Genomic DNA, 271,762 nt, shown 5'->3' with positions numbered 1-271,762 from the left:
GTCAAGATGGAGACAAACCCTTAATAGCATTTTGACCCCAAACATGGTTTAGATTGTTTATTTTTCTAACAAAATGGACAGTAAAACACTAATCACAGACCGTAACAAACTAACCTTGAACTTTTTTTATTTTTTTTCAAATTACTGAAGCAGTGTCTGTTCCATTCAAACCTATTTACTTTCATTATAGGATGAATACAGTGCCATGTCTGATATTTTGTTGGGCCACGCTGAGTACCATTAGTGTTCATTGGCTGTAGGGTTTTCTCCATTTCTCATGAGTGAACACAATGATGTTATCGTGTTATCATTCTACTGTCCAGTTAATCCTCAGTGTGAAGTGTGTCCAAGTTTGTGTCCATTTGCTGAGCTGCTGATAATAAAGAAGAAACAAGAGTGTCTTTGTGCTCCTGCTTTGTGTAGTTTCAGTTGATCACAACATCTTTCATTTTTCCACTATCCATGAATTAAAGCTTATAGCGTGCACTGAGTTGAATTGCTGACTGAATTATTAAAACTGTTAGCAAGCTTGCCTCTGCGGTTGCATATTTTTAACAAATAAAGTAGTGAAATGCATTTTATTTGGAACAAACTTTTAGTTTGTTCAGTATTCAGTTTGGTCTCAGTCTTGCTCTCCTCCATTTAATGGTCTCGATCTAGACTCGGTCTTTGGTGAGGTGGTCTCGACTACAACATGGCTGATAGTTGAGAGATCAATAAAAAAGCTATCATGACATGTTAATACGACATTTCTGTGTTGCAAACTCGCATCAGGCGTTTCAGTGGCAACATGCTTAGATTAGCTGCCTGACAAACTATCTTTTCACTCTGAAGGATGCTGACAAGAACATCATCAAGTGGCTGAAGGAGAACGGGCGACTTGTCAACGCAAGCTCTTTCAAGCATAATTACCCGTTCTGTTGGAGGTAAGAACCAGCAAACCACATACTCAACAGTGGTATAATGGAGGGTTATCTCTTGGTATTAGTGAGATACATTCAGTATTCTCACCTTCATGCCTTTCTAGAACCTTGTTGTGTTGTGATCTCTCTGTGTTCTGTCAGTTATTTTGGGCTTAAATTGTGGCTGTGTGAGAATGTGGGTGGGATGCTTCTTCCTGTCAGCTAACAATAGAGGAAGAGCTTTAGTAGTTGCTTTCATTAAAATTGAAACGGCGTTTTTGAATGTAAAAAAAAAAACTTGTTGGAAAAAAAAATGTAATTGTCTGGTATTTTCTTTCATACACCCACCTCAGGCACCACCCAAGCCAGGTCACCTTCAGGCATTTGTCTGTTTCAAGCTCTTTGGCTTTTTTGCCTTTCATTTATTTACGATTTGTTGTACAATTTTGGACCAAAAACTGAAAGTCCAAAATAAATCCCTTCTTCCCATTGAACAACAACGCAGCCAAGTTGTTCCTGAAAGTAAAAAGTAGGTCAGCGATTTCATGCTTTTGAAATTTAAAAGCTGAAATGTTGACTTGCCAACGGTCATTTCAATTATCTGTGGTCCTGCTGGAGCCGAGCTTACACGCGCATGGCCAGGGAAACATTTGCATAAAGTAAATCGCTTCAACGCTCGGACCAGCTTTGTTCTCACCCGAGCAAAATCAATTAACCTCAGAATAAGCAGACGTGCTGCCCAAACCACAAGGGGACAGACGGTCCTAAAAGCAGAGCGATTGTTTTAATTAGCCCTTTGCACCTCTCAGCAAGAATCTCACTGTACCACTGTTGAGGAGGGCAGAGTTACAGCACTCATTTAAACCTGGAATGTATTGTCCGCACTCTGGATTTATTTGGGAAATTGACTTTTTATCACAGATGGGCATTGCACTAGCCTTGTCATAAACTATACCAAACAATTCCCCTTCTGAATAGAAACACAAAACCATTAGAGTTTGAGAATGTGACAGGGACGTTTGCCGCCCACAATGTTACCTACATAAGCCATGAGTGACACTTCTTGGAGGCTTTTATTAGTTGGTTGTGCGATATGTCACCGTCTCCCTTTACAGTCTCCCTTAGTGAAAAGGGAAAAAATTACCCTCAAGATTATTGACTGTTTCTCTCAATTGTATTCCAGGTCAGACACACCGTTGATCTACAAAGCTGTTCCTAGCTGGTTTGTCAGAGTGGAGCACATGGTGGATAAACTACTGGACAACAATGGAAAATGCTACTGGTAATTGTTCTTTTGGATCTATTACGTTGAACTTAAATCTATCTAAATTTCAATTAATTTTCCCATCAACGCCCCTTATTGATGTCTCTGTGAATGCATGTCTCATGTGACGCTGCACATGGTTAAAAACATTTGATGCGAATCTATGTGAAAAATGTGAATCCGAATGTCAGTATGTGAAGTGAAGTATGGTCAGCAGGAAGGCATCGCTCTCCTGTGAGCCACAGCAGCAGCCTCTGGTAATAGGACTGTCAAGCTGAGATGAATGGCTCACTATAGGCAAGTAGCAATGAACAACAGCTTTTTTTGTCTTAAAGACAAAAGTGTTGAAGGAGTGGGCCGTTAATGTGTTTTGTGGGTTACATTATCATTGTGTGTGCGTCAGTTCATGTCATCAATCTCTGCTATCCGTATTGCCTTTCCAAATGGTAAATGGTGAACCTCAAATGAACCAGAATTGGCCTGTCTTCCACACCAAGCGTGTTCTCCAATGAGAGCGCGAGGTTGGCTCCTCCCACTTGGCATTTAGTATCCTGTAAAATCAGCTGGTAATATTACCACCATCGTTGGTCGAGTGATTTAGAACATGTCTTACTAAAGCTAGTCCGATCTGCATAGTACTGATGACAGGAAATGCAGTTGACATCATATATTTACTGTTAAACTGTCTGTAATAAGCTCTCTTCTGGGAAATATGAGTCAGTACTGTCGCAGGGTTGACAAACCCATGTTCAGATAGCAGGAAGACCCTTTCATTCCGTACCTGGTTTATGGGCAGAAGGCTGCCCCCGGCCTCTTGCAGACCCTTGCCTATATTAATGTGGCCCTCGTGAGGTCGGAGCAAAAGAACAACTACGATCTGAATTCTACATAAACCACATTCTTTCATTTCATTATTGAATTCCTCAATTTGATTCTTTTGTGAGTAATACTCAATTTAACAGCATTTTATGTCCCTAAAAATAATACTAGACATTGATATTGATGAAGATACCTTGTAATAGGGTGTCATTTTTAAGTCTTCTTTAGATGTTTTTTGCAGAGTAATGTTTAAATACAATATACCTAATCAGTTCACATATTTTAAGCTTATAATGTCATGGCATGAAGACACGTTTTATCCTGTTTAAATCACAACTTTTAAGTTTAACTGAAGATTATTTTTCTAATGTCCCTCTGTCTTGTGGTGTGACAAATGTTCATTACTGGAAAGATTGTGGTCCCATAGGAAATTGAGTTGCCCACCCCTGACCTGGGTGATTCCCGTTTCAGTGACTTGATTCGCCACCTGCGCCTTGAATTTGACACATGCCGGACTTACTTGATAGCCGGTCAAGATGTTTCTGGTCAGTACATGACCTTTTTTGTGGCAATGGAATATCTGAAAGTAGGGGGACCAGTCGTTCTCCATGCTGCTGCTGTTGTTAAATTCTAAACTAGCAGTGTTTTTTTTTTTTTGTTTTTGCTTGTGAAAATACAGTTGCAACAGAGAAGATGACGTCATTTAAAACCAATGTATCTGATGCAAGATGCTAATTATTTTCTGCTTCAAACTTGTTTTATTTACTTACTTTTTGAGTGGAATGCACTTTTGTCTCTTTGAGACTGTAATCCCAAGATCAAAGTCTGAATGGAGCTCTGCCAGCTGACTCCCTCCTGTAAAAGTTAATTTAAACCGGAAGCCTTCGAAACTCCCCTGAAGGCTTGGTCCTTAATGCGGTGTTCCCCAACTGCGTTCTCATCCTGTCTCATTATTCAAATGGGGTTCAATGGATGTGAACTAAATTACAGGGAGTGCAAATCAGATATATTGCTCTAGATGTTTGTCAAAGTGAATTAAAGCCAAATGAAGGGTTCTCGTGGCAGATTTGTAAAACTGTACGCTCATCCACGCCGCGGAAGAGACGACTCTGACGATGATGACTCTGACACCGCAGTGATTTTAAATGGTCCGGATAGCGAACCCTCTGCTTTTCCCTCGCTGTCTTCTAGTTTCAATTGACATTTCACTCAGCCCCACTCTCCCCCGACAGTTAATGTTGCCACTCAAGTGTTCCCATTGAGATTTGATCGTGTGCAATTAGCAAAAATGGCAGGATCAAATTGTGCTATTCACACCAGAATTGTCAGGCCAGAGATGAATGCATTATGAATTACCGTCAGGAAAATGGAGAGGCAGAATTTACAATGGCTCATCAGCGGTTCATTCTGCTTCACTGATGTAGGCAGTGAATTGTTGTTTCTAATTTGGATTTAGTGATGGAAGGTAATCACAGATATATAATCGTAAATGTTTTTTTGGGGTTTTTTTTTTGTTTGTTTTTTGTTTTCAGACGTTGGAAAAACAATTGATCAAATAACTACTGATTCAGCTCATATCAGACCACTGCTCTTATTTGTTCTTTACTTCTGCAGGGTTCCTGAGTTTGTGCGTGAGAAGCGCTTTGGGAACTGGCTGAGAGATGCACGTGACTGGGCAATTTCAAGGAACAGATATTGGGGCACTCCGATCCCTCTTTGGGTCAGCGATGACTTTGAGGAAGTGAGTTGTGCATTTTGCAAGTTGCTTTTTCATAACATTTTCAAAGACATCTTTCCAGACTCGCAGAAAACACTGACAACAAAGCGCCTCTTACCTTGAGAAACCTGTGAATTATTTCTGGGCCGAGTTCACAAAAATGCTTTTTAAATTCTGCTTTTCTCTGCTGAACTTTCTACGTTGCACTTTTCTTCCCACTTGTTACTAAGACTAGAACTTTAACGCTTTAATTAATTTGAGAAAATAAAATGTTAACTGATGTAAATCGCTCTGATTAATCATCAATAAATATGTTCAATCACATATTCCCTGCGCACCACTTTATATAATGTGATGTCACAAATAGGGCTGCTCCGATCGATCGGTCACCGATCATGATCGGCCGATTTCAGTGTGATCGGTGAATGCAGATCACTACCTGTCATTGCCGATCTCATGTCACAGTTGCTGATGAAGCCCCGCTGGTTGTGATGTGTCCGCTCTTCCCTACTCGCTGCTCACTCAGCAACAGCATGTCTGCTGTGGAGTTTCTTTCAGTCTGTCATGTAAAGTTTACATTCTGCAGCACATGCACGGGAAACTTCTGTACTGGGAAGCGCCTTGAAATTCAATACGCCATTTAAAGTGCCAGCACTTGAAGGAGCACAGAGAGTTTTCTGGGCTCATGAAAGTGAGGCCGCTGGTTCCTCAGCAGCAGCTGGTTCCTGACGCTTAGCTACACCCGCGGGTCCCAGCGTGACATTCAGGATGATAAGAAATAATTTCACAGAGCTAGATGACCAGACTTTCTCGGGTGTCCTTTACGCGGAAACGGAAACGACCAGATCCGTCGCCGTTTTGGAGTCCAGTGCAGTGTTCGCCACCTGAATCTGAAACTTTTAAAATAAATGCAGATTTCATAAATGCAGTGCTCTCTCTCTCAGAGTCCCGCTACAGTATGTAAATACTTCACGGACACAGCACAGTCTCTAGAGATTCACCTGCAACGTCTCGCATCATATTTAATGCTTTTCAGTTGTCCTTTTGACCGAATACTTATATATAAAAAAAAAGTGTCTGAATTAAAATGATTTAAAGTTCATCATGTACACAGAAGGTCCCATCATTTTGATTACAAGTTCATTGTTAATCCATGTGATCGTATCAAAATCCTGATCAGCGCAACCTTAGTCATAACCAAAACATCCATGACAATGGAGACTCCATTGAATGTCATTACATTACGCTGGTTGGTGGAAAATTGAAGCTTAAAAAACTTCATGACAAAAAATGTTCAGCGCAACAAAGACTCCCCTCAGCATTTCCACCCAGATATTAAAGCACGTGTAATGTATGCAGATTCAAATCATATTTGATCATTCTATTAGTCAATATTTAAATGTGATTCATTATTAAACCTCTAAATACATTATTTTTAGAGTCAATACCCACCTTTACTTCTAATCCTTTCTTTTAAAATTATTTGCAGCTGTTTCAATTAACTAAGCTGGATATGTGTTTAACAAACATTAGGTTAATTATTTGGTTTTGCTTGTATGGCACCACAGACAGTTCTAAAATGCCACTTGTATCTGGTTGAGCTCTTATTTAGGTTACACCACCACAGTGATGGGTTGACCTGCTGTGCTAACCAGCAGCTACAAGTATACACACCAGACATCTTCTTTGTCGTCAGTGCTTGTCAAGATGAGCGTTACTTTGTGTTGACTGAACTGAGTCAAGAGGAATTGGGTTGTTTCAGCGTTTGATGAATGACGCGCCGAAACGGGGACAGATAGCGACCTGCTTGCTGGAAATAGCTTTGTCACTGTTTCCAGATCTTACTCCCCCATGGCTCTCCTCCACGCCCCGCAGCACCAAGCCAAGCCTTCCACTCTGGCTTTCAGTTGTGTTTCATTGAGTTCCATTAGTATTTTTTGTTGGTGTTTGACTCTTCAATTTTGACGTTATCAAGGCCATTGTTTTCTGGTGCTGCTTTGGAAGTGGAATAGATCTTACTGGTTTACTATTCAAGAGAATAAATTGCTCTTCTCTTCTTTCGAAAATACAATCACCGAGGTCTAACTGTTTCAGTCGAGTCGCGTTTACACATTTCCTGTGTAAATGAATAGCTTTAAATAGAGACTTCTGTGAAATCCATTCTTTGATAATCACTGTGTCCCAAACTAGTTTGATTAAACTGATTGAATTACTATCCTCGCTGGGGAAGCACTGCAAAGGAATCAGGTGTCGGTCGTGGCACTCAAAAGATTGAAATCGCTCTGAAATATCTTGATGTATTCACCGTCAGGTGGTGTGTATTGGATCCATTGATGAGCTGGAGGAACTATCTGGAGTCAAGGTTACAGACCTGCATCGTGAGAAGTGAGTCAGCATTGCATCCAAAAAAATAAAGTATCATTCAGTGTCTACTCTTGTATTCTTTCTTCAGACACAGCCATGAGTCGAAAAAAAATCTTTTATTGTCCTATTTCCGTCACACAAATGAGATTTAAAGTTTTCTATCTCTATTCCAGCATTGACGGCCTGACCATTCCCTCCCGCTGTGGCAAAGGAGTCCTGCGAAGGATCACGGAGGTGTTCGACTGCTGGTTTGAGAGTGGCAACATGCCTTACGCCCAAGCCCACTACCCTTTTGAGAACAGGAAGGAGTTCGAGGACACCTTCCCTGCTGACTTCATCGCTGAAGGCATTGACCAGACCAGAGGATGGTGAGCAGAGAAATCAGAGTTGGATGAATAAGTAGAACTGGGTCTGAGTTATTCTTATGTAGGTTTAAACATAGAGACTAACATAGTCGATCAATTACAACTTTGTTTATTATATTTCTTGTTGCGATATGTAGTGATTAGACAGTTTTGCTCTGAGGTGGAAGGAATAGTTTCAAATGTTACTTGAGTTAAAGTAAAATATATAAGAGCTCACTCTGGTAAAGGCAAACGTTACCCATGAGCTTTTGTATTTGTGTTATAGTTGAAAATTACAAAATATCAAGTGTAGCTACAAGAAAAAGCCACAGTATTCAACCTATTATTAGATTATTTGGTATGAGCTGCTGTCACTGCTGCATGAACTGTACATGCCGTTTCTCCTCAAGGGTCATTATTGATCACTTAAAATGATGTAGCGAAATTGAAGATATTTGACATCATATGTAGTGGAGTAAAAGTACCACCAAAAATAATTTACTGCAGTAAAGCACTGATACTCAAGAACTGCTCTTATGTACTGTAACTAAGTATTAGTACTTCATTATATTCCCCGGCGGGTTTTGTATGATATTGTGCACCAGTCTATCGACGTTCTGTGTGAAGAGTGCTGACTTGAGAAAACGATGGGTTTTTAAGCTTAACAGAGGTCAGTCAATGCTGCTCGATTATGGATCATGGTGTTGAAAATATTCTTGTCAGGTCCTTTTTCATGGTTTATACCATCAGTATGGTGCTGTGTGAACATGAACGGTTTTGTTTGATATCAATGACTGCATTTCTACTGATGATTTTGTTCATCCTTGTGCAGGTTCTACACCCTCCTGGTGCTCTCCACAGCTCTGTTTGGAAAACCACCATTCAAGAATGTCATCGTCAACGGTTTGGTACTCGCTAGGTAACTCAATATTGGATTTTCAAGCTTTGCTTTCCTTCCGTTTACTCGACATAGTTTTTGATCAGCATGCAAATATTGTAGCCGCAACAGATACTCTTTGATTGGCATTCTTATCCTGAGCCCTGAGGTCTAAACACTGTACTTGTAGGCCTGTTGACCTGGAAGGGCTCCAGTCTGAATAACAAGTGCATGGGTTTTAACATGCAGTTCTTTGCATGCGTTCATGCATGCGTGTACATTAATGCCGCTGCCTGTGATTACTCCTAAAGCGATGGACAGAAGATGAGCAAGCGCAAGAAGAACTACCCGGATCCTGGCGTGATCGTGCAGAACTATGGAGCTGATGCCCTCAGGTCAGATCTGCTAATCGATGTTGGGGTTGTGTCTTTCTGAAGGCCAAGGCTGCTCATGCCCGGATTTCTGTCTGTGTGTGTGTGTGCGCGTGCAAACGTACCTAAAGCTTTTTCTAACAATTTGCCAGGCGTGATCTCAGAAGAGGAATACTGTCTTATTGTTGAGCAATATCTGTGAGGATGGGAGTGGGGTGTTTTTTATTATTATGCTAATCTCTGCAGTTAAAAAAGGAAAATTTGTTAGTATAATTGTATTAATAGCATGGATCCTTCTCTGCTACTTTAGCTTGGTTATTATATAGAGATATGAAGCTCTGTATATTGCAAACCCTTGCTTCACTTCTCTCCCAGTTCGACAAAAAATTGTTAGAAAAGGATGCCAATTTGTTTTCAAATATCTCATTGCAAAGTCGAAAGATTCTCATGAAAACCTATTTCCTATGTGTGAGAGTTGACTTATAAAGAATGAAGTCTTGATTTGAATGATTCTCCCTTGTTTAAATAACAGTCACACATGCGTTTAGGAGCAGACACACATGCTTCCGATCCATGCATTCTAACATTGGCCTGGAGCTCTATCAGTGCCAACATATGGCCTAATGAATTAAGCACCACGTAGTTGCACCATATGTTCTTTTTTTTCTTCCTCGTATGAAGACTTACTGTGGAGATGAAGCCTACTAAGCGCTGTAGGCTTCATCTTCACATCTTTATCGTCCACGCTCCAGCGAGACCTCTTTGTCACGAGAAAGTGAAAGTCAAATGCAAATAACTGTCTTCAGTGAAAAAGTTGAATGGAAAATCATTTTTAATATCTTCGTATGCTTTGAATAAAAATAAGGCATATAGGCATATATACATTTCTATGCTGCTGCTGTTTTATTATAGAAGTCCCAAATTAGTGGCATTTGCAAGGAAAAACATAGCAGATAACAACTAAAATGAAAGGCGTAATGGCTTATTTACAATCCAGAAACAGATTGGCTTGAAAATTTCAGCTTTAAAAAATAAATTAAAACCTATGAAAAATGATAAAAATGTATGTAGTCAAACATCTGTTGCTGAGTGTTTTTGTGCTACAAAATGCTGAAATTGATCGTAAGTGCTTGCTTTATGCTACACTACATTTATCTCACCACTCACTGTCTGTCTGTCTCCTGTAGGCTCTATCTCATCAACTCTCCGGTGGTGAGAGCTGAAAACCTGCGCTTCAAAGAGGAAGGTGTGCGAGATGTGTTGAAGGACGTCTTCCTGCCGTGGTATAATGCCTATCGCTTCCTGATACAGAATGTGCAAAGACTGCAGAAGGTATTTCACGTCTGTCACTGTTGCTATTATAGCGCGCGGTGGCTTTTGATACATGAATTAGTCATTATCCGATACTTTTTGATGAGCTTGCCACACTACTGAAGCGCCACGATTTAGTGGAGGCACCATAGCTTCTTCAGTTCATGCGAGAAATGCAACAATAGTTTGCGTTGAAAGGATACAGTGAATCCAGCTTTGTGAATATAGTGTTAATTATCAGATTCTGAATATAGAAACCAGGGGTTAAAGGATACAGTTTTGAGATTAACCTTTTCTCCCCTCAGATTCATATGGAAGTTTAACATCTAAAAATGTTAACAAAAGTGAACTCAAAATCATTTACCATCAATGTCTACATTGTTGTTTCCCGTCAGTCAAGTTTCTTCCTTGAATGTCACAATAGGAGGACGATATCCAGTTCCTGTACAATGAAAGTACATTAAAGCAGAGCGACAACATCATGGACAAATGGATCCAGTCATTCACTCAGTCCCTCATCCAGTTCTTCAGGGCTGAAATGGACGGTAAGGGTGTAGCAGCACCATCAAGGCATGTGGGTGCTCCTTATTGACAAATGCATATCCTTGCAGCGTACCGCTTGTACACTGTTGTTCCACGTTTGGTGAAGTTTGTGGACATGCTCACCAACTGGTACGTGCGGACCAACAGGCGCCGTCTTAAGGTGGGATTTCATAACAGTGGTCAATTGATTCTGCGTTGTGTACCCCACTTTGTTTCCTTGATGTTCTTTTACTGTAAAAGTTGGACCATGGTGTGCCTGTGTCAACCTTGAGTTTATCTTGTGTGAAATGCATCAGACACTTGTGCGTTAATGTAGTTATGTTTGTGTGGACTTGCAGGGAGAAAGTGGCACTGAGGACTGCCTGTGGGCGCTCGAAACCCTCTTTAGTGTTCTGTTCTCCATGTGCAGGCTGATGGTGAGTCATACCGACGCTTCCTGCAAGTGTATATGCGGACAAGCGAGAATGTATGAGAGGAAATTTTCTTCTTGTCAGATTAGTGCGTGCAAAACAAATGTGTTCCGGTGAAAATTGCAGCTGCTCGCTTTTGAATTATGCATGATTAGTAGGAGTTTTTGTCATAATGTTTGCATGTGAGGCAGGTCAATACGCGCCCCCCTATGGCATAAATTACCAATATATGAGATCGAAGAACTTCACTAAGTAACCACACGCATGCACAATTATGTTTGAACTTGTGTGTCAACCAATTGTTCTCGCTTCTTGTGGATTCTCAAGCCGTCCCTGACATTAGGAGACCTTCAGTATCAGAAAATGTAAATGAAACTCACTGCAGAGCTTCAGATTACATCTCCCTCTCATATCTGTTTTGCTTTTCCTCCTCAGGCTCCATTTACTCCCTTCATTACAGAGATGATGTACCAAAACCTCCGTCACCTCATCGACCCAGCTTCTGTGGAGGAGAAGGACACTGGAAGCATTCATTATCTCATGCTGCCCCAAGTCAGGTGAGAGATGTCACAGAGATGCACTCTGAAAGTGTGTGAATGTCAGCGGCGCATCGAACATAGAGGCGAAATTATAATGAGGCTAGTTTAGCAATGGAAGTTCATACGCGTTGTTAGAAGATGCAGCGCTTGGTGCTGTAAATGAAGACATGAAGTAGGCAGGCGGTTCAGGTGGAGGATGGTTTTCAGTAGCAGTCACTAACTGGAACTGTTCTCAAACTGCTATCCTAATGTTTCCTGTGAGCCGCCACATTGCATTGATGTGCTGAGGGGAAAGACATTTCTCATTCCTGTGATCCGATGTTTTACATGATTACAAATCGCTTTGAATTCATGCAAAAGCAGTGGCCCAAGGGCTCATCATGCCACTTCAGCGGCGCTCTTCTCCGCTCCTTTATTAACCGCCTGTCTTGTCTGTCCAATGAGAGCGCTTAATATGTTCTCAAAGGTCATCTACCAATCAGGTGGTCAGACTAGTTGAGCCTCAATCGGCTCTTTACGTGATTGGCTGTGCCAAGCGCTCCCTCATTCCTGATTCCATTTCTGCTTTGATGGAAAGGTGCCAGAGAGTAGGCTCCCTCTTCTTCCCCGGAAACCACTTAATACAGCGGTTATTTGTGATGATGTGTGCCTTTTTAACTCGAATTTCAATATAGATGTGCAACCCTCCGCATACCTCATTAGATGTTCCAGCCCTGAACTCTTGTGGTGTAGGCTCTGCTCCTTCACTGCTCAGGAGTGTGCTATTCATCTTCATTTTCCATTTTCCCCAGTTAAGGACCCATTCAAATTAAAAAAAAAATCCATTAACTAGGACGTGAGAACCTCTGCCTGATTCACTGTAATGACGCTTCTAGCATTTCTAAATTGCCCCTTGAAATCATACAGGGCTTCACTAAATAAGTCCCTGCAGGATTTTATGTAATCCTCTGCCCTTTTCATCTCTGCGTTTAAAAAGAAAAAAAAAATGTCTCCACTTCTTTATTGTTGCTTTATGATTCAACATTGTGACCAACACAGTTGTTAGCATGTCACCTCTGTTTTTCAAACAGATGCCAATCATGTTAAACGGATGTGGCAACTGATGTTTCTGTTTTGGTGTTTCAATTTTCAGGGAGGCTTTGATTGACAAGCGCATTGAAAGTGCTGTGTCACAGATGCAGTCAGTGATCGAGCTGGGTCGAGTCATTCGAGACAGAAAAACTCTCCCGGTGAAGGTAAGTCAGAAACGTGTTTCATTCTGTTTTCCTGCATCTGTCTATGAAATATATCTGAAACACCCAATGCATTTTATGCATCTTGGCTTTCTAATCTCACGTATTACTGGGTTAATATTTCAAGTCTATATTTGTGATTTCCCTGCAGGACTGCTTTCAGAAAGTAATTTTCGGAATGTTCTTTTCTTTCAGTACCCACTAAAGGAGGTGGTTGTCATTCACCAGGACCCAGAAGCTCTTAAAGACATCCAGTCTCTGCAGAAATATATTCTGGAGGTACTGTTTCAACAGAGTTTAATGTAGAAAAGCACTCTGTGTTCCACTTTGCAACTAATTTCCATGCCTGTTTTGTGTAATTATTATAATTTTTATTGTATTTCCATTGGTGGTATCAATATAATTTCATACATTGTTTACATTTGAAATATCATTGATATCAATGAGTTCAGTCAGAGTAGTTTGAGCTCTCCACCACAGAAGAAGACATGTAGATCCAGATGGCAATTTTGAACACCAAACAACTTTTCTTATTTCTTCCTATTGGCAACATTTAAACAAAAATACGGTATGTTTTTGAGTTGTTTAACATGACAAATAACTACTAACCATCATATGACCTCTGTGACAAAGGTAGTCACACAAAATGGCATTACAACTTGAAGTTCTACCTACAAGAGATCCTTGCTACACTTGAATACCAGCTGTCAGCTTCAGCAAACGTCATATCTATTTTGTTTCTAATGGAATTTCAGGAGCTAAATGTCCGACAACTGACACTATCAACGGACAAGGACAAGTATGGCATTCGCCTGAGAGCTGAACCGGACCACATGGTGCTGGGGAAGAAACTAAAAGCTGCCTTTAAATCCATCACAGCCTCCATCAAGGAGCTGACCAGCGAGCAGCTTGAGGCTTTCCAGAAATCAGGTAAGATGTCACTTGTACAGCATTTATTTCCACATCAGATTCAAGTTTCAAGTGTCTCTTTGACTGAGGAGCAGTCTGGATCTGTATTTTTGGTTATTTGAACCTACCTTGGTATGAGGTGTCGGTTCACTCACACCAGAGTCACCTCCATTCGTCATGTGGTGTTGCTTCATGTGCGTGCTACTCTACTTCCTGACAAGTAAAGGAATGTTTTATATAATACTTTAATGTCATGGTTCAGGTTCACCATGGCCAGAGATGGTGACGATCACAATGAGACACATTTGGAAAGGCTTTTTTAATTTTATTTAATTTTATTTAGTGTAGGAATGGTTGAAAATGCCAAGTTAAGTACTATTATTGTTATTATTTTTACTTGGTGCTCTCGTCAGCTCACTTGTGACCCCTCCAAAATAAAAATCTTTAAAACTTAGCTCCATTTATTCCTCAACTTCCTGCTAACTGTGTAAAAATAAGTTGACTCTGCCAAAAGGCACCGTTATGTCCAATTATACAGGCTGAGGTGAGACTCAGCCCAGCGTGGTCTCAGATTATGTCGTAGAAAATCCATTTTCCAACAAAACAAGTGGTGAATCAGTGAATCAAGAGCCTGCAGGTAGACAGCAGATGCTTTATCCCCACTATGGTACCTCTAACCCTCTCTAATAAGAGCTGGTATGGATCAGAGCAGCCCAAGGTTTCCTGTCTTTCCAATTACAGAAGGGGGTAGACCCAGAGTCTCCCGGGAGGGAAGCTGAGGTCAGCCAGACTGTGGGAACTCAACATCTATTCCAGTCGACTGTCAAGAGGAGTGATTGGGAAATAAAGTCGTGGAGCTGAACACTCCGATTCGATATTGTCGCCTACGTGCACCAAGTCCTCTCAAAATGGTTATGTAGTGTTTGAAGAATGAAGCATTCAGTTTGTCTGTTAAATCAAGTATCATTTATAACTACATTTATTTACAAACATTATTTATGACAACTCTGGTTTTTCATTTTTATTTTTCCTCCAGGGATATCATCAATCCTTTGCGCTTTTACAAGACTTATCAAGGGAAATGTGATTTTAATGCAGTTCCATTTTTTTAAATAATGGTTTGATAAATGAAAGAACTGTTTCGGGAAGCAGGAGTAGTGGGATTATTATTTTTTTTTTTTTAGAACGCATAATTTGACTTTCAATTCCCTAGCTTTATTTTTTTCCATTTCTCTGTAGTCATGTTTTGTGAATTAGTTGATGACAGACTAACCTTCCTCCCCTTCGGACATCGTCTGGACAATGTTGTAGTTTTTGACATGAGGAAATGCCACTAAAAGACCGCACTTCTTCATTGGTAGTTGTCTTTGTAGCCTTGATCTGTAGGATTCCTCTAAAACCGAGTTCCAATTAAAGCCAAAAGATTTTGACTTTCGCAGGTGATATAAGGAAAGGTTGACTTATTCACCTTTTGAATCTTTGATTCTAGGATTTTGACTTGTCTGGAAGGGCTGGCGGATAGCAAGAAGGAAAGAGGGGTGAGGAGTTATGAGGGACACTGTATATCAAAGCCAAAAAATGCAGGATTAGAGAGAGATCCAGTGTCTGTTTCACCCGGCCTTTGGGAACCTGCAGTAGGGAGTGAAAGAGAATCCTGGTCATGGTTTTCAGTCAGAGCACAGACATGGGTAATTGCTGCCAGAGGCAAGATTAAAAATATAAAGCTGAGTAGATTGCTTCGGCACTGTTGTTTTGAAAGTGCGATATTGGCTGAGAGTGCTGGGAGACCTCAATAAAGGTTTGATGAAATGCAGATTAAAGAATAAAGTGTCAATGAAGCACATTTTAATTACCACGTATGTGCAACAGAATCTTTAAACACTAGCTTAGACACTAATGTTTCACCATTGACAACAAGAGCCACTTTTATTCATTTATTTGTTTATCTTTAGGATCCATCATGGTTGACGGACATGAGCTTCACGAAGAAGATCTGAGGCTGATGTACACCTTCAACCAGAACGCCGGCTCTGCTGCTCAGTATGAAGCACACTCTGACGCACAGGTTGGTTTTGCAGCATATTTCAATGACATTGGTTGCTCACAAGCAAATTTTGGCTTGCTTTTTCCACTATCAAGAATGAAAACTAGTCCTGTGAGCCATTAGTTCAATTTTTCAACGTGCCATTCTCACTTACCTGAGACAGGTTTATACACTGAATCTCTCCGCAATATGACGCATAATAAAGCATGCAGCTTATGAGTGTAATATTTACTATCTCATCTTCAGTAACTTCCTGTGATATCAAAGTCTCTGCTCCACTGGGGTGATTTATCCTCCATAGAGTGCTTGCTCCTAGTGAAGTCTGGCTGCAGGGAATCAGGCTTAAGATAAGAAATACCCCTCTGGTACTCTCCTGAACTTTTGAATTAGATATCAAAGATGGGTGTGTGCCAAGATACTCTGCCGTCACTATCGCTGCATGTGTACATGTGGGAATATCGAGCTGCAAATGTGTATTAGTCATTCCTGCCATCACATTTTTGATTGAAGTTCCTTACTTTCTTGTCTCTTTGCTACATGTCATACTTGTTTTTGTCCAGGTCCTTGTCCTGCTGGATGTCTCACCAGATCAGTCTATGGTGGATGAAGGAGTCGCCAGAGAAGTCATCAACCGCATACAGAAACTACGCAAGAAGGTGGGGTACTCCATAAGGAATATGGAAGGTTGTGAGATCAGCTGTGACCCACTCGCACTGGGCTACTGAATTCTACAATCAAGTGTGTAATGGACGTCATGAGAAATAGTCGGAGGGTTTGTTCCGTTGCGTGTAAACACAGTCAGGCAGGACATCTGTGACACAGTTGTTTATTTAATTCTATAAATTCTCAGGTGATGACATTTGTTTCATAAAATCCTCATTGGACTTCTCTGTCAAATCGCTTCCACAAGCCCCATAAAAACGTCTTGCACTAGAGTAAAAATGGCAGATCAAGGGGACTCAAATAATTTGAAGGGATTTTTTCAAGAAGTAAGAGTGCGATTCGTCTAATGAGACATCTTCTTCACAGCATAGTGATGTGTGTGTTGGCACATCTGTCCACTTTTCTTTTAGCATTTTCAATAGTGTCAGTTACTCATGATCAATATGGGTTCTACTGTTTAGTAGTACAGTTGAAGTAGAAAAAAGACAAAAACAAAAAAAGCACAGCAAAAATCTTAAACCTCTGCCAAACAGCTTCGTCTTCTCCCATCCACAAAGTAGCCTTTAAAATAATCTTGGATCCAGACCGTGATCAACCTCACTCCCAAAATTGAGTCATTTGTGTCTTGTGCCATTTCACATATTTCCTGAAATTTCTATCTAAATCCATACATAACTTTCCAAGTTGTTTTGAACACTGAGGTAAAAATTCAGCTGAATTGTCTACTGAACTTTTTATGTTATAAAATGGTAAGAACTTTGAAGCATTCTACATATTTATAACAAACTTTCACTTTAATTGTTGCGTTTTACTGCCAGTTTAAGAGAGCAATGCGTGTTGCTAATGTGGGTAGGCCTGAGCAGCCTGGTGGTCTCTCTTACTGCCAGTGACAGCTGTGCATGGTTTGAATGACACAACTAAAATAACGTTGAACAAGACTCCCAAACTAGCCTTCTAATTAGAATAAAATCATTTTCTGACTCATTTTCTCACATAATAAATTCTAAATAAAGTGTTTAAGAGAGTGATCCATGTGTGCTAATCGTATGGTCTGCTGAGAGAAGTGAATATTTGTCATGTGATGCTCCGTCCCAGGATCCATTCGTCTGAACAAAACCTCATTTCCTTTGTGTTAAAGAGATTGTTTGTCTCATCACCCCATTTCATCTCTTGCTAATTTGTCCTGAGCAGTTTAAAAACAAATCTTTCCACTGCGCCGTCATTTAGAAGTTTCTCCATCATAAGGCTGGCTTAATGGAAGCTTAATTATAGTCTGTTGCCTCTCACACTTGGTCGGAACTTTGATGTCGTTTCGGGAGTAAAGACGGATTAGCCCCTGTTTTCATAAGAAACAAACAGATTTTCCGTCTCCCTGAAGCAGTGTGCGCTGGCTCAGACCCCGGCTGAATTCCTCGAGTTGTTTCAAACTGTTAGGAATTTTCCACCCTGGAGGACAGAATTGGTTTCCAATCACTCTTTGACATGTTTGAAGTGGATTGTAGGAGTCCACAGGCTTCAGGGTAGATGTGTGTGGGTATGAGTAATGTGCGTATCAATTACCTCACTCGAGTAGTACACACTACGCACTCTTACCTTTGTGGGTGGGTTTACTGCTTGACAGGGAGCAGTGATGAACGCTGCAGTATTGATTGAGTGAAGGGTAGGAGTGTGAGTGCAGTGGCTGGTGCTTCTCCGGATCAGGGTCATGGCACAGTAGAACACAACACAGCTGGCTTGCTCAGAAACTAACCATTTGTTGACTTGAATTCTTCCTGGTTCCAATGACAAGGTTTCTATTGACACTGTCTTCCAGGCCCATTTGGTTCCTTCCGATGAGATTACCGTGTACTACCGCTGTCAGCCAGAGGGGGAGTACTTGCACTCTGTCATCCAGGCTCACACTGACTTCATTCTGGCTACAACCAAGGCTCCGCTCTCCTGCTGCCCTGTGCCCAAGAGTGCTAGTGTCATCATTGAGGAGAAGACTCAGGTGAGATCTGAGATTTACTTAAGTCTAAAGTCGGTGTGAGACCACAACTCTATAAACGTTTCAGTTGCTCATTCACCGATCAGGCTTCATGTGGAGAGTCTAGATATCCTTAACCATTTCGTCTTCTGACCCTGACAGCTGAAGGGCTCAGACTTGGAGCTCACCATTGTGAAGGGTTCCTCTGCCCCTATGGCTCCTATAGATGGGCCAGCTTGTACCTATGTAAACCTGAGAGTGAAGGTCGACAGCAAAGAACAAGGTAACTTTATCACCATCAACCTTCATCCGGGCGACTTGTACGTTGTGGGGGGGTTGTTGTTATGTGAAATAACTAAATGATGGATGAATCAAATGAACGGCAGAACTCCAAATCTTACTTTATTTTTTTTAACAATGTCAATGGCATTATTTAAAAACAATAATGCTGCTGTTATTATTATACTTAGTGAGGTCCATGTATGTATTGTAGTTACCCGCCAAAAACACAACATGAGTTCAGTCTGCTGCAAATGCTTCCGTCTTTCTCTATTCATAAGTAACATTGTGTGGTCTGTTGCTCTGATGTCTTGACCCTGTCCAGATGGAATGGTTCTGCTTGAGAACCCAAAAGGTGATAATGGATTTGACGTGGACAAGCTCAAGAAAGTCTGCAGCACCATCTTCGGAACCAATAACGCCAAGCTCCATTTCTTCAGCGGCACCACAGGCGAGTGAAGCTCGTCCCTTTCATGCTAGTGATTTCAACTGTCAGTGCATTTGGGAGTGATGGAGGCTTTTTGTGTTGCTACAGAGTTGACAAACAAAATGGACATCCAGAGTTTAACTGGAAAAACTCTGACAGTAACGACAGGATGCAAACCTGAGTCGGCTCCCGCCTCCAACGGCCCACTTTGTCCCTACGTGAACCTGCTGCTCTGCAATGCAAAACCAGCTGGTGAGGAGTGTGCGCTTTCATTTAGAGGTGTTTGCGTCCATGAGCCTCAGTGGTTCTTTTCTTGCACTTCTTATACCGGGAAATCAAGTCATTTAAACCACACTTTAGCAACATCTCTGTCACACTGCACAGGGTTTCAGGGTTTTTTGAAACTGTGGCAGAGCAACCCAGGTCTCTGATGCCAAATGCACGACTTCTTTGAGGTTCTTTGAGGTTTCTTCGGGATTTTACCATTGAACGCTGAAAATTATGATGTGTGTATATATATATATATATATATATATATATATATATATATATATATATATATATATATATCTCCACCTCCAGTCCTGTATTTTGTTGTCGTTTCAATGCTTCCACTTTGTTTTAGTAAGTTTGATCGCATGACATTTCATCTTCAAAAAGATTGTTCTGAAGACACGGCGGCCCTCATTCAAGCTGAGGCTGTGCGCCACCATCGCTGACATGTAGCAGAAACCCTGCATCAGTTGAAGCATTTTGTTCAGTTAGTTCAGTTAGAGAACCACGGAATGAATTAACATTGCTAATTCTGATGTGCTTTAAACAGTGAAGCTGTCTCAGAGTTTACTCTCTGGCTACTTGAATAACCGGATGTTGAACGTCCATGGTGACGTCTGGCGAAGGTTGTTTATTTTGCTCAGCAAATGTTCAACACAAAAATGTTGAACCAGAGGTGAGGAAAGTTTGATATCTGACTAATGTTGTCCAGATGACGACCTTGTTTGAATGATGCACACTTACACACTGTTTGTATTTATCTTGCAGTACAACAGTATTTGGGAACATGGTTTTTGCGTGCAGGAGCAAAAGATTTCAGAGACAAAACTGATGCATTCAAATAAAGAGAACCAATCTTTTCAAAATAAAATGACACCGTCAGTGTGGCAACCTCGGAAACAGATCTGGACAGAGTGCGGCCCGGGGCCTTGTGTGGCCCTCTGCCACTATACATGTGGCTGTCATGAAGTCAGAATGGCTTTAATTGGTTATTGCTCTTTTTTTCCCCTTTTTATAAATATAACTTTTTTTTTTGTAAAATGGTCTCATATTTTTGTGTGTGACTCCTTTACACAGGCATTTACTACTGTGTTATTCACCTTTCTATAAATGTCTCTCTCCTGGTTTGGTGGCCCCTCAGGGTCCCTGTGATAATGTATCCACCCCCTCTAGCCCTTACCGCCCATCCCTTATGATTCTATACCGATCACTTGTGTAGCTCCCCGATTCGTCCTCCTGCTCGGGGTCTTACCTCCTGATAAATGGCATGAAATGTATGGCAGACAGTGGCCTTTCAGCAGAGTGCCTGCTGGTTGACATGCACCCACCCACACACCCACACCAACACACAAATAGAGTGGGGAAAATGTCACAAACACACACCTTGGCTCCGAATGTTGCTGCTTGACGAACATTTTTGGGTTATTGAGGCATATTATGTCTGGATTTCGTGTTCATAGTGCAACAACAGCCGTGTTGAGGTTTGGCGTCTCGCAATACCTCACCTCCATCACTGTATGGGTAACTAACCATGTCACACTCCTCTGTGGTCCAGAGTGCCAGTCTGGTGAAGTGGCCACTCTGCTGCTGAACAACCCGCTCGGCCAGAACGCTCTCGACCACTCCGGTGTCCTGTCGGAGGCTGCCAAGGTCTTTGGACTCCGGAGCAGACGGCTCAAGCTATTCCTGGACCAGGATCTCACCCAAGGTGAGGAGCGTGATGGACAATGGACATTAGATGTTTCACTTTGTTTCATTTTTATACTCTTGATAGCCGCTGATCGAGAATCGCCCGATCTCATTGCATATTCATCTCATTGTACATTTCCTTTTATAAGCCAAATCTTGATGTAATAATTATCTAAAATGTAAAAAAAAAAACGGACTCAAATATGCACTCAATACTTGCAGAGGGTCCAGATGCTTTCGCCGTCGTTCGTGCGGCTTTATGTGAAAATAAATAGAAAGGTAATGGAGGGCTTTCAGCAGAATTTTCAGTGTTTAAAGCAAGATGAGATTTCACAACATCGCTGAATCAAGAACCAATTTGGCAATGGTGTCGATCAAAAGCTGGATCCAGGCCAAACCATCCTGGAGCAGAGAGATGGGCAAAGCGTGACCCCAGGCGCCACTTCTGCCTCTATTCATCCTTGCGAGGTCAGAGTAAAACTACAACTTGTGTTTATTTTGGATTATTATTTCTATTTGTATTAAGTTCTATTCACCAATATACAGTATATACTGTAATCTCCGGTCTGTAAGCCACGACTTTTTTCTCGCAGTCTGAGCCCTGCAGCATGTATGGATTTTCACAGGCTGAAATCAGAGGCCATGAAATTGATGAAGTCAGAGGTTTTGTATTTACCCTGAAAGCCCTCAAAATGCACTGTTTTCACCCACGTATCCACAGCTCTGTCAATAGAGTTGATCTCCTGGCGGTCTTTAATCCAGAAGCAGCCGCTGAGACCGGCAGTGGTGTCGGAACTTTGGGCACGCGGGTGAGAACAGCGCATTTTGAGGGCTTTAATGTGAATAAAATATGTGAGACGCTGTCTCCAGCCAAAGTGTGTTTGGCTCAAAAGTCCGACGTGAACACAAGCGACTTGATCCCGTCTGGAAAGCTCTCCACAGGGGGTGAGCCTCTCGCCTCAGGCGACTCTGTGCTAGATGCCGGAAACTACGTGTACAGACATCATTCAACAACAACTTTGTAAACTGAACACTGAGGTGTGCAGCCGGGAGCTCAATGCTGGACCCTGTTTTCAAAACTAGTTTTGAAATGCATTTTTAAGCCTTATGTATAAACAAGACCTATTTTCCTCCTGCCCTCCTCCCCGACTCCCTCCTTGAGCCAGGCTGACTTTCGTGCTCAATTTTTATGTGGTTGTGCAAGACAGATCCGCATCTCTGCTGCCACCTTTTAACTACTTAAATGTAGCTATATATGACATCAATGTGATTTAAAACACTGAATATTGTCTGCCATCAATGTTCAGTGAATCACCACTCCAGTGTAAATGGGCGTCCATGCTGAATGTTGTGTTTGTCTTCCAGAGCTGCCTGCTGATGCTCCCGTGACGTCTCTCAACACCAAAACTCTCTTCATCGGAGTTTTCCCCACGACGGCCGAAGCGTAAATCCAGACACATTAGCCACTGATTCATGACGTGTTCTTCAAACGGCCTTCAACACGGCCTTTTTAACCGAGATACCCAACGTTACCTTCGCCCTTCTCCAGCTGTCGTGCGGGTCCAATCATCGAACCTCTGTTTATCCTGCAGTTTGTGCCGTAACCAGGTGACTGTGGAGAAGTATTTACTCAAGTGTTTGGATTCCCTCTCAGATATTTCAGAAGGGACTAGTTGTTTGAACACAACAGCTGAGCGGACCAGCTGGATGGATGTGTGAGGGAGAAGGTGTGATCAGCCAATCATGGCGACGCTAAACTGCCTGAAGGAGCATGAACCAAGAATCAACAACCATCATTGAGACAGCCGAGACTCCTGAGCGCAGTCGGACCTGACCAGCTGGCCCGCTCTTTTTATGCTAATGATAAAATGATGCATCTTATTCCTTTTGAGCTCAGCCAAGTCCGCAGTAATTATGTCGGGGGCTGGTCATCGGGAAGCCAATTTTCTCTTTTGTGCTCACACGCCTGTTTGAATTGAACAGAGGAACCAATTCTCTTAATCGCTTTGGAAGTCCCTCGACGCTTGTGAAGGAATTTGAAAGGTCAAATTGATTTTTGGGGCTGCTGTACCTCTGGGGCGGCAGGGTTCTGCCGTGGAAATGGTGTACTATTTTGAGTGACACGTGGAATAAATCTTTGGTGACTAAAATCTTTTGCTCCTTGGAATGTGCTCCAAACTTGATGTGTGCATGTCGTGAGCGTTCAGTGACAATTCGCTCTGAATCCAATCGGTCTGCCTAACTTACTACTGACCTACCTAACTCCATCAAATGGTGACCACTACTGTCTGCTAAAGTTTCCCGTTCAGTCTTCAGTCTGATCTTCCACAGATCATCCTCTTCCATCGCTCACTTCTTCTCCTTTTTGTGGATGATATGGTTCTCTTCTCACTTCGAATTCCCCATGAAACAAAAGGAGAAGCTGCTGTATTTTAGGTCATTGTTTAAAAGCCAGTTGAAAGTGAGCTTCTCGAGTCAGAGTCCGTTGTGCTGTCCACTCCAGTATGGAAAGTCGTGTAGCCTGGTAACCTAGACACAAAAGCCTGTGCGTGATTGACGTACACTAGCACACAAGCTGACCTCATCATTAGCCGACCACAGCCAACGCTATGAATCTTTCAAGGCGCATTTCATGCCATAATGGAAAACTATTTGTCTGCATCTTCTGGACCGGACCTGCTATGAATATTGATGTGCACGGAAACAACAGTGCTGCTACGATGAGGTTTTTTTTTTTTTTTTTTCGTGACTGTGGTTGGGTCAACACTTCTCTTTTTTTTTCTGCTTCACAGCAATACATTCTTGTAAATATATAATGTGCTCACCACTGAGCCTCCGATTTGGGCTGAATTATGCTGAAACTGAAGATGAACTTTTGCTCTGATCCACGTGGGGGAGGGGGTGTTTTTCACAAACCTGATTTGTTCCCGGATGAAGCAGCACGCTGGTTCTTCTCCATCTCTCCTGCTCCCATCTGCTCCTGCTGCTCCTCATTAGTTGTCATGCCCTGTCCAGGTAAGGGAGAAGGTCAGCGACCCCATCTGCTGATCACACATCATGGCATCTATCACTATTGACGGAGAGCAAATCTGCGCAGAAGCTTGAAGTTTTCCAGGTGCGTTTGATAGATAGATAGATTGATTGATAATTCATCAGCTTCAGCGAGAGGACGAACTCCTCAGACTGCAGCCATTCAATATCAGCAAAACGTCCATCCAGCGTGTTTGTGAGCTGCAATGCTTTTCTTTGACTGGAGTTGAATAGGTGTTGCTTGATGGTTCTGAGAATAGAAGCGGTTTGTTTGTAGAATTGCAGACAATTGAGTTTATATTGTGGTATAAACTTTTTAAATTGATAGGTTTTGGAGTCTGGACTTTATAAGGTTAGGTTTTGATAAGATAAGATGCTTGTGTTTAGCTGTTATGCCTGATATTTCAAATTCATACAGTACCATCTCAATATTTTATGTCTTCATGTGTGACAAAACTAATCTCACCAACACATCAGGTATTCATATAGGTCTTTAGCATGAAGAAAAAGCCTGGTTGATCATGAATCGTAATTTAAACAGACATTTGAAACTGTTAGACTACAGACACAACATTAAGATCTTATTAGAAAAAAAAATGTAAAACCGGTTTAGTCCATATTTAGCAAAACATAACATTTCAGGCGACTTCGTCAGCGTTTTTCCCCTTTGTTTGTCAGTGCCTTTCAAAGTTTATAAATGTGTTTTCAGAGTTCGTCAATGTGTTTCCAGTGTTAGCGAACTTCACGAGGACTCGTGCAGAAAGAGGGGGCCCTACAATACAGACATGATCCTGGTTGCTGGAATGTTCCACTTGTACAGGGGGTGGCACCTTTGGGAGTCGATTAAAAGCAGAAAGATGTTAAAACATATTTACAAACTCTGAAAACACATTTACAGACTCTGCAAACATATTTACAAACTGAAAACACATTTTCAAACTGTAATTTTTTAGTGAAGATTTTAAATTTGTTCCTAAAGTTTTCTAAATTTGTTTTAAAAGTGTGTAAATGTGTTTTGCGCTTTACATGGACTGTAACTCAAAAGGTTAATCTATTACATGTTATTATTTAATGCCTTTCTTCACTTTTAGAAACACAAGTGACGCCTTTTTCATGATACAATACACAATTCAAAAATCTTGGTTCAGACCAACGTCGTTTTGAAAGCGTAGACATAAGATATGGACAAGCACTTTTACCCGAGGAGCGCTTGGTTTATCCACAGCCTTGTCCTGGTTGAGCGCGGGCGATTGTTGTTAAGCAAGTTTCCACTTCCAAATAATCATTGGTTTTTCAGAACTTCTCCAACAGGCAACTGTCACTGCCGCTGTGACTCAGAACCTCACAGGAGCGTTTGCTATTGTGAGGTTCTGACACACTTCTGACACTGAAAACGATGCTGCGTCGGTGAAAACGGAAAGGTGCGTCTCATTTGTGTCTCAATGCTCTCGGACAGTAGCGCCACGATACGGTTTGTAAATTGTAGGCGAACAAATGTAATCTGATTACAGTAATGCGATACTATCAAACGCTTCACACCCAACCCGGTTGCTGATATGTTATTTATATATTTCAGGCAGCCCTTCAACATTACTGTACTTTCTTGCGCTGGCTCGCAAGTTGAGCTAGCAAGTGAAATGCTAGCGGTAGTTCAAACTGCATGTATTTATCACGAGTAATGTACAACGTGATTTATAGTTGAACTAACGGAAGGAAATGCTGACGTAATTGCGATCCCCTCTTAAAGTTAATATTTGTCGAGTCTTTCCAATGATATTGAATGTCAAAATGACAGCGCTAGAAGCGGTTTCCGCGTCATTATTATTATTGAGACTTTCACGGTGATCGGCAGCCATTTTCATTGGAAACCCATTTCCCCATGTTTGTGGTTGGAATGAAGGAGTGGAAGTTACGGCAGACCGAGCGATAACGCTGCCTGTCAGTTGTCGGTTAGTTTTTTTTATGTAAGTGTAAGATCACTATATATATATATATATATATATATATATATATATATATGTATATATATATACACCAAACTCAATACATTTTCCTGTGTTGTGTGTTGTACTGACATATTATTACTCAGTATGTACAGCAAAGTTATTTATTTCGACTGTAAAAAAACAGCCTGTCTCAGATTTGGAGTCAAGAACGTTCAGAGAGAATGTTCACTGACCATTAAGTGTTTTAATGATTTTATTTATCTTTTTAATATCGATGTATTCAGAGCTGGACGTGAGTTTCTGACAGTTTAAATGGAGAAAATATTTACAGTAAAAAGCAGTTGACACGTCAGTGATGACTGTTGGATCTACAGAGGCTGTCGATCAATATTTCAAGTCTCTTCACCCAGTTAATCCGATATAATGTCTGGTGAGGTAGAAATAAACCCGTGCACACACAGTTCAGCAGCCCCTCAACAAACACAAACAGACGCGACATGATCACTTGGGCGTTCAATGAAACGATGAATCCTAATGAGCCATTTAGTGGCGGTAATTACAGTTGCACATTCCTACGTCGCTCCATTTGCATTTCCTTGGACAGAATAATAATGTTCACCGTGACAAATTCTCACCGCAGCAACCGAAAACGTGGTGGCAGGTGTTAAGGATAATTTCCTGACAGATGGGTGAGGAGTCTCTTCTAGCCGATCCTTCTGCGCTCGCTCTTGCACCTCTCTGTCGGAGCACCCGGGATCGATTGAGATGAGCTGCGATTGTTGGATTTTGTAAATGGAAAAAACCCTTTCTGTTTGTCGTCCTTGATTCAGAATCGTGGTCATCTCGACTGTACAAATGTAGGTCTTCCTTCCTTTGTGATGTTCTTCTCCTGTCTTGATCTCACTCTTGAGTCACACCTGTCCTCCTCCATCATGAACTTTAATAGACTCACCCTGACTTTGACATGAATGTTCACATGGTTTTGCTAACAGAATGTGGCTTCAGCAACACCGTGAAGGTTGTCTCGATCTGCTAGCAGTCGGGGCCTTCACTTGGGTACGACAGCTACTGTACACCACCTTGGCACCAGGGGAAAAAATGTAAATGTTTGTTTGCATTTCAGGAATACAATAACTACAAATGAAAACAGTACAGTCAAGGTATTATCTTTCCCTCCATACCCTGAAATGTGGTGTCTCCCATCCTCCCTAACAACAGAGGTCAGACCTGGGTCATTGTTATTAGCCCTATTTGTTTTCCTGAGCGAATTAACATTGGTCTCAAGAAGGCAGATGATCGAGGGCGGGATTCAGGCTGTTGACGTTGTTGACTCGATAATGAGAAAAATTGATATGTTTTATTATGATCCTTTTGGAGTGTTGATCAGTTGGTAAAGACAGGTGTAAATGTCCTTGTGATATTCTGCACTTTGTGAACCAAGCGGATGAAAGCTAGCCACTAAGCTCCGGCAGCCCAGCTTGCCATACCTCAGCTTTATCTGAACTGATGCCTCCGTTGGCAGTGTGTGTTGACGGAACTCCAGAACGCGACTGCCACCTGCAATGTAAGAGCTGCATCGATATTTCCTCAACATTCAGGGTCGACTTCCTCTTACTGTTGGCAGTTTGTAGCCACAGAGTGATGCATTACTGCTGTCACCCGCATTACTTCCTGTACAGTACAGAATAGAACATTGTTTGTACAGGTACCTCCTCCAAGGAGGTCTTCCATGGTGTCGGGTTTTTGTTTGACTGCTCAAAATAACTTCAAAAGTTATGGACGGATCTGGATGAAATTTCCAGAAAATATGTGAAACATTACAAGGAACAGATTATTCAATTTTGGGAGGGATCCGGATGTCCTTCTCGTGTCCGCCGCGCATTTCTTTGCGCTTCTTTAACATTGGATCATGTTGGGCCGAGAGTGGCACTTTAGATCCATGAATTTCTTTGAAGGATACTTTGTTGCGCTTTTCTAGTTTTATCTGCCCCTTGAGTGTAATAATGACAGACCTTTGAATAAAACAGCGTATGTATGGCGGTTATGTGAGTTGGTCTCATGCTTGTGCACTGTGTTTCAAATGATTTCTATGAACCTGCGCTTTATAATCCAGTTGAGCCCAGTGAGACTGGGCCGATTCATGAGGCAAGACGTTCACCAGCTTCACTTGGAAAAGCTGAACTCCAGGGTAAACCGCACATTACAAGGCTCTTTGGAGGCTGAGGGAGCATTCAGGTCAAACCTTTCCTCAGCAAAGCTTTTTCCAGGAACAGCTTACCATACCGTCATAGGTGGCAACGTTGAGACGCCTGTGTTCCCCTTCTGTTCCCTACCTGAAGACTGAAGACTCATGAACTGCAATGGAACATATGTAGAGTTGCCTGAATTGGGCATACTTCGTCAAGTTAGTCATATATATAGTGTCATATTCCCTGGAAAAGGGGCCAAGCTGGTTTATGGGTCATAAATGGGACCGTATTAGACATTAAGTGAAGGCGCAGGTGGTCTTCTACGGCAGTGTTTTTCAACCTTTTTCGAACCACGGCACCCTTGGTTCATTGAAAATATCCTGAGGCGCACCACCAAAGGATATTTGCAGAAACAAATTGCAGAAAATGTATTTGTTTCAAATGTGTCCAGAAAGGGGCGAGCAACATGGCATGATATATTTATTTATTTATTTACTTACTTTAAATAACTGTTTCGATTTTATCACTTGTCTTATGCATAATTTTATTGTAGTTTTGAACAAATCCTTAGCATTCTTTGCCTGAGCTTGCTTCATAAAAACAATGATTCTTTCTCTCTTCACATTTTGGAGCACATTTTTTGTTGTGCATTTAGTTTTTCACCAACTTTTAAACCACAAAGCAAACTTTGACAGTCCTTGAGTATCAATAAAGCTTTGAAGTGAGGTGTCACATTAGCTCTGTTAGCTCTGCGGTGCAGACAGTCTTTGGCGTCGCGGGTCCGACAAGGATCCCTCCCTCCATGGTTCTCAAGTTAGAGAGAGTCAAGTTAGAGGCGGATCAGGTTTAAAAACAGCAGGAAGTTGCGCATGTGATCAGCTTCTTGCCTGTGAGTGTGAGGGAGGAGGAGCGCCGCGCTCCACCGCAGCACTGCTTTGACTGACGGACAGATCAGCGCATCAAGGCACTGTAGCTCTGAAAGAATGTCAGCGAATCCACGTGATCTCCTCACGTCATCTATCTCCGGACAGATGAGGTGAAACTGGATCATTTTCCCACGGCACACCTGACACTCTCTAGTGGCACCCCGGTTGAAAAGCGCTGCTCTATGCCATCCATCCTCTCGGGAGCTGCATCCGTGGGTCTAGTGACAAAAGTCAGACAGAAGAAGTGGTGTGGAACAGAAGGAAGTTCAGTCGATGCTCTGTATATCAGACTGGACATATGGAATCAGTTCTGCTGAGTGGCAAGTATAATGGATCCGGTTTATAGGTTTTATTTTTGGGCTGTGTGTCATGGTGCATTCAAGATGTGGTTATTTACAGTGCAGCCTGTGGGAGATGTCCAAGACCGGGCGACAGGGCATGGGGCCATGGGAAGAGCTCTGCACTGCCATTCCTGTTGAGGCTTTCAGTTCCTTTGTGCTTATGTTACCGACTTTTGTACACAAAACTGTTTAGTCTGGCAGATGTGGTTTTCTCTGGTACTTTGTAGCGGTGGAAAAAAGTTGAGGAGCAATAAAGTGCTCTGAGGACAGTTATCAGAATCAGAAAAACTTTATAAAACCAAAGGGACAACAACCTGTGTTATACAACTAGGCCTGCACGATTCGGGGAAAAATATGAATCACGATTTTTTTATCTTACAATTGATATCACGATTCTCCGCCACAATGTTTTTCCTCATGAAATTTATTGCACACATAAAACACAACTAAACAAAGTTGCAGCACCAAACAAACTGGCCTGTAAACAAAGGATTCAATGAAAAAACATAAAAATATTAGTTTAAAATAGTAGTTTAAGTTACGCACAGTAACATACACTACTGGCTGAAACATAGTTTTTTTTTGCAAACTGCCCTGCAAATATAAATGAAATGAAAATGAAAAAAAAAACTCAACTGACCATTCAATCAGGCTCTAAAATTAGCATTATCAAAATATAAATCTGCCAAGCTACTGAGTGACAAACATAAATACATATTCTTACAAAATAGTAAATTATATTTTTTCGGTAGCACATAAACTAAACCTCTCACGTGACCCTCGATGTGACCTTGTATATGGCACCTAGAGATTCCTGGCCAGAAACACAAGTCTGTCAACTGTGGTTTTCCTCTCCTCACTGATATACTTCATCTTTGAGGTTTGTGGCCATGTCAAGTTTCTTCTTGTTGGTGAATTTCCCCTCGCTGCATGCGTCACAGTAAAAGCTGGACTCTGAATGGTTGAGGTGCAGCTTCCATGGTGACAACAGATACAGTTTCCCTCTCTGCATACGTCACTGAAGGATCAGACGGATTCTGATGTTAAGATTTATCATCTTGAGACGTGGCCTGCATCCGCTGTGTCTCCACCCAAAACACATCACCAGAAATGCAATGAAGCTGCACCTGGGGCGCATGAACGCGCTGCATGGCCGACTTCAGGCTATTCACATCAAACATGCTTCTTCATTGACTGAACATGCAATTCACCTTTTCACACTTCACTCCGGCTCAGTGTGATCTGACAACAAGAAACTGCGGATGAAACTGTGGAGTACTGTCTGAGGTACTTTGTTCGGCTGGCATGCTGCGACAGATCCCATTTTGCGAACAAGTCCAGTTGTCTGTCTGTGCTCAAACACTGGACTTGGTCTTGATGCCCGAGCCTGAGTTACAGCCAAGGGTCATAAACTGATCCTCTTCAGTGCGTCTGCCTTCAGCCAGCCCTCTGCTGAGCGGACTTCCTCCACTTCCTCCCTTCCTCACACACGTGGGTGGTGGGGCGCCTTTATTCAGTGGTTTATAACAGGCTTTGTGAGAAGATCTTTGATGTTTTGGCCGGGATGGAATCCAAGAGTGATTTAAAGTTGGATGATCTTGTGATTTCACACATCAAAAGTTATCTCTGTTGTAAAACTGCTACTCTTACAAGGAGCTCAGATCTTGAAAAAGAGTTGGGAAAAATGTCTTTTTTTATGTCAATTGAGGAGGTTTAGCTGGTCTGTGACTCTCATGTCTCAGATGGATGGGAAAATGCTGAAGCACAGGCTGACAGAAACAATAAAAGATGATTCATACAACGGGAAAACTTGCTAAACACTCAAGCAGGTACTATTATGTCGTGATCTTATGGATTAAGCTATAAATGTTATTTATGCGATTCTCAATATATATATTGAGAATATATATATACTCTCTCTCTCTCTCTCTCTCTCTATATATATATATATATATATATATATATATATATATATTTAACTACTGTTATTTTTGCTTTAAAGTCATTTCTTCTGTGTTATCACTTTACTGTTCTTTTACACATAAGGGAGAGAGCAACACTGTGATGCTTCACTGCTGCCTGTTTTGCATGTTTTCATTATCTTCAGGAAATGTTCCAATCAAATTGCTGCAAAAATACTTTTTGGATGGAACCATTTCTACCCTGCTGAGGCAAAATTGGCATAACCAGTTTGCAAAGTCATAACTACACTCATGCTCTGCATGTTAGCACAGACTCATGCTGCTAAAGCTATGTTTAAGTGTGTTTGTTAGAATAAAGTGGGCTGAGTTTTGCTATTTAAGTTGGGGCTTCAGCTTCTTGGCTGGATCACCATGTACTTTTTCACCAATAGCAAAGAAGACGGCACACTGAATGGTGAGCTAGCACTCATGGGAACCTTGGCGTGTTCGTGGAAGCACGAGAATTGTGATGCACGAGACAGTGAGTGAGAGCCACAGAGCAAACATGAGTGATGTTTGTGTCAGCATAATAGCAGAAAATGTGCGAGCAACTATGAGGATGAATCAAGTCACAGCAAGCTACAAGTTTGCAATTGAATTCGAGCTTTGTTTCTTTGTGGGGGATGTGAAGAGCAGTTGTTGTCAGGCAGACCCCTTTACTATGAAGAGAATATATCCTTCAGAACAATAAGGTCAGTTATGTGTGAAACTATGAGCTGGAAAAATGGAAAGTGTGTCATCTTGTAAAATATGAAATATTAAAAAACGTATCTGGTATCTGCCACCCTTCTGTACCCTGTGAAGAAATTAATACCTTGTTCATGCTGTCGCTCCCATTTCAAACACGGTATTCCCGCTCATGGCAAAGTAGAGGACAGAATGACTCCTAAACAATAGAGGGCTTTTCTGTGTGCGATCTACTGCCTCACCTTTCTGGTTTGTTCAAATGGTTATTGATAGGGGCAACATTTCTGTTGAATCAGAAACATATTTGCCTGGGGAATTCAAATGCAAGGTCTGGCTCTGCTGTACGGAGATGAGCTCTCTCTCTCTCCGCAGGTGATATGAAAGTTCTTCCGTAACGTGCGTTCAAGTTTGGGTATTCATTCACAGAATATTTGTCTGCGAGTCTGTTTGCCTTTTGTCACACACACGTTTCGACTAGATCTGAATTAAAGGTACAGGTCGTACCACTGCATAAATGTGCAACTTGATCTAATAGAACAAAATATGTTAGTGCGACAAAATCGCTTGCAACCGTGCTGACATAAAGGGACATTAACTGGTCGCAAAGCCGATGCAGGTAAATACCTGTGTCTATTGCAGGGTTTGTTCATCGCAGGTCCAAACACCCAGATGATCATACACCAGCTAGTCCTTTTTTATTTCCACTGTATTATAAATATGACTTGAGTGGAAGATACCGAATGAATGAAATTCGGATTCACAGCAAACAGTAAAAGAAAAGTCTGAAGTTTAATTTATTCGTCAGCTGAACTCTCCAGTCAGCAAGGTCGGGCTATAAAGATCAGCTTTTCCTCATCACTGGAGCAGGAGATTCTGCTTGCCATGTGAGGTCAAGGATATTGTAAGACTTGGAGGATAAACTCTATGGAATATCTGCCCAAAGCCTGAGAAGAGTCTGGCGAAACGGAACGGCAAAGATAGGCAAGAGCTGCCCTGCAAAATGAGACGTTATTTGAGAAAATCTTGGCGGCAAGAAAAGGTGAGGATCAGCAGCTCCGGCAGGCGTCATTGACCATCCAGCTTAATCTCACACATCTTCAGTACGTTTTCATCCAGGAGGTCCCGCTTCCACCCAACTCTGACCTCCCCCTTCTCTCTCTCCAGTCCTCCAGCTCTCCCTCCCCTCTCAGGGACAGCGCTGAACTGTCAGGCTTCATGTTTCGTGCTTTCCTTTCCCGTTTGTAGAATGTGTGTAGTGTTTGCAAATATAATGCCCGTGCATCATGGAGGACCACGGCTCGCTCTACAAGCTGCTCTCTGTTCACGCTCAGTAGGCTATATTTAGTGGTGGAGGGGGCACCTCTGCTTCAACTATCATCAGCACCAAAAGGATACCAGTGGAAAGTCTGCAACGCTCCGTCCGAGCTGCAGCTTTGTTGTAAGTAAATCCTTTCAAACGGTCATCTCTCCAGAATTGTGGGGTTTGTTGAGTGCACTACACGATTTGGCAGAAGCAGTGAGATTACACTTGACTCTCGATGAGGATCCAGCGTTCCTTTTCTTTCTCCCACTATTGTCTCCTTGTTCATTTGCTGAGCTGCTGTGACTGTTGTGATTGTGTGGCCTTGATAAAGATGCGCTACATGACTCTTTAACTCCTTTCTACACCATAAGACAAGCTCCTATTGTAACATCTCATATCTTGCAATTGTTGCTATATTCGCCTGCTAGTGTACTTGCTTCGGTACTGCAAATCACAGTTTTAGAAGTTTATGCATTCATCTGGGCTGCGGTGCTAAATTTGCTTTAGGTGGGATGAAAAGTTCAACGTGAGGTTTTCTCAACGGAAAATGGAAATTCTGAGAGATGGCAGATGTTACAAAGAGGATGGGAACATCTGGAGCCCCTGTGACAACATGAATTCTCGGAAAGTCTCCCGAGGAAAGCTCCAGTCCCAGGCAGTCGAGGTTGTGAATGCATGTTCTAAACACATTGACTGTTTGAGGACGGTTGTGGAAGCGAGGAGTCACTTCCAGGCATGTTTTGACAAGTCAGCTGTACATGCAACAGTTCATTGAATCGACTGTGTGACAAAGTGTGTTTCAGTTGTGTGTCAACATTCAAGGTGGTGATCATACGGTAAACGTCAGAGGACAGAGAAATGTCAGTCATACTCTACGTCTTATCTTTCTTGTTTGGTTAGATGACTATGCAGTTTGGTGTTCTCAAACAAAAAAAAATAACCGTGTTGTAGAAGCTTCTTTCTGTTAATACACTGTTTGAATGGCATATCATTGTTGTGCTGCACCTCATGTTTATGTTCTTTTTCTCGCTATAGGGGATCATCTTCCTCCGACTCACCCTGTCCTCTGCTTCCTCTTCTCCTCATGTCCTATTCTCTTGTCTCCCTCTGTCTATGGGGACGCCTCCCCCCTCTGCTTTTCTGTCTCCCACCTACAGTAGTGGAATTTCCATCAACACCATGCTGGTGAACAGCACTGATAGCGGTCGTTGTTGACCCGACCCATCCAGCATGAGATGCATTTGTCAGATCCGCATCTTTTAGTTTGGCAAATGCTGTTATACATAATGTCTTTAGCTCAGACTGAGATTCATCGAGCAACTTTTCAGTGACTTTTTTAGGATCAATGTTTTGACTTGACCTGGCATGCCCCATTTCCTTCAGCCTCGCACGTCTTTATGACCCATAAATAACAAAACCGATCTCGGTTGATCATCATAAACTTTTTCCATTAAAGGGGTGTCATCAATATTGGTAGCAGGATTCATGACGGAGGGCGTGGCCTCTTCTCTTCTCACCCGCTTTGTTGACAATGTTTTAACCAGATTCTAATGAAGATGAAGTGAAGTGCAGTGCAGTATAACAAAATATTCTTTTTATGATTTGATGCCGGCCTCGACTGAAGGGCAGCTCTGCTGCCTCCTGCTGGACTGGCATCTCTTTGTTAGTGCACTCAAACCATAGCGGCTTCTCCTTCGGTAGACGCTCTCCTCTTCACGTTCACAGTTGCATAGCCTTATATGAAAGACCTCAAGGTTCTATAGTGACTTATTATTGGGGTGTAAAGAAGAATCTACAGTTGCATCACACATGAACGTGTCCATTGTTCATCCACCACTATAATTCACACAGTCACATGAACTCTTTCACCCCGCCCCAGCTGGATTCACGTAGACCCCATACACATCCCAAAGCATCGGCACCTTCCCTACCCAAACATTTGCATCTGTGGAGGACGATTTGAGCAGTAAACCTCTATAATCTGCCTCCAGCAGTCAACCATTAACTTGTACTGTTCAGAGTTTCAGCCACACATCTAAACGTCCTGGTCGTCGTGATTTTTCTTCCTTTCAATTAAACTGAACGCTAGTTTTGGGAAATAGTGGAGAACTGAATTAATCCATGAAAAGTCACTTCTCCACTAATGTTTGGGGTTTTTTTTCATCATTGGACTTGTGTCAAACTGAGGGCCTGTGGGCCAATTCTGGACAGCCTGGTCATTTTATATGGCCCGCTGGAGCTAAATGTAAAATTAAAATGCACCAAAACTAGCTCCCCAACAAAGTATCCTGCCCCCAAAAAATAGTGTTCAAACTTTGCCCTCAATAGGGATAGGCTTCCAAGTAGGGTTTATAAATGTTAAGAATTAATCTGGAGAATTCCTAAAACTCGATGCAGGTGAAGAAAGCTGGGGAGCTAGTTGGATTTTTGTGGTTCAGTACGAAAGTCAGACTGTCTCAGGTATTATGAGTCTGTGTGGTGAAGAAGACGTGTTTTGAAGTTCGAGGAACTTTATGCTTAAATTTGCATTTCAATAAAGAATATGGGGCATCTTCCTATCAAAGAATGGTGTTGCTTGGTTTGTGTTTGAACCTTTTGACCCTTATGTGATCAAGGTTGACACCCCTGAGCCATTTTGGCAGTGCGATGACGATGAAAAACACAAGAATTTACGTGCATTGTTTGCTGAATAATTTTTAAGAATGTTGCTAATGTTTGGTGAGAAAGATAGGGCTTGGTGAAAAGTGACAAAATATGCAAAAGATAAAGAGCAAGGCAAAGATACTGAGTCAAAACACTGCAAGAATAAAATGGTAATGTGGTGAAAGCTGCTAGTAGAGTCCTGAACATGCATATCAGTATTAAAATGGATGTGAGCTCAACACGAATAGGAATTCACCAGCACTGCATCTCAAGCACTCGCCCCACTGCTCTTTCCTTCAAGCCTGTCCACCATTTTCTGTATGTAATTCTATGTGTCAAACATCACGTTTTCATTTGAGTTAAACGTCTTGTCTGACAACATCCAACTTTATATTGACAGGAAATAATGGAAAAGGACAGCTTGCCGTTGTCTTACACAAGTTTGTAGGGGTGAACGGAAAAATCCTGTTCAGTGAGTGGAAATAACCCCTGAGAGGAAATAACTTGACCATGCTAATGCCGCGTCTAGAGACAAGTGCACCACCGCCATTAACGTAGCTGTGGAGAGATACTATCAATGAACCCACGCACTCAGTGCACCAGAGAGAAGTGCAGGACAGAGGACGGCGTAGCACGCCTCATGTATTTACATTACAAAAGGCTGCTGTGATGCAGGGAAGGATTTGGTTTTGAAGTGGAGTCGTCTCCTTGTCATGACTCGTGGAGGAGCATGGATCTTGAAGGTAGACTTGATACAGTCATGGTTTCATGATAACTACAGTAGAATATATCCGATGGTCCCAAATCTGGATTGGATCATGATACTGCATCCGCATGACCTCTCAGATATTCCAGGTGCACCTCATGGTATCTCCTATAATGCATCGTTCCTGTCATCCACATGTTCTGCTCCGACTCCCCCGTTTTTAAAGATTCTTATATTAATACATTCATGCAGTCCCACTGTGATCTATTAATAGAATAAAAGCTCCTCAAAATAGCATAACATGGGAGACCTTTACTAAAACCTTCATCCCAGAAGAATGGACTCCAACAGTTCGCAGCAAGTGTATTAAATGGTGATTAAATATTTGGTCACGTACAGAACGGAGAGGGAAGTTGTCGGCTGAAGAATGTTAGAAGTACACAGCAAATGAAGGAGGGTGGACCCACCGCTAAGGTTCATGGATGTGAGACGGAGAGGAGAGCTGTGACCAGGGAGGATGATGAAGATGGGTGAAGATGGAGCTGGCTGACTTTTTGTGTCAACCCCTGACAGGAAGTGCCACATAACAAACAAGACCGATGTCATTTTCTTAGGCAAAATAATATAATTTCAAAATAAATATTAGCTGAATCAAAGGGCTAAACATCATAAAATATAGACATTTTATTTGTATATGCCGAACGCTGAGGTCACAGAGTTCAGGAGTCCAATCGCCACGGGGATGAAACCCTGTCTGACCCTGGTCATTAGCTCCCAAACCTCCTGCCAGAGGCCAGCATTGAGATACAGCTTCCTAGCTCGCAGTTTCGCAAATGCTTCTGGTCATGTGACCATTCTTATCGGCAAGTAGGCGATGCAGTTATGTCATCAACTGACCTGTGGTGTAGTTGCAGTGGTGAGCTCTGAGGTGTGTGGAGAGACGGTCCGGTGTGATCACATGGAAACGCAGGCCTGCAAAAGTAATAAAATGAAGAATGAATGCTGTGTTACTCATGCGTTAACCAGATACATATTCATTGATAACTCTGATTTTGCAGCATGGCCTCCTCTTTCACTATGTTTGAAGTTGAGAAGTGCAAATAACACCAGTTCCAACCATTATACCGGCGTCGCCTTTGACAAATGCCTGAGGTCCAAAATATGGACGAGAACAAAGTTATGCTTTCTAGAATCATCACTACCTGCCCTCACATTATAAAGTTAGACATTTGAATCAGTAACTGTTTTGAGTAAGGACGTGCAGTGAGCATGTACTATCACATCTATGAGTTTTAGCGGCAACTGGAGAAAGAAAGAAGAGCAACATAAAAATTAAATTGATCCAAAATTTCTAAAAACACTCAGTGCAGACATCTACTCTATATTTTTTTCATGTATATATAAGTTGAGCGCATTTGAAATTCCCTTGATAGCAGTAATCTCAGTGGGACAGCAGGTGGCAGTAGCTGGTGCTGCAACTCTCCTCAAATAACTAGTGGATCCAAAATGTTATCCGGAACCAACCAAAACTGAATCATCAAGTTCCTCCTCCTTTCGTCATCTCAAAACCTCACTGAAATCTGTGACCTTCCTGGCAGAGGCTCGGGTCTCAAAAGGAAAGTCCGCTGGCTCTCCTCAATGAAGGTCGCATGCTTGGGAACATTCTTGAGAATGTCTTCAGCTGGTGCAGTGAAATAGCCAGTGAAATAAATGCTGTAATCCAGTGGTTAAACTCAAGCACAGAGGTGGGCAAAACAGTTCGCAGAAATCATGCGTCATCACTGAACAGGGCAAATGAACGCAGGTTGTAGCTCCTTCGTTCCTCTTTCTGTCGAGGAGATGCTGCAGTTCAAAATATATTTGCTTTTAATTTGATAGTCTTTGGTCTGAATCATCTTCATGACCTCCCTGAGGACATTTTCATCTTGAGTTGAATCCAGTTGGAAATCCGTACCAGGGTTATTTCTATTTAAAGTGGAAGGTTAATAATAGTTTAATTTTCATAATCTGACTGAGCACGCCCTCTGAGAACCCGTGTCTTTTACTCTGCTCACCAGAAGGTCAGGTGTTACTGAGGACTCCATGACTCTGCCAACGTTGCTGGAGATGCATTATTGTACTTTCATTTAGTCGTGCCTTGTATTGTTTTTCAAGACAGCATTTATTGATTTTATTAAAGTAAAAAAGTGAAAACACTAATGTGATCACATACATGCATCCATGGAGGCTTCATGAAAAGCGTTCACCTTTATTCAGAAAGGCTTTTTCAGTTCTGAAGTACGATGACTCAGACTTACCATTGTTTGTTTTCTGGTGCAGAGAAACCTGCAATGAAAGAACAGCACATACAGTCGTCACCTGGACCACGTGTTGCTGCTGAGAGCTACAGTAGCCTGTGGCAACAACTGAAGCAGAAACCTTTAAAGAATGGCCAGCGTGTTTTAATGAGAGAAATGGGGTTGGTGGGGGGGTTCAAACACCACTGGCTTTGACCCGGCCAGGGGGAATGTTGTTGTCCCCATTGGGTCACACTTGCTCCTGGTGTTGAGTCAGGACTTTCCCTCATCACACTTGTGTGTGAGTCCTATGTGAATTTCAAACTTGAAACCTTTTCCAAGGGGAGTAAAGGCTTTTGTTCTCCGTTTTAAGGCCACCACAATGATCATATTGAACAACTGCAAACCCTAAATTCATCGTCACTTCTGATCAACTGCCAAGAATTCCAAAATTGTATCCCTTATTCTCCAGTTTGAATCCAATAAACTCTTGTACTTTGAATGAGTAGAATGAAAATATTTTATTAATGCTGATTTATTACAGATGAAAATATCCAAACAATTCAGATAATGCATTTACATCGCTTCAATTGTCCAACTATAGTGTTGTTTAGCATTATATTGTTTTTGAAAATTTAAATTCATGTCCTGCATTGCTCTGAGAGATGATCCCCAAAAGCCCTGCTTTTCCTGGCTGTGACGTCCTGCTCTAATGACTGACACAGTGCAGCCTGGCCATCGCAGCCGCAGGGAAACATCTTGTTTCACCCTCTGGCAGTTGCTGACCAACTCACAAGAGGATCCAGGAATCACAGTGGGTATCAGCCACATTTGGTCTCAATTGACAGGACAGAAAAAGTACAGCCCTTGAGATTTGTTATATTTGGGCTTTGTTTTTTCGGAAAGCGCAAAACATTGAAGAAATCTATGGTTAAAAAATATATATCCTAATGACTTTTTTTTTTTAATCTTACATAATATACAAAGAATGCTATTTTGAATTGACAACGACTTGTCTCTTGTTCCATTCATTTTATTAACTAAATATTTAACCCCAGACTTTTGCTTTGTTTGCCCTTTTAGCTGTTCGATGACAAATTGTATAAATTTCCTTTGTGTCTCAGTGGAAATGTTGCTGGGAGATATTTCATTTCAACCTAATACCCAAAAACATGGTAAAAACCTTCCGTCCTGTCACTGGAAAAGTACATATTGACAGTCTTCGTTTAATTAGCTTGCATATTAAAATAAACACAAGCTCGCTTTTGTCAAGGAAATGACACTCTGAGAAGGCAATAAACGAACAAATAACCTCTCACTTCACTGACAATTCTCATATTTATAGTTTAACTTTTTAGTTTATATTAGCTTAGATGGCCTTTGGAAATTTAACGTGTCATAGCAGAAAAAAAAGTGAAGCCACAAGCTATCAGACAACTCAAGATAAATAAATATACCCATAATATATTGGCAAATATTATGATAAAATATAAATAAATGGATAATACATAGAAAGTGATACATTAAATAAATTGTATAAATAGAAACAAATGACGATCGAGTCAGACTTCACTGTTGTGCAACCTGACTGCACTGACGACACTGGGCAGAAAGGATCATAGATCTTGTTGTCTTTTCAATTTTGAACAAGCCAAAGAAAAGACAGCCTCCTTTTTTTTTGGATTCTCATCCTTTCATTTTCACTAGCCTTCTGAAGAACTCATAAATTGGCATGTACCACGATCTTTTAACACAAGTGCATCATTGCACCACTCCACCACAATATGGGGCTGAGGATGTTGTAGTTTAGGATGGATACCTGGCAAGTATGTTATACGTGGATTTTGAGCTCTACTGAGCCCCAGCTCTTCATGAACCCACAGATACAGTATTGTTCACTTGTGACATAAATGTCCTTCCTTCCTTTAAATCTGGCTGAGACTGAGTGGTGTCATTGTCCAGAGATTCATGTGTGACTTTCCTAGTATTTTTGAGGTGAACTACTGTGCTACAGCTATACTTTTGAACTCTATATAAATACTGTCTGCTGCGATTTCACACAGTGTTCCCACAAGGGCCATGAACAAAGGGTGACAAAGACCAGGCAGCTCTTGCCAGGTAGTTCATAATTTCATTTAGTTTAGTTTCATTTCTAACGTCAGCAGTCAGTCGAGGCTGATCACAGTGAGTTTGACCTCGACTTACTCACTTGAGTTGGAAGGATGGAAACTCTGGTCATAAACCATTCATTGCTCAGTCTGCCACAAGTTAAACTTGTTAGTTGTTAAAATAATGTGACTTTATTTGTTGAAAAGACTGTTTTTGTTGCAAATTATATTCCTTGTTTAATCAATGTTACCATGAAGCACTTGTAAAGTACTTCTGCCAATGTCGGCACTTTGAATGTTGGATTTGATTCAAGGAAAATTGTGTGAATAATGAGACACCTTTGGTTTCGCACGAACACAATCTCTATGTTTCTTTTTGAATCAACATCTCTGCTGGTGGGAGTCTTCACAGGTGGAACTGTTGTGTCCGCACATTCTAATGGATTATTTATAGCAGGCTCATGAATGGTACTCGCAGTCAACATTATCGATCAGTTCATCCGACTTTCCGTACAAATGAAGTCAAACACGTATCGCACGCCCACACACAAACACACACATGCATGGTGAGCCGGAGCAGGGATGCAGTCTGCTACAGCAGCTGGATTCAGGGTCATGATGAAAGAGGAAGCTAGGGCAGGAGGCCAACCAGCCACCTCTAGTTCAGAGGCATTATGAGAAATATATCTTGAAATATCATACAATGTTTACTAGAAATAAAGTGTGATTGGCCTGTGATGTGCTTTGGAACGTGGGTCGCTGGATGAAAGCACCTTTCACGCAGAGCGACTTTTTTAAAACATGCAGTGGTACTGCACATATGGGGACTGTACAAAATACTGATGAAAGGCATTCTGCTTTTGCAAGCTTGAAAGTTAAAGATCTTTCAACAAGTACAAAATTAGCCCATATTTTGTGTGTGTGTGAGCGAGAGCCAGTGAGAGAGAGAGAAAGAGAGCGAGAATGTGAGCGAAAAAGAACATTATTCTCAGTGCCAGGCAGATCAGTTGCATAGCAACTAGAACTTTTTGAGGGCATGAAATCTTTCACCAGTAGAAGGTGTCAAGCACAAGTAAAAGTGTAGCAGGAAATGCATCTGCTGCAGAACCCACCACCACCACCACCCCTCCAAGATCACAGAGAAGGGAAGAAACTGCAACTGAAACTTCAAATTTTATGAAGATATAATTTTAAAATGACAAACTTTGGTGAATATGGAAGCCAGTATTTAACAATGATGTTTGCAGATGACATTGTGATCTGTGGTGAGAGCAGGGAGCAAGTGGAAGATAAGCTAGAGAGATGGAGGTTTGCCTCAGGAAGGAGAGGAATGAAGGTTAGCCGCAGTAAGACGTGTGTGAAAGAGAGGGACCCAAGCGGACAGACAAAGTTACAGCATGCAGCGATAAAGAAGGTCTGGGATTTTAAGTACTGAGGCTCAACTGTCCAGGGTGAAGAAGAGGTGAAGAAGCGTGCGCAGGCAGGATGGAATAATTGGAGAAAAGTGTCAGGTGTGATGTGCTACAAAAGGGTGTCAAGCAAGGATGAAAGGGAAGGTGTCCAAAACGGTGGTCAGGCCAGCAATGTTGTATGGTTTGGGAACAGTGTCACTGAGGAAAAGACAGGAGGCAGAGCTGGAGGTAGCAGAGATGAAGATGCTGAGCTTCTCTCTGGGAGTGAGCAGGATGATGATAGGATCAGAGGGACAGCACATGTCAGGTGTTTAGGAGACAAAGTCAGAGAGGCTAGATGGAGATGGTTTGGACATGTACAGAGGAGACATAGCCAGTACATTAGTAGGAAGATGTTGAGGTTGGAACTGCCAGGCAGAAGGTGGAGAGGAAGGCCAAAGAGGAGATTTATGGAGGTGGTGAAGGAAGGAGGACATGAGGTTTGTAGGTTTGAGAGAAGAGGAAGCAGAGGACAGGGTGAGATGGAGCAAGATGATCCGCTGTGGCGACACCTGAAGGGAGAAGCAGTAAGCGAAAGAAGACTGTCAGAGAGAGTGAGCAGAGCTGGAGAGCATCTGTCAGTGACCGTTGCTGTTGCTCTTGTTTGCTGCATCTGAACTTATTAGAGCCTCATAACTGATCAGTGAAAGGTGTCAATTCAAGATTAAATTTCAACTCTCGGTTAAGTAAAGTTTGCAACTAAAGACCTAGCATTTATCATCATCTTCATCATCCTCCTCCGTCACCTATATCCTCTTCATGTTCCCATTGACCACAGCCATGCACCTCATGAGTTGTCTTCCTCTTCTTCTTCTACCTCCAGTATTGGTCCAACACTGTCTCCCAGCTCTACATGTCCAAACCATCTTGGCTGCCTAACTTAGTGTGTAAGACTACATTGATACAGTCATATATTGTAATACTTGAGTGTGTGATATTGTGTTGGAAATTCTAAGTCTACTGTTTTGGTGTTTAATAATAAAGATTGGTTACCCTGCTGTGATACAACAGTATTCAGCTGTTTACCTGAATACCAATAAACACCTTTTCTTGCACGTAATATTCTAAGTTTTTCCGCGATATGTGATTTATTTTCTCTTAAAATAGTGTCTCATGTTAACAAATTACAGTACTTGCCAAGCCTAACGTGTCTTCATGGAATACATCAGTATGTGACGTCTTAGAAGTGCGGCTGTGTTGACTCGCCCTCCTAAATGCTTCCACAACTCGAATGGGACATTTGTGGTGCCACATGTCTTCATGCTCTTTGGAGCTGCCCTCACTTCCACCTTGCCAATTCCTTGAAATACTTCCCAGATCTGTCTGTGATCTACCTTGAATATGTATTTCTCTCCTCCACATCCCTCTTTTCTCACATTTTCTGAGCTTCCATCTTTTCCCTGAGAGTCTCCAGGACCTAGTCATTCCACCACTAAGTCTCCATTGCGACTTCCTTCAGCAGTTCTTTTGTACTTACCCACCTCTCTGGTACTTCTTTCATTTTTTTATGTTTTTTTTGGGGTTTTTTTTTGTAATGGTCTGAAGACTCTTTTGGTAAACAGAGGTGTAAATAGCCGGTAGATGTTATCGGTTCTTGTCACAGGGCAGAAATTATCTTTCAACTCGACAAGCATTTGCTGTAAGTTGAGTGTGGAACATGGAATTATCAGGAGGTTTATCTTTCCGCCGATGAAGCATCGCATTTACTCACTTGTGCCATATTTGCCTGTTTGATCTTCCGAGCCTGCAGCTAAACTGACGAGCTTCTCAAACAATATTGACTGTTAGTCATTTAGAACTTAGTTCCTCTGCGTTTGCTTTGTCCCTCAAGACGTCAGAAAAAAGTGCCGACATCGTCACATCGTTCTTTTTCAATCCCCAGGTTCGCTTTAAAGTATTCATTTATCAAAAAAGGATTCACTTATATACTGAAGAGTGACAACCACGAGAGCTCTGAACTATTATGTGTTCTCAGTGATTCTGGAAAATGATTGACCTGACCATTTTTTTAAATTTAAAGTATACTATTTATTTATTTTTTTGGCAATGTCAATGTCAATGACATTGCCAAAAACATAACCTGCACAGAGGCAAAGGAAGCAAACAACAACAACAACAAAAAAACGTGGAATCTTCTTTTTTTTTTTTTTTTTTTGGAGCATGAATCCACTTTTAAGTACCAGTGCCTTGAATGTCTAAGAATAAACCATCCATCTAACCATCCCTCAATCCATTGTCTTTAATTTGGCATTTGAAATTAAATTTCTTAAGGTGCTATATTAAATACTGTGATAAATACTTTATTTTTGCCTATTATTTTTTTTAAATTTAAAATGATTCTTTAATGTTTTGGGTTTTTTTGTTTTGTTTTGTTTTTTTCATTTTTTTATGCATATACATTTTTGTTTTTATATATATATATATATATATATATATATATATATATATATTTACTGTACACATCTACAGAACATTTTCTTTTATTTTCAGAATTAATTAGAATTCAAAAATAGGTTAAACTAAAATAGATCTAAAACTCATATCTATAATAAATAGTGAATGTAACTTTTCTTTCTTTTTATTATTGTTTTGAGGTCATACGGACCACACTAATACAGGCACAGATGTGCACTTTGCTCCCCTCTGTTCTGCTGAATATTGAGTTAAGAGGCGAGGTATTGTGAGCAAGTTCTCCACCTGTCATTAGTCACATAATGTATGGACAGGCAGCTACCTGGAGGTAATGTATACTGTAGAGAGTCATCAGTTCGCCCATGTATTCAGCGTGTGAGAGGAAGCCAGTGTGACGTAAACAAGCAAGTTGGAATTCCTTGCTGGGAGACTGCAGCACCAGACACTGGTCCACAGTGCAGCCAGGAGAATGTTAAGTCTCTCCAAAATAAATTATCAGCGAGATAATAAAATTGATGCAAATAGAAAGGTGTTTGGGCTTCAAGCTGCGTCAGATTCTGGTGACCTTTTTGGTGCGCCGTTGATTCATACGCTAGATGTAAGGTCATCCTGGACCTGCTCCTGGCTTTTGTTTCATTGCGACTCGTGCTTCACTGTCGATTCAGTCCTGACATAATTCTCTGTCCCATTTTATTGACCCCCCATGTGACAACGTTTAGACTCCTTAGACTCAATCCAGGGACTTGACTGGTGTGGAGTGAAGAACCAACCATGTTGCACATGAGTGTGACTCGCTCCAGGTACAATACAGGTTTACATGGATCAGTGTCGGAGCTAATGTACTTCACATTTCAAATGACTGTACTTCTAGTGTTTTAGAGAATTTTTGTAGATGTTGGTGGCATTTTCGATCAGGGAAGATATATTCCCATAGATGAACAACTTAATTATGTGTATTAGCAGCCAGCAGTTAGTCACTATAAACATAGTATCTTGTTAATCCTGTCAATTTTTTCCCCAGCAATGGTGTCCAAAAGTTCACTCTAAAAATACCATAATTATTGAACAATAAATGAGCAAGTAATTACTTTATTATTGGTTAATATGAGTTCTCCACTCAAAAGATTTACCAAGATATTGATAGGTGCTGCTCTTCTCCGGACTGTCTCCATTCCTCTCATGACTTCAATCCTGGAAACAGTTCAGGAGTCAAGTCAAGATGATCAGCTAAACCTGAGGTGTCAAACTCAATCACACAAGATGTCAGTTTGTTTAGCGTGATCCAAGTCACAGGCCGCACAATGGCGATATGACGGGTCATAATGGGCCCAAGCTTTGATACCAATGTTTTTGACAGATCGGAAATTCACCATCCAGCCAGTGGTTATTTCCCAATTTCCTTCATGGTAGCGTGTTTCAGACGCTAGACGCGGAGCTAAGAGGCAGGCTTCCATTCAGGAAATCCATTCTACCATCATCGGTGGAAAGAACTGATATTGTGCATCCCTGAAAACAGAGATGATGATGACAATGTTCAGGCTAAAATTCTCTGGTATCTGGTATATGAACAATGTTGTGGTATGAAAATTTCACGAAACACCCTCAAAAAAAGGCATTTTCACCCTCATTTCTTTGAGTTATTTTCACTTTTTTATTAATTATCACCAAACAAATTTTTGCCATTATCACTCACACTGAACAGTCAATGTTTTTTTCCAATAGTTCTGTGTCGGACATAGCACGCAGCTTTTTCGGTATAATTACAACAACTCACTAGTCTCTGATCAGCTGTTTGAGTTTCCAGCAGTCTCTCCTAAAATAAATTCAAATGATGAATCCCTTTTACAGATGTGAATTAAATGTCTTATTCTGTTGAAATGATTCACTTTTTCTTGGAAGAAAAATGTAATTGACATTTTATGCTAATTTATTAACTGTGTTCAAACTGACATGCTATCATTAATAAATGATTATTTATATTAAAGGTGGGTCAAGAGTAATTTTACTACATAGTTTCTAGTAAAAAAAATAGTGACTGAGTAACTTTGAACTTCAATTTACAAACATTTTACAAGGGTCTGCCAAATTAGCATCATGTATCATAGATCGAGTTTCTATTTGTCACGTGACTGCGGCAGTTTACTGCTTAGTTTGATGTTCATTTGTTCTGTGGTTCAGAATAAATTTAAGGCTTTAATGTTCAAGTGTCATTTTTGTTCCATTTTTAATGTTCCGCCTTGAGTGAACCTCCGCCACCCTCTGAGCCCCTGCAGTCAAATTTGGCTCAGACTGCCACTGCTGGCCAGTCGAAGTCTATAGACTTTCATGAAGTAGTAATTGTTAATGGATTATAGGTGTTAAATTTGTGTTAAAATGGATCTCGGATTTATGTACAAATGTCCCTTTTGCCATTTATTTCAAGCCTGCTGGACATGTGCCTTGAGTTTTCATGACTTATGTGCAGAATAATAAAAATGAGAGTGGTAACATTTGCTTTCCTTCTTTCATTATTTGCAGAGCAAAACACAGCCACACTGTGTGTCACACTGTGCCCATCTCTTTGCCGTCCAATTGCTTTTGATCCAATTTGTTATCTTTATTTGGTGATTTTTTTTTTTTTAAATCTATGTTTCATTTCATGAGTAGCTTGTATCTTGGTCCCTGTATAAGCTGTACAGTATAAGCTCCTGCAGACTGGAAAAAAAGTCCCTTCGCTGACAGGGTTTGGCCCCCCAGCTTTGAGTCTGACTAGTGAACTAATCCAACACCATGACTGCAATAACTGAATGGATGCCAGCCACTCAGTTTGTATACACTCGCCGGTGTCATTTCTGCCGGTGTGGATGAGGTTGTTTTTCTCTTAGTGTCTCTTGGTCTGGCACTCTGCCTTGAGTATAGTGGGATTTGCTCCAGTGCCCTGTGTCCCTTACTTTGCTGGAATGAAGTGGAAGATTTTTTTTCTTTGGAACGGTACACAGCGTGAAATTGAGTCTCAAAGCTCTGCATGCACGACACGGTGATTGTTGGACACGTCTTTTGTAACTTCTGAAGGCACTGGGTACGTTTTTTTAAGGCTTCTTTCAGTGTAGCCGCATGATCTATATACATTTGCTGCTGCTACACATTTATGTAAGTGCTGTTATGTAAGATAAATATACAATAATGCGTGTGTGGGTATCAAAATATTGATGTATAATTGTGTATCTGCTCATCAGCATTCTAAACACAATAAAGTCTTTCCACCCACGAGCACTCGCTGTACTTCAAGACAACCCCAGTCGAGGCAGTAGCGACAGGAGATCTTCAGCACACACCATTTACTCCCACATACATCCACACACACATTCTGCAGGTTGCTATGGCTCTGAGTCTGATGCGGCAAATCATTTTTAGGTGTGAGGAATTTCATGTTGCAGCAAAGGTGGCGATGCCCTAGATTCAACGTGAGTATAGCCTCTTGGTTTGTTTGATGCTTAAAAAAAAACGGACTGAAAATCAGCACTTATTTTGTCGCTTATGCTTCTGCTGTTGCATATTGATGGCCTGTCAGTGAGTTCTAATGTGTGAGGTGGCATGGGAACATGTGTGGAAGTGATTTGTGGGTGTGTAAAACACGCAGCCGCTCAGGGATGAGAGATGTCGGAGGAATATTAATCATTATTATAATACTAAATCGATGCCTCAGACCTGTCTCCCTCTACGTATATAGAGGATCCATACATCAGTCTTTAAGCCGAAACCGTGACTGTCTCACGTCTGTTCGAATTCACAACTCATCAGACCATCTGTCAGCATGTTGCAGTCTCTCCCGGCTGTCACACACTGACTAGTTCTGCTGTCTTCTTTGCATGAACTAACAGGTAGCAGCCAATGGAGACCGAATATATCTGAAATACATTTGGTTCTGTTTGCTTTTTCTCCAAAGCGTGTTTTGCGCAGATAAATCTCTACTTGAAGGCTGTTGTTCTATTAAGCCCGGGCTGTGATCCGATTCACTACAACAGTACACCAAGTGAACGGGCTGAATTGAAATGTAGCGCAGCTGTTTTATCCAGACAATTTTATATTCAGTCAGTCAGCTGCACTGTTAGAGGCTGTCATGGGGAATTGATTGTGCCTCAGTCGGGGCTGTGATGGACCGTGTGACCTTAACCGTCAGCTCAAGACAGGTTGATGGAATTTTCTTTGTACCCTTCGCCCCTGGTGTCTGAAAGGGAAAGTAAAGATGAGCTAAGGAGCTCAATCCCTCATCAATATGGTCCTTGATATTGACCTGAATCAGACTTCCTGATGTAAATGGATGGAGATGCGTCTTCCTTTCACATGGAATTATCAGTCCTACATCTAAGTGTTGACATTGCGGTTGACTTTTCATAAGTGAAAACAGGTTGTTGATTTTAGCTACGATTTCGAACGCAGCGAGTTCAGAAGGGATTTTTTGGGTTTGTCAGTCGCAATTGTGGCGACTGTTTTTAGCTGATGGAGTGAAACTCCCACCAAAATGTAGCAGACCTTCCCAGGCTCTGATAATATGGATATTAAAGCTGGAAATCCTACCACCATGCAGTGCTTTTAATGGTTTTTTTTCTGATCCAAAGTGTGAGGCATAGCAGTTTTCCAGATTGAACACGTAGTTTGTCACCAGTGAGTGATCATTCAGACTGTGGTCAGTCAGCCTGCTTTCCATGACTCAGAACTCAGCACTCTCTCATTGGCGCTGCCTTATGATGCCATACCGTGAAGAGGATAGTTGGTTTGACCTCTAACCTTTCATGTACCCTGACCTTTGGACTGGCATTTCAGCTGCGAAAAAGCCGTACAAACTTGATAAGTGGGCGTTTATGAGACTACTTAATGGATTACCCAATAGTATTTAGCCGTACTCATCTCTCCTATTTGCCTACAAGGCTTTTTAGAATCCCGAGCTGATCTTGATGGGTGAGATGCTCACTGCTATTGCAAACAATACAAACATATCTCCAGGTAATGAGAGAAGGAAATCGATTCTGGTGAGCTTTCCACCGTTTTGGAGGAGCAATCCTTGCTTCAAGAGGAAATGGATTCAGTTCACAAATTCATCGGAAATAAAAGGGCAGCCGCCAAATTGACTGGATAGAGATTAGAAATACAAACAAGGGGATTTATCTTTTCAGAATTCAGGGAGATACAAATGACTGAAAGTGGCAACTTGGAGGAGCAGAGCACATCCAGCTTGCTGTGAGAGATCAAGTAAAAGTCAGCAGTGTCCTTCCCTTTCATTCTTCGCAGACTATTTTACCATATTTAAATCTACTCGGATTTTTTGGAAGGTTTGGTTTTGCTACTTTTGAAGAGAATATTTCTGCAGACTGGGTGCTCCATTTTCTCTTCTGCGAGTTGTGTTTGCATTTACATCAGTGTGTGAACAGATGTTTGTGCCAATTTTCACCTTTTAGAGGTGAACCTGAGGGTGCAGGTTCAGATTACCACTCTCAGCCTCATTACACAGAGGTTCAAGCATTTACCCACCGAAATAAGGATGACTCATTATGTTAAGCAGCCTTCCTGAGCAACTCGCCCTGCTCTGTTTCTGAAGCATGAGTCAACTTCAGCATGGATTATGCCCTAAAATGAGAGTCAATTCAAAAACATACGATGGCCCTCCTGTAAATGTTTTCCATGCCGTCTGTGTTTGCCAGTGGAAATATTAATCGAGCCTGTTAAGTGCAACAATGCGCTGCATGCTGCCGCGAGGTGGTTTATTTTGGCATGTTTAAGCTTTTTATGACGTATAGGATCAGAACTTTCCAAACCCATGTGGAGTTCAATATTTGCTTCATCAAATGCCTTACTTCTGAAGCACATGTTGTGGCATTTATCACATGCCGCACTCTGTTATTTGCGCTCGACATTCAGGCTTGTATTATCTTTAAAAAGAGCCCAGCCTTTTGTTTTGCTATAAGGAGTGATGTCTTTAACAATATGAGGCCCAGGGATCAGAATCTATCGAAAAAGAAGGGCACAGCTCTTTGCAACAATGTGCCTCCTGTAGATAGAACTGTAAAGTCCAATTTAACACACGTGCCCCACAGGATGAACAGCGGTGTGGTCAACAATGGCGCCGCCACTACAGTCCCTGATGACCGATGGATCTTTCATTAAGTTCACACTGGTGTATTGGGAAGTGATTTGTCTTTAGTTATTGAGATTGCTGCTTTCTCACGTCATTGCCTCAGTCCTTTGTACTGCCATGGTTTCCCAACCAACCTATTCTTCAGCTTGTACAGTTTTAACTGTGCAAAAACCTTAACCATATCCCTCTGTGAGCACTTGAAAGCCTGGCGACTCAGTCTTATCTGAGCCACGGAGACGCTGAAGTACTCACCAATTTAGTTGCTTAGTTGCCACGTTTTATTTTGGTTATATGTGAGTGTATATAAAAATACAAATACAAAAATGTGTACTAATAAAACTAGTGCTTAAATATTGAAGTGAAGCAACATTGGTAGCCAACTATCTCCCAGATGCGATAGTTGAGGTGATGTCAATGGGCATTCTGTTTACAGTGGTTCTGCCACAATGCTTTAACAAAACAGTTCATACTGTAACTTGCATAACATCACTCATCTGCCAGCAAATGATAGCTTCAGCTTCATAGACAAATGGCTTTTAAATGTAATGGTTTTACTAACAAGCAATGGGCGATACACGATTTATGGGAATTTAACGTCTTACGATGAAGCTCGAGCATGCGACATGCTCACCTTGGACTAGCATGTTACGCAGCGTTTCCAAACGTCCCTCTCATTCCACCTTGTGGTGCTGTGCCAAGTATCTGAATATCTGATAACCATCGGCCTTCAGTGGCCTCCACAGTTTTCTACTTCTCGTCACACGTTCCCGATGGCATCGCCAGCTGCACATGTCTGTTCTCAGCTCTGTCCCGGGTGAGTTCGCTACTTCCGTCGGCTGTTATCTGTTTTAATAGATGTTGTCTCACGTTAACTCCTCTTCATTGGAAACAGTTGAACGTAGATAAAACTTGTGGAGTTCTGCCACTCTTTTAGAGACGCTGAGGTTTGTTGGTCCCGCTGCAGAAAGCAGGGGGCGAGGAAAATGGGGGACTGGTGGGAAAGGTCTGGCTCACTTTGTGTTCCGGTTCCTAATCCTGAGCACCGGCACAGAAAAGGTCTGGACTTTTGATTTTCTGATGACCTCTGTGACGCCCTCTGTGGTCACTGATGATTCCATCTCTCAGCCCTCATCACGTCCGCCTCCCCTCAGGACACCTTCTCTTCTCCCACCTGTGTAGCTATTAGGTTAGGTCAGCAAGTTAGACTTTAAGAATCAAATGGTTTGGTGGCCTCAGGATCTGGTCTCAGGTCTCTGAGACGAGGGGCCAGGGTGAAGCTCCTCACAGTTCAAGACCTTGAGAGCTTCACCAGCGAGGGCACTCGATGGAACGATGGCACAGTCAGGAGGACGTTCAGGTGATGGTCCCTCAAAAGTTGGAGCATCTTGTCAAGAGTTTGTCAACACCTCTCTGTTGTCTCTCAAGGCCTGGAAGAGCTGGATGAATGTGGGCTTTAGGAGGTGGATGCTCCGTTTAAACCACTGAGTTGGAGGACAGCAGAGGGCACCGTAGATGATGAGGTTTGACAAGGCCAGGTTTGGGGCGACGAGCAGTCCGACTTTGTGTGCAACACCAAGCAGCCTGGCTGCGGAACGTCTGCTCCGACGTCACGTTCCCCATCTCTCATGTTCACTTTTGGACGCTTCAGGTCATCGCCATGGCAACGTCCAAGCTGCTTCTACCTGGGCCACGTCCTACATGTGCTCCACGAAGGAGGTAGACCACAGTCCATCCAGGTGTTCTGGCTCCTGGAAGGAGGTTTTGCATATCAGACAAACCGTCCCACTGCTTTTCTGTTTCTCACAAGATGAAGGAGAGGCTGAAGAGGCAGAGGGAACTGGATGATCAGGCCACTCTGTTCCTCAGACGGACCTACAAAGTCCCCAAGTACACCAAGCTCAGCGGCAAGATCAGCACCCGGGGTCACCCGCTGCACAGCTAGGTCTTCCATCTGCTGGCCATGATGGTGATCGAGGCAGTCTTCATCTTCGGCCAGTACTGTCTGTACAGACCTTTACCTGGACCCCCACTATGCCTGCACCCACTTCCCCTGCACTCATGTGGTGGACCCACCAAGAAGTCCATCTTCACCTGGTTCATGCTGGTGATGGCGGTTTTCTCGCTTGTGCTAAACGTGATCGAGATGTTGTACCTGTGCGTGAAGGCGGTGAAGGAGGGCATGGGGAGGAGGCAGGACTACACTGTGTACACCCCCCCACCCTCTGAGAGGAAAGTCTTTAAAAGCCAGGGGGACCCGGTGAGCCAGAACTGTGTGAACCTGGAGCTGCAGGGCCGGAAGTTAGGGGTGAACGGCGTCAAATCAAGGCTATACAGGGAGTCTGGAGGAATTTGATTCACCTTTGTTGCTTTAGACATGTTTTCAATAAAAAAAAAAAAACTCACAACAGTGACATTGCTGTACTAGATACTGAGACTCTTGGTCAGTAGTGTTTTTTGATGAGACTGCAAATACATTTTCAGCAATAAACTCGAGTCTCAGGAAAAAACTACTTCCCCCTAAAAGCATCACATACAGCGAGAAGTATTGAGTATCTTGCCTCTTGCTGCCTCGCATAGCAATTTAACCCTAAAATAAAACTGGGAGAACACAGTCTGTGACATGACGAACACGACAGGTTCCATGACAGAGATGAAATGTTGATTTGTCTTGTCACTTATTTCTACACATTCTCTGTTCACATTGGAGACACACTGTAGTTTATAGTCCAAGACAGAGTGTAGTGAGTCATTTATCATGGCTTTTTATCTTTATCAGCAGAATGGCAAAGTTTATCTGATGTTTTACTATTTTTATAATCCATAATGGTCCATCGCTATGAATGACATGTAATAAAACACCAGGAAAATATAGAATAATATGGAAAAAAAGATGTTCTTCGATGCATACTGCAGTTTATTTTACAGCGACAAGAAGCTGAATAACTGGGGTACAGTAATTCAAAACATGCAAAAGAGTAAGACATCTACCCGCAAAATTGCTTGCATGTTTGGTCATGGTAAAGTCTATAAGTTTATTTTCACACTGTCAACAGAAAAAATTGTGGAGTCTCAATTAATCCCACGAAAGCCAAGTTAACTTGCGGTCAATGTCAAATTAGTCCCAGGTTTTGTATCTAAATGAACCTTAATGTAAGATTATATCGATACACGAGTGGCTGCTTTACTCTTCCAAACATTTGTTTACGACAACAACCCAACATCACAGATACTGTCTTGAAAGTTCTTTCAATTCATCTCAGAGGCACTGAAAAGGTTCAAAAGCATTGTAAACATTATTGCCCACTCTTCTGTTGATGAAATCTTTCTTACATTTATCTCACAAAATGTGTCATAAATTTGCCATTAACTGAGAGTTAACTAGCTTTAGATTAATTTAGATTAAAGATTTTCATCTATTGACAGCCCATTTACATCTTCTTGAAAATACAGTTCTTTTGTGCAGTTTTGTCTACGCACCTTGCACAAAGACCTTTAGTAAGTCTGCTCCTCTCCTGACCTACAAAAGATGCACGTTTCTGCCTCCAGTGGCCCCGTCATGATCCACGTTTACAAAATGAACTTTGTGACATACGCAGAAAAGAAAACAACAAACAAAGAGTAGACGTCTGTTTGCAACAGCAAACATGTTGACAAAGTGTTTGTTTTTTTTTTGTCTCACGTGGTAAAATAATGCTCATTGACCTGTTTTTTCCTGCTTGGTCTAATGGGGGATTTAACAGATTGGCTCCTCGCTGACTTATATTGGGGATTCTATTTTAGATTTTATTGCTCACAATAACTACAAACAGGATGCAGCTCTGAGGTCCACACACACCCACCTTATCTCAGCTTTATGTGCTCCCAGAAGGTGTTTACAGCTTTTTTGGAAAATTCTAACACCATGACCCAAGGCTTTGGAACATTTCAATAAAATACCAAGAGGAATCCAACTCTACATTAAAATAATTACTTTATCTACTGTTTTTACAGCTTTCTGTCGTGCAAATGGTAACTATGTATATTGAATGCATATTTATTCAACCATTCACATTGGATACTTCAAGTTTTGATATTACATCGTTGCCACAAGTGGTACAGTATGTTCTCCACACTGTGAGAGTGAGGATGAAACGGCTGTTATCACAGACAGGTCAAGTATTTGGGTTCATGTTGAGGGAGCAGAAGAGGCGAGTGCAGGCAGGGCGGACCAAAGAAGGCGGTTGTTAGAGGAGATCTGTGACATCATGGCAGCAAAAGAGTTAGAAGGGTTAGAGATGAAGATAATAAGGTTGTCAAAAGTCTATCAGTGGGAGGTGTTTGGAGACAAGGTTCTGGAGGTCAGATGTTTTGCACACGTGGAGAGGAGGGAATGTGTTTGAGCAAGAATGTTGGAGATGAAGAAGATGAGGTCGAGAATCGTGAAAGAGAAAATGCTGTAGCCGCCCTTACGGTGAATGTGTAAAACAAAGAAGAATGAGGAAGTCTCCAGCCCTTAACAGCCGTCTAAACTCACAATCTTGTACTGATCCTGCCATCACCATTTTCCAAACCAAAGATCACACTGTCCCCTCTGATGGATGTCTCTGACTTGACTTATATGACAAGATTTGAATTAGCATGTTCAAACCTTTGAACTCAGCCAATGAAGCTGATGTTGCTGTCGCGTGGAAACAATCCAAAAAACCCTCTTTGTAACAGCACCAATACACTGAAGCAACTGGGACACACACTCACTCGGATGTGATAGATGTTTTGACAAGCATCCATTCCACATCCATCAATTTGGATGTGGATTAAGGGAGATGATGGTTCTTCATCCTGTTGCCAGTGTTTTTCATTTGATTTCTTTGTTTTGTACGTTGATATACGGCTTTACATGGAGGTTATTGCAGTTTGCTGAGGCGCACTGTGAAACATCTGTGCCAGTTGCTGCCCATGGCAAGAGGCTGACCCAAGCGTTTGTCCGTGTCACCTAAAGCCGCTTCTGTCGCTGGCAGAGGCGAGCGAGTTAAACCAAGCAATTGTATTATACGGGAAAATAAGTCTGTGTTTCCCAGGGATTGAACGCGGAACAGCATGGTGGTCAGCTGGTTCCAGCATCTGGTCATTTTTATTGTGTATCCCAGGATTTCAAGTCTGCCAAGTCCAGTACAAAGAAACTGTGCGACTTTTGTTTCTGAATCACAGAACTTGTAATGGCGAAGACAGAATTAAATATTAATAGGGATTACTTTTTGTCAGAAGAAAATTGGAGTTCTCTTGTCAGAAAGTGAAAGTTGTGTGATATGCTTCCACAACTTCAACCCCTGGGGCTCAATATGTTCACTGTGATGTTAAAATTCAATAATACTTAAAGAAACTGGTTTGATCCGCTGCTAGAATGTAACGTCAGCATGAGTGAGACGCCAGCAGTCTTGGGTGTGCAAACACCGCCACAGTTGTCTTTCTTTATGTCTTGATCTGCAGGGCTCCACGACAGTTTATGGGCGATTGTGTTTGCTAGATGTTGCACACTGAGTCAGCGTACACACAAACATCTCTTGAAATGTAGCTGCGCTTGTCAGTCATACATTTTCTACCACTTATTTATTGGTGGGAGTCGTGGGGGTCTAGACCTTGCCTCAGCTACTCTGGGCAGGAGGTTGGGGACACCCTGGACAGGTGGCCGACCTATCACAGGGAATAAAGAAATAAACAACCACTCACACACCTTCGGACAATTTGGAATGCTCAGTCAAGTTTTTGGACTGTGGGACGAAATCAGAGTGCCTGGAATTAGCACACCACTCCACTCAGAAAGGACAGAGGTCGCCCCAAGCTGGAAGCAGGTCTGCACAAGTTACAGATGATAGTTACTGACATGAAAATAAAGAGCCACATGATCTGCTGTTATGAGAGTAGTGCAAGACTTTTGGTTTGTGCCCAAGTACATAAATCGTACTGCATTAATTCTTTGGTATTTAACAGTGAAACCAAACCCTTGGGGGCCTTCAATTTGAGCCAGTTAAAGCTGTTGTGGTCTCCATAAGATGATTCAGCCAAGCCATGGCTTCATTGACTTCCACACATCTTAAATCCTGAACCACACAATTTTCAAACGTTCCTCTTCGCATTTTGGAAATGGCCATCAGGATACGTGTATGTGCTTATCTATGTTGAGTTTGTAAAGTAGCAGACTGAGCACTGCTTCTTTAGGAAGAACCTAAACTTTAAATCTAAGTTAGTTTCATAAGCATTATTTTATTCTAACGTCTAAAAAAAGGAATAAGGTAAGAGGACGCTCAAACTTTTGATGTGCAAAGGAAGGAAGTCGAACAGTCTGGCGCTAGAGTGAGGCGCTCGCCTCCTTGTGTTTGCGCGTTGTGGGACGAGGACAAATACATCAGGAGTCACTCCAACTCCGGTGAGAGCGCGCTGCGAGGTGATTCTTTCAAACACAACGCCTCGGGTCGAACCCGGGTCGCAACGATCAATCAACGTGAGAAATGTACAAACACTGGAGGATACGCCAAATATTTACCGCGTGCCTTTTTTCCTTTAGAAAAAAGTTTACATTTTCCAAGAAGAAGTCTGCTTACGCAAATTGATGACTCAAGCTTCCAAAAAATAGCTACTTTACTTATCTGTTTATACTTTATTCAGTATTCTCTTCAGTATTTATAATCAGCATCTCTGACTGTACTGTTAATAAATAAAATAATCAAAAATATGTTAAGTTATTTGAACACTTGTATCGTGTTAAATGCTGCTGCAAAACTTGAGATTTGAATTTCAATTGATAAATATGACGCAAAAGGTGTGTGTCCTCTGATGACTCCTCCATGAAATGGCCCCATTCTTTGTAGAATGTTGGCGCAATGGCAACAGAGGCTCAGCCATTTCTCGCTTCGACTGCAGATTGTGCGAAGAGCAATGATGTCTTTTGTCTTTTGATTTGCTACTGATGACAGGACAAGCAATTGACTGGACTGTTTAGAAAGTTAGGAGAGCTCACTGTGTAGCTCTCTCTCAACAGAGCCATGAAGCCTTCAAAGGAATTGAAATCTGATTTTTATTTATTTTGCTGACAGATATTACTTCATAAACTATGGCAGGTCAGGTTGGTTTTTGATATTCTGTAAGCCATCCATTCTTTAACCATTTTATCTAATATTACACAGGAGATATGTCGTCTAATTTTAACATCCTTTCAAAGTGGTTCCGCTGCTGGTCAGTGGCTAACATTTTGGAAGCCAAACTTTTTTTTTCCTGTTAATTTTCAAAAATAAAGCTATATGGTTTGACTCGTGAACAAAGTTATTTTTTTTCTTTTCTTTGTCATGATTGCTCATTCTGATTAAAAAAAATAATAAATAAAATAAAAATAAAAATAAAATTGTCCCAGATGTCCCATCCTATTCTTAAGAAAACATTTCTGCACTTTTTAAATACAGCGGTTCTTCGGTTTTCGAACATCTCGGAATTGGAACAAAAATTTCAAGATTTTTTTGCTTCGGATTTTGAATGAAAATCCAGAACTCGCCCATGAAAGAACCTGGAAAAACCATAACGCGCGCGGACCGATCAGCTGACCCACGACGCGCTTTGTTATTGTGTATAACGCAGCCTCTGTATGCAGACGTGTCCTGTTAGCTACATTTACTGACTGTTTTTTCTTCATATTGAGGTGTAAAACCTTTCCTGTCTCCGCACTGGACCGTGGTAGAGTGGGGAGGTGCTCGCTCTCCACACCTCTGAGGCTGGAGCGTGCACTCCAGGGTTTGATGTCCTGTTGTGGGCTGGAGCTGGGACAGGGATGAGGCGAGTCTGGGACAGAGCGTTACTTGGTTTATGACTTTGTCACAGCCAAACTGCACAGAAGCGCACATTCAGAGCTGGACACGCACCGGGCACCTCTTCACTTCTGGAGAGACGTCACTCACTCGGCAACCCCTCCCACATGCAGCGGCCACACACATAGACGAACAGCGCACCTGCAGCAGACACTCTACATTCACTCCTACAAAAGACTATTTTAAGGCTCGGAACGCATTATTTCTTTTTCCATTCATTGTAATGGGAAAAATCGATTCAGATTTCGAACAATTCGCTTCTCGAACGGCCGTCTGGAACGGATTGAGGTCTAGAACCAAGGCACCACTGTATCTTAATTATATTTGGTGAGGGAGAGAAAAATATAATAATATAATGTGTATAGTAATACCAATACTACTGTAAAATAATAACACTGTAACTATTAGCAGTAGTAGTCATAGTCTAATCTAATATAATCTGATACGATACGATACGATACGATACGATACGATACGATACGATACGATACGATACGATACGGTACGGTACGGTACGGTACGGTACGGTACGGTGTTTTTCCAGCAGATGTATTTGCACTTCGTGATATCGCTCTCATGCGAATTAAAGAGTCCACCTGCTTTCTCTTTGTCATGAATCCAACTTGATGGAATTGTTCTCCGTCCTGGTGTCACCTGAGGGAATCTGGAAAATGATCGTCACAGATCTGTTACATCATGTGGAAAGAGAAGGAGCTCGTTTGTGCTTCATGTTTAAAACATTATTGACTTATCAATTGTCATAATCACCTCATTAGTACCTGCGAGGCGAAGGGCCGTCCTCCTCCTCCGTGACAGCGGAGGGTGACGTGTTGCCGCTGTCTGTCGTCAGAGCAGCCCCAGCCTCCCACCCGTGCACAACTCCTCTTTGCTCTGCACCAGAAAGGAGCATCCTCTTCTCTCCGCCCTCCCTCTCATTCCTATCATCTCTGTCTCTCTCTCGCGCTCCCTCTGTGTCAGTTGGTGTGTCCTCAGAATGAGGTTAGCAGCACCGGCAGTCACTGCAGCAGGCGTGAGAGGCTTTCCTTCATCTTTGTAGTGCCTACTGCGTCACTCACCTCTGCCCTCAAGAGTTGGAAGCCACCCGTCTTCACCGTCCACCTGCTTTGATAGCGTCTCCTGATTCCCGTCTCTCGCTCTCTCCCCTCTCTGTAGAGATGTGGAGGACCAACATGTAGAGGCAGCGGAGGCAACAGCTGAGCTGAGCGATGGGAAGCCACTCATGGAGAGGATCTGGACCGCAGCCGTGGTGAGCCTGAGTTCTGAAGGACTTGAAGCCGTCACCGTCACCCATCTCAGGACCTGACTACAGGGGCGCCCCGAAACTCACCTGGATGCTCCCTATTTCTGTTTCGTCACTTTTGCCTCTGCATGCTGCTTGATTTCATCTCCTGCTGCTTCTCTCTGAAGACATGTACCAGCCTGCGTCCAAACATAGCGGCTACATTTCTGGATCCTTGTAGAGCCTCCAGAAGACATTTCTATTGATTCCTTTTTTTTTCCGGATTGACAGCAAGATGAGATCTTTTTTCCATTGATTAGCAATAAGAATCCAGTGCAAAAAAAAAAAAGACTCATGATGGGGGACTTGTCAAACAGCGATTTTTATTCCAAGAACCAAAGAAATGACTCCCACCACGCAGCAGTCTTCGGCTGCTCGGTCATGGAGCTGCGCTCATTTATGGAGCTGCGAGGCTCTGAGGCAGTGATCAAGATCCACGAGGACTACGGGGGAATAGAGGGACTGTGCAAGCGACTGAAAACCTCACCCACAGAAGGTGAGTTCTCCTGACAGCAGGTGTATCAAATCCATGTTATTTTTCCTCATTGTAGCAGTTACCTGAAGATGATTCATTTCTCTGCCAGTATAGAAAAGTAACCCTGTCACGCAACCACAGATCTGCTTAAACACACAGCACAACGGCAGAGGAGACCCATTTACATAGGCAATTTATTCTCACCCAGCAAGTTTGACATGTTCAGCACACATCAATATTTCTGTGGACATTTAAAGAGCTGTCACGGTTCCCTCCCCCCACTCACTTGTCCATTCTCCTGCTCAGCTGTGGCCCTCAGAAGGAGCCGGTCTCAGGGGCAGCACATGTGGATCACAGATATCTTTTCCTTTGCAGATGAATCGCTTTTTTTTCCCACCTCAGTTTGTGTAGTGGAGACGATTAGCAAATCTCTTTTTAATAGGTTGATAAAGAAGATTATGTTAAATGGAAAATAAAAGCACATGCATTTAAAATATCCACATAAACAGATGGCAAGTCAAATGAGACAAAATTGGCCTTTAGTAAAGGTAAACCTAATACGAACACGTGCTACTGAAGATAACCGTTCGGCTCCAAATGTTTGGTTCTTTATCTGCCCATCTCAGAAGATGAGCCTCACATATTTGAAAGTCTGTCTACGCTTTCACTTTGTATAAGTTGGTGCCTGCCTCATTGAGCTGAAATACTACAATTTTCAGTCTTTTTTTTCTCTTTCCGATCAATACTTGTACTTATATACACCTCCCATAACATGGGGGTGAATATGTAGATCTCACCATCAACAGAAATGAAAAACCAGGCTAGAGTGTTTCATAAAAATCATTAGAATTGTTCTTAGTTTTACTTTACTCGATCGATACTGAGATATACCTGTTAATGAAATAAAATTTGCTGCTCAAAACAAGAAACAACGGCATGATAGAAGGCTTCATGTTCTTATTATAAATACAAGAAATGGCCAAAAACGATGTTAGAAGTCTTCATAAATAATGTCATGTAATCGTCTCCGCTGGAACACGCTGTAGAAAAGTGGCATAAATTACCGTCCCAGGTGTTTCTATATTTATACTGCGTGGGTCCCTCTGCGCTCTGTGGTTACTGGACTGAGCCAAAGAAATATGATCATGGTAATTATCTTTGATGGCGTACTATAATGCTGGCTGTCATCAAGCGAGTGCCATGTGTATTTGTCCCAAGGGTCTATGTCAGATGGTAAGAGGCCCCTCGGCGCCGCTGACCTCTGAGTCCGTGTGCGCTGGCCTGTGGCCACCCTTTCACGTGACACCAGGGTTTCATTGTTACTGCGTCGTACATCACCAATGGCTGCGTTCGTGGAACAACAGTCTATAACGGCAGACATGAATGGTCAGCTAAGTTGCATCCTCTGCACCCGACTTGTGAAACCTGTTACATAAATTATGGAAACACAGATGAAAGTCGACAGTAATGCCCATTTAATCCTCTGCGCTGAATCCTCCTCTACAGCTCGAAGGTTGCTCCCTCAGACGCAGCAGGGGTGTACTTACCTATTTATTTCCTGGGTGATCGTGGGGTGAGGAGCGTATCGCTTCCCTGCAGCACGAGTCAACCAGGGGACAGATGGGATGTCCTGACAACATCTGAGCTTCCACCAGAGACGGAGACGTATGAGCTGGTTCTTGTCAGAATAAAGAGGAGTCTTGCTGACAGCCCGGTTTTATTCGCCCTGGGTAGCTTCCGACACCTAATGTAGAACGAGACTGTTAGGAGAGAGGTACATGCACTTTAATGGTGCGGAGGATGACTCGAAGGAATCTTTCTATCACCACAAAGTCTGTTGATACTGATTTATTTTGGCAATCTGGCTCAAACAAATCTTCTCCGTACCATGTTCACCGCGTACCTTTCTCACATACCAACGTCTTTCTTTCCATTTTTCCATCCTCTGCCCCCGATTCTATTTCTGCTTGCTGGTCGGTCGCTGTTATCCCAGCGGGCGAGTGTACAGCATAGCCTAAATAGACCTGCTCTAAATCTATAACCTTCATCATCGCACTCCTCCACTCCCACCTCTGATGTTTACGAGGCCAGAGCGTTGGAGAAAATGTGGTTTGAACCAGGAAGAAACTGTGGAAGGATTTGCTGTCCGTAGGCTCCCAGTAGATTGCGGACATTGTTTATAAAATAGACCCACGAGGTTTCCGCAGAGCTGCAGTGGTTGATGTTGGCCAGATGACACATGCTTGCGTTCCACAAGGGGATGCATGAGTAAGTGACTCTTAAAACAATACCCATGTCAACCATTACGCTGTCACTTGAAACCTGAAATGTCTCATACGCTGATCCATTTTTTGCTCTGTTAAGAAACATACATACATTGGTTATGCAAACATAAGACATCCACAGTTCATACATTTCTGCAAAAAAAATAGTGCCCAACCAATGATATTGCTGTCGCTTGAAAACCTTTTATCAGTCAGCAAAATAATAATAATAATAATAACAAAGTTAATCTAGTAAATATTCTCAGATTTCCTTCTGCTAAGAAGCTATTGTCCATGCATTGCCACCCAACGTTAGTGTCCTACCTCTATCAATATATGTAGATACATTTTTTAGCATTTGAAATATCAATAGTACTCAACTGGTTCAACAGTTTCCCGTACTCACCTGCACAGCCCAGTGGAACGCCAGCAAGGAAGTTGGTGGAGCTTCAGATCAAAACTGAATAGTTTCTCTTGGCGCTTGTATCATTGCTTCCTGAAAATAGCAATGAAATCTGTTCCACAGTTCTGTTTTGTGATAGATAAACGCTGGCAGAAACAAATCCTCCTAAGTAGTGACAGTAAAAAGTGTGAAGTATACACTCTATATATTTGATATATATTTGTCAAATTTGATCTGGTATCCACAATCTGACTAGTGGACAGAGCAACCAAGTACAGTTTCACTTCAACAGCATTCAACTTGTTGAGGAATACTTCAGCGATGCAATGCTGGTCATAGGATGCAGTAGTTACATGTATTTGCAGTATTTTAAATGGGGTGTAGTGGTTCATCTAGTAGATCCATGAAAATTAATATTCCTATGATCCAGCTAGCTCGATCTGTGCTCGGCTGGTTGGCATTCTGAATGGCATATGTCGTTTTGAAAAGTAATCGATTGAGTATATCCATATTGGGGAAACACGCAGTGTATTTCATCACTGCCTTTCTGTGACTGTGGCAGAATGTCATGACGCCCTCTCCACGCTCCTCAGCAGCGGAGCGAGGAAAGATCAAGACATCACTGTGGTCCAGTGTTTAGAAACCTTTTTGCTTTTGCAAGAACACAGATATAGTAAATAGGTTGTGGTTGCGGTTTGTTGGATGTGTAGTCAAATAGAATGGCAACACGACAAATATCCGACCGACTGTCGAGGCTCCTCCAGCACTGCGGTCAAGTGAACCGCCGTCCCAGCATGAGCGCTCTCTTGTTTGTTCATTAAAAAGAGAGTAGTAGCAGGTTCAACCACTGCTCAGCTCACCTGAAGAAATGTTGCACTTTATTTTGTTTTTTCAGTTTTAATTGAGATTCAACCTGGTTGCATTTCTTTTTTTTTTTTTTGAGTGCTGTAGTGGGTAACTTGCTGTTTTTTCCGTCTCAGGTGCCGGTTGCACTTTTCTTCAAATAAAATGCGAATGCATCAGCTGTTAATTGTTGTCGGTATCCTGAATTCATTTATATCTGACTGCCTTACAAGATGCAGCAGGAATGTAGGAAGCTTCCCCTGCGCTGGTCCAGTATCCAGCTCATTCCTTCTGGGATACACAAGTTAGAGTTCCTGCCTTAAAAGCTACTGAATCAAGTTTAGGTCACTGAATTGCATTAAATCAGATCATTTTCTTACATGTGTGGCGTAAATATAATCCTACAAAATAGAACAGGATGTTCTATCCTGTTGTGTTTCCATTCAGGAGTCGTTGTTGCATCAGACACAAGGTCTTTGCATATGCACACGTTCCTTCCTTCTTTTTTCTCACTGAAGTGGCTGTAATGTTGTTGTATCACTGCAGATGGTGCGGGCTGTGTCCCTAAATGTGGCTGGTAGATCAACATTTTAAAAGACAAAAGACATTTTATAAGACAAAAATGCAATCTTCACATATGTGGATGGATTAATAGAGAAACAGGAAGGCTTATTACACAATTTATTTTAGTTCTTCAAAAATATTTTCGTGTGGTTCCTGGATAATGTTTCAAGTGTTGAATGAATATTTTAATTACATTAAGCCAAGGAGTACTATTTATTTTAGAGAGCAGGTTTGTTCTCTGCTGATTCTGGCACTAAAGGTTCATAACTCTCACTTAAAGTTTATTTTTGCTGAAAAGAAAAGTGAAAGTTGGAATTAGTGAATACATTGAAGTGCTTAACATTTTTTATTCATTTTTTCTTTATTTTTTAAATTCACCTATTACGTAGATTACGTTTCATCTTTTGAAGACTTCACCGATGATTAATCTATTTGACTGTGCCGGCTATATTTAAGCACAGGAAACAAAGCTGGAACAATATTTAAGTAGAGGAAAAGGTACATTTCTGTACTGTGAAATCCTTCACAGCTCAGCAAACGCTGTCAGAACCCTTCAGGGGTTAACATGTTTGTCTTTGCTGCTCCTGTTCTTTTTACGTTTCAGTACTCTGACTTCTACAATTCCCAAATGAAAAGCTTAAGACGAAAACTTTGGGGAGTTAGAACTTGGGGTAAAGGCTTCAAAGTGACCATTACAGATTACGGTTCAGGCTCAGGACAAGAATGCGATTTGTGAGGACTGAAAGAAGAAAGGAACACCATGTTCAGTGATTGGAAAAAAGCCAAGGCAAGAAGAAAAAGTGTATTAAACTTGACTCACATTTTGCTTAAAAAGTAGCATAAAGCAAGGATAGATAGATAGATAGATAGATAGACAGATAGATAGACAGACAGACAGACAGACAGACAGACAGACAGACAGACAGACAGACAGACAGACAGACAGACAGACAGATAGATAGATAGATAGATAGATAGATAGATAGATAGATAGATAGATAGATAGATAGATAGATAGATAGATAGATAGATAGATAGATAGATAGATAGATAGATAGATAGATAGATAGATAGATAAAATAAACAGATTCCCTGCTCAGGTCAGTTTAGACTTTGCTTGCCCAGAAACTTGTCAAACAGCAAAGTCTAGTGTGTGAAGAACACCATGGGGATATTGTGACCTGAAGGCTGAAGACCAGGGGGAAGGATTGTGGTTGTTGGGTGTTGCGCTATGATTCGGCAAGACTTGGGACAGTAAAAAGTGAGTTTGGAGATTTTTTTTTTCTACCTACTGATATTTATAGACGTTCATCCTTCACTATCAGCCTCACATTATTGGGGATGTAGTAAATCAAAGTCTCCCTGGTGGCCAGCCCATTTCCCCAGTCACACCACAGCAAGTGTATTCCCTCCTGACCCAAGCTATCTATTCTCTGTCCCACAAAGAATCGCTCACGTGATGTGCCGTCTCTTTAATAAGGGCAATTACTCCTGTTCTGCACCTCTGCTCTGTCTTTCCTCTTTGTCCTCCTTCTCTGTTCTCTCAATAATGCTGGAGGAACGTGCTGGAGGTGAGACACTCAGTCGTGCCTCTTGGTGCTCCTCTGGTGATGATGCGATGTTCCTGGTACACACAGGAGTACTGTCTTACTTTGTGCCAATATACGGTATTATGTCTGTGTTAGTATTCCTGAATATCTTGTTCATAATAACTGTAAGTTGGGTCAGCTGTGATATGTCCATCCCACCTTGCATTACTGACTCACTACAGAGCCCTTGGTGTAACAGTAACAGTAACAAGACATGTTTCCCTTAACATTATCCTGATATTATTAGCCACAGTTCTTATATGGTAGAGAAGAAGATGTCGCTCATGTTTGATAATATACTGTGTCGCATTCCCATGAATATTTCCATGTATTACTCTTTTTCACTTTATTATACTATACTTTATATTTTTGGTCCATTCGTGTTCATCATTGCTCAGCTGCATTTTCTTCCACCATTGGATTCAATACATGATTTTTTTTTAAATGAACCTTGGCGTAGTGACCTTAAGAGATGCTTTAATTGATACTGTGTGTTTAACCTGCCAAGGAAAATGGCTACTTCAGCTCCATTCAGGACTTTCTGTGTTATTTGGCTTGATATCACTAAGTGATCAATGAGACGTGCATCTCGAAGCTGGAGTGGAGTTGTGATCTCTTCATCTTTTCCTGAAAAGGGACTTTCTTTTCTTCAAAGATGGACAACTAAAGTGAGGCAGTTGCTCTCACAACACAGCTCCCGAGAAGAACCCAAGCCAACGGTTGAGGAAACACGTTTGAGTCGGCCATGATCTGCCTCATCCTCTCTGCCATGTTTAATGGCCCACATAGAAAGTTGGGTGCGAGTCGACAGCCGTGGTGATACGTTCAGCTGTAGAAGTAAAGCACTGAAGTTGACGCCGTGTCAGCGTATTTCCTCAGTTGACCTCTCCTCTGTCTCCCTGTGGGGTGCAGTGGGGCGCAGCCATGACTGCTGCCAAGACAGACAGTTTCTCCTCCGGGGTCTTGCTTGTGAGATAAGAGCTGCTTTCACGCCTGGATTTAGGTACTCGGAAATGAGCCACTTGGCAGAAACCCCTCCTCCAAAAAAAGAAAGAAAATCACACTACTTTTAATAGAATTTTGCTATTTTAAAACGGGATTCATGAGTTTTATTTTGTCCAAAGGGAGTTGGAAAGCTGCTACAGAAAGACTTCAAGGATCCTACGCACTGAAGTGTTTTCAAGATAGATTTTTTTCTTTGGCTCTGCTTTTAATTTTCACCGTAGCTTCGGTTTCATGACAAATGTTTCGTCTGCTTCTAAGTCATGTTAAGTCGCACATTTGGGGTGTATCAGTTGTTGTTAAAGCGGCATTGAAATGATGCTTGGATTGAACTTCCCAAGTGTCTGTCTGTAATGGTCAGGTGGTAAAATCAAACGCAGGCAGTTCAACACCACACTCACTTCTGAGGTCCAACAGACGCTTCTATTGAACTTGCTCATCTCATAATAACATCACCTCATTGTTTGGCCTTTTATTTCTATCAGGCAGCTGATTGACTGAGCGTGTTGTGTGGCCCTGATGCGCGGGCAGACTGACACGGAGAGCCACATGACTGTGCTGTGTAGATTTCCCTTACCTGTCATGACTATTTCATGACTTTCACCGGTAGTTTGAATTTTAATGCTTGACCCTATTGTGTGCAGAGCTTACCTGAGCCCTGGGCGAAACCAGAGACAGACACCCAGATGGGAGATAGGAGTTTGAGATTCACTTTCACTGCTACAGCAGAGCACAGGTCAATCCATGAGATGTTTAGCAAGCATGTCAGCTTGCTTTTAGCCTGCGAGCTTTTTTTTTTTTTTTTTTTATCGTGACAAAAACAGAGCCTCAATGTGAAAAGCCCAGTGTGCTGACACACTGAGAACTTATATAAAAGTCCTGCATGTGATGTCTGCCATATTTATACCGGCATTGTAATGAGTGGAGGTTATATTTGTAAGTGAACAGGCTCCACAGATAGAACTGCGAGCTGAGTTGTCCCTCTTCACTCCACCATCTTTCGCATGAGTCAGAAGAGCACAGTGGCTAAACTCACCCACTTGTACAACTGCCCCCACAGACACACTCTCACACAGATGATTGTTTTATTCGAGTCAATGCAAAGGAGAGAAATGTTGAGGAGCTGTTGCAAAACCAATTTGGCCTTTTCTCCCTTCTTCCGTTTGATCAGTTTTCCACATTGATTTAACCTGATTTCAGACTTGTTTACTGAATCTGGCAGCGTAACGCGAAACAGCTGTGCTGGAAAGAAAGACAACACAATCAAATCTGCATGTTAATGCATCCACGAAACATTTTATTTAACCTGCAGCTCAGTAGTTTTGACATTGTGTGTTGAGTAAATATGTTTGTGTCTGTTTGTGTTCGTTTGCCAGTGTGTTCAGTTATGCCTAGAACACATATTTGCATCATCCAGTGACTGTAAAAAAGCGGTTGTTTACCTGCAGCCCGGTGTGTGTGTGTTTGTGATTTCACTTTGGAAAACGGCTACAGCAACAACTGCATGCAAACAGTTGAAGGCCTGACTCACCCACTCTCACTGGTTGCGCTGTACGTGAATACAAGGCAGTGTCTGTACAACTGGGCACTGTGCGGCTGGACCTAGTGAGGCTCAAAAAAAGAAAGATGTAGATCGATACTGAAAGTTTTGAAAGAATAATTTTGTCTCTATATTTCATTTTTTATTTTGTTTTTCCACTTCCAATATCAATAAAACCAGAAAATGACATGAAATGAACCTCAATATAATCAAAATAACATATTTGAAGTGGACAACGTTGTGCCGTATATAGCCTGTTTTCTTGGTTTATATATTCAGGCTCAGAATCCAAGTCAAATTCAAGTCCCTTTCTCTTCTGTATTTTTGGCTGGACAGCCCTTCACAACAGTTGCAGTAGATTGTGTGGAAAAGTACTTGCCTTTATACCCCTGCCTTATACAAACACTCATCATTTCCACTGTCATTGAGAAGTAAGTGTTCAAATATTGGCATTCTCTGATGCGTGTGCAGTCAGGAAAAACTAGTTTCTAGAGTGTCAAGCATTCATATAGGATCTTTAATCTTAGTTTTAGTTGCATCAGGGTCTGTTCCTGTGTCACATTGCACTTCAGACATCCTAACAATCCTAGCAGAGTTTAGACGTCTAAATGCTCAACTAAATATACAACACATTTCTTCAGTTAACATTAAAATTGACATTTAAAAACCAAAGCTGCTCTTGCCCTTTACCATTTTTAAGTCACAGTTTTTTTGGCCTGTACTTGAATCTGTCTTAGGCACAGTGGGATCTGAGGTCTTTCTCCTTTCGATGACTTACATCGGTCTTGGCAGTTTCCGGATGAGCTGTTGACATCTTCATTGGTCAAAAGGTGACCAATGAAGAGGGTCAGTGACAGTGACAGTGGAACTGAAGAGATAATTTACACGTAAATCATGCAAATGAAGAGCAGCAGAACACGTTCTGTCCTGAGTTTAACTCGCAGATGCTACGTCTTCTCTCACCATGTAAGTCAAACATGAGACAAACAACGCTGTAGAGGAGTCAAGAGCCTCAGGCTCTTCTTTTTTTTCCGTTCAGGTTGTTGATTTGGACCACAAGCTTGTGTCAATTGGTTTTGTACGTCAGCGATCGATCCACACTGTAGGGAAATGGCCCCTCGCTATTAAATGCCCCGCTATGATCGCAGAGCTGTATAACAGCATGATTGCAGCTTGAAATGTGTTTCTCCACGGGGAGATACAGAAACCCCACGACTCATGGTGAGGAGAAATGTTAGCACACTTCAACAACATTTCTTTGTCATTGAAGAAAATAAATTTTTCCATACAACTGGGAAATGTGTGGTGTAGCTTAGCTTAGCTGTGCAGTTTGCTTACCTTGTTGTCAGTGCCGGAATATTAGTATGTTTACATGGATTGTGTTTTGTCAAACACACACACACACACACACACATATGTATATACTGTGTATATATACATATATATATATATATATATATATATATATATATATATATATATATATATATATATATATATATATATATATATATATATATATATATATATATAATTTCTTCAACAACAACTGCTGCAACTTTTAATGTCATGCGAGAAAGCTGTGCTCAATTATCCCAGCAAATGGTGTCACCATTGTTGCGGTCATGCTGAAGGACTTTGTGACACATTTCTCCATCACTCCATCTTCTAAAAAGAGCGCAATAATTATCTACCTTTTAGCTGCTGATGGGCTGTTATTCATAGCCTTGCGCGGCTGCGAACCGCTATCGCTTTGTTTCCTTCCCTCAGAATCAGCTTCACGTCTCGTGATGAGTTGATGCTGAAATAACTCGATTTCTGAAATGTATTGAACGATTATTACATTAGATAGCACAATGGATTCATGTCCCCACAATGACTGTAAAGACATTTTGTTCAGCAACTAATTTGAAGTGAAACGTAATGTACTGTAGACAATATAAAATTGAATAGGTTGAAGCATGTTTCGTTTTCAACGCGTTTCCATTTAATTTTTTGAAAAAGACAACTACTTTTACTTCTAAATTTGAGGAGTGAAGTTCACATTCATATATTTTTTATTTTTTAATCTCTCTCTCTATCTCTCTCTATCTCTATATATATATATTTATTTATTTATTTTTATTTTTTTTTTGTAGCTAAGGGAGAAGGCAGTTCCATTTTAAGGGAGCTTACATTCCATTTTTGTTCATCTGTAAAGAGCTTTTTTTTTTTCAGTCAAGACCTGGTGGTCTGTAACATACCCACATGTATGTTTACACTTCCAGCAGCAGCACACCTACACAACATTGCACACACACTCAATTCAAAAATTCTCCAAGGTTCTGAGTGGCGTGTATTTCCAGTGGGATGCATAGTGTTTCCATGGAGATCTATTTTTAGCCGCTGGATAAAAAAAAAAAAAAAAAAAAAGGAGCCTACTGCTAAAATGTGCTATTATGTTCCTCCTTACTGAGAAAAATCAATTTGGATGCATCCACAAATGCATGATGCAGTGAGTTTAAATGAAAAGCATGAACGTGTGTGTCTGTGTGTGTAAATTTTACACTTAATTATGTGCGGGAGAAAAATATTTTCTACTAAATTACATCTTTTATTTTGTAAATTATTTTACCTCTTTATGATTAAACTGCTTTCAGTCATGTAAAATATCAATATTCTCAGAGCACGATTTCATGAAATGATATTGTGAATAAATATTGATCATGATTGTCAATGCTTCAAACTATGTGTATACTAAATTAATTATTATATTATTTTTTTAATAGATGTAACATTATATACTATTATATATTTATTATAATTTTTTTTTTTATTTATAAGTCGTACGATTCTTTTCAAGTGTCTCAAATACCCTGTGTTTCCAGTAATTGAATTTCAACACATTTGTTCTCCGACAAAGTCTAAGATCTGTCCTTTGACACCAAGCTTGTGATGAGTGAAACTCTCTGTCCTCCTCTCTGTTGTAATTAAGTGGAGAACAAAGACTTCTTTTTGCACTCCCAAAATTGCGATGAGTCATAAGGTTCGTGCGCCACCCTGGTCTTCCAAAGTGTGCCACTCTTTGGTGGGATTATAGTTTTAAACCATGATGTTCAGTGGTCTGAATAATCATGAATTAAAATGAGCACGAAGAACTGTCCCGTCCTTTATAGCTTCAGAGGGATGTGTGTGAGACACTTTATTTTTCTTTGTCCATTCCGTGACGAATTGCGCCGCCTGCTACTTGATTCTTATCAAAGTCATAGGTTGTAAGAAGATTGACTATATAGGCTTCAGCCTCATCGCATGGCGACTGGAGGATGTAGCAGATATGATTTGGCCAATCGGCAAAGCCATCTGGTACAAGGGATTCTGGCCGTTAATTCTTGTGTGTCATGTGCAGGCGTAATCCAAGTCTGGAAACCTCAATGAGACATGAATATACATGGGCTTGTTCAGGATGAGGCTGCATCAGTATATACATGGCCAGACCTGAGGCTCAGTGTTTGCTTCCCTGCCTCAGCATCCACTACTTATCCATGTGGACTGTTATCTTTTAGAGATCAGGAAAGATCAAACTCTATAAATAATTCATTCTTATTCTGTGGTATGGTTACATCATAACGTTAATAACTGGGTCATTTAGGTATGAAGGGTCCATGTCTTCATTTCATCTTTCATTGAAGTACTTCAGTCATATAGCAACTGAACTAGAGCAGCACCTCATGAGCATTGACATAAAATTCTGTACTCAAACTACAAATCCCATAATGCATTGATACAGTTGAATCATCAAACAACAAGTTTTGCATCATGCCTGGACCAAACGTGCTTGAAAATTTTTTAAAACGCCAATCTTCTTTATCTCCAACCCTATGTGACTCGAGTCTGTCAGGAGAGTTTGCAATTCTGTTATGGTTGGCTCCCAAGTGCTAGATAGTAAATGGCTTACAGAGGACTCGACACAGATGAGGTTAAGTTTTAACAATATTTAATATACACCAACAAAAATAAAAGGGCACAGACAGGAAACGAAGGACGTTGCTATCCAAAATGCAGAGCGAGGGAAACACTCAAGAACGGGGGAAAACCAGAAAACAGAAAAGACGCAAATTATTATAAGACACGAGTAAGAAAAACTCTCGCAGAACACACAATGCGGCTATAAAAGACAGAAAACAAACTAGAAGAAAAACAAGGAAGCGGCAGAAACGACACGCACAATAGACAGTTTTTGAGGAGGACTTTACCGGAGGACATGGAACAACCATCTGGCAGCGCAGAATGGAACCCAGGTGTAGAAATCGGCGAGGCTTGATCATCGGACGAGCTCCAGTTGCACTGCCATGAAGCTGGAGGGAACAAAGGAAAACACAGACAGGAAATAACAAAATAAAAGCACAAGAAAAACACGGAACATAACAAATTCACTCAGATCTACCAAATATTGTGATCATGAGCTATAGACTAGTACAACATCAAGGCTAACAGTCAGCCTCAAACATTGTCGAATAAACACACCACTGCCACATCGACGTTGTTGTACTTATCTGATTGTATGTATCCGATTTTTTTGGGATATTGTCCTGAGCATAGTACGGTGCTGCTGCTGTCTCTAGTGTTAGTGGTGATTCATGGATTCATGAAGAACCCACATTTTATCATGTGTTCCTTCCCAGAATTATCATTTACTGAAGGTTTGATTGAAATAGGTTTATAACTGTAGTTATGAAAACTGTGTTTCATCTAGTTCAAGGGACTCAAACTGATCCACAAACGGGTTTTTGTTTCAACCTTGCAACATAGGTTAACCAATCAGGCGTCAGCTGAAACCAGCAGCACCAGACTGACAGTCCCCTGACGATAGTGTTAAGGCACCTGATTGGTGAGAAGGTGTCCTCTTGATTGGTTGGAACCAAAACCTGCCCCCGCTGTGGCTCTTTGAGGACCGGTTTGACACTCCGCTAGTCGCAGGTTCTGGTTGCTGTGCCGGATTTGTCCAACCTTCCAGTGGAGATAGCAGCTCTGTTTTCACTCACTCGTGTCTGTGTACAATGCACAGACTTCAAAGGATGGTTTATTACCATTCACAATTCCATACCTGCAAAAAAAGGAGGAAAAAAAAGCAGGATCCATAAATAGCTCCACAATATTTAGCGATGAAATGCCGTTCATGCAGGGGTAGCAAGCCAGCCCCACACACGCAGCAAGCACGTGCCGGCTGTCACGACTCTGGTTGACATGCAAGCACATGCAGCGAGACACGCACATACAGGTGAGGTGAAGCCATGTGTTGTGGAGATCAATGGAAGGGAGCACACTGGCTCCTCTTACAGAGACAATTAAAAGAGACTAGATAATGAGGCTATTTATAGATCCATCTATTTGTGCATTCTTCGACTTCCCTTCCACGGCAACCCTCCTTTTTCATCTCTGTTGCAGCCGGTTTCTCCCTTTTTCACCTTCCTCTGGTGTCAACTTTTGTTCCCCTCACCGCAGACGTTAATAAGCAATCTCACGGTCGTACGCAGTGATGTTTCTGGGTGCAATCCAGGGCCACTCCGGGGAGACCCAGTGACGCAGCGTCGCCACGAGACAGAAAATGAGAGTGGATGCGGGACATGCTTATCTGTCACAAGCCAGTGCCGTCCAAATACATCTGAAGACACCATTAGCAGGTTTATGAAAAACTAGTTCTAAGGAAACAGAATAGACTCAAATCTTCAAAGGCTTTCATGTGTTGTAGGCTGGAACTCAGAGGTCTGTTTTTGCTGCTGTTATTATGTACAGTAATTGATTATTATTTAGAATCTTATTTGCAGATTGTAAAAGCAGTCGTTGACATCAAAGCTTCTCCCTACTTTGAAGCAAACCATCGGCTATAACGTTATATCACCGGGCTTCGCCGTGGGCCACTTTTTTCCATATGAAAGAGGGAAAAAAATATTTATGTGGACTTTTTTATGCTGTTTGAGGAGGTGGATGAGGTCAAAGCACAAGTCCTGCATCTCTTGAGCAGAATTACATAACACACGCAAAGTTTTGGCTGATCATGACTCATGCAAGTAATTATTCTCGGATCAAAGTTAGATTTGGAGAAGGAAGAGGAACAATGGTTGGAATAATTCACAAGCTATTAGAGCACGTTTGCATTTCTTTCACAATCTGCAGTTGTTGCCATAAATAGCTGGCATTAAAGTCTGTTGTGTGTTGATGTAACACAACGTTTTTCCTGGAACCCTTTTGAGGTCACGTTCACATGGGCAGAAGTGGGGGCTGGTGTGCAACATGACTTATAAACACAGATTTGTGTTCAAATATTGGTGTAATAAATAAGAGATGGAGCCATCGCTCAGTTCTCCGTCTCTCACCGCGATCCACAGATGGCGAGAGCGCCCCGGATACATTATGCTTCATCACATGTATTCAATGTCGGGCTTGACTTAAAGTGCAGCTACTTTAACAACATAGCTTTTGCTGCAACCTGCTGCTGCTACTTTCAACTACTTTTTCGGTCATTTTTCCGGCATTAAACCACTCGGGCTGCAATCTACAGTTATGGCCAGTAGCATATTTTTTTCTTATCGAATTCTAATGTGCGATTGCCATGACAACTAATGCCATGATATATGCGCTGTAAATCACATGTATTGAAATTAAGATGATACATTCTACCATTGTCATATGATGGTGCTTCTTCGATGGCAATGTCTAATGAGAGATTTTCTTGGGTTGTTTTCTGGTCGACCTCCTCTCAGGGCTGCACTTCGGTCACATAGCAACTGTTTGAACTTCTGCAGCACTTAATATTCTGAAGGTTTCATGAGCATTGATATGAAATACAACCTCGGCGACACATTTTAAATCTTTTGCTTGTGCTTCTTTGACCCTCCCAGGTCTTTCGGGAGCGCAGTCTGACCTGGACAAGAGAAGAGATGTATTTGGGAAGAATCTGATACCTCCAAAGAAGCCAAAGTCCTTCCTGCACCTAGTATGGGAGGCTCTGCAGGACGTCACCCTCATCATCCTCGAGGTCGCTGCACTGGTGTCGTTGGGTCTCTCCTTTTACCGACCTCCCGGAGACAGCACTGGCGCATGTGAGTCACTCACCCGCACAATACTAGTTTCACACTTTTAATGGCTTTATCAGATCATGATTTGACCTGAGGAAGTCAGGTGACTCACACGGTACAAAGCGGCGGTTAATGAAGCAGTTGGTGATTAAGTATTGGGTAAATATCCTTGAACATGGCTTTAACTGCTCAAGTGGCGAATCAGGAAATGAAGCCCCACTCAGTGCCAAGTCAGCACCATTAGCCCTCTGGTGTCACAGTAATAGAACTAAGTTGTGCCGCAGAATGAAAACTTCATTAAATGAGGACTTGGAAATGAACAAGAAAAGGCTGACTCATGACTTAACAAGCATTGTTCCGAAATACTGATCAATGATGGAGATCAGGCCGACTGTAAATCTGCTGTTTAATGGCTGTTTAATGTCATTCAATTATAGCAGAGCACGACCACTTCCTTGGCTACACGGCTCAACACTTGAAACGCTAAATATGAATGCATTCATCTTTGATTGACAAGGACGAGTCTCAGAGGACCACGTTCACGATCTCAGTTTTTGGAATATTTTGTTTGTTTGCTTTTATGGGTTCTGTTGTGGCGGATTAGATATTGATGTCTCCCATTGCACACTGGCTTCAGACTCAAAGGATTCAATTGATTCCCCATCCTTTGGTCGCTGCCTCCTCCTGAGGTGAATGCCAGCATCGCAGGTTTGCCCCATCGATGATGGCTTAGGTGAGGTCTTTCCTCATCATTGTCAGCTGCTGAATCCCTTTTTCAGCCTCTGTGCATCCATCTTACTGAGTTGCCCAGGATGTTGAGGCAGCGACAAACCCTCCCTCGGCCACCTGCTCATGACTCTTCTTCACTTTCCTGCCTTGGTGTTGCTAGTTCAGCGATGATGTAGGCAAGTTTGGGTGAGGCTGCCCCAAACACAAGTGTTGTCACAGGTTGGTGGATGCCATGTCAGTTTAGATGCAGAGCTTCTGGTCCAGGTCTGACATAATGACATGTCCACTGAAGAGCTTCTTCTTCTTTTCCTTTCATCTTCTCCCTTCAGCAGTGGCCACAGCAGATCATCTTCCTCCATCTCCCCCTGTCCTCTGCTTCCTCTTCTCTCAAACCTACAAACCTCATGTCCTCCTTCACCACCTCCATCAGTCTCCTCTTTGGCCTTCCTCTCCACCTTCTGCCTTGCAGTTCCAACCTCAACATCTTCCTACCAATGTACTGGCTCTCTCTCCTCTGTACATGTCCAAACCATCTCCATCTAGCCTCTCTGACTTTGTCTCCTAAACACCTGACCACGTGTGCTGTCCCTCTGATAATACTGCTTTCTGATCCTATCCATCCTGCTCACTCCCAGAGGGAACCTCAGCATCTTCATCTCTGCTACCTCCAGCTCTGCCTCCTGTCTTTTCCTCAGTGACACTGTTCCCAAACCATACAACATTGCTGGCCTGACCACCGTTTTGTCCCCCTTCCCCTTCATCCTTGCCGACACCCTTTTGTCACGCATCACACCTGACGTGTCCACTTAAGAGCCGGGATCTCAAACTGATCCACAAATGGGCCGCAGTGGGTCCAGGTGTATAAGGTGATTCAAAACAGCAATGATGTCAGCAAGCATAAAGAAACTTCCAAAAATTGGAATTTTGATGGAAAACCAGTGGCAGTTCTTTGGGGACATGAGGCAGACATTCGAGATATTAGCATGAGGTTTAGCCTCCAAGACTGTTCCACTGTCAGACAGACAGTTAATATAAACTTCCTTCTGCCTGTTACTTGGACTGTGCTTGAGACTTTGGCTCTTTGTGTGACTGAGTTTGTCCGCCTGGCTCAGTGTGACTATTAAAGAAGAAAATTCTAAACAATCATGATCAACTCAACGTGGCGATTTGAAACTAGATAACAAACAACTCTAATATTTGCCTTCTCTCTTCACTGTCATGGATGCATTTTCTGGGATTCTAAAAGTAAAGTGGACAAAGACTAAAGTGTAAAAAAGTCACCTCAATATGATAGTTTCAAAAGGGTTTATATCGGTAAATTCTAAACTTGCAGCGGACATGGAAGTGTTTACAAAATCACATCCGTTTATATCTGTTGTTATATTAACTCATCGATGAGGATAAGTAGTAGGTTGAATTTTTATGAACATTTTATGAAACTCCACCTGCTGTAAACAAGGTGGCTTTAAGGAGCTTTTCCAACAGAGCTGTGGTGATCGAACATTGATATATGTTGCGCCTTGATTTAAACCTTACAAAAAGGGATGTCAGAGTCATATCATTTGGGTTTTTCAGGGCTGCACCCCACCCCTCGTTCAGCTGCCGCTGCAGGGTGTGTTGTTTATTAATAGGTCTCTAAAAGATCAGCGGTACCAAAATAGACCATGTTGCGATGATGCTTTCTCATTAGCATGTGAAAACAGCCACGCTGCAGTTGAATGGCAAAACTCTTAATTGCATCTTTACTCAGCGATAGGCGACAAAGAATCTCTTCCCCCCCCCCATGCCAAACTGACAGCAGCACAACACAACTAACGTTGACGTCGATGGCTGGAGACCGTCTGTAATGCACCGCTTCATATTCATCCTTTGAAACGTGATCTGGGGGTTCTGAGGTTTGATATCAAACGTGCCCGAAAAGGATTGAAGGCTCTTGTATTTGAAGGGGCTGTGTTGGATAAGTGCTCCTCCTTTCATCACGGTGGATCAGAGGAAAAGTGCTAGCAACACAGGAATCACATTTTTCAGCTAAGATTGACTCGATAGTCCTCCAGGGGTCTATTTGACCCGTTGCCAAACCGCCCCGACGAACAATGCAGATCAGCACCAGGAGGACTCTGTCCCTCTCAGGTCTTTATCACTAGTCTAATACGACCCTCGCGTGTCTTACAGTTGAAATAAAAGCCCCCGATAGCGTGCTTTAGAAGTCAGAGCGCCAGACACGGGGCGTAATGATTCTCAGTGAGTGCTGCTCTGTGTCAGCCTCGGTTCCTCTAATATGTGCCTCATTCTGTCAGCCGACACGTCGGAGACAGTCTAGCAGGCAAATGAGGCCATGAAGAAGTGCTTGTTTTAACTGTGCACACACATCTTATTCACCAGGCCAGTTTCTATTATCAAACCAGTGCATATGCTTTCGAATATATGTTGTGTGTGCTGTTTGTCTCTGCAGCATGCGGTTCAGCTTCTGGCGGCGGCGGCGACGAGAGCGAGCACGAGGCGGGTTGGATTGAGGGTGCCGCCATCCTGTTGTCCGTGGTGTGCGTGGTGCTGGTGACGGCCTTCAACGACTGGTCGAAGGAGAAGCAGTTCCGTGGGCTCCAGAGCCGCATCGAGCAGGAGCAGAAGTTCCAGGTGGTGCGAGGGAGCCAGGTCATACAGCTGCCCGTGGCCGACATCGTGGTCGGGGATATAGCGCAAATTAAATACGGTAGGTCCCCGATGATGTCACATGTCTCTGACCATACTGCCTGTGTTCACGGCCTCCACTGGTAACCTGCACGCCCTCTGCTCCAGGTGATCTGCTGCCGGCGGATGGAGTGTTGATCCAGGGAAACGACCTGAAGATTGACGAGTCATCGCTGACCGGAGAGTCAGATCATGTAAAGAAAGCTGCAGATAGGGACCCCATGTTGTTGTCCGGTACGTTCCAAGTTCCTGCTGAGGGTTTCGTGCTTCATGATCAGTCGGGAAGTTGCTGGTTAGGCTCATAGCAGACGTCCAGCCTGCAGCAAACAAAGACACATCATACGCAATTCAGAAAATATCTCTTTCTTCCTGGTGTTTCCATATTGTTTTTTGAGTATGAAACTGATTTGACATGATACAATTGCATGAAACGCATTTACAAATAAGGTTTATATTGCCAGTCTTCCTCACACATGTTGTTTGCCATGTGGTTCTCATTCAGAACCTATACATATTATTGCTTCTTCTTCTTAAACGCAGCTCTTTCAGTTCTTGTTGCCTTCCATCCAACTCTAAGAATCTTGGCTACTGATAAGAAACATGGGTTAATCCGTTCATAATTCATCCTGTGTGTAATTAGCTTCATATCTAGCACGTACAATTAGCCTCATAATCCTCCACTGGCTCAAATTCCTGAAAGGTTAATAACAAGTTGCGCGCATGGACGACATGTCGCAAATTATCTTTCTGTTGCCCGTCATCCTGTTCGTCCCCAACGGTTACCAGCTTAATAGTTAAATCCCATAAAATCCCCCCAAAATGGAAATGTTCTTTTCTGTGTCTCAGGGACTCATGTGATGGAGGGGTCCGGACGCATGTTGGTGACTGCTGTCGGTGTCAACTCTCAGACTGGCATCATCTTCACTCTTCTTGGAGCCAGCGTTGAGGAAGAGGAGAAAAAGGAAAAGAAAGGTAGGGTGTCCATTTTCTAACATGAACACGTGAATGAGTGTTGGTTATGCAAGTTGCTCATCGTTGTTCTCTTCCACATAAACCTGGAAGTGAGAACAGAAGACGGGCGCCAGAATGCAGGTAGAGTAAATGAAGCTTGATCTGCTGAGTTCTTTCCAGTCATTTTTTTCTCCCTGTTTTCCAGATTAAATCAGATACAAATGCAGACTTTGGTTCAGAAACCATTGACAACAGAGTAGCCTAGTGTTATTAGTGATTGTGTTCGTGGATGACAGTGGGATGATGAAGGTCATTTTCACCCTATTAAAATCAGGATTTCCTTTTGAAAATGAAAATGCCATCAGAGCTTTTAAGTCAGATGTGTTGATTTTTCCTCTTTTTCAATGTGATATTTAGAAATTTGAATTTATCATATTGAGCTTTCAATGTTTTAGAAACTTTTACGCAAACATCACGACTCTTTTTCAAAGAGCTTATATATTTTGGCTACCCATTCCCACTGCCAAGGTGTCAAATAGCAACTATCTTCACACACACACACACACACACACATATATATATATATATATATATATATATATATATATATATATGTGCCGAAAGGAAGGTGTCAATATAGGACACTTTTGACATTTGACGCCCTCGGAGTGAGAATTGGTTGATTCTGGTTCTTAAAAATGACAAAATAAAAACATGTGTCATGTTACCTGTTTTCATTTACACTAAATTCATGTGTCATGTTTGTCAACATTTGTTTTATTAACACACAAACACGTTTATACCTCATTAGGTTCCGAACATTTCCATTGCTAGACTTGACCTGCTGAATATCCAGATGTCCTATAACCATGTTATTTCTGTCCATTGTCTTCATCTGTGTGCGTGTCTTTGTGTGTGTGTGTGTTGTGCGCGCGTGGGTGTTTCTGTCCATTCACGGTCGGCCGTCATTGTCACTGGCTAGACTACACGCATCCCCCAATCCACCCCATCGCCACTATAGCCACGGATGGGGCTGCGAGCATAAATGCCCCTGGCAGTGCCAGCCTTATTAATGGTAGGTCGACAAACCCTCTGATTTCTTTCTGTCGTGTCCTGTAGCCGCGGCTGTTGTCTGTTTTTTAACCCCCATCTGCGATGGTTACCCGCTCTCTTTCCCCTTCACTCTCTCACTTGTGTTGTACTTGCATGTTCCCTTGACTTCTCCTTTTTTGCCGCATCTTCTGAACATATTTTCTTCTCACTGCTTTAGGAGATAGTCTTATGCCACCGGTTCTTTTGTTACTGTTAGCGTTAGCATTTTAAATATATATATATGTGTGTGTGTACTCACTTGAATATTAAACTTGATTTTCCTGCTTTTTCAAGCTAAATTATGATGTTTATTTTCTCAGCTATAATGGCGCTTGCTGCTTTTCCTTCTACAATAACTTTATCAATGTATCTTAGCATTTTTTTCTCAGTGTTGCCAAGTGATAAAATGCGTTGAGTAGTGTTGACTCTCAAAGTGGCAACTAAAGAATGTGTGTGAGCCCATACTTGCTATGTAATTTAGCCTGTTTGTGGAGGTGAGAATGGAAAGCAACGTATCCACTATCCGAGGTTTCCCACCTTTGCCTGTAGACATTGTGTCTTTTTTTAAGCATGTACTTGAGTGAAGTGTTGTTTCTTCTCATGACTCATTGACTCCGCCCCTCAGATTATCTTGGGGCCCGATTGTCGATGATGCTTTATGTATTTTGAAAGTCTGCTTTAAAATAGTGCAGAACTTCACCTGGTCATTAATGCCTGCTGTGCATTTGTGTCATGTGCATACACTGAAAAGAAATATATATGAGAAACACTTCTTGGACTTCAAGTCCTGCCAAAATGAGTGCCATGAATATTCATAGCCAAAGTGACATACATAATCATGGACAAGATGTTCTCTGTCATATCACTCTCCAAACTCAATTCATCCACAAGGAACGTGTCAAGGATCAGAATCTGCCACGTCCCGCCCAAATAAAAGAGGGCGAGAGAAAATTGACAATATACACGGTAAACAGAAAATGGTTTGTTGTGTTTTATTTAACTGAAACCACATTCAATTTAAAAATGTTCAATGTGTCGCATACATTTCAAAATCTACTTTCAATTCTGACGTATTTTATGGGACAAGAAATACTCCTAAAATAGTCAAAAGGCGAACAAGTAAAAAAAACACTTTGCTCAGGTCTGCGTTAAACACACACCACTGACACAATCAAACCTGATTTATTAGCTCAGCGTCTTCAGAGACCACTTAGAATGAGAAACGCTGTTTGTGTGTTCACCAAACGGGAGGTAAAACAATGTTAACGTAGTTCAATGTTGCTGAGTCGTCACTTAGCCCGGCCTCCCTGGAGGAATCAGGGAGTTTGAACCGAACACAGATGAGACCTGAGCTTCTGCGTAATTGAGACCTGATGATGTGGCGTCCTGGGACAGAGCAATTTGTCATCTTCAGTCAGACTCCAGAGAGACAAGTGCGCATGGAGTGCAATTGATCTGTGTTTTATTAGTTAGTTTCTTCTTATGAAATATTTGCTTTTCATATTTTCTTCTACTGACGCTGCCACTGCTAATTTGGCGTAAAATAAGACTCTATCAAAGACCAGTTTCTTCATATCAACATAGCGACATATATTTATTTTTTTTACACTTAATTCAACTTAAAAAAAAAGAATCATTTCAAGGCTCTTATTAATTTTGTCTGTGTATTTTTCTTTCATTTTCATCTGTTTTTAATTGTTTATATATATATATATATATATATATATATATATATATATATATATATATATATATATATATATATATATATTTATATATCAGTCAGATCTGGTCAGGTAAAATATTTTCAGTTCAGTAATAGCAAAATGAAAAGGCAAAGCGTTTAGTTTGTTGGGAGAACAGAACGAAGCAGTCAGTCGACACATGGTGGTCAAAACACACTCAAAGGTTAAAGTGCTGACATAAGATATACAAAAATATCCAGAACAGACAATAGAGAAACAAGTGATTGTATCAGCGAGTCAGACGGTAGAGATGGACAAAGAAGCAGAAGCAGGACCACAAAGTAAAGCCAAAATCCTAGCAAGACATGACGATTATGCAGCATCAGTGATGGACAGTTCATAGAGAGATCACGGACAAACTTACTGTGGTTGATATGTATGGCTCAAGGTGTGTACTTAAACATGGCCATATTTGAGAAGGTTTTTTTCTTCTTCAGTCAACTGACACTGGAATAGTGAGATCGGGAACTTCTGGCTCAGGAACGTCTTCACACCTTCCAAACTAGAAAGTCAGAAATCAAAGAAAGTCAGTCCTAAAACTATCATTTCGTGTCGCCAGTAGACTGAAAGTATGAAATCTCTTTATTGTCTCAGTTGTCAGAACTAGTGTTCTGATTTTCTTCCTGTCGTATGCTGTGTGTGAGTCCTGTCTTCAGCCTTGCACTCTTCTGTTCCTATTTGGTCGACTTTTTTTTTTTTTTTTTTTTTTGCATGTGCTGTGTACGTTTACTAAAACATCACTGTTGTTTCTTGTCTGCAATGTTCATCTTATTTGATCTCACGCTGCTGTCTCTGAGCGGTTTGGATGATGTCACAAAAGCGTATTCACCACCTCTTGGTCTTCTTTCATTGTCACTCTTCAAACATCCTGTCGTGAATTTTGATTACCTTGTTATCATCTTGTGAAGCAAAATTAACTTATTTAATTCCACGTTGTTTCCCAGTTGAGTCCCAGAAAATTAGAAATGAATGGATTCCATTGAGCTGAAGCCATTATCTTGGCACGTCATATTTCTGTGTGCTCTTCCTCACTCTGTCCACCTGTGTCCGTGTGATTATCTGTCAACATGATGTCTGCTTGTGTTTTATTTGTCGCTGCTGTCTGGTGTGTCTCCATCGTAGGTAAAATGCAAGATGGCAATATGGAGTGCAATCCAATGAAAGGTAACGCAACCTCCGCTCTCACCTCCTCGCTCCCTCCTGGTGCACGGGCTAAGCTCTGGGTCAAACGCAGGTGGCTTGTTCATTAGGAACCAGTCATTACATTTTCCTACCCCCGTCATTTTCTCCATAACCTCTTGAGACCCCAGTCTTTTTTGTTCCTCTCTGCCATAAGAAGAAGAGGTGTAACAACAAGTATTTTTAAAGAGGGTTGTTTTTTCAGAGGATAAAAGATGCCCTTGTATTTTGACAGTTGACTTATTCCAAAATATTATTGTCCATAAATACACTGGAGTGCTGGAGTCAAGACTGCCTAACCTGTGACCGAGTCAAGCCAAAACCAATGAGGAGGCTGAGACCAGGACTCAAACTGAATACAGAAGCTTAAGTTTGTCAGCCAGAGAAACTGGAATGATTTTTTTCTTTATAAATCTCGAACTGAAATGCTGTCATGCATTTTTCCTCTCTCCCCCCCAATTTGTCTTGGACTTGACTCAGTCTCAGGTCCTCAAACTCTTGGTCATGGACTTGGTCTCTGTGTGCTCTGGTTTCAGTCTTGACTTAGTCTTGGCTCAGGAGGTCCTGGCGACAACACTACTGCCTGGTAGCTCCTGCCATCTTGTTTTCACTTAAACACGTATAATGTTGTGACATCATACAAGATGGTGCAGAAGAAGAAGAAGGTGCAGCTCAAAGATTAAAAAACCCTCATTTGAGGACGCAGGTTGTCAAGATGTTAAAGGACCAGTTTTAAAACGGAGGGCAGACCCTGTGTTTGACCCAGACTTTAACTGAAGTCCTACTAGATCAGTCCACCCTCCTCCATTTTTCATCCATCCATCTTGTTGTCCCGAACTGCTGCTGTGATCTTCCAACCTCGAGGAAACTAAACACCTCGCTGGTGCCCACTTCTGCTTCCTTCTGTCTTTATTTGACTTGAAATGCTTTATGGTTTCTTCCATGATCAGAATCACCAAACCAATTCATCTTAACTTGTGTCAATAAAATGGTATAGGTATTTAATGATTATTTAAATTATTGTATTCGCTAATGTCATGGAATATTTCAAAGCTTGTTGTAAATGCAATTTTTTTTTTATTTCTTTTGCTTTTATTGTCTCAAATTAATCCACCAGTGATGAGACAGATCAGACACAAGACCCAAACAAGGGAGTTGAATAAGCAGACAGCATAAGCATAAATATGAGTGAAGCTAACCAAAGAGAGGAACAGAACCTGAAGGAAAAAGACCATATAATACCAAAATAAAAGCAATCTGTGACAACATGGTTTAAATGTTGTTGAATTGTCTTTCATTACATAACAGTTCAGACAGTGTTTTAGCTGCTTTGATTCTGGGAGATTGTTATGGACAAGTCAAGATAGTCATTTCAGAAAGAAGGCAATTACATTCAATATTAACAATTTTCATTATCTAACACGTCCGATTACTGGCTGCTTTGAAGATGGCAGAATGTCAGTGGTATTACCTTGACTTTTCAGATACTGTTCTGCTGTGTGACTCTAGTTGACGTGTAAAGAAGTCATTTTATACAACGTCCTTGTACTTCCTTAAAAGGAAGTAAGGGAGGAGAAGAAAATTGAATGGCGTTATGGAGCCGGCTCATATTCAATTGTTGATAATAACAAGTGCAGAAAATCGATTGACCACGGAGAGATTCTGAGAAAAGTCCTCCACTTCCTAACGTAGTTTCTGTCTCCTGTCTTTGGTGCTTTCAGGGAAGAAGCAGGATGGGGCTGCTGCCATGGAGATGCAGCCTCTTAAGAGTGCGGAAGGTGGCGACGAAGAAAAAGAACGGAAGAAAGTGAGCATCCCCAAAAAGGAGAAGTCGGTGCTGCAGGGGAAACTGACCAAGCTGGCTGTCCAAATTGGCAAACTAGGTATAACAAGCTGCACACTGTCAGGTCCATCACACCACTGGCAGAATGTTTCACACAAGGGTTTCAGGCATGTGGAGCACTTCAGCTTGGCTTTACTCTGAATGTTCTCTCATAATATTTTCATCTTCATTTCACAAAAAAACAATATTTCCCATGGAGTCAATCTATTTATTTATTGTCAGACTGTATCTTTTCCTGAACAAAGTGGGTTAACTTCCTAATTGAATATCATGTGAGCGAGATAAAGCAAAACTACTCTCCATATTTTTCTCATCAAGGCACATCACAGCAGTCTTTACAGCTGTATTTGATGGAGCTTCTAAGAAGCATAACTGACAGTTAATAAGCCACTTACAAGTGACGGGGGGGGGGACTACTGTCAGGGGTGATGTGTGTTAGCCTGAGGGTCATGACACCTGCTGTGACGCGTGGTTTACAGACTGAGGAGTCAGAGTTACAAGTGATGAGGCTTGAGTGCGACTAGAAAGAACAAGCTCTGAAATGAGTCTATCAGAGGTAGACGTTTGTTGCGGGAGATGGACTTTTAATACTTTTGTTGTTTTTAAAAAAAGGAATATTTGTTTCAACCAGTTAGAATTAAATCACTTTCTTTGAACATGAACTGAGTATTATTTTTTGTTATTCCTTTCTTATTCAATTTCAATCACATGCACCAATTTTGTTGATAAGTGCAATAAATATATAATATTCTGTCAATAATATACTGTAATTATAAGCATCAATCAATCCATAATGTTTATTAAAGTGTCATTTGAAAGAGAGACCTCGCCACGACTGCAGCAGAGGATGCAGCCCAATACAATCTTTTATCTTGTACAATTTGCATGTATAATATGCTGTTAGGATCTGTGGAAACAGATGGTTTGAATCTAGCTGTTAGTATTCATGAACAAAACCTACCACCATTTATGTGACTCACAAACCAGTTATTGGCTTCAACTGTTTCCATTACATGGAGTGTGTGTATTTAAACTAAATGTGTGTGTTAATTTTATTGAATTGCAGTGTAACCAATAGACTTACACTAGAATTTTAAATGTAATTCAAATGTTCATTGACTTCTCATTTGATTTATTCAGAAATATGGCAGTACCACTTGACGCTTCAAGTGTCATAGTTTACTACAACATCAAACTACATGTTACATGAATTGAAAATTCTCGTATTTAACAAGGGTTCTCCCCGGCCCCTAAGCAGCGTAGCAGCCCGCAATGCTGAGATTTCATGTTGTCGACATGTTGCAGTGTTAGTGCTGGGGAGAACCCTGTTTACTCTAGTTGATGTATTTGGTTTGTGTTGCTTATCCTCTGCATCACCCTTCCCTCAGGTTTGCTCATGTCAGCCATCACTGTCATCATCCTGGTCCTCTACTTCGCCATCGACACGTTCGTCTTGCAAAAGCGCCCCTGGTTGCCCGAGTGCACCCCGATCTACATCCAGTATTTCGTCAAGTTCTTCATCATCGGTGTGACTGTCTTGGTGGTGGCCGTGCCGGAGGGGCTGCCGCTGGCCGTCACCATCTCCCTGGCCTACTCTGTCAAGGTGAGTGGAGAGGGATGACTACCCTGCGATCATGTGTTATCATGAAGTCGTCCTTAAGTTGATTAAACTGGCCAGTTTTTCTTTCGAATGGCCTTATTTTACTTGTGATTCTGGTGATTTTATTGTGCTTTTCGCATTCAAAGGTTCGTCGTCAGTCGCACATTGATCGTTGCAATTCCTTCTCACCAACAGAAAATGATGAAAGACAACAACCTCGTGCGTCATCTGGATGCGTGTGAAACTATGGGCAACGCGACGGCCATCTGCTCCGACAAGACGGGCACGCTCACCACCAACCGCATGACAGCCGTGCAGTTTTACATGTGCGACGTGCACTACAGAGAGATTCCAGATCCAGGCGTTCTGCCTCCGAAAGCGCTGGATTTGCTTGTCAACGCCATCTCCATCAACAGTGCCTACACTTCAAAGATTCTGGTGAGGCCCAACTTTCCTTTCAGATACTGAGAGTAATTTCCTCTGCATAAATCTCATGAGTTAAACAGGCCTGGTATGTGCTGCCGCCGTCCTTGGCAGCTGCTTTAGATTCATCAGGTGTTCGCTCATCTTGTCACCTTGAGAGCAGTTTCTTTCTTATCATTGTTCAGACCATAACAGACTTTAATTGAATCCAATCTGTCTAAGTGCTCCCCTGTTTAGAGTGAATGCACAGAAAATAGGCTTAGTTAAATTTCAATCTTAAGCCAATTAACCCAGCCAGCCAAAAAAATAGAATTGAAATGGAGGCTCCAGACTATAGATAGATAGATAGATAGATAGATAGATAGATAGATAGATAGATAGATAGATAGATAGATAGATAGAGGACAGGGCTACAGTTGCCTCCGAACATTAAATCCAGACAAAGGAATGGCTGCTCAGAGAAGGAGCTGAGCCGGCAGGACATCTGCGGAAGATTTCACCTCCCACCCTCGAGGCACAATCAGCCCTGGTGTAAAAGGAGTGTTTTTAAATGATTGCCGCCGTGCGCTCCTGCATTTCTTTCTCTGGACCAGTACATTCATTCCTCTGGGTTCGGCTTCTGTTACATTTTGTCCCTTCCCCGAACAAACTGGAGAAACACTATGGTGAGCGAAGACCTCCACCAAGACACCCATTAGGAGACTTTGTCAGCATTTGAAATATCATTGATATGCATGTGTTCATCATTCCGCGATCAACGTTTCCTGCAAATGTGACTGAATTCCGATCACCCATTTCTGATCACGTGACCTCAATTGCAAGAAACCAACTGCACACTTGAGGGAGAATATTCAGGAAAGTTAGGAAAACTAGACCTTGTTGATACACTAGTAACAATTGAAATATACGCCTTTATCAACTGAAACATCTTTTTAATATGCTCTCGAGAGACAGTAGTAGTAGATACACCATGGAATCGCAGCTTCCCCTTTTTATCCAGCCCAAACTGAGGGGTTCTAGAACGCTTTTTACAGAGCACAACACAAAGCACTTACCTGCTGAATGTCCACTTTCCTTGTGGCATGAGTTCATGACCATGCACTTTAAGAAATCAGTTGAATGAGTCAGGGTTAAGCACCAGTGAGTGGCAGAGCACTCTCTGAGAATATTGTGTTTATTTTACATCTGGCATGTCAATCTGAGGTTCAACACTGGACTCTCATATAGCCGGTCCTCGGCTCACTGCGTTATGAAGGAATGGAACCCAGTTCTTTTTCTGACGTGGCATTAAGTAGTAGAAGTTTGTGTGCAAGATTGATATTGATGACAAAAAGGCTGTATATTGAAAAGACAATTCATTGACCGAGACATTGAAATGTTGTATGTGGCATGGATCATAAGCTGAGGGTCAGATGTATTTTGCCCAAAATATTCCATCACAACCCCAGAAGCTAAAAATGATCGTCCACTCATTGAATAGCAAAAGCACAACAATTTATTTTCTTAAAATTCAACAGTTGATTTACATAATGCCTTTTCTTTCTTAAAGTGCACCGTTAAGTCCAACTCTGGTCTCAGTTCTTGTGAAAAATGAGCGAGGCCCCTGCTGCTGACTTAATTCTGAGGGACATCACAGACACTCACACACACTTTTTAAGTGGATATGCAACAGAGGAAGCGCTTCGCTACACATCTGATGTGTCCCTGTTCTGCATACAGGAACTAGTTTGTGTGCCAGATTGATATTTATGGCGCTTCATAAGGAGCTTTGATGCGAATGTCAGATACTTCAAAAGTTGAATACCTTGAAAAAAATTAAACCGTTCATTTTTATACCGTTGCTTTGCAGAACATTCCACCGTCAATGTCTTCTTTTTCAGTGTACAGGACACTAGTTATATGCTTCCTAAAGTGGTCAAATAAACTGACAGAAAATGATTCTGCTGTTATTTAGCTTTAATAATTCGCTCCTGGAAGAAATTTCTTGGGCATTGCATCCGTGTGTACTTCCATTATTAAAGTATTAAACACCAGCGACTGCAGCTTAGCGTGGATTAAATAGCACCTGCTCTGCTCTCTTAATCACCTTACCCATGAAAAGGTGGAGTCACTCACCCACATGTGGGAAGCCTTGCAATATATCCCTGACCAGCCTTGGTTTTCACCAGAAGTCCAGAACTGTTAGTAAATGCCGTGAGGTAATGGAAAAGCTCAATCACATACATGCATCACATATGTGCTTTAATATATCCAAGACAGATGAAAGATGGAGGGGGTTGAACGTAATTATGGCGCTGAAAGTGTTTCTAAGAAACATTATTCACACCCACACTCCTCTCCCAGCAGTCCTTCGCGTCACTCAAGTCCAGTTGTGTGCGAGCTGTTGTGCTCTTATGTAAGAGGCCAATCCTGTGGGATGCCAGGACAGCTTGGAGTCCTTGATGGCCACCACACATATCCCTTCCTTGTTACTCGGCTCGCCGATGCGTGTCAACACGCACCGGCATGTCTCCTCATCGAGGAAGAAAGGCTGGCGTTTTTACATAAATTGAACGTATTCAGTAGCCGCATCAGGTTCTCTCTTACGAGTGTTGAATAATTCAAACTTCTTCTCCCGCACCAATTACGAGCTCAAAAACAATGAAGATATAATTCGCTCCTCCAGGGAGGTTTTGTTTTTCCTGCTGCCTGTCTGCAGGAAAAGTTATGATCGGATTTATCTGATAGTTTCAGGAGATAATGGACGAGGAGTAGATGATTACATTTTGGTGGGGATCTGGATTACCTTCTGGATCATGTTGACGCCATCTTGCCCACCGCAGCAAGAGCCCAGGTTCTACCCCAAGCCAGTTCTGGAACTCTACCGCCACCTGCTGCACCATTGAGCTTATGTGAATTTACTTCAATTGAAGCAGTAATATTTTACCACAGTATAGTACAGTAAATATTTGCTCCTATGGATGGATGGAACCTGGGTAGAAGAGAGCTGCTTAGTGGAGATCTGCACTCTGAATGCTTTTATGGTTGGAAAGTAAGGTCCAGGTGCCGTTTTGAATTGTTGTTTTCTACTCACAAAATACTAGTTTTTCAATACTGACAGGTAAGTACTGGGTTTTATTCCTTCATCTTCAATATCCTAGTTATTTATAAGCAAAGTCCTAGATCCTAAAATGTGTCTCGACGTATCTCACGCATGCTGATGGTACGTGAATGAATCATTCATGTTTTCAAATGAGATTTGAACAATCTCTGCATTCTATTTCCCTTCCCTGTGAAGACAGAAGTAGAAATCCAAATCAGAAAGCAGGCAGGAAGTGGACGACAAACCACACTTGCGTGTCCTAATCATAAACTGGACAAGTGCCTTAGTGGCCTGCAGCATGCCTCCAGACCTCGGCCCAGTTGGCTGGTACACTCATGTTGAGAACTAGAGTATGCAGTACCTCATAGACAAGAGAGGGGGCCAAACCAGGAGCTAATACTGTGTTTAAAAGAAAAAAAAAAGGTTCATAATGGTGTTATTATGGGAGAGAGGTTTCCAAGACATGCTGAAACTGGAGAAAGCTGGTTGAGGAAATGGAAATGGAAAGAACAGGATGCTGGGATTAAGGAGAGCCCCAGGTGGACGAGGAAGCAAGATTGCCAGCTCTCCCTCTGGCATATGTCCTTGCCCACAGAAGCACCCAGAGACCAGAGAGAGGGCAGCTGGTGGTTTGCCACGTCCAGTCCAGAGCTTGCCAACTCCAGACTGTAGTCGTGCCAAAGACGGTCCTTGTGTCTTGATACCCATGTTAGTCTGAATGGCAGTGGAATGATGCAGGGGGCCTTTTTCAGTTCTCTCATGATCGGCTTATTTCCTGGGTGTGAGTAGTCATGGGTATTTCTGGTCTAAATGAACATAGAATCCTCAGAGATGTGCATTCATTTCTCCTATATTCGTCAATTTCTTCTACTTGAATTTCAACTTCCATTTTTATTTATTTTTACGGATGGTCCGATCGATCACCGATCGTGATCGGCCAATTTTCAGCGGGAGCCGGCACTCTGATGAAGCCCCGCTGGTTGCGACGTGTTCGCTCCTCTCTACTAGCTGCTCAATAAGCAGCGGCATGTCTACTGTGGAGCTTCTTTCAGTCTGTCATGTAAAGTTTGCATCCTGCAGCACACACACGGGAAAATGCTCTGCAGGGAAGCGCCTTCAAATTAAACACACCATTTAAAGCAACAGCACTTGACGGAGCACAGAGAGTTTTCTGGGCTCATGAAAGTGAGACGCTGGTTTCTCAGCAGCAGGCAGCAGTGGGTGCTGTTTTTTTTGTTCCAATGTAGATCAAACCTTTCCACCAAACAGGTGTCTGAAGATTTGGTTAAACTGCGCTTGCTTTTTTTTTTGGATGGAAATTTCTCCTCGGAAATTAATAAAGTATTTATCTATCTACCTATCTATCTATCTGCTTGATCGGTTGAAACAAAAACCGCCCCTGCCCAATTGCATTGTGTCGTAGCTGAACACATTTTCAAAACTCACACAGTCGTACCTGAAAATACCCCCCTCCTCCTATGGCAGCTGTTAAACCCAATCCAAATGAACTTGTTTTCTTTTAAAATAAAATAGTTGGTAGCAATATAATGTGAAGTATGGATCCCTGTTAGAGCTGGAGTTGCATGTTGCCCTGACCTTGTTTGCGAATCTCTAATAAGTGTTTTGGTCTTCGGTGGCCGGTGTAGCCATGTTCCTCTGCTAATGAAAGCCCCCTGAATATTTCAGGGACATTGCGGAGGAAGCACGTCTTGCATCCCCTCATTAACCCATGACAGACTGCGTGTCTCTGATGTAATCATCGGTCATTAGGGAGAGCATCAATCTGGTTATTTACCACAAAACCACTATAAAGTATTTATGCTGTGGTCTGTGTTCAAGAGACGCGTGGCTCAACGTTGGACCAGATATGTCCAATTACGCGGGAACAGGGGGCCGGAGCAGTGATTGGGTTTTAATGATTAATGAGATCTGTGGCTGAAATCTTCCGCTCTGAGCAGCTGCCGTGAGGAAGACATGCAAATAGATCCGAAGCTCGATGTGTTCCACGGCAAGTCAGCGTGCAACAGGTGCGTTCAGTTGCCGCTGGTTTCCAGTCGAGGCAGCATTGACCTCCGTCTTGCTCACCTCTCCAGTTTCTTTTTGTCCAAGGTTGTTTGCATTTATATGCAATATTCATTCATTCAGTGTTCAACTGGTAGCTGTCGCAGAAGATGCAGTTGCCCTCGGGAATCCCAAACTGCTTGTCACTGCAGCTGTTAAAGGCTGGTTTCAGAGAACTCACCCCTCCTCTCACACCATTGGTTCTCTGCTTTTTTGTTTTTGTTTCTGTTAGGGTAAGACTCTCCTGTCATTCGCCCATTTATGAAGCTATCAAGGGAGGTGAAGAGGAGAGTGAAGGCAGCGTGGAACAGTCAGGGGTGATCTGTGACTGAGGAGCTCTGTAGGATAGAAGTGAGACTCAGGAGTCAGAGTGAGATGAGTCAGAGATGGAGATGCCAAGGATGTTATTGGGATTGACTCCAAAGGACAAGATCAGACATGAGTCTAACAGAGGGAGGAGTTTGGTGAGCAAGTGAAGGAGGACAGATGATTGACTGGACCAAGGGTGTTGGAGATGAGGAGCCCAGAAAAAGAGGTGAAGAGGAGGGTTCATGGGTGTAATTTAGGAAGGAGATGAAGAGGACAGGTGTCAGCAAGGTGGACGATCAGGATAGGTTCAGATGGAGGAGGCTAACTTGCCAAGGAACTCCTGAAAGGAAACGAAAAAGGAGGAAGAAGAAGGTCAAAAAATAGTCCCTGCTACAGCTGTACAGACAGGTTTCAAATGAAATTCTGGATTACAAGATCTGTTTCCAGCACAGCCCCTGATCAACACCCGTCTCTGTGAGTCTGGATCCTCATGGGAATAGAATCGAATGTTTCCACATTGCTTCCTTGTTGTTTTGTGCTGAGTCATTCTAAATGAAAATGGTGTCATGTTTACATTTACTTACATTTACGCTGATCAGATCTGTATTTAAGGAAGAGTCTCTGTGCTGAAAAAGGTTTGGGGCGAGACACGGTCCTCGTCTTCCCTGCGTGTCAATTTAATACAGTGATTTAATGGAGCTGAGCTCAGGGAATACTAAGGAGTACAGATGGTGATGGATGGAGAAGAATAAGAGACGTGTGAAGTGAGATGAGTGAGAGCTCTGCCAGAGAATCAAACCGGAGAGTGAGAATCCCCAAGAGGCCGAGAGCACCCTCTCTTTTCCTGAGTCCCTTCTCAAAGTATGATTGCAGTGTTTCCATGGCAACGCTGAACCTTCCACACAGTGACCACATAGCGCTCACACACACACACACACACACTCTCTGAGCTATGCTGTACAACCATCACAGGAAACATGGTGAAAAAATGCTTGCGTAACAGGAGATCTCCACCACCCGAAACATACAGTTAATAATATGCTGACTGGTGACCAACGGATCTTCTAAATGTCCCGGAAGGACATGATCTCACAGGAGACGATCCCTGAATGTTCTTGCAAATGGATAGGATGTGACATGTCACATTTAATCAGTTTGTTATTTATTAAAACACCAACGCACACACAAAAAACACATCCTAATTTTACCTTTTTTATCATTATTTATTTTAAATCTGAAATATCTGCTATATTTTAGTATCTTACCTACATGTAAACCAACATACTTTTGGGTCCTTTTTTGATTTTATTTCATTTTGGGGGACTTTTTGATCATCCCCAAGCATTGTCCCCCCAGTCTTTGACATTTTCCAAAAAGTTTTTTTTGTTTTATATTAGTAGTAGTAGTAGCAGTGGAAGTAGTAGCAGTATCTGTCCTTTTTGACATTTACAAAAAATGTCAAATGTTAAAAAAAAAATCTTTTCTTTGTCACATTGAAGTGATTGTGATTAAATATCATGCTGTTCACATAGTTTTAAATCTTGAAGTTGTGTAATTGAAGATATTGTATTTAATGTAAGCAAATTGTCAGAAAAATTGCCTGATAAAGTATTTAAAAAATAATGACAAAATGATAAACTGTTTTCACCTTTTTGGGGATATTTTACGTTTTTACACTCATTTGGTTGAACATAAGGGGAGGAAGAAGTGTAGTTAGACGTGTACCATGAAATGTGCGTTTATGGAGGACCTCAAGGGAGATAGATAAATATATGTCCAAATAAAGTCATTGCCCAAACACACAAACCTCCAGATCACAGGAGATATTATAAGAAAGAATTATTACCAACATGCTGTTTTTGTGTTTGCAGTTGCTGAGTCAAATTTACTTTAAAAAGCTCTTCAAAAATCCAGAGTCTGGCTAGTTAATCCTGAATACTCTCACTTTCAGGTGGCCAGAGATGATCCTCTTTGCTAAACTTTAAATCATAATCTGTTGCTTTCAAGTTCAGAAATGCTGAAAGTTGATCGATAAACTTTATAATTTAACATAGAGATTTTTGATCTCCCACCGAGCTGCGCCTCAGTCTTCTGGGCTCCAACTCTGTCTCATTACAACCTGCAGCTATTCCAATCCTTTAAGGTGCCGCGGAAAGAGAAATGTCACTCATTGAGTAGGTCACGGATGACACATTCGCTCCTATACTCCTATCCTCTTGTTAAGTCCTTGAGAGATTAAAATAATGTCCACAGGGGGCTTCATTTTTGATCCAAAATTAACACACAGGTGAAATGATTTCACGGTTGCACCAAAGTTTTCTCTGGAAATGGCTTCAACTGACAACTTCTTCACATCTCTGCAGCCCCCAGACAAGGAAGGCGGTCTGCCGAAGCAGGTGGGCAACAAGACCGAGTGTGGTCTCCTGGGATTGGTCCTGGACCTGAAGCGGGATTACCAGCCAATACGGAAGCAGATGCCCGAGGAGAAGCTCTACAAAGTCTACACCTTCAACTCTTCCAGGAAGTCCATGAGCACAGTCATCAAATTACCAGACGGCACCTTCCGCATGTACACCAAGGGAGCCTCTGAGATCGTCCTCAAAAAGTCGGTCTTTGTTCTCGGCATTCAGCAGGAACACGGGACTCAAACACATGGGGTTCACTGTCGTCTCTCCAGGTGCAACTGTATCCTCAACGAGCTCGGCGAGCCCAGGAATTTCCGTCCCCGAGACAGGGATGAGATGGTGAAGAAGGTGATCGAGCCCATGGCATGTGATGGTCTCCGCACCATCTGTGTGGCCTACCGGGACTTCTCCAGCTACCCTGAGCCTGAATGGGACGAAGAAGGCCTCATCCTCACAGACCTCACCGCCCTGTGTGTCGTGGGCATCGAAGACCCCGTCAGGCCCGAGGTAGGAGAACGCTTGATCCTGGGAAGAGTGTGATGAATGACTCGGATGATGCAGAGGCTCAGCTGAGGCTGCTTGAAGCTGTGGTGGCAAATATTGCCATCCTTTCTGATTGGTAAATTCATTTGCAGAATTAATTTGGAATGAAATGAAGTTTGGAGGTCAGGTTTATTCACAGTATAGTCTCAAAGTGGTTCATTCGTGGGAGGAAATTCGGTTCATTTTATTATAGTAATCTATCCTCGCGAGAGGAGGGGGAATGATCCTGACCAGAAATGGAACTTTTCTTCTGCTGGAAAAAAAGGGCTTGACCACCTCTAGGGGTCTACCTGTGCACGTCCGCCTTATCATGAGCCACTTCTTCTCACCTTCACCCTTGACCTTTAAGACTTGCATTTGCACGGTTGATACCTTCAAAATTGTCACATGCCATTATTGTTTTATACGCTCATTATTCCGTCGTTCCAAGGAGCACGCTCTGAAGTGGAATAAAGTATTTTACTTGAAGGAAATTGTGGCTATAATTGGGAGAGGTACAGAGCAGTGGATAGAGATAGAGCAGGGAAATTGACCTGACATGACATCTGCTCTGCTGCATTATTCAACCTTTCAATTCCTTTTTCCATCTCCCTCCTCAGCCTTAACAAGCCTCCCTCAGCTGCACTCTGAGGGCTGGCACTTCAGGGACCCTTAAACAATCTCACAATATTTGGCCCTGGAGCCCAGTTAGTTTAAGAAGTTGCACACCCTGGTGTATCGCACAGCTGCAACATTGCTGTGGTCCCCAGCGAGTGTTTACATTCCCCCCAATTTATTATCTGCTCAGCAGAGTTCCACATATCTTCACCACAAAGAAAGAGTCGCTGGCTGTGATGAGGGCTGCGGTTGGCTCCATCTGTAGCTGTCCCTGGACTCTTGAAAGTTCAAGAGTCTTGTTCTACAGTGAGGGAAGGATGGAGTGTGTTGCCGTTGATCTGTGTCAGACTGAGCATGAGCGAGCGAGTGGATAGATGGACAACAGCAGTAAATGGAAATGTTTGTCTTCTCTCATTGCCCCTGTCCTCATCCATATGGACTCATGCTTCCATCTCTGCCATTGAACATAAAGAAATTTCTCTAAAATGTCATAATAATGCTGCAAAATTTATCAACATGATGCGCCCCAATTGGATTCTGTCCCATTGCCAAGTTCTCATGCACATCCCAGACATCTTATGTGGGGAGTGATGAATACAAATTTGCAGGAGGACCTTCATGGTGCTACCAGTTCATGCAACACATTTTATAAAATAGATTTCACCTGATTTATATTTTTTTCTTCTCCATGATGCATTGTTTGACTTTTACAAAAATAAAATAAATACGTAAATACATTTTCGTGAGTCTCACTGTCAACATCCATTGGAGGTGATGTAGTTTTTAGTTCATTTCAACTTGGTTTTAAATTCAATTCTGAGCCAAACATTCCATACCCTGTAAATGTATTTGAAGCTCATACCGGCCAGACAAAATGTCTTAGAGGGCCAGATTCAACCCTGAGGCCTTGTGTTTGACACATCACACCAAACACAAAATACCTGTTAGCCTAACATCACTTACACAAATGCAATAAAATCCAGCAGACTCAACATTGCACTTCCCCATGAGCCATGAGAGAGATGAAGGAAAACAAAAAGAGCAGCCAGATCTGTTTCAGAGACACTGACAGGAGGATTCTTTTTCAGTTTCACCTAGTGGCCTCCCACCCAGGTCCTGACCAGATTGTATTTTTAATAAGCCTCGTCTTCTTCTGCGCCTCCTCCTCTTTCGGATCAGGTCAACGAAAAACAATGGTAATGCAAAGCAGAAAACAAACAGCCACGAAAAGGCACTTTGGGAGTTGATGCCTCCAAGACAAGGAGATGGATTTGATAAATAATATTAGCAACAGTAAGAGTGAAAACACATCCGGACCTGAAGAATATATTTGCTTACACATCGAGTAATAAACTGTGTTTTAATTCACTTGCTTAACTCAACTATTCATGTAAAGCAACCCCTACTCCTGTCAGTTCCTCGCCTATGGCAGTGAACTTTGAACTCCATGAGAAAATGTGATCTGGTTCTACAGACCATCATTGCTTTGACTCAAAGAAAAGGATGGGCGCACAATCCGCTTTATTTTTAAAGTGATGTGTTCAGTTCAGATTAAAGGCTGGTGACACCCCCAAACAAATGTCCTCCCTGTCCAGCCGACAAGTTGTGGTTTTCCACCTCAACACTCATTTCAGGATCACACACACGAGCTGTCATTTGGCGTCTTTCCAGGAGGTGGTGGATTATTTTTGTGTTTCTCAGCGAGCGCGTGCCCTCATTTGTTCGTGGTGTGCGAACTGCCAAATGCCTTTGAGCAAGAAGTATGTTTATTCCTGCCTCCGTGTGCGTGTCCAAACCATGGCGTGTATTTCTGTCAAAATGTATGTGTCAGAGAGAGTTCATGTTCGTGGATGGGCGTTTCTGTTGTGTACACTTTTGCTTACGTGGGCATGGAGTGCAGTGCTCGCTCGCCCACACTGACCTTCGCCACATTTCTGAATGCTGGTTGATTTCCCTGCATCCATCTGTGCGCAATAGCTGCTGCTGCCTTCTCTGTGAGTGACTCGCTGTGTTCCATCTCAGGTTCCTGGAGCCATACAGAAGTGCCAGCGAGCCGGGATCACAGTACGCATGGTGACGGGCGACAACATCAACACAGCCCGAGCCATCGCCATCAAGTGTGGCATCATCCACCCTGGAGAGGACTTCCTCTGCATCGACGGCAAGGAGTTCAACAGGAGGATCCGCAATGAGAAAGGAGAGGTGGGCAGAGAACCTGGACACAGGAAGCTGCTTGTTCATAAACACAATAATCCATGTTTTTTTGGTGGTGCAGGTGGAACAGGAGCGCATGGACAAGGTGTGGCCGAAGCTCAGAGTCTTGGCAAGGTCCTCCCCGACCGACAAGCACACGCTTGTTAAAGGTATCGTAGCTCTGCTGGTTTTAATGACCTCACAAAGGGATGCGCTGGTTAAAACCCCTGTCTGTTGCCAGGCATTATTGACAGCACCATGGTGGAGCAGAGGCAGGTGGTGGCTGTGACGGGGGATGGAACCAACGACGGTCCTGCGCTGAAGAAAGCTGACGTTGGCTTCGCCATGGTACTTACACACAGAAGTGGGAGGAGGGTTGCGTGGTTTGGGGAGGAGAGTTGGAGACTGATGAAGCAGAGGAAGAGGCCATTACTGAGAGCGTGAGGACGGCAGGTGTGACTGGAGGATGATGATGGCTCCCTTGGAGGGGGTGAAGAAGAAGAGTAACAGTGTCACCTAGTGGAGACTGTTCATTATCTGTTACAGTTGACAGCCTCTGGGAAAGCCGTGTTCTCCCACTCAATAATGCTGAAGGGACAGAACTGTTAGAGTTAAGGCCTCTAATTTCAGTACAGTTGAGGCGGTAGATTATGTAGACGATGAAACCTGTTAAAGCTTCAATGAAGTTCCCTTTATTGCAGATTGTCACAGTCCAAGCACATCGCATCCAGTTGTTAGAGAAGGCATTTAGGTATATGCACTTGTGCATGTGTGTGTGTGGAACAGGAAAGCAATGGAATGTATGACGATATTAACAGAAATAAAGTTGACATACGAGTAATTCTGGCAATAATAATAGTTATCTCCTTACTCTAGTAGAATCATCCAGTAAATTAAACGTACTAGATCTCTCATATTACAGACAATGAAATATCACTCTGTAATTTGATTTGTATACCAATTCACATAAACATCTCAGTATAACAATATGAACAACAACAATCATGCACCGGCCAACAATGAACAAGAGATGCACGGAGCCCTGGAAGCGACATGCATGACTTTATTTATTTTTTTAATCCTGAGTTAACAGTTATCTCAAGATCATTTTTATCTCGAGATAACTGTTATCTCCTGATAATTTGTATCTCTAGATCATTTTTATCACGGGATAAAAGAAAAATAATCACATTCATGTCACTTCCAGGGCTCTGTAGAAATGTAACAAGCACCGAGAAAATCTACAAACTAGAACGGAACAGTCTGAATCACTAATTGACATCCCTCAGACATGTCCTGCATGAATTATCGCCCCTGCCCAGCAGATGACGCCATGCTTAATAGACTTTCTCACGAGAACAATAGTGCCGAACAAAAGGGTTTCATAACAGTGGCCGAAGATGTTGTATTAGTCAATTCCAGTGGATGACATTTAGGCTTTCAGGCGTGCAGTGCATGATGGGACACCTCAAGACCACACCCAATGTTACTGGGTTGACTTGTGGTCCTTTTTGAAGGACGTTCTAACGTTCCAACAAGGATTCTTTTAATGCAAGTAAATAACAGCATCATATAAAGCAAAATGACCAATGATAAGTGGCCAAAACCATAAGACCTCTCACTCCACTTCACACCTTCAGCCCAGCTCCTCCTAGGCTTTGCCTCTGGCAGCCCCTCGGTCAATTGCTTTAGAGGAAAAAAACAGCAGTTCCACATGATGTTACCGAAAACTTACAACAGCAATTTGGCGAAACTTCAGCTTCTAGAAGAGCTACATGACAATGATGAACGCCAATCTTCTCTCCTCAGGGTATCGCCGGCACAGATGTGGCCAAAGAAGCGTCGGACATCATCCTGACTGACGACAACTTCAGCAGCATTGTCAAGGCGGTCATGTGGGGCCGCAACGTCTACGACAGCATCTCCAAGTTTCTCCAGTTTCAGCTGACGGTCAACGTCGTTGCGGTCATCGTGGCATTCACTGGCGCCTGCATCACACAGGTCAGAGGGCATGAAGTGACTCATGAAAGACAGTTACATTTGAAAACATGGTCTGACAGTTGAACAGTGATATATTTTTTGTTATATTACTATTCGTTTTTAGCAGAGAAAGCTATAATTGATCAACTAAAAGCTTAAAAATGCAGCTCTTCAGTCAAACATTCCGCTTTATTAAAGAAGAAAAAAAGTGATACACCATGAATGGAAAAAGGATCTTTCATTTAGCGCTTCAATAATGGAAAGCGTCTCACTTGTGTCCTTGCCCCATTGTCTTCATCATTCATCATTTTAAGCAAGATTCATTGTTATTTTAGTTACACTTACTAATGTCAAAGCATCAACGGCTTTTCATGAAAAAGTGAAAGAGTTTTCACTTGAACAATTTTCTATAACCATTCATCAGCATTCAACATACTGGTCCCAATCAGACACTATAGACTCTAGCACACCCGCTGGACACATCTGGAACTTCATCTTTGGCTGGGAAAAAAAAAAGCTTGGAAGATTTGCCTTTGACTTTGAAAAAGATATGAGCCTGGTTGGCGCTTCCTCTCTCCTTTTTCAGCTTTGAAGATGTTGTGGGTTGTTACTTAATGCAGCTCTTATGATCCTGACTTCCTTCACCGTGAATCAAATGAGGAAGCAGAGCAGAAATGTTATTTCTCCGCTCTCTCCAGGACTCTCCGCTCAAGGCCGTCCAGATGTTGTGGGTGAACCTCATCATGGACACGTTTGCGTCTTTGGCCCTGGCAACCGAACCCCCCACCGAGGCTTTGCTCAAGAGAAGACCGTACGGCCGCAACAAGCCACTCATCTCCGGCACCATGACCAAGAACATTTTCGGCCACGCTGTCTACCAGCTCATTATCATCTTCATACTCTTGTTCGCTGGTGCGCTTCACAATTTCGCCTGTGGATCCTCAAAGAGTCCTTCATTAATACCTCTCTCTCCTGTAGGTGAGAAGCTCTTTGATATCGACAGCGGACGCAACGCTCCTCTCCACTCTCCTCCATCCGAACACTACACTATCATTTTCAATGCCTTCGTCATGATGCAGCTCTTCAACGAGATAAACGCACGAAAGATCCACGGCGAGAGGAACGTCTTTGAAGGCATCTTCAAAAACCCCATCTTCTACTCCATTGTGTTCGGTACTTTCGGCGTCCAGGTAATCACTGCAAATGACACTATTTTGTGGGCATCTTTTGCTTATCACTTTTGTTATTTCCGACAGATTCTGATTGTGCAGTTTGGAGGGAAACCTTTCAGCTGCCAACCTCTGGATTTGGAAAAATGGATGTGGTGTGTCTTTCTGGGACTGGGAGAGCTTATATGGGGACAGGTAATGCTGTTGAAGTGTGTTCACTGAAAAAAAAATGGTTGGAATCCGCCAATGACATGCAGTCAAACGTATTTCAAAGTAAACTGCTACAGCTAATTTCAATGGACTGGGCAGCACATCCGGTCATGTGACCAGCTCCGGACACAACAATCGAATCACTATAATGATAATTTTTCATCTGACTATAGTGATAAAATAAATGACGTGCAATGCAATAGTCAAATAACTCATCGTGGCATAATGACACTCGTAACCATACTTACCATATTTGAACATCCATTTTACCCAATGACGCTGCGTGTTTTCAAGTTTTCTCCTCATATAATTCACCTTCTTTCTGCGCTCGCATTTCATCAGAGTCAATCTTAATCTTTGTTCCTCCCGTTCCTCCTCAGATTATATCCTCCATACCCAACAAAAGGTTGCGCTTCTTGAAGCGGGCCGGTCAGTTAGGTAAGAAAGACGAGCTGCCCGAGGAGGACACCAACGAGGAGAATGAGGAGATTGACCACGCGGAGCGAGAGCTGAGGCGAGGACAGATCCTCTGGTTCAGGGGACTCAACCGCATTCAGACTCAGGTGAGGAGCGGAAGTCTGTTGTTGGCGGTCATGAGACGGAGGTCTGGAGTTGTCTGTCTGGATTGCTCTGCTGCTGTGGTTCATGTTTTGTTCCAGCCAGCCTGTTGATACGAGATGAAGCCCACAAGAGATAAACATCCTGCAAACATGTAACTATGTTTAGTGCGCATAATTGTCATGATCTCAGACCTCTTGATTCTGAACAGTACCACCCTGTCGAAGGTGGTACTGTTAGGTGGAGTAAGTATGAACTGTGGAGACGTGCTATCAGTGAAGGTGACGTGAAGGTGTTTGGTCGCTCTCAGCAGCCTTGTGTCCTCTCCTGTCTCACTCTCCTCCAACAGATCGAAGTAGTCAACACCTTCAAGAGTGGCACCTCCTTTCAGGGGGTGGGAGCTCTGCGCCGTCAATCGTCCGGCACCAGCCAGAACCAGGATGTAACCCATGTTTCTAGTCCTAGTCACGTGTCCTTGTCCAATGCGCTTTCTTCTCCTTCAAGCACTCCTGCTGCTGCTCCCTCTACTGGCCGTGAGTCAGAACTGTCTGTCTGCTTCTCCTCCGTCTGTGCTTCAGGGATGCAATCCTGGGCGTCTTGATCAATCAGGAAGTGCTATCCTCCGCTCACAGGACGGCATCTCTGAAGTGTTGTCTCGTTCTCTGTCGTCCTTGTTTGTCGTCTCCTCTGTCACGACTCATCTGGATTTAGTCCTCCTGTGCCGGGTCTGCTGTCCTCTCAAAGGTGTCTTTGTTTCCTCAGAGTGCTAGGATCGCAGGACTAAGGGTGATACCCACGGCGTGACATTGCAGGTTGTGAGTTCGTCTCCCTCTGCTCACCCTTTACTCCCTGAATCCCATCATCCCGCGCCCCCCCCCCTTTTTTTTTATTTTGACCGACACAAATGTCTTCTCACATCAGACCAGAGTTAATGCTGAAGTATGAGTGAAACATTCCGAATCTCTGGCGTCAGGATCTTCTATTGTATATAACAGTTGTAGAGTCTTCATTTGGATCAACCAAAGGTGTTATCAGTCGTGAATTAATGCTATACTAAAGACCCAAACTTGACAGACCAGTTTTACAGAGCGCAGCTTGAACTTAATCTAACTCAGATAAAGACTAAAGCTAAAGCAGGTGGGTGTCAGTGCAAGTACAATAACAAAATGAAGGCACTCGGACAGCGCCAAGACGTGGCTAGTCTTCGTCTTTCTCTGTTTCATGTCCAATGCCTCCTGATGATCACATGACCTCCTTGTTGGAGGTGAAACTATAGACAGATCCTGGAGCCTTGAGAAGGAGAAGTGTGGAGACAAAGTTTGGAAGGTCAGGTGGACCAAGATGTTGGAGATGAACAAGTGAGGAGACAAACAAGTGAGATTCATGGTGAAGGAGGATATGAAGGTGCGATGATGAAGGTGGAGAGAACAAGTCAGCGACTCGGAGGGAGAAGGATTTGGTCCGTTCTCCTGTCTGGGGCAGATCAAAGCAAGCAAGAAACATAAAAACAATCACATTGCCTTCCACAATCAGATGAGTTCTCTCACTTGAGGTGGTGTTGCAGCACTTACTCAAGATAAGTCTAGGCACATATGAAAACGTGAGGCAAATAAAATTGTGTAAAACCACTTGATGATTGAATGAGAGCAAGAGAGGAGGAAGGCTGGATGGAAGGCATCGATGCTAATGTCAGTTCAAGGAAATACAAATCCACGCTCTGCAGCCCTATATAGTGAGAATCGTTGTGATCATCATCTGTTCCCCGTCCCCTTGTCAACATATTTTACTATCCAACGGCGACCTTCACATGACCTCTGTGGTGGCAGCCATAAAAACGTTGCATATTTTCAAAACAGAAGAATCGGCATGGAGGGTTTCCTCGTACTTGAGTGTTTACTCGGCCATGCAGGAAGTTGAACCCTGAAATTCAACGACATCATCCTTCAGCCCTTGTGTGTCGTCAGTGTGCTGTTGTCTCCACCCTGTTGTCGTGTTGCATGTTGGTCGTGTTTACGTGTTGTGTGTTCACCCGCTGTGTTCGTGGAGCTCATGCCTTCTCGACACACACGTTGTTCGGCGTGTGTGTGTGTGTGTGTGTCACACTCTCCAGACGTTTCAGATCGGTTAACCTGCTTCCTCCTCACTGACCTGCCAGATCTCTTCAGTCCTGCATGTGATAATCTCCTCTGTTTTGTTTGAGCCTCCGTCGTATTAACAAGGCTTGTTCCCAGGTATACAGCACTGGACTAGAGCGTATACTTACAACGAGCATTTGTGTTTTTCCTCAAAGAGCTTGTTGTGTTTTTGGTTGACGATTAGTGCACGCCACAGTTGAGCACCGTTTCTCCTATTCACCCCGAGACGATCCTGTTGTCACCATCCCGAGGGTTCCCAAGAAACACCTCCACTTCCTGTCGCTCATTCCGGCCTTTCTTTCCCCTCAGATCCGAGTTGTGAACGCGTTCCGCAGCTCTCTGTACGAAGGCCTGGAAAAGCCCGACTCCAGATCATCCATCCACAACTTCATGACGCACCCCGAGTTCAGGATAGACGACTCGACTCCGAACATCCCCCTGATCGACGACTTGGACCCCGATTCGGCGCGCAGGAGGAGGAAGTACTCCAGCCAGCCCACGTCTCCGAACAAGAACAACAACGCCATCGACAGCGGCATCAACCTCACCATCGACACCACCAAGTCCGCCGCCTCGTCCAGCCCGGCCAGTCCTCTGCACAGCCTGGAGACCAGCCTCTAACCCCGAGACCGCGGCTCAATGTTTCCGTCGAAGACTTCGAAAGCACCAGTCGGCTGAAGAGCTTCTTCTTCTTAACCGAAGGCACAGCCGGCACCGCGGTCCTGTTGACTTCTCGGACGGTGCGAACTTGAGGAGAAAAGCAGGGGGGAGGTCTCACCACAAACTTTTCTCCCCCCTCTGGCTCCCTCTCCTGTCAATACAGATCATTATAGTTTCAATCTAATGAATTATTCTCGTCGCTCCTGCATGAATGTACATTAGCCAGGTTTTATTTCTAAGAGGTTTCTTGGTTGTGATGGGCAGGGGCTGCTTTGGTTTTCTAACACGTGTGGCATGAACTTTTGGAGGGAAAGACGGGGTGCAGAGTAATATATTCCACTTATATATTAATATATTTAGAGAGAGATTTATCTTTGTTGGCATGTTGCCTTGTTCCTGCTTTAATGGCTCCTTTATTTATGTCATAAAGAGAATGTAATTTGTTTACAGCCTCGTAGAGATACCTCCTGGTTTCTAGAAGATGGGAGGCAACGCTGAGCCTCCAGTGGGCGCAGCTGTTTCGGTGTTTTATTGAAAAGAGTAATAACGATGTGTGCTGGACTTTGCCTGCTATTATGTCACATATTGTAGATATTTCTAGAGTAACAAACCAAAACATAGTGGGTAGTCAGTGTCATGATCGTGGGGGTGGAGCGGAGCTTTTTTAAAGTCTTTAGTTCGGGGTACAGCGATGAGCAGGACTTGAACATGCGCGACCCTCAATCCAGTCGCCGATTTTGATGACCTTCACATTGATTTATTTTTTGGGGGGGGTTATGGGGTGTTCCTTTCACACAGACACGGAAAAAAGAAGAAGAAGAAAAAAAAACCGGAATGTTGCTTTGACTTTTCAATACAAAACTTTTGTGCACTATGAATGAAAACTTCTGTGGTGTAGTTCTCGATGTGCTTTTGCGTCTTTTAACCCAGCTTGTCTTCCTGCCGTCCCGAAATATCCAGTACTCTCGCTGCGTTCTGCTGTACGATTAGTTGTATTTACTGTGCTTTGACCAATCAGACACAAGAGAGGAGCGTCGGCGCACTCAGAAGGATTTCTACTCATCGGCAAGCATGATAGGCTCATTATGCAACTTTAAAAAAGAAAATACAATACTGATTTTTATACTAAACTACTCCACGATATTTACCATCTTTATTTATCCGCCTCTGTCATTTTGCCAGTTGATCTGTCCATCTGAAGAGGGCGCACAAGCTTTACCGGTAGAATTATATATATACATATATCTCTCTCTCTGTCCTGTTAAGTTTTTTTGGGGAAAACAGTCTGATATTCTGTTTAGAAGACAATGATTTCTTTTTATTTTCTTTTACGGATGTTTTACTTGATAATTTATTTGCTTATTTATCTGTAAAAATGACCTATAAAAATATAATTACAGCAACAGATTCATTTTAATAAAACGTGTTTAAACATCAGTGGGTGTTTGGAGTCTGAAGCGAATTGATGTGATCATTTGTTATTCGTGGGTTATTTTAGAGTTTGTTCAACAACTCTTACATCACACCTCTCCCCATCTCATCTCATCACCATGGTGCGAGAGTTTGTCTCTATTTTCTCCAGCTTCCAAGAGTTGTTTTTTTAAACATACTTTTTATTATTATTTAAGTCATTATTTCATTGTTTTAATTGAACATTGCGTTTTACCAGTGATTCGTTCACAATTAGGGCTGAGACTCGTGAGACATGAAATTTGTGTCACATTTCTCTCCAACCATCCAAGTATCTAAAAGAGGTCATGTCTCCTGATTCCACTTGGATTTGCTCGTTCTGGTATTATAATCTCACTACATAAAATTTAATTCTAATGTTAAAATGTAATTGATCACGTTAAATTAATCATAAAACCGCTACAAGAACAACAATATTAATAATAATGTGTCACAGTCATTATTATTTTGCAATTTGTTATTCAAAATATCACATCTTTGACAGTTGTTCCTTGTGAAAAACACCTCCTTGTGAGGATGTTAGGCCTTTGAGGGGACCATTTGACTGGACCCCACAAATCCAGGCCTCAATTTTCAGGACTACAAAATATAAATAAAAAATCATTATAACTGGGTTCAAGTTTGAACGTATATGTCTCTCAGCAAGAAGGTTCGGGGTTTGAATCTGGCTCTGGACCTTTCTGGGAGGAGTTTGCGAGGGTTTTCTTTCATTTTGGATTTTAGGGACAGATTAACTCACAGTTTAGAACCAAGTCTTTACATCGATGATGTCTGTCACCTTTGCGAGTGCAAAACGTCGACGTGTCTTTTGAACAGCGACACCCTCCATCCACATCCTTGTCTCATGGGGGGAAAAAAGCAACTGTGGAGACAGCGGGAGCTTCGGAAGTGCGACTACATGAAATGCAGCGAGCGCTACTTATGACCACCAGTAGGGGGCACTGTTACGGTTGCGAGCATCCAGCCTGCTGAAGGCGAGAGAGCGGAAGACAGGAAGTGATAGAGGAGGTTTAAAGTCCAAACACGGTCGCAGTGAATCGCACTAACATGGAGCGACAGAAGAAGAAGATACTGTGCGTTGGTCTGGTTTGTCTGGACATCATCAGTGTGGTGGACAAGTTCCCGGAAGAGGATACTGACAACCGGTGAGGACGCGCGCTCGTAAACACAGGCATCACGTGACACGTGGTTTCGTCTGTGCACAGGAGGTGGAGCAGATCTGGAGCTTCAAATGCCGCGTTTGAATCCTACTGTAACGCCATTATTTTTGACGGGGAAATGACAAAAACGTACAATATTATATTCTTTAAAATTCAGTCAGAACTCCACCTGCATCTCAGAGTCTAACTGAAGAACAGCTGATCGATCAACTAACTCCAAAGTGCAGTTCACTTATCACATTCATGCATCTTAATATGTATTATGGAAGAGCTGTAGCACTCACAGTTTCCACAGATTATGTGACAAAGCAACAAAGGCCGTTTATGTATTTATTTATTTGAGATCCATGTAATTTTTTCTTTTCTTCAGCTGTGTGTCACAGCGGTGGCAGCGAGGAGGGAACGCCTCCAACTCCTGCACTGTTCTGACTCTGCTCGGCTCGCCCTGCGCTTTCATGGGCTCGCTCTCCGCTGGACCTGCAGCCAAGTGAGTTCTGGACCTACCTGGAAGAGCTTTGTCCCTTTGTCTGCTTGACCTCCAATCTTAGCGTCACCAGCGAGGAAATGAGGAAAAACGTCTTGAAATGAGTAAACTCTGTTTGAAGGCAGCTTTTTCTAGCAGTCTTCCACTCCATTGGTTCCAACCGAACGTAAACATAGTAGATTTGTGATCCACTTGTATGTATATTTATTAGGGGTGGGATTCGATTAAAAATAAAATCGAATTAATTATAGTGTTTGTGATTAATTAATCTCAATTAATCGCAGTTTAATCGTGTAAGAATATTTGCCACAAAAAGCCACATTTTTCAATTTGAATGAATTTGGTATATTACTGAATCAAATGATGGACCCATACTTACATTTAAACAACAAAATATTGTTTATTTTGCATCAGTTTGACAATAGCACAATAAATCACGATGGTGGCTACATTCAAGTTTTTGTATCACCTTATTTAAACTTGAGCTCTTTTAATGTCTTGAGAATATTTGTATAAGAATTTCAATTTTAGAAGAATTTCAAGTCCACTCAGAGTAGTGGAAACCCTGGCCATTGTGTAGTGAAAAACCTCCTTGAACAAAAGCCAACAGAAGCTTTTGTTTGCTTTTGTTCAGGGATTCCTCCATGTTTGTTGTTGTTGTTCTCATCCTAGCTGCCACGTGTCTTGTGCATCAGTGTGATCAGTGGACCAGGAACTCCTGCACTGACAAAGGTTCCCTGTTGTCTGGAGAGCAAACTGTTAAATGACATTAAAATGATTAAGTGCGATTAAAATAAACGAAATAAAAAAGTTAATCGTGATTAATTAATTTAACTTCTTAAAGTCCCACCACTAATATTTATGCGTTACAGCTTCTTTGCACCTCCTGTATGTGTTCTAGGGTCTGCGCAGTGGTACTGCCATCAGCTGTCCAATTGAACTCATAGCATTCAATGATATGTCAAATGCTAAAAAAACTCTGAAATTGTTTAGATTAAATAATTAAAAATATTTGGGGTAAAACCGTGAAAACCTCCTTCAGTTTTTGAAATTGTGTTGCAGGAGGTGTGTTTTGGGGTATCAGTATTGTTGAGAAGTAAAATGTTTCTCTGTGATTAGTTTTATTTTTGAGGATTTTCAGAAGTTCAACGTCGACTTGTCTCTGGTGGCTGAGCATGCTCAGTGCATCACCCCAGTGTCCCTGGTCATCAGTAGCGTCAGCACCGGGAGTCGCACTATCATGCACACCAACAGGTGACGTGCGCATGTCTGTGTGAGTCACGCACTAACACGAGCTCTTCCAGGTCTCTCTCCGTGGCGTCAGCGTTGTGTCCGCTACGTTCTGCTCCCTCCAGAACACGTCGGCTAAACTGTGTGTTTGTGTGTGTGTGTCAGTTTCATTGTGGATGACTTTTCTCGACGTGCCATTGATGCCTCTGCCGTGGTCTGGCAGGCTGAAGGTGAAACACCGAGTGCATGTTGTGTTGTTTGTCAGTCCAGTGGAACTCGTACCATCTTTCTCTCTGACACGTAAGACACACGGTCCAAGACATTGCCAGTGCATGTTTCCTCTGATTGAAATGGGTCAAAAATAATGGTGTTGAATATGGGCTAAAATAAAATGTGCCTGCCAAACTCATCGTCATTTCCCCTGTGCATTGAGTCTTTGACAGTTGTTCCTTGTGAAAAACACCTCCTTGTGAGGACGTTAGGCCTTTGAGGGGACCATTTGACTGGACCCCACAAATCCAGGCCTCAATTTCAGGATGAAGACTACAAAATAACTGAGTCATTATAACTGGGTTCAAGTTTGGTTCAGAGTCCCAGTTAAGGTGAACCATGTGTTTTGGATTAGGTTTAGAGGGAGAGGCTGGGGAAAGGGTTACGGCATTGAGAGGTCCCCACAAAGATAGATATACAAGTGTGTGTGTGTGTGTGTGTGTCTACGATCAAAGCGATTGAAGTATGGGTATTAAAATTATATTGTGACTTTTAATTGCGATTCTGTTAATTATAATTTGATTTTTTAGATGTAATTTTTATTCAAATTCACCCTTGCCCTCTGTTCTTTCATCTTTCAATGCGTCGGATCAAGTGATGTCAGTGGACGATGGTGGAAGGGTGTGACCGCTATAAAAGTCAGGGTTTCCTGCTGCGCTACGTCAGAAACACAAGTTTAAAATGTCCTTTTCAAAACAAGCAAACACCAGTCAAATGTACACTATGGACTCACTGCGGGATTCACATACTCTTAACTTAAATTAAAAAAAAAGATGGTTTCTGGTTTCATATCAAGTGATTCAGTTTAGTTTTAGTTAAGTCAAATATTTGAGAAGTGAAAATTGGACATTTTTTCTAGTTAGAGTAAATGCTAATACCATTAGCGGTTTGTGCTAACTGAGACAGAGCTGCTCAGTTTTGAGGTTCACGAACGAATCACAGAAAACCCTGCCCCTGCAACTAAATCCAGAAATGTCGAGTCTGCATCTCTTGGATCTGACGTATGTGAGAGAGGCAGTCAAAATGTTTCACAACACAAAGCTAAAAATGGACGGTTGCTGACTGAATATCTCCTCACCCTCCATCAGTAACCTCCCTGATGTCACTGCGGACGACTTCTCCAAAGTGGACCTGCACCAGTTCGGATGGATCCACTGGGAGGTAAAAAAAAAATCGATTTAATCTAATATGGGACATGTGAGATGCTGCATCGAGATGTTACATCTTCCACCGACACTTCAGTATAAATGGAAATGCTATAGCTAATTCTATATTTTACATTTGAACGTATATGCCTCTCAGCAAGAAGGTTCAGGGTTTGAATCTGGCTCTGGGTGGAGTTTGCATGGGTTTTCTCTGGGTACTCTGGTTTCCACCCACAGCCCAAAGACATGCTTACTAGGTCAAATATACACCCCAACGTGGCCACTAGGTGTGTGTGTGTGTATGTTTGAGTCAGTAAAGTAGTGTTGTTTTCACCACTCTCTTAACACCGATCTCTGGAACCACTCAGTCAGGCGTGGGACACCCCTCCAGAGGCTCCACTAACATCTCCCTGTGACTCTTCAGGACGTCCAGGAGGAGCTTACTCTGATGTTCTCTGCCTCCTGTCCATCCTCCAGGGTAGGAACGCTGCCGATCAGGTGAAGATGATTGAACGTGTGAAAAAGTTCAACACATCTTCAGCTCCTGAAGACAGAATCACCATTTCTGTGGAGATTGAGAAAACCCGGGAGCCCCTGTACCAGCTGTTCCCTCACGGCGACGTGGTATGACCCGCATCCCACGATCAGTGCAGGCAACAGTGGGGTTCAGACTGGTTCGCCATCTTCACAGGTGTTCATCAGTAAAGATGTTGCTCGGCATTTTGGCTTCCAGACAGCTGAAGCTGCCTTGAAGGGTCTGTACGGCCGTGTCAGAGAGGGGTGAGTGGAGGTCCGGCGGAACATCCTGTCCGCCTGTCTGTCTGTCTGTCAGCCTCACTCTGCAGTCTGTCTGCAGAGCTACTCTGATCTGTGCCTGGGCAGAAAAGGGAGCCGATGCTTTGGGTCCAGACGGCATCCTGGTTCATTCAGATGCTTTTCCACCGGACAGTCTAGTGGACACGCTCGGAGCAGGAGACACTTTCAACGCGGCTGTCATCCACAAGCTGTCCAACGGTGCGTGTGATGCACTCGTTTCTCAAATGCCATTTAGGAAAGCGATTTAGATTAAAGGCCCATTTACAAGTATGCTCAACATTACATACGGATCCAGATCAGGACGGAGCCTTCTGTCCATGCTCTGCGATCAAGTTGTCCGTATTTCTGTACGTTTCCGTGAAGCTTAAGGTTACGGGCCAAATGAAGCAATACCACTGGAAACCATGGGGGGCAGTGTTGCTGTTACTCCCCGATATGTAACACTAATGAGACATGAAGAAGACGTAACAATGGTGGAAATTCTCCATCCTCCAGTTGCAATACAAGTAACATCAGACTTATGTCCACCCGTACTTACAACCACAGCCAGCAGATGCTTTTTTTTTTCTCAAATCGAAACTTCAGCAACAAGTCCCGGCACATTAACCATTCAGGCTACTAGAGACCAGAGCAACATCCTTCCGTCACTGAAGTCGCAAGCAAAAAGCAGGTTGTTCTTTTTAGTTTTGTGATTGGTGAACACGCTGCATCTTGTTGTCGAAGTTGAGACTTCACAATTTGGAATTGTCTTCTATTTCCTCCATCATTTGTAGTTTGGTCTGAATGAGCACCAAATTTGAATGTCTGTTGACATTGTGTTCCATTTCTAGGAGCGAGTTTAACGGAGGCGCTGAGCTTCGGCTGCAAAGTTGCAGGAAAGAAATGTGGTTTCCATGGTTACGATCGACTCGCCGTGGAGTTTCCACCAGAGTAAGTGGAACCTGATGGACCCAGGAACTGAAGTCACTCAATAATATAAATGGAGGAGCTGAAAACTGCTGAGTAATTCACAAAAATCCAGCCCTGTAAAGTCCCCGGTCGGTTCAGACTGAACCTTCTCCCCAACATGACAAAACCACATCTCAGTTCAAATCAAAGACACAATTCAATAAACACAAAGCAAAATAAACTGATTTAATTCTCAAGAAATTCCTGAAGATATTACAGATGGTTTTAATTCCATGCTCATTTAGTCTTGATCTGTAACAGGTTATTCCAACATGAACGAACTATAAATACAATAAATACACTTCACTAAAGGTGGTCACCTTATCGATGACGCAGCATTTCATCATGGAGAATCAAAAGGGAAGAAGGGAAAATAACAAGCGAAGTCAAAACTTTTTCTCTCTCTGTCATGACGTGGTTACGATGCAGCATGAGCTCATGTATGAGCTGCGCAAGCCACGTGGCATCTCAGACGCCGCAGTTATATCTCAGTCGAGTTTCCTGCTGCCACCATGCTCCTCAGGCCTTTGCTGAAGTGAAGGTTGGCTCCGATGACGATGTAACCCTGCAACATCCACCACATGAGCACGTCGGTTCAGTTCAACTGTAACCATGAAGTGTTTGTCCACCTGTCGGCTCGATCATATGCATTGTTTCAAGATTGTTTTTGTGTTGCGCACATTATTATTAAAAATATTAAACAACATGAAACTACAAGTTATAAGGCATGTTGAATCAAAGTGTTTGTCTTTAGTCTTCGTGTTGACTGTTACTGTCCATGAAGCGTTATCACTTAAATTGTGGCGTGAATACACGGGCGTGAATAAGATTACGGTCAGGTTACAAAAAGATACGCGGAAATGAGCAACTTGATGTGCTCTTATGAGAGCCTTTCTAGTTTACATTTGAAATCAGATCAGGAAAAAACGAGTCCACCAGCCTCTCTGCGAGTTTGTTGTAGTGAAACTTACATTATGGTACTCAACCACCTCTTCTATGAAATTCAGTCCATCAGCCAGTGGGATCGCCACACCCCTCTTTGTCCAGTCTGCACACACACACACACAGATAGAGAGAGAGAGGGGTTGTAAAGCTTAACTCTCAGCCAGATGCTCTTTCATGAGCTTTACTGTTTTCTTACTGTTGATTAAAGGAACCACTGACATCTGGAGCATGGTCTTCAGCGGAGCCTGCAGGGGAATCAGCTGAGAGATGGACAGGTCAGAGAGGCACCAACCACAGACACTAACAGACTAGAACCAAATTGGATCTTACTGCCAGAGACTCCAACGCCGACTGGTTAGAGAATATTTTGAACCTGAAATCCAAATAGGTCACGTGAGACACATGATGTTGCACTCCCTTCTCCCACTGGGGATCAGAAATATTACCTCCGAAGGTCAGCATGAACACATAGACGTTTCTCTTTCATTGAAACTTTTGCGTTGAACCTTGTTTCCTGCGAGACAGAGTAAGCAGTTCAGCTCTCTCACACAACTTGTGTGTGTGTGTGTGTGTGACACTCACCATGGTCATGCTGGTGAGCTGCACGGGCGGTTGACCCGGGGGCAGCACCAGGACTCTAACGGTGGAAGTCATCAAAACAGTCGCCCCAGAGGTCAGGATGGTGGTTTTGGGTGGTGAGTTGACAGCAATATGAAGAGAAATGGGGGCGTCGGTCAGAGAAGGGTTCTAGGAAACAAAGAAAACCAAAGCATTCATTCATTCATCTTCCATGGGAGAGGTTTGGAACCCCACGTGGTCTGAATGTCTGTCCTGTCAGAGGGTTCCTGCTGTATATCTGTTCGACTACTGTCATGTTAGTTGACTCACCATCATCATCATGAGTCCAAAGTAGGTGGTTCTCAGCAACATCTCTAGATCTTTCGACATCTGCAACGTAAGCAAGAGATATTATGACTCAGGAAAGAGGACTGGAGTTCGGAAGTGAGACCTTGTCATTCGTGATATCCATCTGGAAGATTCCAGCCTTGTAGTATGAAAACATTCCGCTGTCAAAAAAGAACTCGGAGAGAGCCAGGTAGACCATCCGGTCGTAATCGCTGATGACCGGGTCCACTGCGTGATTGACCAGCCCAGCGTCTTCATTGGCCAGGTCGAAAAACATGCCCTGGAAGGAAGGAAAACTTTTGAGTGTCAAGAACTGACTGATATATTTTTTTATTTTATTATTATTATTATTATATTATTATTATATTTATTTATTTAGGTTCCAACTTTGAAATTCATGTCCAGACTCCGGGAGGTTACGACCGGATCGCTCAGCAGTGAATAGTCGATCCCGATCCAGTCGTCCACCTCGGTTCTCACAGGAATTGTGTCCAACATGGAATTGACATTGACAAGAGCCGCGTGGTTGAGAGCTGGGCAGATCTGAAACATGGAGCGGATGAGACGAACAGCAAACCAGTGTGACAGCTCTGGGGACCTCACCCTCTTGTTGAGGAGGAAGCGCATTCCTGAAGTCATAAACTTGGACACAAAATCATAAACCTTCCTGAAAGATAAAGATATGATTTAGATCCATTTGCTGATGCTTTCAGACAGAGATCAGCTGCGTGGTGTTTACCCAAGTGTTCCGCTGAACTTGGCCGACATTTTGGCGATAGCTGCATCACAGGTGATGTTGTTGATCTTCATCCTTCCTTGGGGGTCTCGGACCAGATTGACCATCGTGTTGATGTTGACCCCGTCAGCTGATGCATTGATGTTCCCGGTGTCAAAACTAAAACCAAAAGATGAGTCAGGGATCGCACCACTTCCTGTCCGCAAAAGCTTTGAGAAAAACTGAATACTGACAAGAACCAGTAAAGGATCCGTCGGTAAAAACTGAGACTGATGGATGAATTCTGGACATCGAACCACAGGCCGATGCCTGGGACGAAGAGAAGCTCTACATGAGTCAAGTTCAGCTCCTGGATCTTCACACTCAAAAGACAAGACAACAGTTGGCAACTCAACACTTCATTCGGTCTTTAGTTAGTGTTTGTTTTTTCCAAAACATGTTATTGTTATTGGACTATTTCTTGACATACTGTCACTCAAACTGTTTTGCTTCTCAAGTGAGAATAAAAGTGGTCAGGAAAAGGGTCTGTACTTGGTAGAAATTACAGCAGCAGGGGACAAAACACGTCTACGTTCTATATTGATGTAGCTGTGTCTGTGCTACTGAAGCCGAAGATTGAGTCTTACAAAACATTATTATTTTCTATAAATGTAATCTAATTCCAAAAGTTATGCAGTGCGACCTTCAAACTGGAATGCACCTAAAAGCTTCTTTTTAAACTTGAGAATTTTGGCTCTAAACTCATTTTCAACACAGCAGTGGTCAGGTTTAGGGAGCTGACAAGTGAATGAATTCTAAGAAGTTGTCGTCCAAAAGGTCACGTTGTGACTGAAAATCTCAATCATTTTACTAGTGTTGGGAAGTGATTTGACTCAGGTTCACGCTTGCTGACTGTAGTTAAACAGCGATCATAAGTTATGGTGGCCTGTAAGGGCAAACAATGAATCTATCATAATCTATGACTCTATCATCCATCATTTCCTACTGGGAAGTGACTGTTAAACTCAAACTTTCCACAATTTCAATGACTTCTGGATCTAACTTATTTGAAGTTTTTTAGCTTCCACTTCACAATAAAAGAAATATTAGCTGCAGCTGACGCAAATAGTTTTGTCATTTTGTGCTACTGAACACTATGTCTGCAGTGCGTTGACTGTAAACTGTAGATGGGGCGTCAGTACTCAGATATGGTGTATTGGAAACGTCCATCTTTTCCCTTCATCTCAGGAATTGTGATGTCACTGAGCTCCTCCTCCACAAACTTGCGAGTCTCAGCTTTTACTACAAGAAACAGATGAACGTGTCAGTGCCGATGTCAACGCAGTCCAGAGGTTGGTTTACAGTCGACTCACACATATCAAGGGCTTTGTCTGTGATGCGTATCTTGCACCCTGCAGGTTCCACAACAGCCGACACCAGGACCAGCACGGTGGAGAAGCAAACCAGTGACAGCAAGGTGTTCAAAGACATGTTCACCGCAGGGATCTGAAAACACACGACACAAAATCTGATCGAGCCACGTGGCTACAAAAATGCACGCGCTCTCAGCCGCACATCAAACATACAGGCCCATGCACGCAAGTAAACGTTGGCCCTCGAGTCGACCAACACTCACAAAACCAAACAGAAGAACCCACTCTTTGTCAGTCCCTCCCACACAGACACATCATCCATCACATGACCTTGTTTTATTGTTCCTACGTCTTGTTTGTTTGTTTTTCTCTTGCTAAACTATTTGTCGTGTTTGTTTAGTCAACGCGGGGGACTTTTTCTTTCATTCTGATTGGTCTTTGCGTGACCTCAGTCTTCATGGTAAACAGGAAGCTGCTGCAGCAATGTAAGGTCAAAAGTCAGTGCTTTCTGAGAAAAGCCCTCGTGGCCACGGACTTTTGCAGTCCGTTTCCAGATAGCACCTCTTCCCCGTCCTCCTCGCTCTCCTTTCAGCAGGGAACATTAGTCATCAATGGTCAATAAATGAAGACCTCATGTTTCCAGAGTCGGCGTTTAGAGCCACAAGTGTTCCAGACTTGAGGTTTGCTCCTGCAGTAGCTGTCTATAATCAAGTTAATGACAGACTCTACCCTTTTCCTCAGAAGCCTTCAGATCCACCCGAGACACCCTCAGGCCTCGACCCCTCAGCCTCCTCCCCACTAGCCTCAAAAACTCATTAAACAAGGGATCAGAGGTCACCGGCCACATCTGCCTACTCTTAATCTGACTGAGAAAACAAGTCGACAAAAAAGTGGTTTGATCTACGGTGGTCCGGGATGGTTGTCAAGTGGGTGAGGGGCATCGTGGGGGCATCAGCCTTAACTGGGAGCGAGCAAGTGACTTGTGCCTGCGCTGGTTTAGTTCTGTCGCCGCTCACATTGAAAGTCGCATCATTTCCATGGTATCTGCAGGTACATTCTACACCCCTGAAACCCTATCAGTGCCAGATGCGGAGCCGCTCTCGCACTTGGGTGAGCAATACTACACGGACCAGCCACAGCACCAGTAAACAGACCTGCAGCAGCACCCGGGCCTTTGATGAATGAGATATGAAATTACTCACAAATTCGTGGATGCGCTGGATTCGCCGGTTCTGTGGATGTTCTCCTTGATTGACTCTAGTTTAATCTGGGAGTTTGTCAAAATGGGTAACAGATTACTCCTCTCTCTCCCTCCTCTCTCTCCCTCCCCTCTGCCTCATGCCTCCTCCTACTCTGCTCCCTCCTCCTGCTCCCTTGGTCACACGTGGGTTATACGAAGCAGAGGTCAGGCATGAGGTTGGCAAAGCAACAACAGGAACTCAAAGGATTCATTCTTTTTTTCAGGCAGTTATTTCTGTTGGGGGGCTGAAGCATCTCTCGACTGGGTGCGACTGGGGGGGTTGGACATGGTTCAAGATCCTCATTTCCAGTCATTATCTATCAAAAATAAAAAGATAAGGCTTCTAGGACTTAAAGCTTTTGTCAAATGAGATAGTTGATAGCAATGATAAAGGTGAGGTGAAGGTTGCATGACACTGAATCATGATGAAGATCTCTTGTGATATTAGTTAATCACGATGAAGATGAGTTGTGATGAAGGGCAGATGTAATGATGAAGGTGATACAAGATGAAGAAGGAAGCTGAGACAAGATGAAGGTGAGTTTAAGTCACTTTTGCTGGGAAGATTGTGGGATGGGGACACTAGTTCCAAGAAACTGGATAATTGACAATGTTTGTCCAAGCTTTGCACATTTAACTGTCACTGTCTAATAGTTTTTTCTTTCTTTTTTAATTCCTATATTTTAAAGTATTAAAAAGTAAAATATTATTTTAAAAAATTTACAAAGAGTCGTCTTGTATTTTGAAATATATTTTATGTGTGTGTAGTGTTGCCGCTGAGCCTGTGGGGGGTAGCAGAGCGAGAGCAGAGGTTGGTCTCACAGAAGAAGTAGTGTCGCTTCCTACCGTCTGTTTCCGTCAGCACGTGTTTACCAGTGGGGAAAAACTCTCGGCGGATTTCCTACTTTGTAATTTGCGTCTGCAAATTTCCTCGTCATGTTCGAACATCTCGGTTTGATCGGAACCATCGGAGATGATGAGCAGAGTCCAGACGAGCCGGATTCGCAATCGGATTCAGAGGTATGTTTGGGCTCGTGTTTTATTTCCACGCACGCACACGAAACCTCGCCTATTGTCACCATGACCTCAGGACCAACCCATCATCCTGAACCGCAAAAAGAAGTTGGGGACTCGCGGAGCTGGCGACTTCAACCTGGACTTCCAGTTTGGTGAGCAAGTTCCCGAGGAGAACCAGGACTGGGTCATGGCCGATGTCCTGAAGCAGCTGAAGAAAAAGGTGAGGCAGAACCTTCCGTGTGCGGAGGATCTGACTCTTATTCTTATTTGTACCGTCTTGCTTCCAGAGAAGCCTGACAACCCTCGACCAGAAGATCGAGAAGGTCCGGAAGAAAAGAAAAGCCGAAGTAAGCACAGTATTTCATCTTAAAACCACACGTAATGTTTCGGTGAAGCTACACACTTATTTCCTTGGAAGACATAATGAAGGAGTTGTGTTGGTCTTAATTCAATGTGAAACAAAACCTTAGAAGCCTACTGTTATACTGTCTTGGCCTGAGGTTCTGATCCGTGTTGTGTTATCAGGAGAAAGCCACAGGAGATGCTGGGATAAAGGAGGACGAGACAGCAAGTGGAAGCCAAGATGACGACGACGATGACGATGATGATGATGACGATGACGATGATAATGAGGAGGAAGATGATGAGTTTGACTCTGGCGATGAAAAGATCCTGACAAAGTCCGGTGAGTTCACTGTGCTTCTCACGCCGTAGGTTCCGATGGTTTTAACATCTGTCACTTTCTGACAGACACACTGAGAGAAAAGGGCCGGCGAGGGAGGGGAAAGAAGGCTGCAGAGGAGGTGAGCTGCTGGGAGAGTAGGAGCAACGCAGGGCACGCAATTCACTGCTCTTCTTTATCTTCAGGTCGCAGAGACATTTTCTGGAGATGCGTCTCAGTTTGATGACAAACTGACGTTTGACGACATGAACCTGTCTCGCCCCATCCTGAAGGTACCTGCCTCACGCACAGGATACTGTCCTCAAGTGTCCCTGCCCCACTAACAAGTCATCTGCCTCTGCAGGCCATCACTGCTCTGGGCTTCAAGCAGCCCACTCCGATCCAGAAGGCTTGTGTTCCGGTGGGTCTGCTGGGTCGAGACCTGTGTGCCTGCGCAGCCACAGGAACAGGTTCGTCCCCACGGGCTCTCACGGCCCACATGAGCCATGTTGGTCACCAAACTCATGTCTCCTCCAGGAAAGACCGCCGCCTTCATGCTGCCTGTGTTGGAGCGTTTGGTGTACAAACCGAAGACGTCGCAGGTGACCCGGGTGTTGGTTCTTGTTCCTACCAGAGAGCTGGGGATCCAAGTTCACTCTGTAGCCCGTCAGCTGGCGCAGTTCACCTCCATAACAACCTGTCTGGCTGTCGGTACGACGCTGGCATCCTCATGCCGCCGTCTAACATGAACATCAGCTCACCTCTGTGGTCTTTTGGCAGGCGGTTTGGACCTCAAGTCTCAGGAGGTGGCCTTGAGAGCAGGACCTGATGTTCTCATTGCAACTCCAGGTCGCCTTATTGATCACCTTCACAACACACCGAGCTTTGAACTGACCAACATTGAGATCCTGATCCTGGATGAGGCTGACAGGTACGTGGTTGAGCCCTGCTGACCTTTGGCTTCCTCCTGCTTGACATTCGATGTCACCTTCTCATCTGCAGGATGTTGGATGAATATTTTGAAGAGCAGATGAAGGAGATTATTAGACTATGTTCATACAACCGACAGACCATGTTGTTTTCAGCTACAATGACAGAGGAGGTATGCACCCACACACACTTGTATCTCTGTCCTTCTGAGGACCTCTCAATGCCATAACCCTTCCCCAGTCAACCCTTCCTCAAATTGAAGCTTAAGCTTGGTAGGGCCAGCAAAATGGTCCTAACTAGGTGTGTTGTCCCCAATTTGCTCCACACAATAATAGATAAACCAATCTGACACACATACGCATGCTTGTATTTCTGTCCTTGTGGAGACATTGTGAGGTTTCTTATTGCCATAACAAATGGCTCACCTAAACCAGGACTCTGAACCAAACTGAAACCCAATTCTACCCAGTTGTTTTGAAGTCTTCATCCTCAAATTGAGGCTTAACCTTGTGGTGTCCTGGCAAATGTCCCCACAATGTCATAGGGCCCTCTCAAGGATAGTGTTTTCTCAAGAAGTGGCCCACACAAGTTTTATTTTCAAAGGCAACAGTCTGCAGCGACTGCATGAAAATAAAGGTGCACACTGACCAGGTTCTCTGACCTGGTCTTTGGAATCACTGAACTAGCTAGGAAGGTGCTTGAGAGTGCAGCTGAGCTGCTCCCTTCTGGTCATATTTATTTTACTTTTTATACATTAATATTGCTCTGTATTCATTTATTTTCACGCTAGTTCACGCCTGAAAGATCTATATAATATATAATATGACTGCAATGTGCTCATTCGGGCAGCAGGTGGCAGTAGACCCTGTCTTGCAGGAGACAAAAACAAGGTCAACTCAGAGGATCTGGGTCTAGTGTAGGTGTCCAGTCCCTCATGGTGGATCTCTGATCCGGTCTGTGTCTCCAGGTGAAGGATCTGGCTGCCGTCTCTCTGAAGGAGCCAATCAGAATCTTTGTCAACAGTAACACCGACGTGGCACCGTACCTGCGGCAGGAATTTGTGAGAATCCGAGCCAACAGAGAAGGAGACCGGGAGGCGGTGGTGGCAGGTGAGAGCTTCCTCCGCTCTGCTCTCCGGTGAAGGTTCTGACACCTGCTCTCAGCTTTGCTCACCAGGACCTTCCAGGATCACGTGATGGTGTTCACCCAGACCAGGAAACAAGCTCACAGGCTGCACATCCTGCTGGGACTGATGGGCCTGAAGGTGGGAGAACTGCATGGAGAACTGAGTCAGAACCAGAGACTGGAGAACCTCAGGTGAAGCCTTTGTAGTGGTTGACAGCTTTATGACCTCATGTCCTCATGTCATTGGTGACTGTTCTTCAGACGATTCAAAGATGATGAGATCGACATCCTGGTGGCCACGGATGTAGCAGCTCGTGGGCTGGACATCGATGGCGTGAAGACTGTGAGTGGGTGTTGATGCGTGATGCATTCGTGATGAATAGGGATGGGCGATAACGTATCGTACACAATATAGCGCCAAACACAATCTCCGCAAAGACAATTGTGTATCTCACGATAAATTCGTGATACACTCGCTGCATTGGACCTGCACACGTGAACAAGACAAGACCGCAACGGCGCTAGTCGACTCTGAGTCCCTGGGTCGTCCACATGTCTCTGACATCAGCACATGCAGTTAGGGGCCATCAACAAATTCTAAAGCGAAGAAAGTATTAGTGAAATCTTCAGTGAGGCAATAAAAAACAACCATTTTAGGAGAGAGAATTGTGAAGATGTTTTTCATCACACAAGACAAAGGACTGACCGTTTGTATCATGATTTTGAGAATAGAATTTACAATTACAACATTTATCCCAATAACCTTTTTTGTCCATACCTCCCGTCCCTAGTGATGAATCTGACACTGAGATGTTCCATTATTATCGAGTTATTCCTAGTGGATGTTGACTAGAGTAGAATGGTCATGTGATGGGCTGGATTATATTTTATTGTTCCAGGACTGACTCGTAATTACTGACACATTTTATTTTGCACAAGCCACATGTTTAATGGTCTTTCTGTTGGGGGAGCCAGAGCCCGAGCCAGATGTTTCTGGAACACTCGAGCCTTCTGTCTCACCTGATGCGGTGCTGAATTGAGGAAAACCATTTTCTCTCGCAGGTGATCAACTTCACGATGCCGTCAACAGTGAAACACTACGTCCATCGCGTCGGTCGCACGGCCAGGGCGGGTCGGTCTGGACGCTCCGTGTCTCTGGTGGGTGAGTCGGAGAGGAAGATGTTGAAGGAGGTGGTGAAGTCTGCGAAGAGCAGCGTCAAAGCTCGAGTGCTGCCAGCTGGTACGTATGTGCTTTTGTGTGTGTCTGCACGTCAGGGTGGAGCAGCTGGCTCCTCGCCGGCAGCTGGACGCTGACATGCCGACCTTTGACTCAGCCGACCTTTGTTGTTCCAGAAGTGGTATTGAAGTTTCGAGACTTGATTTCAAAACTGGAGACAGATGTTGAAGCTGTGGTAAAGCTGGAGCGAGAAGAACGAGAGCTGGCTGCTTCTGAGGCCAAGGTACCAAGGTCTCACACTCGCATACCTGTCTCTAATCCCACTGGTTTCCCTCTGTGAACCCGCCCCCTTATGTGCATGTGTAGTTGAGCGTCGCACAAAAGCGCCTGAATGGTACAACCTCATCTGAGTCCCAGAGAGTTTGGTTTCAAACGCAACAGGAACGAAAACAGAGTCGGGGTGAGTTCTGTGCCCACATCTGCCACCACACTCGCACCCACCGAGTTATTCTCCATCTACACAAAGAAACTTCTCTTCCTGGTTTCAAAAAATGAAGTAAAACTCAAAAGAAAGCGTTGAATGGTGTGGATGAACTGGTGCGGACATCCCTGCGTGAACCTCTTACTGTGAATGTGAATGTGTTTTACAGTGTCGAAGGCACTGCAGGAGTTCGACCTAGCTCTCAGGGGAAAGAAGAAGAGAGAGAAGTTTCTTAAAGACGGCAGGAAAAAGAAAGATCTGACTGTAAGTGTATCGGTGGAGCCATCAACAGGAAGCTGTGGGGTCACCAACCAAACTGGTCCTGCGTCAACAGGCAGAGGACCGCGCCCAGTTCGAGATTCTGAAGGCTCAGATGTTTGCAGAGCGAGCCGCTAAGAGAGAGCGACGGGCAAAGAGAGCACGAGTCATGCCAGAGGAGGAGCCAGTTCAGAAGAAAGGTGGGACGTGGTACAAGCCTTCGTAGTCTTCTCAGGCTTCTCTGAAACACAAACATGTCTCCCCGCAGCGAACAAGAAGACAGGAAGCGCAGGACGTGCTAAGTCGTCGTTTGACAAAGAGCTGACCAACACGAGTAAGAAGAACCTGAAGAACTACAGAGCAGGGTGAGACAACCGTCTAACTAGCTGTGGGTGAGTTGTCTCTCTCAAATGACCGTCCCTGTCTCCCCATCAGGCCGTCCTTCATGGACAGGAAGCGTCTGGGACTGGACAGGAAGCGCGGCGGCAGCAGGTATGTTGGCTTGCCAAGGAAGACACAGTTGCTGGTGGACTAACATATCGCCCCCTGGTGTCTTTCAGGTTCAAAAGGAAGTGAAGCAGAATGTCATTGGTCAATAAAGTTGTGTTTGAAATGAGTTTGTGCCGTTTTGTTGCCATATTCAGGAGGAGCACAACATTTCAGGTGTTTATTCAGTTAAAATTACATTCATGCAAATGTTTGTTTTCCTTTCCTGCTTTCTTCCGCTGGTGCAGTATTTTTGTGGTTCTGCTGGTTTTGTTTTTTTCTTTGGACTTCACTTGGTCCAGGCGTGGTCTGACTGTGGTGAGGGGACACACATGTCAGAGTCCGTGTCAGACTCACCCTCCGCAATGTGGGGCTGGACGGTGGAGCAGCGGGCGGCACTTCCCCGTCTTTGCGGGTCTCCCACCGAGGTGGGGGTGGAGTGGAAGCCATTGTTGAAGAAGTCCAGTGTCTCTCTGGACTGTGAGACGGACAGTCCACTGAAGGAGTGCTGGAGCTCCTCATGGTCCACTGAGGGTAATGAGGCTTCACTCTCGTCCTTCACCAGCTCGTACCCAGCTTCCTTCTGCTTCTCCGCTCCTCCACGGTCCACGGCAGTGTGTCGATGAGACCGGTTCCCACCCTGGCGCTCACCCGGCGGGGGTGGCGGAAGGCGAACTAGCGAGCCGTCTCCCACTGGACTTGGAGTGTTGCTATGGTGAGAGCAAGGCAGAGCTTGCTGGGGTGGCTGGGAGCTGATTGGCTGCCATGAGGTGGAGGGAGGACAGCTGGGGACGCTGTAGTTCCTGTGTCCGGTGGAACTGCTGGAGCGGACCATCTTCATCTCCAGACCACTCTTCTCCGTGTGGTCCCCAGGCTGCACTCTGTCAACAACATAGTTTCACTGCAGTTAGATGCTGAGTTGAGTGTTTGATGTTTCATTTAATACCACAGTGAAGCAGTTACAGTGAGACTGCTCAGTCCTACCACACCAGCTAAAACCTCTTCTCTTACTTGTAAAGCAGTTAAAACCTTATAACTGCTTTACAAGTAAGAGAAAAACTCAATAACTTACTGATGGATTTTGTGGCTTGAGTGACTCTTTTCAAGCTGATCCACGGGACTGTGGTAAGGTGGTGCCGGGTCAGGTTCTTTGGTTCCAAAATAAGCGTCAGTCTCGGCCTGAGGAATCCCCATCCTCTGGATGTAGATGTTCACCAGGAAGTCCAGCTTCCTCTCCATGGACAGAACCTGCAGTCATGCCGGATGTGGCGAGGAGCAACACTCAGAAGTAGTGATGGACCGTTGAAGCTTCACCATGTTCAGACCCCACTAAACCATGAATCAGCAGATCACTACTCAGAAGGTCATCAAGTAGCTGTGAAGGCTACCTGTTTCTCCACCTTCCCCAGGCGTCCCATCATGCTCGGGTCCTCTGGAAGCTCCTCGTTCGCTGCTTTGGGACGATCCTTATCTGTGATCGTGATTCCTCTTCCTACAATCTGGTCCACCCTGCAGGGACAACATGGTGGGTCCTTTCGTTCCAGCAAAACCAACCATCAGGAGAGTATGGGGGTCGGACCTGGACTGAAGGTTTTTGATGCGGGCGAGCATGTCCAGATGACCTGCGGAGTACTGCTCTATCACATCCATGACGTCGTACGGACGGAGGCTCTCCTTGAACTTCCTCTTCGATACCATGAACCTCATGATGCTGAGACACATGTCAGGAAAGAACAATGATGAGAAGAAAGGTAGCGACCTTCAAATGGCTCAAAGGCTAGTTTGATCTCAGAGCTGGAATGACGGAGAGGAACCCCCCTGGCGGAACCCCACATGAATAAAATCAGGGACATGACACCACAGAACCAGCAGGAGGCGCCGTGAAGCGGACGGACAGGAAACAAGAGGAAACTGTGACACTAAATCTAACTGCTCTTACCCAACAGGTGATGGTGACCTTTGACCCTGGTGTGAGCAAAAATAAATAAAACAAACACAAATGATGAATAATAAGCTGAAAATGGCTTCATCACAACAACGGTTAAATAAATGGTAAACAAAGCAAATGAACAAACGCTTTTATTGTGAAGGTTGCGTTCCTACCACACAGCTCTGATGGTGACCTTCAACCCCGGCGTCAGATCCTGAGGCACAAACTCGCAGTGGCAGCTTTTGTCGTCGGCCAAGTCTTCACCCGGCAGGCTGGCGTCTGCGGCGGGAAACACAACAGAAAGCATCTCGCTGTGAACGTGACGGAGGAGCCACAGAAACACAAGGGGCGCTTGTATTCTGCAGGAGGAAGTACAGCCATGTGACAAGCACAGCAGCGGTGGCGGCAGCAGGAGCTGCTGCTGCGGCAGCGACAGTGACAGAAGCAGCGACGCGAGTGCATGTGTTCACGCTGACCTGGGGAACCTTTCTGTCTGAAATCTTCATCCTGCATCTCTATCAGCACTAGAAGAAGAGAGGAGAGCGTCATCTTCATCATTCGTCATCATCAAAGGCATCATCATCATCATGTTGGTTGCAGCGGGCCCACTTGGTATCAGTCTATGGAGTAGGAGGTTGTGGGTTGAAATCCCGGTGAGGTCACCAGTGGGTCCATACATTTGGTCTACTAAATGACATGTGTTGAAGAAGATTGTCTTGATCTTCAGTGTATTGCGTCACTATCGGTCTACCGGATCTTCAAGACCTGGAGATCCCTCAGAACACCTGACCAGATGTTGACCCCCTCAACAGCCCCCTGTAGAGGTCCCCGAGCACTGTACATTCAATCTACTTGACAGCGGAAAGATACCTTCGGAGTTCTGTCTGGAGGCAGCCCCCCGGATCCTGAAGGCCTGTCTGGTCCTACTGCGATCTCCAAAGCTCCAGCTCTTCGGAACCTTGCTGGGACTCTCCTCCTGACTGGGCTCGATGCTCGGCGAGCGTCGCACTGCCTGGACCCCACCGGGACCTTGAGGCAATCCAGGACTGACCCCAGGTCCAACAGAAACGCCACTGCTGACTACAGAAGGTGGGACACCAAGGTGGTCATGTTCATCTGCTGGACCAATGAGTAGACAGCCACACTCACCATGTTGAGGGGAGCCTTTTCCTTTAGTGCAGGAGCCCCGCGGGGATGAAAAGACTCGTTCCTTCAGACTGACCTTTTGGCTGAGGAGCAGAGAAACAACCATCTAGAGCAAGGGTGGCCGACTACATTTACTGAGGGGTCACATGACATGCTGTGACTGTGGTGAGGGGCCAAAAGAAAGACGGGACAGGTAAACATGAAAAATATTTTCTTAAGCATCCAGCACAAAACAGAACAAAAATCTATCATTTCAAATTTATATACATTTTATTTAATACTTATTGAAAATGTGTTTCAGGATTACTGACCTTGGAGACGGTTCTGGCTGCACGTCCTTCCTGCAGGCGGACAAAGAGACGACAAATCAAGAGTTCTGAAGTCACCAAATGTTCATAAACCCTTCGACAACACCTCTGGATTTGATATTTCAAATGACTATAAGTCCTTCCTGTTTAGAAAACACCATCAGAATGCAGGAACACAGAGACACACAGACAGAGACACTCACCTGAACGAGAGTCCGGACTTGTTCTTGAGGTTCCTCAGAAGGTCCAGCTGGTTGAGAGGAGGTATTAACCTGCATAGAAGAGACGATTGAAACAAGGACTAGGAGGTGTTGATGCTGTGAGGGCTCACACACCTGTACATCGGGGCAGACACTGTCCTCTCGTAATAGTCCCAGGTGGAGGTGAGATCGCTGCGACTCAGGTTGGTGGCGTAGACGCGCCAGGCTGCCTGTAAGGTCAGATTGTTAGTGGACAGAGATATGTCCAGATGCAGGAGCTGCACACCTGGATAAGTCCAGCAGCGGGGTTCCGTCTCTTCTCAAAGTGTTTCTGTCGGTGCTGCTCCTGGACCTTCAAGGCAAAACCAGATCCCAGGATCCCCTGAAGACATAGAGAAGAAACAGATGAAGCAGGCGATGAGATTCATCTGATGGTTGAGGACAAAACTCACAGCCGGGAGGGCGAAGAAGGAAACTCCTATGAGAGTGAAGGTCGCAGCCAGGAGTCGACCGTTCCATGTAATCGGGAACTTATCTCCGTATCCGATCGTGGTGAGGGTGATCTGTCACACACACAGGTACAGTTGAAGGGCACAACATGAACTGTGGCTTCAAGTCTGAGTGTGTGACATACCAGTCCCCACCACAAGGCGTCAGCATAGGTCTCAAACTGGTCATTGTCCTCCTTCTCTGCCAGGTAGACCAAGAAACTGGCCAGAATCAAACACAGGAAACCAATGTACCAGGCAGTGATCAGCTCCTGGAAGCAGCGAGACAACAGGCCAAAGCAGTTACACAACTGTCAGCGTGACTTATTTTGGAGTGAGAATGAGGAAACAAACGTGAGGCACATAAAGAGGAGCAGGCGCATGAGAGATGCTGACCTTGCTGTGGGCGTACACCACAGACCCCAGCAGCTTCCAGGTCCCTCCCCGTCGGTCCATCCTGATCATACGGAGAATCTGCAGGAACCGAAGCGAACGGATGGCGGAGGTGGCGAAGACGTTTCCCTGAGTCCCGGCAGCCAGCACGGAGATGGAGGCGATGAGAACCATGATGTCTGAGGACAACGAGGAGACACAGGTGAGTGGGCGTGGCCACACGGGCTGCAGGGTGGAGAGTCCCGCACTAACCGATGACACAGAAGGGTTTCCTGGCAAACTTGAGTCGTCCTCGCCAACCTCTGTACCTACAGCAGCAGCCCGCAGCCCAGATCCGAACCATGTACTCTACCCCGAACACCACAATGGTGACCACTTCCTGTCAAGGAAAATAAGTGTATAAATCCAGAAAAGAAACAGTCTTGCAAAACTTTTTTCTCTGTTCAGCTTCCTACTGGACCAGAACCTGGACTCAAGGCAACTACAGACGACAACACATCACCCCAGCACACCACCTCCTCTGTCGATTGTTTAACACCATCTTAAGAGAAACAAGAGTTTTCATCTTCATTATCTTGATGCGAATATATATAAAATATACAAAAATAAATGCATAAATAAATATTTAACATATATAAATACATAAATAGATATTTTATTCAACGTCTATTTGCATGTGACTTTATTTTGTCTTTCCTCTCTTCATAGCTGCTGTGCATCATGAACATGTCGGTTCTACTTTTGCAGATTGATGTTTCACCAATAAATGTGAGCACAGTACCAGGATGTAGAGAGCATCCTCTGAATTCTTCTCGTACTCTTTGATGGTGGAGAACACGGACAGAACCAGGCAGGAGAAGACCAGTAGAAACCTGGAACACAAGCGTGTCATCGGGGCGCTCAGTGACCTCATGTTGAAGCACAGGTGAGGAGAGCGCACTCACACGTAGGCGTGGTAGATGAAGGCCCATCCTCGAGGTCTCTCGAGGACGTTGTACAGGAAGTTCTGCAGCCGTCGGTAGAAAGCGTTTCTCTTCGGAGGCCTCTTCCCGCTGGAGACGCTGTTGCGTTGACGACGAGGACCCTCATCCCCGCCTACACACGGACGCACGCAGTCAGCAGTTGCCATGGTGAGGGCAATAGAATGGGGTGTTCCGGATTGGGAAATGGATTTGGACCCGAGTTGGGCAGGTGGACCGGGGTGATGCACGGTTCACGGTCACGCACGCGCCCGTGCATCACCTGGCCTCCCAAACCAGCCGCTGTTTTATTAGTTAAAAAAGCGTCACTAATCATTTGTCAACGACAGAAACGCAAGTTTCTTCTGAACGCTTCACATCGAAGCTGATCTTTACCGGCTATGAGGAGAGCTCCGTCCCGGCTGGACTCCGTCCCTCCGGCCTCCAGACCCACAAATCCGACCTTCAGCTTCTTAGGGTCCGTCTGCTCACCGGGGAAGACCCCGCCGTTCCGGGACTTCTGCACCATAAGGACGCGACCTGTTCGTGGAGTGACGAAGACGCGGGTCCGGAGACCAACCGGGCCACGGACTGCAGACAGGACCGAGAGGAGGAGAGCAGGGACCAGGTCTCTCCAAGATGCTGATCAGCAGATTGTTGATGTTCTCCACCTCGAATATTTCCGGTCAGGCAGCATCACGTGACGCACCAGATGAAAAATGATGCCAGCGTCTTCCGCGGGTTCTGGTGCTTTATGAACGGGACAAGGTTGTTCGATCGATGCCGAGAGAGCAAAAAACGTTTCCGTCAGATCAAGACGCTGACGTCTCAGCTCTCACGGGAGCAAAGCTATTTCATGGTTGGTGTTTGTCTTCGATAAATGCACCACCCATGACGTAATTTCCTGTTGACGTTTGCATCCATCGCAGCTATCCATCAGTTGCCAGAAACAAGACATGATGCTCTTTCTCAGTTCAACAATTTGTTGTTTTTTTAATTTTATTTAAAACTAAGCATTAAATCAATGCTCGTTTCCATGACAACCGGGAGACATCAGTGCACAAGATCAGATGAGGATGACAAGAGAGACATGGAGAGGTCAGAGGGTGAAGGTCAGCTGAGGGTCAGAATGGTTGCTTCTGGATGAATCTAGAAAACATTGCAAAGGCAGCGACTGGTCGATCTGTGGGAACCATGTGACCCGAACCCTACAGAGGGACAGAAGTCAAAGGTCAGGACAACATGATGACCATACAGGATCCAGGGGTGCTATCAACTAGAGATAGCTGAGGTGAACAGGACTTTACCCGCACGGTGAGAAAGGCAAGGCTGTCAAACTCTTTGACAAAACCGCCAACCTGTCGACCATCCAGGTCCTCATACAGCCATGGGCGGCGCAGGACCACCACCTGATGCCCACACACACGCACACATTAGCACGCGCAGGGATGGTCGGAGACGTTGTCACGCTGCTGGCTCACCTGCTGCTGCAGAGACTCCACGAACCACTCATCCCCCATGAAGTTACAAGCCATGTCCACATCACCATTATACAGCAGAACACGGTACCTCTGCAAGACAAAACACACATCAGACACTGGACACACACACTGAGCTCAGGTCCAGACTTACCAGCGCAGACAGAATTTTTAGGTACTGTTTCCTGACATCCATGAACAGACGGTTGTAGTTCAGATTGACCTCGGCGCTAGAGCACAAGGAGAGTCCAGGGTTCAGTGGCCTTCTTGTGCCGCTGGTTCTGTGGGCTCTCTCACCTGCAGATGGTCCACACCGCCGACTTGGACTTAATGTGGAGAGCAGCTCTGACTTGCGGGTCGTTCAGGTAGAGCGAGGACGGGGTCGAGTTGGTGCAGGGGGGGTCAAGAGTCAAGAGAAAACGGCCAGATGCCAGACCCCGCAATTTCTAAACAGACAGTGAAACATGTAGATGTTGTGTTCTCAACGGCAGAGTCTCCTGTGCACACACCTGGTGTCTCTGCCGAGTCCTATGGTGGTGGATGAAGGTGTTCCCGAGGTCTCGGATCACCAGCTGGCCTTTCTCCACACTACACCACAAACAGGAAGGGAAAGGACACCTTTGAACATGAAAGCATTTACCTGGGATTCCAGATCTGTAGCACTGTAGGAACCGTTCTGCCTTGTAGTGCACTTTTGCACAGACATTAGTGGGAGGACAAGAAAGAGTCACTCACAGAGTGACTGTGCATTCAATGCTAGTTAAATAAATGCAAACATATGTCTGTGATGTCAGCTAATCTACATTTATTCTGATTTACCTCAGACCCACAATACATTATTTACGTTTCCATTCATAGACTCTAGGCTTGCTACATCTCAGAGAGTCTATGGGTGCAAGATAAACTGTAAATATGCAGATTATTATTCACGTTTTATTGAATTAGATCAATTAGGATTTGTATTTAATTGTACACATAAATTGTTCCAATTTATTTCTCTTTTTCTTGTATATCATTATTTTGTCACGCAGGAATGTTTGTTTTCTTTCTGAAACTAAATCAATACCTAAATCAGTCACCGCATGTCACCTGTCAATGCAGACAGAACCGTTTCTGCTGACAAAGCAAACATGCACAGCTCTGGTAATGAGTCACAGATTACCTAATTCTCTCCTTGACTCCACCAGGACAGGGAGCGTAGAGGTTGTACATGTTCAGTCCAGAGCTGTAGACAATGTCCTCCACTTGAGAGACCTGCAGGAGAGGAACACATGATGCTCACGTTTGCTGACTAATGAGAACAGTTGTTGTGTCCACATAGTTACATCAGTTGAACCGCAACCCCAGTTCATCCCATAACAGGGGTTGGGGGTCTTACATACCACCGCAGGAAGCCCTGTCACTTCCTAAAGTTCCTCCACACCCTCTCAACAAAGTTGCCTCCATCCCTGACAATTGGACAGCTCAGGAACTTGCGACTTAACTTTGCATTGCCATGCTGTTTTTCAGCTCAGGAACCTCCTGATGTGATTGAACACTCACGCTCTTCAAAGACCTACAGTCTTTCAAAGATGAAACTGAATACATAACCATCAGTCTCCTGCAACTTCATAATTTTCTAACATTTTTTTTAACATATTCTTGCATTGTGCAGTCAGACTGGGCGGGCTTACGCTGGCAGAGCAGTTTGGGTTCTGGTTGTTGTAGAAGTCGCACTGCTTGCTGTCGCAGCAAAAGTGGTTGAGCTGTTGCCACAGGGTCCGGCCCAGAAGACCATGGTAATATGCGAAGAAGACCAAAGAGTTATCGTTCATCTCATAGCTGGACATCCCATTTCCCACAGCGATACCCTGCAAGAGAGATCCCAAGCCAATAATGAGTCCAAACAGTACCATTAAACATCAAAGTGTACAGCGGTTCTGGTTCAGACCTGCAGGTTGATGGTGGCATCTTCCATCACCCGCTCAGCCAGAGTTGGGATGTAAATTCCTCCGTAACTTTCACCCATGAGGAAAAGCTGGTTGGTCTTGTATTCTGGGAACAGTCTGAAGAACTCCTTCAGTGCCAGGTAATTGTTCATGGAAACCTGCAGTCAAAAGGTTCACCTGGCATCAGAAGAGCAATCGGGAAGCGCCAGGAAAGACCCAGTTTTTACCTCTGTATCATTGGTTCTGTAGTCTTGATCATCAGAATATGAGAAGCCAACTCCAGCGGGAGACTCCAAGTACAACACATTTGCCACCTCAAGAGAGAGAGAGAGAACCTTTCAGTTGACAGGAACCCCCTGGCCCAATTACCCAACACCAGTCACTGGCGCACCATGTTCCAGGAGTACGGATTATAGCTCAGTGTGATGCCATCATCTTGGATCTGAAACACAGACATGGTGGTGACCAACTGAAACTCTGTATGCGAGACCGGCCAGGTGAGCAGTCCCCTACCAGAAAGGGTCCATGTTCTGTCAGCAATCCGTCCAGAGAACTGCAGCCCGGACCCCCATTCAGCCATAAAACCACCGGGTCTGATGACGGCTGCTTTTGGGACTCAACAAACCTACAGAACCACAGACCCAATGACACCAAGACCCAGTAGGGACACGTGTGTGTGTGTGTGTGTGTGTGTGTGTGTGTGTGTGTGTGTGTGTGTGTGTGTGTGTGTGTGTGTGTGTGTGTGTGTGTGTGTGTGTGTGTGTGTGTGTGTGTGTCTACTGACCAGTAGAACAGGTGCTTCCCCGTCGGCAGATTCAAGTATCCAGAATAATGCTTGAAGCTGGGCTGTTTCTTTAAGCCCGGCAGGTATGTCACCTCATCGGCCGCAGGTGCCGCCTCGCCCACCAACAGAATGGGGAGGAAAGAAGCCAGCCACAGTAGCTGCATCTGTCCCCAAACAGGAAGTGACGTCACGTTACGAGCATTAAAACCTTTGTTATGCCAGGTGAGAATTCAACATGGCAGTCTTCTTTGTTGTTGTGTTGCACGATTTGATGGAGAAAGAGCATAACATCGCACCAGATCCCATTTGCGTGGTCTTTCACCGGTCGTTAACCGGGAATGGAACAGCAGAACAGAGGTGTCGACCGTCCGAAGTAACGTCTACGACTCATTCAGAATGCGCAAACACAACGTTTAGTGAACTGATAACTGTTCGTTACTGTTTCATTGTTTAAAAAAGTGTCTCCCGAGAGACGCCACAAGCTTTCTCAAATGGTTTCTCTGTCGATTCACAACGACGCGATTCTGTTGTTTTTCTTTTGTGGTTTGAGTTATTGTTTAACTCTGCCTTGTCTATTTCGTATTTAGCATGGAATAAACATTACTGGTCCTTTCGCCAAAGTGACACATTAAGACAAAGGAAAAACACTCGAAAAATAAATAATCTGCTTTAAACCAAAACAAGTTTCAAGAAAACAACTCACCTTCTCGCTTCACTTCCGGCTTTGAAGCGCCGTTTCCTTGTGTGACTTTAAAAAGCTAGGGTCACGTGACCAATAGATCAGGTGACGGTGAAAAGAAACAATGTCACGTGACTTGCCCGGGACGTGGACCAGGAAAGGCTTACTATGAAACCTTAGCATAGGAATTAGGGCACCGCGTGTGGATTTATATTTACTGGAGGAATAGGGGGGAAAGTTAAAAAAAATACAACGAGAGCTTGTGCTGGGGGCGTTGATCATGATCTGCCAACCAATCGAACGCTTGAAGCGATAGTCCAACCACAGACAGAATGTTCCGATTGGGTCTTCGACCAGCCCCCTCGGCCGACAGCGCAAGCGTCGGTGAGGTGGACGTTAAACGGCCTTTATTCCTCCCACAGGTTTCAAAAACATGCTTTCTATGTTGTATATTTTTTCTGCTTTCTTTATGTGGCCATTTCTCGGACTCGGGCTCTGTATATCACGTTTACTATGTCATTGTTCTGTATTATTGTAAAGTGTATATTTGAGGTCTGTTTATTGAATTGTAAATTGCTGATACAAAAATGTAATAAAATGGAAGTTAAAAAACATGCTTTCTGAATGTCCCAGAATGCACATACCAGTTTAACATATTAATAGTCATGATAATGACTTTTTATTCCAATATTTATTCCAGTCCAGTGAGACAGGCTAAATGAGCAACGTGGCTCGTTGATGACCGCAAAGACCATTACCACAATAACAAATACTCAATACCCTCAGTGTAATAATCACAATGAACATGAAGGGAAATGATTTAAAAATAACTCACAGTGCAGGACAACTGTCAGGCAGTCAGACCGCTGCACTGCTGAAGGGACATTTTGTCTGGCCAGTGGCACCAACAGCAGCCTTTGACATCCCTTTTTTTTTCAGGCATCAGAATAACTTGCTGACAACAGAAAATCAATTTGGAAAAGGCAAAGACCAGACCCTCATCTTCTGCAGCACCACAGCATGCCATGAGGCTGACCTGATGCCTGCATTTCAATCCCTCTTCATACAGCCTGCAGGTTCATTGTACCTTAACCAGTAATCCAGTCCCAGCACAGCCCTCTATTCACCTGTTCACTACATGGATCATTTAGCTCTTACCTCCACCATTTTGAGCACCCAGCAACTCTGACTCAAAGAATTAGTACACAAAGTACACAGTTGAACTGAAAAGTCCGAGGACACTTTATTACAAAAAGAACGTTAAAAAATAAAATACAGCAGCTGGTCACTGAAGGGTGGAGTTTCAAGGACGCGGCGGCGGTCTCAACCCCGGGGGAGGAGGTCCTGCACCAGTGAACAACAAGAGGGTGAGGGATTCACACATAAGAGGACAGTCGACCTTCCATGACCACAATCTTACCGGGAGGTGGTGGCCGCATGCCTGGGGGTGGCATACCCATGGGAGCTCCTCTGCCTGGTGGCATTCCCATGGGTGGACCCAAAGGGGGACGCATTCCTGGTGGCGGACCCATCATGCCTGTAGACAGGAGGGAGCGGTTGATCATCCATTGGTCCCAGGATAAATGTACACCAGGTCAGCTATACTGTAAGTCTCTCACCAGGGGGTGGGGCTCCCCTTCCCATTGGGGGCGGGGCTCCACGTCCTGGTGGGTATTGCGTCGGAGGCCCTGCAATGCTGGCACCAGCAGCAGCTGCAGCAACCGTCCCTCTGCCTTGTGGGGTCATCACCTGGGGACCACACTCACTGTCAGCACATGACAAAGACAGCCCCACACACCCCCACATCTCTAACCAGTTACCTGCTGTGAGGGACCACCAACCCCTCTAACAGGCCCTGCAAGGCCAGCGGGTGCCTGTGGCATGGGGGCTCCAGTGGGTACCCCTCGTCCTGCTGCCCGACCAACACCTGGTCCTCCAGCCACACCGGCAAGTGGGACCCGTGCAATTCCAGTCTGAGGAGAGGAAGACGGCAAGACGTCAAAAGCCAGGATGAGCAACCAAAATCTCTAGATGTAACTCACATCTTTAGGTGGGGGCCCCTCCACTGTCATGGACACCAGGTACTCTCCTCTCAAGAGGACCAGACCCAGGACTCTCTTCTCCTCCCGCTCAGGCTGCTTCGAATTCTTAGGCCTGTGGGAATCACACTTAAATACTACTCCTGTACCACAACATTGTGTTACTGCGAGACTGTGCAGGTGTCTTACTTGATCTTCCTGAACTCATCACAGTCGCACAAGATCAGGTTCATGTGTTTGTCAAAAGCTTTGAAGGTTCCAATGAAAACCCGTCCGTCCTGCAGGATGCACCTCATCCTGAAATCCAGATGCTGCAGCATCTTGCTGCTCTTGCCAACCGTCTGTCCACCAACACAGCATTGATGGGATTAGGGAAAAAAAATGCATTTAGTCTGAGATCATCTACTTCATTTCCTCCTTTCTGTAACTTGCTGAGAACAGTTTTACAACTGTTTCAGCTGAATACGACCACATTTGGAGACATGTTTCACCAATATTTAGTCTATGCAGCACAATGTGCAGCACCATCAGAATAAAACAAAAAAAGTTATCAAAGGTAACTTCAGTATGAATACCTGCAACGCCCCCTTGAATGGGGCACAGCCCACCTTCTCTATGGGGCCACGTTCCCAGCGTTAAAATCAAATTTAAAAAAACTGTGGTCTCATTCAGGTTAACTGGAGCTGGATCTCCACATTGAGGACCAGGGTGTTGTATCTCGGTTCTTATGTCGGGTTACTCTAGTTATAAGGTACACTGCTGTTACAGCCATGACATTGGTAGTGAAAGTTACTGGCTTAACAAAGACTCACTTGCTGAAAGAAACGGAGGGCAAATAAAAACAACAAATCATTTGCAAATTGTTATCCTTGCTTGCTTTAAACGGCTTTGTTGGGGCCGCTTTAATACAGTCTAATAGACGGTAGATATAATACTTCCCACACAAAATGCAGTAAGTGTTGTAGAAAGTTTTGAAGCGCTGAGCAACTTAAGATGTGCAAAGCGATAAAGCGAACAAGCGCCGGTTACACCGGGAATGGCTACCGAGGCTAACAGCTAGCGCTGTTTTGTTCAATATCCTCATTCAATTCCACTTCATCCGCCAGAAATTCTAAGCGCCAGCTGAAGAAATTATCGTTCCGTACCATAGCTAAAAACACTCACCATGTTTGCGGTTCCGATGGATCCGATGTTAGTCGGATACGTTCAACAAACGAAAAATTAAAGCCGCGGAAGCCCGCCAGACCTTTCTTTATGACTGCTACACAGGATGTGACGTACCCGGAAAACCTCATCAATTGGACACGCGTTTCAGCTGTTGCCCCTGGTGGACAGAAGGACTCAGATTTTATTTTAAACGACAACGTCCAACACGGACAAGCGTAAATAAAAATGGGTTTCATTTTTGTTATCTGTTTTAGCATACATGATAGGTGAGAAATTAACATCTTGAACACAATAAACAGAATAAATGATAATAAACTGTCTCCAGCCAGTGTATAAAAATAAACTATAAAAGAATTGTTTATGTGTATATTTGACCTTTAAGGGAGGTTATTTGGGACGCTGTTCTTATTTACAGTGACTATATGTTGTATCAATTTGGCAAGTGAATTTCTATAATGACACAACATTGGGCGCAAACAAAAAGAAATGTCGAGCTATTAAATGGTTCATGTCGGAGGTTTAGTTTCATCGAACTAATAATGGCGGTTTAAACTAATTTACTGAAGTCAAGTCATGATAAGTTAGTTTATTATCATCACATCTGAAGTACACTTCTGTTGTGTTTTTCTCAAGAGTGGTTGCCTTCATTTCATTTAATTCACCTTTAGCCATCAAAGTTGGTCCCAAAACTGTGGGATTTTACTTCACAAACTTTAAATTCTCACTATGTGAGAGAAACCCTGCGATCAGAATGATGTTGTTTCATCCTGCACTTATGAGAATAGTTTGTTTGATGTTTTAATGGCCAATTCGATTATTTTTGACAATAAGGAATATAGCGAGAATCAAGAAATCCTGAATCAGAGGTCTAGAATTAACAGGCCAGATGAATATTGTGTTCCTAATACATACCACTGGAAGAGGTTGCCTTGGAGACAAGAACCCTAGAAGAGAGCCTCAGTATCACATACTCAACTGGTTCCTTGTCCTGTGTTTGTCCACACATATGACTTCAAATGATGATACATTTGTATCGACGGCTTTCACGAGGGGCGGGAAGAGGAGGGGGCGGGGGTTCGATGGCAGCGGTAGGCGAGAATGCCAACTCTGAAGGTCAGATAATCGAGTGTGTGACAGTGGGAATCCCGTTACCGCAGCGCGCCTGCGGACCGCTCTGGTGACTCACTACAACCGGAAACCATCGGTAACCACCGGACACCATCGTCCTCTGCTCTGCACCGTACCGACGGAGCACGAACGTCCTGCGCTAGACAAGCGATATCCTCTGGTTACCGACGGCAACAAGCATCCTCCCTCCCTCCGGACGGTGAGCGGTTCTGCGCCGAAGATTCGGCTCGGTTGGTTTTATCAGGGATGATCTGTTGATCCTCGACAGTCGGTGCCAGAGATGGACTCCTGCCCACGGGTGGGTGGCAGGACATTGTGACCGAAACTCGATTTTTGGAAGAAAAAAAATCTATTAAATGTCTTAAGATGTTGTGGTCCAGGAGTGAAATCCGGAGTGACTTAAGATGGTGACGTCAGTAAAAGTGATGCGAAGCGCGGGATGATGACAGTGTGTTTGTGTCGGTGCAGGTGGAGAGCAGGCCCAGATCTATGGAGGAGCAGGAGTGTAAAATCTGCTTCAGTCATTTTGACAGAGGCAAGAGGAAAGTGCGAGTTCTGCCTTGTGGTCACCGAGTGTGTGACGAGTGTCTGCAGAGGCTGAGACGCTCAGGTGAGTCCAAACTCTCGGGTGGGAACTCCGACTTCTGGACCTCATTGGACTTTGAACTCGAACATTGATTCACTTGAGCGATAATATATATATATATATATATATATATATATATATATATATATATATATATATATATATATATATTAGGGGTGGGATTCGATTAAAAAAAAATACTTAATTAGAGAATTTGTTATTAATTCATCTCATTTCATCTCAGTTTAATGGTATAAGAATATTAAGCCACATTTTTCAATTTGCATGAATTTATTATATTACTGAATCAAATGATGGACCCACACATACATTTAAACAACTAAATATTGTTTATTTTGCATCAATTTGACAGTAGCACAATAAATCACGATGGTGGCTATATTCAAGTTTTTATATCACCTTATTGAAACTAAAACTCTTTCAATGTCTTAAAAATATTTGTATAACAATTTCAATTTTATAAGTGTTTCAAGTACATTCAGACTAGTGGAAACTCTGCCCATTGTGTAGCGAAAAACCTCCTTGAACAAAAGCAAACAGATGCTTTTGTTTGCTTTTGTTCAGGGATTCCTCCATGTTTGTTGTTGTTGTTATCATCCTAGCTGCCACGTGTCTTGTGCATCAGTGGGATCAGTGGCCCAGGAACTCCTGCACTTATGAAGGTTCCCTGTTGTCTGGAGAGCAAACTATAGTTTGAATTGAACTTTCTTTCATTGGTTGTTTAGGTGACAACATGGTGGTCAGCTGCCCCTTCTGTCGTTCTGAAACTCACATGCCAGAGAGGAAGGTGAGTCCTCACATCTGACCAGCGGGAGACCCTCCATTGATGACCTGCTCTCTGTGACTTTCAGTCATGGGTTGTAGAGGAAGAGCACCATCTGCTGCCTCTTCTTGGGGCCGAGCTCCAAAGAGAGGTGCTACTGAGCCCAAGGAGACTTTCAAGTAAGTCTTAATTTGTCGCCACCGTCGTGGCTTATTCAACATCCTTCTGTCAGCAGGCGGCGATGACCACAGCTCCTCAGATTGTTTGGTACTGACCATCGTGGCACTGCCGGAATCTCCTTCCTGCCAGTCAGTCAATAGGCTCCACCTCTCTGACCCCCTGCCCTGCTTCCTGCCTGCCATGAAGAGCCCCTCCTGGATGCCTCGCACCGTGACCCGCTGCCTGCTGGGGACGCTGTGTCTGGTCAGTTCGCATCGTGGGAAGTGCACCCCAGCTTCATCAATGGAGCAGTCTCCCACAGTCATGTGTCAGTCTTCATCAGTCATCACTGGTTACCCAAACATGTGACCTGTGACCTCTTCACCCCATCAAGAGTCACCATCAGTGCTGCGAGGTCATTGTGCATGCAGGTGCGTTCCTTGTCAGTGTAATGGTCTCTGTGCAGGTGTACTTGTGCTCGCTGCCTCTCGGGATTTACCTGCTGATGGTGGGTCGGCCGGCGATGGGAGTGGCTCTGGTGAGTCTCGTTCCTGCTTCTCTGCTGCTCTTCATCGTCGCCGGTTTCCTCCGGTGTTTACACCAAAGGATGTTGGAGATCCTCGCCGAGCGTCGACACGTTGCTATAACCACCCGCCACACGTTGCCATGACGGCATGGGAACTTGAGATGGGAAAAGTTTTCACCGGACAATTTCATTTTGCAGTTCAGCGATCAATGCTTCGTCCATGGTTTGACATCACTTCCTGTCCATCAGTTACACAATAAAAAAAAAATTGACCAAACGACGAGTCCAAGCGCTTCCTGTTTCAAACCTCCAAGGGAGCTAGCTCCTCCCCAGCCCTGCTCACTCTCTCACCAGGAGGAGGGGTCTGAGGTGGAAGCAGGAGCTTCTCCGCCTGACAGGACATCAGGAAGAGGGGAAGGCAGGAGGTGATCCACAGGTCGAAGTGGTCCACACAAGGAAAATAATGGAGGTGAGTGTGATCTGATCCGAACCATGAAACTTCATCGCATCGCTTGGGCAATCCGAGTATCTTTGTCAATACTTGGATTTAACGAGTCCCTGGAGAGAGGCAACCGTTAACCAAGGCTGCTGCCGTCAAATGTTCCTCACTGCAACACACCTGTGCCCCTCAGATAAGCAAGGACATTGGTGGTTGCGTGCAATGTTCACTGGACGAGTCTTCCACGCGTCACCTGCAGGGAGAGTGCGAACGCGCTCTGGAAGCCCTTGCTGAGGTCACTTCCTGTTTCCAGCAGCTGGCGACATCCCTGGGGAGCTGCGCAGACGGCCACTTCCTCAGGGAAGAGATGGAGGACGCAAGAATTCTCGCACAGCAGCTGTGTGGAGGTGAGGGAGGGCAACTGAGAAGAGTGAGAGCAGGAGGCGAGAAAGAGAAGAGCAGGAGTGAGTAGAGAATTAGAGGAGTACCTGGAGGAGAGAATGGTAAGAACAGGCATACCAGGAGGAAAAAAAGAGGGGAAAATGACAGGAATGGACTGGACAACCATGACAGCTTGAGAAGAGCTGAGCACCACAAAGAGAGAATGAAAAAAGTCAGCTGGGCTACCAGGGGAGGATGGAAGGCGAGATGGAGAAGCTGGAGGTCAAACTAACATGAGTAGGATGAATTGTCTTGATGAGAGAATGAGAAGAACGATGGATGGGAATGGGATAGACTAGGAAGGACCTGGTGGAGAGAATGGGTAGAGAAGGAATACCAGGAGAACATGAGGGAAAGAGCAGTATGGCATACGTTGAAGAGAGACTGTGAAGGGTTGAATGGAGAATCTGAGAGCAAGTGATGACATGAGCTTCCACCAGGTGTGTCTGGCCGTCTCCTGCATGTGATGTCAGAATGCGACTCTGGCCCCCATGAAGACAGACAACTGTGGGAGAGGTTATGGGTTCACTTCCTGTCAGCCTTGGAGAACCTGCTCCTATCACTGAGGAAGACAGGTGATCTGATTGGCCACTTCCCGCTGAGTCAGCGCTCCGACCGACGTTCACTGGTTCAGACAGGTGACTGAAGACTCGCTCCCTACCACTGTGCTCCAACCTGGTGACTTGTAGTGACAAACCCTGCTCCCCTCAGGATGCACGGACGGTGTGGTGGGTTTGGTGCTGCGGTCAGGTGCCATCCAGACACCCTCGACCAGGGCAGACCTGCCAAACCTGGACCTGACTAGTCACATGGCGGCGCTGGAGGAGCTGCTAGCAGACATGCAACGGAGGGTGAGAGGGCAACTTCGGCCCATCTTCTCAGTGGGTCTTCTGACCCGGTCTATCTTTAGGTGCCTGTGCCGTTCTGGTCCATCGAGGCCTCGCAGTTGGCTTGGTCCGAGGCCCAGGGGGACACAGTGGACCACGAGGACACGCTGGAAGACCTCATGGAAGTGGAGGTGGTCAACTCCCCAACATGCTGCCCACGGCCCTGCTGTGGACTCCACTGAGCATGTGACCAAAATAATCTATTCCAACCAGCCCAGCGAGTCATGTGATCAGATTAAAACACTTTATTGACAAACACTTAAATATGATACAAGACAAAAGTAAGATGGCATTTCATTTCTGGTGAGACGACAGCAGGCGGGCTCTGTAGGCTGAGAGGGACATTCAGGTCAGTGGACGTGTGCGGCTCATGTTTCATTTGAACCTCAGATTATCTAGCAGGTTCATGTGATACTGGGTTGACTATGGTTGTAAACACAAACCATGATATATTGTATAAACGAAGTGACGAAGAGCTATCACTAGTCATGTGACATGAGAAAGACAGTCCTCACCTTCCTGGTTTGCCCAAAGCTCTGCAGCAGTCGTGTTCAGAGGAGATTCATTGTTTGGTTCTGATGAGACAAGCAGAGGTAGGAGGACGGACGGACGGACAGACAGACAGACAGACTCATGCAGCAGAAGTTACCTGCGAGCAGACTTTGTATCGAGAGCAGGATGGAGCGCACGTCGTAGAGTGCTGACCACTTCTCCTTCAGGATGTCCAGGCATATGTGTCCACTCTCGTTGACGTTAGGATGAAAGCACGGAGAGAGGAAGTGGACTCGCGGCGCCTGGTACGGGTAACCAGGGGGAAACTCCAGAGACAGTTTGTACTGCAGATCCTCATACACCTGACACACGCAGAGAAGTAAGAAACATTGTCGCTCCCCTGAGGGTGAGATGTAGCGCTTACCGTTCCTGGGGCACCATGGATGGTTCCGATCCACTTGAAGAGGTTATCAGACTCGGGAAACGCAGAGATGCCCTTGTCTCCTGCCATCTGACCGCAACACACACGTTACCTCCACAAACCCGAAACTGTACGTCCATACCGTTAGACCTTCACACGCACAGAGTGACGTCATCAAAATAGTCAGAACTCACCATAAGAGTCATGAGCTCCTGCTGCAGCCTGTAAACACAAACAGAATGCGAACAATGACGTCAAAATGTCGACCGGTTCTGAAATCGTCGAGCATATAAATCCCCCAATTGGTACGCAAAAAGATCTGGTGAACGGTTGCGGATTACCGAACACTCGAAAACACGATGACTCGGGATCATCCTTACCGTTTCGTGACAGAACCACGGGCAGAACTCACGCCGCTCTCGCTCCCCTTGAGAGCAGCAGTGGAGGCCCCGGCAGCTGGATCCAGATTCTGAGACGCCATGTTGTGTTCCCGGTGCTGAGGGCTGAGACGCAGAGCAAAGACCGGTTAGGACGCGTTCGAACAGCTATCGGTGACCACACGCCGTCGACAACATTCACCTCGAAGTCACCACTAAGACGTGCGGGGCTGTTCCGACCGCGGCCTCTCTGTCGCTGTTTCGTCCCGGGTGGCGGCAGCCTCGACGTCGCCTGTGTTCTGTTCCGTTCTCGGTTCAAACGAGTCCGCTTCCAGTTTAAACACTCGCCTCGGAGCCGACTGACCAATCAGAGCCCACTGTTTATATACAAACCTGCGTGGTGGCCAATGAGAAGCGCGCCTGCGCACAAACACACTCGCAATGGCGTCACGAGTGTAGAGAAACGGAAAATTTAACTTCTATATTTTCAGTTGGAATCACGAAAGACGAAGTTGGGTGATATAATATGTTGAAATGTATTTTATTCGGGATTTGGACATTGACGTTTTCCAAAGCGAAATGCGTGTTACGTCATCCAAAACACAAGTGTCTCCGCCCAGTGTTCACTCCGCAGCTTGGACACAGGAGGGCAGCACAGCGTCGTTTTGTTGGTGTCACATCGACGAAGAAGAAGCGCTTCTGGTTAGTTCCGCGGCCAACATGAACGCACCACCGGCCTTCGAGTCATTCCTTCTGTTTGAAGGAGAGAAGAAAATTCGTATTCAGAAGGACACAAAGGTGCCCAACTCGTGTCTCTTCACCCTCAACAAAGAAGACCATACGCTGGGAAACATAATTCGAGCGTGAGTACAATCAATGGGCTAACCATGCTAACCGTGGCGATGCTTGCTAACGTTCCTTGTTTACGAATGTCAGTCAGCTGCTGAAAGATCCACAGGTCCTGTTCGCTGGTTATAAGGTTCCTCATCCACTGGAACACAAGATCGTCATCAGAGTGCAGACCACACCAGACTACAGCCCCCAGGTACATGCGGCTCCACTGTAAACAATGGGCGACGCACCGCGTTTTGAACTCGCAGGTTGTTTCGTTCGTAGCCTGGAATCTATCACACAGTACATGTGCACTCGTCGTTCACTCGGTGACTTAATATAACTGGTTTCAGTCAAGGGTGTGTGATCGCACTGAGCAGACAATGTGAAGTCAGTTCTCTGTCAGGGATTAAGGATTTTTAAAAAATGAATTAAAAGAAGCTGCAAGGCATCAATAAGGACTTACTTAAACTGTACTTGCTGTACAATAAATCCAGATTTCTGCATTAAAATAGTCCATGGATATGAAGTCAGACCTCTGTCAACAAGCAAGGAATAATCATTACTAAACTATAAAAAACAAAAAAAACAGTTAAACCCTGCCTGTCACTATGTTACTCCGGCGGAGTCACGAGTTACACCTGACTTGAGAATTTGCGCAACAGATTTCAGGTGCCGCTCGCTGGACCGCAGTAGCAGACAGCTGGGTTATCACTTGGCATTTTGTGGAAAAATTGAAAAACTAAGCAGTAAAGGCATTTTCGGTAGAGTAGGGCATGACATTACTTTTCCTTTGCGATTACATATTGTGATATCAACAGGAACTAACAGTAATTCTCACCAATTCATTAGGATTGTCTCAAACAAGTGGACAAATTGGCAAAGTAGATAAAAATGATGACAATTAAACATGGAAAAATTGAAGACGAAATTCTGTCGACCCACCCCCCCCATTCTTCAAGTGCTGAGAAAAATCTGGCAACACAATCCTCCACTTCAGTGGTGGCAGCAACAGCTCCCTGGCTCTTTTTGGAGAGCGAGAATTTAAGTGTTCAACCAAACTATCTAGAGCCTTCTGTTTACATTAGGGATGCTCCCATGAAGGGTTTTTGCTGGCGATCACATGGATTGACAATGAATTTGTAATCAAAATGATGATACCTTCATGACATGAAAACGTGAATCATTATATCATTTTAATTGCGACGCATTTTATTATACCTCTTCAAGAAGGCAAAAAATAGGAAAATAACCTTGCAGAATGCAGCAACTATTCTGTCAAAAGGATAACGTCTAATTCGATGTGAGACGTCGCAGTTTGATGAGTCTCTTGAGACTGTGCTATGTCCGTGAAATATTTGCTTATAAATATTGTAGCAGTATTGTACCAGGACTCCGAGACAGAGAGCACTGCATTGACGAAAGTTTCCACTCTGGACTGTACCTGACTCCAGAAAACCCTCCGTTCTGTTAAGTGCTGGCGCTTTAAATGGCTTGTTTCATTTGAAGGCGCTTCCCTGCTCAGCATTTTCCTGTGGATGACCTGCAGGATGCAAACTTTACATGACAGACTGAAAGAAACTCCACAGCAGACATGCTGCTGCTGAGTCAGCAGCGAGTTGGGAGGAACGGATGCATCACAGCGGGGCATCATCAGAGTGTCGACTGTCACACGTGACAGGTAGTGATCGGCATTCACCAATCACACTGAAATCGGCCCATTGATCGGAGCATCCCTAGTTGACATTATCGACCTATTAAATAATGGGACATTGTGTTGTGCTCTTCATATTATTATTATCATTTGAAAAGCAAAGTATGAAACACATAAATATTTTATTATCTCAACATTAACTTTCTTCTTAACCACATTGGATAGTTGGTATTATTTGGTATTTGGTCAAGAATTTTACATTTTCTTTGGCCGCAAATTTTACATTTGGTGCATCTCCAGAAAAAAAAAACAGTAATCGGGTTACCATGGAGAGTGATGGCAGATTGAGTTCCCTTTAAGCAACTCTGGATTCCCAATAATAATAAATATTAGGAAAAGGCACTGGCTACCTTCATCATGGCCACTTCCACGTCGACCCCCTCAGGCTGCAGCTTCATGACCCCGTCTGACTCCCACTTGGGATCCTGCAGTGACTCATTGCGTTATACTCTTCGACTGAGATCATAACGTGGCAAACTCTGACTCAACCTTCCATCTGCCAAGACTCTTAAAACTTTGATGTCTTCATGTTAAAGGGGACAGGAAGGTTCGGGATGGCGGACTTCTGGTGATGACATCATCACTTCAAATTACTGATGGAATCGCTTAAAATACTTTCTGTCGTCAGTGCCTCAAATGACAACCTCTGTGATGCAGCAGACGACATCTTACTTTCTTTTCAGGACATGCAAGACAGTGGATTTAGAAAGGAAATGTTCAGTTCAGCAGACAGGCCTTGCTGTGCTGACGTGCGTTGGTGTTGGTGTGTGTCAGACAGGAAGACCTCACTGTGCAAATGTGTTGCAGGAAGCGTTCACGAACGCCATCACAGATCTGATCAGTGAGCTTTCTCTTCTGGAGGAACGGTTCAGAGTCGCCATCAAGGAGAAGCAGGAAGGACTGGAGTGACCCCTCACCGCCATGATATATTTTGCTTGTAAATAAAGTTGTGGTTTTCTCTGTTGAGTTTTCTTCATCTTTTTATTGAAAACATCAATATTCTGAATACAACATGATTTGTCAGAAAAGGGGGCGGGGTCTCAAAGGTCAGAGTCTCTCTGAGCCTCCATGGCTCGCTGCATCTTCTCCACCATCCAGGGAGGAACGGAGAACGGCTTCAGCTCATCCATCCTGAGCTCCGGACACTCCCTGTATACAGACCCATGCATGACAGTGGTGAGTGATCCCACCTCCATGCAAGCTATCATCATCATCATATCATGTGTGACCAAAACAATCTTGCTGACCTGTACTCATCGCTGTGAGCCAGATCCTGGATGTCTTCCTCGATCAGCAGATATGCCTGAGGAGAAACACTGTGTGTCAAAATACAGATTTAACAAAGTGATAATGTCTCAGAGTTGTATAATAAATACACACTCTCGCCCATGTTCGTGTGCAAGCACTATTCAGGCAAGGATAAAGTTCTAACCCAAGAGAAAAAGAGACAAACTAATCACAACAGACTGTGAATGTCTTACCATCTTTCCTCCTGTCGCTCTCATGTGGTGTCGCTCTGCCAGCCACTGCTTGTCCTTAGCATCCGCAGCGTACTAAAACATGCAAACACAGTTACAACCTTTGTGTAAACAAGTATTGAAAAATGACCACTGGGCGTTTGCTACCTTAAACAAGTCAGCATGCTTGATGTAGATGCGACCTCTGGTCCCGCCCATCCCCAGGGCCCTTGATGATGACATCACAACACTGAACATCTTGTTGCTATACACACTTCTTCGGGTGAGTGAACGGAGGCGGACATGCACACTGACGTTGGTGTGTGTGTGTGTGTGCTCTTACTTATTTGCTCTTGAGCCCAGAACAAATGTGCTGTTCTCATTCAATCTGGACGGGTCCCACTGCAACACAAGGACACAGTAGATGAGTATTGACCCCCAGAAACTGAGAGCTTTGTGTCTGGTCTGACCTTTGGCCCTTCTCTCTTCACGACCTCTGCTTTTGCCTTCACCCTGATGATGAACAAGCACACTTAAAATTTGTCCTCACAGCAGTAGCACATACACGATCGCGTCGAGAACTCACTGACTGGAGAAGGTCACCTGACGATCCGAGACCACAGCAGCACCAACTCTGATTTTCCTCTGAAGAACAAGACGGTTAACCTTATCAGACAGTGTGTGTGTGCGCTTGTAGAACTAGCCTCGTGGGGAAAAACACTTCCATGTGAGGACATTCATCATTTTGCCTGTCCGAATAAGGTTAAACCTCAATCTGAGGATTTAAACTTCAAAATAACTGGGTCATAATAATTAGGTTTCTGTTCAGTTCAGAGTCCTGGTTCAGGTTAGCCATTTGTTTTGGATGGTTAGGTTTAGGGGGAGAGGCTGGGGAAAGGGTTATGGCAATGAGAGGTCGAAACACACGCATTTGTGTGTGTACCTTCTTGATGAGGGGACTGTCTCTGAAGTCCTCATCTGCTGCCTTGGCCCTCTGCAGAACAATACAGACTCCAGTTACAACCAGGAAAACACAGTGAAAAATCCCAAAAGAACAGAAACCTTGGGGGCGACCTCCGGACCCATCTTCCTTCCGTCAGTCTCCGGAAACATGTGTTTGGCCTAAAATGACAGAGTGATGCAAAGGTGAGGTCCATCAGGTGTAAGTGGTTCAAGCTCATGTAGGAAGTGCAGATGCATTCAACTGTACAGCTCAAACACCTCCCTGGTCCTGTGCAGACCTTGTGTGGATCAGTCTGACACCCCTCCTCTTTAGTCACCAGTAGTCACCCCCCCCCACCACCACCTGCCATTCTCACAGCAGTTAAGTGAAGTCAAAGACATCAGAGGCACCACTGGAGGTGTGGCTTAATGGGAGAGTTTCAACAAAGTGGGATGGACTATGAATTTGCAGGATGGGCAAGAAGTGGACTCACGTTCTCCAAAAGGCTCCTGGCTGTCTCATTAATCAGCTGGTCCGTCTGAACTTCTTTCACGTTCTCCTTCACGTTGTCCGCGGCCCTTTGAAGAAGCTGCTCCACCATGACACAGACAAGCAGAAGTCACCAAGACTGGAGGGAAAAACACCCCGACAGATGGACATCACGCTGCAGACCTTCTGGTACTTCGTGAACACGGCTGTGATGTCCTTGTTGAAACTGGACTGAAGCACTGCTCTGAACAGATCCATGGACACCTGAGGATCCGTGTAACTACATCAACAAACACACACACACACACACACACACACACACACACACACACACACACACACACACACACACACACACACACACACACACACACACACACACACACACACACACACACACACACACACACACACGGTTAAAAGAATCAGGGCCTATAACGCCTGTTTGGACGGACAAGCGCTCACTTGACTGTCATGTGTGATCGACGGCCTCTTCTGTGAATCTGTCTGTGCTTGATCATCAGGTTCCACGGCTGGTGCTGCTGCTGCTGTCACACACACACACACACACACACACACACACACACACACACTTCTATAACAACAACTCTCATCTGCCCCATCCTTACATGCCGGGTGTTTACCTGTATGACGTCAGGTAGGATGCAGTCCTGCCCCCCTTCGCTGCGCTGAGCTCCCATCCCGACCACAGAAGCTGCTCGTGAAGCACCAGAGAGAGAAGAGAAAACGACGGACAGAAGCCAATAACCACAGATGGATCAGATGTCGAACATCCGCTGGCGCAAATGGTTTGATCGACACGGCGTTCAGATAAGTCCGTGTCGAGGGAGCTCAGTTTAGAAACCAACAAAGACCAGACCACGGCTTCCTCTTCCGCCACAGCTGGTGCTTCTTCTTCTTCTACTCTGACTGCAGCAGGTTGTGCTGCCCCCTGAAGGAGAAATGTGTAACCGCATAGCGTCATACGTTTTGTGCTGCAAACTGCAATATTCTTCCAATAGCAATAGCAGAGACAGAGTTATATATATATATATATATATATATATATATATATATATATATATATATATATATATATATATATATATATATATATATATATATATATATATATATATATATATATATATATATGTGTGTGTGTGTGTATATATGAAGTTATATAGTACTAATAGGAATATTATCAATGTGTCTCACGTCCCCTGAATATTCACAATACCTTTGGACCCTGATGGACGCTTTTCCTGGAATCTATAGAGCAAATATATTGGTAAAATATTAATAATATAAATATTAAATGTGATATAGTAACATACATGTCTGTGACAGATGTGTCTCATATCCCCTGAATATTCACAATACCTTTGGAACCTGATGGACACTTTTCCTGGAAGCTATTGAAGAAAATCTACGAAGACCAGACATTTGTTGACCGTCCCTAACCGACTGTGTTTCGCAGCGTTAGCGCTACTTGTCAGATATACAGTCCGCGATCAGTGAGCGCTACTCGGGGAGGCAACGGCGGTCAGTGGTGTTAGTCCTGGAGCTGATGTCTGTCGAATATCCAAAGTCCAACCAACTTCACCGCGGTGTATTACCGATACCACAACGCCTTGTCAGTGCCTCAAAACCGTGGCGTTTTACATCTTGCTTGAAAATCTGGCCCCCGCAAACAGCAGGACTCTTTATGGAACAGGAAGATCTTGGAAGCACGGACATCTCACTTGCCAACTACGGTCTTGAATTTCAAGTTTTACAAGTCACCAGTTTCAGTGGTCACTGGAAGTTTTTTCGATTGTTCTGGAAGAAGCGCTTAGGAAATAGTCAATTAAGTGTGACCCTTTCTTGTTTCTGTCCCATGTTTTCCCACAATTTCAGGTCAGATGCTTTCATCTGTCCAAAACGTGAACACCATTTTTTTTTTTTCCTCTGAGCATCTTTGCTGGAACCCCAAAGATTTTTCACCTCCATAGTCTTGAGTGTTCAACTGGAGAGGTTTATGCCTGATGGACATATCAGTAAAAATGTCTGACCTTCGTTCTTCAACTCTACAAGATATAGTGATGTAGCTATAGTGATATACGAACTTCAGAGCCCGGCTGAAGTGCAGGTGATGTGCACTTCAGCCACCTGACTCTTGAGGGAAGCTTGTGACAACGGTGGTTCCAGTGAGACTCATCATGATGCAGAGCACGTCCACAAACACAAGTCATCGTTCTGTGTTCTGCCATCAAGGACGCCACTTTGTTGTGTGTTCCAAATTAAACGACATGTCCAGAAAAGATAATTAGGCCAGAATCTCATCTTTAATGTGGAGAGTAACAAAATAATAATTTAGTGACATGTTGAATATATTTATTGATTTACACAATTTGTTTATTTACATAGGAAACCAACCTTCAGCTGATCGTTTTACCTTTTGTTTGTTTTCTTTTTACATTAAAACCCAGCGGTTCACAGGGAGTCCAAGTTCGGCTCGGCACACAGCTGTCAAACTTCAGCTCAAAGCTAACATGGTTATGCACAGAGCTAACGCAGCTACAGTGACGAGGGTCGCGCGAATCCTCAGGCTGACTGCCAGAAGCGCAACTCGAGACTCATGCTGAAGTCCAGCTGGTTGCCATGACAACACGACGACAATATTCTGTAAAGCAGGAACATTTCTGTCAATTCTGATTTTTTTTCCATCTAAATATAAAAAGAACCCAACCACTGGCCAATCAGACCGCCAGCAGCACTGCAGTGGCTGTGCTCTGATTGGCCAGAGTTCACTACAATAGCTGCCTTTGAACCAATCACATGGTCGCGTGCAAGGACACGTCTGAGGTCTGTGATGACATCGCAGCGATGTCATGGACATGCCGGCCTCTCCTCTATAGTCTCTGCCGACGCCACCACGCTGACCATTATCAGTGCAGATCGGAGTAAGAAAGAAGGAGGCTGTGCGCCCTGCTGGCAGTAGTGAGGAGTCCCAATGTCTCCCACTTCCGACGTGACGTTGTCTGGTCTTGTCCCACTACACAACAGCCATCTTCTCCTGCAGACTGCTGCTGTTGTTGTTGTTGTTATCATGGTTACCTGTTGACATCACACCACTCGGCGTTCTGTCAGGGGCCCGGGGGGCCGAGTCTGCTGAGGGGGCGGAGCCGGGGGAGGTCATAGAGGAGGGCCGGGGTGAGGGGAGGCGGTATGCTGCCAACAGCTCTGACACACGCTCTGGTGATGGAGTCCATTTGGCGAAGCCGGCGTCGTTCTGAAGGAAGAGAACTGCGGTTCCGTGGACAGCCCGGTACGACATTTCCTCCCTGAAAGAAACGTAATGCATCAGCGATGTAGGAAAAGATAACAAAACCAGTCATGTGGTTCATGCTCATGCTCCCAACACCTGGACAACTGAATGCATCATGCTTTTGACCAAGGGAACTCTAGAACCTTGGTCTGAAGATGGACATTGTGGTGTGGAGGGCCAGAACTAATCCAACTATCGTAGCATGCACATGCTACAGCACACCTAAGAGTAGCTTGAAGATCGGCTCCATAGTTTTGACGGGGTTAGAAGTGAAACTCTGGAAGACTTGCAGGGTCAATGACCTGGAGAATGATTTCATGGTGCACAGGAGAAGCTTTCAAAAAGAGCTTCAGGCGAGACTTCGGAGTGGTGACTTCAGGATGAGAAAACTTCCCCACAGAGATTACCGTACCAACAGAACAGAGTAGTACCTTTTGCAGATATGTTGGCTTCCTGATCGGTACTCGTGCTCGTACGCCGGGACTTTCAGTTGGTGACGAAGGAAGCGGCTCTCTTCCATGCGGGTTAGTGCTGGTGTGACCGGGTCACGCCACTCGGGGACAAAAACAATGAAGGACAGCGGCTCGGTGGACCGGTCCAGCAGGTCCTGAAATACAAAGAGCAGGGGTCCTTTAGAGACGCCAGGCAAGTCGGTTTCTTCGTGGTTCTAGTGGACAAACCTCAAAGTGTGTCACCATGGCCAGCATCAGCTCTTCGCAAAAAGGTGGATTGGCCTCGAAGCTTCCGCTGACAGGGCTGAAGGACAGGAAGGTTCTGCGAAGGAGGCAGACGGTCAGGTCCAAGCAAGCCCTGCAGACATGTGCACCAACTCACCCTCTGGACCCGAAGAAGCCGTCTGTGTCAGGGAAGGCGGAGCAAAACTGTTTAAAGTAGCAGTTCAGCGGCGAAGCGAAACACTCGAAGGAAACGCCAAACTGTCGGTTAAGGGCCTCAAAAACAGGCACGGGTAGTGCCCCCTGCAGGCCCAGGCCTTCGTTAGCGCCACTGCCAAACATCACCTGCACGGAAGTAAACAAATAACTGGTGAAAAAGAACCAATCGAACACAGACTTGAGCTCACCTGGTAGCGTTTCAGGAGACACCAGATCCTTGTGAGGAACTTCTCAAAGCGCGAGTCATCGATGCAGCTGTACCTGTAGAGCAGCTCCTGATGGGGCCCACCAGAGAACATCAGTTCAGGGTGTGATCATTATGCGAATAAGAGATGCATCAGGTTGGAACGGAGTCATACCAGCTTACTGAAGTGACCCCGGTTGACCTTCACCATTTCCCCTTTGAATCGCAGACATGCCACGTCGTTCTCGAAGTGAAGCTCAACCCGCGGCAGGGGAGGCGATGCCTGAGCTAGACGCACTGGGTAGCAGTAAACTAGTCTCGTCTGTGAGGGTGAGCCCCCGGAGTCTGGACACACAACGTGATGACACTTGTGTCGAGGTGGCAGAAGACCTGTTAAGTGTGCAGGCGGCACGTACCTGTGGTGGCGTCTGGCAGTAGGCTCAGGTGAGCTTGTCTCAGACGCCGGCTGTACTCTGCAGACAGCTGGTAGATCTTTGAGCAGATCCCCTCCACAGAGTCTTTGGCTACAGCAGCTACATGAGGACCACACTGCTGTCTAAGGTGCTCCAGCCGGTCCTGAGGAAACACGGTCCATTCGTTCATGTCATCCAGCCCATTACCTGCGCCACAGTTGGGTTCAAATTTACCATGTAGTCCTCTTTGCTGGCAGAGTGGTCTCGCCGTAGCCAATTCATCGTGTCTTCAGCGTTCCACTTCACCACCTTCCTGCTCTCCGGACTTGCATTTCTAGAATCACAAAGGCAACGGTGTTAAGAGTTGCTGGTTTAGTTAACAGTCAGTGGGTCACGGTGTCTGGGCACCTGGAGTCGATCATCTTCTTGGCAGCTTCTGCATACTTGAACAGCAGCTTCCGTGCTTCTTCTTTATATTTGATTCGTGACAACCTGCAGCAGAAAGCGGGTCAGATCCGGCCGGATTTGAAGACTTGGCGAGCCTCACCTGATAGGGATGTCATTCATGACTTCTCTAAACATGGATGGGGAGATGATTGGCTCACAGTCGCTCGGCAACAAGGGGTCCAGGCCTTTGTCGATGACTTTCCTCTCCAGCAGCCAGCGGTTGAAGGACTCCCGCGGCGGGTCGATACCTGGACGACACAGAGCAGCTCATCAAAGGTCATGTCCCAACGCGCCACTGGTTATGAGAGAGTGGACATTACCTTCCCTCTGGTGGCACAGCTCCTGGTAGTGCTGTCTCAGTTTGGTGACAAGTTGGGCACGCTGCAACTCTATCTCAGGGTGGGGGGGCAGGTGGGTGGCTGGAGGGTGTTCTCTGATGACAGCATTGGTCTGGATGTCCAGGTCCCAGTAGATCCTGAAGAAACAACGCAGCTCACAGTCAGTATCAGAAAGAGGCCACACCTGGCCCGTCACAACTACTTACTTCCACCTGAAGCTTAGTAAAACCTGTTTCTGATAAATGAATGATACAACCTGTCCTGGGGTGAGTGAAGTTGTTCTTCCTTTGTAATTGACAATGCTCCAGATCCCGCGGAGAAAGAAATCACAGGTTTGAATCCTAGTGCCCAAGGTGGGCCCTTCATGAAAGCCCTTGGCACAACTTGCTGATCCACTGCTTCAGAGAGAAGTGTTGACTGGAACTCTTCAAGATAAACACCCTCCACGCTCGCGATTGAATCACCGCCTGATCGTTTTTCCAGCGGAATTCGTGTGGAGTCACTTTCCCAGGTTCTTCCTGCCACTTAACTACTGAGTAGACTCCATCAGTCAGGAACATAAATAGTTTGTGACATAATAATCCCCATAAACTCTTCACCTCATGGAAACTTGGCAGAGCCAGACAGATTGGGACAAGGTAGGGCTTGGAAGCCCAGTTCTTCCCGGCAAGGATATATGTCAGAATTCGGGAGGCGCACTAAAGCAACATGTAGTCTGAACACGTGCAGGAGAGACAGCCAAATGGTGCATGACGTGATGTCAACAGTAGGCTGTGCTTCATGAACAATTACTTGCAAAATAGCTAGAATCTGATTTCAATGAAACTTTTCAGAAAACAAACCACAGCGCATCAGGCCCATCAACACCAAATAAGTTTTCTGAATCTGATTTTCCTGCTTTGTGAAAGAGTCCACAGACGGGGGACCAGGAACCAGATCAAGACGGAAGATAGACGGACTCAGATACTCACACTGATGGTTTGTATGGGGCCGGGGTGGCAGCCTGGTTGACGGCATTAGCTTGTGCGACTTGTTTCTCATCCTGGGCAGAACTCCAGGGTTTGACACCCGGGGTGTTTGGAGAGATGGGTGTGGTGGGTTCCACCTGGAACAACATGGGACTCAGACTCCAAGAAACCAGTTAGGGGTCAAATCTCCATCCTCCTTTCTAACCTTCGCCCGTTTGACGGTGTTGGACTCTTGATCCTCTGAAATCCTCCTCTTTCTCAGACCACTGTTACCATCGCTGCCATCAGAGGTGGCCGCGTTCAGTCCCAGAGGGTCCGACTACCAAGGTGCAAACACATCATGTATTCAGGGATCATCCACCAGAACGAGTCCTTTCAGTGTGAGAACACTCACAATGACGTCATGCTGACCCAACACTGGCACCTCCCACAGACTCTGATTGGTGAACTTGTTGAAGTAATATGGACGGTTCTCCCTCCGAGACCAACACTTGGACCAGCCCGCCTGCACCAGCTCGTCTGCAGAACACAAAAAACAAAAACACATTCAAGGTCTTTAAAAGTGACACGCACAGATGGAAATTCAAAACATAAATAAGTTAATATCACCAATGAACAATGAATGTTTTGTGGATTCAGAGTATGGTAGATATTCCTCCCAAAAGATCCTTCTTTTCTCCTTTTGAACTTTGTGAAGGTCTTCATGTCATGTCATGTCTGGTTGTGGTTGGCCACTCTTACAAGGAGGGCAGCCACGTGTGGCTTAAAAATAAAATTAAGTTCAAAAGATTCACACAAATATTCCAATTCACTGAAAACCTATTTGATGCAGACTGTTGTTCAAATAATTTGTGTGGCGAATGGCAATATCATCCATTTCAGTGATGCACAACAAAAAAACAAACTGCTTCGGCAACAACTCACACTTCCTTAAAATAAACTTTCCCTGCATCTGGGTGTCCAGCCTTTAACATCTATTACAAAAAAAGATAAATTACCAACAAGGACTGAGTTGACAAACTCTAAATTAATGGAGTCAAGTCCAATATGGACTGAAAATTGTCAAGACTTTCACACAACCCATTACGCAATCATTAATCAACTAATAACAATAATTTTAATACAGTTATTTTCTGTGTTACCTTGCCACATGATTACAGGTGTGCAATGTGTATAACAACTTTAACCAATGAGTACCACAGAAAGAATGATTAAAATAGCTCATGAACTGTCTGTGTAATACATCTTTGTGGACACCGTGGGCACATTCATTCATGCATCACGTCAAAGTAATATGGTCACAAGTCTGAAACATTCCTCTGCTAATAACTAAAATACAGGACTGAAATCTGTCCCATTGTGGTTATCGTTTTCGAAGACCGAGCACCACAGGAGGTCCTTTCTTCCCGTGGCAATAAAAACATACAATTCCTCCCTGAAACAATATAATGAAGGGTTTTTTTGGCACATTTTCTGTTCTTGAACTGCATCTGTTGCACATTGTTTTCTAAGCTCTTTTGTATCACTTTTTACATTATTTCTTTTTAATTTATTGTGATATGTTGTGTACAGAGCATGTTACAAACACAACTTCCCTTGGGATTAATAAAGCTTTTCTGATTCTGATTCTGATGTAGTTCAGTTTAATGTTCGTCCATTCATTTCAGAAAAAGACACTGCAGAACCCAGTGGTGATCTCCCACCAGATCAGCTCATCCTAGCCGGTCAAACACTTCCTACAAACAATATCTCCATTCAGGATTGAGCTTTTTCACTCCAGAATGAGGGTCTTGTACAAACCCAATGTAACAATCTTTTATTCAGTGAGCATTATTTTATTTAATGCTTCGTTTAGCATTTAATTTAATAATCATTTAATATAATGTTAAATATAATCAAATTGATGCTTTAAACTAGGTCGACTCCACTAAAAAGAAGAGATGCACGTCAATAAAAAAAAGACTGACAGACATTAATGAGAGTTCCTTAGATTACAAACACATTTAAAGTGTGACATGCATGTCGGACTCCTGTGCAGCATCTGGAAAGATGGGTGAGCAGGGAAACAGCTGTGCACCACGGCTGGCTGCTGACATAGAGCCTCCTAACAAGTCTGACTTGGAATCAGAAATTGGGAAAGTCTCAAAGAGCGGTCACCTGGGTGGTTTCAGACTCACCTTTTTTTTTAAACGGAATAATAATTTAGAATAGGAAGAACTTTTGAAACCAGAAGAACCTTGGGACCAACACGTCATGCAGAGCAGCATTCTGTACCTGGCAGATCAGGTGGCTTGGAAGGCAGAGCATGGGGTGGTCCTTGTGAGGAGGTGGGAGAAGAGAGCATTGTGGACGCATCCCCCTTTAATGAACCCTGGTCATCACTGGACATCTTAACTGCAGGTCAGAAGGTCATTGAACCGCCTTCACAGGAAGAAGAGTGGCACCTTTACGAAAAAAAAAAATCCTCAAATGAATATTCAACTGAAGGCCTGTTCATTTACAAACGCAATTGCAGTTATGTTGTACACACATGTGATCGAAGCTCCATCTGTTTACATGAGTCCGGGTCATGTTTAGAAGCGCGTGCATACGTCTCCCTGCGAGATACGCTTCGCTGCGCTCTCAGCTGTTCGACAGTGGCTCAACTCTACGGTCGGGAATTGGGACCGTCACAACACCGATTAGTGCCGGGACAGACCACTGCTAGTGGTCGGCAGACTCGTGATTTGGCGTGATAACTAATGGATGATCGACATCACTAGAGACCGTGCACCAGAATGCGATCTAATCATGATTTCTGGGTCGTTTTCAGACCAAAAACATTGAAGAGCGCCATGGTTACACGCATGCGCACGGCCTCGCCTGCACACAAACAGGGGGGAGGGGAAGACAACAAAGGCTGCGGCGGCAGCCGAGGTCTCCCAGACTCGGCGCGTCCTCTGGTTCGACAACAACGCAGCTCGCCCCGACCCTCTAGTCTCCCCACTTTACCGGCACGGTGTTCAGAAAGTCCCGACCTGAGACGCATGAAGAACACGGATAGCTTTTCGTGTTCACGGCCATTTTAGTGGCTACAGCTGGGCAGTTTAGGCGCCACCATAGAGACAAGATGGCGAACACGCCCCTGACACAGCTGCGCTCTCTGCAACTGTCTCGGCTCTTTTATCGGACGACAGCGTGCGCCAACCGGAGCCCGGAACCTACAGTCACGACTCGGTCCGACTGCACTGGTCCGTCAGTATGTCTGTTCTAACCCATTTCTTACCTTTACTGGTTCAGACGCGGAAAGTCGCGGTCCTTTCCGCGGGCTTCGGCTGCTTCGCTCCGCCCCCTCCCGCCTGCTCAGACATCTTTACAGGGACCAGCGGACTGCAACTGCGCAAGCGCGACAATGACCTACTTCCTGTTGTGATGTCCATAGATTGTCCGCCATGATGAGAAGGTCTGGTCTCAGCAGCCAACTTAAATAAAAACAACCAACTAATCGACTCTTAAACTTCCTGACTCTGTTTTCCCAAATTTGATGGGATACTTTTTTCCCCTCTCTCCTCCAACAAAGCAGGTTTTGCACAACCCTGTGTCAGTTATCCCTTGCAACATACACAATCTGAATCTGCTGGCAAGCAAGTTTGCTTCAACTAACTCTTGAGTATTATGTTCGAAGTTCAAGCATTTCCCCTGTTAACTCCTGACGTGTGTCCTGCATCCTTTCGGGTTTCACCACATTGGTGAAATTGACCTCTGCAAAATTAGTTTTTTTTTTTCAGAAGTACTTTTCCCTGAATGTGGACAGGTGATGTACCACTTTATTTATTATTTCAGTATGACACATTGATATTAAGATAGTGGGCTGCATCCTATATACTGAATGTATGAGCAACAATAGTTGGTCTAGTGGGACAGTTGGGCAACAATTATCAAAACAGGCCTGTACAACACTAGTGGGAGGCGATGAACAATACAGTATCAATGATGTGTGCTGTATCATAGCAAATCCGGGAGGAGAGCGGCAGTAGGGAAATAATAGTGGGAGTAGAGAGACCACGACAGACAAGCCCAAGGTGAAAAGTTTCTGTTGCAGAGATTCATGAGTCTTGATCATGTGATCGTCACACGGTAGCACCTTCATTTTATTGAGAGCAGTGTAGTGCATAGCTTAATGAATGTCACATGACACATTCACACATGTGCTGAGGTCAGAGGTCGGCAAGCAGCAGGTCTACTGCAGCTTCCACATCTGTGACCACATGTCTGGGCTCCAGCAGCTCAGTGTCCAAGACCAGGTCTTTGTGTCCGTGGAAGACTGTTCCAGCGACATCGTGGCTGAGCAATAGGGAGTCAGGGTTGTAGACACCTGTGCACACCTGACGGCAAAAAAGAAGACTTTAACTGGCTTCACAGAACAGAAGGCCCACCCTGAAGGCTCCACCCACCAGAATGGAACGACACTCGGCTGTAGCCACAGCCGACTCCGTGTCAAAACCCACAGGCTTGGTTCCCGTTCCGCTGGAGGCCAGCCTGGACTGAGTGGTCTTGGTGGCACGGCAAGTCAGGGAGCGGTTGTAGAGATTAGCACCGAAGACATCAGTCATCATGTTGTCACTGCAAATATCAGGAAAAAAGGACAGGTTCAACTTTTTTTTTAAACTGTCAACGTGTTCAGATCCACGTGGGAAATTCCCAGGTGGATAAAATAAAATGTATCAGTCGAATCAAGCGGAAGGAACCAGAGCCTGCACACCTAAAGGTCCAGGCCAGGATCTGCAGTACTCCTCTAAGTACTGCTACTGTGACAATGTTGACAGTGGAGGGTTAGCGGGACCCTCTGCAGATGGTCCAACACTATCCAAATGTCTTGACTTACCCCACTGCGTAAATGGTGCTCACACTCTGGTTCTGATTCTGCTGTCTCAGCAGGTGCTCGGCGTACTGGTACGTAAGCAGGCTGGGTTTTCCCAGCAGGACCTCGTACTTGAGCTCAAGACCTGTGATTTTCCGGTAGACAGATTCCAGACACAGCAGGAAGATGCCATGGCCGAAACTGCATTAACAAAGAGGGAGACATGAAGGCATCATAGCTGGTCTGGTCACGATCTCTGAATCACTTCTGGAGGTGCCTACCGAGGAGACGGTGCCTCGGCCATCCACACCAGGTCCATGTTGCAGGCGAGAACTGGCAGCTGCTGCGGTGGCTGAGGCTCATAGGGCAAGTCGGGGCACCCGTTGGTCAGCAGGACGTCAATCAGAAGCTGGAGGTTCGTCTCCCACCGGATTGGTTCGCCAAACAATATGATCGCTACGATAAACATACATCATGGTCAGCAAAGTGAGTGGGTGTCAAGCCAAAAGATAAAGGTAAGACTCACCGTCAATCCTTGGAAACTTCTGCTGAGCGAGTGACTACCAAGAAACAGGGGAAATGATCACTACTCGTGGGTACCACTGACCTGAGGCTGCTTAACGTACTGATGGCTTGAAGCGCTTGTGCTCCACCATGTCCAGCAGGGGGTACTGTTCCTTCAGGTCTTCAATGGTAACGACATTCTTGAAGCCCAAACTGACAGAGCGTTAAGGTGTGACCACATGGCATCTTCAGTGACATCATCAGCGACATCTTGGGCGAGTCAGAGGATACGAGTGTGCGATGGCCACCACAGGTCCCTGCCCAGACACCAGTACTCGGTTGTCATGAAAACGACTCATCATCTGCAAAGGGCTGTGGGACAGAACCACCTGCTCTGGAGCGACCTACAGGGATCACACGACGAATCACAAACACCGAGCTACAAGTCAGTCATTGATGTCTGTCCCACCTGGACGTCCAGCAGGTGAGACAACTGTGCCGCCTTCTCCTGTGCTCGACAGCTTCCTGCATTGGTGACGAAAACCACGGGAAACTGCAGTTTGTTGTTTCTGTCCACAAGTTTACGAAAGGCTCGACGGGCTGCAGGGATCACTGACCCACCCCGGACCAGAACCCCATCCACGTCTAAGAGGAGCCCCACCTGTGAAGACATGAAATGTGTGGGAAGACTCCGATCGAAAAATACGAAATACAAACTAGACAAATACATCTAGAGCACAGAACTCACATCCACGAAAAACACTAATACACTTGATCAGAAACATGCACACACAAGAGATAAGCAAATACACCACAAATGCAACACACAAAACACACGGATATTCTACTAGCACAACAGAAGGAACACGATTACACAACAGAAACACACACACCACTAGTAAGACAGAAACACAACACACACAAATAGTCCAAAAACACATAAGAAAGACATAAATACACAGCAAACACAAGTGACACACAATAGAAAAAACATTTATACATACCAGAAATACACTCAAACACATCACTAGCATGATGGAAAGAAACACATACACTGAATACACTAAAATCAACAAAACTATATACAAGTTCACCACAAATACAGGACATAGACACCTCAGGAATATCCAAGACTAAGACTTATATCCAGCTACAGAAGAAAGAACATCTTCTTGAGGTCGATTCCATCCAGCCATCATATCAGTCCAACACCACTCTCAATGTTGAAGGCTGATCAGGAGAGCACTGCACGAAGCTCTGTTAGTAAACAGTCAGTGTGTTTCTCTGTCAACAGGTTTGGTCCAGGAAGACATGGATCCTCGTAGCTCCAGAATGTCAAAAGCATCTTCTATTGCTTCCAACAGAGACACACAAACACACTCGTCATGGAAGAAAGCTACATCCAAAGATCACTGACCTGTTTCCCGGCTGTACTTGCCCTCCGGGCCATTTGTAAGAGTCCCCTCGACCACATGATTTTTGACTCGGACTCTCTGACTCCTCTGCCTATATGGAGTCCTCAGAGGGCGGAGCTTGTCCATCAGCTTCTTGTCATCACACTATAGACACTCTTTCTCTGAGCTCATCCTGTGCCACCATGTGGTCCACGACTGTCACAGATGTTAGCATGGCACGGCACCATCTTAGTATTATTTAGCTTCAGACTTTCTGTTGTGCTTTTATAGCCTCACGGTCCTAAGTTCCTGTGAGTCTGTGGTTTCAAGTCCGGGTTCAGGTCGGACCTGTCTCTGGGTCTGGTCGTGTCCATCAGGTCTCTAGGCCGGGTACCGTCTGCATTCTGAGTCTCTTTGTCTCCACAAATGAGGAGCAGCTGACAAACGTCTCCTCTCTCATCACATCACATGACTGTCGCATGACTGTCCTCTAATCAGCTGATCTCGTGCATCTGAAGCTGCGACTTATCAACCAATCAGACCGTGATCCGGGCTTCGAGAAGAACCGTCATCTCTGATGGGGATCCAAGTGAAAGATGGGGATAAAAAATGAGCACCTCCAAGTCAGATTCTCAACATGTGAGCACGAGCAGTACGACCTTCAGACCAGACCACCGAGCACCAAAGCGGTGACTTTTATAGGGAGACATGACTGAGACCGAAGACCAGGCTCACCTGTCCTCAGCTCTCTGTATCCAGGGTCATTTGAACTCACTTAATTGTAATTTCTCATTTGAGGACTAACAAAGTGAATGTGTCTTTGTAAAGAGAGAATGGTAAATACATATCTGACATTGTGACTGACCACATCAATGACTCCAGGTTGCACAAAGCTGAGCGGGGATGAAGGTGTGTATCCATTATTTTCAAGTGTTGTGTTAGGGTGCTTCGGCTAAGAGAAATTCCAAAATACTGAACTTAGAAATGCATATTTTGAAGTTAAACGAGAACATTTGATGAGAGAGATATGTTTCTGAAGTTTGTTTTTTACTGTTTATTTATCAAATTTTACAAAGTGCAGGCATTACATTTGGAAAATTATACATACAATGGTTTATAACTTGTTTAGAAAAATACATAGAGAACAATAAAATAAGAATAAAATGCATACACAGTAAAAACAATGGGGATATTACAATAACTTATAATTGCGATAAGGTTGGATTTCTTTGCTGAAAAATGTTTTGTCCATTTTTTTGTGTACAACTCAGTTTTCAGTCTCAACAGAGAGGTCAAATCCTCCATCTGCTGTATTTCTTCAATGATGTCAGTCCAACTTTGGACATCAGGTCCATCATCCTTCGACCAGTTCCTTGTAATAGCTTTTTTGCGAGCATCAAGATTAAAAAAAAAAAAAATTGATCACTTTGTTGCACCTGTGAGTCCCAGCAAACATATCTGCGGGTCCTTAAGAATGTTACATTCACGTATCTCCTCAAGAATGTTTATAACATTGTCCCAGGTCCAAAATATATGAGAATGAGTAGCAGTCATGTGTCCACATTTTCTCCAGCATTGTTGTGGTTTTCCTAGTTGTTTGCCAGATTTAGCCAAGTTCCCCCCATTTTCTTGAAGCTGTAGTACTGTGTTGTGTATTGCACATTAAACACCATTCTCTTTCAGATATTGTGATATCCAGCTCTTGTTCCCTCTGGCACTTTAATACACAGTGTGTGTTTTTCTGTAAGGTCCTATATACTTTAGAGACTGTTTTTGTAGGCACTTCTTTATAAGCATCTACAAGCACCCGAACAATTTCATTTCCTTCAGGAGAGAGTTTGTGTCTAATGTCAGAGTTGAAAAAAAATCTTCATTGTCCAATTTGTTTCTGAAGTTTAATATGTTTAAGAATATGAGATTTATATTCAACCAGCTGGAAGTTATTTTCTGAATGTTCGTGACTAGTAGTGAGCTTACGATGCTTTATGAAACAGTGTCCTCATTTTCAGAGCTCCGGTAGTGGCGCTCTCGGTTTAAAAATGATGTGACGTTTCATTGAAATGATTGTCCAAATCAAAGAATTTGAGCAGAGTGCCACCTGGAGGTCTCTGAAAATGAAGGCACTGTTTCATGAAGCCTCATTAGCCCATCGATCCTTGTGACCTTCAGACATGAAATTCACACTTAAATATTCTGTTGCATCAGAAAAACAGACTGAGATCTGAGGGAAAAAGATGAGCTGATGTGTGCAGGGATCAATAGAACACTGCAAAACAGGCTGGCTTCATTGTAAAAGCGAGGATGTGCTCAGGAACACGTGGGATACTGGGAAAATAAGGTAATGATGTATTTGGGGATCAGAAAAAGGCATTGGTTTAGGGACTAGAAGATGAATGAAAAAGAGTGATCCTTCAAGGGACTTATGAAATATGAAATACATGAGAGGACATCATGGGTTCAAGCACAAAGAAAAAAAGAGATGATGTGTTCAAGGACTGGTTTAATATTTTTAAAAGTGATGATGCATTTAAGGACTTGAGGAATGCTGGAAAAGGAAAGAATGTGTCCAAACATTTAATGCGTCTGGGCAGTAGTGAAAAATATGAATATGCTGTTGGTGAGCTGAAATATAGCTGTGAACACTGAAATCATTGATGTGTTCAGGAACAGGCATGAAACTCTAATGGCGACATCAATGGTGCGCCATAGGACTTTAGACCAGACTCGGGACTCAAGACATGCACTCAAATAATAATAAGACTTTTATTACAAAATTGTAAATGACAAACACAGTCTTGCACCGGCACACATTACAGTCCCAGCAGAGTTCGAGCTTCTTGACTTTGAGCCTGAAGAGTCTCGCTGGCATAACGTTGTAGGAGCTCCATCTTCTTCCTCCGGACCAGAGCCTCCTCCACCTGACACACACAAACACAGGTGATTCAGGACTCGCTGGATCCGGGCAGGATGTCATGTGACTCACCTCTTTCTGTGATGGAACTGGGACATGGAAAAACGAGACCCCGTCCTCCTCTTCTGACTCCTCCCCTTTCTCTTCATCTTCAACCTAAGAAACCAGAGGCGGTTACCAGCCGCAGCCAATCGCGAGATCGATGAACCCGGGTCAAACTGGGTCTTCTTCCGACTCATAAGCAGGAGAAACAAACTTACTTCCACCTGGACGGTGTAGATGTTGTCATCTTCATCCTGTCTGTCCGGTAAAGACCCTCGGTCCGACCGCCACTTCTGGACCTCCTGTAGCACAGCTGCAAGGACACAAGGTGGATGATGCCATACAAGGACAACCGTGTGCGGTTACGACAACAAGGTAATTTGAGCTCAGGACTTACCCTGTTTCTCGTGCTGGCTCTCCAGCGGCAGCAGCACACCGTCATCTTCATCCCGATAACCGTAGTACTCTGCATCCACCTCCTTCATCAGCTCAGCTCTGGTCTTTCTCAGGTCTGGCGCCGCTGTGGGAAGAAGCATGGGTGAGGTCAGCGAGTGAGTGCCGTGACCGTCAGTTGCTCTCAGTCCACTTCTTCAGGGGTTAAAAATAACTCTTGATGTGACACTCAAGCCCCGTCCTCATGTCACTCACGTTCTTTCTCAAACAGCTCACGAACTCCAGGGAGATCTCTGGCAGCACCGAAGTATCGATAGCCCCGATTCCCAGGAACTTCCTTCCCTTCGTGGTCCAGCATCCTCGGCCCATACCTCTGATGCACCACCACACATGAATAAGAACACAGGCGCGCAGGAAATCTCTCGTGTCTGTCACACTCACCAGGTAGTCCCGCCCCCCCAGTTCTCGTATTCTGATTTCCCAGTGGCGTTTCTCTCTGAGCAGCTTGTTGATTTCATCGTTCAGATCACGAATTTTGAATTCTCCGAGGCCAGCTGAAGGAAAGACAGGTTGAAGACACACACACAAGTCATAAACAGGCCGCAGACAGACATGTCAGAGACAGACAGGTTGAGCGAGAGAGACAGAAAGACAGAGACCGAGATGGAGAGACAAACTTGGCACAGGCAGACAGGTGACAGACTTTCGAGTCCCGGAGAGAAGAGGAAACCGACAGACAGAAGGGTCACAGAGAGACAGTCAGGTGACATTATGCCCTCACCGTTCTGGATCTGAGCCACTTTCTTTGAGATTTCACTGATGATCTGAAACACACACACACACGCTTGGTGACATGACGGCACCTCTGATGACACTAGCATGAGTGAATAGTTGGTACCTGTCGCCGCCATTTGTCGGCTTTGGGAAGGTCGCTACAGTCCGACGCCAGGAACGGTCTCCTCTCCTGTTGACGGGTGAGAAAGAATATTTATCCAGAACATGAAGGACTTTTCGGCAGTCTTCTTCCTCCGCCCGGCAGACCTCACTGGGACACCAGAGTTGGACAACTGCAGCAACAACCTGCAGCTGAGCAGCTACTCACTTTGCACTTCCCTTCCTCCAGCTGGGCCTGTCGGAACCGGGCCAAGGCCGTCCTGAGACAACACAAAAGTTGTATTAATGGCGAGCAGGTTGAAAAAAGGTCATCAAGGGAGAACCGAACATCATGGTCATTAACAGACTTGCTCGTTCTCGATCATGCTCTTCTTTAACCCCCTCTAGGAACAATGTTGACCCACACATCTGTTAGTTTATGGCTCTTCACAACTTGCTTCCTCCTCTCTCCATCTCCCATTGATCCAGAAAGATGAGACAAACATTATATGGCAATAATGAAAATCAGGTGGAAATGAACGTCACAGAAGACTTTTCCTGATTCAAGCCGTCTGCCACCAGACTAGGACGGAAATCTCAAGTCATTTTGATGCAAGTGACAGGTCACTGATTCTATGAGTGTTCCATGTATTGGAATATGACAAACTCTCAGTCCCCGATCACTGTGGTAGCGATGTTTGAACCCCGTCAACAGCTGACTGTGGGGGTATGACCGCGCGAGAGGGACAATAAATAGATGTAGAGGTTGAAAACAAACTGAACAAACAAGCTCACTCACATGGCCTTTTCAGCATTTCGAGCCTGTAAAAGAAACAGACAATAGTAGTCAAACCACTTCTACTAGGTGGGTGCATTTTCCGATATTAGGAGACTAACTCGGCAGCCCAACATCTACTCACCATTTCGATTGCGGTCAGAAGATAAACAGTTTTGAAGTTCGAACACACGATCGTCGAATGAACGCGTCGAGAACACCAAAAGAAGTGTTTCCGGTGTGGTACTCCCGTGTCACGCGGGCGTCCTCTAGTGGCCAGGAGACGAAGGTTAGGCGATTTCGTTTGAGAACCAGTTGGTGATGCTCCAGATCAGCCACTAAACTCAGTGAGACTCACCGACTCCCGGTGAGAACGGCTTTAGCAGCTTAAGGCCACTTAAAAAAGCACATATTCAACAATGATAATGTTGGCACACAGCAAAGTTTTCAAACTCTAGACTATGACGTCACACTGAAAAAGAAAAATAAACACTTCGGAGCTTTCAAAATAAAGTTTAATCAGATCAAGTTCAAGTGTTGAATAGAAAACAAATGTTTCTTCATCACCTGCCTCCTAACAAGGTGAGACAAGCAGACAACAGGTCACTACCACTTCCTCTAGAACGAGCAACAGGAGACAGGAAGTGATCCTGGAGAAGTGATGTGTTCATAGACGACTTGGTGAGTCACCGGCGAGTGGGCGGGGCCAACAGCTGAGTGGCAGTGGCAGCACCGGGAAACAGCTTGTGGTACGTGGGGAGAGGGACGTATGCCGCAGTAATCATCTTACCTGGACAAAAGAGATGCTGACGTCAGAGCTGCTCTGTGATGGGAAGCTCACACACTCAAACCATGTCTCACCTGCAAAGTATCGCCCGTGAAGGGCATTCACCGCCGCCATGGCAACTGGGATTGTCGGACATTTGACGTACACGTTACCCTGGTAAAACAAAACGCTCAGACAGGTGGGTCACAGGGAAGCCAAGAGTGAACGGTCAAAGCTGCAACCTTACCTCAGGTGAGTTCTTATCGACATAAACATGCACCACGCCGCCATGTTTGTTACATTCCTCAATGACGTCATGTTGAATATCCACCTCCCATCCTGGAACCTCCTCCCTGAAACACACCCAATCAGTCAGCTGGATGCCCAGCGTGTTTCCGTGTGTGTGTGTATGTACATGTATTAATATTCTGGCAAGAGACACTCATCTTTTGAGGACATTATGCATTGTCCTGACATTTTGCCATGAAATGTCTAAATAACTGGGTCATTATAAGCAGTGTTGCCACAGTTACTTTGAATTTGAGTAATCAAATTACTCCCTCAAAAAGTCACTTAGTTACTTGACTGATTACAAGTTACTTGTCAAGTAACATTTGGCAGCCGACTACAACTCTCAATAAAACTCAGTATCTTTTATGTCAGTTTTGAGGTTGGAGTTTTTGGGGGTCCAGTGTTTTTCCGTGTTTGGGGTCATCTTTTTTAGCACAATCTCAGTTATATGAATGTACAGTCAATGTTTTACTTGACTGACATGACACATTCTAACCCATTGGAGCAAAAACCACACACAAAAAGTAACAAGAATGAAAAACAGAACAAAGTGATATATTGCCATTTATTTAATAAAATGTAGGAAATGCCCCATTTTTTTTCCTATAGCAGACACTAATTCAAAATAGTGGTTGTGTTTTCAGCCAGAAACATGCACCTCTTTCCTCACGCCTGTTATTTACTGCTGTGTAGCCGGCAGCTAGACACTTGAGCTGCCCGCGTGTTGAAAACGTGACTAGCGTGTCCCGCACATGACGTCATGCCCAAAGATGCAGTTGTAGAAAGCGAATGGTAATATTATATATCGCTTCCCGACAATGGCAACAATAGTAACGCACAGTGACTTAGACAAGTCACTTTAATTGGATTACTCATTACTGAAAAAGGTTGTGATATAAGAGTAATGCGTTACTGGCATCACTGATTATAACTGGGTTTAAGTTTGGTTCAGAGTCCTGGTTAAGGTTAGCCTTTTGTTTTGGAAGGGTAAGTGTGAGAGGCTGGGGAAAGCGCTATGGCAATGAGAAACCCTCACAAGGATAGAGATAGCATGTGTATATGTGTGTACCTCTGCGGGTGGAACATGTTGGTCAGCTGAAAACAGTGTGTGGCCAGAGGTTGAGACGGAAGATTCATAGGTCCAGAGTTCATACTGAGAGCAGGATTCATGGCAGCTGGAACACACAAACACATGAGCACATACCCCATATTCCTGGAATTGACCTCACTGCAGACATACCCGAAACAGCGGCCATCGCTCCGATGGCGATGGCACCACTCATCTGCAGCGCCTGCTGAGCGGCAGGGGGCATCTGCAGCCCGGTACCTGATCACAAGACTAGTCAGCACCACAGCCAGGGCTTGTCAGACTCCTCAAGGGTCTCACCCTCAGCCAGTCGGGCCATCAGCTGCAGTCGTCCAGTCGTTCCCAGGTCAATCCCGCTGCGGTCCAGCTCGTCGCTGTCCAGCAAGGAGGCTGCTGATGCCGGGTCGGTGCGCTCCGTCACATGACCCACCTTCATCGGTCGGCCAGCAAGCTCAAAGCCATTCAGCTGCTCCAGGGCATTTTTGGCGCACTCTGCGTCTGAAAACTGATAATGAGACTTTACAGAACCGGTCCAGTTAGGAGACAGACCCAGCCCCGGAGGCAACTCACTGTGATGAAGCCATAACCTTTCGAGCGACCCGTCTCACTGTCCATCATCAGCTGGATGTTCTCGATCTTTTGGAGGTGTCAAATGTCAGATAATGGAGATTGTTTAGCAAGGCAATGTGTGTGTGTTTCTTACACGACCAAATGGCTCAAAGATTCCTCGCAGCATCTCCTCTGTGATGTTGAAGTGCAATGACCCAATATACAATCTCATCGGACCTGTAGCTCCTTTCTGAAGGCTCAGTGCTGCTGCTGCTGCTGCCCGGTTCTTTTCCGCCTGAAGGAACACAAGGACGTGGTCAGAGAAAGGTAGGTAACGGAGGGTTGGGTCAGCAGGTGGAAGACGATCACCTGGGACGCCTGGACAATGATCGGCACTCCCAGCAATCTTTGACCAGTCAGTCCGATGGCCAGAGGGACTGAACTAGCTTCCACAAACTCGATGTAAGCAATGCCCTTTGACCTTCGAGAGTTCCTGTCTGAGATCATCCGGACGTCGCGAACCTGCAAGGAGACCATTAGTCGGTACAGCAACTCGAAACTGGCCTCTGCAAAGGGCCAAAGTTCTACCTTTCCCACAGCAGAGAAGAACTCCTCCAGGTCTCTGGGTCGGATCCGGGCAGCGAGCTGCATGCAGAAGACGGTCCGAGCATCCCTCTCTTCAGGAGTCAAGTTCCCGATCGGAAGTCTGATGACAACAACCGGACTGCGTTACCACAACCTGCTGGCTAGGGTGTGATTTCAGAACCAGTGTGACACGGTCCGTAAGGAACCAGTCTGTTATTTGAAAACCGATTTAACAGCGATCCCACCTGACCGGACTCTTCTCTCGTCTGACAGGACTTTTACTCCTGGAACGTCTGACGCTAGGCAGACACACAAAAACAAACATGAGCATCCCCTTCAACTCAGTCAAACAAAGGTTGTCAAATCACTCACATTTTGTGATGGTCCATATAGCGCCCCCCTCTGTCTCTGCTTCGACTGCGTCTGCGTTCCCGGCTGTGGCTACGACGCCGGTCTCGGCTGCGTTTGCGCTCTCGACTTCGACTTTTCTTCCGATCGCGGCTCCGGCTGCGCTTCCTGTCACGGCTGTGGCTTCGTCTTTTTTTTCTAGGCGCAACCCAGGACATGGAAGTAATGTAATGATCTCACTCTGCTGTACATTCAGTACACTTACTTGTTCCAATATGTCAGTAGCACAAGAGGAAATACAGTATCACACTTGGATGGTGTTGCAGTTGCTTTCCTCTGAGATGCTACTGTGACACAACTGTTGACATACCTCTTGAGACGCTCTTCTGGAACTTCTGGGCTGGCAGTCTTGTCCTCCTAAGCGGGTCGACAGAGAAGAGCATGAGGGGGCAGACGCAACATTCAGGTTTCAGAGAGGGGTAGGGGGGAGAGATCAGAACAAATATCAGTCAGGATGGATGAGAGTGGGCAGTCACTAGTCAGGACAAGTCAGTCTGGTGGTTTAACGGCTGATCCTCTTGCTTTTCTTCAGTGGGTCCTTTAGAATGCCCTGACAAAGACAGCAGTCCGGCTGAAAAAGAACCAGGACCGCTAAGGGGATAACTCAAGGATGCTGCTGGTGGGTCAAAGGTGGAGACGCTCCCATTGGTGCTCCTGCTGAAGGCTAACATGTCACACTAAGCAGTGCCAGAGTGATCCTGAGTCTTTCACTCTAGTTGCCCCACATTCTGCTTCCCCAAAACCCCCTCCTGTTCAGTCATGTTACCATGGGGACCACAGTAGAGCAATGCATGGTGGGGCTTTTACTACCTGCATGTCTGTGACACATCACACTGGCATTCAGGGAGTAGAGGTGAGAAATCGTTAGGCAAGTCTACAAAGAGAGATAGACCAGCATTTATTCATGACAGAGACACGCTGTCTTCATCATCATCATCATTGTCATCACAACCATCAGACAGACTCTACTGCTAAACACACTGAATGTAGGAGTCCAGGGATTTGAAAATCCATCTGGAGCCAAAGATAATCACAGCCATACTGATGAGTCTGTACTGCCACCTGCCATTCATGTGTTTTGGTAGTTTGAAAAAGTGGTGTGCTCAAAAGGCTGGCAGGATCCAGTCTCTGAGAGGACGCACTGTTGCTAAGCAAGATTGCTGGCACTAAAAGGTGAATTACATTTTTAGTTGAAGATGCCTGTTTCATGTCCTGGAGTTTATAGATGTTACCCCTTGGTCGTACCAGGTTTCATTCATACCTGCTGCAAAACAGTCAAGAGAGTACAGCGACTGTTTGTAAATGTGCCATAAAATCAGAGGTAAACTGAGTTGTAGTATCACGATCTGAGGCAGAAATGACAGGAGAGGGGTGCTGACCACAGCAGCAGAACCATGATCTGCATTTAACAGCTCTAAAGTTCTACTCAACTGCACATCTAGTCACTCACTGCCAAATATTGTCATACAAGCAATAGTGTTGTAGTCGAGACCATCTAACCCAAGACCAAGTTGAGACAGGGATCACCGCATACAGAGGCCAAGTCCAAGATCAAGACTTTGAGGGCCTGAGATCAAGTTGAGACCAGGATCAATGAGGGGAGTGAGACACCAAACTGAATACAAATTACAGAAGAGTAACTTTACGAGTCATATAGACACAAACATCTACTTCTTACAGCAAAAGAAACAGTCTACATTTTTCTTCAATAACTGAAATTTGATTAAATGAAATTGAAACAAACATGTATTGTGTTCAGTTTGGCCTTCAAAGTCTTGGTCATGCACGATAGCCTGACATCGGTCTTGAATCAGTCTTGGGTTAGATGGTCTCCATTACAACGCTAACAAGCGATTTGATCCTCGTTTCCTTCCCTCACTTTGCAATTTGTACGGAGCCCTGGAAGTGACATGCATGTGTTTATTTTTTTCGGATGTGACATGAATGACTTTTTTTTTTTTTTGCCCGAGATAACTATCTCGAAATAATTCTTATCTCGTGATAATGTGTATCTCGAGATAACAGTTACCTCGAGATCATTTTTATCTCAAGATACAATCGTAAATGTTAGCGCATTCGTAGCTGCCTCTCTGGCAAAGCATTTTGCATACGTCCTCCTGGAACCACAATGTCTCCCATGGCTTCGTGACTGTTCGTCAACATTGTCAGTCACTGTCTGCAAGTCTGTGCACTATTAACACCCTGATCAAGTGCTTTCTACTCAAAACAATACCACACGTGGCTAAGCTATACGTACTACGCGTCCCTGGAAGCGACATGCATGACTTTATTTTTTTTTTATCCTGAGATAAAAATTATAACTGTTATCTCGGAAGAAAAAAAAATAAAGTCATTCATGCCACATGTGGTATTATTTTGAGTAGAGGCCACTTGATCTGAGTGTTAAAAGAGCACAGACTTTGTCGTCGGCAATATTCTGACTTGCAGACAGCGAATGACGATGTTGACTTGCAGTTACAAAGCCATGGGAGACATAGTGGTTACAGGAAGTAATCGTTTCTTGAGCTAAAAATTATCTGGAGATGACTGTTATCACGGGCAAAAAATAAAAATGTCATGCATGTCTCATCTAAAAAAATAAACACATGCATGTCACTTCCAGGGCCCTGTAAATTTGACAACACAACATGATTAGATGAAAAACAATTCAACTTCTCCGCCTTGACAAAACAAACAAAACGAGCGAGAGATGGTGCCTTCGCACAATTTAACACGTCATTTTTTTTCTTCAATGGTCAGGAACCAACCACGTCATAACTTGCTGTGGAAGACAGCAGTGGGAGCAGCAGCAGAGTCTGACTGACGCGCACACATCCGCACACAGAGGAGACAGATGCCCACCTTTCTAAACGGAGCCTCCAACATCTCCTCGATGTCCAGGTCATCTGACATGATGCTTCTGCAGGACACACACACACACACAAGGAGAGAGTCTGTATCACAGGACGCTGAGAGAATGTTTTCAGTGACAGACGAAAGAAATTCAATCGGAAGCCAATTCTTTGGTTTCATTTTAAGCCTTGGAGAAATGTATGCGTTGTATACTTTCAAAGTGAGGTCAACTTTATGTTGTTTTTTTTCAATATGTGAAAAGCGTCAGGTGATGAAATTGGTAGTTATGTGAATTCGAGTAAACGGATCGATAGCGGGTTTTGAATGGACCTGCGTACCCAGCAGAAGAACTGACTGTCAACACAAACAAACTTGGTAATGGCTTGATAAAACTCAACCTCCGTTGTGAATTGCAGTTTCAATGATACAAATAAGCCCATTGTGATTCCATGCGAACAAGAAAAGACTCTCTTGATTTCACAGTTCTGTTGTTTTTATTAAAAGTATCTGGAAATGAAGACATAGTCGGAGCTAAAGGCTAACACCGATGCTAACACTGACGCTAGCGTATAGGTTTTATGCTGACCAATTTGGCAAGGGACGGGGGCAAATGCCTCGAGAGACGGAAGGTCACCGAGGGCCGGTTTGCGCTTACCCCACGTATACCTCGCACAACGTGGAAGAAAGTGTTCGTCTTGAGTCTGTCGGCCAGGCCCCGGATCCAGGCTGTGTTCCGCGGACTCAACGTGTTCTCGCGATAATCTCGCGATGAGAACGCCAGTGCAAGGTGTTTATTCAGGATGGGACAATTTGGACCCGCCAACATTTCGACCTACTCCAAGGTACATCTTAAGCAACTGAGATGCTGGACAATAATGCACGCGAGGTTTAATGAAATGATCTTAATGTGTGTTTTAGAGACAGGTTTGCGCGTGAAGGATACCTCATCTAGTCAGATCTAATATGGTCCAGGTCCTTTCCCACTCCTCAGGTGGTGGGCATGTGTGAGAGGGACAACTCCGGAGTGTGAGATTAACAGACTGATGCAGCGTCTTAGGTCGCGGTCATGGAGGAGAAAGAGCTGAGCCAAAAGTCAACAGTGAGCTTTGGTTGCTTACTTGCTTTTCATCCCTCAGAATGGGACCCAAATGACAATTCTTTTGATCCGTGGAAATATTCCAATAGCTCTTTCCTACAGAGAGACTGACAATAGAGTCACAGAAGAATACCTTTATTCATAACTGTGGGAGCCACAGTCATAACAATTCACATGGATAGAAAACTAAAGTGGAGCAAGACGGACAAGAGATTTTAGTGATGCTTCAGCCCATGAGCCAGCTGCGCACGAAACTCTTTATGGAGTCCATTTGGAATCATCCATGACTCCAGCATCACCTGATACACCCTCACGTGATCCAAAGTCAGTGATGTCATCAAAGGTCGTCCTGTTCTGCGCGCTCCTTGGAAGACACCCATCTGCTTATTACAACTTCCTGTAAGTGACATCATCATTAAGCACGGCTACTTGTTGTCACATGGTCGGTCGGTGGTGGTAGTAGTTACCTGAACTTTCAGCCGGCTCAAGCACATAGGTGAGTCAAGGTCTGCCTCCGACAGGTCAGCAGGGAAGATGACGTAACACAACAGGAGCTCCTGAAGCACACAGCCAACTTAATACACATGGGCCACAAAAGCACTTACTCACTGTACCTTGGAAACGTTAGCTGTGATTCTGCTGAGTGCTGCCAGAGTTCTCCATGAGAAGGAGCGCATCGTGGAGCCAGTGAACAAATGGTCCACCTTTTCCACCACCACTGAGTAGCTGCAGAGAGATCACATGTGTTTGTGTGATCTTCAGTAGCTGTGTGTGTTTGTGTGTGTGTGTGTGTGTGTTACCTCGCATGGTAGAACGGTGGACCTTTTCTGTACAACACTGCAACAAGACCATAGTGACAATGACGCAGCTGAAGGTGTGTTTATGCCTTCATGAGAGTGTGTGAGACTCACTGAGATCCACACCATACTTGGCTCCGCCCCCCATCTTGGCCACCCAGCCTTTACTGCGGAAGTGATGATAAACTGAATACAGGCAGACAAAGTCTTTGTCCAGGGAGCGAAAAGTCTGCCACAGCTGGATGACAGAAAGTGGCTCCTGCCAATCAGAGGACAATTCATTGGACCATGTGTTCCAGACAAGCATGACAGACCAACAAGACAGGTACCTGATGCAGGGAAACGGAGAGGCAGCCCAGGCTATAGACGAGAAAGAAGGCCTGCGGGTGACACACATGGGTGAGTTGTCTCCATACTGCACAGGAACATGACGCTGATCATGTCACCTCCACCAAGCTCAGTTGCAAGTAGTCCAGAAGTGTGATGGGGCACCGACGGACACAGACCTGCCCAGAACAATTAAGAAGACATAAGTTAACCCACACAACTTCAGAATAAATCAAACACAAACACACACCTCACTGTCAGAAGCCACCAGGACAAAGGTGGGATGTGGATCAGAAGGTTCATATTCTTCATTGTATGTACAGCCAGGTCTATCTTCCTGGTTGCTCTCACGTACGACCTCCTGCTCTCTGTCGGGTTCAGGTTCTCCCTCAGGTCTGAGATTCTGAGATTCCAAACTACAACACACACACATCGACTTTGACACATGAAGTTGCTGACACGCAAGTGTTGTTGGTGTCACACATACATTTCCTGTCACTTGTACCTGTTACTCAGCCTGCTTCGTTTTCTGCGACTGTCAGCGCCGTTAGTTGCCCCCGCCTCCTTTCTGTCGTCCCCCTTGGTCACTGGCTCGGACAGCTCATGCAAAACATCACTGGCAGCTTGTTCATCTAATCCTTGTGCTGACAGCCCTAACTTTGCCCACAGGAGCAGCTGCTCGTACCTGCAAGTAACAAGCTGGCTCAGTGAGACATCACCAAGATGCAGACCATTCCACTCACCTGGAGGGTGAGACGACAGGTAGGAGCTGACCTTTGTGTTCTGAAACAAGCCCAGAGGTCAGCTGCAGGCAGCCCTGTCAGCGATGGTGATGATGTTGGTAAAAACTCACCTTCCCATTGGTCAAAGACACAGAACTCTGGCTTGGACCGAGACAAAATCCCCTTACCAAAGAACCCCTGCAAAAAGAAAAGTAAATATACCCTTCAGACGGACAGGCCAAAACATCCAATGTTCAGTCCGTGGTCTAGCCGTGATACCTGGCTATAGATCCTGTGGATGTGCTCTTCTCCATACACCAGCACGTGATTGTGGAGCAGCTCCGCCTCAGCCGGTTTGTTCTGTCCATGCTCCACGTCCAAAGGAAACGGCGCGCGATACTCCTCGTAGATACGAACGCGTCGCCTCGGAGGTCGAAACTCTGCCTGCATAGCGTCGATGCTTCAGGGAGTCTGCATGCAGACCCGGTTCAGCGCGCCTGTTCTGCGGCAACACACTAAACTTTTACTGGAGCTCGCCGCGAATAACTTCCGCTAGAGTGAGGAATCTTCCTTCCGAGCGGCTGTCGATCAGTTCATTTTACTGTCTTGTTCTTCAACCTTTATAACAACTACTTCACAATCTTCAGCTACTGTAGCAGTTGCTACTTGTTCGTGTTTAATGCCAATGGGAAAGAAGCGTTATGGTACATTACCGCCACCAGCTGGTTTGGCGTGGTAGACCCCCGATGCAGGACATCAATAGAATCCCTTTCACTGTCACATTCCGTCTCCTGAGATGGTGCCTCGGTGCATCATAGCGTCTCTCATTTGACCGTCTTTGCAAAATTCAGCTTCACTTAACTTCCGTGATGTTCAACTCAAGTGAACTCTCCGTGATGCTCAGATCCACTTGAGACCACTGGCATAGTGGTCAACCTTAGGGATTTTCAAAGATATCATAATGAAAATAAAAACAAATCAACATTCATATTCAATTGCTATCATTTCTTTAAGCTTTTACTTTGAAATACTTCATGAGATTGAGTTCAAACTCCCTGGGTGTCTCCCACGGGAGTTGGAATTTTGGTATGTTTCCGTGTCTTTCACTTTGGAATCTGTATACCGTAATATTGTACTGTGGAATTGTAAAACTACATCTGTCATTCGAACATAGTGATAATGGTCATATGTGAATGATTTTCTGAATAAAGTAAATTGGGGATTGGTAACCCAATTGTCGCATTTTGTAATGCAAATGTGAGATTTTTTTTTCTTTTTTTCTGCTGTACGTGTTTTAGTAGTAGGTTGGTACTTCCCACTGAGCGTGAATGTGCGCTTTAGATCTGCAGTAAGTGTACGAGAGTACGTGTCTTTTTATTTGTCTACACAATATGCGTGTGACTGAAAATAACATTTAAATAGATGCTCATTTGCAGGAGCACACATTCATCCATATTCATTCATACACAGTACATATTCATCCAGCAAACACCTCTTCTCTCACCAGCATAATGAGGACATTTCAGTACATGTTCATTTTGGTTACAAGAGTCAATGCGTCATTATTCTGCAGTTTCACTGATCACAAACGTCTGTTCTCTTTAAAATTCAGAAGCAGTCATGACAAAATAACAATAAACTCAATATAGCATCCTCAACAAAGCAAATCACACAAACACAAACAAGCATCCTATCGTCTGTCCTCCAGGTAGTACTGGTGTGCGTGTAGGTGAGCATACAGACGCAGAAACTTTGAAACCCTTGTCATCCTGGGAAGTATGAAGGTCTGAATGAAGACCTCTTGGGACAGAGGTTGCCGACCCTCCGCTTGCATTACGCTGTTGATGAACTGAAGACAGAAGCTGAAGCAGTTGTGGTTGTCCGCGTGGAAGCTGAAGACACAGACCCATGTATGTTTTGTGTCTTTTCGTGTTCAAGTGTCGCAGAGTGCGTACCTGTGCCAAGTGGTATCCCACATCGGTTTGGACGAGAATGTCTGCAGGTACTGGTCCCACTGGGCCAGAAGCGAGAACCTGTCAGGTCGGACCAGAGGGATGCTAACACAGTGCTGCCACCCACTGGTGTCTCTTAGTACTCCGGCACAAGTGTAGTTGTAGACAACCCCTACACAAACGCACACACAGCGTCACATTATGCACCTAGTGGTAATTACTGTCGCTCATTACGTACCAGAGGTGTCCGAGATGCCAGTGTGGAGCTCAGAGGAATCGCTGAAGTCTCTGAAACACACACACAGTTAAGTGTTGCCAGGTCCTCTGCACTTCTAGATTTGACTGTCTACCTGTCCACGGCAGTGATGAGAAGGCAACAGGAACTTTTGTGTCCATCTGTGAAAGGTGGGGGGAGACTGACTGGTGCCTCCTGTAGGTGGTGACCTCCCACTTCTTCTCCACAGCTGGGACACTCAGCAGGAAGTTGGAAACAGAAAATATTGCTGTCACAGTGAGAGAAGCAGAGCACAGAACGCTCCATTGCTCCTCTTCACTTCCTCTTCTGACTTTGTTTCTTGTCCTGGTTGCCAGGCAACAGCTGGACTGACCTATCAGCTTTCACCTCTGAAATTGAGCTGGGATGCTCTGGTGACGAAGGTCAAGAGTTGACACCAGTCTGGGTCACGAAGTTGAAATCATCAACCTCGTCGAAAAACTAACGAGTGCATTGTCCGAACTAAAGACACTTCAGGTCTGACGCAGAGGTCCAGTAGGTGCGGGTCACGTTTCTAAGCAGCAGGGGGCAGTAAAGTCACTGGCTTGTGACTTAACTGAAGTTATGAACTGAAGCTGGGATTTGTACTGAAGTAACCATCACGACGAACAAGCTCCCACAAGGACAAGAACTTAGCCATCCTCTCTGTCTTTGGCAGAACCCACCGAGCTGTGAAATCCTGGCTGCTGATAGGCTGCTTCCCTTCAGACATCATCACCTGGTTGATGAAGCCGAGAGCAAAACCATAGCAACACGAGCCAAAGCGCCTCTGCTCCTCAAACCTGGGTCAAACATGAGTGAGTGAAATGGGTGAACAGAGACAGAGTCAGTGGTGTGACACAGACCTCTCTGGAGTCCAGCAGTCCTGGGCAGCAAATGTCTCCAGATCTCTGTCCCACTGAGCCATGAAATGCAGGTCCTGGTTGGCTGGAGCCACCAAAGGAATGACCACACAGTGTGTCCAGCCCTGCTGCTGTCGCTGAACCCCGGAGCCTGAGTAACTGAAGACCACACCTGCAAGCAACAGATGGCTTGTGAGGCCTTCAACTTCAGACCCTCCGATACAAAGGTACGCAGGATGTACCTGTAGAGTTTGACACGCCAACATGAAGCTCCGCCTCATTGTCAGCACTGGGGAGAGAAGAAAGTGAGCTGTGAGTTGCCCTGGCTAGCAAGTTCCACATCCATAAATCTAAATATGCTAATTTTCTTGCTCTCAAATTAAAATGTTCATTAAAACCATTATGCCCTATAGCGTTAATGTGTATAGGTTGTTTAACATCCTGTCTCATTTCTTTATTTATTTTTTGTTTTGTAATTTATTAATTTATTATTGTCATTTTCATGTATCATTTATGTTTATGATACTTATATCGTCCATCCACATATACCTGTAGAGTGATTTGACATTGTAAAGGGCGTGTTCATGACTGTACAGTATGTTTAATTTTGGCAATAAAAAAGAAAAAATGGGGAAGAAAAAAGGAAAAAGCCAGGGCTTGATCACTGTATGTCAGATTGAAATGGTTTCGGAATATGAATAAATGATAAAGCAAACAATCTCGCCTGAGTCCCGCAAGTCCGAGCTGTGACGACACCAGGAAGCAGCAGCTCGTGCTGTGTCCATTTTCAATCGGGCAGTGGACTCGAACCGGCGCATCGGACAGGCCGAATCGGACCTCGTTGCCACAGTGCGGACATCGTGGACTCACAGTAGAGTCCGCCAAAACGTAGACCGTTCGCCCACAGTGTCGAAACCGAACCAAGTCACCGAGCTCCATGACCACAGGCCGGTCGCACCGGAAACAGCGGGCAGTCCACCGTTGTGGGCGGTCACCACACGTGACTTGAAAAAAAAAGAAGGAATAGTGTCTCGACGTGTCGTTGGATAGATGACGTCATTTCCAACCGAGTTCAAAAACTGATGCCTACACCCAAATTTCAGATCGGTGGTGAAAATATAGCGATGTAAAAATGACGTCATCAGCCTACTTCCGGTGAGAGTGTCATGGCGTCGTGGTCTGAGTGACAGAGAGTCCTCGCAGAACCAGAAGTTTCCTGCTCACGCGGACGGCGGAACAGTTCCATTTTAATAAGAAATATCTGGTGAACGAAAACAGCCGCGAGATGAGCACCAGGCACGTGACCTGCAGGTCAGTTCCGGTTTTGTCCTCCGTGGACGTGACGTGAGCGCATTTGTGGTTAACGGGTGTGTTTTATCGATATGTCAAATACACGTGTTGCAAAATACTTTGTATTTATGTCAATGGCATCATCGCGTGTGTCTGGCGGGGTGATGACGTCACGCTGTGTGTCAGGTACTTCATACACGGAGTGTGTAGAGAGGGGAGCAACTGTATGTTCTCTCACGACCTGGCAAACAGCCGCCCCTCCGCCATCTGCAAGTTCTACCAGAAAGGACTGTGTAGCTACGGTGAGCGCTGCAGGTGAGCCACTCTCAGCCCTCTGCCCATCACCTCTCGGTCTGACCAACGTGAATATGTGCAGGTACGATCACGTGAAGTTACCAGTGAGAGGAGCAAGAGGCACAGATTCAAATGAGCAGCCAGTCAGAGGCTGGGGCAGTGGATCAGCACCACCGAGAAAACAAGCAGTGAAAAGGGACTCAGGTAAAGATCGTCCTGCTCCACCCTGTTCTCAGCGCCATTGTCCCAGGTGATCAGTACACAGCTGTGCATGGCATCATGTGACTCATCCTCTGCCTCTGACAGGTGGACATGCTGGAGCCGTGTCCTGGAGTGAAGGGACTCCGCCCAACCCTCAGTCGTACTTGGCGGCAATCAAGACAGGTCTGGATCCGGAGCAGGACACTGGGTGGAGTCTTGGGGCACTGGGTGCACAATGCGGGGCCACCCCGGCCCTGTGTCCTTATGCCGCTGCCGGACAGTGTTTCCATGGAGACAGCTGTCCTTACCTTCATGGTGACCCATGTGATGTGTGTGGACGAATGGTGCTGCATCCGCTGGACCCGGCCCAGAGGAAGGAACACAGGAAGGTGTGTGCGTGCTTGTTTATACTACCTTGTGGGGACCAATTCCTGACAAAAACACTGTCCTCGTGGGGAGATATATGTCTTCCAAACCTCCATTTGAAGATGAAGACTTCAAAATAACTGTGTCATTATAATAAGGTTTGGTGCAGAATCCTGGTTAAGGTGAGCTATTTGTTTTGGATGGTTAGGTTCAAGGTAAGATGAGAAACCTCACAATGTCCCCACAGGCATAGCAATGCAAATGTGTGTGTGTGTGTGTGTCTGCAGAAGTGCCTTCAGGACTTTGAGGCAGACATGGAAAAGGCATTTGCTGCTCAGCTGAGTGAGGACAAGGTCAGTTTGAGATTCTCGTCCCGCTTCTAGTTTTAGATGTTTTCTAACATTGGTTCTGGTGCAGGTGTGTTCCATTTGCATGGAGGTGGTGGTCCAGAAGATAAGACCCTCCGAGCGAAGGTTTGGGATCTTGTCCTCCTGCTGTCACACCTTCTGTCTGTCCTGTATCCGTCAGTGGCGCTGCACCCGGACCTTCCAAAACCAGATAGTGAAGTATGTGGCTGTGACAAGAGTCTTCTGCTGTTCGCGTCGCCCCTGTTTTGTCCTGATGTGGTTTGTCTTCGGCAGATCATGTCCAGAGTGCCGGATCATCTCAGAGTTTGTCATCCCATCAGTATACTGGGTCGAGGACCAGAACGAAAAGAACCAGCTCATAGAACTCTTCAAGTCAGAAGTCGGGTCAGTTATGTCCTTCAGATAATTTTATTAAAAACTAGTCAAATTCATATGTGTTCCAGTACTAGAACCAAAGTCGCACTCTGGGAAATTGTATTCTGCCCAGAGTTCTGCACGAAGATGGCAAAGGGGGTCCAGTAGGAGCTCTGACTAGTTCCAGTGAGGGTGGCATGGGTCAGGGAGAAGGAGAACATTGACCAGCATTAGGTCTTCTTCACTTCTGATTCTGTCTCCACAGTAAAAAGGCCTGCCGGTTCTTTGATCAGGGTCGGGGTGCGTGTCCTTTTGGAGCCAAATGTCTGTACCGGCATGCATTTCCAGATGGGTCCCTGGCAGAACCGGACAAACCCAGGAAGCAGCTGAGCTCAGAGGGGAGTGTACGGGTGAGTTCTGACCGATGTACACCTGTGTCCTCCAGGCCTTAACCGGACTCTGTTTTTCAGTTCATGAACCGGGTCAGCCTGTGGGACTTCATCCAGGAGCGGGACCAGCACCCTTCTCCACACCTGCCGCACCAAGAGAGTGACATCACAGAACTGCAGGAGCTCTTCATGCAGATGTCCGGGCCAAGCCAAGTGGACTCAAGCGTGGAGCACCCTGACCGGACTGAGGGGGCGGAGAGGTCCAGTTCCCACCTGGAGGGTTCTGGCTGATCAGTGGTGTATTAAATTTGGATTTTGGACTGCTCTGCGTCTGAACTTATTTCACTTCCATGAAAAATCTATGGATCTTCCACCGACCGTGGTCCACGACAATGAGGCAAAGGAACATGATGTGGTCTGCTCAGTCCTCCTCCAGGCCTGTTTTCATCCTGGCCCAAGGCTCAGTGGCAGAGGATTTCTCATAGAACTGAACACCTGAGGTGGGCAGGCCACATACCCAAGCTTGTGAACAGAATACCTGCACACTGTAGACTAATGGACCCAGTTAAGTCTCCACTGGTGACCAGAGGTGTGCTGAGCTTGACAGTCATGACCTGTGGAGAAACTGGGGAATGGTATTGGAGCACTGGAAACCAGAGAGTCTGACTCCCCCTCCTGCTCTAGACTCACCTCCTTAGACACAATGCCGATGACCTGGAACAGCAGCAGCAGGAGGTGGACATGGGGGGAAACCAGTCAGGAGCTCACACTTTTATTTCTCTTCTCTTTGGACCTGCTTGTGTCCACTCTCTCAAATGACTGAGGATCACAGTCACTTAAATGAGTCCTCCTGGTCATGGACATACACGAGTCTGATGCAGTTCTCCATGTCTGGTCATATATCCAAACTGACATTGTTGTTCACATCCATGATGAGTTTAGTTGAGTCATTCAAACCCTTCTTTAGGAATCAACGTCCTTCCTGTGCACAGGTATCCGTCGCAGGTTTTCTCTGACCTTCAGAAACTCTGGAGCTGTTAGCGCCTCCTGCTGAAGCTTCCCTTCCTGTGATTGTACCTGAAGGACACAAACATGTTCATGAAATCGTCCTCAATGTTGTGTCAGTGTGTATGTGCGTGTACCTCCTCCAGTCTCTGCCTTCTCTTCTTCAGCTGTGTCTCGAGGGGAGTAATTTTTCTTTGCGCTTCCTCTTCTTGTTTTCTTTGACGGATCATCTGGTCTCTTCTTCTGGATTCTAGAACTTTTTGGAGCTCTGGTTTATCTCCCCTTACACACACACACACATACAGACACTAAGCATGTTTAATGTACCGGAATCCTTGGTAGGCTAAGGAAAGAACTTCTTACCGTTGGCGAGTCCATATGAGCTCTCGGTGGACTTGCTGGTGAGTTCTGGAGTTCTTGATCGGATTTTGGAGTCTTCTGGGTTTGATGAGGTCTTCAGCAGCCTCCTGGTGGACTGGGCAAGGGTCAGGAACCGGCTCTGGACAGGTCTTTCTTGAAACACCTTCACTCTCCTGGGGAACAACTGAGACCCAAGCACTGAGGTCAAGTCTGATCAATTTGTGTAGCTAGTAACAAATGGCAGGTGTCACACAACTATACTCTTGCAAGGGTGCACACACAACACAGCCAACTACTTCATGTGACTGGAGTCTTGAGCCCTGGGGTTTGCTGAAGGTATGGTTCGGTTTCTTGGTTCCTTACTGCTGGGGAAGCTACCACGAATTACTTGATGCAGCACACAATATGAGTGGAGACAGCATTTGCTGCCGTGGTGGGACCACAATCTGGTCATGGAGCTGGTCTCAATGCTTGCTAGGTCTCGGTTCGTCTAGTGGAACTCAGCGCCAGCATGAGTGGCAAGTCATCCTCCGATCCAAACCCAGCAGTAGTCACAGAACTAAACACAAACGACCGGCCCGGCTGTCCATAACAAGCGACATAAGCTGACTCACTGATGACTGAATCACGAGTGCGCTTCTCTTGTCTCACCGGCGCCCTCTGGTGCGTGTGGAAAGAAGATATTGTCCTGAAATCCTGAAATCTCACAAATTTCTTCTCGCACAGCTGTGTTTGCTGGATTAAATGGAATTCAGGAGAGTGACATTTGCTGGACATCAGCAACCTCAGACACCTGTGAACTGACCTTCTTCCCGTACGAGGCTCCCATTCTTCTCAGCGGTGTCACACTGCAACTTCTGGTTCTGACCTGCTGCCTGGAGAGGACCTGAGCGATCTGGGAGTATGAGACAGCATGGATGAGAGAACAGGAGGAGGTGCTACCTGATGACTTCCTGCTCTCGGTGGCGAGGACTTAAGTCCCTGATTGGATTAGACTGATGGGACCTGACAGTGGATCTGTTGAGGGATCACGTGGTTCTGAAGGCCCGGGAACATCAGCAACTGGAACACTCTATGTTGCACCTCATGAGCCACACAAGTCAATGAAGATGACCAGGGTCAGACTTATAATTGAGACCTGAACTAAGAAGCTGGATGTGATGAAGGAGTCAGAGACCAGTTGATGCATTCGGGAATTTAATGATCACAGGCAGTCAACAGATCAGAAGTTTCAGCCTGGAGAGATGTCTTCACACATGGAAGCTGTTGAGGGAACCCTCAAAAATGTCAAGGTCTTGGTCCACTTAGTAGTACCAGTAGTAATTTGATGGCATTGCGGGCACTGTGGTGATGGGTTCCGGTGGTGGCTTTGCCAACCTGAACCAAGGGACACAAAGAGTGATCGACACATCCACACCTGTCAACACAGTGACTCCGAAAGAAGGCACACTCACCTCTCCAGTTCATCCATAACCCTTTCCATTTGTTTCAGGAAGTGTGGGATCCCTTTGGACTTCATTCCCCACACCTACATAACACAACAGTAGTGATGTCCTAAACACACGATTGCTCGGTCGATGTTTCCGGCGCTCACCATACTATCCAGCCACCTCTTGGTAGTCCAGATGATGCTACAGCAAGAGAGGAAAAATGAGTGTGTCACCATGGCAACACCACACAGCACAACGACAGAGACTGACTGTGGCAGTTGCAGGACTTTGCTCATCTCTTCTACCATCTTGTCCACCAAAGCCTTTCCGTCGGCCTTGTTTGTGTTCTCATTCTGGTGCTCATCCCACCACAAATGCAAGTCCCTTCGAAGTTGCTTCGTGATGATGTCATTGCCCCACGAATACATCAGCTGGTTTCGACAAAAAAAACAGAATCAGCATGAGACAACCAAACCAAAGAAACAAACCAGAAAAGCACTCAGAGAGTGCAAACGTAAAGTGTAAAAGTGTACTTTAAAGAAGTACAAACTTAATTCCCTGACCAGGAATTTAACCCAGGCTATGGTGGTGAGGGCACCATAGCCTGGGTAACCTCAAGACCACCACGGGCTATGGAGACCGTAAAAGTATCTATACAGTATGTTGTGTACTGAACTGCACAGATCACTCCAAAAATGGAATCCCATTTTACATTTTCCCTTCCAAATCCATCAATAACCTTTAAAGTTATTTTGAACACAGACAGACAGACTCAAAAACATAACCTCCTTGTTGGAGGTAAAACTAGCATTCACTCACTCCATAGTTGGTGCGTGGAGGGCTGAAACACAAAGGAAAGAAACTCAATCGGTACCTTGCCCACACTGCACGACTCTGTCAGGAAAGTCCTTACCGTGGATAATCTGGAGAAAACGTCAACCCATCTGAAACACACATGAGGATCACTGTCAGTCTGAGCTTAAGAATCACCAGTTTCCCTGGTTTGGATCAATACGATCTAGAAACCCCGCAAGCTGCTTCTGAGCCGACAAGCTTCTGGAATCTTCCTCCACCAATACTATGCTGAGGACTGTTGCCCAACTCGGGTGAGGACAAGGAGATGTACTGACTCGATAGCTGACCAGCTGGAGGAACCAGAACCAGTCACAGGTGTGACAGGAGTGATGGCTTCTCACCTGTGAGATGGGCCAGCAGGAATGCGCCCACAGCTGGAAGACAGAGACGTGGTCATCAACAGTCCACATGAGTGACCCGCGTGAGAAGGTCCAGTGGTTCAGGCACTCACCAGCGATGAGGAAGGACTTCATCTTGACTGCAGTCAAGCTTGTGGTGTCTGGCCTTGGTACAACTCGGCTTTATCGCATCTCTGTCCCCTGCAGCTATTTGTCCACATCAGAAAGATCTTCGAAACTCGATGTTCATCCAAAGCAGTCTTGTTCATTATTTCTTCGAAATACTGATCTCATGAAGTGCCAGCAGCCATGTTACATCAAATACCGGTTCTTTGATCAGAACCACATTTGAAGTGTAGCAAACACTGGCTCATCTGGACTTTGGGCCGATCAGAGCCTGGAATCTGTGAATGAGATGGATCACTGGTCAGTGGATTGACCTCAACTGAGCGGTGCTGCTGCTGCTGCTTCACACGCAGTGTCCCACACAAGCAGGGTCTGATGCCCCTCAAGGGATGATGCGGCACTCGCATCGTATTCTTGCTTGTCGACTTCTTCCAGCTGTTGGTTTAATATTTGACTTGTGTCATCCAAACCTGAGCCCAGACCAAAAGAAAAACTTGATCAACAGTCAATATTAACGTTTCACCTAACAGGGCCCATATTTGATCTAGATTTTCCCTCCAAACCCGTTTCACAGCAGGGTCAATGAGGGGAGATCTAAAGACCAAGTCTGCAGGCCGAACCAGCCACCTCTTAGTATCGTGTGGTGCATCTCTGAAGTATAGGCTTCACACATCTCACAGTGTGATGTTGGTTGTGTGGTTCACAAGGATGAAGGTTTTCCTACTATGTAGGACAACCAATGAAACATTTACAGACCTGGGACTCAGCAGGTCGAGTCAATACCAAGACAGAGTTCAGACCAACAAAAGTCTGCAATAGAACCTTGTCTGTTTTTCCAACATGATTCACAGGTGGTGGGACCATGACACCAGTAATGCATCAATTGAATGCTCATGTATAATATGCTGGGGAGATAAAGCAAATTATTGTTGACCTTTATGTTGCATTTCAAGTGTTCTTTACCTCTCTTCTTAATAACTGAAGAAAGGGTTATCAAGAGAGCGTGCAGTGGACGGTTGCATTTTAACTCTGGAATTTCACACTCACGAGTTGAAGCTGGACCAAAATTAATTAAATTGAGTGGTTAAGACGTTGGAAAATGTGCTCTAGATCCTGATACTCGCCTCAAGTTCGACACCACCACTAGAGGGCAAGGTCTAACAGACCTCATTTGTAGATGATGCTGCCAGTAAAAGCCAAACCTGAGCAAAGAACCAGCGATAGGAGCGGGTGTATTAAATTTAGATTTTGGACTGCTCTGCGTCTGAAGTTATTTCACTTCCATGAAAAATCTATGGATCTTCCACCGACCGTGGTCCACGACAATGAGGCAAAGGAACATGATGTGGTCTGCTCAGTCCTCTTCCAGGCCTGTTTTCATCCTGGCCCAAGGCTCAGTGGCAGAGGATTTCTCATAGAACTGAACACCTGAGGTGGGCAGGCCACATACCCAAGCTTGTGAACAGAATACCTGCACACTGTAGACTAATGGACCCAGTTAAGTCTCCACTGGTGACCAGAGGTGTGCTGAGCTTGACAGTCATGACCCGTGGAGAAACTGGGGAATGGTATTGGAGCACTGGAAACCAGAGAGTCTGACTCCCCCTCCTGCTCTAGACTCACCTCCTTAGGCACAATGCCGATGACCTGGAACAGCAGCAGCAGGAGGTGGACATGGGGGGAAACCAGTCAGGAGCTCACACTTTTATTTCTCTTCTCTTTGGACCTGCTTGTGTCCACTCTCTCAAATGACTGAGGATCACAGTCACTTAAATGAGTCCTCCTGGTCATGGACATACACGAGTCTGATGCAGTTCTCCATGTCTGGTCATATATCCAAACTGACATTGTTGTTCACATCCATGATGAGTTTAGTTGAGTCATTCAAACCCTTCTTTAGGAATCAACGTCCTTCCTGTGCACAGGTATCCGTCGCAGGTTTTCTCTGACCTTCAGAAACTCTGGAGCTGTTAGCGCCTCCTGCTGAAGCTTCCCTTCCTGTGATTGTAGCTGAAGGACACAAACATGTTCATGAAATCATCCTCAATGTTGTGTCAGTGTGTATGTGCGTGTACCTCCTCCAGTCTCTGCCTTCTCTTCTTCAGCTGTGTCTCGAGGGGAGTAATTTTTCTTTGCGCTTCCTCTTCTTGTTTTCTTTGACGGATCATCTGGTCTCTTCTTCTGGATTCTAGAACTTTTTGGAGCTCTGGTTTATCCCCTCTTACACACACACACACATACAGACACACTAAGCATGTTTAATGTACCGGAATCCTTGGTAGGCTAAGGAAAGAACTTCTTACCGTTGGCGAGTCCATATGAGCTCTCGGTGGACTTGCTGGTGGGTTCTGGAGTTCTTGATCGGATTTTGGAGTCTTCTGGGTTTGATGAGGTCTTCAGCAGCCTCCTGGTGGACTGGGCAAGGGTCAGGAACCGGCTCTGGACAGGTCTTTCTTGAAACACCTTCACTCTCCTAGGGAACAACTGAGACCCAAGCACTGAGGTCAAGTCTGATCAATTTGTGTAGCTAGTAACAAATGGCAGATGTCACACAACTATACTCTTGCAAGGGTGCACACACAACACAGCCAACTACTTCATGTGACTGGAGTCTTGAGCCCTGGGGTTTGCTGAAGGTATGGTTCGGTTTCTTGGTTCCTTACTGCTGGGGAAGCTACCACGAATTACTTGATGCAGCACACAATATGAGTGGAGACAGCATTTGCTGCCGTGGTGGGACCACAATCTGGTCATGGAGCTGGTCTCAATGCTTGCTAGGTCTCGGTTCGTCTAGTGGAACTCAGCGCCAGCATGAGTAGCAAGTCATCCTCCGATCCAAACCCAGCAGTAGTCACAGAACTAAACACAAACGACCGGCCCGGCTGTCCATAACAAGCGACATAAGCTGACTCACTGATGACTGAATCACGAGTGCGCTTCTCTTGTCTCACCGGCGCCCTCTGGTGCGTGTGGAAAGAAGATATTGTCCTGAAATCCTGAAATCTCACAAATTTCTTCTCGCACAGCTGTGTTTGCTGGATTAAATGGAATTCAGGAGAGTGACATTTGCTGGACATCAGCAACCTCAGACACCTGTGAACTGACCTTCTTCCCGTACGAGGCTCCCATTCTTCTCAGCGGTGTCACACTGCAACTTCTGGTTCTGACCTGCTGCCTGGAGAGGACCTGAGCGATCTGGGAGTATGAGACAGCATGGATGAGAGAACAGGAGGAGGTGCTACCTGATGACTTCCTGCTCTCGGTGGCGAGGACTTAAGTCCCTGATTGGATTAGACTTATGGGACCTGACAGTGGATCTGTTGAGGAATCACGTGGTTCTGAAGGCCCGGGAACATCAGCAACTGGAACACTCTATGTTGCACCTCATGAGCCACACAAGTCAATGAAGATGACCAGGGTCAGACTTATAATTGAGACCTGAACTAAGAAGCTGGATGTGATGAAGGAGTCAGAGACCAGTTGATGCATTCGGGAATTTAATGATCACAGGCAGTCAACAGATCAGAAGTTTCAGCCTGGAGAGATGTCTTCACACATGGAAGCTGTTGAGGGAACCCTAAAAAATGTCAAGGTCTTGGTCCACTTAGTACCAGTACCAGTTGTAATGTAATGGCATTGGCTGCACTGTGGTGCTGGGTTCCGATGGTGGCTTTGCCATACTGAACCAAGGGACACAAAGAGTGATCGACACATCCACACCTGTCAACACAGTGACTCCGAAAGAAGGCACACTCACCTCTCCAGTTGATCCATAACCCTCTCCATTTGTTTCAGGAAGTGTGGGATCCCTTTGGACTTCAATCCCCACACCTACATAACACAACAGTAGTGATGTCCTAAACACACGATTGCTCGGTCGATGTTTCCGGCGCTCACCATACGATCCAGCGACTGCTTGTTAATCCACATGATGCTACAACAAGAGAGGAAGAATGAGTGTGTCACCATGGCAACACCACACAGCACAACTACAGAGACTGACTGTGGCAGTTTCAGGACTTTGCTCATCTCTTCTACCATCTTGTCCACCAAAGCCTTTCCGTCGACCTTGTTTGTGTTCTCATTCTGGTGCTCATCCCACCACAAATGCAAGTCCCTTCGAATTTCGTTCATTATCATGGTGTCACCGCCCCACGGATACATCAGCTAGTTTCGACAAAAAAAACACAATCAGCATGAGACAACCAAACCAAAGAAACAAACCAGAAAAGCACTCAGAGAGTGCAAACGTAAAGTGTAAAAGTGTACTTTAAAGAAGTACAAACTTAATTCCCTGACCAGGAATTTAACCCAGGCTATGATGGTGAGGGCACCGAATCCAAACAGCTAGACCACCACGGACTATGGAGACCGTAAAAGTATCTATACAGTATGTTGTGTACTGAACTGCACAGATCACTCCAAAAATTGAATCCCATTTTACATTTTCCCTTCCAAATCCATCAATAACCTTTAAAGTTATTTTGAACACAGACAGACAGACTCAAAAACATAACCTCCTTGTTGGAGGTAAAACTAGCATTCACTCACTCCATAGCTGGTGCGTGGAGGGCTGAAACACAAAGGAAAGAAACTCAATGGGTACCTTGCCCACACTGCACGACTCTGTCAGGAAAGTCCTTACCGTGGATCATCTGGAGAAAACGTCAACCCATCTGAAACACACATGAGGATCACTGTCAGTCTGAGCTTAAGAATCACCAGTTTCCCTGGTTTGGATCAATACGATCTAGAAACCCCGCAAGCTGCCTCTGAGCCGACAAGCTTCTGGAATCTTCCTCCACCAATACTATGCTGAGGACTGTTGCCCAACTCGGGTGAGGACAAGGAGATGTACTGACTCGATAGCTGACCAGCTGGAGGAACCAGAACCAGTCACAGGTGTGACAGGAGTGATGGCTTCTCACCTGTGAGATGGGCCAGCAGGAATGCGCCCACAGCTGGAAGACAGAGACGTGGTCATCAACAGTCCACATGAGTGACCCGCGTGAGAAGGTCCAGTGGTTCAGGCACTCACCAGCGATGAGGAAGGACTTCATCTTGACTGCAGTCAAGCTTGTGGTGTCTGGCCTTGGTACAACTCGGCTTTATCGCATCTCTGTCCCCTGCAGCTATTTGTCCACATCAGATAGATCTTCGAAACTCGATGTTCATCCAAAGCAGTCTTGTTCATTATTTCTTCGAAATAATGATCTCATGAAGTGCCAGCAGCCATGTTACATCAAAAACCAGTTCTTTGATCAGAACCACATTTGAAGTGTAGCAAACACTGGCTCATCTGGACTTTGGGCCGATCAGAGCCTGGAATCTGTGAATGAGATGGATCACTGGTCAGTGGATTGACCTCAACTGAGCGGTGCTGCTGCTGCTGCTTCACACGCAGTGTCCCACACAAGCAGGGTCTGATGCCCCACAAGGGATGATGCGGCACTCGCATCGTATTCTTGCTTGTCGACTTCTTCCAGCTGTTGGTTTAATATTTGACTTGTGTCATCCAAACCTGAGCCCAGACCAAAAGAAAAACTTGATTAACAGTCAATATTAACGTTTCACCTAACAGGGCCCATATTTGATCTAGATTTTCCCTCCAAACCCGTTTCACAGCAGGGTCAATGAGGGGAGATCTAAAGACCAAGTCTGCAGGCTGAACCAGCCACCTCTTAGTATCGTGTGATGCATCTCTGAAGTATAGGCTTCACACATCTCACAGTGTGATGTTGGTTGTGTGGTTCACAAGGATGAAGGTTTTCCTACTATGTTGGACAACCAATGAAACATTTACAGACCTGGGACTCAGCAGGTCGAGTCAATACCAAGACAGAGTTCAGACCAACAAAAGTCTGCAATAGAACCTTGTCTGTTTTTCCAACATGATTCACAGGTGGTGGGACCATGACACCAGTAATGCATCAATTGAATGCTCATGTATAATATGCTGGGGAGATAAAGCAAATTATTGTTGACCTTTATGTTGCATTTCAAGTGTTCTTTACCTCTCTTCTTAATAACTGAAGAAAGGGTTATCAAGAGAGCGTGCAGTGGACGGTTGCATTTTAACTCTGGAATTTCACACTCACGAGTTGAAGCTGGACCAAAGTTAATTAAATTGAGTGGTTAAGACGTTGGAAAATGTGCTCTAGATCCTGATACTCGCCTCAAGTTCGACACCACCACTAGAGGGCAAGGTCTAACAGACCTCATTTGTAGATTATGCTGCCAGTAAAAGCCAAACCTGAGCAAAGAACCAGCGATGGGAGCGGGTGACATGCCGCTCACACGGCACACCTTGTGGTAGGACGTGAGGACGTCAGAAACCCTCTCAGTCCTCTAGCTGGAAAATGTAACCTTTATGACGCCTGCAGACGAGTGTTACACGGTTAAAAGTCTGCATTCACACCCAGAGTTCAATTTTTATTAAACATTAAGAGAAATAGCAGAAGTCGAGCTCCATGTTCGTCTAGTCACTTACCTTTGTGTGTGAGTGCGTCCATGCATGTGACTGCAGATAGGAGAAAAAAAAACCCAAGGTGGCAGTGCAAGATAAGTGACGTTGATCATGAATCACCAAAGTTGAAAACTCTTCTGGACAGATGCCCAACTCAGTTAGGGTTAGGGTTACATGTCCATGCCCAAAAAACAAGGCTGGAATTTGTGAGGTTTTAATCCAGAAGGAAGGTGCAACATAATGATCTGTCCATTGCTACGAGGTGCTTTTATTTCACATGGCTTCTCAGATAAGCTGGACATGGTCAAGAAGAGAAACAGTGTTAAAGTGAACGCATGGTTGACAGTCACTAGGCAGGACTATTGAGCAAGGTTTTTTTTGTCACTTGAGAGTTTTTACTGGGCGTGAGACTTGGTAATCAGGTTTTGTAGTTGCAATTAAACTAATTTCGGAATGATCAGAATGAAGTTATACCTGTGCATGTGAGCTCAAACAAATCAGGGTGGAAGTGCTCAAAAGACAAGCGAATCTTTGCTCCAGAAAATGCTTACTTGCGCGCATCTCATTGTATAATGTGGAGAGCCTGGGATTGGTGAATGAAAAACGTTCATCGTGAACAAATGTTTCAGTGGTTTATATATTTACATATTAATCCATTACTTGTTTTAATTCGCCCCCTGCCCTGCATTTATTTATCAAAATGAATGTGTTAAAGACCCAGTCCTAGATTTTACTGACAGCAACAGCTGATGTGCACAGCCATCGGAGAAGAAGGTTTTACACTGTATGTCTTGTACATGTAGTGTTGAGCCTTTATGCAGCTCCAATCAATGAAGACCTAAAAATAATGAGAATATATACTCCCAGACAATAAATTTATTAAGACATTATTCTCAGTAAAAGTAAACGATTATAAAATTAGTCGACAATGGACATCATAACGAGATTGGCCAGATTCAAGTTTTAAAATCTTGCTGGATAGAATGGAAATTTGAAAGCATCCAACCAAGTATGATTACCAGAATGTTTTTGGGGGTTTGCATGTTTTTAACTGTTAAACACGCACTGAGGCGAGTGTGAAGTGTGAAAAGCCAGTGGTTCCAGTCTTACCTTCAGAGAGCTCCCACAAAAGCAGCTGGCTCTGGCATCAGCTTCTCAAGCTGTACCAGCAGACACCAGAGGTGTAGCAGTGGGCGTGGCTTAGCCCTGCAGATTCAAGCCACCAATGAAACGAACAAGCAGCACGAAGTGATGAGTTGATCATTCACTTTAATTCAACTTCAAAATAGAATCACACCAAACTTTTAAAACACTGTTAGTCCGTCTTAGATTTGAATATTGGGGGTCAGAAATCACCCGAGTCCATTCAAAGACAGAGCACATTGTGTCCCTGATACTGATCGTGGATTAAACTTCTATCATCTTTGGCCTCTTCTCAAGCCTTACTGTTCCAGGGTCAGCTGCAACGTTGAGTCAAAGGAGGTGGGGGGTGGGCGCCACCCATCTCAGACCACCAAGTGACCAGGACACCATCAAGTTTTACCCTGGGAGACATTACGAAAGTATACAAGCTTTCGGTGCTGTGGCTGAAAGCAGTAGGAGATGCTCAGCTCCACCTCCTGGCAGCGCCGCAGGAAACGGTGGCGGTCCCGGGCAAGCTCCTCCCATGGACCTTTGCGGTCCTCCTCGATGCTGCCGGCAAAGAACTCCTCCACATCTTCACAGAAATGGACCTGGAATCAAGGATTTCAGTTTCATCAGTGAACGTGGAGAGACACCAGACACAGATTCCACAAGGAGAAGCATGTTCATCCAAAGCAGTCTTGTTCACTCACTGCCTGTAGAGGTCAGAGCTGCTGGAGTTGCACCGAGTACGAGGTAAACATGGGTGCCATCATCTCACAAGATTAAATTACAACAATATTTCATAAGCTACACCAGTCACGCAAGACCAAGCCTAGCCCACTGAGATATCTTCGCATATTTGTATTGTAACTGCGGACGCCTTAACAGGGAGTCAGAATGAAGAGGCTTTTATAGTGTGGACTCCGCGAGACAAAGTGCATTCAGCTCAGATGTCCAACATGAACACAAGCGAACTGGGTTTGGGCGCTGCACCTCGTCTCCAGATGCTCTCAGTGGGCGAAACGTTTCAATGAGTAGAACAGAACAGTGAGAAGGAAAGATGACTTTTCTTTTAAGTTACAGAACACTAGGAGAATGTTCAGTGATCATTTTTGATTTCTGGATCTGTACTTCACAAGTAAAAATCTTCTCGATTTGCAGTAATCTCTCTCACTTTGTTCAACGTGTTGTGAGAGCAGCGTGGACAAATCCAGATGGTCTGTATTTAACAGCTTGTATCCGCTATTTCCTTGTAAAATAAACACGTTTACTTTGGGCCATCATATCTCACTTGATGATGACTCGTAGTGTTAAGAAGTGACAGAGAAATAAGGTGGTCAAGGCAAAGACCATAAATAATTTCGGGCTCATGTTTCCTGGAAGATGACTTCCTTGAGACGTGCTTAGTCTAGGGTCACAAGCCAGCTATTTTGCACATAGCGGCTCCAGCTGGGGGAAAAAAAATAAAGAGCATTGCCTGAAGTACGAGGCTGCACTTGAGGGGGCGAATCGAACTCATGAAATAATGAACTGAAGAGAAGGTAAAGAGAAACAAAGACAAGCTCTAACCTCAGGCGGGAGCTCACTCTGTTGCGTTCCATACAAAATGCAAATACAGAAAAGCCTCAAAAACAGTTCTCTCTGATGTGTTTCGCTGCCATAGCAGTTATGTGACTTGCCATACAGCAGTGCCATTGATCAAAGTTTTTTGGGATCAATAGCTCATTTTTGTTAACTATATTTTATACAGGGATAAATGTAAATATCCATATAGCAGCAAGCAGTTTCAGTTTCAAAGTGAATTTCATCCCGTCCTGCAATGGCACTCAGGGTAGATGACTATAACAAACGCACAGTCCCTCAGCAGCGGACAACAATATTGTTTTATGTGTTCAACCAGACAGTGAGATGTAAGCAACCATGGTGGTCATGTGACCAGTCACTCACCTTCTTTGTCGTTCGAGTGGACTTGGACCTCGCTTGCTTGCTTTCCGGTGCAGCAGTAGGACAGGGAGGACTCGGGTGTGTCAGGGACGAGGTTCCTGGTTCATCTTTGGTTCTATACTCAGCAGGCTGTTGAGTCCTCACTGGAGCCTGAAAGTTGAACGGGTTATAGGGGTCCGAGGAGCTGAAGAGGCTTAGGAGACGAGCAGTCTCCTCCTCGTCGACATCATCATCATCATCGTCGTTGTCATCGTCCTCCTCCTCGTCGTCTTCCTCCTCGTCATCATCATCATCATCATCACTGCCTGAAATGGAGTCAGCCCAGATGTCTTGAGCACATGGCGGGGACGCAGAGAAGACAGGGGATGAAGAACAGGGAGGACTGGCTGGTTCACAGGACTGGGTCGTGGACGTGGAGTCAGAAGCCTGAGGTAGCATGCAAGAGGTGTGCTGAGGGGCTGTGAAGTTCCGGGGATTGTACGGGTCCTCCGTGGAGAGGAACGAGGTCCAGAGCCTCACCGACTCAGAGTTACCATCAGAGCTGTCGTCACCTTCTTCATCAGAGGAAGCGGAGAGCTGAGAAGAGCCCTGGCTGTCGAAGCCGTCATCATCATCATCATCATCTGACTGACTATCTTCATCCTCACTGCAGGGGAGGCCCATGATGAAGGCGATGGCTTTGTTGCGACAGTCTCCTCTTGCATCTTTCACCTCAGACCCTGAGTCTTCATCAGCAGCAGACGCATGAAGGGCCTCCACTGGGTCTCCAAACTGCTGGACTGGTATGTCCTCCAGACTAGCATATCCATGCTCCGGCTCTGGTGTTGCTAGACTCTCCTGGCTAAAGGCAGCAGGGCAGACCAACTCTACTTTTTCAAGGTTCAGAGCTGCTCCACTAATGGTGTCGTCCACGATCTTCCAGAGAAGACTGGTCGGTTTGGTGGCTGGTTTTTCTGGTCTATGTAGCGTCCTAAGCACATGCCCTTTGGCCAAGGAGAGGTCCGAGGAGACACCGCTCCCACGCCACCATTTCTGGCTTGGCTTCTCCACGAACTCGGACCGGGCGCCCTGAGTTGAGACAAAACTCACCAAAGTCCTCTCTGAAGTTAAAAGTCCAGACGGCTCGTCGCGCCCGAAGTCGAACTCGACTTCTGATACACAGTCAATTCCCAAATCCCGCAGGCCGCCTGTCGAAATCCAGGACATCGAGTCCGGTACCAGGTTCTGCTCAGTTCGCATTGAGAAGTGCCGACAGTCACCAAGCATCCCGTTCTGTAACTCTCCAGTCAAGGTTCGGGGATGTTCTGGGAAGAGCTTCTGCATAGCCGACAGCGCGGGCCTGGTCACAGGCGATAACAGGCCAAGCCACGGACTTTCCTGAGTTAGATGGCCGCGAGTAGAGCCGCCGGGGCCGGCAGCGAAAAACGCCGAGCTCTGCCTGTCGGAGCAACAGTTATTGTCGGTCAAATTTCTGAGCATTTCTGTTGCGAACCAAAGTAAGGATTATAAACTCGAGAGCTTCAAGTATGGACAACGATCCAGTTTTAAGATTTAGATAAAGATATGCTGGTCTGTACCGGAACCATCGACGCGGGGTCCGGCCGTCGGACGATTGCGATTTTCGGTGCCGCGACTGGAAAGCGGCTGCCACATCACTCGGTCGTTGTAAAACAGAACCACATTCGGAGAAGAACACGCCATACTGTTCGGCGACAAACGCGGTCCAATTGGGCCCAGTCCGGAGAAAAAGCTTGTAATCCTCGCTGCCAAAAAAATGCAATCCAGCGACCTTCTAATACTCACACTCGTGACAAAACGATTTCAAAGGTTTGTTACCGGCTCAATTTCCACAAGAGAACGTTCGGTTCGACTTCGTTTCGGCTCCAGCGATTTCATCAGACAACTACAGGAAGACTGAAGCGACGTCATTGCGTCACTAACTCACGCACACGTGGGTCGATGGCAGCTGCAGTTACGTAACGAACGTGAAAGGCGAATCCAGCCCGCCTGCGACCAAAACGTCTGTTCCCAGAACCGCAGAAATAGAAGCGTCGCGTTTGCAAACGGCTGCTCACACAGACACGAGACACCCAGTCGCCCACGGAGTAGATCAGAGTTTTATTTTAGTGCAAAACAAAAGTGTCATTCACGTGTTAGCGTCACTTAGCATCTGTGGCAACTATGGAAACAGACTCGATAGTCTGACACACCACTCGCTCCAAATCGAAATCACAACATCAAATAAAAATGTTGCATTCACATTCTTCAAGTTAGCGTTTGTGCGTCCAGGACTGAAGTCCAAAGTCTGGTCATAAAAAGGGGACAATCATTTTTTAGTCAGTTGCTTCCTCAAGTAGTGCGATGAGCGAAGGCCAGCCCGTGGTCATGTGACCAACCGTTCCTCCATCATTTCTCCTGCAAGGCCGATGACTACAACGACAGGCCTCTGGATCAGTGCCCTGCTTCAGAGCGGACCGGACCCAGCTGGTGCCAGTCGACCCAGTGTTGACCTGGTACCAGCCTCTTGAGAGGGATGAGTGCTTCACCCAGTAGTGTGCTTTCCCAAAACGCTCCATCACCCAGAACGCGCAGGTGGATGACACGTTGGTTCAAGTCTCCCTGCGGGATCCGATCGTACACCAGCTGCAGGGCCCACAGAACCGCAACTGTTAACATTTAGTCAGGCACATTGATAACCAGCGATGACATCACCATTTCGTTGTAGGTCGGGTTGCAGGTGCGCCGTGCAGACTTTGTCTTCCTCTTGCTCGTCTTCTGTGGGTCCGGCAGCAAGTAGAGCTTCACATACGGGTCCGGATCAGAGCCGTCCTGGAGGGGCTGCTGCACGTGCGGGCGCACACAAATTGTGTATTGAAGTAAAAAAAAAAAAACCTGCCGCAAACACACTCACCAGTCCTCGGATGTGCATGACCATGATGAAGAGCTTGTCGTTCTTGTAGGAGATGGAGAGTTTGACTTCACCCATTTCTTTCTCTACAGCTGCTGACCACGTGCTCTCTGCTCACAAACAATCACTTCAGTAAACATAATTTAATCCATACAACTATAACATTTATAGTACGATAATTTTATATAAATATATATATATATATATATATATGTATATATATATATATATATATATATTAGTTGTGTGTTAGTGTCTAAATGATAGTTTCATAATAGTAATGGCAACAATAACAATAATAATAATAATAATAATGTCTGCAAAGGAATGTTTTTCCATTGCAAATGCACACATGTACTTAAATACTAAATACTACTTGTTGTGCAGAGTGAACTTGTGCGATTGTACCAGCTTGTTTAATGGCTGGAGGTCCTGGTTTCTCATCCCGGGATAGTGGATGAAAGAAGGTGTAGACCAGATCACTCTGCAACACACACACACTTCAGACAGAGTGGACTGTCGATTAAGCAAACTCTGGTTCTGATCCGGTGTCACAGACCTTTGCCACCTCTGGGGGTGAGTGGATCAGGTGCCACACGTAACCATTCAGCTCATCTCTCCTCCTATCTGCTGAGGCCTCCCCTCTTGACCGGCCAATCACAAACCTGCTGGGAAAGCTGTGGGGGGGCGACCCGGTGACTGAAGCTTCTGTGTGTGTATGTACTGACGTGTGCTTCTGTGTGTACCTGGGTAATCTGCTGGATGGGAACATGAGTCTTAATTTACTGTGGAGCTCCTGAAATTCCTCGAACGTTCTCTGGATGAGCTCTGCCTCCTGCTGGCCTTCCCGCTCCACTTTCACCATGAAAGTCTGGACACACACACACACACGTTGGGTCTTGTTCACATGTAAAGGTGCAGGAGGTGGACAGAAAACTCACGTGTCCCCGACTGTGACTGGTTGATCGAACGTGTCGACAAACGTAAAGACTCCTGATGGCGCCATCGCTCTTTAGTGTGTGAACCTTTGACGCAAAACTGAGCGCCGGACGATCTTCGGACGACATGAACTTCATCTGAGCCAGATTGTGGATGAAGAAGTTGAGCTTGGTGGCGACGCTGCCGAGACTGGACTCGATCAACCTGAGTATACACAAAAAACACAGTTTTGTTGCATCCGTGTGTGTGTGTGTGTGTGTGGTTTACCATACTTGTGAGTACCAGGCTCATTCTTGTGGGGACATTTTGCTTTGTGAGGACATTTTGAACTGTCCTCACAAGGTTTAGAGGGTTAAAACATCAGTTAAAGTAGTTAATTATAACCAGGTTCAGAGTTCTGGTTAAGTTTAGCCATTTGTTTTGGATGGTTTGATTTCAGGTGAGAGGCTGGGGCAACCTAGCTACCAAAGGACCCCACTGTGACAAACGTATGTGTGTGTGCGAACTTGTGTAGCTATCAGCAAAACATAAAAACATGACGTGTGTGTACGTATACTTATATATTTTTGAGAACTTATATGAGCTTTTGATCAACAGAGTGGACATTTTTGCACATTGAGGACATTTTGGCCGGTCCTCACTTTGTCAAGCATCATGTTGAAGGTTAAAACTACAAAATAGCTTGGTTATTATAAATGGGTTTTAGTTTGGTTAAGAGTAAAGGTTAAGTTTAGCCATTTGTTTTGGATGGTTAGGTCTAGGGTGAGAGGCTGGGGAAAGCATAAAAGGTATTGAAATGTCTCCTCAAAACATAAAAACATAGCTGTGCATGTGTGTGTGAGACCTTGTGAAATACATGGTGGCGTCTGCTTCTGACTCTTGAGGTCTCAGCGCATCATGGACATACTTGAGGTCATCAAGATTGGAAAGTTCAGGAATCCCACAGGACAACATCTGCACACACAAACACGCTCACTTGGAATGAGCTCCTGTCATTCGTGTGACTGCACTGAGATGAGTGTCTTCTGTGAAGCGTGTGCGTGCAGATGTTTGCCGGGTGTGTGTTACCAGGCCCAGCAGGTTCAGGAACAGTCGTGTGTGTTTGCGGATCAGGTTGTACGCCGCACAGCAAAGGTCGACAAAGTCGTGGAAGCGGCTGGACGGCTTGTCTCCACCGTTGATGACGTAGGCCATGTCCGAGGTGAAGACAAAGGGAGCGCGGTCTCTGCACCGGGCAACACTCATGTGAGCCCACCGGACACCTCCACGTGTCGCACCACCAACTCACCTTTTGAAGTTGCCAAACATCTGTGCGTGGCCGAGGAACTTTCCAAAGTCAATGTGGAACATGTGGCCGCTGGTCTTCAGCATGATGTTGTCGTTGTGCCGGTCGCAGATTCCCAGGATATAGGTGGCCACGCAGCAGCCGGCACATGAGTAGATGAAGTTTTCCACTGCCTGGGGACACATTCCACACGTCATGAAGCAGATGCTTTAATCTCCAGAGACTCGCTGTAGTGATTAAACGTCATGGAGGTTCAAGCCAAAGTCAAATTACTGACCCGAGGAAAGTTGGGGAACGGCGTGGCGCAAGAAACCTTTCGGTCCAGAAGAACACTAAAGCATAACATCTGTGTGTGTGTGTGTGTGTGTACGTACCTTCTCATACTGCTCTTCAGATGAGTTGTGTTTCTGCAGCCAGTCAGCCAGAGGCCGATCTTTGAAGGAGCCAGTGACACCGTGTTCGACCTGGATCCTCCTCAGAGTGTCAGAGTGAGGGATCATCTCCACCATCCCTGTAAAGGCAATTCAGCGTAACCGCCTTGTGTGTGGTGGTGCTCTTCGCGAGGACATTTTTGCTAAGTAAGGACTTTTTGGCCGGTCCTCACTTTGTCATGCCTCATTTTAAGGGTTAAAACTACAAAGTAGCCATGTTATTATAATTGGGTTTTAGTTTGGTTCAGCGTAAAGGTTAAGTTTAGCCATTTGTTTTATATGGTTAGGTTTAGAGGAGATGCTGGGGAAAGCATTCCTGCAATGATGGTCCTCACTAAAATAGGAAGACAAACATGTGTGGGTCCTCCAACAGTCCAAACACAGAGAGAACAGACAGAATCCACACAGTAACCAGCCAAATATTTAAACAGGGGTCACCTCGTCCTCTGCCCGTGGAGCAGCACCTGAAGAGGACCATCCTCATGTCCAGACCCTCCTGGATCCAGATCTTGTTCATGATTCGGATCATCTGCAAGGTCAGCATGTCCTGACGCAGGTCATCTCCTGACTGCCATTAAAGTTCAAACATGAAGTCTCAACACATGGCCTCTCATTGATGACCCGCCCACCCCAGTGACCTCTGACCTTGAAGATGACATTGACGTGGTCCCCGAGGGGGTCCACGTTCTGGAAGGAGAGTCTCAACGGGACAGCATTGGAGTTGTAGAAGGAGCACGACTGAAAGGAGGAACTTGTTTCATGAACACCTGTGTGCGCTTGAATGTGTGCGAGTGTGTGCGATACCTGGACATTGACTCCCCGAACCTGCAGTGTGGGGTTTAGAGGCAGCCTGCAGGTTTCATTAACAGAGAAGAAGTCCTTAACATCCTCCAGTCCCTCCCGGAGGACACCCTAAGACACACATACCCAACACACATGAGAGACAGTCTCGCTTGCCGTGGCGGGGTGAGTGGCTGCAGTGACCACCTGTCTGTTGGAGGGCGCCGCCTCACGGACCTTCTGGGACACCTTAGCAAGGACGGACACCAGCCAGCTCTGACGGTCAAACTCGTCGCGGAGCTGACGCCCCACGCAGCATAGCAGCGCGGCCAGCAGGTGCTGATAGCGAGCACTGAACTGACTGTCCTGCAGGTTGTCCTTCAGCAGCCTGGAAGGCATGAGGACACGTGAGGAAGTGGATGGATGCGTCATGCCGGAGGAAGTCTCACTCACCAGAAGAGATAGTGGGCGATGCGTACATCAGCTATAGCGCGGCGCAACAGGAAGCGAACTAGCGAACTGTCCAGGTAGCACTCGTACTTGAGAGCCTGAGACAGAGCAGAAGTCACTGAACTCCAGCTGGATCAACCATAGTGCTGAGGACTCACCTGGACCAGCTGAGGAAGGAAGTCCAGCAGGTCCAGATTTGAGATCGAGTCCATCCACTGAACAGCAGTTCTCCTCAACTCCAGGTCAGGAAAACTGAGGGACACACACACACACAGCTCTACTGTAAGAGGAACCGGGGGATAATGGGAGAGGCGTGTTTGAAGGAGAGTGCGACATACGAGGCGTGCAGGAGCCCGAGGGCATCCAGGTGACCCAGGCGGCTCCACTGCTTCAGTAGTGCATAGATGTCTGGCAGGCAGGTCCACTGCCAGCAGGGAGCGCTGGAAAGAACCAGTGGCAGCGCAGAACTCTGAGACCGACAGAACCACCTCTTCTCCCACAAGAGACGCTTCTCCTCCACAGTCAACCTGCAGACACACCTTTGTTGCTGCACGTACCTATGTTACTGTGTGTGCACTACAGTGTGTGTTGCTGGGGATGTGTAGTTCATTAGTGTGTATGTGTGTGACACGTCTCCTACCAGAACAAGGACTTGTGGGTCAGAACTTTATCCAGCTGTGTCTGAGTGACAGTGTCCAGTCTGGCAAAGTCGTACTGAGGACAGAAGTCTGCTGCTGGAGGAGTGTTGAAGACCACCTGGAAGGACGAGGTGGGGAAGTCCACCTGAGACACACAAATGTGGGCCGGACAACATTATGGCCCCTTTTCTTACAGCACAAAGCAACTTCATGAAGAGAATAATAACACATACCTGCAAAATGACGCTGTCCGGCTGGCTGAAGTTGGGCGAACTGGAGCGGGCGTTTCCAGATGCTCCAGAACCAGACGGCCACAGACCCAGTAACCTCCTGCCACAGGTCAGCACACTGAAAGACATGGGTCCTGAAGTGAAGCACACACATACATCTGGACCACTATCTGAGTATTGTCACTCCAGTATGTGTGAGTGTGTGCGTGTAGACACGTGTGCTTGTTTCTCACTGTCTGAAGTTGAAGAGCGGCAGCGTCACCCAGCCCAGAGTCTCCACACTGCGGCGCTGCTTGCCTTTGTCTTCAGGTCCTACGGGGGGCAGCAGCGAGCTGGCATACAGCGTCACCGTCAGCTGAGTCTCCCGGGGTAATTGGTCGATCTGGACAGGGAAACTCACCCTGCAGGGGGCACAGTTGAACCGCTATTGCTGAAGGACAGGTGAGTGATGAAGAGAGAGGGTAGGAGTCTACCTCAGGGTGTGCAGGTGAGGGGAGGGGTCAACAGGTGAGGGGGGTGTGCTTCAAATGAAGGGGGCGAGGAGAGATGGAGGGTTTGTATCTGCAGGTGAGCGTGAAGGAGTCTCACCTCTGGTCCCACACCACCAGGTGGAAGAGGTATTTGCTGACCAGCTGCTTGCTGGTATGTTGGGGCGCACACAGCTCCACCCCTCCGTGGGTCAGCGAGCACGACAGGAAGTACCCCTCATAGCTGGCAGGAAAAGGGAGTGATGTCACTGCGATGCCTGAGGTATGTGCCTAAGGAAGTAACGCAGTTACCTGGCAGCCCACGTGACCGGGACCCGGTGGGCGGCATATACGTTGAAGGACAGCACGCTGGTGACCAAGCCGGCCTCCTGCACCGGCGTGGTGCTGCAGTGGCTCTGCATGGTCGTGTGGAAGTTGGCATTGAATGTGTTGCAGTACAATTCCACTAGATCCAAGATGGCGGCGGTCAACTTCTCCACCACTTTTTCTGTGGACACAATTGACACTGGTCAATCACCTGTGATTCACTGGTGACGGGTCATGCCAACTCACCTCGGTTTTCACGCAGGAGCAACACCGACGCGTCCTGTGAGGACACACAGCACAGGTCAGTGCTCCGGCACACACCCACTCACACACATACGGGGACGCACCTTGAGAACTCTGGGCTGGACGCGACAGGGGCAGGCAGGCAGCTGGCTCAGGGCAGAGGTCACTTCAGGGGTCTCCACGGCAGCGAGCGAGCTGCACAGAGCTTTAACAGACTGAACCAGACGCTCCACATGCAGCGGCAGCTCTGCCTACAGAAGCGTGAATGAATGAATGAATGAATGAATGAATGAGTGAGTGAGTGAGTGAGTGAGTGAGTGAGTGAGTGAGTGAGTGAGTGAGTGAGTGAGTGAGTGAGTGAGTGAGTGTTACCTCAGACAGCAGGAAGGACTCGGCTTCAGTGTAAAAAGTGTCCAGCAAAAGTGTCAATGCCTCCCTGTTCAGGTGCACACACACAATGTAAGTGCAGTTCAGACAAAAAGAAGCTCCGCCTCCTCACCTGGTCACAGTCTGTCTGATTGGTCGCTCCTGCAGCAGAATGTTGTGGTTCATGGTGGATGCCGTTGCATCATCATCTTCCTGTTAACAGCACACATGTCCATTTATGTCTATGTCTCACAGGTGTGTGTGTGTGTGTGTGTGTGGTCCTTGAGTAGCTATACTCGTGGGGACCAATTCTTGGAAACACACCGACTTGTGGGCGCCTTCTGGATTTGTGGGAATATTTTGCTTGTACCCGCAAATTTAAGCCTCAATTTGAGGATTAAAGCTACAAAATAACTGGGTCATTATAACTGGGTTTAAGTTTGATTCAGAGTGCAGGTTAAGGTTAACCATGTGTTTTGGATGGCTAGGTTTAGGGTGAGAGGCTGGGGAAACACAAGGACTGTTGTGGGTGAGTGTGTGTGCATGTGTGTGTGTTCTGACCGTGCGTGACAGCTCCCTGATGACTGATGATCTCTTCGTCAAAAACAGGTGAACATCGCAGTCAAACTTTAAACACTGCTGGACAAATTCCAGTGTTCCAAGAGTCTGAGAGCTGCAGGACATCCGAGGGACAAGTGAGCGACAAAGGAGAGACACCGTGGGACTCCAAGTGGTCTTACTTGTGGAGGAACTTGTGGTATCCGCACACCTTCAGCAGGTACTGACTGACATCCACGTGGTCCAGGTCATCCTGAGCGTAGCACAGAGTCTGGTAGATGAGCAGATCCACAGTGGAGGAGCCTGCAGAGAGGAGGTCACCATGTCTACAGTGTTGTGTCGGGTTAAGACCGTATTTCTGTCGTCTTACCGTCGCACGTGAAAGTCAACGGCTCGCTGAAGTGCTCGCTGACCACCGACACCTTCACGGGGGAGTGCACCCCCAGTTGACCTTCATCCCCACCGGCAGCCCAGATCAAACCAGAGTTCGTGGATGGGTCGTTGTAAGGGAACGCTGAGCGCAGGCTGAAGACATAACAGAAGAAACAGAGCTACAGTTTGATCCGCAAGTCACAGAGAGCACAAAATCGACACAGAGGTGAGTCTCCCTTACATGTCCAGCATGTGACAGAATGCAGCCACCTCTTCGTCTCGTTCTTCAGAAACCTGGAAGAGCTGGTATGCAAATCCGTTGCCTCGGTGTGACACACGTGGTTCTGATCTAACTGGGTCGACTGATGCCCTGCGCTGGTTTCTGTTGCTCTTGTTAACAGGGAGGTAGGTCCTGGGCGGGATCTGGGGGGGCAGGGTCTGACTCCGACCCACAGGCTTCCCGGAATGCTCCGCGTTGTTACGGGACAGTGAGTAGTTGATGACATCGGACTGGACTTTGGGAGGGTCTTTGTCAGGGGTGAAAAGATTGACGTCAAGAACTGGTGTGGGACCACGGGGCAGAGGCGGCGGGTTTTTGCCCAGTGGGATCCTGGGAGGGATGGCAGGAGGGGTGAGGTCTGGGGGGGGAGTGTCGGGTAGATGGGATGATTCAGGCGGGTCGCCCAACTTGCTGAGGTCACATGAGGGCAGGATGTACATGGGCTCCCGAGCCCTGCCCTCTAGAGGAGGGTCACGAGAGGGGCCTTCCAGTCGGTTCTCTGCAGGCTCAGCTCGAGTAACTGGGTTTACTTCTGTTGGTTCTGAGTGGCTTACTGTGGACCCGGGTCGGTCACTGGTCATCCCGGCAGGTCCACTGCAGTCCTGCTTCAGCCTCGAGAGGGCGTCATACTCCATCTGCAGGGCTTCAGCGAGGACCAGCTCCTTCTGACTGAGGCCCAGACCCTCAAGGGCCCCCCAGCAGGCCTCGCCAGCCTCCTTCTCCATCTGAGCCGCTGACATGGTGTGTCCAGCAGGTGACCTGGGGACAGAAGACAGCTAAGGTCCAGTGACTTCAGTTGACACTTCACTGGTTAAACAGAACCACAGGCCACAGCGAGCCTGGGACAGAATCATGTATGACCACACAATTTCATAACTATTTTTATTGGCCAGCCGGTAAAAATCGCTGGGTTTGTTGGACCACTTCCTGATTATCATGTGCCGAAATAAAATAAAATATACACACATTTGTAGGTAGTACAAGTGTTCTGTGAGAGGAAACATGTAGAAATCAGAATTAGAGAATATATATATAAAGAAGATGAGATTGGAGGAACAACTGCGTCAACAGAGAGACAGAATAGTGCAAAACACAACATGGTGCTGTGTTGGCCTCTGTTTTGTGATCCTTCCTTGGTCCACGGACACAGGTGGCAGGTCACGATTGCTACAAGCACAGGCAATGTGTTCTGGATGCACATGCAACTGCTCGCCAGTGACATCACTTCCTGCTCCGCGTATAAACAATGCTAGGGAATGTCAGGGTTAAAGGTCGAGGCAGTTTGATGACAATAGGAAACCAGTCTTGATGTTGAGACGATGCCAACGTTTCTGATACTCATGTGGGTCACATCTGTTGTGTGTGTATCAGACACCCCCTCGACCCCAAATTGAGGGCGTAGAGTCACGTGGTCAGGGTCAGCCTGTCACCCCAGTAAACACAGGAGGGGGATGGGGGTGACGAGCGCACAAACACACCGGCACCAAAAGACAACAAAAGTGAGTGTCTTTTGAACTTCACGAATTCATCTTGTGGACCAACGCGGCCGCCTGGCCGAACTCGGTCCGAAACTACCGGTCACCGCGCCAAACAATAAACAACAAGTCTCCATTTTTGCGGTTCGGATGCAGCTGACCGAAACAGCATCAGATGGTCAAATGGGTACCAGTTTGAAATGACGATCTATGTCAATGCAGCATGACGCTCCGAACACGTCCCGAACCCAGCGTCCGGACCAACACAGATCAGAACCGATATGGCAGACGATGCAGGTGGGCCGTCCTTACCTGCTCTACGAATCCATCTTGGCCCCGTTTCTGTCACGTCTGCGACTGCGTCTTGCTTCCCAGCCTTTGGGTCCCCAGACAGGAGAAGCTATGGACCGGTCGCAGTCCGAACCTATGGGCTCTTCCGGTGTAACATATTTGACAGGAAATACACACAAATGTTCCGGTCTGATTTCAGAATAAAACAGATCCCGCGCTGTCCGAGGTTCCGTGGCATTCTCCCGGTACTCCAGTCTCCGGACCCGAACACACCCGTAATAGTCTTCAACTCCACGCGAGGCACAGGACCTGATGAGATAGAAGACCCAGTGGCCATCCACGAACGACCAGATCAACTGTCCAGAAGAGGAATTCTATGTCGGTCATCTGGATACGATGGTGCAACCGGATTTAGGTCCTGGATGTTTACTAGATCACAGATTAGATTTTCACTCGGTCTTAGGAACATTCCTCAGTCTGAGCTCATTGAGACGGTCATGTTCACTCAGGCTTCAGGAGACCACCAGACTGAGCGCGTTCTGTCTCCAACACCTCTCTCATTCCGAAGTCAGAGTTGGTCTGCTTCCATTGACCTCTGGGCCTCCTCCGGCTGGGCCCCGGCCTTCGCTGCTCAGATGATCAGACGACTCTGGATTTGGTCCCTCGCTGTCCTCCACCAGACCCTGGAGATACTTGATGTAGCTAATGGCAGCACGAAGCGTCTGCACTTTACTAAGCCTGCGGGTGGCGCTCTGCCTGGGGAGGTGGTCCCGGAGTTTTGCGTAGCCCTGGTTGACGCACCTGACCCGCTGACGCTCACGCTGGTTGCGCTTCTGGATGAAAGCGGGCTGGAAGGGACACCGGTAGACCTCCAGTGGCAGGAGAGGTGTTCCGGACACTCCCAGAGGATCTTTGTACCAGACCAAGGCTCTGGGCCTTGTCTCTGGCAGTGGTTGGAGACGGTTAGTCTCCGTGTAACTGCCAGCAGGTGGGGTCGCAGAGAAGCACCCAAGACCACGGGCTTGAAAATAAAACGGACTTGCTGCAATGAAGGAAGGCGGGAAAGACATCATGGAATCCACGTGCTCAGCAGATCATCTTGTCTGGGGACCCACACAAGTCGCTGCAGGCTTACAGAAGTGTGTGGAGCTGTGCTCCTCTTGGAGTCCTGTAGTCTTTTCGTCTCAGAGAATCGGGGTTGACTGTTTTTACCGTCCTCAGAGGCTCCACCTCATCCAGGTGTGACAACCAGCAACATCAAACAACCAAATGAGTGTTTTAGTTTGCGATGCTGAATCCTCCACTTCCACAGCTCACACACACGCACACACACTTGTGTACACTCACACACACAGGGTGTTCAAGGAAACACAAAGTGGTTACCTGTTTTATTTATTATTATTTGTAAAACATCAGTAAACAAATAGGCGTCGCACTGCACACCAGCCTCAAGTGTAAAATGTTTGTCGTGATAAAAGTAGGAGCGACGCCACACTGTGATGTCATCGAGTTCTTCAGCACGCGTCTGCTTGTTAAAAGCCTCTATGTTGTTAGTTTTTCAAAAACTAAAAATCACATTTCAATCATCGAAGATCAAAAGTCCTCAGCTGACAGGACGATCACAGGTACACAGCCGTCGTGGCGGCAGAGTTCAGCTATATTGACAGTAAACATTGATGGATGGAGCCTGATTGGACGGTGAGCTAAGTGTGTGTGTGTGTGTGTGTGTGGGGGGGGGATCAACGCATGTAGGGATACTTCCACTCGCGCAGAGGGACGTGTGTCTCCTTGACAACCTGTGGTGACGTCCATCTGAGGACATAATGGGGTCCTCCAGGTTTGTCATTCGTGCCTGTGGGAAGAAGAAAAACCGCCGATCAGGATGCGGCGCACTCCACTTGGACGTCCCTTCGGAAGCTACCTGATGCTCTAGCGCCACCAAAAGGCTGCTGGGCAACAATGGAGCCGGTGGACTTGTCGTTGATGTAGAAGTTCCCGGCGGCGTTCCTCAGGACCTTGGACGCCTCCTCCACCACACTCCTGAAACCAACAATGTCGCATGACCATCGCTCTCCGTCATCCACTCAGCAGAGACCAACGTACTCATCTTTGGCGAAGACTGCACCCGTCAAAGCATACGGTGACGTGCTGTCGATCAGCTGCAAAACCTGCTTGTAATCATCGTCGGGATACACGTAGACGGACAGAACCGGCCCAAAGATCTCCTGCACAGACGGGTCAGTCAGCGGCGCTGGGAGGCGCAACACACCAAGACTTTGGCCTCACCTCATTCATGATGGCATCTCTTGGATCTTTTGTCTCCACGATTGTCGGCTCCACGAAGTAGCCTATCTTATCGTCGCAGCCTCCGCCGGCCAACACCGTCAGGTTGGCGGATGACTTGGCGTGCTGGAGCCACGACCGGATGCGGCCAAAGGACTGCCGCGGAGAAAACTTGATGTCACGTGACTGACCAGCAGATGAATGCTGAAGCATTATTATTTACCTTGTCGTCAATCACCGCTGAGAAAAAGGTGCCCAAGTCCTCCACGGGCTGGAGAGGGAAAACACCATCAATGTCAGGGTTGAGTCCAGCATTGGACCACAAGACCGCAACGGTGGACCATGTGACCTCAACATCGACTGGAGTCCACAAAACCACAAGACCCCAAAGTTGGACGACAAACCTTAATGTAGAGCCCAATATCGGACCACAAGACTGCTGAATTGAACTGCCACAAAAGGGGAGCCCAGATGACACCATTGTCAAGACAGAGGCTATGCTAATGACGGCGGGTCAGTAGGGGGCGCAGCCCCATCCCTCGCATTTCATTTGAAAATGAATAAGATGAAAAGCTAAAATAATATTCTGAACAGTGTGTTTGCCGTTTTTGAGGAGCAATATCAATACTATATCAATAATAAGTTGATCGATTCTTCGGTGTGTTGTATGATTATCGACACCTCAGGGTGCACAAATCTTAACCGTCGACTGTTACCAAAGCTCTTCATGTGCAATAGCGCCTCATGAGGGAAATAAAAAGGACAAAATAAAAAATAAACAAAAGAAAAAATGAACATGGTATTCATCACGATAGACATCTAGGAAGATGTGAACATGAGCACTGTCGTATGGATCCACCGATCTTGGTTGTGGACACAGGACAATGTTCACTGAAAATCAATATGTTTCATGTTCACATACAATTAACAACATTTTTAATTATTTTTGTTATTTTGACTGCTATTTAACTGTGAGAATTCCTGAAATTCAACATGTTATATTAAATATTAATTTATAGCTGGACATATTACAGTTCCAAACACACATTACCAACACAAATTCAGAATAATATGAACTTGTGTCAGAATTCACAAGTACTTTTTAGATTTCCCTTTGTGTTATGTCACATACATTGAGATATTGTGAATATGAAATTGGCACAGCGCACACCTTGATATTTTGTCCAGCCGCCACTGCAAACAGGGAGTTATGGACAAGTGGTATGGAGGGTCTTTGAAAACAAGTGCAAGTACTTGTTACTAGGATTAGTTCTTGACTACAAGTAGAACAGCTGTCTTGTCAAGTGGAGACAGATCCCTAATAAAGCTATCAATTGCCACTACTCACATCTCCCACTCGCATCTCCTGGACGATGGACACAAGTCCGTCTCGGATTCTCGGCCACAGACTCGTAGGAACATACATCCGAGAGCAGGCAGAGCATTTCTGTCCTCCAAACTCGAAGGCAGAGCGGATCGTCCCGGACACCACACTCTCTACGTCAGCTGACTTGTGGACAAAGTGGAAGTTCTTCCCGCCGCATTCTGGAGAAGTTGAGAAACAGACAGATGTAACCGGTGAGGTGAGCAGAGGTCAGCCGAGGACTCACCTCCTGCCAGGCGAGGGAAGGTCTTGTAGGTGTCCAGGTTCTGAGCAACTTGTTTCCAAAGACGTTTGAACGTCCTGCAGAGACAAACAGAGTCACTTCACAGTCCAGTAGAGTCTGCAAGGTGTCCCAAGTCCGTACGGAACGCTGCCGGTGAAATTGATGCCTGCCAGGTGCTCCGAGGTCGTGATGGTGTCCCCGAACACGGGTCCGTCAGCCGGCAGGAACTGGATGATGTTTGGGGGGAGACCGCATTCCCGTAGGATCCTGTAGACGGCGTAGCTAGCGGACAGAGCAGCGTCGCTGGGCTTCCACAGCACCACATTACCCTGCACACCAAAGGAACAGTGACCACCACCACGACTTGGCACTGCATATAAGCAACAGTTACAGCACAGACCATGAGAGCCGGGGTCCCAGCCAGGTTCCCACCGATGGCAGTAAAATTAAACGGCGATACGGCAGCGACAAAACCCTAAATGGAGGACAAGTGAGATGGGGGCAGCTCTACGCCAGGTGGTGTACATGCAGTACCTCCAGTCCACGATAGATGGCGCGGTTGGTGCTGCCCTCTGCATCCAGTGGCTGCTGGTTCTGCAGCTCCACCGCATGTTTGGCGTTGAACCTGAAGAAGTCGATGAGCTCAGCGGCCGCATCGATTTCCGCTTGGACCACCGTCTTGCCCTGAAAGTCCACACACGGGTGACGCTGGAGGCCTGGTCCCGGTAAACAGTAGGATCCTAACCTGTCCAATCATGGTTTTGGCCAGGATCTCGGCCCGTTTGGGTCCACTGATGACATCAGCTGCCCTGAAGAGAATCTGTGCTCTGTCTTGGACAGGCTTCAGGTCCCACTCCTTGCGCGCCGCCACAGAGGCCAGTATGGCCTTATTGATCAACTCCTGCAAGTCCAGAACCAGAGCCGCACGTGTTTAAGGGGGTCCCAGCTCGTAAGTCCGGGTCAGCTCACTCACCTTGTCTGCATAGCAGAACTTAGCGACGCGATGTGAGTGGTTGAAGGGCTGAGGAGAGAACCAGGAAGTTAGTAAGCAAGTAATGATCATGTCATCAGAGCGTTCAACTCACACACAGTTGGTATCGAACATCTTGGGTCCAAATGTGCTCATCGCCAACAACACATGGAACCTCCTCCGTCGTTCCTTGGATCTTGTTCAGGGCCTGGTGGAAGGGACCAGCACACAAACAACCTCACATACACACAGTGACAGGAGGGGGGGGGCAGTTTTATGTTTCTGTGTTGACCTCTGACCTGCAGCAGATCTGCTCTCTCCTTGGTTCCTTCAGTGAAACTTAGAATTGGTTCATTATTCACCTGCACAAGGGCAGAGGAGGCCGTCCTGAACCTGACACACACACACACACAATCCTCATCATCCAACAGCCTCCAGGCCCGGCATCAGTCATGACCCAGTGGGAGCAGCTGAAGCACCCACTGAGGCAACACTTGAGTCAACATGCAGCTGCAGGTGTCATTACATAGTTGGCGCACGAGACTCTGCAAGTCCACGTGTCCCGGGTCCACTCTCTGGACCCTCAGATTATCCAGACAGAACCAGGTGGATTATTAACTGGTGGACCAACAGTCCTGGAAACACTGTGATAAGAACCAGAACTGGACTGTCCACAGGTAGGTACAAGATGTGACAACTGACAAACCAACTGCATGTTTAACAGCAGTTCCAGCTCTCAGAGCCTTAAGTCACACAAAGGATCACGTGCAGAGACTCTGGATTAAATGGTTTTCACGCACTGGGTGTGCCAAAAATGACCCCCACAGTCAACGCAACATCCTGGATCTACACTGCACAGCGAGGGCGCGCGTGACATTAAAGGAAGAAAACACGGATACGTGGGATTGACGCAAGCAAACGTCTGCTGACCTTGATCTGTCAAATAAACAACCAAGAGGGGACAGGATGTCCACCAACTTTTCTTAATTTCGCATTTCCATTGCGTCGTAGTCAAATACCTCTACACACAACCACTTCGGGCGCCTGAGAACCCGAGGCTATCTGGTTGTCCAACTGGACTCAGATCCAGTCGCCGACCCGGTTCCACAGGTTGCCCAGCGGCTCACTAGTTGCCTGCGGGAGCTGATCAACTCTCTGGGGGCGGCGGAGCGTCAGCGGCGTTCAGGCTAGCGTTAGCACTGGGTGATCATTCCGAGAGAAGTCCGGCACGGAGAAAAGACGCACTCACCCCCGCCAGGACTGACAGAGCACCGCCCGCACCCGCAACATATTGACCGATCGTTGGACGACGGAACGGTGGACAGCGACCCAGACCAGGTTCAGCTGGCAGACAGAAGTTCACCCTGAAGGATTTCTGCCAGAGACTCCACGCGACGAGGCTGATTGGCCGTCTGTTTTGGTGCTCGCTGATTGGTCAGCCATACGCCCACCGAGAACAGGCGCTATCGCGAGACAATGCGGCATTTTCAAAAGAAATTCGCAATTGGAATGTGATTTATTTAAAGATAAAACTTCATAGTTTATGACGATGATTCGATCCGTTTGGTTTGAACACCCAAGAAACGCGCTACTTAATTGACTATGATTGTGAGAACTACGACATATTTGTAAAGGTTTTTTTTTTTTAGCTCATATCGCGGTCATTTTTCATGTCAATACATTAAAAATGTAGTTTAAATTGCTCTCACAGATTAGTTCAGCGTTTGACAGTGCTGAATCAGTACAATAATATTTGAAAATGAGGTGCACAAACATTATAAAGGATGTAGTATCCCAAATGATATTTCCGTTATGTTGATCTTATATGTATGCCATCACTTAGGGCAAATTTTCTTTATTTTTGTTTTATTAGTGCGGAAAAAAAGTAGGTCTGGGATATTGCATCACGAGAGATGGTCTCGAGGTGGCGCCAGTGCGCATCATGGACTCAGCAGAAGTCTCCAAGTCTGCTGAGTCATGGCTGACTGGGCTCAGCTGTGGTGATGAAAGGATGACTTGACTTAGTTCCACCTTTCACTTTGTCATTCCCTAAACTAAACGTGTGGCAGGTGTTTCACCTATGATTCATTGTTGGTCATTGTGAAGTCCGTTTTACTTACTACTTTTAAACACACAGGGACGTGCTTTAACCGCTAAACTGCCGCCAAGTCACGTGACCAGCTGTCCAGGTGAGCCTTACATATTTGTAGCATGTGGCTCTTTTCAGCAACACAGTAAAACAATGTGGCTCTTAGCCTCAGACTGGTTGGCCACCCCTGGGCTACAGCCAGCTGTTTTCTGACCCCTCAAGACTTGGAGTGTTGGTGCCTCAGAATGACTGACACACAATGGATGTCAATAATTTATTACTGTGAAAGGATAATTTCAATTCTTAAGCAAACCAACATACATCGACATTGTGCGTGTGCGTGTGTGTGTGTGCGCGTTAGGACTTGACAAAGTCCTCCACTCCAGTGATCGTTGCTTTGCAGAAGAAACAATCTTTGTTGTTCATCAGGTGCTGGTTGATGCATGCTCTGAGGAGGGAGAGAGTCATGTGACCACACGAGAATTTATGAATGTGCATTTGTTTGACTCACTTGCAGGACTTGTGGGAGCAGGGTTTGAAAATGGCAGAGATGGAGTGAGCGTAGCAGATGGGGCAGAGGTCGTCCTCGCAGGTGGGCTGCAGAAGAGAGAGCCAGGCCATATTCCATGGCATCAACTACACTCTTTGCTGGTTCAGCCCACATCATTTGGTGGGGTGTGCCAGTAACGCTTGATGGCTAAAGGAAGCCAGATCAAGAGAGGACTTACAGCTGTGGTGGCAGCGGCCTGTTGTGACTCCTCGGTGAGAAATGCCAACATCAGCTCAACCTTCTTCTTCTCCTCCTGGCTGATGTAGTCAGTATCTGCAAACGCACACACGCTTTTGCATGAGTCACATGAGCTGGAGGTGAGTCTGTTTGCCGCTGGACTCACATGCGTGCAGTGAGAAGTGTTTCCTGTCTGTGAGTCCGGCGGCTCCGCCTGCTGAGGCAGCAGCAGGCAATGAGGGGTTCACAGAGGAGCTGAGGGCCCCAATGACGGGACGGGAGACTGAAGTGAGCTGCACAGAGGGGGCGGCTGCCTCCCCAAGCAGGTGCTGGATGGAGTGCAGCTGGAAGCACGGGTCAGACAGCAAGACGGCTGCGGCCCGCTGGGTGCTGATCCGAATAAAAAAAAAAGAAAAGAAAACTTTGGACCCTGATTTAGATTCTGTTTATGTTCAGCCAAGCCAACTCTTGAAAAGTTCAACAGACCACTTGAGGCAGCACAAAACACAACATGGTTTGCAGGGACTCACCCTTGTCGCTCTCCAGCCACTAGAATCTGAACAAGGATTCCAGTAACGGCCACCAGGATTGGATAGTGATCCACACTCTCCAGACCTGATGCACAGGCACAAGTTAACCAATCACAACTCATGTTTCCGTGTCTGTGTATTTATGTGAACCTGGCAGCCGGAGGTTGACCACGCGGTCGAACAGGTTCTTCTCGGCCGTCACTCGGTTCAGAACTTGATTCAGCAGCTGGAGAGAAGAAGAATTCTACTGTTCTGCTCTGGTCTCCATAACAACAGATTTCATATTACCTGAGCCAGCCGCCGCAGGAGCAGCTCTGCCGAGGGTCTGGACCAGTCCAGGAAGATCTCCGGCACCAGAGTGACAGTCATCTCCAAGACCCGCAGCAGGCTGACGGACAGGTCGAAGCATGTCGCACACACCTGACACGGCCAGCAGAGGACATCAACATGTTGCCAGTGCAACCATGGCAACAATGTATAGCGCCAAACCTTCAGCTGACGTGTGTCCACAAAGTTCCTCTCTGGACGCTCGGCTGCCTGCTGGATCTGAAGAGCAGACTTCTCTTCAGCAACAGTCCCAGCACGACTCATCACAGCTCTGATATCATCATTGTGTGTATGTAAGTGTGTGTGTGTGTGTGTGTGTGTGTGTGCATGTGTGGACGTCACCTCCTGGATCATGCCAATGAACTCAGAAAAGGCCCAGTTGAGCTGGTTAAGGACGCTGTTGAGAAAAGACGCAGCCATGTCCTTGTCCATTGTCAGCAGCTCGGCCATGTGCCTCTGCAGCAGCAAGGACGGACACGGTTCTGCGCCGGGGTCAGAGGCAGGTTACCTTGGAGACTGCTACATTCACTGCTCATGAAACACTTACTCTGCAGGCTGGGCAGGTTGGCATCCTCTGGTTTGGTCTTCAGCAGGTGAGGAAGACGTGTGTACCGGTAGCCAAAACCACATCCCTGCAGCACACACACAGTTTATTTCTTGTTAATGACATAATACTTCCAGGAAGTTCCCAGAGAGGGCAGTTGAGGAGCTCACCCGCCACAGGCGGACCAGGATCCAGTTGGTCTGGGCCCAGGGTCTCTGCTCATATGGTGCCAGCAGGTTTTTCATCATGGCCACTCGTCTGAGAAAACACAACACGCACACACTCACACATGCACACGTTTGTTTTTCTATCCTTGTGGGGAGGTTTCTCATTGCCATAACCCTTTCCCCAGCCTCTCACCCTAAACCTAACCATCCAAAACAAATGCCTAAACTTAACCAGGACTCTGAACCAAACTGAAACCTAAGTAGAATGACCCAGTTATTATGAAGTCTTCATCCTCAAATTGAAGCTCAACCTTGTGGGGACCAGCCAAATGTTCACACAATGTCATACAGTCCTCACAAGGACAGTGTTTTGTCTAGAATAGGTTCTCACAAAGCAAACAAAGTACACACACAAATACTTTGCCCAGCCTCTCACCCTCAACTAACCAGGACTCTAAATCAAACTTAAATTCAATTATAATGACACAGTTTGATGTTTTCACCCTCAAACTCCATGTGGACCAGCCAAAATGTTGACACACAGCAAAATGTCCTCATCAGATTAGTGTCTTGTCAAAGATTGGTTCATTGGAGAATCTTAATACACGCACACACACACGTTTGTCTTCCGATCTTAGTGAGGATTGCCATAACCCTATGCTCAGCCTCTCCCCTAAACCTAACCATCTAAAACAAATGGCTAAACTTGATAAAACTTAAATCTACGAGAAGTACACACACACACACACACAAGCGAACACTCACTGTTCTTCCGGGATCCGCTCCACGGCTCGCAGGGATTGTGGGTAACACACATAGCTCGCCAGCGCTTGCATCAGAGAGTCTTTGATGTCTTCAAGAATGAGATGTGTGTATCCATGTGAGAACACAAACATGAGCAAAACAGTGTGTGTTTTCGACAGAGCTAGAGTCTGTACCTGTGCCAACAATACGCGGGTCGGCAAAGTGTTTCGCCAGAATGGCCGCTAGCTTCGTCAGAGTCTCTTCGTATCCTGTCGAACAAACATCAGCCAGATCAATACAACCACCTGCCTGATGATGAATGAGTGTGTGGGCCTGTAGGGGTCAGAACTGAGGTACAAGACGCCACAGCACTCCCTGCTGGCCCTGACCTGGCAGCTCATCCATGCTGTTGGCAGGGCTGAAGTAGTTCTTTAAGGCGCTGTAGGCATTCATGGCCACGTTGAGGTAGAACTCTGGGGTGAAGGCGAACAAGGAGCCGGTGGCGTCAGCGTGCTCGATGGTCCGGATGCAGACGCACAGCAGCCAGTAGACGTCCAGCATCTTTTCCTGTGAAGCAGCAGCCAAATTTAAGAGGGAGGAAAGCCGGATCAGGGCTCAGGGGTCAGACCTTGGAGTAGATGGTGGCGTTGATCCAGGCCAGCCTCCGACTTAGGTGATTAAGCTTCTCTGAGAAAACCTTCTGACTCTTCTGCAGCTCCTCCAGGATGTCGGCGCGCTGTAGTGATCAGTATGAACAAGGCTGTGAGACTCTCAGGACACGTTCCACTCCAGTTTACATTGGATACTCACTCTGGCCGGGCAGCGGGCGATCTTTTCCTCCGTATCCTTCAGGGCAATGGCGTACTCATGGACATCATCTGAGACCACGACCATCTAGAACACGCACGGTCAGAAACATACAGGAGATGTCGGGTTGGGGTCTCTCACCTTGCCCAATTGCTGGTGGACACTCAGGTTGTACATCATCACAAGCCCATCTATTAACTCCAGCAGAGACTTCTGGGTCACTCGAGGCTCCGCCCCATCCACTGGTCGCCCCAGCAACAGTCCATCACTGTTACCATGACAACCTTCAACTGAGTGCGACATACAGTCAAGTCAGGAACCCTCGCACTCCCCACCCAAGCCCCTTCCCTCCACACTCACTGTCCTCTTCGGTGCGCTGCTCCACAGCAAGTGTCCGCACCTTCACTCGCTCGGGTGGGGTCAGAGGTCGCCGTGGGGTCATCAAACTCACCGCAGCAGTGCTGAGGAATCGGTTGGTTCGACCCAGAGTGGGAGAACTCAACCAACTGGGTCGCGCCAGGGCTCCTCCTGCGGCGGCCCCAAATGGTCTCTGATGGTCAGGAGGAGCGAATGAGGATGGACAAACACGCAGGCACGCACATACACAAACACACCTGTGTTGCGCCACTCTCCTCGTCTTCATCCAGGTCGTCCATGGATGTGTTCTGGATCTCTGCCGGGTCGATGATGATGTTCGCTTTGCTCGCCAAGTCATCTGAACACATAAAAAGCAGGTCCAGAACCGGAAGGTATGTGACACCGCTCTCTCTCGTGTGGACGGACCTTTGAGGGTCTTCTTCAGGTGGGACAGCAGCCCGCCAAGTCTCTGTAGGTCAAAGTAGTCCACCTTCCCATTGTAGAAGAGCTGGGGAGCCACATATGCATCTGTACACATACAACACCAGTCAACCACAGTTCCTGTGTCCAGGCTCCTGTGACCATCCAGTACCATCACTGCTGGTGCTTCCTGGGATCTTCCTGGTACCTTCGTCCCAGCACATTCGAACTGCTGTGATGAGCCGATGGAGGAAACACACCATGTACTCAGGAGGACAGAGCACGGTTGGATGCTGGTGACATCACACACATATTTGGGTCTCAGAACGAGCGTCTTTGCGCGTGTCTGTGATGGTACTCACCCCTCTGTGACTTGCATTATCTTGAAGAAACTTCCGGAACTTATTTAAGAAGATGTAGCGAGATGCCTCCCCCTGCTGGCATCGGAGGTAGAAAGCATCACAATCCCCTTCATTCACCTCTGTCCCCTCCTCCTACTTACAGTGCTCTTGTCCTTACAGTTGAGCAGCAGCCTCAGGATTTGGACCTGCAGTTCCTCCACCACTGTAATTACAACACAGATGGTCAAGATCAAGTCAAGCTCACCAGGGAGACCATTTATCACCAGCCTTCAATCCTCTTCTTGAGTCTCTGACAGCCCCGCTCGTACGCGCGTCGACGCAGTCGCTCATCTGCGCACTCATCCCTCTGCTCTCGTTCGTCTCTGCCCTGCATCACAGATGGATATGAAAACAAACTGAAGACACTCAGAACCTTGACCAGAACTAGACCAAAGAAACAACCGGAACACTCTTTCAAAAGTACCTCCTTATCGAAGTGCGTTGGCCACCAGGTGGTGGTAATGAGCTCCTCTAGTCCGGCCTCTTTCACTCTCAGAGGCGTCTTGATGTAGAAGAAGACAACGAAGTGAAGTGCGTCGAATGTAGGCAAGGTTAAAGTCCATCGGAGATGAGTGGACGGGAAAGTCTCCATTCTTAACTCTACACTCAAGGATATAGAACGTTGGAGAGCAAGAACTTCCGTGACCTCTCGTGACGCAGGATGGCAGTGGTCAGACGCAGGTAGTGGATCTGAAGGAGATGTAAAGCATCGCTGAAGACTGACAGTGTAGTTGAACGTTGTTGCTAAGGAGATGCACTGACCTGGAATCCGAGGTCGGGAATGATCGGAGAGAAGCGGTACGCTCTCAGCAGCGACATCATCAACTGCTTCAAACACTCACTGACCTCATAGTCCTGGACGCAAACATAGAAACACAAGTTGTCGGATCCTTCTCCTTCAGAGGGGGCGGCTGAGCAGGTTTCACCTCCATGAGGAGCCAGAAGACGTCGAGCAGCTGCTGGATCAGCGGGTGTTCATCCACCGAGCCGCCACCTTCCAGGATCCCCAGCAGGAAGTTCATCAGCACGTCCTCTACCAGGTAGACTTTACACTGGCACCAGAACCATAACAATGTGTGACCATCCATGAGAGAGTGAGTTCAGGTGAGTGTGATGTTTCGTTCATCTGAGTGTGCCATTTTTTTTCTTTTAGGTTTTGTGCGTTTATGAAAATCACATGTGTGTTTGTCTTCACCATCAGTGGAGCGAAGTGGTTGAAGATGTGTGCTAGCGTGATCAAAACAGTGGGGTCTCCGTGAAGTCTCCAGACTGAGCAGTCTCTCTCCATGAGCCTTTCATCCTGCACGCACACACACACACACACAAAAGTCTGTGAGTGACTACAGTCCCACAGTCTGACTCTGTAACCTGCACCCGCTACCTGGATGTCTGTACTGGTTCCGATGACATTCTTGATAAAACCTAGCAGTTTGTGGGCTTTTAGCAGGTCTGCAGAAGGAGGGTTCTGGAGCGGATGGTACCCATCGACGGGATATGTGACACGCAACGTCAAAGAAAAAAAAAGCGCTGCACAGGGGAGCTGCTGAACAGTAGAGATGGTAAAGGATATCTGAGAGGCCGGCTGCCGAAGTTGAAGGCAACAGATTCTTTAAAAGATAAACTGATGGCAGGAAAATAGGCGAAGCCCGGCCCGGTCTTGATGTTGGTGAAGGCCGTACCCAGAGACTGTCCGTTCCTACACATGCACGCAGCATGACATGAGAGCACTAGGCAGGTGAGAGGACGTACTTACAGGCAGAAGGTGATAGTGGCCTCGTCCAGGTCAATCAGACAGCTGACCACGTCCCCCGCAGCCCACGACTGCGTGCACAAAGTGTGGTCAGTTCAGTCGCTCAGCCACAGAATAGCTCATGTCCTCACCTTCCCGTAGTTGGTTGTGGTCACGTTCCACTTGCGAACTCTGTTTCCATCGTATGCAAATGAGTCTGGAGTATCTCCGACGCCCTCCTGAGACACAAGAGCACAGCAGTCATTTCTACAATCTGCGGCAGGTGTGTGTGTCCGTATATACCTCCTGATTGAAGTGGCAGTTCAGTGTACACCATCCGATCTGCATTAGACCCTGAGAGGAGATCAGAACTTCATAGGCCCATTTCCCTGTGAAGGAAGTCCAGACTCTCAATATTTCATCATCGTCATCATCATCCATATTATCATCATTCTATGGAGCCGTCTGCTTGGCGGAGACTATCACAGACAGATACAAGAGGCAGCTGGACAGATTACTTAAGGTAAGTTGAGGTGGGGGACAGGAAGAAAGTTGCTCCACAGTCACAGGAACTGGACACTGACCTTTGTAGACACAGGTTGTAGCTCTGATAGAGCTGAAATTGCTGTGACCGATCACCTGTAAGACCAGACAAACCACCTGAGGTAAGAGGGGGTCTAGTCCAAGGACTGAAGAGAGTCTCTTTTACCCCGAGCAGATCGTCATCCACAAACAACAATCCCTCAAATCCGCTGGTGTGATCCAGAACCACTGGCTGTGGCCCCAAACGCCCCTCTGGCTGGTCTGGACGGACAGACAGACTATTAGTTAGTGCAAAGCTTCTGGTGAACATGTGATGACCCAGTCACTCTGACTGACCTTGGTCTTGTTCAGCAGTCTCATCTTCTGACAGGAGTTGCTCCAGATGAGAATCCACATTCTGGAAACTCAGCGGCTTTCTGAAATGGATCAGAGAGGGGCTGGTCATAAATTCACCTGAGCTCAAAACCTGTGTGGGAAGCCCTCACAACTCCACCAGCTAAACCCGAGGAGGTTTCACAGCGTGTCTTTGGAGAAAAGCATAAGAGCAAATGTGTTGCTTTTGATTGACAGGTGAGTGTCAATACGCCATATTTTGTCATGTGTCTCACTGACACATGACCCATATAAGCAGGCAGCACGGCCTGAGACGGGCCAGGGTTATTAATATCACGGCTGTAATTTGAAGTTCCTCACAGCTGCTCAGTCACTGGCAGACCCAGGTCAAAATGGACGCTGGCCAGTTCTGACAATTCTCAGTACCTGTTTACAGTACAGTGAAACAGTTGACCACACACAGGGTTGGATGGGTTTTTACCTGAGTGTGGGTGGCACAGCTGCCTGACTGCTGGAAGGGAACACGTGGTGCAGGTAGTCGCTCAGCAGTTTCTCATTCAGGATTCCTGACAAGCAAAACCACAGGTCACAGCAGAAGAAGACGTGACAAAAAAAAACCCACACATTCAACAGTGCAGAAGTAAAACAAACTGCACACTTGGAGAGTGCGAGTCACTCTGAAAATCATTTCATGACCAACGAAGCACAGGCTGCAAAGTAGTATTGTGTACCTGACCCTCGCGGCTTCTCTGACGACACTCTGAAGTCCCGCCGGCTCAATGTGGAAACAACTTTGGAGTTCATCTGGGCTGGCAGATGTCACCTACACACCAGAAGAACCAGGGTCACCACACTATTGTCTGTGTCTCAAGTACGACTGCAAAACTAGTGTGGGTTCAAGTGCCACAATACTGTTCCAAAATACTATTGCTGTTACTGGCAGTCGAGCGCAACTACTAGTACCACAACACAGACGCTCGTGCTGCAACACTGTCTCTCTGGTACTTTTACTACAAAAGCAGTTAGATTTGGGAGCTACTACACTGGTCCACAACTCCTGTTACAGGTACGTCTTGTATTAGAATGACTACATTGTTACTGTTATGGTCGTACTACTACAACATGGCTGCTGTTACAGGTTGTAGAAAACTGCTCCTATTACAGCAACACTATAGCAGCAAACACTGCAACGCCGCTACTCTGATACAGTTACAATGCTAGTATTACAAGATGACTGATGTAACCAGTACAAAAACACTACTGATATTATCATTATTTTAACTGCAAAACTGTTATGTTCATCTACTACTACAACTGTAAGTCTGCTCATCGTACACTATAGTAACAGCGCAACACTACTCCAGTTCCAAGTACCACACTTATTTCTCTGGTTCTGGTCCGAACTCTATTACATGTCTAACGTTACCAGTACTAGAACGTTGATCCTCAGGTAATAGTACCACGAGTATTACAACACTGTTCCTCTAGTGATAACACAGCGAGGAGTACCACAACTTTGACACTAATACTGCAATAACGATGCAGAAACTTGTTCATCATTCTAAATACGAGGCTGTGATGACAAGTCGGTGCATAGTCATTAGCACTGTATTACTAGTATGGCATCACGTTACTAAATAAAGCAGCTAGATTCCGTAGCCTGTCTAGTGGTACAGCAGAGGAGGTTGTGAGTTTCTGGTACCGAACAGATATACGTGACACAGTCACCGCATCACCGACTTATGTTTAGCATCGACGTTCATTAGCACGTTAGCTCCCCGTTAGCTTCAAGTGAGTCATCTTGAGGTAGCTTACCTGGCACCGGGTGTTCCCGGTACCAGTCCGGTTTCACAACCCGGTTCGTCAATAGTAAAAAGTGTGTCTCTACCGAATCCAGCTGGACCACCAGGGTCTTACCGGGGGTTTCGAACAAAATAAGAAACGAACCCGAACCGGGTCGCGTGCCTCGTCGATAGCTAGACGGTTCCGGACGGCAAACGTGCTAATGGTTCTATATATCTAGAATGGAACCCTGCGACTTAAAAAGGGTTCCGCCTGAAACCGACGGGGTCGAATACACAGCAGAAGACAGTGGAGCTACGGCGCCTCAGCGCGGACAAATGCAGGACGTTTTAAGTGTGTGACGTCATGTTCCCGGTCAGAACCACAGCGTCGATCTCGGAGCTGTCGATCCTCATCCGCGCCCCTCAATGTGAGCTACAGTGAACTGGTCACCTGCAGGTGAACCACTCCCTGTCACCCCCCTCGGATTGGGCTATGAGCCAGAGAGAGTTCCATACCATGCAGTTTAAAGACATGCGCAGAGCGAATCCTCCTGTTGAGTTGTGGGGGACAACAACAAAAACATCACTCACAGGCTGCTGCCAAGTTGTCTAGTTCATTTAAAAATATTAACTATTATTCAGTGAATTTCAATTTCAATCGAGGCCTTTATTGAGCCATTTTGGAACCCCGTTTGGTCAACGCTCTTGTCTTGATTTTGGTTCTGATGAAATTTGGGTGGTTGTACACTGCAAATAAAAGCGCTTTGCTTTCTGACCTGGACAGCATCAAGCAGGCAACGGAATCAATTAAAATATTAACTCATGGATGGATGCTATCAAAATTGCAGTCAGACTTACTGAGGGAGATTTTAAATCAAATAATTCATTTGTACCAGGAACAACATTAGAAAAATTTCCTCAATCTACCTTCTTCCCTGCAAAGTCCTTTTCTACTAAACTCAAGACGGACTAAAGGTGACTAAAAAGTGCTGTCCTGTTGTCCTTTAATCTGAACTGACGTTAAGATTTAAAGGGACTGGTTCGTTTGTATGTTCCTCCTTTTCAGGATCATACGAACAGATATGGATATAAAATGGATGTGAAATGAATTTGTAGTCACCGAGCAAGGTGCCATTAAATTTGAGTATGCGTAACTATAAATTTGAAGTCAAAAGTCAAGTATTCTAGGAGAATTTTATTTCACATTGTTGAAGATTTTTTTTTCCTGCAACTGCAAAATTAACTAATTAATTAAGTAAAATCTGATGAAACCAGCCGCATCGCCCGGTGAATTAAGGTATGACAAAACCAAATAACTTCTGTCCACTAAGGAAATATGCGTACTGGTCGGTGTATGTGCAATCTCAGCTGCCAAGTATCCTCTCCTTATTGGAGAGGATACGGCAAGCTTAATATGTTCAATATAAGCTAAACTCGCTAAAAACTGAGTTACTAGTCAGCCTCCCCTGAAATGGAAAACCATATATGAATATGAATATATGAATAATGATCAATTTATAACAGTAAAGTTATGAAACAAAAGTCTCCGTCTCCAATGTGTCTCATGCCTCCCGACTGTTTACAATCACTTTGGACTCATTTGAACACTTTTCCAAGATGTTATTGATGAAACAGTGCAAAAGTTTTCACTGACGTTATTGATAATTTCACGACTGAGAACTTCTGGATGGTGGCCTAACTTTGACCTGCCGCTGCTTGTGAGAGAGCTTGTCCGAGATCAGCGAACGCTTGCCGGGGCCACAGACCAAACAACACCATCTTTGGTGGAGCGAATATCCGTTGAATATCCGATATCCAACTAATTTGACTGCGGTTCTACCTGACAACAAACCAGGCACAGACTGAGGCTGAGGTTCTTCACTCATACCAAAGAAGTGGATATGAAGGCACTGTGGTGAGTTGGCGCTTGATCAGGGACACCTCATTTGATCCTTAAATATAGTAGGATTTCAAAATCATGAGAACAAAGTTGCTGCCTGATCAGAATTTATTTGTGGGACCTCACATCCCCACTACAAACCAGCAGCCAAACTTGAGCAGGAGTCAATTTGTGTGAGGCTGGAGGTGATGAAGCAGTCAAAGGCAAGTTGATGCTTCAAGAGTTTAATGATCAGAGGAAGTCAGAACAAAGTAGAGAGACACAGTCCAGCCTGGAGACACTGGAGACGTCTTCACATCCGGAAGGAACAGCTGCAGAAGAAACCCTCACCGAAAAGACATCTCGGAGTAGGTCCATCGGTTGCCAAGTCCAATTTTAGATTACAGCGACGAGAGGTCTAAGGTCGTCAAGGCGCTGAGAAAGAACACAGTGAGTGTGTGTGCCAGGGGTGTGTGTGTTTGATCCTCACCTGGTTTGGGAATTGACTTTATCGTTGACAGGCCCAATGTTATCTGACACCACCTTCTTCACCTCATCCAACGTCAGGGGTGTTGTCTAGGAAACAAAGCAGAGAAGGTCAGCAGGATGCTGGAGAATTGCAGATGTTGGGGACTAAACTCACTCTGTTGGTGTTGAGCAGATGCTGTTCCGTCAGTGTCTGCCTGCAAAAGGAGGCACAAGGAAGCTCTAGTACTCCATTGATCATCAGAACTCAAGGAGGAGACCCTGGTCTTACTTCTCAGTGACCAGATTGGTCAGATTAGTCGCAGCTGTCTCCAAATATGTCTCAAGGTGGTCCTCAGCCAGCTCAAACGCCTCGTCAATCTTAAAATAAATGGTATCCAACAGAGTCGTGAGCTCGGTCGTGTTCCCGCTCTGCGCCTGAAACCAACAAGCACAAAGTTTGCAACCCTCTTTAGCCCCAGCCTACACAAGACTGTGCCCCCCCCCCATTACCTCTGCAAAGATCTGCTTCCATTGCTGATCCGTAAGGTTCAGGCTGTTGGTCAACTCAGACGTGGGTGCAGTAGCGGGCACTGACACCGTGGCGGCTGCTGATACATGAATCAGCAGACAACCAACTGCCAGAGCTGAAACACATGCAGATGTCAGAACCATCCCTTCAAGATCACCAGGACCATGTCTACAGGGTTCTAAAGGACCAGAAGAAGTCTCCAATGTACAGAAACATTGGGAGTCCAAATCATCATTCTGGCTGGATGCTTCATCTGTGTCATCAAGGCATTCCACAGGTTCCTCTCGGAGGCCAGGCGCAACACCAGGGAGCCACTGAGAGAAGAGGTAGAAGAAAGAGACTCACCAGCGATCACAAAGGATTTGGAAGTCATGGTCTCTGCAGTGGAGTTGTGGGCCTGAGTGGAGATGCGCCGTTTTATCCTCACTCTGAACCTTGCAGCTGTTTGCTCATTAGCACACAGTCAGCGGAACAACAAACAACTCCAACACGACCTGGAGGCTGTGTGTCAGCACTTAAGGATTCTTCATGACAATAGTTGAATTACCAAGAATGGAATGAACGCATGAATGTGTGCAACCCTCTAAGCAGGCTGTTGAAGAGGTGCACTCCAGGGTCCACCCAAGCTGTAACACACAAAACTGTTTAAAATAAACCGAGAAATATGGATTATGAATCATTATCATGATGAAAACCTGCCCCCTCCTGAAACTTCATCTCCGACTTCAATTTCATTTTCACTTCACTGTCATCTGCAGCTTTGTGACTTCGAGTTTCTGAGGTGTCATGGTGATGCACAGAAATACATTAGCTGCACAGAGACTTGCAACTGTTGTGATCGGCTCCTCGTCCAGGGGTGTTTGAAGACTGAGTCAAGAGCTGGGAAAGCTGGCAGCTGTTGAATTAGTCAAAGCACCGAAGCGAGAACTTTGTTGTCCTGACTCGTCACCATGGGAGTGGAAATATTGACTCCACATAAAGAGGTATCGCTTCGGAGGCCTGCAGCTACGACAACCTGCAGGAGGAACTGCCCCGGGCCAGTCGTGCTGCGTTGCTGTGAAACTGCTTAGATGAATTCCACCTGAGACAAAACCACGTCTGCTGACTCAAGGTCTGCAGGGTTTGACATTTAAATACTGTTACTGGTTTTCTACTGCGCGGAATGACATCCTTATTGCCTTGAATGTTTTTATTTTACATCGGTTTTGCTATCTGTTATGTAAGACTGTCGATTTTATTGCCGTTGTGCACATATTCTGGTGTCTACTCACACAGGACCGCCAACCCTGGACCTTATTCCAGTGGCTACAGAGCTAAGTGGTCCAATTGTTGAGTGCTTCAACATTATGACCCGTGTTTCCTTGCATGAGTGGCCCCATCAGAGAGTCATTGATCTGGTCACAGATGTGGGAGGCGCCACCCTGGTGCCTACTATGTTCATCATTGCTTCATTTGCTCATTAATGTGTCTCTCTGCATTCAGTTTATTAAGAAACAACAACCAAACTCACCTGCTTGCCCCCAGTTGGACATCAAGCAGGGACCTGAGGTGGTGTCCAACATCCTGGTGCAGTTGAAGATCCTAGGACATGAAAGCTGGATGGACTCTCGCTCTCTCTGGTGGGACCAGGATGAAACATTTAGGGCTTGAGTTCTATGGACAGGGTTGGACTGCCACAGATCGATTCTCGGACTAGAACTCTGTCGCTGTTTTCACACATCTGGTAAACGTTGGTAGAATGCGAGCCAGTCCACATCTCCTTGCACATGTGATCTGATGTATAGTGGAGCAATGATAATATCATCTCAGTCGCCTTTGCTCAGGAGCTTTTGGTCCACTTCATAGGGAGGAAACTGGAGTAACAAAACTATCCATTTATGAGGTCAAACAATACTGTCTCTTGGCCCAGTGGCCAGGGGGTAGTTGAGACGTTGTCAGGTGTTTTGACTTCTCTTTCACCGGCTGCTGATGTCGCTCAAGTTCCCATTCAGAACACAAACAACTTGAGCATAGACACAGCAGAGAGACAGTGGAAGGTAAGGACACTTGCTCATGTCCCAAGGAAGGAGAGGAAAGAAGAGGATGGAGGGAAGGAAGGTCAAGGCAAGGTGACTCACACCTCAAAAAGTCCAGCATACAAAGGCCCTGGTACATCTCCAAATAATCACATGACTGATGAAGCCCGACTCAATAGGACTGTTAACACCACCACCTGCACGTCAACCAACGAAACAGGGACAGGAATCTGTCTTGAATGCTGCGAGACTTGGACTGTAGCTTTACCGACCCTTCCTGCACTTCCATCTTGAGCTTCTGCAGCTGTAGGGCATATTTCTGGAGCTGTTTGGTTGAATGCTGGAGCTGCTTCCGCACGCTGGACAGCTGCAGGATGGAATTGTCAAACACAGCAGTGGACTCCTTGATCTGCTTCAATGAGTTCTGCAGCTGCTTCATGGACTCCCGCAGCTGAAGTTGCAGGTCCAGAGTGGATCGCTCAACAGTTTCCAGTCTGTTCCTCTGAAGGACGCAGAGAGTGAATGTCTGTACAACAATCTGAAAGTCCTCGTTCATTTGAGACACCACGGTCTTGTGTTGATAGTCTCTGAACTGGACTGCACAAACTTGCCTGTTCACCTTGTCCATTGAGTCCTGCATTAGCTTCAGGGACGCCTGCAGTGGCTTGACGGATCTTTGGGATTGTGGGGACTTGGGCATCATTCCGATTTCCAAACCTGATGGCTCCCTCACTTCCTCAGCTTCACCGAAACAGGGACAATCGACGGCATTCTGTGGGGCAACAGATTCTTGAACCTCAGCCGCTTCTTGTGAACTCATGAACCCTTGTGGTTCTCTGGTCTCCAGCAACTCTCCAGAGCCAGGAAAGCCTTCCAATTCCTCCAGCTCTCTGGAGTCCAGATCATTCATGGAAATGGCCATCTTGCCACACATCTCTTTGGCACAATCCTGTTCATTGGAAAACCCCACAGAGTTTAGCGGCAGTTTGAGAACCGGGGTCAGGTGACATTCGTGAAGCTCTGCAGAAGCCTGCAGATCTCTCGAGAGGCACTGCTCTTTGGACAGCAGAAGCTTTGTATTTCCCTGCTCCATCAGTGACTTCCCAGGAACCCTGCTTTGTAGATGTTCATTGGACTCGTGAAGCTCTCTGAACTCCTGGAGCTCTCTGGATACTCCCTGGTCTGTGGATTCCTGCAGCCAATAAAAAGACTTCATGAGCTCGGCAATGGACTTCTGTTGCTGTTGTTTGGACTTTGTCATCTGGAGTTTAGAAAACCGCAGCCGGGTCGAAATCTTTGGCACCTTCCAGAGGAAGCCACGCAGCTGCTCGGTGGATTCCTGCAGGAGCTCGGTGAAACCCTGTGCTAGGTCTTCAGATGGTTCTGTCTCTTCCTGAGGGATGGAGCCAGCAGGTTCCGCATCCATCTCTCGTGCTGGAGTAGATGCTCCAGTCAGCTTGACAAATTCAGGTGAAGGAGGAAGAGAGAGCACAGCTATGGAATCTACTGGCAAATCAACGGGTTCTGTCTCGATCTGAGACCCCAGCTCTTGGTTTCTGGCCCCTGTTCCAGATGTCATGTCGGGGACATGGAGGATCCCAGCATCTGCTCAGTAGATCCAGTCAGCTGTCCACCTCTCTCTGTGGCTCAGATGACCTCTGGCTCTATGGTCATTTCAGTGCAAATGCCAGGTTTATCCTGCGTCCTTAAACTTTCTCAGAAACATCCACATTCAGCTCACTATCACCCTCATTGGAGGCGCCGTTCCCCTCTGGTCATTGTGCCGCTGTCCACTGCTGGATTAGTAGGTCAGAAGCTTGCAGGCCGTATTCAGGTTTCGCAGTGACGCTGAACGTTGTTGAGCTTTTATAGCTGAAGACGCTATTACGCCATCAAACAGCTTCATGTCTGAGGTGAAGAATTCTTTCATCAAGTAACAGAGACGCGCTGCGATGTCATCGATCAAAGCCGGGATGGCATATGCATCCAAAAGTTGCTGATCTTCGGACAAGCCATTCATGAGAACAGCTTTCATGGGCATCACACCAACTGGAGACTTTCGGCCGTGGAGTTCAGAAGAGCTGGGTTTGGCGGCCCTTCCAACCACGAGTACACATGGCGGCAACTGCAGGGGCCGTTCCACTGGGGTAACTGGTCATCTCTCACGGTGACATCACAGCTCTGAAGTGATGAGCAACACGTAGGAAAGCATGGCTGCTGTGTGATTAAGGCCTTTATTTTGAAGCCCTGCTGCTCCTCTGCCATTTCCGGAGGAGGGCGGGGTCCCATGAGGCACCTGGTACAAATGGCTTGCACCTGGCCTGCACGGCTCTCTCTGCTCCGGCCACCAGGTGTCTTCTGTTTTGTTACTTTTGTTAATCTATACTTTGCCCAGCATCCACATCGTGGTACACAGTACTGACTCACGCGTACTTTTTGTGAAATAAACCATTGTAAAATATTTCCCTTGTGTGGTTTTCCCCTGTTTGTGGCTGCTAGTGGGCTGGGGCAGTAACAGCTGTTTGACAAGGGAGAAGGCGCCCTCAGCTGGCCACGAAACATATGGACAGTCGCACGCATCTCAACTCACATCGAATGCTGTTGCAAGTACCACATCGCAGATACGCATCAGAAACGTTATCAACTTTATTTCACAGGGATTTTGTGGGTCTCCATCGACTTTATTTAACAACAGGTTTGGGTCCGTGACCTTCTCCCATGGCTCGACCTCAGTTCCGGCGGCACCCTTGTGCCTGCTGTTTGTCAGTCACCTCCAGGAGAATGCTCACAGCTCCTCCAGCGGACACTCTGGGCATCCCTGCGTCTTCGTTATAGATCTCGGCCGCTGCTTTGTAGATTTCAGTGGCTGCTTTATTGACGCCGATGGCTGCACGGTAGATCTCTGCAACCGCCGAGTAGATTCCCGTGGCTGCTTTGTAGGTTCCTGGGCTGCTGCGGAGGTTTCTCCAGCTGCTCTGCAGATTGGTGCGAAGGACCTGGATGTTTTTCTGGAGCTCCGTCACTCCCTTCGGCGGTTCCACGGGCTCCTGTGGCGGTGACCCCTCTGGATGCCTACATGGGGGCGGCGGTGGTGGTTGCAGCTGGTTCATCTCTGATGAGGCGTGTCTCAGATGGTCACCTGAGAGCACCTCTCCTGGTTGCCCCTGCTGAACTTTGCATTCGTCCACCACCTGCAGGAGGCTGCAGAGCGACTGGAAGAACCCCGAGAGCAACTGCTCGCCGCTGAAGTCGAACTGATCCAGAGATATCTGGAGTATCTCCAGCGCTTCCAGGAGTAAGACCGTAGACAACTGCACCTGCTCGCTGCCCTTGTCCGCCGTTAGGCGGCGATCTTGCATCATCATCTCGGTCAGCTGCATATCGATTCGCTCACTTTTCTTTAAACGCTGTTGCTGGTTCACACGAGAGACATCTGCCACGCGTGGCTATCCGTCGGGCGTCAGTGAAGGTCATTTATCGACCATCATCTCCTTTGATGACTCTTTCCTCCTATGATCAACAGGTCAAATGAAAGACCAGGCGGGGAATTTGTGACGCCAGCCTCTGTGACCGTGAACAAAGTGAATGAAGAACAGAAGCGGTCTCACTTAAGAGTCCTCGTTTAGACTCACGCAAAACGAGGACTCGGAAGAGACGAGTTCTCACTGAGGGAAAGGTTTCACTAGAGACGCAGGACAGGACTTGCCAGATAACTCAAAACGTACAGGTGAGAGTTTCGGTACGTCACGTCTCAGTGTGATTTTAGTAAAACTGGAAGTCTACTGCCGCCAAGTGGCGGAATGTCGTCACGCTGCATCAGCTGTATTTATTATGCTTTATTTATTTTTTTTATAGAACGAAATGAGTTGTTGAACAGCAGAGAAGCAGTGACCATTCCACATCAGCTGGTTCTGACCTGACACTGTCTGCACTCATCATGGGACATGGGGGGAATAATGTCATCAACCAGGAATCATTTTACCCTCCCATTGAAAATATGGCCGGCACTTTATCCACTCGCTCACTGGCGTTGGTCCAACGTGACGATGACTCAGCTGAGAGACAGCAGGTTGAGGTCGTAGCGTCCGTCCACCTGAGGAGAGATGGCAAGGCATCATCTTTCTTTCCACATTAACTTATTGCGCCGCTGCTACCTGTCGTTTTTGAAGTCAGACTAAATGCCCTCAGTCAAACCTGGCATGAGATCCTGACAACTAGGTAGAACATCACCACGACTCACATCGAAGCGTCCGATGGAGGCAGCTGTCTGGTTGCTCTTCATCACCTCGGTCAGGGCCCACATCTGCTGGATGCTGGATGAGACGGTTTGAGGGTCTGGTAGACCCTACGGGGAAGAGGACCCAGGTCACCTGGAACCGCTTGACTCATGGGGAGCAGGGGTTCTAACCTCAAGTTCCGGCTGCTGGTCCAGCATGTTCAGATGAGACAACCAGTCGGAGACATCACAGTCGGGATCCTGCAGACATAATCAGTCGATCACAAGGGTTCATTGGATCACAGGCCCACATGACTTGGCTTTACATGTCTCAAACCTCAGAAGGAAAAAAAAAAGTGTGACCAGATCTTTGAGCTGACTGATGCAAGTCTAAGATGGTGCCGAGTTGCAGTCAGATAGCTGGATGGATCGATAGATATCAGAATCAAATGTATTGCCATTGTCAGTGGGGATCGCAACTAGGAAATAAAATAAAATTAAAAAAATATAAAATTAAATTAAATAACTCACAAAGGCTGAGGGGAAGAAGCTGTAACCCAGTATCAGTGACACACAGGTCAATAGAATTATAAATGCAGAATGAAATAAGAATAATAAATAAATGAATAAATTATACCAAGTCCAAATTGTTGACAGGAATCACTGGATTGGAGTTCATTCAAATCTCTTCTCTCCAGCTGTCCTCCCCCAAGTGCAGAGTTGTACCATTTGTTGATGCGGGGGGATGAAGGAAATTGAGTCTGTTGGTTTCACTTCTTGGGAGAGGCAGCCTTCCACTGACCCCCTTTTGGAAGTGTGCCAGGCATGGGTGGCATGATGGACAGAACTTTGCTCAGTGACCTCCCCTCTTCAACTGTCACCAGGGAGTCCAACTTCCGGCCGACCACAGAACCAGCTTGCCTGATCAGTTTGTCCAACCTGCCACTGACTCCGCTTCGACATCAAGTTGCTATTCATCTTATGTCCAGTTCATAATCTGAAAGTGTGACTCACCGCGGCCACATGAGGGAAGATCTGGAGCTCCTCTAGGGTGAAGGACATCCAGGCCGACGATGGCTGTCTGAGGATCAGTCTCACCGTCACCACGTTGTCTGCTTCCACGCTCATCTGCACAACAGGCACATGAGCGACGTGGCGTCACATCACACTTGGCGTCCCAGTCAGTCAGCCCACCTGGGTCCTGTGGATGGAGTAGTAGTCCTGCGCTCCTCCCTCTGTGTGAGGGTTGTCCATCAAAGTCATGTCTCTCAGTGCCGTGGTCCATTTGGCTGCCGTGTCCTGACCCGCGCCCCTTCTCAGGAGTCGGACGGTCACAGATGCTGTGTAGTAGTTCTTAAAGGCGATCTCCTCTATCTGCAGAGGAGAGAGAGTTCACACTGAAGGGGGGGCGCCAGGCTCCACAGATAAGTATCTCACTGCACCCACGTCGACAGGCTTGCCGAAAGGGAGACTTATGTCCAGCACACAGACACCAGAGCCGTTGGTCCTCTTATCTCCGATCTGCAGATAGACCGGGGCTTTAACCGTGCAGGTCACAGGTTTGACACGATGGCTCATTTTCTGGAACAAAGCCAACAGTCACTTTCATCCCTCCAGCCTCTGAAATGATACGTCTATGAACCCAGGGAAGATTCCATTCTCATTCAAGGGGAAATATCTTCATTTGTCAGGACCAGGAACATAAACATGTTGACATTCTGTTCGACAATCAGATCTGGCACAAAAAACGCGCTCATCTTGCTCATGGATCTAACGCGCCGAGAAGTAGCAATCCGGACCGGCGCTAGCGCACGTTAGCTTTGCAGCTAACTAGTCTAGTTAGCAGAGAAGCACGCGGCAAAACACAGACAACGCCAATTTGGAATCACCGGGAAAAGAGCAAGGCGTCAACAGAACTGACCTCGGAGTGTGGACAAGCTGAGACCTTGCTCGTGTCGCCGCAGATGCTAACGGACAGCTGCAGCAGGAGAGGCTTCCGGTCCGACGGTTCCCATGGCAACCTACGAACGCGTTTTCTCCGCTCTCTGAGTCGGAACTGCAGCCAGACGTCGCCTGGTTCCTTGCATCACCAGGTGTTCTCTTTTGAGGGACAATGAGGCCGTCCACCTATACTTTTGCGGCCACAAGACCACAAAATGACATTGTACTTTTTTCAGCGTTCATCACTATTTACATTCTAAATGCAACTCGTTAGTTTTGAAGGTGTTTATTTTGTGTTTGCTTTCCTTTTCCCATTACCATATTGTTTCTTGTCCCTAAAATACTGTTCGAAGTGAGGAAAATCGGAATTATCTGAGGATCTGAACACACTATCTTCTGTATGTGCAGACAGCGAGTCGTGTGTCAAACGGGTGGACGGAAGATGTTTTGATATGACACATTCATGGTCCTAGAATGGAGCCTCGATGAGACCAACTTGATCATTTTAACCCGTATTTACCTGATGACGCAAAAATAGCACCGAGCACTCCGCAGCCACAACCGCCAGGTACATCTGCTTCATGAACGCTAGGGGGCAGCAGAGGAAGAGATGGCGACGGTACCGGATGAATGTCCTTGGTGATGTTTCTCCAGAACTGCGCTGGGTCACCGGATATATCCGTAGAGACTGGCCAGTGATCGATGCTATTGCTGAGGAATATGAGTGTGAATATTTAATTCCTAATCCATCGCTTGTTCGAAGCCTAGCTTCCCATTTCGCCTGCTGCATCTCAGCTTTCCCCGTCAATCAATTCTCGACACCGTCAAGACAGAAACCTTTATTCTCGCAGTTCTGCGATGTTGCCGTTGCAGTGTCTCAACAGCAGGTGGCGTCAGTCACTTGGCCTTTTCCCCTCCAAGACTCAGGATGTCTGCTGACAGTAGGTGAAGCTCCACCGACGGTCCCTGGCCAAGAGAACGTAGAGTTTAGGTTCATCGTAGCAGACACTTAAGTCAGATCCAGTTGTGTTTTATCTTTCTGTTCATGTCCAATTCTGTCTGGTCTGTTCCGTGTTTGCATTGTTGAGTTGTGGTTAGGTCCAGCCTTATTCTCATTTTATATACCCTTCCTCCATGTTGTAGGTGCTTTTAGCTGCTGTAAGGAAGTTTCCACTGGGTACAGAGAAGTGGAAGTATTCATGCCAGTAGTTGACCACCGGTGTGTCCTGGCACATGGTCAGAAGAAGGTCTGGGTGAGTGCAGCAGTAGAACTCCCACCTGCAACATCCAGAACCCAGAAAAGGAGACTAACTGTGAGAGGTTCTGAGGAACATGTGAGGAGTCCGGCTCGTGGCACTCACAGTCGGTCCCACAGGTAACTGAGGCGCTGGGCTCGGACGCCTGCGATCACTTCATTAGCTTGGCATGAGAAGTCAATGGGACCCCAATACTCGTTGACTGCACCGGACCAGTGGCAGCCCAAGTTCTCCTCCAAGGACTTGCAGGAAAATCCCCACAGGCGGTCTGCTTTCAAGTTGCTGTGCATGCTGGGAGTAACAACACACACATCCCGAATGAAAGCTAATCCACCTTCATACATCCAACTGAAATAAAATCTAGTATCCAATAAACCAGCACCGTTGTGTGAAAGGATTTTCTGTTTCTGTGTCTCAATGTTTTGCAGTCCAGATTGGCAGTCGGAAGTGTATTCATAGAGTAAGTAGACCTTATGGTTGTTCCAAAGACATAACACTCGTCTTTCCTCCTGGTAAGTCTTGCACGGTGAAACGGCTCCATAGTGAATAGTGAAGAGCAGTTCTGAAACTGACTTTGCCAGTTCCGTTTTCTCCATGGGGACAGGAGAACTGGACCCAACTACCCTCTTGTTCTGCTTTTGATATCAACCTGTTCAAGTTCAGTCCAGGGACATGGAGACCATGTCTCTACTGTTATTGCACTGCAGTCTACTAAATCCTTGTCTGTTCTATTGTGGCGAGTGGACCAAACCATAGAGTGATGTCATCAGCAAGCGCCAGATTTTCCAGCCTGGATTCATTCACAAAGTTCATGCCTTGGTGGATAGTAGTTTCATTTGAAGAAAAAAGTCCTAAAACAACGTAGCATAACTCATCACACACCCTGTTGTTTCCCAGCTACACAAACTGTATTGTAAAAATCCAAGCAAAACCTGACAATATAGTTGAAGAATGAAGTAAGGATGGCAGCGCCACAAAGTACACAAACATCTCCATTCCTGAACAATTTGGCGCCTTTATTATCAGCCATCAAATTTCTGTCTCTTTTGGCCACAATTGTGCACTACAACCAATAAGTTTGCACAGGTCTGTAGGTCAGGGTGTCAGGTGTTGACCATGTGTCTGAACTTGCCGCAGTTGAGGCATTTTATAGAAACAAAATTTTTAACATAAAAATGCAAATATGCTATGGAAAAATACATGCTTTATTGGATATTTAAGGACATGCTCATGTTTGTGGTACAAACCAGTTTGCGGTGTCAAATATTTGTGATTTTAACAGAACATGTCACAGAAGCTCAGTGTTCTTATTTGAGTTACTTAACAACAACAAGGAAATTGTTGACATAAATGGGTTCAGTATGTGCCACAGATACACTGTAACAATTGAAACGAAGCAATGCATCGCTTTTTGCAAGCCAGATATGTTGTAACTGCTCAGTAGTTTTTCCCTCTGTAATATTCGAGCAAAGTGACTTTGAACACAACTTGTTGAACATTGTTGACATTATTTTATGTAAAAGCAAAACTTTTTTGAGTTGAGAGGAGGGATGGCTCAATAAAACCATTTACTTGGTGAGGCCTGTTCTGTTGTACATTTGTCCCAACCACAAATTTGTGTTTGACATTTTTCTAGCTTATTCAAAGTGGACCCGCCACCCAAAGGGTGTGAGTGGGCTTGTTTATCCTACTTTGTGGAGACCAATTCTTGTCAGAACACTGTTTTGTGAGGACCGTATGACGATGTGGGAACATTTTTCCAGTTGCTCATGAGTCTGAGTCGCTCATGCGGTTCCGCATGTTGCGAGCCGCCAATAGTCAACAACTATGTCATTGAAGCATGCCTCGGCATACGCATCACAAAATCACCTTGCGGTTTACTGGCTACATGCATCAAAATCCTGACACTGAGGACACTTCACTAGTGATATTCCAGCTACAGCTGTTGATTTGTTGTGGCAGCTGCAAAACTGCAGTCTGTCGTGAGCATCCTGTTGTGGTCTGTTGTGTGCATGCAGATAGTTGGGTTCAGTTTCACCATTACACCTCTACCGAGAAGATATCTTCCGGGGTGAAGACAGGAAGAAGAAGCGTTTAAATCATGAAATATGGTTTCTCTCCTTCCAACAGAGTTTCTGGTTGCTACACAAGTGCATACTGAAGAAGCTAATATTTGTTCATGACATCCCAAGAACAGGTTGCAAGAATGTGGCCATCTTGTTTTCCAATTTGTGAACTGAAATGCACTGAAATCTGCTGTGATCTCCAGCTCAGACCGAAGTGGTAAATGGAACACAGACCTCACCTGGTGATGCTGGACACAGCTTGACCGGCTGCACATTGGTGGAACAAGTTCCCGTCTAGCACGTTGTCCCACTCGCCATGTTTATGAAGGTAATCATCTGTAAGACAGACAGTTTCGGTGTTGCGGCCATATTTCACTTCGCTGACCATGTAAAGGACTCACTGCAGTCGTAAAGCTTGTTGACCTTGATGATATCGAACACTGACATTCCGATCCTCTGACCAATCTCTTGTCCATACGAAGTGATCGTTTGTTGTCCGTTGATAGAGAATTCCATTGGCCCATAGTGCAGCAAGGAGTTATAGTCGTATGGAATGTTGAGGGTGTTTGTTTTCAGTTTCCTGAAGTTCTTCTGTCGATTGTTCTTGATGTTTTCATAGTTAATGTGGATGTGGATGTCCCGATCAAATCGGTTCTGCTCATGGTAGAAGCCAAGAGCATGCAGGAGTTCGTGCTGGATGACACCGTAATAGATGCATCCTCTACCAAGGGACAATCTCTGGGGTCCTCCAATTCGCCCGGGATACGACCAACAACCACGAAGCTTCAAGATGCTGAGGTAGCTGTGCTCCAGTTGTCGTGGAACGAAGCGCACGCACGTGTTCAAGTGGAACCCTTTCATGGCACTGAAGATCGTGTCCTTCTCAAGGCTACTGAAGGAGCCCTCCAGAACGTACGGTACTTGGACCAGTTGTCCCACCTTCTGCCACTTGCAGTCCTGACAGACTCGCCCACTGTCCTGCCCTGGTGATGCCAGGTCTCCTTCGATTAAATTGTCCTGCACCTCGTCATTGGTGTGGAGGATCTTGGAAGTCACCATCTCCGAATCTTAACAGGAAAAGTGAGTTAACTCAAGAGAGGAACCGTTTCAGAGACAACCAGCTGGTACCGTCGGTTTCTCTGCAGTAGCTGTAGCTCCAGCGGTGGTCACTGGACACAAACACCAGAACAAAACAACAACATCAGCTGGATCCTGTTCAAGGTGGTTCATGAGAACCAAGAGCACCATTTTAAAAAGAAAACATGTATATTCAGAGGAATTCAAGTATTAGTCAGAAAAAAAAATAGACCAACAGAGGAAGGGCCATGCTCCAGTTTGTTCTGGAGGAGCTCAACTCAACAGTATGTACTAAATAGCACAAGGTATTTGGACATTTGTTGGAATGGACTAATGGAGAGTTGGCAAACTCTTCATGAGCCACATGGGTAGAACCACTTAGGACATGCCTGAAGTGGACTGAGGAGATGCAGGAACCAAGCCAGGGACAGATGGAAGGTTCCTGAGGTTGGGATCAGCCAGAGAGGCCGTCACAGTGTGTGAGGAAACAAGAACACACATTCCACAACGGAGAGAACGCTGCTTGGTGAAGAGAAGGGTTTAACAAAAGGATCTTGCGGTGCAAATTCCCTGAGAGGTTTTCCAGTTCGGAGGAGCCCCAGCACAAGAGGGCCACGTGACAGCCACCCGTCTGTGGTCCTCACAGTATCTACCAACAGTGCAATACGATGGAGTACTCACCCATCAGTATTCCTGCCGTGTGTTTGAACTCCAGTCAGGTAGTTCAGCCCGGGAACATTCCAGGTGAAGTCCTCGTTCCAGTAGTTGGCAATAGGCGACTGCTGACAATCAGTGGTGCCAAGGTTTGGAGCGGAACAGCAGAGGAATGTCCATCTGGAAAGTTGTTCCACAAACTTCAGAAGAATGAGATGATGAAGGCGAGGACTCACCGGCGAGGACTCACCGGCGAGGACTCACCGGCGGTCTCCTTGTTCCATAACAAACTCGCTGTAGACTCCTGCCATCAGCTGGTCCTCTGGGCAGTGGAAGAACAGGTCCATCTCATTCATGTTCAGAAAACTGGCCCATGAACAAGTCAGGTTGAAGTCGACTGGACGGCACTCGACGTGCCAAAGGCGCTCATTGTCCACCTCGCTGTGGGAGCTGAGAGGACCAGCAATAAGGAGGGTCAGCAGGGAGACCACACCACCGGCAGAAACTAGAACCTAAACAAAAACCTTCTGATTTGAGAGACCACGTGGTATGGAGAACAGTCATGTAGCAAAACTCCAGCAGGTTCATTGTCATACGTGTCAGCTCTGAGCTCAGCTGAAGAACACACACACACACACACACATTCTGAGTACTGATAAAACACATTTTAAAAAGAAAATTTGTGTGTGTGTTTGTGGTTTCACCTGTCAGAAGGCTGAAAAACACTACGACCTCCCACATGGCGTCTGATCCTGCGATGTGTATTCATCGGCTGCACAGCTGCAGTGGAGCAAATTTATACTTGTGTGTGTGTGTGTGTGTGTGTGTGTGTGTGTGTGTGTGTGTGTGTGTGTGTGTGTGTGTAAAGTAAATAGAATGTGACCTTTATTTTAATGACATGATGACTATAATGTCCTGTAGTTAGCTAACATACAGAATGTTCTTAACTGTATATGAGACACACACGGACTCCGTCATTGTGATGACAAAACGTGTCAAGATCAACGGTCACCATTTCAGATACTTGGAAACCAGAAATTTTATAAAAAGCATTGCACCATAATTCTCTAAAAAATTGTCATGTCGATTGACCCAACTGTTAAAAAGACGATGTTGTGCCGTTTTTGTCAAATTTCCTTTATAGAATCCCTTACTTTGTGTTCAATTAAAAACCAGTAGGAAAGAGATCTCTCAACTACATGATTCAATTTGGACTGGTTTTAGAAAATGGACACTCATCGTCAATGGGTGTTCGGCAGATAATTCAGTGAAATGAAGCTTGTGAAGTTCTGTGTCAACAGGTACCTGAGCTCGAGTCAGAGGCTGTTCCGCCCTGACGGAGGATCCAAATCGTCACACTGACAGATTTATTCTGATGCTCAGGTGTGTCTGACACCTGCTGTCATCACCCACGCCAGAGTCTCACATGAGGATCTTTTTATCTGTTTACATAAGAATAAGGCAGGGTTCCTCCACCAGAGCAGACTGGAGGTTTGACTCGAACAGAGAAACTCACACTTAATCGGGTGGTATCTGAATGTGTATATCTGGGACGGTGTACCTCAACTATTGTCCTGGTTCTGGTCACTGATGTGGGTCATCGGTATGACGCTACCTCCATCTTGCTCGACCCGGATGCTAATGGGCAGGTGTGTCTATGTGTGTGTTGTTTATCGTACTTTTGTGGGGGACCAATTCTTGACAAAACACTATCCTTGTGAGGACCGTATGACATTGTGGTGACTGTGGTGATTTGGCTGGACCCCACAAGACTTCAAAATAACTGGGTCATTATAATTAGGTTCAAGTTTGGCTCAGAGTAAAGGTTATTTGTTTTGGATGGTTAGGTTCAGGGTGAGAGGCTGGGGAAAGCATGTGTGTACCTGGTTTAGCTGTACTTGTGAGGCCCAATAAACACACCTGCTTGAGAGGATTATCGTGGGGGTTACATTCTCGGACCACTCACGATAGTTGAAGCACCATAATGGAAGGACAGTACAGTAAGTGCAGATCCTCAAATACAATAAAAGTCTCTCTAACTACTAACAACATTATTGAGAGTTTTCTAGAGTGAAACACGTTTGAAAATACGATCGTGGAAAAAACAATTTTCCAGTATATGAGTTCCTTTTGTGTGATTCACTCCAACGGTAGGACCTGTTGTTTGTTGGTGCTCGTCACACAGCAGCAGTAAAACCAAGTAGTTTTACAGAGCAGAATTGAGTCTGAACAATAGCAGACGCCATGTGGTGGCCTCCTCACCTGCACAAAAAGCAGACTGATGAAACACACGCTCCACCAAGGTGTAGAATCTCCATGTTCACAGTCACACACTGCTATAGTGTAATTTCAGGACAGTTGGGACAGACCTCATCAATGTCCTGACTGTATTTCTCCAAGCATCGAGCTGAACTGAGAGGAGGGAGTAGAAAGTGTGCTCGTCTTAAATGCTGTAGCGACTCCAGTCCAGGTTTTCAGGCACAATGTGTCCCTTTGCTTTATTACTACTTCACAATTCCTTCAGGTGCAAATGTACAGTTTGTTTGAACACAAGTGAAAATCCCGAATCACCTTTTTCAACCTGCATTTACAGACTCTAGGGCGACGCCTCTGCTCTTAAGTCTATCATGCTGTCCGTCAGGGTTGGCACCATGAAGGGGCTGCGACTTGTCTGCCCCAGGCTTTGACCTGACGCTGCACAGCAACAAAACTCTGACCCCAAAGACACGAAGGACTGAAATCACAGATAAGGGAGAAGCTGGAATCAAACATGGTCTTAGTCCTGGTGAAAGACTGTTTCAAGAGCAGCCCCCCATTGTGTCTAAATGTCAAGACCTCTGACTCCCAGAGAGACAATCTTCTACTGAAAAATTGAACTATTTATACAAGATGCCTGACACAAAGCAAGGATTTCATTTTACAGCTTCTGGCAACTCAAGGACTGTGTGCACAGGTTCTCCAAGTGGACCACAGCACAAAGGACAGAACACTGCAGAAACTCTGAGACCCAACGCAGACTTTCTGGTAGCTTTTATTGCCGGGGATGTGGAGTGGATGGATAGCTGGTGACTGCCGTGACTCTGGTCCTGCTCTGAAGGTTGACCAATGTGGAGAGGAGTGTTGTGGACAGGAGTGCCTGTCAGATGGTATTCCTACCCCAGGAAAGACTGTCACCATACTGGACACTTGCCGAAAATTACCACTGGAGAGGCAGGTGGCAGGGCCAACACTCGACCTAGTCAGGGAGCGTGTGGTGGTTATGAAACACCTCTGTATGAAATGTGTGTAATGTGACAATATTAAAATTTTTTTTGAAAGTCGCTCACTCTTGTGACGCAATCTTACAATGTGGCCAAAATTTTGGAAGTTGAAACATTTGAAGGCCAGACTCACAAAGGGCAGCCACTCTGATCACATATTTGAAGATGGAACGACAAAAACTGTGACGTGAGTCAGGCTGAAAAAACATTCTGGCAAACAGCCTCCAGGTTAAGTTGTTTATTTGCCTTTCAGGTTGATACAAAGCGTCATCGTGAGACATGGACTGCAATCCCCACTGGGGGAACAGGTGTGGAGATTAAAAATATTTTTGAAAGTCACTCACTCTATTGGTGTCTACTTTGTACATGGTGCCCATGGCCAGGTGCCCACTTTAGCATGCTTGGTATGCTGTATGCCCACACAAATACACACGTACACTCACATACACACAGTACTAAGAACTAAAATACTAAAAGCCATAAGGCCAGGCCTACAGCGCAGCCAGTCTCTGTCTCTCTCTCTCTCTCTCTCTCTCTCTCTCTCTCTATATATATATATATATATATATATATATGTATATATATATATATACATATATATATTTTTTTAACAATATTTTTATTGACACATAACAGCAAAAATATACATCTCAATGATCAATATCTTCTCTTCTCTATTTTTCTCCCCAACAGTATTCAACAAAGAAATTATGTCAATAACATTGCAATAAAAAAATAAATAGACAGCTAAATTAAGGAAAGGAAAAAAAAAAAAAAGAAGAAAACAAAACAAAAGAAAAACAGTCACACACACGCACACAAAAAAAAAAAAATAAATAAAACTTCACCTGTACTGCGTGACAACCCTAGTCTTGTATAGAAGACATTTTAAAACATAGCAACAATATCATATGAGGGGAGATTACAGTCTGGTTGCAGCATAGCTGATAAAGGGGAGCCACATCTTATCGAACTTGTCAAAGAAAAGTTTTTCCAATTTTAAATGTTGAATAACATCTCGTAACCACCATTTATAACTGGGAGAACAAGAATTTTTCCAGTTTAACAATATGAGTCTACGGGCAATGATCAGAGTAAACACTGCCATTCTGTACTTAATACCCTGAAGTGGACAGTTATTGCTGTGGATCCCAAATAAGGCGAATTTGGGATCAGGGCTGATTACATGCCCTGTAATTTCTAAATAAGTAGTAAAAATCTGGGACCAAAAGTTTAATAAATTTGGGCAAAGCCAAAACATGTGTCCAAGAGACGCTGGATGTTGTCTGCATCGGTCACAAAGAGGATCCATGTTTGTGTATATTGTGGTGAGTTTAAACTTTTGAATAATGAAGACGATGTTATATTTTGAATCGAATGAGTCCATGTCTCACACATACTGAAGTCTGGAGTACGTTTCCGAATACTTCCTCCCATTCATCATCTGTGAAGGACAGACTCAAATCACCCTCCCAGGCAGATTTTAAATGATCGAGAGCTGTTCTTTGTTGAGTCATCAAAGTGGTGTATAGAGAAGAAATGACTCTCCTGGCTGATGGATCTGAAGAGAGAATTAAATCCATTGGTGAGTCCTCTGGTAGATTTGGAAAAAAAGCTGAATTTGACTTCATAAAATGTCTGAATTGTAGATATCGAAAAAAAAATGACTCAAAGATTGTGTTGTGACAGAATTATGTTTTGAGTAGTATAATGACAAGGGAGTGGGGAAAAGATTAAAGCTGCTACTGAGGTTGGATTACAAGACTCTTGTTCCATATTTAACCAGGATGGACTATTTTCAAATTCAGAATTATGAGTCCAAAAGGACAAAGCACGGATATTACAGGCCCAAGAATAAAGTTTAAAATTTGGAAGGCCCATCCCACCTAAAGATTTGCTCCTTTGCAAGAATTCCTTTCTTATTCCCACCTTTCTTTTGTTCCAAATAAATCCAGTTATCGCTTTATCTAAATCTTTAAAAGAGATTTTCTTGATATAAATGGGAATACATTGGAACAAAAATAGGAATTTGGGAAGTATATTCATTTTCACTGCGTTTTTTCTACCAGCTAATGACATGGGGAGATTAGACCATCTGTCAAAATCAGACATGGTTTTACTCAGTAGTGGTCTAAAATTCTGTTTAAATAATTCTGAAATGTGCTGGGTAACAGTAATACCCAAATATTAAAATGAATTATGAACAAGTTTACAACAAGGGTAGATGAGCAAAAGATAAATTATTGGCTTTTGAGTTTATAGGATATAGCTCACTTTTAGATAGATTTAATTTGTATCCAGACACCCTGCCATATTCCTCCAAGAGAGCCACAATATTTGACAATGATTTCAATGGGTCTGATATATAATAATAAATCGTCTGCATAAAGAGAAACTTTACTTTCTTCTCCTCCCCTCTTAATACTGCTGTAACTCCTCAAACAAAGTCGTGCAATAGCCAAGGGTTCAATAGCCATTGCAAACAACAGGGGGGAGAGTGGACAGCCCTGTCTGGTCCCACAGTGGAGCGTAAAATACTTAGATCTAATTGGGCCTGTATTTATAGACGCTTGAGGGGACATATACAGTATCTTAACCCAGGAAATGAATGAAACCAAATCTTTTCATGGTGGAAAACAGAAAGTCCCATTCCATCTGGTCAAATGCCTTTTCAGCATCCAGTAAAAGCAGTACTTCTGGGTTTTGGGGAGGATCATTATTTGAATACAAAATATTAAACAATCTTCGAATATTATAAAATAAATGTCTACGTTGAATAAATCCCATTTGATCTTGTGAAATGATTGAAGGAAGAATCTTTTCGAGACGCGTTGCGAGTATTTTAGTATTTTAGCTAAACATATATACATATATTTGAAGACAGAACGACAAAAACTCTGACGTGATCCAAGCAGAAAAAAAACAAAGAAGCAAACAAACAGCTTCCAGCTGAAGTTGTTTATTTGTGTTCAGGTTGAGTCAAAGCTTCATCAAGCCTCATGTGTCTAAACCTCCAGACAGACCTTCACTTGACATGTTGCTCTCCTCTATGTCTGCACGTCCAAACTCTTTTGGGGACTGTGTCTATGGCCGTGATGAACTTCTCTCAGACACATGTGGCCAGAGAACAGAAGGTCCAAGGACCCTCACCATGGTCAGAGGACACATCTGTGTACCAAGCTCTAACTCAGGGAGTCAACAGAGATGATGAGAAGCAAACAGCTGCGAGGCAGAGAGTGAGAATAAAGCTGAGCAGCTCTGTGGCTCAGTACTCCAGTCCACAGCTCCAACGCCGACACCATGACTCCCAAGCTCCTCCTGATCGCTGGTGAGTCTTCATCTCCTTCTTCCAAATCTTGGCTGTAGAAGTCTCCTGCTTCTTCTCCAACTCTCTGGTCTGCTGATGTGGGCCGAGGTCGGAGCCTTCAGGCACACTGGAGTCTCTGTTGACGTCTCTCCTCTGTGTTTTCAGCTCTGGCAGTTGGATTCACGTTGCTTCATGGAAGTGGTGAGAAGAATGCTCATGTTTCAAATCTTCTTCTGCTGGTGGGAAACATCAACCTCTGCTTTTGTGTGTTCAGGTGCTGCGCCTGCAGAGGACCAGTCCCCCAGGAGGTGAGGAACGTCTTGGACTCACAGGTGAGTAGCTGTTGGTTCAGTTCTGATCCAGCTCCTCTGCTCTTGTCTTCTAGCGTGACAGATGCAGAACTGGCTGAGCTGGACAAGAAGGTGAGCACCAGGTCAGCTGTCATCTTTGCTTCCTGCTGCTCTCACCTCTGTTGCTCTGTCCCTGCAGTTGGAGGCAGTGACCGTTGAGCAGGCGGCCATTTTTCTCGAGAGGCTGAAGGAGCGCCTCATCCAACGGTTGCATGAGAAGAGGGAGGAGATGAGGGTTGCAGCAGACAAATTCATGGAACACGCGCTGGCTAAGCTGAGCCAAGAGTGAGTGAAACCAGACCTGAGCTGAGATCTTTGTGGTGACCTGCTGAACCTTCCTCTCTCTATGGTGTTGCAGATCCACTCCTGAGCAGATTGCTGCTCTGGAGCAGAGGGTGAGCTCCACACGCGTCTCACTCCATCAGAACATTCCAGTCACTGTGCTGCTTGTGTTTCTGCAGATGTCAGACTTCACTGTGGAGGGAGCGAAGGAGTCCATGGCCAAGATGAAGTTGAGAAGGGACAAAATGAACTGGTAACACCATGAAGCCCATGAGGAGGAGGCGTAGTATTCAGTGGATGGAGCTTTGTTTCTGATCTTCTTTGCTTTCTTCCAGTTTGAAGGCAGACATCAAGGCTCTTCTCTCAGATCATCAATAAAAAGTGTGGTTGCCCGAGAGCATCTGGTTGACCTGCTCCTGGATGTCGTTTTGGTGATGGTCTCCTCCGCTGCTGTTCTTCTAGACGTGAAGACGTCTCCAGTGTCTCCAGACTGGACTGTGTCTCTCTACTTTGTTCTGACTTCCTCTGATCATTAAACTCTTGAAGCATTAACTTGTCTCTGACTCCTTCATCACCTGCAGCTTCTGGAACATTCCAGAACACTCAGCTCTTGCGAGTCCTTTCTTCTGCAACAGCTGTATCTGGACCTTGTGTGGTCATGTTTCAAATTGCAAACAAATATCCAGACTGCGCTGTAATGAGTGAGCAACTTGTTGACCATGACAGTTGTCATTGTTTTGCCACTTCAGTCATGCTGGTAAACAATGCAGGACTCGCAGAGCGCGGGACACAAGAATTTCTTCCTGCACATTTGGCAATATGAGGTCTTCAGTTCATGGGCTTTCATGATTACAAAAAATCTGAAAACAAGGCTGACATCTTTATGGCCGAACACTTAGCAGGATAGCATCAATGAGCTAATGGCTGCATCAATGCTGTGATTTTGGTTCTGCTCAGAAGGGGCCGTTACAGCCAAGTTCCCATGTTCCTCTGCAGCAGCACCTGGTGGAGCGATCCTTGGGCTGTTTCCACTGTCTGATCCAAACAGCAGCAATGTCCTCATGGATTATTTGACTAAATGGCCTGAAGCATCGAGGGTTCCACACCAGAGTGCCATCACAGCAGCCGAGGAGCTGCTGGGTGAGAAGTTCTCTCACTTTGGCTGCCACATGAACTGAGCAGTGACCGTGGTTGAAATCTTGCTTCACATGAAGCAGTTACACCACAAAGGTCCACGTGCAGCAGTGGCGTTCAGTGAGGTCCGTGGCTGGTGAGGCACTGACTTCAGTGAGATTTTTAAAAATAAATTGTGACACAGAACCGAACGCTGTGCTCTTCTTAAATGCTGTAGCGACTCCAGTCCAGGTTTTCAGGCACAATGTGTCCCTTTGCTTTATTACTAGTCCAGGTTTTCAGGCACGATGAGTCCCTTTACTTACCTACACTACTTTGTAATTCCTTGAGGTGCAAATGTACAGTTTGTTACAGTTCATAAATGCTTTCATATAATTACTTTGTGTGTAATGTTTGTGTAGGGTTGTTCCATTGCGTGCTTTCCTGTGACTAGAGACAACGCAGAGTAACGTAAGAAGATGTGTGTTTTTGTGTCTATTCTGTTTCCTCAATCCCTCCAGCTTAATGGCAGCACAGCTGGATTACATTCGGCCGATTACACCGGCGGTGTCACGTTCTGCACTCTGTGCTCTCTTATTCTCTGTTTCATATGATTTTATTTTGTTAACCCCCTGTAGTTTTCTTTTCCTGTGTTCCATCCAGCTTAATGGCAGCGCAGCTGGAGCTCATCCCCTCATCAACTCCTCTGTGGATCACCTGGCAAGCTCCAGACTAGATGGTCACTTCATGTCATTCGGTAATTCTGCCTCGACTTAACCTTCCTTGTTGCAACCCTGAGTTTTCTAGATTTTTGTGCGCTTCAATTTCTCTTCAGCCGCTTTCTTAGTTCCGTTTTTGAGTGTTTTAAGCTCACTTCTCATTTGACTTTTGTCTTTTTTCCTTCGTGTGAGTTTGAGCGTTTCTCCTCCACGTAGCGCTTTTAGTTGACCTGGACCTCGTGAGTTATTATCCGAGCGTTTTTGTGTTCTCCCTAGCTTTGAAGGTTGACATTGATTCACCTCTCTTTTGTTACAGATTTTTCCCTAGTCCCTCTGTGTATATCCCGGTTCGTGTTTTGGCTCCGGCGCCTTCAGTTCCTGTCTTTGTCGTTTGTGTTTATTGTGATTTTTGTATTAAATTTATTAATTTAATATCGTTGTCCGTGCCTTCTGTCAGCCTGCAATCATCTGCACCTGGGTCACTTCCTAGGCAATTATGACAGGCGGAGACTTAAACCCTGCAGATCAGGCATGTGCTGCCAGATGATCATTTCGTGTTCGAATGGAAATGTTCTGTCTTGACCTGTCGTTCTCTTGTGAACGTTTTTGTATCTCCTTTCTCTGCGTTCTTCTCTTCCTTCTCTCGCTCATCTTATTGCTCTCAATGCCGATTGTGCATCAGTGACTTGTGTATGAGTTTGTTAACTCGCTACCTTTGTTAGACCGTGTGGTGTTTAGTTCCTCGGGTTTGTGTGTTTTTACCACTACCGAGCGCCTTTTGTTCTGTATAGCCTCGTGAGTACTGTTTTCCGAGCACGTCTTGCTGTTGTCCCCGTTTTCAGGCTTGGACTTGTTCGCCTGCTTTTCTGTTTCAGGTTTATCCCCTCATTTCGTGTTAGTCTTCCTCAATGCGCTTCTGGTGTCGACGCTTTGAGTTTCCTGTATTGTTTGTGCTTTATTTTGTGTTATTTGTATTGCATTATTTGATACTGCTAACCTCATTGTCAGAGTCTCCTGTTCAGGAAGATGGCGGCACGGACACGCACAGTGGCTTTTCTCAGACCTACCTACCTATTAACAGCTATCTTGCACTTGGGTCAAGCTCCTACAGCAAACATGACACATTTCAGTTTTACCAAGATGTCGGTTTTAGTTCATTTTCTTTGTGGTAGATTTTCTACAGTACACACACCATGGCTGCCACCAATGCAATACACTGCAGCCCCAGTCACAGTCTCCGCCCAGAGAAACCAGGTGTCCCCGGTCCTGTTGAAGATCCTTCTGGTGCATAAGGATCTCTCCCATTGACTGTGGACAGATAAGGGGGGAGCTGGAATCAAACACGATCTTAGACCTGGAGAGCAGCCCCCCGTTGTGTCTAAATGGCAAGACCTCTGACTCCCAGAGAGACAATCTTTTCCTGAAAAATTGAACTATTTATACAAGATGCCTGACACAAAGCAAGGATTTCATTTTACAGCTTCTGGCACCTGAAGGACTGTGTGCACAGGTTCTCCAAGTGGACCGGGCAGAACACTGCAGAAACTCTGAGACCCAACGCAGACTTTCTGGCAGCTTTTATTGCAGGGATGTGGAGTGGATGGATAGCTGGTCACTGCCATGGCTCTGGTCCTGCTCTGAAGGGTCTGTTACAGTGTTCCCATGGATATCTGAAGCAGTATCTGGTGGGGGTCCTGATGGAGCTTGTCTATGGGATGTCCCTGGGCTGTTTCCAGCCTATGATTCAAGCACGTCTGATGTCCTTGGGGATAAATGGCTGCAAATATGTAGGTTTCCATCCAGAGTGAATCACGAGAAGCGAGAGATTGGTAGATGAGAAGGTCTCTCACTTTGGCTGCCATATGAACTGAGCAGTGACCGTGGTTGAAAAGTTGAGACCAAAGGAGGCCTGACACAGGATTTGAAAAGACTCTCGGCTGACTTCCACTGAGTTCCAAAAGGAGCAGAGTGGCGGGAGTGTAGGCTTCTTACACGTGGTGGGAGGTGCCTTCCTGGGCAGACAGCCAATCAAACGAAGTCTCAGGCCGAGGCCGAGGTGGTTTAACCAATTGCAAAGGCCGCTACGCACATATTCATAGATTCATTCAGAACCTAGGTTACGTTTATCACATGATATTTTATGCTGTCATGTGATAAACACCGGTCCTGTTCATGGCTATCATCGCTACACCAGACCTGTCAAGTTTGCAAAGGAAACATGAAGGGTAATGAAAAGAGCGGGAGATCGGGCTTAAATCAAGATCCCGGATTGATGGATAGAATTTAATGAAATTTGACCCTTGCCTTGATATACATAAACTAATCTGAGTGCCGCTACTACGTGGCACTTGTGAAGCAGCACAGCACGATTTGATTCATTATTTGGTCAACGCATGTAATGAACGTGAAATGAAAAAAAACAAAAAACAAACTCAAAATCAGGCCTCACGAGTGAAGAGAAATGGGCTACTTTGACGTCAGCTTTGATCACGTGACTGATCGCTGTGGAGTGGGAGAAATGGCGGGGAGTGTCTGTGGGATAACAAAAAGTCAAAGGTCAGTGGAAGCGACACCAGGCAGGATGGAGAGTATCTAAAGGGTAACAGGTGTCATCACAGGAGAACTCCACACAGAAGAGTCTGCAAGGTTGTGTGTGTGAAAAAGGAATAAAAAACTCTTATTAGATTGTTGAAGACTCACATTCAACAATAGGCAGGATGAGGTTTAAACCAAAATGGCCAACAATCTACCTATTATTGAATTTTGTTTTTAATTCTAGTTTACAATTTTAGATGACGGAGGGCACGCTCCTTTTTTAAATGGTTTAATTGATGCAGAGGTTCTTCCGTATTAGTACCTTTTCCCGTATTTCCCGTCCCGTGAAATACCAGCGCCAAACGACAAGGAGTCTTCCTCAGCAGAGGATGAAAACAAGGAAGGACAGAAGTCAGCTGCGATGTGGATGAGTTCCAATAAGAAGCAAACGAACGATGGTAACGTCCATTATTAACTTTGCCAGCGTAACAATCCACCTGTTGGAATAACTTGTCATCAACTCTTTCTGCAAGGCTCTTTTCTTTTTCAATCTCTTACAACACAGTGCCTCCTTGTGGCAACATCAGCAGCACGTTCCAAAAAAATCATCGGACGACTGTTGTCGCTCGGCAAATGCTGGTCCTTCGGCTAAGACGTTTAAAAAAAGTCCTGCCGCAGCGTCTACATAGGTTCAAGCATTCGGGGATTGATATTCCATTCACAACAACAAGCCTGCAGCAGCATTGCGACGCTTACACGCGGACGGTGTAGAGAGACTGAGGGGTTGTTCCGCACGCAAGTGTCTTTCGAATGGAAGACTATTAACTCTCCAGCTGGTCGGTCATCGGCGCGGTGTGTGTGGGAGAGAGAGAGAGATGAGGCCGTGTGTGCACATCGGGGTGTCTGTACGCAGGGGAGACAAAGAGAGAGGGTTAGTGCGTGCACGAGCATGTGTAGAAGTGCATGAGTTTCACGCTGTTCAAAATTTAAAATAAAAAAATTGAGGGAAGTGAATATGCGTTGCACTGAACAGCTAATGTTTTTTTTCTTTGTTTCTTTGTAACAGAATCAGAAATTCTGGACAAGCGGGTCGAGTCCAGGACAAGCACAGTGGGTCCAGCAGATCTGCTAAAACCTTGTCAGATCCCCAAGTCAAGTCTGACTCTTCCAACCCATTCAAATCAAGGGCTTTCTCTGCGTCAACTACCCCAAGTTGAGCTCTGCCAGCACCACCTCCTACCTGTTCACTGCGTGACCTGACTGCTCCCATTAAAGAGAGATGGAGAAGACTAAGAAGAGAAGGTAAGTTAATTTTATTTTATGTATTTATTTATTGTTATATAAAGCTATTCTCTAGTATTGAAGACCACTGTGGCAAGGAAAGCTGGGTTGGTCTTCCGTCAGGCTGCAAGAGGGCTGACCAAGGATCACAAGTTCCTGAACCAGTACAATGAGATGGTGCGCACCGACGTGCCACGCTTTGTGTTAGATGTGGCAATGACGACATTTAATAACGCTTTTGCAACTCATTCCTGTAAATCAGTTTCCACCCCTTTTACTAGAAGAAGCGTATGGAGGCATTTTTTAAAACCCTCTCATCTCTGCAAAACAACTATGTAAATGCGATGGATGACCAAATGTATTCATTGCAGCTATCACGGTTAGATTTGATAGATGATGAGATTGCTGACATAACATTACTGAGGAATGGGGCCTGCGTGAAGGTGGTGGCTTCATGCTGGCCACGGCTCCAGTTTACCGTTCAGGCCCGAGAGGCTCTTCCTCTCTGAGTTCAGTCTAAGAACCTTGCTCCTGGGTTTATGGGTCCTTCCTTTATTGCCAAAGTTAAGCCTGTGCCTGTCTGACTCCTTCTGCCCAGGCACTTTCCACGCAAGTAAGATAAAGCTTGTCACTGAAAGCAGCTGGTTCCTCCTCTCAAGCCTCCTCCTCCTCTTCAGCTGAATGGAGACCCTGTCTGTACTGTCACACGTCGTCAGCTTTGTTAAGTTCGATTTTTTTTAGTTTTGTTCTGTTGATTACTTCCTGTTTCATTTTGATAGTGTTGTCACGTCTTCCCGTGTCTTGTCTTGTCGCGTCTCCAACTAATCCTCTTATTTTCTGCAGCTGTGCTATGTGAATGCAGACCATCTTACAGTGAAGTCTGAGCATCACGTCAAGCCAAGAAGCGCTTTTTGTTGGAGTTCTGTAGTTTTAAGTTGGACTGAGTTTATACATCACCCCCTTTTTGTGGTGCTCCTCCACAATATTACACTCACTCTTGAGACGCAATCTTACAATGTGGGGCTCACAGGCAAGTGTTCAATTCAAGATGCGAACAAACAGCAGGGCAAAATTTTGGAAGTTGAAACATTTGAAGGCCAGACTCACAAAAGGCAGCCACTCTGATCACATATTTGAAGATGGAACGACAAAAACTGTGACGTGATTCAAGCTGAAAAAACATTCTGGCAAACAGCCTCCAGGTTAAGTTGTTTATTTGCCTTTCAGGTTGATACAAAGCGTCATTGTGAGACATGGACTGCAATCCCCACTGGGGGAACAGGTGTGGATGTCGATGAAAAAGGCCTCGTCACCCAGACAGGGCAGACGTTGTCGTGAGAAGATGGGCAGGTTGACCAATCTGGTGAAGAGTGGACATCTGTCATTGTTGAAAGGTTTGACTGCACCAGGAAAGACTTTCACCATGCTGGACACTTGCCCACATTACCCCTGGAGGGGCAGGTGACAGGAACAACATTCAACCTAATCTGTGGGTCTCCTGGTCCACCGACACAAGAGACACCTCAGGTGGGGGGGGATTTGCTTCCCCTGTGACTGCAGGTAAGAGACACCTTTGTATGAAGAGCATGTGCCTTCCAGTGTGAATTCTTCTCAACAAAGTCACATAAATATTATGTGTATCATGATAATATTAAAAATATTTTTGAAAGTCACTCACTCTATTGGTGTCTACTTTGTACATGGTGCCCATGGCCAGGTGCCCACTTTAGCATGCTTGGTATGCTGTATGCCCACACAAATACACACGTACACTCACATTCACACAGTATTAAGAACTAAAATACTAAAAGCCATAAGGCCAGGCCTACAGCGCAGCCACTCTCTCTCTCTCTCTCTCTCTCTCTCTCTCTCTCTCTCTCTCTATATATATATATATATATATATATATATATATACATATATATATATATATATAGAGAGAGAGAGAGAGAGAGAAAGAGACAGTATATATATAGACATATATTTGAAGACAGAACGACAAAAACTCTGACGTGATTCAAGCAGAAAAAAAAAACAAAGAAGCAGACAAACAGCTTCCAGCTGAAGTTGTTTATTTGTGTTCATGTTGATTCAAAGCTTCATCAAGCCTCATGTGTCTAAACCTCCAGACAGACCTTCACTTGACATGTTGCTCTCCTCTATGTCTGCACGTCGAAACTCTTTTGGGGACTGTGTCTACGGCCGTGATGAACTTCTCTCAGACACATGTGGCCAGGGGACAGAAGCTCCTAGGCCCCTCAGCTTGGCCAGAGGACACATCTGTGTACCAAGCTCCGACTCAGGGAGTCAACAGAGATGATGAGAAGCAAACAGCTGCGAGGCAGAGAGTGAGAATAAAGCTGAGCAGCTCTGTGGCTCAGTACTCCAGTCCACAGCTCCAACGCCGACACCATGACTCCCAAGTTCCTCCTGATCGCTGGTGAGTCTTCATCTCCTTCTTCAGTGGAGTCTCTGTTGACGTCTCTCCTCTGTGTTTTCAGCTCTGGCAGTTGGATTCACGTTGCTTCATGGAAGTGGTGAGGAGAACGTTCATGTTTCAAATCTTCTTCTGCTGGTGAGAAACATCAACCTCTGCTTTTGTGTGTTCAGGTGCTGCGCCTGCAGAGGACCAGTCCCCCAGGAGGTGAGGAACGTCTTGGACTCACAGGTGAGTAGCTGTTGGTTCAGTTCTGATCCAGCTCCTCTGTTCTTGTCTTCTAGAGTGACAGATGAAGAACTGGCTGAGCTGGACAGGAAGGTGAGCACCAGGTCAGCTGTCATCTTTGCTTCCTGCTGCTCTCACCTCTGTTGCTCTGTCCCTGCAGTTGGAGGCAGTGACCCCTGAGCAGGCGGCCATTTTTCTCGAGAGGTTGAAGGAGCGCCTCATCCAACGGTTGCATGAGAAGAGGGAGGAGATGAGGGTTGCAGCGGACAAATTCATGGAACACGCGGTGGCTAAGCTGAGCCAAGAGTGAGTGAAACCAGACCTGAGCTGAGATCTTTGTGGTGACCTGCTGAACCTTCTTCTCTCTATGGTGTTGCAGATCCACTCCTGAGCAGATTGCTGCTCTGGAGCAGAGGGTGAGCTCCACACGCGTCTCATTCCATCAGAACATTCCAGTCACTGTGCTGCTTGTGTTTCTGCAGATGTCAGACTTCACTGTGGAGGGAGCGAAGGAGTCCATGGCCAAGATGAAGATGAGAAGGGACAAAATCAACTGGTAACACTATGAAGCCCATGAGGAGGAGGCATAGTATTCAGTGGATGGAGCTTTGTTTCTGATCTTCTCTGCTTTCTTTCAGTTTGAAGGCAGAAATCAAGGCTCTTTTCTCAGATCATCATTAAAAAGTGTGGTTGCCCGAGAGCATCTGGTTGACCTGCTCCTGGATGTCGTTTTGGTGATGGTCTCCTCCGCTGCTGTTCTTCTAGATGTGAAGACGTCTCCAGTGTCTCCAGACTGGACTGTGTCTCTCTACTTTGTTCTGACCTCCTCTGATCATTAAACTCTTGAAGCATTAACTCGTCTCTGACTCCTTCATCACCTGCAGCTTCTGGAACATTCCAGAACATTCAGTTCTTGTGAGTCCTTTCTTCTGAAAGAGCTGTATCTGGACCTTGTGTGGTCATGTTTCAAATTGCAAAAACATATCCAGACTGTGCTGTAATGAGTGAGCAACTTGTTGACCATGACTGGCCAGTCAGTTGTCATTGTTTTGCCACTTCAGTCATGCTGGTAAACAATGCAAGACTTGCAGAGCGCTGGACACAAAAAAAGCCTTCCTGCACATTCGGCAACATGAGGTCTTAAGTTAATAGTGTTACGGTTCAAGACGTGGGGAGGGACCCAAGTGCAGTGATGAAAGTCCCAGCAGGCTGGGGCGAGTCAAATACAATGATTTAATAAGAAAATAAAAATATATAACAAAAGGCATCACCAAAGCGGAGAAGAAAACAGAAAATAAATCCAGAGTGTCACTGAAAACAGGAAGAGTCCCCAAAAATGCAAGAAGAGTCTGTAACAAGAGAACACACACACAATGAGCAGTAAAACACAAAATGCACTATCGAGGTTGCCAAAACCAACACACGAGTAGGAGTAACAGAAACAGAGAGAAAACCAAGAGGCCATGTGGAGCAGGCAGAACAAAGGGAGTCAAAATACAAAAACTGAACAAATTCTGAAAAAAAGGCTGACATCCCTATGGCCGATAGCATCAATGAGCTGATGGCCACATCAATGCTAAGAGTCAGGTCCTGCTCAGAAGGGTGCATTACATCCATGTTCCTCTGCAGCAGCATCCCCGAGCCCCCCTTGAAGCCTTACATGAAGCAGTTACACCACAAAGGTCCACGTGCAGCAGTGGCATACGGTGAGGTCCGCGGCAAGTGAGGCACTGACTTCAGTGAGATTTTAAAAAATACATTGTAACACAGAACGGAATGCCGCCAAGAAGGGAGCAGACCGAGAGACAAGGAAGCAGAGGGGGGAATTTTTTGACATTTATTGCACTGATAAAAAGTTGAAATACTGGCTTTCAGTCATGTTGTGTGAATCAATATCACTCATTTGCTGCTGCTCTCTGCTGCTCCGTACCTTCAGCTGTCCAGTCTGTACACAGAAACCTTCACTACATTTCTGGCTTAATGCATGGGGTGCTTCTAAGAGGTTTTGTAATGTTTACTTGTTGGTCATGTTGGTCACGGTGAAATAAAGTTTTAAAATGTGCAAAATTATATGGATATGCAGTATAAAGCTTGATAACATGTTTACCAAGCTTGTAGCTAAGAAAAAAAAAAGTCGCACACTGCGGCAGATATATGATAATAATGATCAAGTGTGGTTGTGGTTGTTTCAGTCAAATATATCATGCTACATGGATGATGAAACCTCTTGCAATACATCTGATATCGCAGATGTTGTGTATTGCGATATTATCGTGGGTCAAATATCGCCACATTTATGTTTTTCTCACTTGCATCCCATTGTATTGGGTTGCAATTGGCTGCTGAAGCACGAGCCCTCTCGTCATGAAAAAAGGGGATTGTTGAAGCCTGGGGCAACTTTGTTCTGTGGCGTGTCAGAAAAATGGTCTCACTAATTCCTCAGAGTTCAACAAAGCTAACTCTCAAAAAGCATTAGACACCAATGCATCTGACCTCACCCGGTACCTCGTTGCTACCACCACTTGAGGGAGGTGTTGAGCAAAGCCAGAACCATCTTCCGACCACCTCTCAGACCCTATGAATGTCAGGTTACTGGCGCTGCAATTCCCAAAGGAAGGCTCCATTCCCTTTCTCTGAAAAAAGGGCTACGTCAGAGCACATCATACAGCACTTAGAGGCCGGCATAATTTGTCATTCATCTTCGTCTGCATGGGCAGAGTGGTTCTTTTTGTCAAAGAAAGATGGGTTGCTTCGACCGTGTATCGATTACAGTGCACCCAACGCAATAACTGTTCATTAACCATTGCCTCTATTGTCGCCTTTTTTTTCATCAACTCCAGGATGCCCATGTTTTCACGATGCCACCATTTTAGTCGAATAAGAGAAGGCTTTGAGTGGAAAATACACCGACTGGACATTATGAATATCTTGTGATGCCTTTTGGGTTTGTCAATGCGCCCGCTTTATTCCAACATATGCAGGAGTTTCTGAATGAATTTGTTTTTTTGTGTATCAAGACGATATTTTGGTGTTTTTGGCAGACCTTGACATTCATGAAGAGCGGGGACTGAATGGAAACTGGGAGAGAAACGAAAGTGGAGCGAGGAAAAACGAGGAACGAAAGTTACGGCTGAATAGGACAAGAGCGAGATCACGTTTTACCTGAGTGGAACTAGAAGCTACCATCTGGCAAACGTAACTGGCGTCGGAGGGAAGATGTCCATGGAAGGATGATGAGGCGATGAGCGCCAGCTGCGTTTGCCTGTGAAGTTGGAGGGAAGACAGGAAACGGAAACAACCGGGCGTAACAAAATAAAAGCACAGGGAGGCACACGGAAGGAATACAACAATAAAAACAGAAAGGAATAAAGTGCGGACATGACAGCAGCCCCCCACTTAAGGAGGGCCTCATGGCACTTTTCCAGGTTTGTTGGGATGTCTGACATGGAAGTCAGACACAAAGGAGGGATCAAGAATGAGTGACCGAGGGATCCATGAGCATTCCTCCGGGCCGTAGCTCTCCCAATCTACAAGATACTGGACCCCTCAGCCACATCGGTCTACAGTCCAGTATCTGGTGTAGGCAGGGTGTTTATCGATGGTGATGGGGGGAGGAGGAGCTTCAGAGGCTGCATGGAAGGATGATGAAACGATGAGCGCCAGACAGGAAACGGAAACAACAAGGAGTAACAAAATAAAAGCTCTGGAAGGGATGCGGAAGGAATACAACAATAAAAACAGAAAGGAATAAAGTGCGGACATGACAGAACCACTGTTTCTTTTCTGGGAATTAGGCAAAGTAGAAAGGAATGCAACTATGGTCAGTGCAGTTAAGAACTGGCCCGCCCTTGACAACCAGAAGAAGTTCCTAGGTCCATAGTACTGCCACATCACAGGCAATTCAATGGGCACTAGACTTCACTGCTAACCTGCCAGCCATGGTGAGGAGATGCCGCCGAGTGTACGCCAGATGTTACTGAGATATGTGGCCTGCGTGAAGGTGGTGGCTTGAAAAAGCTTGCTCCTTGGTTTGTGGGTCCTTTCCTCATTGCCAAAGTTAGTTAAGCCTGTGTCTGTCTGACTCCGTCTGCCCATGTTGCTCTGGGTCCACCCCACTTTCCACACAAGTAAGACCAAACTTGTCATTGAAAGCAGCTCCTCTCAAGTCTCCTCGGCCTCTTCAGCTGAATGGAGACCCCATGTACCAAGATCTCATCAGAGACCTCAACCAACAGCATTCTGGTGCGTTAGGAGCTGGACATAATGGGGGGGTACTGTCACGCGTTGTCAGCTTTGTTAAGTTTGATTTTTTAGTTTTGTTCTGTTGGGTTTCCGGTTTCATTTGATAGTGTTGTTGCGTTTTCCCCTGTGCACCTCGTATCGCACCTAACCCTGCTACTCTCGCAGCTGCGAGATGTGAATGCGGTGCAGTGAATCTTACAGTGAAGTCTGAGCGTCATGTCAAGCCAAGAAGCGCTTTTTGTTGGAGTTCTGTAGTTTTAAGTTGGACTGAGTTTTTACGTCACCCTCTTTTTGCGGTGCTCCTTTTGTTACACATTTTTTTTGTCTGAATAAGAATTGGACATCAGCGCTACAGCATGTGGGTCCAAGTCCTGGATGTTCCTCCCAATCACTCCTTTCCAAGTTTCTCCATGATTGCCCATGTGTGCATTGATAATAATGGAATTCCAAGTAGTGCTGTGTTTAAAAAATCGATTTTCCGATACTGAATCGATTCGTACATCAATTCCATAAAATCGATTCGTAGGTCCAAAGATCGGATTAATTGGGTGAATTTTTAGTGTCATATTTCTAGTAATGCACCAGTCCCATGAGCAGTCACATGCCACATGTGACTGCTCATGGGACTGGTGTGTCTGGATCTTTATTATCATTTACTATGAATCCTTCATTCATTTCCTGTTGAATGTCAATATGATACTAGTATTAATAGGTTGCGTAACTTGTCATGTGATCATGGCAACAGCTCAGAAAATGGTTTAAATACTAACCTGAATCGAGATCGGATCGGATCGGATCGAATCCAATTGAATCGTGATAATCGATTCTAAGTCATGAGAATCGGAATCGAATCGATTCTTGACATTAGAATCGATACCCAGCCCTAATTCCAAGACTCGACCAAGAACTCCTAAGGTGATGGTCCATGGGGAAGCGCGTACTGAAAAGTATTTGTAAAGAAAATTCAAAGTGTAAATTCATGACCCGTGAAAAATTACATGCATGCATTTATGTCATCATGACTCATGCACGACACAGAGACTTGAAGATGGCCAAAACTCCGGTGTGATAGAAGCAGACAAATAATATGAGTCAGTTAATGACAAACAGCTTCCAGCTTAAGTTATTTGTGTTAAGCTTGAGTAAAAGCCTCATGTGTCTTAACCTCCAGACAGACCTTCACTTGACATGTTGCTTTCCTCTGTGTCAGCACGTCCAAACTCTTTTGGGGACGGTGTCTATGGCCGTGATGAACTTCTCTCAGACACATGTGGCCAGGGGACAGAAGGTCCTAGGACCCTCACCATGGTCAGAGGACACATTTGTGTACCAATTTCCAACTCTGGGAGTCAATAGAGATGATGAGAAGCAAACAGCTGCGAGGCAGAGAGTGAGAATAAAGCTGAGCAGCTCTGTGGCTCAGTACTCCAGTCCACAGCTCCAACACCAACACCATGACTCCCAAGTTCCTCCTGATCGCTGGTGAGTCTTCATCTCCTTCTTCTCCTTCCAGATCTCCAGCAGAAGTGGCTGGAGAAGTCTCCTGCTTCTTCTCTAAATCTCTGGTCTGCTGACATGGTCCGAGGTCAGAGCCTTCAGACACACTGGAGTCTCTGTTGACGTCTCTCCTCTGTGTTTTCAGCTCTGGCAGTTGGATTCACGTTGCTTCATGGAAGTGGTGAGAAGAACGTTCATGTTTCAAATCTTCTCCTGCGGGTGGGAAACATCAACCTCTGTTTTTGTGTGTTCAGGTGCTGCGCCCCAGAGGTGAGGAACGTCTTGGACTCACAGGTGAGTAGCAGTTGGTTCAGTCCTGATCCAGCTCCTCTGCTCTTGTCTTCTAGAGTGACAGATGAAGAACTGGCTGAGCTGGATAGGAAGGTGAGCACCAGGTCAGCTGTCATCTTTGCTTCCTGCTGCTCTCACCTCCGTTGCTCTGTCCCTGTAGTTGGAGGCAGTGACCCCTGAGCAGGCGGCCATTTTTCTCCAGAAACTGAAGGAGCACCTCATCAAACGGTTGCATGAGAGGAGGGAGAAGATGAGGGTTGCAGCGGACAAATTCATGGAACACGCGCTGGCTAAGCTGAGCCAAGAGTGAGTGATACCAGACCTGAGCTGAGATCTTTGTGGTGACCTGCTGAACCTTCTTCTCTCAATGGTGTTGCAGATCCACTCCTGAGGAGGTTGCTGCTCTGGAGAAGAGGGTGAGCTCCACACGCGTCTCACTCCATCAGAACATTCCAGTCACTGTGCTGCTTGTGTTTCTGCAGATGTCAGACTTCACTGTGGAGGGAGCGAAGGAGTCCATGGCCAAGATGAAGTTGGTGGTTGAGAAGTTCAGGAGGTGACACCATGAAGCCCATGATGATGAGGAGATGCAGTGTTCAGTAGATGGAGCTTTGTTTCTGATCTTCTATGTTTTCTTTCAGTTTCTTGAGGGAAGTGGCTGCACTTTAACCCTCTGGTTACCATTGCCCGAGTGGGTTTGATGGACCTGCTACCCGAAGTTGTAAAGTCTTTTTGGTGACGGTTTCCTCCGCTGCTGTTCGTCTAGATGTGAAGACGTCTCCAATGTCTCCAGGCTGAACTGTGTCTCTCTACTTTGTTCTGACTTCCTCTCATCATTAAACTCTTGAAGCATTAACTCGTCTCTGACTCCTTCATCACCTCCAGCTTCTGGAACATTCCAGCTCTTGTGAGTCCGTTCCTCTGAAACAGCTGTATCTGGACATCATTCATCATTCAATTCAAATTGCAAATGACAATCCAGACTTGGCGAGCAACTTGTTAGCCACAACTAGCCAGTCGGTTGTTGCAGCGTTCTCATGTCTCATGCATTGACGGTGTGACAGATGCATTTTGATCATTTCACACGTATAAAGATTGGGCTGCCAACTGTCACGCTTCTGGTGGAGTAGCCGATTCACTTACACGCCTCCCCTGCATCCTGTTGAGGGATCTTAGATGTCGTCACAACTCTCAATACTTGGCAGCCCTGTTGTTCTCTTCGATCATGCTAGTAAACGACGCAGGACCCCACAAGCATTTCTTCTCGAACATTTGGACGAGCAAAGCATGACGTTATCGGGTTTTCATTTGCAGAGACCATAACAATACATACAAACATAACCAGATCATGTTAACATCAGGCCGACATCCTGAAAACTTCACACTTAGCTGGATAGTATCAATGAGCTAATGGCTACATTGAAAAATTCATGGTTCACTAACACACGTGTTTGAACTGATGATCTCGCCAGATCATGTGACCTCAGACAGGAGAGTGCTCGATTTACTCAACAGTCAGACTGTATGTGGTCCATGGCTCAGTGGAGGCAGAACACAATGGGAACTTAGAGACCCATCACCGACTTCCTGGCAGCTTTTAGTGGCTGCGCTGCAGAGGGACTGTAGAGCTCTGTGTTCTCTGCTGTGATTCTGCTCCTGCTCAGCCCATTACAACCATGTTCCAATGTTATTCTGCAGCAGCATCTGGTGGAGCCCCAATGGAGCGAGTTAGTGAGAAGATCCATGGGCTGCTTCCACTTTCTGGTCCAAGCAGTAGCAAGGAGAAGTTCTTTCACTTTGGCTGCCATATGAACTGAGCACTGACCGTGGTCAAAACATTGAGTCCAAAAGTCTTCGAGGAGGTCTGACACAGGCTTTGGGAGAAGAAGACCTGGACTGCCCCTCTCCATCCACAGAGTGATGGACTGGTTGAGCTTCATATCTGCACCAGAGCAACTCAGCTGCTCATCTCGTGCACTGGTGCACAGGTTGCAGGACGGGCTGTTATGGATGAAGTGTGCAGTGTAGAGGTTGAAGAGGGAAGGAGGTGGGAACGTGCCCTGCGGTGCCCCTGAGCAGGAAAGCAGTGTGTCTGACACACAATCCTGGGTCCTCAGGTACTGGGGTCTGTTGGTCAGGTAGTCCAGTAGCCAGCTTGTAAGGTGGTGGTCCACACCAGCACGGCCCAGCTTGTTCTCGAGCAGAGCAGGCTGGATGGTGTTGACAGCACTGGAGAAATCAAAGAACATAATCTTCACATTGCTCCCAGCCTTCTCCAGGAGAGAGGGAGCTGTGTGGAGGAGGTAGATGATGGCGTCCTCCACACATGTATGCTTTCCTCACCCTGGTCCAGGGGTTTATTGTCTCTGGTTTGGCAGGTGACGTACAGAGAGTCTCATGGCTGTCTATGGGATCAGACCTAATTGCTGGATTGTTGCAGGCTGACAGAAGACTTGGGAGATCAAGAGTAGATTGAACAATATTTATTCACAATTACGTGAGAACACAAAAGACGAACAGGAACGCTGAACCAAGGGTGCCAATACCAGAACATGGAACGGGAAATGCACTCAAGGGCAGGGGGAAAAAACCTGAAACAGAAAAGAGGCAAGTTATAATTTCACGGGGACAACGCACACGGAAATTAACTCACGAGGCCCAAATAAGAGAAAGCGCTCGATGGTGGTTCTACACACACACACACACACACACACACACACACACACACACAGAGACAGACAGATGAGGAAATAACTATGATGGGAAGAAAACAAAAGGTGAGTTGTACAAAGAACTCACAGTCAAAAAGTGAGAAGCGAGAAACAGAAAACTAAGCGAGGAGATCAAACTAAGGAAGCGGAAGAAAGAAGAACAAGCACGCACGGAATTTAGAAATATACAACAGGACCACGAGAGAACGGAGCTAGTGATGGGTCCTGCAACACTGATGCGCCTGTGTGTGCACTGAGCTCACAGAGCAGTCGCCATGTCGGTGCACGTACCGCTTTAAGACAATCACATGGCTGTGTCGACAGCATGTAACTGCTGAAACAGTCTCATCTCATGGCTCCTTATGAATGTCTTTGTGGATCTCCGGGGCAGCTCCAAGGGAAACACAAGTTGTCTGCCATCTAGGACCATTGTGATCTCCAATGGGAGAATCATGGATTTATTTCAATCTTTACACAGTTTGTCTCAGATTTTTGACTTCTCTTGTTCTATTCTCATTCAAATTAATTTCAAGGAATACTTTAGTTTCGAAAAATTTAAAGCATTGGAACTTTTTTTAAATAAAAATTTGTAAAAACAAGGAGTCCACACGCATCCTCAGTCACATCATTTTCAGGTTTTTCACATGACAATACATGTTCACATGGAATAATACAATATGAATATGAATGCAAAGATTTAAATGATATTATTATATACAGTAGGTCATCAAATCAGAGTAAATTCAGCCTGTCAAGTCGGTTGCCTGAAGGGATTTTTGATGTCCGGCAGGTGTCAGTATTCAGTGACACAGTATCAACACAGTATCAGCACTGTGTGTCATTGTGTCGAAACGCTTTATGATGCCGGAATGGGATCCAGCTGTGCGGCTGTGAAGTGAAGGAAGAGAAGAAAAAGGAAACGATACACAGGAAATAACAACAAAAAAGCGCAAGAGAAATGAAACATGACAGAGAGATGAGATTTTATGAAGAACCGAAGAGGGAGCAGCGTAGTCAAAGTCTCCAGAGACAAGAAGAAGGGCATTGGGGTGCTGTGTCTGGAGCCTGCACACAGCTGGCAGCAGAACACCATGAGCTGTCTCACGATTAGCAGAGGGAGTGATGTAAACAGCCAAACCAAGAACCTGAACTCCCCGGGCTCAGATATAGCCTCTTGCAAATGGCCAATATCTCAATGTCCTTCATTCAAAGCTGTTTGTACCTCGCTTCAGTTCCAGTGCTCCGGTGAGGAGGAAGCTCTGTTGTTCTGTGACTCGTAATGCAAACTTTTTGCGGAAGACACATCTCTGATCACATATTTGAAGATGGAACAACAAAAACTCTGACGTGATTCAAGCAGAAACAGACAAACAGACTCCAGTTCCAGTTGTTTGCGTTCAGGTCGATTCAAAGCTTCATCAAGCCTCATGTGTCTAAACCTCCAGACAGACCTTCACTCTTTTGGGGACTGTGTCTATGGTAGTGATGAACTACTCTAAGACACATGTGGCCAGAGGACAGAAGGTCTTAGGACCCTCATCATGGTCACAGGATACATATGTGTACCAAGCTCCAACTCAGGAAGTCAACAGAGATGATGAGAAGCAAACAGCTGCGAGGCAGAGAGTGAGAATAAAGCTGAGCAGCTCTGTGGCTCAGTACTCCAGTCCACAGCTCCAACGCCGACACCATGACTCCCAAGTTCCTCCTGATCGCTGGTGAGTCTTCATCTCCTTCTTCCAGATCTCCAGCAGAAGTGGCTGTAGAAGGCTCCTGCTTCTTCTCTAAATCTCTGGTCTGCTGATGTGGGCCGAGGTCTGAGCCTTCAGGCACACTGGAGTCTCTGTTGACGTCTCTCCTCTGTGTTTTCAGCTCTGGCAGTTGGATTCACGTTGCTTCATGGAAGTGGTGAGAAGAACGTTCATGTTTCAATTCTTCTCCTGCTGGTGAGAAACATCAACCTCTGTTTTTGTGTGTTCAGGTGCTGCGCCCCAGAGGTGAGGAGCGGCTTGGACTCACAGGTGAGTAGCTGTTGGTTCAGTTCTGATCCAGCTCCTCTGCTCTTGTCTTCTAGAGTGACAGATGAAGAACTGGCTGAGCTGGACAGGAAGGTGAGCACCAGGTCAGCTGTCATCTTTGCTTCCTGCTGCTCTCACCTCTGTTGCTCTGTCCCTGCAGTTGGAGGCAGTGACCCCAGAGCAGGCGGCCATTTTTCTCCAGAAACTGAAGGAGCACCTCATCAAACGGTTGCATGAGAGGAGGGAGAAGATGAGGGTTGCAGCGGACAAATTCATGGAACACGCGCTGGCTAAGCTGAGCCAAGAGTGAGTGAAACCAGACCTGAGCTGAGATCTTTGTGGTGTCCTGCTGAACCTTCCTCTCTCTATGGTGTTGCAGATCCACTCCTGAGGAGGTTGCTGCTCTGGAGAAGAGGGTGAGCTCCACACACGTCTCATTCCATCAGAACATTCCAGTCACTATGCTGCTTGTGTTTCTGCAGATGTCAGACTTCACTGTGGAGGGAGCGAAGGAGTCCATGGCCAAGATGAAGTTGGTGGTTGAGAAGTTCAAGAGGTGACACCATGAAGCCCATGAGGAGGAGGAGACGCAGTGTTCAGTGGTTTGGTTTGTTTCTGATCTTCTCTGCTTTCTTTCAGTTTCTTGAGGGAAGTGGCTGCACTTTAACCCTCTGGTTACCATTGCCCGAGTGGATCTGGTGGACCTGCTACTGAAAGTTGTGAAGTCATTTTGGTGACGGTTTCCTCTGCAGCTGTTCTTCTAGACGTGAAGACGTCTCCAGTGTCTCCAGACTGGACTGTGTCTCTCTACTTTGTTCTGACTTCCTCTCACCATTAAACTCTTGAAGCATTAACTTGTCTCTGACTCCTTCATCACCTCCAGCTTCTGGAACATTCCAAAAGACTCAGCTCTTGAGGGTCCTTTCCTCTGCAACAGCTGTATCTGGACCTTGTGTGGTCATGTTTCAAATTGTAAATAAATATCCAGACAGTGCTGTAATGAGTGAGCAACTTGTTGACCATGACTGGCCAGTCAGTTGTCATTGTTTTGCCACTTCAGTCATGCTGGTAAACAATGCAGGACTCGCAGAGCGCTGGACACAAGAATTTCTTCCTGCACATTTGGCAACATGAGGTCTTAAGTTGTTTGGCTTTCATGATTAGAAAAATTCTGAAAACAATGTTGACATCCTTATGGCCAAACACTTATCAGGATAGCATCAATGAGCTGATGCTATTTCAATGCTGTGATTCTGGTCCTTCTCAGAAGGGTCCGTTACAGCTATGTTCCCATGTTCCTCTGCGGTAGCATCTGGTTGAGCACAAATGGAACGACTCAGTGAGGAGATCCATGGGCTGTTTCCACTGTCTGATCCAAGCAACAGCAATGTCCCCATGGATTATTTGACTAAATGGCCTGAAGAATCGGGGGTTCCACACCAGAGTGCCATCACAGCAGCCGAGGAGCTGCTGGGTGAGAAGTTCTCTCGCTTTGGCTGCCATATGAACTGAGTAGTGACTGTGGTCGAAACATTGAGTCCCAAGTCTTCGAGGAGGTCTGACACAGGCTTTGACTGATCAGGACCTGGACTGCCCCTCTCCACCCACAGAGTGATGGACTGGTGGAGCTTCTTACTCCTGGTCTCTTGTGGAAATTAGTCCTGGTGAGGCAGATGACAGAGCCAACGTTCTTCCATACCATGGTGGGTTTCCTGGTCCACCTCTAACCAGCAGCCACCCGGTTCTCTGACACAGACAACCAAGCATCTGAGCCAGTCTATGTTCAGCAGGACACAGACATCCCGATCATTGGGCTGTTTTTGTCCTGATTCGGCCTCTTCCTGACCAAGGATGCTTGACCCCCGATTATCTCATCTCTTATGAGATTGTCCCATGATAGAATCCTTATGTCTGGTGTGTGTTCAGAGTGAACTTGTCCTGCTCATCGACTCTAAAAACAGTTGTGGCCGAACAATCACAAATGTTGAGCAAGTTCAATGTTTACCAACAAAAATCTTTGAGTGCGATGAGAGCCGACAGCTAAGCACCTGAATTGTGACGTGGAACATAATGGAGTGAGCATCACAGACATTATGATCAACGGCAGATGTTTTGTCTTCAAGTGTGGGGTCTCTCACGTATAAAATAAATCACTTATGATATAGATAACCCTCATGTGTGCACCCCGCTTTAGATGATGGGGTTGCCAGTGACAGCTGACCCCTCAGGTGTGGGATTTGAGGTGATCCTGGTCCAATGCAATTTGATAATAAAACCAAGTGCTTCCCTGTGACTGCAGGTAGGAGACACCTTTGTATGAAGAGCAACTCCATCTCAGACATTTTGACAGTTGGAACAGGAGAGCAACTGTGTGACAAAAGGTCTCACGTGATTCAGCCGTTTCAATCAAGTCAGACGAACAGACTCCAGTTCCAGTTGTTTATTTGTGTTCAGGTTGATTCAAAGCTACATCAAGCCTCATGTGTCTAAACATCCAGACAGACCTTCACTTGACATGTTGCTCTCCTCTGTGTCTGCACGTCCAAACTCTTTTGGGGACGGTGTCTGTGGCAGTGATCAACTTCTCTAAGACACATATGAACATAGAACAGAAGGTCCCAGGACCCTCACCATGGTCAGAGGACACATCTGTGTACCAAGCTCTGACTCAGGAAGTCAACAGAGATGATGAGGAGCAAACAGCTGCGAGGCAGAGAGTGAGAATAAAGCTGAGCAGCTCTGTGGCTCAGTACTCCAGTCCACAGCTCCAACGCCGACACCATGACTCCCAAGTTCCTCCTGATCGCTGGTGAGTCTTCATCTCCTTCTTCCAGATCTCCAGCAGAAGTGGCTGTAGAAGTCTCCTGCTTCTTCTCTAAATCTCTGGTCTGCTGACGGGGGCCGAGGTCTGAGCCTTCAGACACACTGGAGTCTCTGTTGACGTCTCTGCTCTGTGTTTTCAGCTCTGGCAGTTGGATTCACGTTGCTTCATGGAAGTGGTGAGAAGAACACTCATGTTTCAAACCTTCTGCAGCTGGTGAGAAACATCAACCTTTGCTTTTGTGTGTTCAGGTGCTGCGCCCCAGAGGTGAGGAGTGTCTTGGACTCACAGGTGAGTAGCTGTTGGTTCAGTTCTGATCCAGCTCCTCTGCTCTTGTCTTCTAGAGTGACAGATGAAGA

At 45.4% G+C, this 271,762-nt stretch overlaps 31 protein-coding genes and 1 pseudogene across 61 annotated transcripts in view; 10 read left to right on the top strand and 22 right to left on the bottom strand.

Annotated features, from left to right (window-relative positions):
- Window positions 1-413, top strand: part of LOC128760140 (vimentin-like) — a 2,130-nt gene extending 1,717 nt beyond the window's left edge. Inside the window, exon 1 of the mRNA XM_053867168.1 lies at window positions 1-413. This exon is cut by the window's left edge and continues 1,717 nt beyond it. The gene's annotated coding sequence lies outside the window, so the exon portion shown is untranslated.
- iars1 (isoleucyl-tRNA synthetase 1) overlaps window positions 1-23,093 on the top strand; it is a 32,100-nt gene extending 9,007 nt beyond the window's left edge. The window contains exons 12-34 of the mRNA XM_053867105.1: window positions 835-926; window positions 2,086-2,184; window positions 4,600-4,726; window positions 7,014-7,087; window positions 7,240-7,434; window positions 8,243-8,329; window positions 8,599-8,682; window positions 9,846-9,990; window positions 10,394-10,514; window positions 10,581-10,672; window positions 10,851-10,928; window positions 11,358-11,479; window positions 12,594-12,696; window positions 12,889-12,972; window positions 13,449-13,623; window positions 15,555-15,667; window positions 16,207-16,302; window positions 18,123-18,299; window positions 18,438-18,558; window positions 18,880-19,005; window positions 19,090-19,233; window positions 20,810-20,962; window positions 22,309-23,093. Of these exons, the coding sequence (XP_053723080.1) occupies window positions 835-926; window positions 2,086-2,184; window positions 4,600-4,726; window positions 7,014-7,087; window positions 7,240-7,434; window positions 8,243-8,329; window positions 8,599-8,682; window positions 9,846-9,990; window positions 10,394-10,514; window positions 10,581-10,672; window positions 10,851-10,928; window positions 11,358-11,479; window positions 12,594-12,696; window positions 12,889-12,972; window positions 13,449-13,623; window positions 15,555-15,667; window positions 16,207-16,302; window positions 18,123-18,299; window positions 18,438-18,558; window positions 18,880-19,005; window positions 19,090-19,233; window positions 20,810-20,962; window positions 22,309-22,391 (2,691 nt within the window). The 3' untranslated portion in view covers window positions 22,392-23,093. The remainder of the gene's footprint in view (window positions 1-834; window positions 927-2,085; window positions 2,185-4,599; window positions 4,727-7,013; window positions 7,088-7,239; window positions 7,435-8,242; window positions 8,330-8,598; window positions 8,683-9,845; window positions 9,991-10,393; window positions 10,515-10,580; window positions 10,673-10,850; window positions 10,929-11,357; window positions 11,480-12,593; window positions 12,697-12,888; window positions 12,973-13,448; window positions 13,624-15,554; window positions 15,668-16,206; window positions 16,303-18,122; window positions 18,300-18,437; window positions 18,559-18,879; window positions 19,006-19,089; window positions 19,234-20,809; window positions 20,963-22,308) is intronic.
- A 10,171-nt stretch (window positions 23,094-33,264) lies between these two features.
- On the top strand, window positions 33,265-107,198 carry atp2b2 (ATPase plasma membrane Ca2+ transporting 2). Of its 10 annotated transcripts, none has more exons than XM_053867115.1 (25): window positions 48,208-48,365; window positions 60,040-60,662; window positions 75,725-75,925; window positions 79,083-79,340; window positions 79,427-79,552; window positions 80,165-80,290; window positions 80,381-80,410; window positions 81,252-81,344; window positions 84,229-84,270; window positions 86,007-86,168; window positions 87,517-87,731; window positions 87,924-88,166; window positions 95,967-96,208; window positions 96,281-96,515; window positions 99,171-99,350; window positions 99,424-99,511; window positions 99,583-99,689; window positions 101,151-101,342; window positions 102,020-102,233; window positions 102,300-102,511; window positions 102,578-102,685; window positions 103,081-103,263; window positions 103,608-103,700; window positions 104,021-104,070; window positions 105,703-105,847. In XM_053867115.1, exons 2-24 carry the CDS (start codon window positions 60,461-60,463, stop codon window positions 104,060-104,062), a joined length of 3,594 nt encoding a protein of 1,197 aa, XP_053723090.1. In that variant the 5' UTR covers window positions 48,208-48,365; window positions 60,040-60,460; the 3' UTR covers window positions 104,063-104,070; window positions 105,703-105,847. The 10 variants fall into 10 exon arrangements, with proteins under 10 accessions (XP_053723083.1, XP_053723084.1, XP_053723090.1 ...); XM_053867113.1 differs by having other exon boundaries at window positions 103,608-103,791; window positions 105,703-105,800; XM_053867108.1 differs by lacking the exons at window positions 48,208-48,365; window positions 103,608-103,700; window positions 104,021-104,070 and adding an exon at window positions 33,265-33,461 and having other exon boundaries at window positions 105,703-107,198.
- LOC128760482 (gap junction Cx32.7 protein-like) lies at window positions 51,824-53,387 on the top strand (annotated as a pseudogene).
- A 1,321-nt stretch (window positions 107,199-108,519) lies between the features above and the next one.
- On the top strand, window positions 108,520-114,315 carry khk (ketohexokinase). 3 transcript variants are annotated; one of them, XM_053867176.1, is made up of 8 exons: window positions 108,520-108,668; window positions 109,054-109,170; window positions 110,563-110,697; window positions 111,756-111,828; window positions 112,290-112,436; window positions 112,504-112,592; window positions 112,669-112,826; window positions 113,459-114,315. In XM_053867176.1, exons 1-8 carry the CDS (start codon window positions 108,571-108,573, stop codon window positions 113,560-113,562), a joined length of 921 nt encoding a protein of 306 aa, XP_053723151.1. In that variant the 5' UTR covers window positions 108,520-108,570; the 3' UTR covers window positions 113,563-114,315. The 3 variants fall into 3 exon arrangements, with proteins under 3 accessions (XP_053723151.1, XP_053723150.1, XP_053723152.1); XM_053867175.1 differs by lacking the exon at window positions 110,563-110,697 and adding an exon at window positions 110,287-110,421 and having other exon boundaries at window positions 113,459-114,314; XM_053867177.1 differs by lacking the exon at window positions 110,563-110,697 and having other exon boundaries at window positions 113,459-114,310.
- pltp (phospholipid transfer protein) lies at window positions 113,748-118,827 on the bottom strand. Its single transcript, XM_053867149.1, has 15 exons — window positions 118,718-118,827; window positions 117,516-117,648; window positions 117,345-117,444; window positions 116,397-116,525; window positions 116,167-116,322; window positions 116,031-116,094; window positions 115,815-115,970; window positions 115,531-115,707; window positions 115,410-115,469; window positions 115,104-115,268; window positions 114,968-115,035; window positions 114,852-114,894; window positions 114,718-114,781; window positions 114,548-114,624; window positions 113,748-114,141 (listed from the first exon to the last, which is right to left on the bottom strand). Exons 2-15 carry the CDS (start codon window positions 117,631-117,633, stop codon window positions 114,058-114,060), a joined length of 1,461 nt encoding a protein of 486 aa, XP_053723124.1. The 5' UTR covers window positions 117,634-117,648; window positions 118,718-118,827; the 3' UTR covers window positions 113,748-114,057.
- A 733-nt stretch (window positions 118,828-119,560) lies between these two features.
- Window positions 119,561-125,020, top strand: ddx27 (DEAD (Asp-Glu-Ala-Asp) box polypeptide 27). The gene is made up of 21 exons (XM_053867133.1): window positions 119,561-119,775; window positions 119,846-119,992; window positions 120,060-120,119; window positions 120,298-120,457; window positions 120,523-120,575; window positions 120,640-120,726; window positions 120,798-120,903; window positions 120,971-121,144; window positions 121,214-121,364; window positions 121,436-121,535; window positions 122,331-122,472; window positions 122,527-122,680; window positions 122,750-122,831; window positions 123,551-123,728; window positions 123,842-123,948; window positions 124,032-124,125; window positions 124,316-124,410; window positions 124,481-124,604; window positions 124,673-124,769; window positions 124,840-124,896; window positions 124,965-125,020. The coding sequence occupies exons 1-21, from the start codon at window positions 119,692-119,694 to the stop codon at window positions 124,978-124,980; spliced, it is 2,268 nt and encodes a 755-aa protein (XP_053723108.1). The 5' UTR covers window positions 119,561-119,691; the 3' UTR covers window positions 124,981-125,020.
- On the bottom strand, window positions 124,833-131,178 carry LOC128760111 (potassium voltage-gated channel subfamily KQT member 2-like). 3 transcript variants are annotated; one of them, XM_053867129.1, is made up of 19 exons: window positions 130,711-131,178; window positions 130,300-130,450; window positions 130,137-130,227; window positions 129,608-129,734; window positions 129,359-129,534; window positions 129,109-129,234; window positions 128,927-129,037; window positions 128,761-128,856; window positions 128,610-128,704; window positions 128,478-128,546; window positions 128,278-128,307; window positions 127,970-128,049; window positions 127,691-127,900; window positions 127,297-127,344; window positions 126,994-127,099; window positions 126,470-126,601; window positions 126,279-126,399; window positions 125,963-126,138; window positions 124,834-125,771 (listed from the first exon to the last, which is right to left on the bottom strand). In XM_053867129.1, the coding sequence occupies exons 1-19, from the start codon at window positions 130,841-130,843 to the stop codon at window positions 125,180-125,182; spliced, it is 2,670 nt and encodes an 889-aa protein (XP_053723104.1). In that variant the 5' UTR covers window positions 130,844-131,178; the 3' UTR covers window positions 124,834-125,179. The 3 variants fall into 3 exon arrangements, with proteins under 3 accessions (XP_053723103.1, XP_053723105.1, XP_053723104.1); XM_053867128.1 differs by having other exon boundaries at window positions 124,833-125,771; window positions 127,691-128,049; XM_053867130.1 differs by lacking the exon at window positions 127,297-127,344 and having other exon boundaries at window positions 124,833-125,771.
- A 109-nt stretch (window positions 131,179-131,287) lies between these two features.
- Window positions 131,288-135,281, bottom strand: ctsa (cathepsin A). The gene is made up of 14 exons (XM_053867153.1): window positions 135,208-135,281; window positions 134,505-134,668; window positions 134,234-134,345; window positions 134,112-134,162; window positions 133,948-134,034; window positions 133,723-133,878; window positions 133,466-133,642; window positions 132,955-133,046; window positions 132,302-132,380; window positions 132,090-132,238; window positions 131,947-132,022; window positions 131,796-131,885; window positions 131,622-131,723; window positions 131,288-131,522 (listed from the first exon to the last, which is right to left on the bottom strand). Exons 2-14 carry the CDS (start codon window positions 134,666-134,668, stop codon window positions 131,439-131,441), a joined length of 1,419 nt encoding a protein of 472 aa, XP_053723128.1. The 5' UTR covers window positions 135,208-135,281; the 3' UTR covers window positions 131,288-131,438.
- Window positions 135,282-136,394: 1,113 nt separating this feature from the next.
- snrpb (small nuclear ribonucleoprotein polypeptides B and B1) lies at window positions 136,395-138,500 on the bottom strand. The gene is made up of 7 exons (XM_053867186.1): window positions 138,387-138,500; window positions 137,412-137,563; window positions 137,226-137,337; window positions 137,004-137,156; window positions 136,803-136,932; window positions 136,604-136,720; window positions 136,395-136,527 (listed from the first exon to the last, which is right to left on the bottom strand). The coding sequence occupies exons 1-7, from the start codon at window positions 138,387-138,389 to the stop codon at window positions 136,487-136,489; spliced, it is 708 nt and encodes a 235-aa protein (XP_053723161.1). The 5' UTR covers window positions 138,390-138,500; the 3' UTR covers window positions 136,395-136,486.
- A 969-nt stretch (window positions 138,501-139,469) lies between these two features.
- Window positions 139,470-141,840, top strand: LOC128760150 (E3 ubiquitin-protein ligase RNF182). 3 transcript variants are annotated; one of them, XM_053867189.1, is made up of 6 exons: window positions 139,470-139,716; window positions 139,986-140,127; window positions 140,850-140,911; window positions 140,976-141,066; window positions 141,120-141,310; window positions 141,513-141,840. In XM_053867189.1, the coding sequence occupies exons 2-6, from the start codon at window positions 140,007-140,009 to the stop codon at window positions 141,714-141,716; spliced, it is 669 nt and encodes a 222-aa protein (XP_053723164.1). In that variant the 5' UTR covers window positions 139,470-139,716; window positions 139,986-140,006; the 3' UTR covers window positions 141,717-141,840. The 3 variants fall into 3 exon arrangements, with proteins under 3 accessions (XP_053723164.1, XP_053723163.1, XP_053723162.1); XM_053867188.1 differs by having other exon boundaries at window positions 139,470-139,815; window positions 141,123-141,310; XM_053867187.1 differs by having other exon boundaries at window positions 139,470-139,815.
- zgc:109913 (regulator of G-protein signaling 9-binding protein) lies at window positions 139,524-143,521 on the top strand (the record flags this gene model as incomplete). The annotated part of the gene is made up of 5 exons (XM_053867913.1): window positions 139,524-139,694; window positions 142,271-142,418; window positions 142,893-143,090; window positions 143,164-143,303; window positions 143,363-143,521. Coding segments are annotated over 5 exons (816 nt in total), but the record flags the coding sequence as incomplete, so codon positions are not given.
- A 51-nt stretch (window positions 143,522-143,572) lies between these two features.
- Window positions 143,573-145,020, bottom strand: ube2c (ubiquitin-conjugating enzyme E2C). The gene is made up of 7 exons (XM_053867208.1): window positions 144,832-145,020; window positions 144,633-144,755; window positions 144,447-144,474; window positions 144,256-144,342; window positions 143,989-144,193; window positions 143,855-143,914; window positions 143,573-143,671 (listed from the first exon to the last, which is right to left on the bottom strand). The coding sequence occupies exons 2-7, from the start codon at window positions 144,731-144,733 to the stop codon at window positions 143,634-143,636; spliced, it is 519 nt and encodes a 172-aa protein (XP_053723183.1). The 5' UTR covers window positions 144,734-144,755; window positions 144,832-145,020; the 3' UTR covers window positions 143,573-143,633.
- Window positions 145,021-145,259: 239 nt separating this feature from the next.
- On the top strand, window positions 145,260-148,140 carry polr2j (RNA polymerase II subunit J). The gene is made up of 3 exons (XM_053867206.1): window positions 145,260-145,492; window positions 145,566-145,674; window positions 147,982-148,140. Exons 1-3 carry the CDS (start codon window positions 145,350-145,352, stop codon window positions 148,081-148,083), a joined length of 354 nt encoding a protein of 117 aa, XP_053723181.1. The 5' UTR covers window positions 145,260-145,349; the 3' UTR covers window positions 148,084-148,140.
- Window positions 148,141-148,148: 8 nt separating this feature from the next.
- On the bottom strand, window positions 148,149-151,015 carry LOC128760146 (deoxynucleotidyltransferase terminal-interacting protein 1). Of its 4 annotated transcripts, none has more exons than XM_053867178.1 (13): window positions 150,708-151,015; window positions 150,529-150,611; window positions 150,247-150,343; window positions 150,068-150,163; window positions 149,694-149,753; window positions 149,575-149,625; window positions 149,218-149,276; window positions 149,102-149,144; window positions 148,975-149,033; window positions 148,800-148,860; window positions 148,656-148,727; window positions 148,422-148,477; window positions 148,149-148,323 (listed from the first exon to the last, which is right to left on the bottom strand). In XM_053867178.1, the coding sequence occupies exons 1-13, from the start codon at window positions 150,762-150,764 to the stop codon at window positions 148,215-148,217; spliced, it is 903 nt and encodes a 300-aa protein (XP_053723153.1). In that variant the 5' UTR covers window positions 150,765-151,015; the 3' UTR covers window positions 148,149-148,214. The 4 variants fall into 4 exon arrangements, with proteins under 4 accessions (XP_053723153.1, XP_053723155.1, XP_053723156.1 ...); XM_053867180.1 differs by having other exon boundaries at window positions 150,529-150,608; XM_053867181.1 differs by having other exon boundaries at window positions 150,529-150,605.
- Window positions 151,016-152,300: 1,285 nt separating this feature from the next.
- On the bottom strand, window positions 152,301-159,868 carry pcif1 (phosphorylated CTD interacting factor 1). The gene is made up of 16 exons (XM_053867135.1): window positions 159,147-159,868; window positions 158,891-159,060; window positions 157,011-157,135; window positions 156,822-156,935; window positions 156,620-156,753; window positions 155,631-155,785; window positions 155,411-155,558; window positions 155,272-155,355; window positions 155,098-155,197; window positions 154,867-155,026; window positions 154,626-154,795; window positions 154,455-154,541; window positions 154,208-154,392; window positions 154,054-154,147; window positions 153,805-153,980; window positions 152,301-153,389 (listed from the first exon to the last, which is right to left on the bottom strand). Exons 2-16 carry the CDS (start codon window positions 159,003-159,005, stop codon window positions 153,101-153,103), a joined length of 2,136 nt encoding a protein of 711 aa, XP_053723110.1. The 5' UTR covers window positions 159,006-159,060; window positions 159,147-159,868; the 3' UTR covers window positions 152,301-153,100.
- Window positions 159,869-160,812: 944 nt separating this feature from the next.
- On the bottom strand, window positions 160,813-163,660 carry zgc:77375 (uncharacterized protein LOC402927 homolog). The gene is made up of 9 exons (XM_053867912.1): window positions 163,378-163,660; window positions 162,430-162,621; window positions 162,252-162,364; window positions 162,083-162,173; window positions 161,983-162,016; window positions 161,738-161,912; window positions 161,481-161,657; window positions 161,050-161,218; window positions 160,813-160,980 (listed from the first exon to the last, which is right to left on the bottom strand). Exons 1-9 carry the CDS (start codon window positions 163,432-163,434, stop codon window positions 160,813-160,815), a joined length of 1,176 nt encoding a protein of 391 aa, XP_053723887.1. The 5' UTR covers window positions 163,435-163,660.
- A 2,433-nt stretch (window positions 163,661-166,093) lies between these two features.
- Window positions 166,094-168,596, bottom strand: isy1 (ISY1 splicing factor homolog). The gene is made up of 11 exons (XM_053867185.1): window positions 168,494-168,596; window positions 168,373-168,395; window positions 167,803-167,854; window positions 167,599-167,664; window positions 167,482-167,524; window positions 167,142-167,254; window positions 166,956-167,073; window positions 166,705-166,827; window positions 166,526-166,620; window positions 166,338-166,421; window positions 166,094-166,272 (listed from the first exon to the last, which is right to left on the bottom strand). The coding sequence occupies exons 1-11, from the start codon at window positions 168,494-168,496 to the stop codon at window positions 166,165-166,167; spliced, it is 828 nt and encodes a 275-aa protein (XP_053723160.1). The 5' UTR covers window positions 168,497-168,596; the 3' UTR covers window positions 166,094-166,164.
- Window positions 168,597-168,851: 255 nt separating this feature from the next.
- LOC128760126 (RNA-binding protein 39-like) lies at window positions 168,852-175,646 on the bottom strand. Its single transcript, XM_053867148.1, has 15 exons — window positions 175,543-175,646; window positions 174,897-174,954; window positions 172,345-172,391; window positions 171,999-172,172; window positions 171,872-171,925; window positions 171,630-171,747; window positions 171,411-171,563; window positions 171,196-171,336; window positions 171,063-171,128; window positions 170,793-170,997; window positions 170,646-170,732; window positions 170,475-170,580; window positions 169,362-169,467; window positions 169,210-169,288; window positions 168,852-169,138 (listed from the first exon to the last, which is right to left on the bottom strand). The coding sequence occupies exons 2-15, from the start codon at window positions 174,945-174,947 to the stop codon at window positions 169,035-169,037; spliced, it is 1,491 nt and encodes a 496-aa protein (XP_053723123.1). The 5' UTR covers window positions 174,948-174,954; window positions 175,543-175,646; the 3' UTR covers window positions 168,852-169,034.
- A 465-nt stretch (window positions 175,647-176,111) lies between these two features.
- On the bottom strand, window positions 176,112-178,665 carry tsen2 (TSEN2 tRNA splicing endonuclease subunit). 2 transcript variants are annotated; one of them, XM_053867164.1, is made up of 12 exons: window positions 178,109-178,665; window positions 177,961-178,027; window positions 177,851-177,890; window positions 177,613-177,723; window positions 177,358-177,523; window positions 177,227-177,286; window positions 177,110-177,160; window positions 176,895-177,039; window positions 176,784-176,820; window positions 176,598-176,709; window positions 176,451-176,540; window positions 176,112-176,380 (listed from the first exon to the last, which is right to left on the bottom strand). In XM_053867164.1, exons 1-12 carry the CDS (start codon window positions 178,277-178,279, stop codon window positions 176,321-176,323), a joined length of 1,110 nt encoding a protein of 369 aa, XP_053723139.1. In that variant the 5' UTR covers window positions 178,280-178,665; the 3' UTR covers window positions 176,112-176,320. The 2 variants fall into 2 exon arrangements, with proteins under 2 accessions (XP_053723139.1, XP_053723138.1); XM_053867163.1 differs by having other exon boundaries at window positions 176,283-176,380; window positions 177,613-177,792; window positions 178,109-178,657.
- A 69-nt stretch (window positions 178,666-178,734) lies between these two features.
- mkrn2os.2 (MKRN2 opposite strand, tandem duplicate 2) lies at window positions 178,735-180,322 on the bottom strand. Of its 2 annotated transcripts, XM_053867197.1 has the most exons (5): window positions 180,132-180,322; window positions 180,020-180,069; window positions 179,909-179,953; window positions 179,785-179,843; window positions 178,735-179,721 (listed from the first exon to the last, which is right to left on the bottom strand). In XM_053867197.1, exons 1-5 carry the CDS (start codon window positions 180,320-180,322, stop codon window positions 179,497-179,499), a joined length of 570 nt encoding a protein of 189 aa, XP_053723172.1. In that variant the 3' UTR covers window positions 178,735-179,496. The 2 variants fall into 2 exon arrangements, with proteins under 2 accessions (XP_053723172.1, XP_053723170.1); XM_053867195.1 differs by having other exon boundaries at window positions 178,737-179,721; window positions 179,785-179,953.
- Window positions 180,323-180,607: 285 nt separating this feature from the next.
- mkrn2os.1 (MKRN2 opposite strand, tandem duplicate 1) lies at window positions 180,608-182,353 on the bottom strand. Its single transcript, XM_053867191.1, has 4 exons — window positions 181,622-182,353; window positions 181,140-181,186; window positions 180,901-181,069; window positions 180,608-180,837 (listed from the first exon to the last, which is right to left on the bottom strand). Exons 1-4 carry the CDS (start codon window positions 181,834-181,836, stop codon window positions 180,618-180,620), a joined length of 651 nt encoding a protein of 216 aa, XP_053723166.1. The 5' UTR covers window positions 181,837-182,353; the 3' UTR covers window positions 180,608-180,617.
- mkrn2 (makorin, ring finger protein, 2) lies at window positions 181,722-185,147 on the top strand. The gene is made up of 9 exons (XM_053867161.1): window positions 181,722-182,208; window positions 182,374-182,502; window positions 182,564-182,685; window positions 182,788-183,071; window positions 183,336-183,401; window positions 183,466-183,614; window positions 183,690-183,800; window positions 184,036-184,180; window positions 184,241-185,147. Exons 1-9 carry the CDS (start codon window positions 182,183-182,185, stop codon window positions 184,448-184,450), a joined length of 1,242 nt encoding a protein of 413 aa, XP_053723136.1. The 5' UTR covers window positions 181,722-182,182; the 3' UTR covers window positions 184,451-185,147.
- LOC128760157 (protein FAM107B-like) lies at window positions 183,818-186,481 on the bottom strand. Of its 2 annotated transcripts, XM_053867199.1 has the most exons (5): window positions 186,330-186,481; window positions 186,139-186,184; window positions 185,528-185,708; window positions 185,302-185,446; window positions 183,818-185,236 (listed from the first exon to the last, which is right to left on the bottom strand). In XM_053867199.1, exons 1-5 carry the CDS (start codon window positions 186,351-186,353, stop codon window positions 185,123-185,125), a joined length of 510 nt encoding a protein of 169 aa, XP_053723174.1. In that variant the 5' UTR covers window positions 186,354-186,481; the 3' UTR covers window positions 183,818-185,122. The 2 variants fall into 2 exon arrangements, with proteins under 2 accessions (XP_053723174.1, XP_053723173.1); XM_053867198.1 differs by having other exon boundaries at window positions 186,139-186,481.
- Window positions 186,482-190,140: 3,659 nt separating this feature from the next.
- Window positions 190,141-191,402, bottom strand: LOC128760479 (protein FAM107B-like). Its single transcript, XM_053867911.1, has 4 exons — window positions 191,379-191,402; window positions 190,577-190,746; window positions 190,349-190,493; window positions 190,141-190,283 (listed from the first exon to the last, which is right to left on the bottom strand). Exons 1-4 carry the CDS (start codon window positions 191,400-191,402, stop codon window positions 190,170-190,172), a joined length of 453 nt encoding a protein of 150 aa, XP_053723886.1. The 3' UTR covers window positions 190,141-190,169.
- Window positions 191,403-196,021: 4,619 nt separating this feature from the next.
- LOC128760136 (protein phosphatase 1 regulatory subunit 15B) lies at window positions 196,022-199,591 on the bottom strand. Its single transcript, XM_053867162.1, has 3 exons — window positions 199,386-199,591; window positions 197,812-199,246; window positions 196,022-196,472 (listed from the first exon to the last, which is right to left on the bottom strand). Exons 2-3 carry the CDS (start codon window positions 199,129-199,131, stop codon window positions 196,272-196,274), a joined length of 1,521 nt encoding a protein of 506 aa, XP_053723137.1. The 5' UTR covers window positions 199,132-199,246; window positions 199,386-199,591; the 3' UTR covers window positions 196,022-196,271.
- A 324-nt stretch (window positions 199,592-199,915) lies between these two features.
- pik3c2b (phosphatidylinositol-4-phosphate 3-kinase, catalytic subunit type 2 beta) lies at window positions 199,916-210,053 on the bottom strand. 2 transcript variants are annotated; one of them, XM_053867097.1, is made up of 32 exons: window positions 209,870-210,052; window positions 208,044-208,841; window positions 207,801-207,955; window positions 207,613-207,733; window positions 207,434-207,545; window positions 207,006-207,085; window positions 206,879-206,942; window positions 206,611-206,757; window positions 206,510-206,543; window positions 206,249-206,444; window positions 206,058-206,180; window positions 205,703-205,870; window positions 205,473-205,587; window positions 205,242-205,384; window positions 204,940-205,128; window positions 204,760-204,853; window positions 204,605-204,699; window positions 204,359-204,539; window positions 204,176-204,283; window positions 204,017-204,109; window positions 203,810-203,939; window positions 203,315-203,451; window positions 202,944-203,113; window positions 202,724-202,880; window positions 202,500-202,609; window positions 201,658-201,859; window positions 201,463-201,587; window positions 201,276-201,393; window positions 201,125-201,200; window positions 200,720-200,826; window positions 200,521-200,649; window positions 199,916-200,451 (listed from the first exon to the last, which is right to left on the bottom strand). In XM_053867097.1, exons 2-32 carry the CDS (start codon window positions 208,820-208,822, stop codon window positions 200,260-200,262), a joined length of 4,650 nt encoding a protein of 1,549 aa, XP_053723072.1. In that variant the 5' UTR covers window positions 208,823-208,841; window positions 209,870-210,052; the 3' UTR covers window positions 199,916-200,259. The 2 variants fall into 2 exon arrangements, with proteins under 2 accessions (XP_053723072.1, XP_053723071.1); XM_053867096.1 differs by having other exon boundaries at window positions 201,276-201,587; window positions 209,870-210,053.
- Window positions 210,054-211,217: 1,164 nt separating this feature from the next.
- Window positions 211,218-216,122, bottom strand: aldh4a1 (aldehyde dehydrogenase 4 family, member A1). The gene is made up of 15 exons (XM_053867142.1): window positions 215,958-216,122; window positions 215,008-215,101; window positions 214,824-214,916; window positions 214,712-214,759; window positions 214,484-214,639; window positions 214,273-214,422; window positions 214,139-214,213; window positions 213,880-214,067; window positions 213,742-213,815; window positions 213,480-213,676; window positions 212,355-212,402; window positions 212,135-212,287; window positions 211,952-212,073; window positions 211,770-211,888; window positions 211,218-211,700 (listed from the first exon to the last, which is right to left on the bottom strand). The coding sequence occupies exons 1-15, from the start codon at window positions 215,996-215,998 to the stop codon at window positions 211,588-211,590; spliced, it is 1,671 nt and encodes a 556-aa protein (XP_053723117.1). The 5' UTR covers window positions 215,999-216,122; the 3' UTR covers window positions 211,218-211,587.
- A 941-nt stretch (window positions 216,123-217,063) lies between these two features.
- LOC128760102 (E3 ubiquitin-protein ligase RNF123) lies at window positions 217,064-226,626 on the bottom strand. 5 transcript variants are annotated; one of them, XM_053867104.1, is made up of 40 exons: window positions 226,242-226,626; window positions 225,158-225,249; window positions 224,908-224,992; window positions 224,430-224,509; window positions 224,260-224,354; window positions 224,135-224,189; window positions 223,854-223,939; window positions 223,703-223,789; window positions 223,575-223,642; window positions 223,392-223,517; window positions 223,203-223,317; window positions 223,017-223,121; window positions 222,748-222,873; window positions 222,584-222,676; window positions 222,438-222,511; window positions 222,246-222,363; window positions 222,050-222,149; window positions 221,923-221,984; window positions 221,783-221,854; window positions 221,593-221,713; window positions 221,427-221,528; window positions 221,258-221,358; window positions 221,004-221,193; window positions 220,785-220,933; window positions 220,647-220,730; window positions 220,465-220,572; window positions 220,226-220,403; window positions 220,031-220,105; window positions 219,858-219,945; window positions 219,096-219,183; window positions 218,929-219,013; window positions 218,724-218,863; window positions 218,544-218,600; window positions 218,343-218,474; window positions 218,205-218,280; window positions 218,055-218,139; window positions 217,691-217,914; window positions 217,526-217,620; window positions 217,309-217,394; window positions 217,064-217,245 (listed from the first exon to the last, which is right to left on the bottom strand). In XM_053867104.1, the coding sequence occupies exons 2-40, from the start codon at window positions 225,228-225,230 to the stop codon at window positions 217,155-217,157; spliced, it is 3,975 nt and encodes a 1,324-aa protein (XP_053723079.1). In that variant the 5' UTR covers window positions 225,231-225,249; window positions 226,242-226,626; the 3' UTR covers window positions 217,064-217,154. The 5 variants fall into 5 exon arrangements, with proteins under 5 accessions (XP_053723079.1, XP_053723076.1, XP_053723077.1 ...); XM_053867101.1 differs by having other exon boundaries at window positions 221,783-221,857; window positions 223,203-223,310; window positions 223,385-223,517; window positions 226,242-226,625; XM_053867102.1 differs by having other exon boundaries at window positions 221,783-221,857; window positions 226,344-226,625.
- A 1,704-nt stretch (window positions 226,627-228,330) lies between these two features.
- LOC128760131 (uncharacterized) lies at window positions 228,331-232,955 on the bottom strand. 4 transcript variants are annotated; one of them, XR_008414784.1, is made up of 7 exons: window positions 230,597-232,955; window positions 229,432-229,712; window positions 229,068-229,201; window positions 228,847-228,992; window positions 228,733-228,772; window positions 228,580-228,665; window positions 228,331-228,524 (listed from the first exon to the last, which is right to left on the bottom strand). XR_008414784.1 is itself a non-coding variant. In XM_053867155.1 (6 exons), the coding sequence occupies exons 1-6, from the start codon at window positions 229,457-229,459 to the stop codon at window positions 228,491-228,493; spliced, it is 468 nt and encodes a 155-aa protein (XP_053723130.1). In that variant the 5' UTR covers window positions 229,460-232,955; the 3' UTR covers window positions 228,331-228,490. The 4 variants fall into 3 exon arrangements, 1 of the variants encoding a protein (XP_053723130.1); XR_008414783.1 differs by having other exon boundaries at window positions 229,432-232,955; XR_008414785.1 differs by lacking the exon at window positions 229,432-229,712 and having other exon boundaries at window positions 229,068-229,400.
- A 1,980-nt stretch (window positions 232,956-234,935) lies between these two features.
- Window positions 234,936-237,445, bottom strand: nicn1 (nicolin 1). Its single transcript, XM_053867192.1, has 7 exons — window positions 237,239-237,445; window positions 236,764-236,898; window positions 236,512-236,691; window positions 236,332-236,445; window positions 235,510-235,578; window positions 235,342-235,446; window positions 234,936-235,194 (listed from the first exon to the last, which is right to left on the bottom strand). The coding sequence occupies exons 2-7, from the start codon at window positions 236,893-236,895 to the stop codon at window positions 235,153-235,155; spliced, it is 642 nt and encodes a 213-aa protein (XP_053723167.1). The 5' UTR covers window positions 236,896-236,898; window positions 237,239-237,445; the 3' UTR covers window positions 234,936-235,152.
- A 382-nt stretch (window positions 237,446-237,827) lies between these two features.
- LOC128760123 (uncharacterized) lies at window positions 237,828-243,118 on the bottom strand. 2 transcript variants are annotated; one of them, XM_053867144.1, is made up of 10 exons: window positions 243,016-243,118; window positions 242,836-242,926; window positions 242,576-242,761; window positions 242,339-242,491; window positions 241,709-241,749; window positions 240,982-241,647; window positions 240,820-240,916; window positions 238,620-238,805; window positions 238,384-238,536; window positions 237,828-238,224 (listed from the first exon to the last, which is right to left on the bottom strand). In XM_053867144.1, exons 1-10 carry the CDS (start codon window positions 243,050-243,052, stop codon window positions 238,182-238,184), a joined length of 1,653 nt encoding a protein of 550 aa, XP_053723119.1. In that variant the 5' UTR covers window positions 243,053-243,118; the 3' UTR covers window positions 237,828-238,181. The 2 variants fall into 2 exon arrangements, with proteins under 2 accessions (XP_053723119.1, XP_053723120.1); XM_053867145.1 differs by lacking the exon at window positions 238,384-238,536.
- Window positions 243,119-271,762: the final 28,644 nt, after the last annotated feature.

This window comes from Synchiropus splendidus, chromosome 6, assembly GCF_027744825.2.
Source record: "Synchiropus splendidus isolate RoL2022-P1 chromosome 6, RoL_Sspl_1.0, whole genome shotgun sequence".
NCBI classification, from domain to species: domain Eukaryota; kingdom Metazoa; phylum Chordata; class Actinopteri; order Syngnathiformes; family Callionymidae; genus Synchiropus; species Synchiropus splendidus.
Note: the sequence above shows the minus strand (reverse complement) of the source record. Positions and strands in the feature narration are given on the sequence as shown.

Bases quoted from the DNA above. Each gene is read 5' to 3' on its own strand.
- atp2b2 (XM_053867116.1), top strand. From the start codon at position 60,461: ATGATGGGGGACTTGTCAAACAGCGATTTTTATTCCAAGAACCAAAGA. The intron at 96,516-99,170 runs GTAGGAGAACGC...GTTCCATCTCAG, and splicing joins AAGACCCCGTCAGGCCCGAG to GTTCCTGGAGCCATACAGAA. The intron at 103,264-103,607 runs GTGAGGAGCGGA...CTCCTCCAACAG, and splicing joins TCAACCGCATTCAGACTCAG to ATCGAAGTAGTCAACACCTT.
- khk (XM_053867176.1), top strand. From the start codon at position 108,571: ATGGAGCGACAGAAGAAGAAGATACTGTGCGTTGGTCTGGTTTGTCTG. The intron at 108,669-109,053 runs GTGAGGACGCGC...TCTTTTCTTCAG, and splicing joins GAAGAGGATACTGACAACCG to CTGTGTGTCACAGCGGTGGC. The intron at 109,171-110,562 runs GTGAGTTCTGGA...TGTGTGTGTCAG, and splicing joins TCCGCTGGACCTGCAGCCAA to TTTCATTGTGGATGACTTTT.
- pltp (XM_053867149.1), bottom strand. From the start codon at position 117,633: ATGTCTTTGAACACCTTGCTGTCACTGGTTTGCTTCTCCACCGTGCTG. The intron at 115,708-115,814 runs GTTGGAACCTAA...CCTTCCTTCCAG, and splicing joins GTCTGGACATGAATTTCAAA to GGCATGTTTTTCGACCTGGC. The intron at 115,036-115,103 runs GTGAGTGTCACA...TCTGTCTCGCAG, and splicing joins AGCTCACCAGCATGACCATG to GAAACAAGGTTCAACGCAAA.
- ddx27 (XM_053867133.1), top strand. From the start codon at position 119,692: ATGTTCGAACATCTCGGTTTGATCGGAACCATCGGAGATGATGAGCAG. The intron at 120,120-120,297 runs GTAAGCACAGTA...TTGTGTTATCAG, and splicing joins GGAAGAAAAGAAAAGCCGAA to GAGAAAGCCACAGGAGATGC. The intron at 124,126-124,315 runs GTGAGTTCTGTG...TGTGTTTTACAG, and splicing joins GGAACGAAAACAGAGTCGGG to TGTCGAAGGCACTGCAGGAG.
- LOC128760111 (XM_053867128.1), bottom strand. From the start codon at position 130,843: ATGGTGCAGAAGTCCCGGAACGGCGGGGTCTTCCCCGGTGAGCAGACG. The intron at 128,547-128,609 runs GTGTGTGAGCCC...TCTTCTATGCAG, and splicing joins GTGTCTGCCCCGATGTACAG to GTTAATACCTCCTCTCAACC. The intron at 126,139-126,278 runs GTAGCCTTCACA...GCATGACTGCAG, and splicing joins TGGGGAAGGTGGAGAAACAG to GTTCTGTCCATGGAGAGGAA.
- ctsa (XM_053867153.1), bottom strand. From the start codon at position 134,668: ATGCAGCTACTGTGGCTGGCTTCTTTCCTCCCCATTCTGTTGGTGGGC. The intron at 134,346-134,504 runs GTCAGTAGACAC...GTGGTTCTGTAG, and splicing joins GGGAAGCACCTGTTCTACTG to GTTTGTTGAGTCCCAAAAGC. The intron at 131,886-131,946 runs GTAAGTCTGGAC...TTTGTCTTGCAG, and splicing joins TAAAAATTCTGTCTGCGCTG to AGGTACCGTGTTCTGCTGTA.
- snrpb (XM_053867186.1), bottom strand. The intron at 137,157-137,225 runs GTGAGTTACATC...TCCTCTCCTCAG, and splicing joins AGGGGCCCCCACCTAAAGAT to ACTGGAATTGCACGGGTCCC. The intron at 136,933-137,003 runs GTAACTGGTTAG...TGTGGTCCCCAG, and splicing joins TTGGTGGTCCCTCACAGCAG to GTGATGACCCCACAAGGCAG.
- LOC128760150 (XM_053867187.1), top strand. The intron at 140,128-140,849 runs GTGAGTCCAAAC...TTGGTTGTTTAG, and splicing joins GCAGAGGCTGAGACGCTCAG to GTGACAACATGGTGGTCAGC. The intron at 140,912-140,975 runs GTGAGTCCTCAC...TGTGACTTTCAG, and splicing joins CTCACATGCCAGAGAGGAAG to TCATGGGTTGTAGAGGAAGA.
- ube2c (XM_053867208.1), bottom strand. From the start codon at position 144,733: ATGGCGTCTCAGAATCTGGATCCAGCTGCCGGGGCCTCCACTGCTGCT. The intron at 144,475-144,632 runs GTAAGGATGATC...TTGTGTTTACAG, and splicing joins CGTGGTTCTGTCACGAAACG to GCTGCAGCAGGAGCTCATGA. The intron at 143,915-143,988 runs GTAACTTCTGCT...TTGTCTCATCAG, and splicing joins GATACAAAGTCTGCTCGCAG to AACCAAACAATGAATCTCCT.
- polr2j (XM_053867206.1), top strand. From the start codon at position 145,350: ATGAACGCACCACCGGCCTTCGAGTCATTCCTTCTGTTTGAAGGAGAG. The intron at 145,493-145,565 runs GTGAGTACAATC...TACGAATGTCAG, and splicing joins CTGGGAAACATAATTCGAGC to TCAGCTGCTGAAAGATCCAC. The intron at 145,675-147,981 runs GTACATGCGGCT...AATGTGTTGCAG, and splicing joins CACCAGACTACAGCCCCCAG to GAAGCGTTCACGAACGCCAT.
- LOC128760146 (XM_053867178.1), bottom strand. From the start codon at position 150,764: ATGGGAGCTCAGCGCAGCGAAGGGGGGCAGGACTGCATCCTACCTGAC. The intron at 149,145-149,217 runs GTGAGTTCTCGA...GTTCATCATCAG, and splicing joins CAGGTGACCTTCTCCAGTCA to GGTGAAGGCAAAAGCAGAGG. The intron at 148,861-148,974 runs GTAAGAGCACAC...GTCATCATCAAG, and splicing joins CTGGGCTCAAGAGCAAATAA to GGCCCTGGGGATGGGCGGGA.
- pcif1 (XM_053867135.1), bottom strand. From the start codon at position 159,005: ATGTCCAGTGATGACCAGGGTTCATTAAAGGGGGATGCGTCCACAATG. The intron at 154,148-154,207 runs GTGAGTTGGTGC...CCTCCTTCGCAG, and splicing joins GGCTTCTTCGGGTCCAGAGG to AACCTTCCTGTCCTTCAGCC. The intron at 153,390-153,804 runs GTACTACTCTGT...CGTTTCTTTCAG, and splicing joins AGCCAACATATCTGCAAAAG to GGAGGAAATGTCGTACCGGG.
- zgc:77375 (XM_053867912.1), bottom strand. From the start codon at position 163,434: ATGTGGTCGAGGGGACTCTTACAAATGGCCCGGAGGGCAAGTACAGCC. The intron at 162,017-162,082 runs GTACGTTAAGCA...GTTTCTTGGTAG, and splicing joins ACAAGCGCTTCAAGCCATCA to TCACTCGCTCAGCAGAAGTT. The intron at 161,913-161,982 runs GTGAGTCTTACC...TGTTTATCGTAG, and splicing joins GAAGTTTCCAAGGATTGACG to CGATCATATTGTTTGGCGAA.
- isy1 (XM_053867185.1), bottom strand. The intron at 167,525-167,598 runs GTACCAACTATT...TGTGTGTTTCAG, and splicing joins CCGACAAATGGCGGCGACAG to ATCATCAGTGAAATCTCAAA. The intron at 167,074-167,141 runs GTGAGTGTGACA...GTGGTGCATCAG, and splicing joins TGGGGGGGCGGGACTACCTG to AGGTATGGGCCGAGGATGCT.
- LOC128760126 (XM_053867148.1), bottom strand. From the start codon at position 174,947: ATGTCAGATGACCTGGACATCGAGGAGATGTTGGAGGCTCCGTTTAGA. The intron at 172,392-174,896 runs GTGGGCATCTGT...CGACCCGCTTAG, and splicing joins TGGAGGCTCCGTTTAGAAAG to GAGGACAAGACTGCCAGCCC. The intron at 171,129-171,195 runs GTAAGAAACACA...CACCTCCAAAAG, and splicing joins TCTTTGAGCCATTTGGTCGT to ATCGAGAACATCCAGCTGAT.
- tsen2 (XM_053867163.1), bottom strand. From the start codon at position 178,279: ATGCAGGCAGAGTTTCGACCTCCGAGGCGACGCGTTCGTATCTACGAG. The intron at 177,891-177,960 runs GTGAGTTTTTAC...GGCTTGTTTCAG, and splicing joins TGTCTTTGACCAATGGGAAG to AACACAAAGGTCAGCTCCTA. The intron at 176,541-176,597 runs GTACAGTGAGTA...TGTGTGCTTCAG, and splicing joins TCACAGCTAACGTTTCCAAG to GAGCTCCTGTTGTGTTACGT.
- mkrn2os.2 (XM_053867195.1), bottom strand. From the start codon at position 180,322: ATGGAGCGTTCTGTGCTCTGCTTCTCTCACTGTGACAGCAATATTTTC. The intron at 179,954-180,019 runs GTACGTAATGAG...GCGTTTGTGTAG, and splicing joins TGGCATCTCGGACACCTCTG to GGGTTGTCTACAACTACACT. The intron at 179,722-179,784 runs GTACGCACTCTG...CTGTGTCTTCAG, and splicing joins TGGGATACCACTTGGCACAG to CTTCCACGCGGACAACCACA.
- mkrn2os.1 (XM_053867191.1), bottom strand. From the start codon at position 181,836: ATGGAGCTCGGTGACTTGGTTCGGTTTCGACACTGTGGGCGAACGGTC. The intron at 181,187-181,621 runs GCGAGATTGTTT...TTCTCTCCCCAG, and splicing joins CTCGGACTTGCGGGACTCAG to TGCTGACAATGAGGCGGAGC. The intron at 181,070-181,139 runs GTACATCCTGCG...TGTTGCTTGCAG, and splicing joins TGGCGTGTCAAACTCTACAG to GTGTGGTCTTCAGTTACTCA.
- mkrn2 (XM_053867161.1), top strand. From the start codon at position 182,183: ATGAGCACCAGGCACGTGACCTGCAG. The intron at 183,072-183,335 runs GTGTGTGCGTGC...GTGTGTCTGCAG, and splicing joins AGAGGAAGGAACACAGGAAG to AAGTGCCTTCAGGACTTTGA. The intron at 183,615-183,689 runs GTATGTGGCTGT...TGTCTTCGGCAG, and splicing joins TTCCAAAACCAGATAGTGAA to ATCATGTCCAGAGTGCCGGA.
- LOC128760157 (XM_053867198.1), bottom strand. From the start codon at position 186,301: ATGTCCAGCAAATGTCACTCTCCTGAATTCCATTTAATCCAGCAAACA. The intron at 185,709-186,138 runs GTGAGTCAGCTT...CTTGGGTCTCAG, and splicing joins CACTCGTGATTCAGTCATCA to TTGTTCCCCAGGAGAGTGAA. The intron at 185,447-185,527 runs GTAAGAAGTTCT...TGTGTGTGTAAG, and splicing joins CTCATATGGACTCGCCAACG to GGGAGATAAACCAGAGCTCC.
- LOC128760479 (XM_053867911.1), bottom strand. From the start codon at position 191,402: ATGGGAGCCTCGTACGGGAAGAAG. The intron at 190,747-191,378 runs GTCAGTTCACAG...GTTGTTCCCTAG, and splicing joins GAGCCTCGTACGGGAAGAAG to GAGAGTGAAGGTGTTTCAAG. The intron at 190,284-190,348 runs GTACACGCACAT...TGTGTCCTTCAG, and splicing joins GAAGGCAGAGACTGGAGGAG to CTACAATCACAGGAAGGGAA.
- LOC128760136 (XM_053867162.1), bottom strand. From the start codon at position 199,131: ATGCAGAAGCTCTTCCCAGAACATCCCCGAACCTTGACTGGAGAGTTA. The intron at 196,473-197,811 runs GTGAGTGACTGG...CCTTGATTCCAG, and splicing joins CCACTCGAACGACAAAGAAG to GTCCATTTCTGTGAAGATGT.
- pik3c2b (XM_053867096.1), bottom strand. From the start codon at position 208,822: ATGTCAGCGGCTCAGATGGAGAAGGAGGCTGGCGAGGCCTGCTGGGGG. The intron at 206,181-206,248 runs GTAACTGCGTTA...TTTTCCTGCCAG, and splicing joins CCGGTCACGTGGGCTGCCAG to CTATGAGGGGTACTTCCTGT. The intron at 203,940-204,016 runs GTCAGAGGTCAC...CTTTAATGGCAG, and splicing joins ACGTCAATGTCATCTTCAAG to TCAGGAGATGACCTGCGTCA.
- aldh4a1 (XM_053867142.1), bottom strand. From the start codon at position 215,998: ATGTTGCGGGTGCGGGCGGTGCTCTGTCAGTCCTGGCGGGG. The intron at 214,214-214,272 runs GTACTGCATGTA...TCCTCCATTTAG, and splicing joins CCATCTATCGTGGACTGGAG to GGTTTTGTCGCTGCCGTATC. The intron at 212,288-212,354 runs GTAAATAATAAT...TCTCCGCGGCAG, and splicing joins CAGCGGTGATTGACGACAAG to TCCTTTGGCCGCATCCGGTC.
- LOC128760102 (XM_053867101.1), bottom strand. From the start codon at position 225,230: ATGAACTCCAAAGTTGTTTCCACATTGAGCCGGCGGGACTTCAGAGTG. The intron at 223,643-223,702 runs GTGAGGACATGA...TTGTGCACGCAG, and splicing joins CCACAACCAACTACGGGAAG to TCGTGGGCTGCGGGGGACGT. The intron at 217,621-217,690 runs GTGAGTCCAGCG...GTGCGTTTGCAG, and splicing joins ACACTTCTCACTGCACGCAT to ATACTGACTACATCAGCCAG.
- LOC128760131 (XM_053867155.1), bottom strand. From the start codon at position 229,459: ATGACTTCCAAATCCTTTGTGATCGCTG. The intron at 229,202-229,431 runs GTGAGTCTCTTT...CATGTGTTTCAG, and splicing joins CAAATCCTTTGTGATCGCTG to CTCTGGCAGTTGGTTGTCTG. The intron at 228,666-228,732 runs GTGAGTTTAGTC...TTTGTTTCCTAG, and splicing joins ATCTGCTCAACACCAACAGA to ACAACACCCCTGACGTTGGA.
- nicn1 (XM_053867192.1), bottom strand. From the start codon at position 236,895: ATGAGCCATCGTGTCAAACCTGTGACCTGCACGGTTAAAGCCCCGGTC. The intron at 235,447-235,509 runs GTTAGAACCCCT...TCTTCCCCGTAG, and splicing joins ACCAGCAGCCGGAACTTGAG to GGTCTACCAGACCCTCAAAC. The intron at 235,195-235,341 runs GTGAGTCGTGGT...ATCTCTCCTCAG, and splicing joins CCTCCATCGGACGCTTCGAT to GTGGACGGACGCTACGACCT.
- LOC128760123 (XM_053867144.1), bottom strand. From the start codon at position 243,052: ATGTGGGAGGTCGTAGTGTTTTTCAGCCTTCTGACAG. The intron at 241,648-241,708 runs GTACCAGCTGGT...TTTCCTGTTAAG, and splicing joins CTACTGCAGAGAAACCGACG to ATTCGGAGATGGTGACTTCC. The intron at 240,917-240,981 runs GTGAGTCCTTTA...TCTGTCTTACAG, and splicing joins CAACAAGCTTTACGACTGCA to ATGATTACCTTCATAAACAT.